This window comes from Podarcis muralis, chromosome 9 (genome assembly GCF_964188315.1).
Source record: "Podarcis muralis chromosome 9, rPodMur119.hap1.1, whole genome shotgun sequence".
Lineage (NCBI taxonomy): Eukaryota > Metazoa > Chordata > Lepidosauria > Squamata > Lacertidae > Podarcis > Podarcis muralis.
The window spans coordinates 39,350,574-39,638,931 of NC_135663.1; the positions used below are offsets into that span (position 1 = coordinate 39,350,574).

The following is a 288,358-nucleotide window of genomic DNA, read 5'->3' on the forward strand; positions in this document are numbered from 1 at the left end:
GATCGGAAGGGTGGTTTACAGCAGTAGAGAGTAGGGCGACTGGCTTTCGAGGCAGGTTCAATCCTTGGCAGGTAGGACGGGGTGTTCCCTGGCTGAAACCCTATAGAGCAGCTGCCAGATAGTGTAGACAGTACTGAGGTAGATGGACCTATGTTCTTCTGTCTGTTATAAGAGCATAAGAAGAGCCGCTGGATCAGGCCAATGGTCCATCTAGTCCAGGACCCAGTTCTCCTAGTGACCAACCAGATGCCCATGGGAAGTCCACAAGCAGGAATTTCCCTGTTTTGGAATCATGGCGTCATATCAACATCTGTGCTGTTTACATTTACACCAAAAGCCGCCTCTGCCAACACGCCAATGCTCAATAACCCTCAGTTACTGTTTTTAAGGAGGTTACAGAAGGGTATGATTTGGCTATAATGTGGTTAAGCCAGGCATAATAGGCTTCAGGATTTCATGGGATGGTCTAGCTCTCTTTCCTTCACATCTTTCAAGTGTTGAGCCGTGGATTTGCTACTCAAGAGATGTTAACCAGAACCCTCCAAAGTTAATTAACGTAGTTTTCCATAAGATGTACAGCACCAGTGGCATCTTGCTTGCCACGGTGTTAGTACAACCCATGTTGAGGTCCCCACAAAAGCGCACCACTCCAGCCTCAGGATCTTTTGGAATGCTAAGACATGTGTAACACTGCAAGAAAAAACTAGAATGTAATTCTTAAACTGCAAAGCGCAGAACCTAGAAATACTGGTGGTGCCCTAGAGGCTTTGTGCCCTAGAAGGTTCTTTGTGCCATCGCGCCAGTTCTAGCTTATTCCAACAATATATAGTTCCTTCCAATGAGGCTTCTTATCCCTTTTACCACTTTCTCTCCAGTATCCAGAGCATGGAGAGGCAGACTTCAGGCTTGTGGAATTTGCTTTTTGTTTTATTAGACCCCAGAGAGCTGGCAACTACAGCCAGGTTTGAAAAAACATACACTTAGAATTAAAGAGCATGGTGGCTTCTGAGTTCAGAGATTGATATATATATATATTAAGTACCTGAACTGAACTGAGCTCACAGTCCTTTCACAGGAAAAATCAGCTCCTTGTTACACCAAACTTTATTAGGTGGTGAGATACTCATTTTGTTGTTGCTATTGTTAAATATTTGGGAGTCAGAAATCCTTGCCAAACTACTTTCACTCACCCAGAAAACTACCAGTAGACCAATTCTCTGCCTACCCCTGATCTACAGTATGGCAGTCGCCATTTCAAAGCAGGAGAGGTGGCTATCATGCAACTTATTAACACTGTGAAGTTCTGCCAGTGGTAAATGAGTAAGCAAAGCCCTGCAGCCCACACAATGGCTGCAAGAAAAACAAAGGAATAAGCAGCCCATGGTTAACATGGTATTTGCTGCTGTATTTGTCCCAGTGAACAATAAATACAAATTAAGTAGACTGATATATTTTCCTTGGGATAATGTTGATGAGATTACAGTCCTCATGAACTGAGGAAAAACACTTATATTAGTTGTTATGTGTTAATAAAATGGAAATGTTTAAGGAGCCACTGTTTCTTTGCAAAGGAGGAAGATAGGGAGAGAACCAGAAGAGGTGGAGACCCTACAACTTTTCTCCCAGCAGAGGAGCAACTGTGACAGCAGAGACGCCTTCTGAACCAAAGTAAGATACCTTTCAGTTTAGGTGCCAAGTAGTTGTACAATTTTTTGCAAGGGAGCAGGATGGGGAGAAAACCAGAGCAACTTGGCAGTGTCTCCATTACCTCATTGGCCATATCCCTGTGACCTGGCAGCTCTACCAAGTCTAGTAGGCACCAGCTGCCAGTGGGTGAAAACAGTATTTTTGAGAGGGTGGCAAGTCGCCTTTCAGGTTGCTACAGTCTAGCATTCCTGATCTTTGAAAGAGGCTCATCAAGAAATGAAATTTTGATAACAGTAGTATTTTCTGAGATATTCTCCAGAGCCATTCAGTGATAACAAGAAGTTACCAGGAAATGCAAACAGAAGCTTATGTATCATTCTTCTATACATCCACATACAGTATCTTGCTTCCATTACCATTTGTCTTGGCAAAGTGAGATTTACTGTTGTGGGTACCTGCACACACCTACAAGATAACATACAGAGAAAATCAGAAAAGGCTCAGGAAACACAGCAAAATAAATCCCAGCTTCACCACTCGCTCCACAACTAGCACAGAAGCTGCCAACACCCAGAGACTCATAGATTTGCAAAACAAATTTGTAGAAGTTTAGTCTACATTCCTAAGATAAAACTAATGAACACAATGATTCTAACACCCATAAAAATTCCAAGAGCTTGCGATTACCTAAGCATTAAGGTTTTGTTTACTTTGGTTTTCATTTAGTAGAGTTAAAAGATTCAGAATGCCATAATGACGTTCACTTAATTACGTAGCACGCAGATATGCCTCTTGTTCTTCTTGGAAGTAATTACAGGTCAAGGCAGTCAAAATTTCACTGGGAATGCAGCTTGCAGGGTGGATAGCCTTTTCTCTTTAGCTTGCAGGGAGAATAGCCTTGTCTCTTCATTCCCCCACTGCAGTGGAACTGAGATCCTGCCATAGCAAGTGCTAGGAGCCTTGTGGGAGGGGAGAAATCCCAAAGATTCCAGCAGTGGGGCGGGAAAGCAGTCTCCATTCTGATCTCTCTTCTGACCCAGCCTTACATTATCTGCCCCCTGCACAACGTGCAAAAGGTGAAGCGGGCCATGTTCACCTATTTTCCTCTGATGGACCTAAAGTCCTGTCTCCTGCTTCCCCGCCCAGTGGTCTATAGAGATTATTTTTTATTTTATTCGTTCTTACATTTGTATTCCACCTTTTCTCCAAAAAGCTCAAGGAGGCTTACATATCTCGTTCTCGCCTCATTTTATTCTCACAACAACCCTATCAGGTTAGGCTGGGAAACAGTGAGCATCATGGCTAAGTTGGGATTTGAACTCAGCTCTCCCAGGCCCTAGTCCAACACTCTAACCACTACACTATACTGGCTGAGAGCCACTGGAAACTTCTGCTGTTTGATTCAAACATAATTCTAAGACAAACTGTGGCTTAGTGTGAATGCACAAGCATGAGGGCTCCCAGAGAGGAGATTGCAGCTGCTATGCTCCTCCCTCAGTCCTTTGGCTGCTATTTGCCAAGCTATGGTTTGGCTTAGCATTTTCTCTGAACTTGGGCTAATGGTTTGTCTGGACGAGGCATTTTGTCTGAAAGTTTGTCTGGAGGAGGCAATTATAAGCATTGTTGTTGTTGTTTAGTCGTTTAGTCATGTCCGACTCTTCGTGACCCCATGGACCAGAACACGCCAGGCACTCCTGTCTTCAATTATAAGCATACTATGTAAAATTGCTAGATACAATAGAACAGATTTAGCATAACCAAATCCTAAGTGAAATGCCATTACATTTTGCAAGCTGTAACATTAAACTAGAGTTCTTTTAGGGAGTTGCATGTTTCTGTGATGATTCTAAGATCTGGAAAGACTTTGCAAATCAAGAACCTTGAATTTTAGCTGTCACTCTGGCAGATGTGTGTCTCTGCCAAATGAAGTTATGTGAAGACATATCTGTAAGCATCCCCAATTTTAAAAGTTTTAAGATAGAAGATTGAAAGTCTATGTGGGTCTGAATGCTTTGCAACCTTTGCTTTGTGTTTGAAAGCAGTAGTGTGTTTGTTTAAAGTATGTATGTATCATTTGTCGTGCCAGCATCTCTAGGCATGTAGAATAACAGTATCAAATATTACAGTAAAAAAGCAATGTGCAATAAAACTAAAATCTAAATATAACAAGTAATCCAAATACATTGACACTCATAATAGCAGGGTTTCCCACAGACATCTGGTTGGACACCGTGATAACAGGATGCTGGACTAGCATGGACCATTGGCCTGATCCAGCAGATTATTTTTATGTTCTTATGAGGAACTAGCAAAGGCCTTCAGCATGTGCCAACACTATAATTGCATTGGTCTGCTACTTGTTTGTTGGGGAGGCCATTCCAGACTATGGGTGCCACCACAGAGAAGGCACTCTTCCTAGTTGTTGCTAGATGGACATATGCAGGTTGTAGCACAACCAGGCAGGCCTCTGAAGATGACCTGAGTGTTATGCCTGGTGACACAAGTTCAAGCACTCCAGCACAAAACAGAATTTCTTAACGCTAACACAAACTGGACAGGAAAACTAGTACATTGAAATCACCAAAACTGCTAAATGGTCTTTCCAATATATGGAAAAAGAATTATTGGGTTTTGTTGTGCATATTACAATAAATCAACATAAATTTTATTTTCATTGTGCTCAGCAACAAAAATTGAGCTCAGTTTTCCAGTAGATGGAAAAATTGAAATACAGAAATGAAATTAAGATAGTCCCAGATTTTGAATGATGCCAGAGATTGTCAATCATAAAAGCCATAGAAATCTCCAAAGTGACACAAAAGAACTGATCACAGAGATTGTCAAAGTTGCTCTTTCCCATTTATAATTGTCACGGAACCTTGTGCTTCTGTCTTCATAGACTATTTTCTTTGTCTGAACCCGTAGCAGTAATGCAAATAAATTCTATTTACATTATTACAGGAGTTAGCTAAGACAGAGAGTTAAAACAGAATTTGTTTATTCTGGTTTTGATCCTTCGACCAACCTTTGCGCTTAAGAATTTCTACGCAGTACTTCAGATAGGAATTGTTAGTTCAGGTGTCTCTAAAAGCTACAACGGCTTTCAAATGCAGAAAACAAGAGAAAAGAATAATAAAATAAAGCCCTGAATAAAAAGGGAACATTGGAAAGGGATGAATATAAAAACCACAAGGAGTGGCTTGCTGACTGCGTGGTTGGTTTGTAGAGTGGCTGTTGTTTGTAGAGCAGGGGCTACCAATTCTAGTCCTACTGCAGGAAAGTAACAGAAGAAGTAGATGAGCCAGCCAAAAAAGGGCAGGCGATTCCATGGGAGAAACTGGCATAGAGCTGGAAGAGAAACCCTGAAGAGCCACTGCTACTCAGCAAGGACATACTGATCTAGATGGACCAGTTGTCTGACTCAGTATATGGCAGCTTCCTATGTTGCTTGAGGTACAGGTGGCCTCAGTGGTGCAGAGTGCCTTCCATCAGCTTCTGCTAGTGACCCAGCTGTGCCCCTGTCTGGACAGCCTAATTTCTGTTGCCTATGCTCTAGTAACCTCTAGGTTAGATTACTACAACATGTTAAACTTGGGGGCTGCCTCTGAAGACTGTTCGGAAACTTCAGCCAGTTCAGAATTCAGCAGCCAGGTTGCTCATCGGGGCAAGATGGTTTGAGGATATAACACCAGTCCTGGCCCAACTCCAGTGGCTGCCAATTAGTTTCCGGGCTCAATTCAAAGTGGTGGTTTTTAGCTACAAAGCCTTAAATGGCTCAGGACCGCAATACCTCAAGGGCACCCTCTCCCTATATCAACTGGCCCAGACCATGCAATCATCATCTGAGGCCCTTCTTCATGTGCCTCCTCTACAAGAGGTCTGGAGGGTGGCAACATGAGAACGGGCCTTTTCTGTGGTGGCTCCCCATTTGTGGAGTGCTCTCTCCAGGGAGGCTTGCCTGGCGCCTTCATTACATATCTTTAGGTGCCAGGCAAAAATGTTTCTCTTCTCCCAGGCCTTTGGCTAATTCATCTACAGCCATTGAAACTGGATGGAGGGTTATGTTTTCGTTTGCTATTATGGTATGCATGTATTTATTTTTAATTGTACTCTGCCTTGTGATCCTTGAATGAAGGGATGTACAGAACTTTAATAAATAATAGTAATAATGATAATAATGATAGTAATGATGTATGTCTTCCTACATTCCTAATGTAGATTACTGTGTGCTGGAATGGCTTTGTAGCAGCAGCTCTCTCTTCCTCTGAGAAAGGGCATCCAGTATCCATTGACTGGACTTTTTGATGGTTCTTGCAATCATCTGAACAAGGAAAATGCACAAAGCTGTGGTCTGAGAAGTATAAATAGTTACTTTGTTGATTCATTGTTCTACTAAGACTTACTCTTTTGAGCTTTCTTTGTTGATAGTGGCACTTTATGTGACCATATAAGCAGTCACACCTCAAATTAACTTTTAATTGGAAATTAGTAAAATAAGGATTCTACTTCTGTTTGAGAGAGCTTGCAAACATAATAGCATTTCTGCAAAGCTGACCTAAAATCAGAGCGCTGCAAATGTCTCTTTAGCAGTGATGGCAAGAAGAGTTGAGCTGCCACCGATTAAGAATTGCTTACGTAGCCTAAATATTAAATCAATTTCTGGCTCTGAGGCAGCCCAAGGCTGGAATTAATGTATCTAAAAGTGGAAGGGAAATCCCTGTTCACAAAGGAACAAAAGGTTAATGGATTAAGAAAGTAGAAAAGCCAAGAAATAAGAGGGGCCTTTCCATTATGGAAAATGTTACTTATGAATGTGACAATAATATTGATACTATTATGATATTACTTGATTAAACACAAAGGTCTGTCCAGAAGAATGGTTGGTTCAGCAGATTAATTAATATGAATAACTTCAGGTTCCTGGAGGGCAAGCACTGATGGTTTAATTTTTGTTTGGATTCAGTGGGTTCACTGATCCTGTTGGTTTTTTTTTAAAAAAAACCAACAACTTGACAATGACATATCTATAGTCTTCAGCCTTTTTTTGTCTCCTCCATCATCTGGGTTCCTATGTATTATGACAACTTATAGATTCGCGAAACACCATAATAAGGCTTTAAAGTGGAGGTTTGATGTGTTAGGAAAATTAGAGCTATTTCATATGATACATTTCCTACATGGATTCCAGTTTCCATTCAGAAGTAGCATGTACTCTGTGCAGCATGAGTTTGGAGAGACCTTAATTCAATGATAGGGCGCATGTGTATGTGCTCGTTTTGCATACAGGTTCAGTCCCTGGTAGGGCTGTCTGAAACCCTGGAGAACTGATGCCAATCAGTGTAGATTGGGGTGACTAAACCTGTAGATTGGGCTAACTAAACCTGTTTCCCAGATATTTCTGGACTACAACTCTCATCCTCCCTGAGCACTGGCCGTGCTGGCAGAGTCGGATGGAAGTTCATGTCCAACAACATCTGGGAGGAGGCAGAGTTTCCCCATCAATGGAATAGACACTCCTGAGCTGGATAGACCAAGAATTTCTGGGTTTCATATGTGATCATATAAGATCATGATTTCAATAACTGCAAGGAAGTCCGGGTTGGTGATAGGTGCCCAAGTAATGATGTGTGCCACTTTTTAAATTTATACAAAACAAAAAGTAGTGTAGAAATAAGCACTGTGGAGTAACTCTCCTATACATTGCAACAAGAAGAGCTAAGAACAACATTTATACACCAAATATTTGTATTAAACACACAAGTTTGTTTGTTTGTTTCAGTCAAAGTTTATACCTTAAGACCTGACGTGATAATTTTGAACGATGGCTTAATAGGAATGCAGTTCTTACAAGTGGAAAGACCAATCTGGTATTTTAAAGCAACTTAAAAATCCGCCCCCCTTATTTCGGAAAAGTTGTATATCAGTCTTCTCATTCTCAGTGATGCAACGCTGATGCCTTTGCATTACTGCTTACAAATCCCAACTTTCTACATGAAGCTTATGCACAGAAGCTCACAGCTAACATCATCCACACCAAACATTTAAAGCACTCTTACGCCATCTCGACAGTCGTTACTTCCCCCAAAGAATCCTGGGAGCTGTAGTCTCTTAAGTGTGCCCACAAAGCTACAGTTCCCAGCACCCTTAAGAAACTATGGTTCCCATGGTTCTTTGGAGGAAGCCATAACTTAAAATGATATAGGAATGCTTTAAATATACATTGTGGGGCTGGCTCTAGACTCATCAAAGTAGTGTTTCAGTTTAAAGCGTAAATCTAAACAGGGAAAACGGGTAGAGGAAAACGGGACTCTACGTTGCCATCTGATGGCACAATGTTATATCACACATGCAACTCATATAAATCACTTTTTCTTTACCAGTCTAGTAGAGTCCTGGGTGTGACCTTAAGTGTTTACATCAGGCACTTCCTATGTAATTCATGCTATAATGTGCCTGCAATACTGTTACCACAAATCTGACACCTGCACTGGCAGTATGCAGAAACAGTAGAAGATTTCAGTCTACCAGAACACGCGAGGTTACTGACTTTAAGGTACCATCCTTGAGTAAAGGAACTCCAAAGGGGAATTCTGGCATGAAACCGCTAAATCACAACATATCAAAAAGTGTTCTTTATTTTGAACTGAAGAGAGACTGTGCCTTCTTGTTCCACTACAAGGGTTAATACATTACTCTTGACATTGCAGAGTACAAATTATCTCCAATAGCTGCCGTTGAGGAGAGTCACTCTGCTTATTCTGCATACGTTTAAGCTCTTTATTGTACAGGCAGCACTTTTCACATTTCATTGCCATTTTAACTCCCAAGTTCTACATATCTGCTCCCACTGCCTAAGGATCACACTTTCTAATCGTCTGATGAACTCTGATAAATGTGATCTTCTGCAACGCACAACATTTTTCAGTTGTTGTTTTTCCTGCAACTGACTAACATGGCTACTCCTCTGGAACTTACATATAATTATACAGTTATATGAGTCAGTTGTTATTCCTTAATGCTGCTCTTGCTTTTGTATGCTATATACAAAATAAATAGCAAGGGATGAAGAAACAAAAGGCTGATTTTCACAGGTGTGTACACATGCATGGATACTTTTGCCCAGTCATGCCTCCAGTCCGAAATGATTCATTCATTCAGTTATGCCCCACCCACTGCTGTAAAGACTGTGCAGAACACCCAAGTCCTGTAGAAAGCAGTAGGATAAGTCTTGAAAGGTCAGGTAGGCCTAAATTTTATGGAGATGGGAGAGGGCTGAGTACAGAAGTTTCACATATTGGCAGCTAGAAACTGCAATCACATCTGTCCAGTTTCTAAGCCTTTAGCAGGAATGACCAGATTGTTCTCCCTGCTTGTAAATCATCTGCAGTGAAGAATCACAGTTACATATGTTCTTTCCTGCTTTTCTTTTCTTTTCTAATAGCATGGATAGAGAAAGGGAGGCTGGAAATGGGAAAATGGCACCCACCCTTTCTGGAATCTGGTGTCCAGTGTTCATGTTTAACGGTGCTTCATATTAAGTCTTTATTATAGTCTTATGAGGATAGGAGCATCTGCCATTGTCCTGTTCCAAAGGCAGAATCAATATGCAGTGGCATTTTACTTTTGCCTGTACTACTATTTTTGCCCAATAATAAACTGTGGCCCTTAATTCTGGAGTTGAGATGGTGGTGGTCTTCATCCTAATCATCCTACTAAGGTTTGATAATTAAAAAAAAAGCACTGGCAAGGGGCTACCTACCAAAAGGCTGCAGCAGGCAATATAATAGCAGTGTAGCAGGAGGATGAGTCAGTGAACCTGGAATTTCTTCTTGGTTAGAAGCCAAATCTAGAGTTACAGTCTCACTTAGATGTCTGGAGTGAACCAGACATCTTATGTTAGAGGAGATCCTACATGGTACTCCCAACCTTTTGTCTCAGGACATCTGAGTAGCATCTTGGTATCATCACCACCATCACAATTATGAGGATAAATGGAAAATAATAAATAAGTAGAAACAGAATTGTGAAAGGCGGAGGTCAATTACTGCTGTTCAAAGACATACCCTAGCACAAAGGTGAGGAACTTGTGGCCCATCAAGTGTTGCAGGGATGTTCCCATCAATCCTGGCTATCAGCCATGCTGCCCTGGGCTGATAGGAACTGGGAGCCCAACAGCATCCTTAGGGCTGCAGGTTCCTTACCCCTACTCTAGGGATAATGGCTCTGAAGCCAACCCAACGGTAAGATCAGTTAAGAAAGAAAAAGGTTTATTAAATCAGTTTAGTAGAGAAATCTAGAGTATATCTACAAACAGCTTTGTTATATATTGAGAAAGGCACAGGATGGGGTTGGGGACTGATTCGCAATGCAGCCTTAACCTGTACCAGGTTGTAGCACCTTTATGGTTCTCTATAGCACTTTCTTCCCTAGCCTCAAAATCCTTCCTAAACAAGGCAGGAGACGATCTGCTGAGGAGCACTGCACTGCACTAAGTCATATTATTGATCCTGATACTATCAACCCCTGATTGGCAACAACTCTCCAGAACATTAAGAGATATTTGGGGGGTCATTTTTATCTTGCCTGTTTCTGCTGAGTGGTCTCACCAGTTGATACACTACTGTAATGTTCTGAATCCATACTGCAATGTCCAAAGGGAAAACATTTTCAGGCAGGAAACTTGATGGAGACACATATTCCAGCTGTACACACTGGTATCATAATTTCTGTAGCTTGATCCAACAAATTTCAACAGGTTGTTTTTTAAAAGATACATTTCAGCCTTTCCAACAACTTTTTGAAAAGCAAATAGGAGCTTTTCCAAAAAAGCAATGCATTTCCAAAAACTGAGTAGTTGACCAAGAGGGAGGAAGTAATCCCTTCACATATACACTGCACATAAAATGAAGCAAACAGACCTCAGTGAACCAACATAATCCGCTTAAAAATGATATCCACAAGAACTGGAGTTTACTAATCTCTTATCCAGTAAAGTAGTTTCAGAGCTATACATGTCAAGCCTTTAAGAAAAATCACTAGCAGTGTCCATATACCTAAAACTCTCTCCTGCTATTTGAAGTTGATTTGCAACCCAGCTAGTTGCTTATATACACACTTCTCTGCACAACTCAGGACTGTTCAGTTTCTTAAAGATGAGTGTGAAATCTGGAGAAATGCTGAGTTGCAAAGATTTTAGGATTTAGGATTTAGAATTTTATTCAGCTTATTTTCCAACTCATTAAATTCTGGCCATAAGAGAACTAGAGAAGGCTATATAAACATATGAAAGATACAGAGTAGCCCTCTTCAGGCATTCAAAAAAAAAAAAAAAAAAAAGGAAGGAGTAGGTTCACAAAAATCCCCCATCTCCAACATCTCTCTGCATGCCAGCTCCCATATCTGATGTTTACACACTGATAATAACTTCATGGGTTGAGAATACCATGGTTAGAATCTGCCCCATCCTGTATAATCAACCATTCTCTTCCAAGCTATCCTAATCACGTTCAGCTAAACATGGTTAGCATCTCCTTATGACCTTTGTACTCTTCAAGGCATGAAAATCAGGAGAGGCATAGCTAACACACATGTCCCAAGGCAGCTTCATAGTTTGAGCCCTCATGCAATGTTTTGAATCTCTGACTACTGAGTCAGAGTAATGGTCATTTCATTCAGTATTGGGCAGCACAATCTTAGCTTGATGCTACTTGACTAAGCCACCTTCAGACAGCCATTTTCGCCCCAAGGGATTCCATTCACTCCATGGCTCCCAAGACGTCTTCCTGCTTCGCCAGTCAACCAAATATATAAAAGACAAATTTAGCCAGAGTCCTGGGAGTGACAGTGAGAGCAAGCAGCTTTAAAAGCCTGACTCAATATACTACATGTCACCCTCTGTCTCATTAAATCCACTTCTGACGGATGGTATAACTTTTTCCTTTTTTCTGTGGCTGAAAGCATTTCTGTAGTGTGATTGCAGAGGACTGCATTGTGTGGATTTCTTCAAAGAACATCCTCTTGCCTTGAAAGTTCAACAAATTACCTGTATTGCAAGCACAAAGTAGTTCCACAGAACATCTGTTATAAATAACACTATTATAAAATGCTTCTGCCTGAAGGCTTAATCGAGGTCCATGAATATTCAAGAAGAAAACTTACAAACTCTAGAGAGGAGGAGGAAGAAGATGTGACAAGGTACATTACCAAGGCATTATATATAGGTGGAGAGTTTGCAAGGGAGAACCCTTGATATAGCAGGATATTATTTTGCTTCGGATGATTTTGCTCAGGGGGGTTGAGGCCAGAGGATTAATGGTTCTTAAATATAAAGTTATACCAGCATTTATCAGATTATATTCTTGACTTTAAGCCCTTTTCTTGATGCTTTGGAGATAAAGTGATGCTATTCTATATGAAAGAAATGGCTCTTATCATGGCTCAAATGAAATATGATATTTATCAGATCCAGCTTTGTGTAGTAACTCATCCCTTGAAGCACAAACTTGAGATTATACTCTCTTTCTGGATAAATATATTAGCTTAAAAGGATGAAAATCAATGCCAGAGTTTTTCAGCTTCATTACAGTAAACTGACCAAAGTGCTTAACATTTAAAATGATGCTAGGGTTGAATCTTGCCTTGATATTAATTGCTCTGCATTGGAACTCCTTATGCTCCTAAGGGGAATGTTGTCGTTATATGAATAACAGTAATGGAAAGGATATTTGCACATGCACCGTGGAATTATTTTTTCCATTGTATTTTCAAGTATAAACACCACACCTAAGATCAATAATGTTGTTATTTTAAAAGTATCATTGATGTACGCACACGACACAATAACAAACATCATAAGCAAATAAGATTATTGCCCCAAAGATCTTAACATTATAAATTTCAGTAGATAACCAGACAACAGAGAGAGAGGGGGAAAGACAGAAAGAAGGAAAAGTAATAGGAGAATGATATCCACAAACGAAGTTATATGTGCTTAGACTTAGTTCAAAAACTATTTTATTCTTAGTAAACATTACAAGCAACTATAGTAAAGGCAAATATAATCATTTGAAAAACATAGATGTAACTAAGGCTCTAACTAAATTTCAGCTTTTTGTAAGTGTGTACTTTACTCTTCACAAAATGCTCATTTTAAGCCCAAACAGAAATGACAGTCCAAGTTAAAATATTGTGAATATTCAGTGTGTGGCACATTGTGCACTTTAAAAACACCAGCTGCTGTAGCTGTACCTTGGTTTAAGAACAGTCCTGTTTAAGAACAATTCGGTTTATGAGCTCCGCAAAACCGGAAATAGTGTCCTGGTTTGCGAACCTTACCTCTGTCTAAGAATTGAATCCAAACGGTGGAAGGCCACCGGCGGCGGGAGGCCTCATTAAGGAAAGCATACGTCGGTTTAAGAACGGTTTCGATTTAAGAATGGACTTCCAGAACGGATTAAGTTCATAAACCGAGGTACCACTGTAGTTCATCATCCTGAGAACCCTCTGAGCTGGGTTTAACATTTCACAGGTGTAGAGCTGAGAAACGGTTACCTGCTCCAGCCCACCCTACAAGGGAAACCTCTGATTTGAAATCTGACCCTCCATTTTCAAGTCAATCCACCAATGCGGCAGAGTGCAATTTTGCTATTACAAAGCTATATAAATGTTTTAGCTGTTTTAACATACTGTATGCATCACCTTGAGACAAAAACATGGAAAGTGGTATAATAATAGTAATAGTAATAATAATAGTAATAGTAATAGTAATAGTAATAATAATAATAATAATAATAATAATGGTAGTGATGTAGTATTAGTAGAGTTCTAAAATTAAAAAATCAACAGCAGAGGTAGATGACATGGTTTTCCATAAAATATTTTGGACAAAAACTCCCAATAAGCTTAGCCAATATTGATGATGGGAGCTGTAATCTACAATCCGGAAGGTACCAAGTTGGCTACCCTTAATATATACAGCAATAAAATACAGTAGGCTGCAACCAAGCCATATAAAGGGACTGCAATAAAACTTGGTTTTAGTAGAGAACGCTGTAGTTCCAGAAATGACCAGAGAGTGGCAGAACGACAACAAAAACAAGCACAAGCTGGTCAAGCGTTCCCTTCTGCAACTAGGCTCTCAGTCCTATTCTGTTTTTAGTTACAAAATAGAAACAATAAGAGGACATGAGATACTGCAAGTTAAACTAATTAAGATTAGATAGTATATGAGGATATTCCAGTGAAGTGAAAAAGAGAAAAACTAGAGTTGGCATTTCTAAATACAATATTTGATCTGATCTGCTTATCTTATTTAGTCCACACAGCTAATGCTGATTGTCTTATCTACCTAGAGGAAAAGATTACTTTAATGCAAATAATATTCCAGATAAGGATTTTTCGGTTTTATTTGTTTCACTCATTAGCCACATTTTAATACCTGTATATGAACCTACAGTGTCTAAAAGGTAAAGAGCAAGGTGATATGCAGATAAGAGTGCACCCACTGCCTAAATATCAATAAAGCACCTGAATCCGTAAACCATTGTTCTCTTTCACTTTCTGGCAGACTTTATCTAAAAGCAAAGGGTGGTAGTCCTTCTCAGAGTAAAGGTAAAGGTAAAGGGACCCCTGACCATTAGGTCCAGTCGCGGACGACTCTGGGGTTGCGCGCTCATCTGGCTTTATTGGCCGAGGAAGCCGGCATTTGTCTGCAGACAGCTTCCTGGTCATGTGGCCAGCATGACTAAGCCGCTTCTGGTGAATCAGAGCAGCGCATGGAAACACCTTCTCAGGGTGGTTGACAGATATAACACATTAATTTCAAGGGGCTACTCAGAGTGGGACTAGTGTTGACCACAACCCAAATAATCAGTTTTTGTAAACCAATCCTCATGTTCATTGAGCAATTTAGTAAGAAAGGAATATGAACTTAATATTTTATTAGGGACGTGGGTGGTGCTGTGGTCTAAACCACAGAGCCTAGGGCTTGCCGATCAGAAGGTCAGCAGTTCGAATCCCCGCCACGGGGTAAGCTCCCATTGCTCGGTCCCTGCTCCTGCCAACCTAGCAGTTTGAAAGCACATCAAAGTGCAAGTAGATAAATAGGTACCGCTCTGGCGGGAAGGTAAACGGCGTTTCCGTGTGCTGCTCTGGTTTCGGCAGGAGCGGCTTAGTCATGCTGGCCACATGACCCGGAAGCTGTACGCCGGCTCCCTCGGCCAATAAAGCAAGATGAGCACTGCAACCCCAGAGTTGGCCACGACTGGACCTAACAGTCAGGGGTTCCTTTACCTTTACTATTTTATGTTATAGATCAGCACAATAACATTGTGGCAAATCCTGTTTTCCCATCTTTGCACATGCAATGCCACAGAACGCAAGGAGTACCGCATTTTTCTCTCTCTGAAACTGTTTGTGTATTAAACTGAAATCCAAGCCAGATTAAAGCATTTCCCGGAGTGGAGCTATTCAAACAAAAATTAGGGGGCAAGGTTTGTGGGGACTAAGAAAAACTATGTTTATTTATCTATCATGCTGTTTTTGAATTCCTGCTTAGGAACAGAATTCCTCTATCTATGAATGCCGTTTATTGAAGGAAAAATGTTCCAAAACTTGAGTAAATAATATATACTAGGTACTCTAATTTAGCCATGCTGGATTGAATCTGTTCTAACAAACATACTTTCAGTAATTTTCTCTGGCAAAATATGTTAGCTTGAACCAATAATTTTAAATAATTTACTGATGACTCCTACTGTGATTCTGTGATGCCAGAAGTTTTTTGGTGACTCTGCCCATGGTCCCCAAAACGTGTCCTTTAAAAAAAAAAAAAAATTTTAAAATCAGCCACACCTACTTTTACACCTCAGCCATGCCCCGTTTGATATGCAGCCCCCAGTGGGCTGACCATGGGTCAATATGGCCTGAAAAAGGCATTCATGAGCCTCAGAACTCCCGTATTTGATCACTGAAATAATTTCCTCATTTCTCAGCGCTAGAAAATAGTGCTCCAAAGGATTGGTATGATTCTGCTTGTTCAATTATATGGGAATTTAAGCACCAGGTGTGGAGAGCTGTTTTATTCCCTAAGGTATCCACTTTAGTTTTATTGTAATTAACGTTCAGCAGATTCTCCTTGCAAAAAGAACTTAAGGCTACTTCTAAGCAGTAGATGGAGGCTTAGTGAAGGAAAAGGGTTGCATGTTGTTTGCATAAAGCAGTGAAGAGAGCTTTCTTTTCCCTTTGACAGATGGAATGAATTTCTCATAGCTGGTCTTTGAGGCATAATTGTTTATAAAGAAGTTACATGGGAATGGATGAAGTACACATCCATGTTTCCACATTACTATATACTGGTTAGGGATACAGTGTTTTATAAACAATACTGGAAGGTGCAGATCTAACCTTCAAGCTATTACTATTGTAAAGAGTTCACACTAACAAAAAAAAATAAAATAAGTGATGATCCAGACAGGTTATTTGAATGGTATTGAAAGCACCACAGAAGCAATGAACTAGGAAGCCTTTCACACAGACACATATTTATGCAAAAAATAGGCAAACAACATAATTATTAATTGTGGCATAGCTGGATCTGAAACTATCCTCCTCCTTGGCAAAAAATATATATTGGCAGACCATTTCTCAAGGTGCAAAACTAGAGAGTTTTCATAGTTGGCCTCCATGTTAAGTATAAATGTCTATAATTTGAGTTGATGCTGTGCTCCTACTTGTAAGGTAAAGGTAAAGGTACCCCTGCCCGTACGGGCCAGTCTTGACAGACTCTGGGGTTGTGCGCCCATCTCACTCAAGAGGCCGGGGGCCAGCGCTGTCCGCAGACACTTCCGGGTCACGTGGCCAGCGTGACAAAGCTGCGTCTGGCGAGCCAGCGCAGCACACGGAACGCCATTTACCTTCCCGCTGGTAAGTGGTCCCTATTTATCTACTTGCACCCGGGGGTGCTTTCGAACTGCTAGGTTGGCAGGCGCTGGGACCGAGCAGCGGGAGCGCACCCCGCTGTGGGGATTCGAACCACCGACCTTTCGATCGGCAAGCCCTAGGCGCTGAGGCTTTTACCCACAGCGCCACCCGCGTCCCTTCGCTCCTACTTGTAGATGATAACTATTATGCGGCAGACAACAGAATTGGGTGATAAAATAAAAATCGTTCCTCATAATCATAGCCCATCCTTTAAGGTGTTCTTAAATAACTCGCGTCTGCCATCATTTACCAAAGACTTGCTATTAGAAAATTGGGTGAACAGTGCCACAGGTTCTGGGGCTATGGTAAAAAAGGTAAAGGTAAAGGACCCCGGGGGGTTAAGTCCAGTCAAAGGTGACTATGGGGTTGCGGTGCTCATCTCACTTTCAGGCCGAGGGAGCCGGCATTTGTCCAGTTTTCTGGGTCATGTGGCCAGCATGACTAAACCGCTACTGGCGCATGGAGGTGACGAGTGGAATGGCATGGAAACGCCATTTACCTTCCTCTTATAGTGGTACCTATTTATCTACTTGCACTGGCATGCTTTAAACTGCTAGGTTGGCAGGAGCTGGGACAGAGCAACGGGAGCTCACCCTCTCACAGGGATTTGAACTGCTGACCTTTCAATCAGCAAGCCCAAGAGGCTCAGTGGTTTAGACCACAGCACCACCCGTGTCCCTACACTGGGGCTATGACAGCAGGCCAGAGGTCATAGACATAAGATTGCTATTAAACCCCTGAGAGAGCTACGGTAACTTGGAGAACACAAAGATGGCGAAGAAATGCTGTTTCCAAACACAATCCCATTGGGCTATATCCAGTTGTGTTAGTCCTTGAGCATAGTAGGCTCCTACTCTCACAAGTAGATGCTTCCTTCCTTCTCACATCCCTTCAAATCTGTTTCTAATGGTTACAGGATTCTCCAGAGCAGATTTGAGTGGGAGGAGAAGAACAGTCCGCTTGTACAACATAGGGCCACCCATTACTTAGTACCATTAGTCCTTTCTTTACAATCTCTACTAACTAATTTACAAAAGTTGGCAGACTTCTTAGCCTGAATTGCAATTTCTAAGCAGAACCAAATATGTCTCTGGTCAGTGAACTTTTTGGCTTTCAACACAGATTTATAGCCCCCTCTTTTTTCCAACTACAACAGATTTAATTAATGAGGAATCTTTTGAAAATTCTCCTTGCAGGGTTGACCTTTCCTTAGCAGCCTTACATCTCGATTGAACCATAATACTCTATTAGCTCTTGCTGTAGAAGAAATACTAAGTACCATGAGAATAGAGTTTATGATATCATCTGTTGGCAAAAATATTTAATACTGGACGTTAGATCCTTCAGGGATCCATGAAAATGCAGAAACGTGGTTTAAGCAGGGTCTGGTTTTATTTGAACAGCTTTAGTAACCATTTTGGTATCCAGAAGTACTGAGATGGGTGGGGAACTTAGCAGCCTCTGTTCCTTGGCTCTTCTTTTCTTCCTTGGTGTGCCACACCCCCACTCTTCCTGGTAGCTCCTGGCTGAAATAAAATGACAGTAAATGGTCACTTGTCCTGAGACCTGTTTCAAGGAAAACAGCTGGATTTCCCTGGTGCAGAAACATCTTAATGAAGTAATTACTTCCTTAATTAGAAATACTAAACAGAAACTTTCAACTCACTTGATATCTGATTTGCACACCATTTGCAGCAATGTATTATTAATGTGCTTGTACTACTGTTGTTAACAGAGTAACTCTAATGCAAGTAAAAATTGCATTATACAAGCACATATATTGCATGTCAAATATAAATAAAAAATGGTCTTATAATGTTACGATAATAAAAAACAGAAAAGTTGTCTTGCAAACTCAGTTTGGCTGCCGTTGTTTGCTACTGTGCGATTGTATAATTGAAATCAGATGATGCAGTTACTTGCCGTAAACAAACGGCATGTATCCAATTGATTTTGTCCTGTACAAAACGTTATCATGTGACTGCACCAAAATTAAAACAACTTGTAAAATGGAATGTCCAGTGGTGGGAAAGGAGACCGATCCTGTTTTGTTTAAATATCAATGGTAATGATCTCTACAGCATGTCTACATTAATGACATTAATTACAACGATCCAGAATGCAAGTCAGCTAATGCACTCAACATTAAACCACATTTCTGTTGACCTTGAGTTTTCATCTCTTTGACTTTATGTGAAATTACACTAGCTAGTGGATTATGTGTTGCTCTAATTGTTCCTTTACTTTAACATTGGCCTTTACTTTTCTCGCTTTGCCCTAGAGTTGTTTAGCAAAATGGTAAAAAGAACTTTTCTTGGTGGTAGAACATGCCATTACCAAGTAGCCCTTAGCACCATCATGATCATATTTAACTGTTTCACCCGGAAACCCTAAAAGAGTTTTTATTGTTAATATTAACTACATTTACATTCTGGGGTTCCTCAAAGGAACTCAAAGCAGCGTACATGGTTCTTTGCTGCCACTCTGTTCTATTGACATACCTTTAATAATAAATACTTCAAATAAATATCAATACAGGAAAAGTCATATGTCAGTTCTGAGCTGTAGTTAGTGCAAACAAGTGATTTGTTGGTGAAAACATCAGAAGATCACTGTTACAATATTTGTCTACATTTTTTTTCTGCTTGTCTTTGAGGATGGCAAAAGTTCCCATTAAAGTTTCATTGATTAAAGTACAGCATAGTTTACAATTCACAAATCAATAAAAAAAATCAAATACTGAAATACAATTAACCCCTCATATCAATATAGCAGCAGACAAAATCCATACAGATGATAAGGGCCTCACCTGCAGATCTCAGGGTGTGGCCCAACACCTTTATAAGGTAGTATCAATACCTTAAACAAGGGGCAGTTGTGTATAGGTAGCCAGGGCAGATTCTGAACAATTGGTGTTCTATTGGTCCAATTTCATGTGCTGCTCAGTACTCTGACAGATGCATTTTGCACTAGTTCTTATATGTTAGTTGGAAATAAAGTACATATTTAATCCAAATGAAGCTTCTATAGTTGAGAATATTGAACTTCATAATGTTTGTAAGTAATATCCTCCCCAAAAAAGCAATCAAGGAAAAGCAATTTTCATTATACTTTACACCACTTGTTTGTAGCTCTTGAACCAGCAGTACTTCCCAAGTTCAGTGATGAGTCTTGTGATATACTGAATATGAGCTAATTTGTTAAAGCACCAGCTACCATGGATTTCAGTTCACTTCAGCAGATTCATTAAATGTTATCCAGAGATCAAATATATACATACATGGCCTTGTGGGTTATAGCCTGAACAGTTAGATCAAAGGGATTTTTAAAATAAAAAAATACAGATTGTAATAATTATATTAAAGCTAAAATGTATGTAAAATAATTACCATCAACAAAGAAGTGATGATAAGCAAGCATCCTGGCATTTGTCAGCTAATTAACACCCATAGTTAGCTAAAAACTCATTATCTTGATTAGGCGGGAAATGAGCTAAGCCCTACTACATTCAATTGGGCTTACTCCTGTGTAAATATGTATAGAACTGAGCTATGAATAGCAGTGCATAACAGAGCTCTGTGGCAGTTAATGTTTGCTCATGTCTGTAGTTCATGACTACAATCATGTATACAAAGCTGATCTGCAAGGGATAAATTCTCAGCAATAAGCCTTTTGTAACTGCAAGAGATGCTTGCTTTTATTTTAATAGTTCACATCTGCCAGAGCTAGTGAGTAAAATATTCAGGTCCATCAACATGAACTCAAGCTGATTATTTGTGGTGGTGTTGGGGAAAGCCTCAAGGACAACAAACCTGGCTCATTTTAGAAACAAGTGTTAAATTTTAAGACTTTATAAGTAATGCCCAGTCCTAGTGCCTCTGTTAATTAAAGCCTCTACATTCCCAATATACTTTCCTCTGTACTTAGTCACTTTAATTTATTATAATTTGTTTCTTCCTCTCATATCCTAATGAAATGCCATATTTCTAAAATGGAGAAGTGGATTACATAAATAGGCTGTTTTTAGAATTAATGAAACCTCCTCAGTGTGTTAATTAATTCAAAGTTTTAACGAGGGATGTATTCAGGATGATTAACCTGCCAAGGTATTGAAATTGTTCTCTCCAACCCCAATCCAATCAGGTAAGGTGGGTAATAATAGGCGACAGGCAAGTCTCAGGAGTGGCGCCTAGGCCTCAGAATTCCCTTCCCCAAGGTAACTCGGGTACCAGTTTTCTCTTCAGTGCCAGATGAAGACTTTTTTATTTGCCCAGGTATTTTATGCCTCTGTTTTAAAACTGGTCTTATTTTCTCTGGTGCACTTTTATATCTCTGTCTTCATACCTGATTTGAGTATATTTTTAGGTGCATGTTTTAATTTCGAAGTAAATTGTATAGTTTTTCTGTTTGTGTGGGGGTTTTTTTGTTTGTTTTTTTGATGCATAAATTCTCCAAATACATTAATATAGCACAAACCAGCTCACCTTATATCAGTATTTTACAGCAGAGGGTGTGTGTGTGTGTGTGTGTGTTAGAGAGAGAGAGAATTAATAAATCTCATTAATTTCAATGGTGCTTACTTTCAAGTCAGTATGATTATGTATTGTGACCATGCTGCGAGATCCTGCAAAACAGAGCATGCTGCATGAGTGAGGATCTCTTCCTAGCTAAAAATCAGTGTAACAAAAATCCAAAGTAAGTGTGCATAGAACAGGGCTGCAAGCCTCTTGATGGCACTTAATCATGCACACTATCTCAGCAATGTGTCGTCCACATCTTATATTGCTTCACACTACAAATATGTTACATTATATATAAAATGCTAAATACAAATTGCACTAATTATCTAGAAATCTGCCTAAATATTACAGAAGTATGCTAAATTTAGAAGACTACTGTAGTAAAAATACTGCATTTTCATTTCCCACCCCATGTGGACGTTATGTTAGGATACTTCCTGTAGCCATAGACATGGGAATTGGGTGTCAAAAGATTTACTGGAGAGAGAGAGAAAAAATAGTTTTACACATTTTCTTGGAAAAGTCAAAAAGAACTGAGAAAAACAAAAACAAAATTTAGATAAACACAAGCTGTCTGCTATCCAGTCTGTAAACCACAAGCAGCCATTTTTGGGTGGCTGTTCATATTACAGAATTTTAACAGTAAGATTTGCCAGCGCTCTAGTTTATTGAACAAGTATGCACAAATTCTAAGTATGGAAACTTGGATAATCCAAAGGTGGCATGAATGAAGTAGGTATGGCAAAGTGAAATGAGGACAGGGCTCTTGTACCTTTAATAGTTGTGTAGAAAAGGAATTTCAACAGGTGTGGCTTTGCCATGCAAGCTATACCTGCTGGAAACCTCTCTTTATCTGGCTAGTCAAATAAGGTTGTATTTATTTTATGTACTTATTCATGATGTTATACTGCAACAGTTGTCCCAAAGCGGTTTCCGAAACAATAAAATAATATCTGTACTACAATCGGTGGTTTTCTTCAAGAAAAACGGTGCTGCCGGTACTGACCATGAAATCGTTACAGTAAGTGTCACATTTTTAATTTTTTTTGTAGATAATGATTTATTAGTTTTCGATTACATTCCAATAATAGCCTCATTATAACAATGCCAATCTATAATACAATTATTACTACCAATCATTCAAGTACCAAATTATATCATTTAATTAAAGTGCCTCCCCCACGTGCTAAATTTGCTGGCTTTCTGATTTTATTTCTGCGTTCCAAAATCTTAGTAGTTTCAATTACATTCCAGTCATAACAATAATTCCCTATACAGCAGCTGCAATGTTAATAACTTCTATTTATGTTGATACATTAAATGATTTATAAAACCTTTTGCAAAAGAGCTCTCCCCCTTTTTACACACACAGTTCCATTTGATGTTATAATCCATATTGTTAATCCAATTTCTTCCATCCTCACTTGTACAAGTATAATTTGAACTAACGTTCAGGGGAGGGTTGCTGAATCATAAATGTAGAGAGGGAAACTTTAAATAAACAAACCATAGGTCCCCCCCATCTTTTGCAGCATATGAAGTCTTATCTCAAATACAAACCTTAAGTCCTTGCCATTGGTTTGTTCCAGTTTGTGATCTCATCTCTTCTCGCACGCACCTGTACTTTAGTCCAATTAAGCTCTAATCAACAGGAAAACCTCTGCTTCTTAATGGCGGCGTAGGAGGGCTTTCGCCAGGCAAAGTGCTTTTGCACTCAGCACCTCCCTGGCACCTGCATTCCATGCTGGAGCGAGAGCCAGGTAACGAGATGGCCTGCGAGTGAAGCAGCCCTGGGGGGAATTTGCAAGAATGATTTACCCTCCATCATCCTTGTTTTTGCATCTCCTACGCTCTCCCACTGTCGTGGGGCTGCTTCCATGAAGGCAGACTGGAACCAGAAGCCAGTAAGTGCCACACATTTAACCAGTACTTTTCTTCTAGAAAAAAAGGCACTGGTGTACCCTTCAGTACCCCCAGAAAAAAAAGCACTGCTTGAGAGGAAGAGGATGATGTCTTCATTTGGTGATGACAGAGCATCACTGATGTGCTCATCCATGCTTCCAGGAGGAAGTTGGGGTCTCATAATGAATGAGAAGGTTGTATTTGGCATCCCCACACATTGAGCAACACTGTCCCCTCTACTTTAGGAAGAAGCACTTAAGGGTTTATATGTTCCAATAAGATATAGGCAATCGGTGCAAATTCAACACAAGTAGTGTGAGGCCTCATAGCACCCAAAACCCAGCAAATTCTTGAGTGGCAGCATTCTGCACTAGTTTCTCGTTCATCTTCAACAGTAGCCCTATGTAGAGCTTACCACAATAGTCAAGGTGGGATATCACCAGAGCATGCAGGATTGTGATCAGGCTATCTTGGTCCAGAACTACCATAGCTGATGAACCAGCTAGAGTTCAAAGCAGGCACTCAATATCATGAATAGCACTTGTGCCTCCAGTGATAATGATGGACCTACGAGCACATTCAAACCACTTACCTGCTCATTCAGGGTCAGTGTGACGCCATTCAGAATAAGGCTGAGCACCCAATCGATGTACATAAGAACCATATGTATGTGAAGTTGAATGCAGTCAATGGGAGTTTTTAAGACTAAAAAAAGGTTTTGGTGTGTGTGTGAGCAGGCTCTAAAGGTAAAGGTACCCCTGACCGTTAGGTCTAGTTGCAGACGACTCTGGGGTTGCATGCTAATCTCACTCTATAGGCCGAGGGAGCTGGTGTTTGTCCGCAGAGAGCTTCCGGGTCATGTGGCCAGAGCAGCACACGGAAACGCAGTTTACCTTCCCACCAGAGCAGTACCTATTTATCTACTTGCCCTTTTGATGTGCTTTTGAACTGCTAGGTTGGCAGGAGCTAGGACCGAACAACGGGAGCTCACAGGCTCTACTGTGCCCTTAAAACAACCATCAGGCAGAAAGCCAATTACATAGCACATTATTAAGCACATAGCCAAAGCACATCAAATAATGCCAGCTTGGTTGAGAGCTGTGAAGGCATAGAATACCGTATTTTTCCCTCTATAACACGCAGATTTTTTCTCCTAAAAAGGAAGGGGAAATGTCTGTGCGTGTTATAGAGCGAATGTGTGGTCCCTGGAGCCGAAAAATCAGGCAAAAATCAAATCGCGCTTCACGGAGAAGGGAAACCTGAAAAGAGGAAGCGGCTGCTTTCCTGCATTCTGCCTCAGGGTCTTACTGCCCACCCTCCTCTGTTTCCTTGCTGTGTTTGCTGAAATGGAACAAAGAGCAGGGAAAGCCCCTCCCCTCCAGGCAAGCAGAGGGGAAAGTGTCGTCTCTGTGCTCCGGTACTGCTGGGGGAGAGGGAGAGAGAGGGGGGAGGGAGAGAGAGAGGGGGGGGAGGGAGAGAGAGGGAGAGAGAGAGAGATAGAGAGAGATGGCTGGCTTGGGTGGGGAAAAACTTTTGCCTTTCTTTCCTCCCTCCCCTGCATTCCTCCCCTCCAGGCAAGCAGAGGGGAAAGTGTCCTCTCTGTGCTCCGGTACTGCTGGGGGAGAGGGAGAGAGAGTGGGGGAGGGAGAGAGAGGGGGGGAGGGAGAGAGAGGGAGAGAGAGAGAGAGAGAGAGAGAGAGAGAGAGATGGCTGGCTTGGGTGGGGGGAAACTTTTGCCTTTCTTTCCTCCCTCCCGTTAAATCCCTCTCCTGCATTCTTAGCCAGCTGCTTCTCTGCACACCCCTCATGTCCCTTCTTTGTTTTTCCTTCGCTCCCCACTTAAAATGTGGTTACAAAGCATAGATCCACATGGATCCTCAGGATCTTTGCATTGGGTCACCCCAAATTCACCATCAGATCACATAGCATGTCCATGGCTACAGCCTGCACCAAAAAAATCACGCACCCACTGTTGCCTGGGGCTGCAATGGTGCAAAAATGTGGTTACAAAGCATGGATCCACAGGAATTCTCAGGATTTTTGCATTGGGTCACTCCAAATTCACCATCAGATCACATGTCTGTGGCCACAGCATGAAGCACAAAAATGATACATCCACTGTTTCATTCAGAATGTTTTTTCCCTTGTTTTCCTCCTCTAAAAATGATGTGCGTGTTATGGTCAGGTGCGTGTTATAGAGCGAAAAATACGGTAAATAATTATTGACAGATTTAAATACTTTGCTTAGAGAAAACAAGTACAAAAATATGGGATCTCCACTCCCTAGTGTGCCCTTGCTAGTTATAAATTGGCAAAATATGTAACACTTTACTTTTTATTCTCATGCCATGTTCTTTACTCTTTTCATTCAACACCCCCAAAAGCAGTGAGAGTTAATATTATCATGGTCAGTCATCGTCATATAAGATGCTAGTTGCGCCCACTGCTGGAATCAGCAATTTGATTGTGCATTGTTGGAATCTCAAGATTTTGAAAACAACCGAGAGCCATTTTAATTTAAGAAAGAAAATATACACAAAGCACATGGAATCTGGTGACTGGCACAGATTCAGGTACATTGTGTAACTGATTCCTCAGAGGCCAGCTTCTTTTTCTTTCTTTCTTTTAAAATTGCTATTTAGTTTTATTCTCAATTGTGGATCAAGAGCCTGTAACTTAACCAAAGTTCCTCCTATTTCAGTTCAATTGATGATCACTTTAGGGGCAAACAATACATTATACACAGATATGTGTAACAAAATCCCTCAGTTCTATTTTCTTCCAAAATGAGACACACACTTGAAAAGCTGCAAGCTGAAACACAGCTGGTTGGTTCTTAGTCCTTTTCCTCGCAGCCAAAAATTACCCTCTCTAGCACTTTTTCACACAACAAAAGATACCAATATCTATGTTGTACAGTGGTACCACAGGTTAAGTATTTAATTCGTTCCGGAGGTCTGTTCTTAACCTGAAACTGTTCTTAACCTGAAGCACCACTTTAGCTAATGGGGCCTCCTGCTGCCGCTGCGCCACCGGAGCCCAATTTCTGTTCTTATCCTGAAGCAAAGTTCTTAACCTGAAGCACTATTTCTGGGTTAGCGGAGTGTGTAACCTGAAGCGTATGTAACCAGAGGTACCACTGTATGTCGCTAGCAGTGAGGGGCATGAGCTTTAAAGAAACAGTACACAACTGCAGTATATTTGAGAAACAAGAAGCACTTTTGATAGAACCAGAGTTAACTGGAATAAATGAGTAATTCTTAGGCTACAAACTACTAAACACAATTACCTAGGACTAAGTCCTAGCAAACTTAACAGGGATTACTTCTGAATAGACATATATAGGAAGACGCTGTTACTCAAAATAACAAAAAATGCATGAATAACTCTTTATGTCACAGATGATCTCAGGTCTGAGTCATACAATTGTGAATATTTTTTTAGTGTAGTGTACACCCATCTTAAAATAGGGCTGTAATCCAAACGGGGGGAAATCTGGCCAAGGACAACAGAACAGACATAAAAAGTGAAATGTTTAGGTGGATCATAGTTTGCCATGTTGTGGGAAATCTTTCTTAAATGAGTTGATCCAGGATATGTGAGCTGACATCTTGACAGCTATTTGTGCATTCATAAAAGACTGTTTATGACCTCGGAATCCCTCAAAAGAAGTAAATTGTAGTGCCTCCTGCATAATAATAATACTAATAATACTAATAATAATATTAATAATAATGAAAATGTATATTCAAAGCATAGGTTTGCTGGATGAAAATATTAAAAATAAAGGACAATATGTATATCTTACTATAGTCTTAATAGTTTTAGAGAAAGAACATTATTATTTATTATAATTTACAGAATGCCTAATATGCGCTAGATACTACACAGAAATAATAATAATTATAAACCCACAAGACCCTGCCTGCAGGCTTGGAATCTAAACATGAGGGCAGTTAAAGAGAAATGAAAACTTTGAACAAGTTGGGAAAAAGTGAAAGGAGAGTAGGAACAAAAATACAATAATTAACTTCAGAATAAGAAACAGAAAATCGAAACAACGCATTAAGATGGAAAATACAAGAGAGGATCTGTCACCTGAATATTCCATCCACAAGATAACTAAAGAAAGAACAAAGACAAGGAACAGAGTAAGGGTGTGTCAGTTTACCAAAAAGATTAGTGTTAGATGAATGTAGGTCCTGGGAAGAATAGAGGAATATAAATAAGAAGGGAGCAATATTATGAAGAGAAGTTCAAAACTTACTGCAAAAACAGCAGAGAAATCCAGCAAAGGGAAAAATATAGATACATAAAAGTGAAGAAACAAACACTAAATGAACAGAAGAGTTGAAAACTGAGATAATGTTTTACGCTGAGCAACAGATCAATTTTCAGAATGTTCTAGAGAAAGAATGGGGATAAAACTTTGTCCAAAGCAGAAATATGAGCCAAAGAGAAGGATAAAAGATAATACCTAAACACTTGTTGAGAAGATTAGAGGGTAATATTCCCAACTGAATGAGAAAAAGAAGCAAGCTGCAAAGATTTTAGGAGGAATGCCTAACTATGGTCCTCCAGATGTTGTTGAACATCTCCGACTCTGGACTGTGCTGAGGGAAAGTTGGAAGACCGCAAATGAGTCACCCTGTTTTAGGGAGAAACACAATACATGCATAGTGCACTTCTATACATGTTTACGCAAAAGAAAGTCCCAATAAGTTCACTAGGGCTTCCTCCCAGGAAATGGTGTATAGGATTGCAACATTAGGCTTGCATATATTAAGGTTTTTAAAATGTTTCTATTAAGTTTTTACAAAAGTAAGCATCAAAACTGTGCTAATACAGTGGTACCTCGGGTTACATACGCTTCAGGTTACAGACTCCGCTAACCCAGAAATAGTACCTTGGGTTAAGAACTTTGCTTCAGGATGAGAACAGAAATCGTGCGGTGGTGGTGCGGCAGCAGCAGGAGGCCCCATTAGCTAAAGTGGTGCTTCAGGTTAAGAACAGTTTCAGGTTAAGTACGGACCTCCAGAACAAATTAAGCACTTAACCCAAGGTACCACTGTATATCAATAGACATTTGTAACAAAAATAATAATACAGTTCTCATCCCTCTCACCCACTGAGGGAGAAGAAAGTACAATTTTACATGTATAGATGGAGGATGCCAATTTGATGGATTGCCAGGCAGGAAAGTAATAAAAGAAGTGCAATAGTTGGAGTCTTGAGTTCCATTTAGAGCTCTCATATATTTTGTAAGTTTCTCCATTAATTCCACTGTCCATATCTTTTGCCTCCATAAGGCAAGTTGCAAGTTTGCTGATTCCACACCCACCCACCCCAGTTTTGTGCCACCTGTAGCCCGACTGCCACAAGTAGAAATGTTTTTAGTTCCTTGGAATGCAACTCCTGTTGCTCTCCGTGGAAAACATATTAGATATTAAGTTTGAGATAATGATCCAACATCCAGGCAGAAATAGATTAGACATATTGGTAAAAACAGCAGGAGAAGAGGAAAACGGGGGCGGGAAGGGTGAAGAGCTAGATATTGTCAGTAGGATAAAGGTAAAGGGACCCCTGACCATTAGGTCCAGTAGCGGACATCTCTGGGGTTGCAGCGCTCATCTCACTTTATTGGTCGAGGGAACAGCTTCTGGCTCATGTGGCCAGCATGACTAAGCCACTTCTGGTGAACAGAGCAGCACACGGAAATGCCGTTTACCTTCCCACCAGAGTGGTACTTATTTATCTACTTGTACTTCATGCTTTCGAACTGCTAGGTTGGCAGGAGCAGGGACCGAGCAATGGGAGCTCACCCTGTCACAGGGATTCAAACCGCCGACCTTCTGTTCGGCAAGCCTTAGGCTCTGTAGCTTAATCCACAACGCCACCCGCATCCCGCATCCCCAGTCAGTAGGATACTGAGAGTCAAAAAAAAAAAGAAACCAGATTGCCAAGAGGAAGTGTACAAAGAGTAAAGGGAAATAAACCCAATAACTGAAACCCTGAGAAAAGGAAAAAGAGCCATTGACAGAACTGTAAAAGAACGATTTGTTAAGTAGTTTAATCCAAAACAGTACATAAGGTATCTTTTATGACACCTTTGCCTGTGTCACGTTTCTTCTGGATTCAGTTCCCCACCCTGCCTAGTTAATTGTTTCCCTTTAACCTTCAGTGTCTACAAACACAGGAATTCTCTAATTGCAGTCAAGACTAGTCATTATATCATTCCTAGTTCTGGCTGACATCATGGGCATAGCCAGGACTTTTGTTGGGGCGGCAGAACCTATGTGATCGGTCAGTTAAGTATTTATATTGTTTTACTTGATGGGGGGGTAGCTGCTCCCCCTGCACCCACTTGGCCATACCCATGGGGGACATTGCAACACGTCCTTTTTAAAGCATGGGCAATAGAAATCGTGTTAGCATAATGCCCTCTAATTGGCTTCAAAAGCATGTGCCTGAGACACTGATTGGTCCATGTTACCAGGAAGTTTTCTAACTATAGAAGATTCTCCAGTCTCAAAAATTCAGATGAAGATGACAGAGACGACAGAGAAGGTTTTAGGTTAGCACAACTGGTGTGGTTGCACATGGGGCATCATGCTGCAGGGGCACCAAAACAATGCTGTAAAACAGAGTGCAGGGAGTGAACTTTAGCACAGGGTGCCACTGAAATTTGAGAGCCCAAAGTCTGCCATTGAAGATGGAGCTTGCTACTATAGGGTAACTACTTTCATTGCTCCATTTATCAAAGAGCAACCATCAATCATTGGACTACTGCAATGTGCATGGAGCTACCTTTGAAGGTGACCTGGAAACTACAACTAATCCAGAATGCAGCAGCTAGACTGGTGACTGGGAGTGGCCGCCGAGACCACATTGGCTCCCAGTATGTTTCCGGGCACAATTCAAAGTGTTGGTGCTGACCTTTAAAGCCCTAAACAGCCTCGGCCCAGTATACCTGAAGGAGCGTCTCCACCCCCATCGTTCTGCCTGGACACTGAGGTCCAGCGCCGAGGGCCTTCTAGAGGTTCCCTCACTGTGAGAAGTGAAGTTACAGGGAACCAGGCAGAGGGCCTTCTCGGTAATGGCACCCGCCCTGTGGAATGCCCTCCCACCAGATGTCAAAGAAATAAACAACTATCTGACTTTTAGAAGACACATGAAGGCAGCCCTGTTTAGGGAAGCTTTTAATATTTGATGAATTATTGTATTTTAATATTTTGCTGGAAGCCGCCCAGAGTGGCTGGGGTTCCGAGCCAGAAGGGGGGTATAAATAAATTATTATTATTATTATTATTATTATTATTATTATTATTATTATTATTATTTTAGGCAACTATGTCTTGTCTCTTTTACCTCATCCTGGGACAAAGAAAATTTGTTTTTAACCAAATTTAGAAGTTATAATCCTATGCATTTACTTACTATGGGACTTATTTCTGACGAAATATTCACAGGATTCTGCTTCTTCTTTTCTTGTGTATTTGAATGCCAAGTGATCCTGATTTTCAAAAGAATAAGCTTATTTTTATATTTTACTTCATTAACCTTTTATGCAAATCCATGCCCAAATACTTCCAGCAGCTAAGACAGCCTATGATTACGAACATCATCATTTTTATGTATTAGATTTCTTGCCTGTCCTTCACCATAATGTCCCAATCCCAGGGCAGGTTACAGCAAGGGAGCAATTGCTATTCAGTATTGGGTGACCTGCACATTTTCACTATACAGTGGTACCTTTGTTTTCGAACGTAATCTGTTCCAGAAGACCGTTCGAGTTCCGAAACATTCAAAAACGGAAAACTCAATACGTAAGCTGCGTGGCATGTTTGACTTCCGAGGTGTGTTCGAAAAGCAAACCTCTGGTTTAAGTCGTTCGAAAACCGAAACATTAGTCAACGGAGATGTTCAAAAACCGAGATACCACTGCATTAGAGGCTTGATAGTTTAGAAAAAAGGCAAATAAGGAGGGGCATGATAGATGTTTAAAAGTTCATGCATGGCATGAAGATACTGGGTAGGATAGGAATAGGCTTTTCTCTCTCACAAAACTAGACACACGTAGGAGGCCCGGCAGTGTCTGCTATGGCAAGGCCCGGCAGAGTCTGCCGCAGCTGCGAGTAGGCTTGGCGGGGGCCACTGCAGCTGCAGGAAGCCCTGGCGGGGATGGTTGCAGGTAGGCCCTGTGAAACCTGTCACGGCCACAGGTAAACTGCAGCCGCGGGAAGGCCCAATAGGGCCTGCTGCAGGCCGCAGAATATTGAGGAGGCCCAGGCCTACTTGAACATTTTGGGGGGCTTGCTCTCCCCCCCCCCATGGCACTCCTAATACTAGAAATTGGGTCCATCCAACAAAGGTGGCACCAGAAATAATGAGAAAAACAAAGTGGGATTCCTATGGCTAATGAAAGTAGCAGAAGTAGCAGGGATAGCTAAGACGGCAGACGTAGACTTTCCCTTTTTTGTCTCAAGCAGTAACAAAAGGTTAAGAGCATAAGAAAAGTCCTGGTGGATCAGACCAAAGGCCCATCTCTTCCTCCAGGATCCTGTTCTTACAGTAGCTAACCAGATTCCTATGGGAAGGCCGTAGGCAGCTGTTGATAGACTTGTTACTCCATTTTTTTTCTTATCCTCTTTAAACATCCAAGTAGGTGACCATCATTTTACAATTTGTGGGAGCAATTTCAATAGTTTAGCTTGGTATTGTGTGAAGAAGTTTCTTTTCTGGTGAGCAAGGAAAGACTCTTGTTCCACCTACCTCATAGGGTTGTTGTAAGGACTTCTGGATCATGCACATGGACAGCTGAGAACTCTGTAGACATAATCCTGCCAGGGGATTTACGTGGTATTTGAAAGCTCCTAATTTTGCCTGAATTGTATCCTATGCTCTACACTAGGCACCCCCAACCTCGGCCCTCCACATGTTTTGGGACAACAATTGCCACCATCCCTGACCAGTGGTCCTGTTAGCTAGGGATGATGGGAGTTGTAGTTCGAAAACATCTGGAGGGCCAAGTTTGGGGATGCCTGCTCTACAGTTACTTGTTGAATCATATTATATTAAACCACTAGAGCTCAATCCTTTTTCTTCCCCCTTTTTCTTACTCTCTTTCTGTTGCCCCTTAGTGACCGAATTTCAGCTGGCTTTGGCAGTCCGATTGGATCCCATCTGTCCGTGTAATGCGAGTTTTTATTGTAGCGACGATACTCCTCCCGGAACCTCCTTGACATTTTGCAGACTTAGAAGGAACCAGAAATATTAAGCGAGCGAAGGGGCAACAACAGAGAGGTCTCCACCTCCTCCTTGCTCCGAGGCGTCAGGAGAAAGGCGCTTCGTTTGCGCGGAGTTCAGGTCAGCTCAGCGCCCATCCCTAAGCAGAGCGAGCAGGCAACTCATGATGGGACTCCGCAGAGGCCAGGTCCTTAAAACCGGGTGGAAATCAAGGCACAGGAAGTTAAGCCCCAGAGGTGCGTGAAGACACTCACGTTACATGTTCCAGCTCTTTCTTCCTCGTGACTCACACGCCCCAAAAACCGAGGCCCGCTTGCAGCCTCCTTACGCACCCCGCCGCCCGCCCAGTTTCTCCGTTTCTGCGCCGCCCGCCCGCAGTCAAACTGCTGTTGTTCCAACTCTGTTTTCTGGAGAGGGGCTGGCAGGGACTCGGCGGAGCAGCCTCTCCTTCTCCCCCGCCCTTCCCTCCAGTGCTTGGAGGATTATTGCTCAAAGCCGGCTGCTCCAGCGCAAGGGAGGGATTTACCTGCTGCTGCTGCTGCTGCTGGAGTTGTTGTTGTTGTTAGCAGCGCCTCCCCGCCTCTCTCCCCAGAGGCAGCAGCGCAGCGGCGCCCAGAGGATTGCGCGCGGCTGAGCCAACTCCCAGGGAACCCGCTCGGGGGAGCGTGTGCGCGTCGGGGGGAAGCGGGCGGTTCGCGCCTCGCCGAGGAGAAAACTTTCTGCTCTCCGGACATGGGGGAGGCTCACTACTCTAGATAAAGCAGCACCGCCGAGCAAAACAACCGCCGAGGAGGCGCTCGAGGCCGCCCAGGTATTCCTTCGCTCCTTTTAATTCTTTAGTGTTAATCTGGTGTGGCAGCGGCTCACCCACCCACGTGTTTCTCCCGAGAGGAATTTTCCTCTTCAGGAGAGTGTCGCGTTTCTTCACTCCGGACTGAGGGGTCGCCCTCGGCTGGAGGATGCTTTGCTCCCATGGGGAGTGGGTCGCGACCCCCGGGAATGACGCCGTTTTGACCTCGAATTACCACTGCGGCCTAGGAAGGAGCCGGGTGCTGCGCTTGCTTGCGTGCGGCGTTTTCTTGTGCCTCTCAGAGGTGATGGGCCAGTTCAGGTTTCAGCGGAGGAGGAGGGGCGCGCCTGTTGCAAAGCTTGAAAAGGGAGGAAGAAAAGAAAGTCTGGAGAGGGTTTGTGAGGTCTTCCCGCCTTTGTCGGGTTTCTCCCTCACCTCCTCCTCCCGCGCCTGAAAGTATTTCTGAAACACTTGTTGCTTCTCGGAAAACGTTTGGAACCCGGGAGTTTTCTCTCCCTCCCTCCCCCAGTGAATTGTCAGCGTGCCTGGTTGCAAGAGGCGCCCGCACAAAGCATTGCAATTTGCAAACGCAGGAGGGAGGGTTGGGTGCTGCTTGCCTCGGGTTTTGTAAGAACGCGAGCGGCAGATGACTCAAAAGTCTTCCCTCTCTGTCAAACTCTGCCCAGACGAAACCGGTCTCTCTCTTGAGTTAACAAACTTAATCCTCTCCCTACTGGGGAATGGATGCTGCTGCTGTGGGAGGGGCGAACAAGGAAGCGACTTTCTTAGCTAGAGGAAGGTAGCAACACGTTACAGCAAACCTTGTTTACTTCACATCGCTGCTAATAATTACAGCACTGTTCTGTTTTAAAATTGATTGGATCGACCCTTTCCCATTGCCCCCAGAAAAGGGTTAGGTTGTGGTTATTGCCATTCCATCCCTAGATGGCCTGCACTAATAGTAACTGGCAAGCTGACAAAATTATATAGGTCACTGGGAAATAATTCCAGCTTAATCGCCTTTATCTTTTTGGCTAAGAGGGAAAAGAGTTTCCGCTTACCATAGAGATGGCTGTTTTGATCAAAGTAAGGCTCTTTTCAGAAATGATGCTTAGAGTGATTTTTTCTTTCTTTCCTCATGTCTTGCACTTTTATATCAATCTTTGTTTTGGATTTTCCTGGATCTAGACATCCGATGCACATTTCCCAAATATTTTATGAGCAAGAAATGATCCCATTTACACAATTGTTTTCCTTTGAAGCCAGTATGAATTACAGCAAAGTAATATGTGATCTAGGAATAATTTATAGTACCTGTAGTTTGTCAAAGAATATACAGGATAGTTGTTTAAAAATGCATGCATATTGTTTCATCAGTTGCATGCAGCATGAACCTCTGCTAGCAGATATACTGGCTTAGAGAGCAGAGGAGAGCTGCAAATAGTGGTGAGAGATGCAGTGAGTCCATGTATGGAAGACTTTCCCAACCCAGGACACTAAGTTTGTGAAGGCTGATGTGAAATTTGCATGTATACAGGTGAACAAGTGATCAGACCAGACCCCTGCAGTCCAAATTATTTTTCTAAGGTTTGAGTATGAAACTTTGATGTTTCTAGGGTTCTGTAGGAGACACTTAAAAGGATTCTGTTAAACATGTAAATTCACTCATATAGCTCAACAGGTTGTGTGGCCCTGTCTCCCTTTCCCTCAGAATGGGTACCTAAAAACTGATTTCTGGCTGGCTTTCTGAATCTTGATTCTGGCCTCTAGGCGCGTATAAGGTACATTTTAGTGTAATGGATAAATGGATACATTTTAGTGAAGTTCTTCATTACAACATTTAAAATAAGCTTGAAGTTTTACTTTAAGCAGTTCGATGCCTAATGAATCTTAAGGCACAAGCTTAAGCATCTTTACCATCAAATAAGTTTGGCTGGGCGAAAAGAAAGTGTGTGAGTGAGTGAAGGGTCCTTACATGTTTAGGCTGTAACCTGATTCATAGCTATCAGAGTTGGGCTTGGTTATGAGTAAACATGTACATGACACTGATTTATTTTGATAAAATTGATTGTTAATTTCTTTCTTTGGGTATATTGTATGACTGGAGATTAGAGATAAGGGGAACAATAGTTAAATAAGTTTTTTGGAAATCATGTGAGCTAAGTCACTTTATTATTCTAGGCACATAACTGTGGGGGTGAAGAAGGCATAGAAAAGCTGTTTCAGCAAATGAGCTTCTAAAACCACAGTATGCCTTTTAAAAAAAGTATTGATGAACATAGGCTTGCTTAACTGCTTTCTTTAATTTTGTGAAACTGGGGGGTGGGGGGTGGGAAGAGTTACCTGTAGTCTGATTTGTCGCAGACTGGCTGGCCTGTGTGAAGTCTGTAACCTAAGCAGTCAGCCATGTAGGGTGGTTTATCAGAGTCTTGACAAAACACCTGTTTTTGCTGTCTATTTGAAACTATAGTACAGAAAGGCAAGTTGTGGAGCACTTGGCAGATCACAATTCTTGGCTGGTAGAATGTTGTTTGACTTGAAGTTGTTTACTGATCACTTGTTTCCAGTGCCTTGGTGCATGCTTGATTGATTAAGGAAACTAGTAATAATGGCATCCATAAGTGATGTTGTTCTCCACTAATTGACACGTGATTGTGTTTAGATGTTGTTGTCTACTTTCTGTCTAAAAATATATATATTTTCAAGAGCTTAGTATTTGTAAACTTGTTCCTAAGCGGTCATGCATTTAATTAATAGGAATATTAAAGGTCATGAACCAGTTGCGTTGAATAGCCACAGCTTTTAAAATTGTGCCTTTACTCTGCCACCTGGCTTTCAAATAATGATAACTGAGCCTTTGAATGCATTATCGTTATCTAGATTTAATGATTTCCCAGGACATTCTTGTGTTGTTATCACAGTAAATCTGAGATCATTACTTGATGCAGAAAACCTTGTGACAAGGTTTCAGGACTTTCTAGTATTTGACATGTAGGCCGGTCTAAAGCATGCTTGTTGAGGGATGGGTGAGACTATGAGCCTGAGGTTTCCTACAGCTCATTCATGTAGCACTAAGTCATGGTTTAGTGCCGTGTCAAACAAGGTCAATCTAAGTTGTTGAAAGCACAAATACCTGCTGTGCTGTTCTGATTGCCTTGCTTTCTCATGCTACTATAACTTCTTAGATTCTGTCTTTCTTGCAAGCGCAGTTTGATTATGTGTTGCTGGTTCTTTGCAGTACTTCATATGGCTGGGGCTTCCAGTCTTAAGTGTCTTATTTTTTTCAATAACAGGACTATCTTGAAAAGTAAAAACTTTGCTATGCTTGTGCAGAGGTATTTATATTTCAGAGTTATTTCCTCTGTGCCAGCCACTGTCCTTACCGTTTTCATCACCCATTGTCTTGCCTGTGCTTTCTGTGGACTTCCACTCTAATCCTCAATATTTACTATGTAGAAATCCCTAAGGCTTCCTCTTGGAACTTCCAGTTGTGATCTGAATTCCCTTGCAGGAGCAATATGCCAAAAATGTCAGTTGGGTACATTACTGCAGCTGGCTACCTGACAAAGCAATCATATGACTGGTTCAGGAGGCAGCCAGCTTGACATTCCACCCATTCCACACTCCTTTTGGGGACCTTTGTGTTACTTTAATGATCACTGTCAGGCTCTTTCTGTACTATATATTTCAAACACTATTATTATTATAATTATAATTATTTATTAAAGTTGTATATGGCCCTTCATCTGAAGATTGCAACATAACCCACCCCGCAAAAAGCTCCCACAAGATGCAGAACATAACAACAACAACAAAACCAACCTACAAACACATTTCCAAAGCCATAGATTGTTTAATCCACCAAAGACCTGGTTGTAGAGGATCATTTTTACCTGGCACCTAAAAATATGTAATAAAAGCGCCAGGTGAGCCTCCCTGGGGAGAGCAGTCCACAAATGGGGAGACACCACAGAAAAGGCCTGTTCTTGTGTTGCCATCCTATATCACTATAGCTGTCATGGCTACCCCCAAAGAATCTTGGGGAGTGTAGTTTGTAAGAGTTGTAAGGAGAGACCCATATTCATGTTACAGAACTACAGTTCCCAGAGTTACACTACTCTGGAATTGTGGCTCAGTGAGGAAAATGGTTGTCTGTTGTCTATGGGGTGTGTAACCTGCATTTGAAAAGCCCTGAGTGCAGAGGCCTTGGACAAACTTACTTGTAATGGCAACACACACCATCTTTTGCAAAACCTTTACATGCTGAAATATAAAGGAAATAAATGTATATTACTCAGCAGCTGAACATGGCCTTGCAGACGGGCAGCATTCCAGATTTATCATTGTGAGCAGCTTCGCTTGTTAAATCTTAACCTGTCTGGTGTGATTCAGTACGGGTCACAGTAAAGTTGGGTAAGTTGAAAAGGCCAAAGTTACTGTCCAGTTTAGGGAAAAGCAGTTTTCATACAATGTAATTCTGGGTGTGTGTTTTTGGCAGTTCTCCTTTCCCTTCGCTTTAACTACTGAACTTTTGACTGTTCTCCCAAACTGCCTGCCATGACATGTTATCAGGAATGTAAAGAAAGCTACAGAAATTTCAAGCTTAATTCCTTGATCCTATGAACAGTGTATTGAAAGTAAGCACCACTGAGTTAAATGGACTTTGCTGCTTTGTATCACAGCCTAATGGAGAAGGAACTGGCAACCCACTCCAGTATTTTGCCATGAACACTCCATGGACAAAAGAAGAAGCTTTGATAAGAAATTCCAAGGCATGCTCTGGTTCATGGAGTCACGGAGAGTTGAGCATGACTAAGACGACTGAACGACGACCACGGTCACAGCCTAAATAATAATATGTTCTTGCTTCGCATGCCATGATACCTACCAGAATAGGACTATGTATTGTGCTATTCCAACTGCTTATGGAAAACCTCTTTAATGTATCTCCTGTTCCTTGATGGAGTCTTCTTTTAGTCAGAAATCATTAATGGTTCAAAGGAAAATTTCCAGCTTGTTATGAGGCTATATTATGTTACCTTTCTGTTGTGGCAAATGCAGTGAGTAACTGTCACAGTTTGCCACCATTCATACTCACTGCAGTATTGTCTGAAGTTTGCTTAGTGGTATTATAATTGTGTAGCAACAGCTGCATAGGGATAGCATTTTCTCTACAAAGTTGTCTTTCAAAATGGTTGGGATGTGAAAATAAAGGTAAAGGGACCCCTGACCATTAGGTCCAGTCGTGACCGACTCTGGAGTTGCGGCACTCATCTCGCTTTATTGGCCGAGGCAGCCGGCGTACAGCTTCCGGGTCATGTGGCCAGCATGACTAAGCCGCTTCTGGCGAACCAGAGCAGCGCACAGAAACGCCGTTTACCTTCCCGCCAGAGTAGTACCTATTTATCTACTTGCACTTCGTGCTTTCGAACTTCTAGGTTGGCAGGTTGTGAAAATAGATTTGACCAAAGCCAGGATACAAATAACATCCTCTAAAACTGTGCTTCTCGAATCTTGGGGTTGTAGCCAATTAGTACCCCTCTGCTGATGGAAGGCGCGTTGAACAGCAGAGCATCCCATCAGCTCTCCTGCTTTATTATTCAAGTTGCTAAGACTAGTTTTTTCTTACTTGGTTACCTAGAAGCCATTCTTAATTGATACAGGCCCAGGGATGGGGAACTTTTGATCCCTCTGACGTTGCAAGTCTCATCAGTCCCAGCCGGCATGGAAATGGTCAGGGATGATGGGACTTGTAGTCCAAGTACACAGTGTCTACTGGATTATCCTCATCTGCACATTGATTAACACTCTCAAAGGACAGTGGTTCCCAATTTCCCCCATCATTGGGCCTCTTGAAAGTTGATGAGGGTCTTGGTGGACCACTTAATGGTTTTTCTGCCTATTGTAGCAATTATAATGTGCTGTGCTCAGTGTTAGAAATTCGCTTGGAAGATTGACAGGTCAAGATGATGGAGTATGTAGAGATGGCCAAGTTGATGGGGAAGATCCGGAATCAGCGTGACGAACTGTTTCAAAAGGACTGGAACAAATTTATATTTTATATGAAAGAAAATTGTAAACATTTGAAAATGTTTGTAGGCTTGAATTGAAATGTTTTGTAATGTAAATATAAGGAACTGATTTACCAATAATAAGGTGAAATATTATAATTTGACAAAGGGTAAATAAGTGCTTATAGAAATGCAAAGAATATGGAAAGTTATGTGGAAGAAGGAGGGAAGGAGGTCAATGCTCTTACATAGTAATATATTAAGTTATAGAATTATGTAATAAAATGTGAATATGATTTAGTGGGAAACTCAATAAAAATTACTAAAAAAAAAATTCACCAGGTGCATTTTGCAACTTGTGCTGGTCTAGTTGCAACAACATGGAGATTTTCGGATGCCAGTTTGACAACTGACATTTCCATGTGGCTGTTCCCTTCAGCTTTCTTAAACAGGTAAACAGAAGAGCTAATTTATTGCATTTATATCCCACTTTTTTCCCAATGAGTGCATGGTTCATCCCTCCCCCCATAGTTAATCCCTACCATGACCTTGTGAGGTAAGTTAAGAGGCTGTGCTTGGCCCAAGGTCACCCAATGAGCTTCATGACTTGAATGGGGATATGAACCCTGGTCTCTCAGGTCCTAGTCTGATACTCATCACCACTATAGCACACTGGGTTCCTAGAGAACTTCTGCTATGGGGCAGCTATATAAATTAAGTACAGTGGTACCCCGCAAGACGAACGCCTCGCAAGACGGAAAACCCGCTAGACGAAAGGGTTTTCCGTTTTGGAGGCACTTCGCAAAACGAATTTCCCTATGGGCTTGCTTCGCAAGACGAAAGCCCATAGGGAAATCTCCGGGACAGCGGGGAAGCGCAGCGCGTCTTCCCCACTGTCCTCGGACCTCCTCCGAAGCCTGGCGGCGGGGCGGAGAGACCTCTTCCCGCCGCCAGGCTTCGGAAGGATGCTCCGAAGCTAAAGAAGCTAAAGCAGCCTGCCGCGACCCCCTCCCGGCTGGAGAGGTGACGCGCGCCTATGGCAGGAGCCTCCATAGCCGAGCGTCACCTCTCCAACCGGGAGAGCGCGCGCAGGGCTAAAGAAACCCCCCGCGACCCTCTCCCGGCTGGAGAAGTGACGCGCGCCTATGGCAGGAGCCTCCATAGGCGCCCGTCACCTCTCCAGCCGGGAGAGCGCGCGCGGGGCTAAACCAGCCCCCCGCGACCCTCTCCCAGCTGGAGAAGTGACGCGCGCCTATGGCAGGAACCTCCATAGGCGCCCGTCACCTCTCCAGCCGGGAGAGCGCGCGCGGGGCTAAACCAGCCCCCCGCGACCCTCTCCCAGGTGACGCGCGCCTATGGCAGGAGCCTCCATAGCCGAGCGTCACCTCTCCAGCTGGGAGAGTGCGCGCGTGGGGCTAAAGCAGCCCCCCGCGACCCTCTCCCAGGTGACACGCGCCAATGGCAGGAGCCTCCATAGGTGCGCATCACCTCTCCAACCGGGAGAGCGCGCGCGGGGCTAAATAAACCCCCCGCGACCCTCTCCCGGCTGGAGATGTGACGCGCGCCTATGGCAGGAACCTCCATAGGCGCCCGTCACCTCTCCAGCCGGGAGAGCGCGCGCGGGGCTAAACCAGCCCCCCGCGACCCTCTCCCGGCTGGAGAAGTGACGCGCGCCTATGGCAGGAGCCTCCATAGCCGAGCGTCACCTCTCCAGCCGGGAGAGCGCGCGCGGGGCTAAAGAAGCCATAGCCCCGCGACCCTCTCCCAGCTGGAGAAGTGACGCGTGACTATGGCAGCAGCCTCTGAAGGATGCACCGAAGCCTGGCGTGGGGGGGGGGGCGGAGAGACCTTCTCCCCGCACCAGCCTTCGGATGGCTGTCCTGAAGACTTGGGGTGGGAGAAGGGTTTTCCTTCCCACCGCCAACATTCAGAATGCTGTTCTGAATGTTGGCGGTGGGGAGGAAAAACCCTCCTCCCACGCAAGCCCCGGGAACAGAGGGAAAGCGCTGCACGCCTTCCCCTCTGTTCCCGTACCTGTGCTGAAGGCTTGCGGTGGGGAGAAAAGCCCTTCTCCGCACCGCCAGCCTGGCAAGCGGTTTCCCTAGGAACGCATTAATTGATTTTCAATGCATTCCTATGGGAAACCGTGCTTCGCAAGACGAAAAACTCGCAAGAAGAAAAAACTTGTGGAACGAATTAATTTCGTCTTGCGAGGCACCACTGTAGGTAAATAAATGGGTAAAGCAAAAAATGGGGAAAGCAAAATTTTCCAGAATTTGTTTTATTCTGAATTTTTTATTTGGTGTTTTAATGTGTTGTAAACTACTTTGAATTTTTTTCTTATATAAATGGTATAGAAATGAAATGAATAGTAGTAGTAGTAGTAGTAGTAGTAGTAGTAGTAGTAGTAGTAAAATGTTATTGCAAAAAACCCCTAATGCCTAGGCATTCCATTGTAGTGACCATAACCTAGGTTTAAGGTGCCGTTTGGTGATTAGTTTATATGTCTGAGTTACTAACATCAGTGTGGAACATAGGAAGCTACTTTATGCAGAGTCAGACTATTGGTTTGACTGTCTAGTTCAGGGTTCTATACGCTGACTAGCAACAGCTTTCTAGGGTTTCAGGCAGTCTATCCTAACACTACCTGGAGATGTGAGAATTGTGCCCAGGACCTTCTGCATGTAAGGCAGATCCCCTTTACCGCTGAGTTTTGACCATTCCCCAAGGGTGTAATATAAGAGAAAAGCAGCCATTTTGAGGGAAAGCCACCCAGAGTGGCTGGGGAAACCCAGCCAGATGGACTAGGTATAAATATTATTATATTATATTATATTATATTATATTATATTATATTATATTATATTATATTATATTATATTATATTATATTATATTATATTATATTATATTATTATTATAGCTTTCAATCTGTAAATGGGAGAAAGCACATGAGCCCCCCCCCCCCCCCCGTGTTTCCTTACCTTAAATTAGATTTGCAGAGGTGGGTGAAGATCTCATGAAACAAAATGCTGGGTTTTATAACTAGTTTGCTTTTAGTCAGTACAAAGTTCTTTCTCGTTTCAAAGCCCTTCGGGAAAGCACTCTGGGGAATTTTTGCCAACAAGATTAATAGGATTTACTCCAAACCATTAAAATAATAATAATCCACAGAAATATAGATTGGTAATAGTCTGCTATGCTTTTTCAAAACTGTTGGGCAGTATAAAGGTCAAATAATTGTTAAATATAATGTGAGGAGTGAATGATAAATAATGCCACTAATACCATGAGACTTCTCTTTTTTGGGATGCGGGGGCTTGGATTCTGATTTTGTGCATGTTTAGGTAGAAGCGGGTCCTTAGGTAAGGACGCGGGTGGCACTGTGGGTTAAACCACAGAGCCTAGGACTTGCCAATCAGAAGGTCGGCGATTCGAATCCCCGCGACGGGGTGAGCTCCCGTTGCTCGGTCCCTGCTCCTGCCAACCTAGCAGTTCGAAAGCACTTCAAAGTGCAAGTAGATAAATAGGTACCGCTCTGGCGGGAAGGTAAACGGCATTTCCGTGCGCTGCTCTGGTTCGCCAGAAGTGGCCTAGTCATGCTGGCCACATGACTCGGAAGCTGTACGCCAGCTCCCTCGGCCAATAAAGCGAGATGAGCGCCGCAACCCCAGAGTCGGTCACGACTGGACCTAATGGTTAGGGGTCCCTTTACCTTTACTAGGTAGAAGCAGGTCTTATTGACTTCAGTAGGATTTACTCCAGAATGTGTGTGTGTATAATTTTATCCCAGTAGAGCAATCTTATGACCCTGCTAAGATGCTTGGTCCTTTAGAGTATGTTGTTGTTGTTGTTCTATTATATTTCCAAAGTTTTAGGAGGCATAATATTGACATTAATACATTATCATTTAAAATGGGGAATTGCAAAGGAACTCTTACTGTCTGGAGTAAGGCAGACCTATCCTTCTCTATCTGATACAACTGGGGAATTGCATTGTCATCTGCTAAAATATAGGTGAATAAAGATGACACATACTTGACTGTAGAAAGGTTTTCAGCTGAATACAGTGGAAACCTGGTTCTCAAACGGCTTAGTTATGAACAAATCGGCTCCTGAACACTGAAAACCCGAAAGTAAGTGTTCTGGTTTTCAAACGTTTTTCAGAAGCCAAACGTCCAACGCAGCTTCCACTTGAGTGCAGGAAGCTCTTGCAGCCGATTGGAAGCTGCACCTTGGTTTTCAAACATTTCGGAAGTCTAACGCACTTCTGGAACGGATTACCGTACGTTGAAGAACCAAGGTACCACTGTACATTTAAAATATGAATCTCAGAATTGTTCAGTATACTGATATTAGTTATACATTCAACACTTTCCACCCAAGATCTTTTAAAATTCTGTCTTTAGTAGGTGCAAGATGGAAGTTTTGTGAAGACTGTATATATTTTTACACCACAGGGCAAATAAAACACAGCAACAGCTTGATTTCTGCCTTGTTATGAAGAATAAACATGAGGGTATAAGGTTGTTTAACCTCTGTTCTCACTTAAATTTCTTGTAATTACTTCAGGCCTAATGGGAATACTACCACATGCAGTTACTGGACCTAAACAACAACCTCTCATTATACACAGCTATCAAGTGTTGATGATATTTGGCTGCTAATAACATTAAGGGTGGTTTGTGCCTTAACAGGGATTTTTTTTTTAAAAAGTGAATTTACTTAATGAAACAGAAGTGATAGTACACTTGGTCCATATATGCACAACTTGGCTCATGAGATAAATATAGTGGCATACCTCACTTTATTGTGCATAGTTTTATTGCGCATCATAGATAGTACTTTTTTTTTACAAATTGAAGCACTGGAGCTGGTGCTGGTGGTGGCTTGGAGACGAGGCTACAGGAGCCTGCCCAGCTGCTCCTTATGAGGATGCAGGTGTCTGATCAGTCAGCAGCTACCAACATCAAGGCAGTACCCTCCATCAGCCAGAAGATTACAACTTGCTGAAGGCTTAGATGATGGTTCACATTTTTTTAGCATTAAAAGTACATGATGTTATTGCACACTTAATAGACTACAGTGTAGTATAAACATAACTTTTATATGTACTGGGAAACCAGAAAATGTGTGTGACTTGCATTTTGCGATATTGTGGTGGTCTGGAACTTGAACCCACAGTATCTCCAAGATTATGCCTGTACTTCTGTTCTGTACACAGCTGAACACATTTCAGCTCTCTCTGTGTATGCAGTGAAATGTTTTACTTACCTTCTTTGGAGGCAGTTTGAGGATGTTAGTTTCTGCTATTGCACACATCCTCCTGCCTAGCTTAAAAATGTGGAGAAATCTGTGAAAACGACAACAAAAGTTCACTTGAGATGTTGCTTATTAAATATGATTTATAGAGATTTGTCAGTTGTGTCTCAGCGCTGCAGCTGGAATACTAGACAAGCATACCATCTAAATAGCCAGTTATACGTATCCCACATACAAGAGGGGACTGGACGATTACTGACTCATTTAATGAAGATAGAGACATGCAGAATTTCCAGCTAGCAATATTCTGAGTCATTCCACCAAGTTTCATTTTAGTACACAGCACACAGGGAAGGCACTTTAAAACACGCCTTCATTATCTGAGTTTGTGGTATGTTAACTGTCAATACAAAGTCTTAAGATGCTTACGGAAGTGATAAATATATGTTCAGAGGTTTGGCTCTTTAAAATATGAAATATTTACAGTGCATTCCTGTGTGTGTCAACGCAGACAGAAGCCCTAAGGGACTGACTGCCAAGTAAATTTCTATATACTGTATTTACAGGGTTGAAATCCCTTTGTAACTAAACAAGGTGAATTTTGGATACTTCTAGAAATTTAGATAGTCATTTGAAAGTTATGAAGAATATTTTCATGTTACCTACAGTATATTAAAAAATAGTTTATTGTTTTTGATACATTTAGAAATAGTTTGGAACTTCACTGGTTGAATCCATAGCCGTAAAATTCAGCCTTTCCTCAATTGAAATTGTGATTTCTTTGTATCAAATGGGTATTGAGGGGAAAGTGATTAAAATGTAATTTAATACTGTACAAGACTAGTGTAATTATATTATGTATGCATCACTTATCAGTGCTTACATAAACTTGTGAGAATGTAGCCTACTATTCATAACCAGTAAATGGTTCTAAAAGGGTTTTTTTTAATGTTAACACTAATCTAAATTTATTGAGTTAAATGTATGACATCATAGCATATGTCAGTTTGTACACTGTTCACTTAGCACAATATCATGTATTAAATTAGCACAATGTTTCATTATAAATGCGACATTAAAGAAATAGGACTCCCTGATTTGTGAATTTATATGGCTTATGTCTCACAGGACTATATTAAAGTACAAGTGGTGGCCATTTTAGGTGCGTCCACCAATGTGTGGGTCCTTTTGGACCTGGAAGAGGGACGAATGGGGGCGTAACCGGCTTTTGGGTGCTCTGCTGACATCTAAAGGGGTGTAATGCACTCCGCTAATATGTGCGGGCGCCAGGAACAGAATCCCCACACAAAATGGTCGCTGCCGGTATATATGAATAAGTGGTTATGATGTACAAAATATTCTTCCCACTGACCTGATGGACAAAAACTGTAAAGTTACTCATATTAAGTCAAATTTTAATTTATGATAGGAGCATAATGAAGCTAATGCACAGTAAGGCAGCATGCTGGATTTGATTCAGTTGGTGACTTGGCATCTCTCATGATGATTGTACATAGAAAACAGTGGCTTTATTCCATTGGGCAATATGCAGCATCACACTGGTGGATGCTGTGAAATTCGCTGCTTCTCTCCCCCCCCCCCCTTGCAACCTTCAGTTTCTCCTTCCATTCTGCAAGCAGTCTGACAGCACTGGAAGTCACCCAAGTGTGTGTAACTTCAAATATACAGCACCTAAAGTTGTGAAGTCACGTACGCTTGGTTTTCTGGAGAAGGATAATGGTGAGGGAATTGATTAATGCCTCTAGTTATAATAATTGAGCTGCTTTTTTACATACCTGTTAAAATCCTTCATTTGCAACAATGTGGAAAGTGTCACCAGGCAAAGTGAACCAAAAATGTTATTTCAAAACTGTTATCAAAGATAATGTGCATTGTGTCAAAAAGCTGCTGCTCTGACATTGGATTAAAAAAAGCAGTGCTTCCCTATATGCTGCCAGGACAAGTGTGCAGCCAAGAGGGAATAAGTACATTCCTGACCTTTGGCTTGGATCCAATTTCAAGTTCCTCCTTTATCACCTCTCTTGTCTCATGAGACATTTACAATTGTTAAGTCATTTGGCCTAAAGTCAGAAGCCTTTGATTTTTCAGAAGGTCATAGTGGAGTGCTTTTAGACTTGGGTTGCTAATGTGCTAAATTAAAATGACTCTGTGATTCTGTGTAGATATAGCCTTTATTTATTTTTGAATAACCTTTTTTATTGGGTTTTATAAACAAGGATCATATGAGTAATAAATGATGCAAATAAACAGACCAAATCTTCTCATGTCGTTTGTATAGCACAAAAATAGCACAATAAATTTGCAGTAATATCTAAAACGTATGGTTCAAATGAAGATAATTTAAATTTAAATTTAGATCAATCAGATTGAGCCAAATGCTGATGGGGGGCTTGTTCCTTTTTTTGGAATACTGGCACACATTATAAAATTAAACCACACTGGAGTAAAGCCATCTTTCTTGATCCGTCCATGTCTCCACCATAGTTTATTTGTTGATCTCTCAAGGAATGCTGTTTCCTAAACTGTTTTGTGCCAATTGTTTATTGTTGTGCCAGAAAGATCTTTCCAGTGTCTGCTTATGGTGAATCACACTGCTTGTAATAAATGGCTTATTAATTCTACACTGTGTAAATCTAGGTTGTTGTCTTGAAATATATTTGATAAAGCTAATTATGGTTTGACTTCCAGTTGTTTCACTATTTCTTGGAATTACAAATTCCAGAAAGGCTGGAGTTTTGTACATTCCTGCCACATGTGGAGATGTGTGCTGGGTTTGGAACAGCCCCTTCAGCAATGTGGTGAGGCACCAAGATGGTTCATGGCTAGCTTCCTAGGGGTACCACCTATATATGAGTATTAGGGTTAATTTTCAATTGCTGAAGGGTTTTTTTGTGTCCAAAGTCTGTTCCATTGATCTGGGTCATGTTCATAGCCAAAACCTCATTCAAGTTGATGTATAGGGTTGAGTGAACCCTCTTATGCACTGAGTATAATTTTATAGATTGCGAATACAGTGGTACCTCGGGTTAAGTACTTAATTCGTTCCGGAGGTCTGTTCTTAACCTGAAACTGTTCTTAACCTGAAGCACCACTTTAGCTAATGGGGCCTCCTGCTGCCGCCGTGCTGCCAGAGCACGATTTCTGTTCTCATCCTGAAGCAAAGTTCTTAACTTGAGGTACTATTTCTGGGTTAGCGAAGTCTGTAACCTATAGCGTCTGTAACCTGAAGCGTATGTAACCCGAGGTACCACTGTATTATACCTGGGCCTTGGACTTGTCCATATTACAAATCTTTCAGATGGGCTAGTAATCTTGTGGCTGCCTTACTGGTAATTAGGTTAGCAAAAAAAGAAAAGAAAAAAAAAGTGTGGATTTGATGGAGTTATAGCCAAGAGATTTGTAAGTTTCCTAGTTTAGTCCACATTTCTTGGTTTAATAGTGGTGTATTTCTGTTATAAAAGTAACATAACTAGTATAGATCTTTTGCCTTCCATCCAGCCACATAAATTTGTCATAAAGTGTTGTTTGCTGAACAGCCTCAGCAAAGCCCCGCTTAGCCTCCGGCTTGTGAGGAGACCCTCCCCGGAGCTTGAAGAAGACTGTAGTCAAGCCTTTCTTTAATAAAAGTGGTTTCTTGCTCAGGAGAAAAAAGGGACGATGTCATCCTGCTTCTGTGGTTCATCCAAGCAAAGGCATACCAGCTTGTCTGTGAAGGGAACTGTGGACTAAATCAATAATACGTGCAGGCACAAATATATTTCAAGAAGTGTGGCCTGCCGGTAGAATTCTGCAATAGAATAGCCAATAGGGACAATAAGGGAAGTGAATATCGGTTCGAGTCTAGTTTCAGTTTTTGCTTAGAAAGTTCAAGAAAAACCAGTTCTGTTATTCAGTGTACGTACAATGCTGTGTGTGAAATAAGATTGCCTTCAGAATAGTTTAGGCAGATTTTCATTGTAAATGTATGACCACATTTTTATTTTAAATGTTATGATATGAATTCGATTTTCTAGAATCTTTTCCAACAGTTTCTAGAAACTGTTTTTGGTATGTGTGGTTGGAATGGCAACTTCAATATATCCTGTAGATGAAAAGTTATATTGGAACATGACTTTTGCTGCAAATCTCCTTTAAAAATGAAACAGATCAACACGTGCTTCAAAAATTATAAATCTTTGGTAACCTGAATCTGTGCATATGGAGCCGTCTCTCTAGCTTTTCTGTGCAGTAACGAAAGCTGATTTTCCACCCCCCAGAAACTAGAGCATAAGATAAGTTTAGGACAAAACTGTAACTTACTATAATAAGATGTTGGTTGGCATCTACAATGTTTACAACATTGTAGGTTGGTTCTTGAGACGGCCTCCAAAGATAATAGCCCAAACCTGATGTCGGCTGTAATGTTGTAATCATTCTTACTGAATTAGAGTGATTGCACTGAGTAATCAAAGTAACCTCTAGGTGCTTTTGTATAGGTTGATTAAGACATGTGCTTCATAAGCATTTACATCCTTTGATGTTTGATAGCTATTGAACAGGTACCAACTTACTGGATGGGGACTGAAAGATTAAAATAATTATAACAGAGTGCGTAAAAAAGGAAGTGTGGCCGGTACAGAGAAAGAAATCTGATTTTTGCAGCTAGTTGGCAAGGAGGTGTAATGTAGGGATTTCAAGGGCATGTTATGGCTTTGAGGGACCTGATTCTGTCTTAATGACTAGAGTTGTCTAGGTGATTCCTGCTGAACCTAGAGTTTCCCACCATGCTGACAAGCAGTGCTGGATTTACGTATAAGCTAAACAAGCAATAGCTTAGGGCCCCACTCTCTTGGGGGCCCCCAAAAAATGAAAGATAAAAAAACACACTTGGATGTACATTTCCAAAATATAAGATAAAAAACAAAATAAAACCTACATACAGCAACAGTGTTTTGTGTGGAGTAGGCTCCCATGATGTAAGTAATGGGCCCCGCCTGCTAGCCTGCTCCCTAAAATATCACTGGTTTGCTCATTTCTATATACAGTGGTAGCTTGGTTCTCAAACTTAATCTGTTCCGGAAGTCTGTTCCAAAATCAAAGTGTTCCGAAACAGTGACAATTTGTTGTTGACAAAGGACAGCTGGACATATAAAGGGCCCCATTACTTTAAGTAGCTTAGGGTCTCATCAAACCTAAATCCGGCCCTTCTGACAAGTTAGGAACATGAACCAATATGAACATGAAGATGCTAAGATATATCCACAAACCTTTGTTTGCTTTGCTCAGTTGGCAATCATGTGAGAGCTCGTTTGTGCTTCAGCAGAGTTTTTTCTAAAAAATCCCACCCACCTACCCAATAGGAGAGGACAAATCTGTTTAATTAAAATATTGCCATGCAATTTGCTACTGAGCTCTATAGGTGGGTTTTCTTGCGGGGGGGGGGGGATGAATTGAAATGTTTTGTGGAAAGTATTACTATTTAAAGTAGGTTAGTGTGGGTAGTGTAATTTGGAATGAAAAATTACAGCTTTCGCTGGAAATTTTTCTCATGCCCTAGAGCAATGGTTCCCAAACTTTCCTCTCCACAGGCCACTGGAAAATTGCTAAGGATTTTAGCAAACCACTAAATGAAGGTAGCAATTGTATCGCTCTGTGCTAGACGCTGTTTTATTTTAGATGTCTTTTTATAGCTTCTTTTATTTATTTTATGGTATTACAATTTAAATTCTAAACTGCAGCACAATAAAATACAATACATCATTTGAATTCCACAAAACTCAAATGGTATAATACAATATAAGAAATAAAAAACCAGTGAAATACAATAAGATCAATATAAATATTAAATGCATTGGATGCTCTGTCTCACATTGTCAGCCACAAATTCACAGACACACCATGGACCACCTGAATGAAGCTCATGGATCACAGTTTGGGAACCTCATGTTAATTTTTTGTCCCAGTACACTACAGATATTCAGCCTGAAATATTTGAGTGAGGCCAAAGTTAAAAACATCCTTAATGTGGTGTTAGGTAGAATCTTTTTGCTAGAAGACTGCTTGTAAATATTTAAAGACATTGGCGTTTACTTCCTTTACATTGTTTACGTTGAAGAAGAAAAAAACCCTCAGCAACTGAAAACTGTTGACATACTAATAAATGTTTAGTAACCAAAGAACTGTGCATGATATGCAACTCACATACTGGTTAGGATTAATCACCTGAAAAATATTAATTACAACTTTGAAACTGCTAAGCTTGGCTAATATTGTATTTGCAACTGACATTCATTTAATCATTGCTACTAATGAATGTATGAAAAGAAAATTCTGCAGCAGAATAAAGCACTGGAGATTATATGTTTTAGCAAATTTTCAATGGAAAATTGTATGCATTACATCACTGCTGTTTGTCTCTGATAGCAATTACTTCCCTGGTGAGCGAAGAAGTAGAAAACAGGTACTCTGCTAGTGCAAGTAGCTAGAATATTTGGCCTGAGTGTGGAAATTAATGTTCAAATTCCCACTTCCCCAAGAAGCTCATTGTGTCTGTCGCCTTGGGCGTGTTGCTATCTGTCAACCTAATGTACTTCAGAAAGTTGCTGTGAGATAAAATGGGATCCCCATGTATGGTGCCTTGAATTTCTTGTTAAGAAAGGACAAGATAAACTATCATGGCCTCCTTTCCTATCTGTCTTGTGCTGCCACAGCTATTACAGGTACACATCCTATCTCTTTAAAGATTGGACCGCCAGTGTAAGTTGTTCAGTGCTTCAGTTCCTGCTTGGAAAAGCCTTGCCACTAAATTGCACATGTGGCTTTTCCATTTCCTGTTTGCTGAAAATGGCAAGCAAAAGCAGGTTGAATGCAATGTGTTGTATTTCTTTTAATGGGGAGTAGCTCTTAGGATACTGAGTTGTAGTCTGTTCTTCATCTGTTCCTATTATTATTATTATTATTATTATTATTATTATTATTATTACTACTACTACTACTACTACAGTGGTACCTCGGGTTACATATGCTTCAGGTTACATGCGCTTCAGGTTACACACTCTGCTAACCCAGAACTAGTGCTTCAGGTTAAGAACTTTGCTTTAGGATGAGAACAGAAATCGTGCTCTGGCAGCGTGGTAGCAGCCAGGAGGCCCCATTAGTTAAAGTGGTGCTTCAGGTTAAGAACAGTTTCAGGTTAAGTACGGACCTCCAGAACAAATTAAGTACTTAACCCGAGGTACCACTGTATTTATATACTGCCCTTCATAATAAGATTTCAGGGCAGTTCACAGAAAAAATACAGGATAAAAACAAGTAAAGAATTAAAACAAAATATGTAGCAAAACAATGACCCCTCCCTTCCCACAGACACGTTTAAAAGGCTGTGGAATATTAATTAGTCAAAGGCCTGAAGAAGAAGGTTGTCTCCTGGCGCCTAAAAATATATAATGAATGCGTCTCTCTCTGTGTGTGTATATAACCACAAGCAAGTCCTTCGATGCCTTTCTGGCTGTTCTTGTGGGACATCAGAGAACAATGAAGCAGGGGTTTAACCATATTTTTCTGGTTTGGGTACAATGGAAAACTGGTTTAACAAGCCAGAATATCAACACCAAAGCTGATTGTTTGAAGGAAGGAGTATGCACATGTTGAGACCTATCTGTATCTTTTCTGTCCAGTAATGAAAGCTAATTTTCATTATGCACGTACAGAGCTAAAGAGAACATGACTCTTTCTGCCTACCTTCTGCTAAAATGGGCAAGGAAAGAGAGGAGGAAATGTGCAGACACACAGCTCCCCCCTCCCAATATTATTATTTTTACTTATTAATACAAAGAACAGCAATTAACATTCAACCATTCCATCACCACCCAAGCATCAATTTATTATAGTAAACTTTTAAGTCCTTTCAGTTTTTAAACAAATATATCATTCACAAGTTTCTATGTGCTGTTGGACTCTTGTAATCATGTTCTATCGATGTTTCATATGTAGTAAAACTATGCCACGTTGATTTTAAAAAGTTGTGTCTTGTTTTTGACCCGATAAAGCAAACCAAAGTTCTTTTATTTCATAGGACATTCTTGTTTACAAACATTGACAAGGCATACATGATTTCCCTTTCTAAATTAATATAAAGAAATAGGTATTTGGTTGCAGGCAGATTTAAGTGTTCCTGGAACAGTGTTCTTCAAATTTTTAAAAAAACCAGTGCGTTTAACTTGTTTTTAATGCAAATCAATTTTTTCTCTACCTTGATTTAGATGTAAGGATTGGTGGAGTAAATAAAGAAAGCACATATGGAAGGTCGAATGAGGGCTTCTAACCCATGTGCAAAACCAAATCCAGATTTTGTTGCTTGGATGATCTTGGCATGAGGCCACATGATGCTTTGTATTAGATTTCAGTTTAGTTAGGCCTGTTGGCATAACACAAAGCTATGTAGCTGCACCATTATTTTCTAGAGTTAGTGGCATGGAAGGCATTTGCCTTTTCAATTGCTTACAAATGTAATTGGTGGAATTTATGTGAAATGGCAAAGTTGCCAGAATAGCCCAACAACCTAATCAATCATGCTTCTCATACAACTTCTAAATCAGCCTTTCCCAACTTGGTACATTCCAGCTGTTTTGGGCTGTTCTGCGTTGGCTGGGTCTGATAGGAGTTAGTACCCTCCATCTGTCTTAGACCAAAAGTTGGGCAAGATTGTTCTAGAATCTAGGTAATATTGTTTTGGAAACTGATACCTTCCCAGTTTTTATGCAAAGCATGTTGATAAAAACCTGTACATGGAAATGTATGTTTATGAGATATGCCTTATGTTTGTGACTCACACATGGGAAAAATTGAGATGAATGGGTAGACTTGATGTGTAGTTAATTTGCTCCTTCCTTCCATGCCATTTTTAAAATTAATTTATCTTCAAGCCGGGCATCTTTTTGCTATATATATCTGTGGCATCACAATAATGATAATTTTGTCTCATTCAAGTTGCTGGTATATATTTTATTTGGCTTACCTTGAAAATGGAAAAGTGTGTATTGTGTGTCCGTTTGATTCTAATGTTTTTGGCTATTATAAAGTTATATTTTTCATGATTATACTATAGCAAATCTATTTTCCGTAGGGAGCTACAGATCTGGAATTATGGATTTCATAGGCAGATTTTTACCTTAAAAGAAACTTGATTAATGAGTGATCAATTTAGGCATTGGGTCAGGTAGGAGGATATATGGGCCAGAAAGCCTTTTCTTTGGTTTGTGTTTTTTAAGGTCAAATTCTTTTATAAATTGAGTTGCAAATGAACGCTGTATATCTGGTAGAAATGAAAGATGAATTGATATAATTAAAGAGAGGCTGTTCTAAGAGCTTCTGCTAAATGAATTCTCAAAGAAGAGCTGCGGTTTCCTGAAGTGAAAAATTAACAAGAGAGTGCTCTTTGCATTTTAATGGTGCATAGTACGGTAGAATTGTTAGCTGAAGCCAAAGGCAAGCGCTGCAATATTTTGAGGGTGGGAATGAAGGGTGCCTGTACTTTGGTTTTCAGTTCTGTCTGTTGCAAGATACTGAAACAATACCTGAGAATATAAGTAGTTAAATATTCTAGATTGCTTGTATTTTTGGAGCATTCTGCATGCTGGTGTTTCTATGTTTCAGCAGTATCCCTGCATCTCTTCAAGTCCTCTGTTTTATTCTGCAGAGACAAATAGTATGGGAACTCTAACCAATTAATTTCTGAGCAATAAGCAGTGCTTTGGATCCTGACCTGAGAATAGCATTAATGGGTCTTTTACTATTTTCTGTGGAGAAATACTGTCAAATAACTATCCATCAAATATAATATACCGTATATGATGGATAAACATGTCATATGTTTTTCTTTCACTGTTCTTATGACTTGTTCCGTTTCTCTGATTTGCAAGTTGGGTATTGTCTAAGGAAGGAGAACCAACATACTGTACAAACCCAGAATTTTAAAGAAGGATCAAGGAATAAACAGTTTAGTGTTTGCATAGGAATTGGAAGGAGAATGATGTAAGGCAGAGGTAACTAATGATGATTACTGTTTTCCCAATCAATCTCTTTTGGGCATATTGCTGTTAATGGCTCACCATCTGAATCATAAATGTATGTATGCAAATCCTTTAAGGCTCATGGGTGAAGCTCAAGCTACTTACAAACACAGGACCAATATAGAAAAGGATTAAAGATTTATCATATGTTGTTATTGGCCTTTATTGGCATAAGTTTAAACAATAAAATCATAGAAAGTCATCCAAATACATTGATAATCCAAACACTAGATAGCCACCATTGAATAAATCAGACAACTTTAGCTTTAGCTTTAAATACCCTGAAACAATCTTGGTAGCTTCAGGAGTATCATCCCTCAACAAATAATGGATTACAGATTCTTTGTGAATCGATATTTTAAGCCGTAAAGGAGTCACTAGGAGATTTCTGTGAAGGTGTTGAGAAGAGGGCAATCCAAAATTATGTGATGTGCTGTATCTGGTGTTTTCTGTTCTGGAAGGGGATTTTTTTGAAACCTTCTGAACAAAACAGATGAAGGGAATGCATTTAGACGAGCTATCATAAAGGCTCTGCGATGCAATGGAGTATCTAAATTGTAAAAGTAATTACCGTATATACTTGTGTATAAGCTGACTTTTTCAGCACATTTTTATGCTGAAAAAGCCCCCCTCGGCTTATACTCGGGTGAGGGTCCCACTTACCTGGGGTCAGCAAACTTTTTTGGGTTGACCGTCCCCCAGACCGTGTGGCGCACCCCCCCACGCACTGGAGGGGGCTTCTCTCTCCCCCCAGCCTACCTATGGTGCGAGAGGCGGCGGCGGGACCAGTGGCGAGAAAGGGCTGGCTGGCTTCAGAGAGGCGCTGCCCTCTGCTCTGCCAACCGTGGCTCGTGCCTGCGCTTGTGAGCAGCAGAGGTGGGCGGCGGAGGGATGAGCAGCCCAAAAGCAGCCCCTTCTCGCCGCTGGTCCCACCGGCGCCGCCCGCCTCTCGCAAGGGCAGGCACAGGAGCTGCGGTTGGGAGAAGCGCTGCGCTGCCCTGTGCCTCTCCCAAGCACAGCTCCTATGCCTGCTTTTGCGAGCGGCAGAGGCGGGCAGCGGCGGAGGAGATGGGATGAGTGGCCCGAAAGCGGTTCTTCTTTTCTCCTGCACGCTGGCCGCCTCTGTGTTGTCTGTGCCACACTGGGCAAGAACCTGCCCGCTTCTGTGTGCTGGTACCTGGGGCTCACCGCATCCTTGTCAAATGAATGTCAGATGCGGCCGCTCTTCTTCTACTGCTCTTCTCCAAGGCTGTGACCAATGATGTAGACTTTACAGTCTTACCCCTGCTTGGTCACGTCCCCTTGCTCCTCCCAAGCATTGCTGAATACAAGTACCGGTATATCTCTGGTCTTGGATATACAGTACGTTTATTTACAGTACTCAGTCTGCTATATTTTATTTTCTATTTTCTTATTAACCCCTATCTAGACCCAGTGTTGACTATGCTTGCATAGAGCAGCCTGTGTTAGGGCTCTGGAATTACAGTGGTACCTTGGTTCTCAAATGCCTTGGTATTCAAACAACTAGGAACCCAAGCACTGCAAACCCAGAAGTAAGTGTTGCAGTTTGCTAGCTTTTTTTGGAAGCCAAACATGCTCTGTTTTGAGTGCTACGCTTCTGATTTGAGTGCCACATTTCCATTTTGAGTGCCACTCTTCTGTTTTGAGTGTTACGCTGAGGTCTCTGTTTTTGCTATTTATTTTGCATTTTTGCTTCTGCGGTTTTTTTGTTTTGTTTTGGTTACTGTGTGGAACCCAGTTCAGCTACTGATTGGTTGGTTGTGTGACTGCAGTACATTGTTTATTGCTTTCATTTTATGGCTCAATTGTCTCATTAGATAGTAAAATTCATGTTAAATTGCTGTTTTAGGGTTTTTTTAAAAGTCTGGAACAGATTAATCTATTTTGCATTACTTTCTATGGGAAAGTGTGCCTTGGTTTTGGAACACTTTGGTTTTGGAACGGACTTCTGGAACGGATTAAGTTTGAGGAGCAAGGTACCACCGTACTTATTGAAGGCTGCTTTAGAAATTAATTAAATAAACAAATATAAATGCTAAGTATTATTTCTAAAAATGAAATCCTTCCCGCCCCCCAATAACTAACATTTAAAGCCTTTGCTGAGATATGCAGAATAATTGTTGAAATTTGGACCCTACTGTTTGCATTCTACAGGCAGTGTCTAAGAGCTTGCTGCTAAATGATATAGATGACAACAAAAACTGGCTGTGGAACAGGGCTATAAAATTATGCATTGGATAGTTCAGTATGTGCTTCTGCTATACTATTGGCACAGGACAATATATTTTGTTTTCCAAAAGCAAAGCAGTTAGATTGGTGAGATTTAAACCATCTGCACACTAGATTAAATTGTCCAAGGATTATGGGAATATTTGCAGACGTGCTGTAAAAGCTATGAAGTAGAACAGATTATTCTGTACATAGCAAAGAGAAAAATCTATTATATAAAGGAATTTGGCTGTAAAGTCTTCTGATGAAGTTGATTTAGTGAGTCAGATGTCCATATGCTTTTCCTGTCAGAGAGAATTCTTGATTGAAATTTGTAGTATGTGTTGTTTGTTTTGTTTTTAGAATACACAGATCAGCAGTTTTCAATTATAATCTGATATCTAGTTCAATGGCTCATGCTACTATATGCAGTAATATACAATGAGGCTCTGTGCTCTCCTTTTGACATTTATGAAACAACCTGCTGCTGGTTGAATGCTGCTTTGATCTGTGCATGATATCCTAGATACAGATGAAAATGTTGTTTGGCTGGATCAGATGTTACTCTTCTGCATGGGAATATGAGAAGAGCAGATGAAGAAGTGCTAGGCTGTTGATAATTTCCTTATTCCAGATTCACAAAAGTATCATCAGATGAACTCCTACTTGGTGTTCTGTCTATTCCTGCTCCTTATGGATGACAGCTGTTAAAAGAAATTGAAACTGAAACTTTTCAGAAATGTCACTGGTTATGAAACTGAATATGCATGTACTGTAAGCAACATTTCATTTTAAATGGTAAAAGTATTCTGTCAGTAAAAATAATGTAGTCTTGAGAAACATGTCCTTGGACGACTTCTAAGTATTTAGTAATCAGTCAGTTTGAAACTTAGCGTTTCCTGCCTCTTCCAGAAAATTCCTGTTCCTTGTACATCCAAGTGGTACAGTGGTACCCCGCAAGACGAATGCCTCGCAAGATGGAAAACCCGCTAGACGAAAGGGTTTTCCGTTTTGGAGGCGCTTCGCAAGACAAAGTTCCCTATGGGCTTCCTTCGCAAGACGAAAGCCCATAGGGAAATCTCCGGGACAGCGGGGAAGCGCCTCCGCTGTCGCCCGCCAGCATTTTAAAAAGCCCCGGGACAGCGGGGGACTTCTCCGCTGTCCGGGGCGATCTTAAAATGCTGGCGTGCGGGAGCGAAGCCTCCGCTGTCGCCCGCCAGCATTTTAAAAAGCCCCGGGACAGCGGGGAACTTCTCCGCTGTCGGGGCGATCTTAAAATGCTGGCGTGCGGGAGCAAAGCCTCCGCTGTCGCCCGCCAGCATTTTAAAAAGCCCCGGGACAGCGGGGAACTTCTCCGCTGTCGGGGCGATCTTAAAATGCTGGCGTGCGGGAGCGAAGCCTCCGCTGTCGCCCGCCAGCATTTTAAAAAGCCCCGGGACAGCGGGGAACTTCTCCGCTGTCGGGGCGATCTTAAAATGCTGGCGGGCGGGAGCGAAGCCTCCGCTGTCGCCCGCCAGCATTTTAAAAAGCCCCGGGACAGCGGGGAACTTCTCCGCTGTCGGGGCGATCTTAAAATGCTGGCGGGCGGGAGCGAAGCCTCCGCTGTCGCCCGCCAGCATTTTAAAAAGCCCCGGGACAGCGGGGGACTTCTCCGCTGTCGGGGCGATCTTAAAATGCTGGCGGGCGGGATCGAAGCCTCCACTGTCGCCCGCCAGCATTTTAAAAAGCCCCGGGACAGCGGGGAACTTCTCCGCTGTCCGGGGCGATCTTAAAATGCTGGCGGGCGGGATCGAAGCCTCCGCTGTCGCCCGCCACCATTTTAAAAAGCCCCGGGACAGCGGGGGACTTCTCTGCTGTCGGGGCGATCTTAAAATGCTGGCGGGCGGGAGTGAAGCCTCCGCTGTCGCCCGCCAGCATTTTAAAAAGCCCCGGGACAGCGGGGGACTTCTCCGCTGTCCGGGGCGATCTTAAAATGCTGGCGGGCGGGAGCGAAGCCTCCGCTGTCGCCCGCCAGCATTTTAAAAAGCCCCGGGACAGCGGGGGACTTCTCCGCTGTCCGGGGCGATCTTAAAATGCTGGCGGGCGGGAGCGAAGCCTCCGCTGTCGCCCGCCAGCATTTTAAAAAGCCCCGGGACAGCGGGGGACTTCTCCGCTGTTCCGGGGCAATTTAAAAGCCCCGGACCATGCCCCGATGCCGGGCGGCGGACGGGAACGCCTCCCCCCACCGCCCGCCATCGGGACCATGCCCTGATGCCGGTGGACGGGCGGGAACGCCTCCCCCCGCCGCCCGCCATCGGGACCATGCCCCGATGCCGGGGGCGGGGCCGCGAAGCCTGGGCGCGCTGATCTCAGCGCGCTCAGGCTTCGGCATGCCGGCAACTCTCCGCAAGCTGCGGCAGCGCTGCCGCTGCTTGCGGAGAGGTCCGCGAACCCTGGGCGGACATCTTTTGAAGGCAGGGGGGGAGCAAAGACTTTTGCCCCCCGCCAGCCTTCAGAAGAGGTCCTGGACCTCTTCTGAAGGCCAGCGGGGGGCAAAAGTCTTTGCCCCCCCCTGCCTGCCTTCCCGGGAGAGCGGAGAAACGCAGCACGTTTCTCCGCTGTCCCGGAGGGCTTTTGAATGCAGGCGGGGGGAGCAAAGACTTTCGCCCCCCCCAGCCTTCAGAAGAGGTCGGGGGACAGACTGTCCCCGGACCTGGTCTGAAGGCGGTTTCCCTAGGAATGCATTAATTGATTTTCAATGCATTCCTATGGGAAACCGTGCATCGCAAGACGAAAAACTCGCAAGACGAAGAGACTTGCGGAACGAATTAATATCGTCTTGCGAGGCACCACTGTATTTTGATTCTGATGTTGTTTAACATTAATTTAGACTTCTAGAGCATAGAAAGCGTGGAAGAGATGTTGGCCCTGTTGAGAGATGTTACAATCCAGAAGCTCATTCTGGAGCACTTACTGTATATTTTGATCACATATTTTGTACTTGCAGTCAGGATGGCTAAAGTGTAGTTGAAAGCTGTTCCCCCTTTTCCCAGTTCCTGACACTGAGTTTTTGTATATTCAACTTTTCTGTTTTTGAGCACTCTTGTGATCAAATTTCCCATGAATTCTTCTGAATTCAGAATTCTTCTGAATTCTTAACATGAATCTCTAACTGCCTTGGCCAAAACTTTCTTAGCCACGTTGCACTGACTGAGAATCCAGCCAAGTTGTGTTGATTGTGTGTAATTATTAATTGTAAAGGTAAAGGGACCCCTGACCATTAGGTCCAGTTGTGACCGACTCTGTGGTTGCGGCGCTCATCTCGCTTTATTGGCTGAGGGAGCCAGCGTATAGCTTCCAGGTCATGTGGCCAGCATGACTAAGCCGCTTCTGGCGAACGAGAGCAGCGCACGGAAGCGCCGTTTACCTTCCCGCTGGAGCGGTACCTATTTATCTACTTGCACTTTGATGTGCTTTCGAACTGTTAAGTTGGCAGGAGCTGGGACCGTTGCAGGGATTTGAACCACCGACCTTCTGATCGGCAAGTCCTAGGCTCTGTGGTTTAACCCACAGCGCCACCTGCATTGTAGAAATTATCAAATAGGGCCTGAGCTCTGTGACAATTTGCTGGAAGGGATCAACAATATTTGCTCATAAAAAGTTGACAGAATTTTGTCAGATGACAGTGTCTCTTGAATATTGCTGCTCAATTTGAGATCATTTCAGTATTTTCATGGCCTGTATTTCTTCACACACACTTGCAGATTTGGTTGTTGGTATGCATTCTATTCTAAGACACAGAGTCACTGTTCTAACACTTCAAAGTTGTTCACAAAAGTGAAAAATGAAGGAGAGACGATAATGTGATCAATAGCACTTCCACCACGTTTTTTCATGCAAGCCTCAGGCATGAACTGGGTTTAGGGTAGAGAGAGAAAAAATTGTTAGACCTAGGTCAGTAGCTATCAATTTCAGCTCCTTATCTGAGAAATAAAAGTATTAAATAGATGAAACAAAGAAGGTAAGGCTTGTAAGGCAACCAAACTAAATAAATAGCAAACCATATGCAAAGTCTGTATAGTGATAGGCAGACTCTATATGAAAACCTAAACAAATATGTAAAATCTTAAAAAAAAATAAAAATTAGGACCGAAAGTTTCAAGTTGTTTCAGTCTTCCTGAGATCCAGTCTGCCCAGTTGGTTGGTACAAAGTGCTCTTCTAAAAATACAAAACAAGAAGTGAATTGTCTGTCTTTTTAAAAACAGTATGTGAATTCCTGGCTTATAGTTAGGTGGTCTATAGGATTTCTCATGCGTAAATTAACAATGTTCCAACTTTGGAGAAGACTACAGGAGATTAATTTCTGGCTTATTCCTGAGTGAGTGAACTGCACTTGTGTGCTTAGATTTAGACATTCACTTGAGCAGTGCTCAGATTGGCAGGTTACCAACGCTGCATATTGGATTTAGTTTGTTTATTTGCTTGAACAGGTTTTCATATGAGAGGCCCTAAGAGAGACTTACTGAAAGAAAAAGTGGAATAAAAAACAACATGCAGCCTGAAGAACAATTAAAAGAGAAGGACTCTTCTTCCAGATGAAGAGAAAGCGTGCCCTGCCCTGTTTTGTTTACAAAGATTTTTTGAATTTAAAGAACAAAATGGGACTATTAATCTCAGATGGAAACCCAAGAGGAGTACATTTTTAAAAGTGCTAAAATAATATATAGAATTTAAAAACGTATTGAGTTTTGACTCTTTGTATATAAATGAATTCATTCCTAGGTATCCTTTCCAATCATATCCGTATGTATTTAAGTAGTTAAAGGAAGATCATATTGTGGCTAATCCTAAACTAAATAATCACAGACCTTTTAGAGATGTTTTAGAATTATATTGGACTTTTATCTTATGTACTTTTAAAAGTATCCTGTACATAAATGCAGCCACAAACTTCTTGGTCTTCATGGCCTTTGTGGAGACCATGCTCTAACAGCATCTCCCTTTCTTTGTACTCCCTCCCTTTCTCAACCAGAGATAGAACTATCAAGAAATTGCTTTTGGCTCATCATCAGAGAGCATCAATCACTAAGGGTGGAATTCAGTGTTGTGCTAATGCGATAGTTCTGTCACTGCAAGCGTTACCTGACAGAATGACATCCTCTCTGCTCCCCCATCCAGTATTCTGAGGGTTCTCCTGACCCTCCAGAACAGATTTTGGGGTTGTGTGGGGTGTGTGCTAGCAGAAGTCCTTGTACTAGTTTCTTCTAGCACATCAGATTAGTTGAATCTGGTTCTCTGTTGCCACTTCAGATGCTGCAGCGCAGATAAACTTGTCCCACTGAAGTTAGATTAGCATTGTACACTGAGGAAATGGTCCATAAGCTCTGTCTAATTTGTCCACGAAGGCCTATAACTTCAATTTTGCAAATAATCCCTGGTCCCGTACTGTGCTTCTATTAGTTATCTAAGGTCAGTGCCATGGTATTCCAGAAACTCATTTATTGGTCCATCAGTGGCTTGTTCAAGAATTGCCTTGCATGATCTGCTCTTAGGCAGCAGACAAACCTTCTTTCCATAGCAGAGTTATGTATTGACTGGAGTACTGACATAATAGCACCAGTATGTGTGAAATAAGTTTATAACTCTGAAGTGTTAGCTAAAAGTAAATGTGCCCCTGTTCAGGGTTCCAGTCACCATTTTTTTCTGGACTTTCTCAGCATTCTATAAACTGTAGAGGGATCAAGCATGACACATCATTTTTCTAAGCTCTGGTTTTCCATTTTTTGTTCCATTGGCCCTAGAGGCCACTGATCACATTCAGTTTTTATTGGTATGGTGCCTCCCCCCCCCCTTTAAAATGCTTTTTATTTTTGCATACTTTGGGAACATCAGTGATGATCTCAATTGACCATAGTATGCTTCTGAAGCATCTCAGGGAGGTGGGGGTTATGGGCACTGTACTTCAGTGGTTCCACTCCTACCTCTAGAGTCGTTTCCTGAAAGTTGTCATGGGAGCACCATGGGAATTGCTCCGTGGTATCCCACAGGATTCTATCTTGTCCCACGGGATTCTGTCTTGCTATTTAACATCTTTATGAAGCCTCTGGGAGCTGTCATCAGATTTGAAGTGTCATCAGTGTGCAGATGACATCCAGCTCTGTCTCTCTGTTTCATCTGAATCACGACAGGGGGGTTGAGGGGTTAGACCAGTGCTTGGAGGTGGTGATGGGTTGGATGTGGATCAATAAACTGAAGCAGAATCCTGAAAAGACAGAGGTATTATGTGTTCCAGACTCTCATGGCTGAGAGGTGGCCTCCCCTGGATGGGGGTTGCACTCCCCTGCAAGGAGCAGGTTTGTAGTTTGGGGGTGCTCCTGGCTGGTGACCTCTGTGTCTAGGAGTACCTTTTCCAGCTCTGGTTGGTTTACCAGCTACCAGCTTGCCTTTGGGAAAGAGATAATTTGACCACTGTACTTCAGGCTCTTTTAACTTTCAGATTGGATTATTGCAGTGTACTCTATCTGGGGCTGCCCTTGAAGATGACTTGGAAACTTCAGTTGGTCCTAATTGCAGCCGCCAGGTTACAGGCTGGGCTTCCATTTAGATCTCATATAACCCCTGTTTTAAAACATCTGCGCTTGGTTGCTAGTTCATTTCTGGGCCCAATTCAAGGTGTTCACATTAGTGTTTAAAACACTAAATGACTCAGGCTTCTTTACAGAACCTCCAGGGTGCTGAAACCAGCAGAGGGGACCTCTTGGTAGTCCTTCCACCTTCAGAGGCTCGTGGTGTGGTGGCTCAGGAGAGGGCATTCTCTGTGGCTGCCCCAAAGCTGTGGATAGGTCCTTAATAATAATTAGATTTTTTAAAAAATCCACTTGTACTGCATCTGATATATGCTGGCCAGGATGCTGACTTCCTATAATTTTTCAGAACTGTTGGCTCAGTGGGGAAGGAATGACAAGTTTTAAGCACTTTAAGATAACATGGTTCATACTGTTAAGATAGCTTGACCTTCCATTATCTCCTCGACCCTTTTCCAGCGCTATACCTTTTGCTTTAACATCATCAGTGCAATTGGGTTTTTCTCTTAATAAATAGCAATCAATCTTGATGTCATGTGTTTACAGTTTTCCAGTGCAGAGGCTTACGTTAATGAACGTGATCATTTACACAGTGTCACTGTAGTATTGGCATGCTAAATAATTTAGCAGGCTGTGGCAGGTAGATAGCTGTGTAGTGTCTCTGTTACTATGGCAATACATTTCCTTAATGCAAATATTAGTCATTCTGACTATGTGGATCTCTAGACCCAGGAAATTTATTAGCGAGGATGGAGAATTTAGCCTGAAGTGATTCATTTTCCGTGCTGGCTCAGTGTTGAGTCTGGTTCTGGTGAGCCAAATTTGCTTGATAGCCATAAATGCAGACAGCAGGTAGCCTATATTCAGAATAACCTTCTTAATCTTTCACTCTTTTTTAAAAAAAGCCACTTCCTACCCTTGGCAATAATGGTTTTCTCTGTTTATTTTGTCGACATTAGATGGAAATTGGTGACAGTGAAACAGGAAGGGAGGGAGAGCAGGTTTGGTGGACCTTTCACCCTCAACACCATATCTGATTAAATTTTCATTTAAAACTTCTACAAATGGGTGACTTACAAAATACTTACAAAATACAGCGAGCAAGGCCCCTATCTTTCAGGTTTGTTGCCAAATAAACTCAAGCCATTTAGGAAAGATTGAGATTTTCATTATACAGTGGTTCAGGTTACAGACTCCGCTAACACAGTAATATTACCTCAGGTTAAGAACTTTGCTTCAGGATGAGAACAGAAATTGTGCTCCGGCAGCGCAGCAGCAGCAGGAGGCCCCATTAGCTAAAGTGGTGCTTCAGGTTAAGAACAGTTTCAGGTTAAGAACGGACCTCCGGAACGAATTAAGTACTTAACCCGAGGTACCACTGTATATGGTTTCAGCAGTTTCCCCAAACTGCTGAAACCATATATAATGAAAATCTCAATCTTCAAACTGCTATGTGGCCTTTCCTAAACAAGTATAATACAGAATGGTGATGGTTAAGACTTCCTGCTGACACTTAGGTGCCCTGGTTTTGTCCATCACAGCATATAAGAAGAAGTAGTGCAGTTCTATGCATGTTTACTCACAGTATAGCCTTCTGAGTGCGGTGGGATATACTTCTTGGTAAGTGACTATAATAAAGCAGGCTTAAGCTTCCTGCTTGTCCATGGAGCTTGTGTTTCGTTTTAGTCTTGTATCTCTTTGGGGGTTTTTCCTTGAATTGCTGCCTGCCCAGTTTTCTTGCCTACTACATGTTTTCCCTAGTTTTCCTGGGCTAGGTCCTGTCTTGTTTTTGTTTCATTTTTTTTTTACTTGCGATGTGATTTATACTCATCCTTGCCTTGATTCTGTGCAGACTCTTTAAGAACAGAATCTCATGAAAGTGTCAATATTTCTATATGGATGGTCTTAATCCTATCTGGCTGCTAGTTTTTGCCCCTGAATCTTGCTTACATCATGTCTTCTGGCCTTGGGCCATGCTTCTATGTTTCTGCTACCTCTCTGTTGACTACTGCATCTACTCACATCCTGGACTAAAAATATTATTCCTAGGAAAGACCATGTCTATAAAAGACACAGCTAACCTCCCCACCCTACTAATTAATCTTTTTAAAAAAATAATTGTTCTAATTATTCATAAAATAATCACAGGCCACTCACTCTTTCTAGTTGACCTACCTTACAAGGATAGAAGGAATTCAGAGTGAGAAAAGCAGTGTTAGCTGCTTGGAGGGCAGAAGGGGATTAAAATATAATGTATTTTCTGACATATTCTGAAAGGGCAAAACCATACATGAACTACTAGTAATAAGAAATCAAACATTATTTGGTTCTATACACTATATATGCTGTTCTGTATTCTGTATAATAATCTTGGGCATTCTTAGCAAATACTTTTAGCAAGACACTGTCCTCCCTCCCTCCCTTCCAATAACTGCTCCATTTATTCAAGCAATAGTTGCACAAATAAGCATGATTCTAATATACTGTTCACTTGATAAAGTTTAATGTTATCCTTTGAAATTAAACTTTTCAAGCATTATTAATAGTGCTTATAATAAAGGTTACTGTGATTTGAAATTTAACATTAAAACGGAAGTGACTGCACTCTAGGCTTAACATTGAGAGAAGGTATATGTGCATATTTAACCAGCATAATGAATTGAAGGTTTCACTTATTAGTTCTAAACAGAGCTGTGCGCTGCTTGTAATGGTCCAATAATCTGCTGCTACTGTCTCTTGATACAGTAAGGAGATGAGTGCCTTAACAAACATTGTATTCCTTTATTAAATTTAAAGCTTCTTCTGGGGTAGTTAATGTTAGCGGCATCAATGAACTTATGAACAGCATAACTCCTGGGTAAGCATTCATGTCATTTTCGGGTTGCCATATTTTGAGGAGCCAAAAAGACACATTTGCCGACTTCTACTTTTAAATGTGGATTGCTATTGTGAATGTCATTTTACATTCCCATGTAAAAGACGACATATGGCAACCCCGTGTCCGTTGAACTTGCATGTATCCTGGATTGCCTCAGATTTGAAACTTGTCAGCATTCATGAGAAATGGTTGTTCTGTACAGATGGAGTATTAGGCGGATATCCACAGATTTACGAATTCACATGCCAGCTTGCTAAGGGCAAGTATCTTCAGACAAGGAGGCCACCCAATATATCATAGAGCCAATATGTAACAGAGCCAGTTGCATTTATACAGGACTTGTATTCTGATTTTGTTTAATAGTTGTTTCCAACAGAAATGAACTCTTGTGCCACTGGAATTTGTAGTGCCTCCAAGTAATGAGGTAGAGTGTCCTTGAATTACAACCAATTTGTGCCCTAAAACACTTCTAGGCTGGTTTACAAGTACAGCAGTTGCTCAAATTTATTTTCTCTTGACCAGCATATTTTAACTTACTTCCAGATAAAACCCTGTTAAAAGCTATTGGGCAGTAATTCTCCTAAAGACGATAGAACAAAAGAGCATATAATAATATCCAGCGGTGATTTTCTACTGATGGAAGGGAATCAACTGGAACAAGAAAGAAGGCAATTTTCAGCAGTGTACCATACCTCTAAAATTGCCTCCAAATGAATCTAAGGGTTAAACTGTTCTTTTACACAGGTATTCCAATGCCCTTTTAAAAAGTGGAAGTGTATAGCAATCCTTCACATCTCATAATTGTGAACATTGTTCAAAATTAAATGCTTTATGGCTATTTGTTAAAGATGACAATATGGGACTAGATAACATTTTATTGTGCTTTCAAGATAGATACATGTGCTATGTCTCTAGAGCAGGCTTGGCAATGGTCCTCCAGATATTGTTCGACTCTCTCATCACACCTGAGCATCAGCCATGTTTATCTGGGACTGATGGGAGTTTGAATCCACCCTTCAACCCAACTCTCAGAAAAAGTAAAGAGAGACTGAAACTTTGGATTCATGTCACCCAAACCCAGTAGATATTATTGTTGTTGGTTGTTGGATGACCAAGATGGAGAGTAATGCCACAAATCTTGACAGGAATCTGAAACCAATTAAACCCAGCTTCCTTCCTTAGTTGGAGTGTGAAAGAAACTCCATTTCTTATATCAATAGTCTAAGTGGCTGATCAGACATTATTTAGAGGCTAGCTTTGACATTCAGTGCTAGTGTGGAGACTCTACGATTTTAAGACCAAGGGCACAAGCACCTATGTTATAGGGTGGACAATCTGAAACAGTAGGGCTTTTGTGGATACAGAAAGCAAACAACAGAAAGCAGCGGAAAGAACTTGAAGAGGCACATATCCAAAGATGAATGTGAGACAATGTGAAGAGAAAGAGAGTTTTGACATGCACATGTGTTTTCCTAACCCCTGTGGCACAGTGTTTCTGAATTTAGATTTATTTGTGAAAGAATTCATGCAGTTACTTGTCTTATCCTCCTAGGGGCTGCTATTTCCTTGCAAAATCTGTGTGTGCTTGCTGCTTTATTCTTGAATGTGTTGGAGAAAAACATTTCACTGAAAATGTGAACCAAATTGTAATTCATTTTAAAGCAGGTGCAGTGGCTCAAATTGGTGGATGAAACCTGCCCCCCCCCCCCAAATAAACAAACTTAGTATTTTGGTAAAAGGACATACCATATGCAATTGAGTCTGCAGGACTGTAATTTTGATTTGCACAATAAATATTCCTCAGCAGTTGTGACTGAATAAATTGAAAAGATTTTTGATTGCTACTGTGTTTTGATCTCACAACGAACCATGGTTTATCAGGATGGGAACAGGCTACAGTGAACACATGTTTCCTGTTAAACAGCTGTGAGGAAGAGAAAATACTGTGATGTGAAGAAATGCAAAGAGTCTTGTGGCACCTTTAAAGTGAAAATATGTATAGTTGATTTTTTGTGTCAATCCATTTGATCAGCCTCATGATAAAGTAGGCTCTAGTCCAGTAGTCCATGAAACTTTATAATAAATTTGTTAATCTCTAGAAGTGCCGTACAACTCTTATTTTTGGTTGGTTGCAGCAAATGCAACAATCGTGCAAACCTTTTTGGTAACTCTGAAGGGAGGCTGTAATCCACATTCTATTTAGTTTCAAAATAACTGGGAATCTAGTGTACAGAAGGGAATTTCTCTGTTTTTGTTCTGAATAAGTGAAAACACTCTGCCCCTCTGTGATAAGGTTGAATTTACTTGTTAAAACAATCCCACTCAGTAGAACACTTATTGAGAAGAAAACCTTTTCTCTCATTGTATTCTTCCTCACCCTGCCACTGTCCAGATCACTCCTTGTTAAATTACCTGCCTCTTTCTTTCTCCAAATATTTCTGGTTGCACTTAGCTCATATAAGAATCTATTATAGTAGAAAAGAACACCACCTCCCTGAATAGATGAACTGTATACTCTCAGAACTTCCATCTAGTCGGAACTGAGCTTGTTTATTGGTCTTCATCCAACTCATTACTGATTCCAGGCACTGGTTCAGCACATTCACTGCCTTACGTTAATCTGACAAAGAGAAGTAGAGCTGGGTGCCATCAGTAAATTGATAAAATCTTCCCCCAAATTTCAGAATGACTTATCCCAGCAATATCTTAGATGTTAAAGAGCACAAAGGACAATACAGAATCCTGTGGAAATCAATAGCGCCACCAGTAGTGCCAGTATCAACTGCAGAAATGGTCCTCCAAGATGAGAGCAGAACTCCCATCAGGCCCAGCAAGCGTGGCCACATCTGGAAGGCCAAAGGTTTCCCACACTTGTATTAGAGAGACATATAGAATTAGTTGCAGAATGGTTTTATTATCTAACCAAATGTTGGCTGGGCAATTTTGCTGCGAAAAGTTATTTTGGGGGGATTATTAGCATGATGAGGCAAGTTAATATTTACTTCCCAGCAGTTGTAAAGGTCTTTTGGTTTGTTCATAATGTCAAGCACATTTCTGAAATCAGCATAATTTGTCTTAATTCCCATACTTGTTAAGCAGCACAGTAATTAAGGTGGACCACTTCCAAGGTGGTTTACCAAGGACTATATATGGAGCAGGAGTCCTAAGATGTATTACTTGGGTAGCAAAACACATCCCTCACCCATTCCCATTAATTGCTCTGAAATGCAAAGAACCAGATAAAACTGTTGGCACCATGTGCCAGCAAACAACCAAAATTGCAAGCAAGCAAGCAAGCAAGCAAGCAAGCAAGCAAGCAAGCAAGCAAGCAAATAAATAAATATTGTTTTGTCTTGTCTGTTGAGTCCAAGAATCTAACTCTTGTTAGTCTGTTGCAGCACCTTTGATTAATGAATTTATTGTTGCATGACCATGTGTGTGGTCAGTTTCATGGGCTATGATGCTGATTTATTCAATAACAGTTTGTGATAAACTATGACACAACAAGCAAAGATTTTGTGAAATGAAACGCTGGCTATTTCTCCTGGCTATGTGGGAGGAGAATGGAGAGCAGGGGAGCACACTAACCCAAAGCTTGGCTCAGGCTCATTATAACTAGTGCAAAATCATGGTTTCCCATTATGTGTGAATGTGACCAGGATGGTGGTATGCTGTCATTTATCTGACCAAAATGATGCATTGATTACATGTAGGAACTTCTCTTTATTTTCATGGCATTTTACCATTGGTACAAACCACAGTGTGAGCACCCTGCGCTCTTTCACATCCTGTAATTTGACACAGTTTGCTCTTATTAACAACAGCAACAACAAAAAAGGTCGTGTTTCTGAATGAATAGCTGTTTTTGTCAGAAATCTTTTTAAAAGGCCCTCAACCTTGCATATGTATTCAGCTTTTGTTGTTAGTATTGCTTAGTTACCAAGGATAATATAGGAAAAGGCATGATGTATTTTCACGTGTACCAAATTTAGCATTAATTTGCTTTTGTGTTCTTCCAATTAGTAGCTCCCACAGAAGCCTGCCGAAAGCTCTTTGCCTTTCTAAGCCAAGGACCCCATTCTAGTTATAAACATCCTTCACCATACTTTCCCCCCCAGGGGAGGAATGATAACCTTTCCCACAACATACTTCTGACTATGGTGTGCTGCAAAGAGCACAGAATCAAGAAATGATCACTTTGTCAGAAACATGGGTTAATCTAGTAAAACAATAAAGTATGTAAGAGGAACCTTTCTGGATCAAACCAAAGGCCTGCCTATCTAGTTCAGTATCCTGTATCCATAGCGTCCAATAAGATAATAATAATAATAATAATAATAATAATAATAATAATAATAATAATAATAATAAATTTTATTTATATCCCGCCCTCCCCAGCCTTAGCCGGGCTCAGGGCGGCTAACAACAATAAAACAGTACAAAAGTACAACATAAACAACACTCTAAAATCATTCATTCTAAAATTAATTAATTCAAGCCACTGGCAGCCATTGGGCCAGAGCTCCGCGAAGATTGCCGAAGGAGGGAGTCAGGCTGTGCCCTTGCCAAAGGCCTGGTGGAACAGCTCTGTCTTGCAGGCCCTGCGGAAAGATGTCAAGTCCCGCAGGGCCCTGGTCTCTTGTGACAGAGTGTTCCACCAGATCGGAGCCACAGCCGAAAAGGCCCTGGCTCTCGTTGAGGCCAGCCTAACTTCTCTGTGGCCTGGGACCTTCAAGATGTTTTTATTTGAAGACCGTAAGTTTCTCTGTGGGGCATACCAGGAGAGGCGGTCCCGTAGGTACGAGGGTCCTAAGCCGTATAGGGCTTTAAAGGTTAAAACCAGCACCTTAAACCTGATCCTGTACTCCACCGGGAGCCAGTGCAGCTGGTATAGCACCGGGTGAATGTGATCTCGCAGCGAAGACCTTGTAAGGAGTCTCGCTGCAGCATTCTGCACCCGCTGGAGTTTCTGGGTCAGTCTCAAGGGCAGCCCCACGTAGAGCGAGTTACAATAATCCAGTCTGGAGGTGACCGTCGCGTGGATCACAGTGGCTAGGTCAGGGCGAGAGAGGTAAGGAGCCAACTGCTTAGCTTGGCGGAGATGGAAAAATGCCGCCTTTGTTATAGCTGCAATCTGCGCCTCCATGGAAAGGGAGGTGTCGAAGATTACACCCAAACTCTTAACGGACGGTGCTGGCACTAATTGCACCCCCGCAAGAGATGGGAGTTGCCCCCCCAATCCCATATCGCCCCGTCCCAGCCACAGGACCTCTGTCTTCGAAGGAAGCCTATGTCTATGGGAAGCCCACTAGCAAGAGATGAATGCAATATCCCTCTTCTGCTGTTTTCCGCCAGGGACATGTAATAGTATAAAGAAATGAGAAGATGCAGACTTGTGTCGCAAGAGATCCAGGACCATGTGTATAATATCACATTATTCCCAGTACATCTTTTAAAATCTAAGTTGCTTTACATTGCTGTTAAATCCCATATGTTTTTTTCTTTATGAATTTTGATTTTGGTTTCTTTGCAGATCAAAGATGCTCTCCAGACTTGACACTTGTGATGCAGTGATCAGCAGCAGAAGAGAGCAAAGGAAATTGAATATGGCCTCATAGAATTGAACTTTGGAGTGTTTATGATGTCCACAGGTGCGAGTGGCAGGAAAAAGCATCAGGCTGTGAGCCTCGAAGGAGTTGACCCAGAAACCTGCATGATAGTGTTTAAAACTCACTGGGCACAGGTAAAGTAGCTCAGGGAAGCTTTTCTTCAATGGGTTTTTAAAGTTGGTTGCACTGGTAAGAATCCATTCCAAAACAACAACAACAATCAAGAAACAACAAAAAGATTGGAAGTTGGTTTTAACTGCCAATACACAGCATGCAGTCTGTTCCCTAACACTCAAGCACATTTTCTGTTCTTGTTCTGGAAAATGGTAGAATCTTGCTCCTCCATTATTTAGTTAACATCACATGTAATAATAAAGGGGCATAGCTCTGTTTGATGGATAGGCTAGAGGAAGAGCTGGGAGATTTAGATTTAATGAAAGGAGATAAAATTTAGAATATAACTTTGAATTATCGTGCTTTGACGGTCCAGTGGATTTTAAAGATAAGGCTCAATTATATATTAGTATTGGATGCAAACCTGTACATGGTTAGGCCGCTTAAATCCTATTGAAGCAAGCTTTGTGCAGGTGTGCAGACTAAGGAGCTGCATTTTACAGCACCAGGCAATGATCTCTTTTAATCCAGTATTGTTCACATTGACTGACACATGTCTACAGTCAAGTTGCCTTCCTCTGTTTTTGTCACCCGAGATCCTTCCATTGTGATGTTGGGGATTGACCTAACACACCCTCTTAGCGTTTATACAAGCAAATGATGCCACTTAATCATGGCTTCAGCTACCCAGCTCTCCCAGAAGTTGAATTAGGAAAAGACATTGTCAGTACTGAATTTGGTATTTGTAACTTGGTTGGCCAGCACTCCCAATTTTAATGTTTTTACTTACAAGGATTGTGACCAGTGCTACATAATGACTTGCTACATAATGTTATGAGGCAATTAAAGAACCATTGGGGTTGAAGACCAGAATATAAATACGTTAAATAAATAATATTTTAACAAACCCATTAGATACAGTAGTGTGTGAGCTGTTTAAATGTGTTTTCATAAATTAATTCCTATTGCTAATTTATAAGTTGTTTGCTACTTGATTAAATTATTAATCGCTGCAATCCATTTTGAGGTCCATTTTGAGAGGCACTTTGCTGCATTTGTTCAATAGATTTTTTGTTCAGTAGATGTTTTTACATTGGGAGCTTAAAGCACTGATTCAGTCTAGCAATTTTGAAGACTGAGTTTAGTGAAAAATAGGATTTCGGTTAAAAGGTTAGTTAAGAACCTCTTCATTCTGATAACGAGAATGTGTTTCACGTTTCTCTAGGTGGTGAAAATATTAGAGAAGCATGACCCTTTGAAAAATATTCAGGCAAAATATGGGGCAATTCCTCCTGATGAGGCCAGCACTGTGCAGAATTACGTAGAACACATGCTCTTCCTGTTAATCGAAGAACAAGCAAAAGATGCTGCGATGGGACCTATCCTGGAGTTCGTTGTTACCGAGAATATCATGGAGAAACTCTTCCTTTGGAGTCTCAGACGGGAGTTCACTGATGAGATGAAAATCGAACAGTTGAAGATGTATGAAATGCTTGTCACTCAGTCCCACCAGCCCTTGCTGCATCACAAGCCCATCTTGAAACCTTTGATGATGTTGCTGAGCTCTTGCTCAGGAACTACTACACCAGCCGTGGAAGCTGAGCTGGTGGTTCTTCTCAACCAGCTGTGCTCAATCCTAGCCAAAGATCCATCTATTTTAGAACTCTTTTTCCATACCAGTGAGGACCAAGGAGCTGCAAACTTCCTAATTTTCTCTCTCTTGATTCCTTTCATTCATCGAGAAGGGACTGTGGGCCAACAGGCTCGTGATGCACTGCTTTTTATAATGTCACTTTCTGCAGAAAACAATGTTGTTGCTAATCATATAGTAGAAAACACTTACTTCTGTCCGGTAAGTTGCTTCTTCTGACCCTACCCTCTAAAGAACCCCCCCCCCCTTGATATTTTCCCCACCAACAAAGCAGAACTGAATTTATTTGGTACGTTTTGTTATGGTTTTGCAGAAGTGGGAAGTGGTGACATCAGGAGGATATATCTTTCTGAACCAGTCTGTATTTAATTGTGGTCATTTTTATACTATAATTTGCTCCTCAACTGAAAACTTATCAGGAGCAAAATGAACAAATTAGGGACTAAATACATGCCATTTAGTGGGGATAATATCAAAGTATCAAAGTATGATATTTAGGTGGCCATTTGGGTCTAATTAACATTGGTATTAGTATACCAACGTTAACATGGTATTATAATGTGCCATTTGAAGATCAGACAGTTTTTTGAATAAAACATTTACATTAGGTGTTAAAATTGTAGTGCTGAAATTTTCAAAAATCTCTCCAGTTATGCTTCAGTTAAGCTAGTTACATTTTGTTTTTAAACAAATCAAACTATTTCGCTACAACTCAATCTTACTGAACTCACAGTAGCCAAGAATTAGTTCTTTTCCTTCTGCTCCACCACCTACCTATCACAACGACACACATGCCAACTTGCATAAGTTCCTATGAGTTCGTGGAAGGTGATTCCCAAAGGAATCCTTTTTATTCTTTCAAGTCAGAAACTAGCAGCGTTCAAACCAAGCTAACTTCACACTTACTGCTTCTACTCCCTGCCTCCATTCAGTTCCTGCTATCCTTTGACCTGCTGCTTCATCATTTATTTATTATATGCATATCTGGATTTTTCAGACAAATACTTTGAAAGTGGTTCATATCAGTCAAAAAGAATTAGGCAGGGAAAGGAGCTAGAGAAGGGAGAGCACTTTGATAATGCTGGAATGAAGTGATTAATTGTGTATCTGTGTTTCTAGTGGTGGCCATATTAGACATAACTGGAACAAAGTGTTGAACTGAAGATGATCCAGTGAAGACCGGACTGATCTTCCTTTGCAGTTGATCTTGCTATGATAACAGTTGGTGCAACTGCCTGATGCAGCTTGTTCCTGAGTGTCGTTAGGTTGGGCTAAGTTAGTTGAAATTTGTTCCTACTGCAATCCAGGGGTACCAACTTGAATGAAATATTGGGGGGGGGCAGGTAGGCCCCACCAAGCACAATCGATCACAAGATGCGGTGCATGCACACTGTCTGAATGGTAATGCCCATCAACTTTGCCGGGTCCCGGCCCCTTCAAATATTTTAGAGGGGTGGGGCAAAGGGACCTTGTCCCCTAGGTGTTGGCTCCTATGCTGCAATCAATGGGGCAAATTGGTAATGACTTGATTTGCTTTCCGTTTCAACTATGTCTGGATCCAAACCTTCTCACGTACTTTTTGTACCAGCCCAGCCATAAGGCAGGGTGAGGCCATTGCCTCAGGTGGCAGAAGCCCCACTGCCTCCACAAGCAGCAGGGAAACATCACTACTATTGGCACCAGTCTTGCGGAGAATACAATATCTCATGTGATTTTGGGCAAGATCTCGTCCAGATCACCCTGATTTTTCCAAAAATTGGTGCCAATGACAGTGGTGCTTCTCTGCCATTGGCGAATGCAGCAGGACGTGGCACTGGCAGAGCAGGTAGGAAGTGGCAGTAGGGAAGGGAAGGTGGCACCCTTTATTCCAGGACAACGGGCACGTAGGTCCAAATATCTGAGAATGCTTTTCTTTCTCCCCCACTGCCCTGTTATACAAAGAAATGAAATCGGATAGGCTCAAAATAAGTTGCATAGTTAAGGAAAGTTTTAGTCTAAAATTAACACAATAGTAGCCTCAGCCCTTTTTGACATCATTTTAAAGATCCTCCTGGAAGAGTGTGTGTCGAGAGTGACAACGTGGGTCACAGCATGTAAACAATTGAATGGCACATTATGAAACAACTTTCTACCCTGTTTCTAATGAATCTCTTTAAATGTATATCAAGATTACAGTTTTACTTGCAAGCACTGAGCAATAAGTCTCTAGCATAGACATTTTCTTGTTGACTTCATTTAAATTGATACATCTAAAGAGTACTCATTTTTTAAAATTGTCCCCAAGGTAGATACCCTTATTAGATCCATGCTGTAACTTCCATAATTACATTTGCCAATTAATTTTTAGAATGACTTTTTACTCTGAAGATTAAAGCAAGCTGTATTAACCTTCAAACAGTTGGGGGCCTTGAGTGACAAAACACATTCCTAATTAGAATGATTGTCTTAGTGTGTAAAAGGTAGCTAGCCCAAGTCTATAATAAAATATCAGAGTCCGCTCCTGAGGGCTGCTCACTTTTTAAAGACCCATAATGTGTTGGTCTTGTGAGTTTGATCTTTGCAGTTCAGGGAGTTCTATACTGCCTTCGCGAAAAATCAGAATGATGCCGCAGGGATCTGGTTAGCATCCATCGTTCACTCAGGCAAAAAACACAGAATGATTAAAGGATTTCTTTCACTGCTATTTGCCCGTGAATGTAATAAAATAATCTAAATTCTGATTCAATTAAAAGAAAGCTTGGCGTGATATTGTACTGAATGTCAAAATCCCTCCCCTGTAATTAAAATAATGATAGCTAGAGTGCAGAAGCAAGCATTCAACCTTAGGCCATTCCAGAATGTGTGCCCTTATGCAAACTTCAACTAGTTGAAAAAGCAGGGCAGCCCTTCTAATGCTATGGACTTCTCAGCAGCCCCCTGTGTGCAGGGATGCCCTTGAGCACGTCTAGAGTACTGTGGATTGCAGCCATCCTGCAATACTATATTAAATATCTGATGGATGAGCTGTGCAGAGCTGACATCATGCAAGAAACAGAGGATAAGCAGAGTGGAAGGTCAAAATTGCTGCATGGGCAAGCTGGGGGTTACCTTAACTTTTGAAGCATTTTCCTAACTGGGGAACTGCATGAGTAGGGAAGAGAAAAGCAATGTATCATACTTGGGGAATAATTCTTTGTTTATTCTACTTTTTCTTGTTCCTTTTGAAATAACTTAAAGGTTACTTGGGGCAGGATAGGAAGAAAGTTGACAACTGTCAATAATACCACTACTGGCAAACAGTAGCTGTCTTCACTAGCTACATTGGGGAATAAAATTGTTGTGTATTTATTGGATTGTCTACATGACTAACGTGCAACCCAACCATGCAGGAATGTTGCTATAGTTAGTCTTTCTAAAAGTTTACTCTGACAGACTATAGCTTCTTTTCACCCCCACAGCTCTGTTAATTGTAGCTTGGGTGATGGAATAAGCGAGTAAAGAACATAATAGATGCAGAGAAACACACACTGGCAGTCTTTTTATGCCTGTCAATCAAAAAAAATTAATGTTTCAACTTGGTGCCTCTAGAAAATCAGGCTTATCATCCCAGTACTCAAAATGATTTACAAGTAGAATAGCTTTAACTGGCTCTTGTAAAACTAAAGTTGCATGACTCGTAATATTTATTCTTCCCATGTCTTTGCATTGATTGTTGGAATAAGGCTAAGAACTTACATCCACCACTTCCCGTCAATAACTATAATGGTTTTTTTTAAAAAACAACAACCACATAATTCCTTTTATGGCTTCTGCCTAGACTGGGTATTTACATTCAGAGAAAAACCTGCAATGTTCCACCTAGTATTATTTAGTAAGTCTTGCTTGTGTCGGTCCAAGGGTCAATTGCATTCATAGTAATATAGATCGACATGTATAAACATACAGTTATGGTTAGTGTACTGAGCATGGATTTTGTATATCCGTTCCAGAAGTAGCACTGTTCTCTAGGCAGAAGGTGGTGGTAAGGCTGTGAGAACAAATCACATAAACTCTTCTGTGAGTACGTTGTTTTCATTGACACCCACAGTTTATATTTTAGAAAGAGATGAAAAATACAAATTGCGGAAACAAGCACACCTTCCGTTTTTGTGTTAAATCAACCATATATCACATAAGCTGAGCTGTTATAAACATCTGCAGTGTTTCCCAACCTTGGGCCTCCAGCTGTTTTTGAACTACAATTCCCATCATCCCTGACCACTGGTCTTGCTAGCTAGGGATGATGGGAGTTGTAGTCCAAAAACAGCTGGAGGACCAAGGTTGGGAAACACTGATCTAGAGCAACAAATTCTGCTATACAAACACAAAGGCAGGTGTGGGGAACCTTTGGCCCTCCAGATGTTGTTTAACTACAATGCTTGTTACTACAGTGGTACCTCGGGTTAAGTGCTTAATTCGTTCCGGAGGTCCATTCTTAACCTGAAACTGTTCTTAACCTGAAGCACCACTTTAGCTAATGGGGCCTCCTGCTGCTGCTGTGCCGCCGCCACACAATTTCTGTTCTCATCCTGAAGCAAAGTTCTTAACCCGAGGTACTATTTCTGGGTTAGCGGAGTCTGTAACCTGAAGCTGAGGTACCACTGTATTGGCTGTATTGGCCTTGCTTTCTGGGGCTGATAGGAATTCTGATTCAGCAGCATCCAGACGGTCAAAGGTTTCCCATACCTGATCTATCGGCTAACCTACATCATACTCATCAAATGTGTTTCCTGCATCTACACAGGTGCTTACATTGGAAGTGTGAATCTTACACTTTTCAAACATTCAAGCTTGCAGCAGATGCAAAGAAGGGAGCCACTTTTTTATTTCAGTATCCTGTGTGTTGCCCACATGTTGTTGATAGTTTACATACATGTGTCTCCCTTTCGATGTTTAGTGCTCTTAACAACTAGTTCTCTTTGTTTGTTTACTTAACTTGTTTGCTTATATTCCAAGAAATCTCAGTTCTGTCTTAATGAAAAGCTTATCAATGATGCAAACACTATGTTTAAATAGTTGCTTTCTCTCCCCCTCCCTTTATGTTCTTCAATTCAGGTGCTAGCCACGGGCTTAAGTGGCCTATACTCATCTTTGCCTACAAAGTTGGAAGACAAAGGAGAAGAATGGCACTGTCTGCTGAAAGACGACTGGCTTCTTTCTCCAGCTCTTGTCCAATTCATGAACTCCCTCGAGTTCTGCAATGCTGTAATACAGGTACTGGACTCAAGCCTGCTTATGAAACCAGCCTTTTAAAATATGTGGATGATGTCCATTTGTTCTCTTCCATTTGTTGGAGGATTTTTAACCCCATGTCCTCTGCTAGCAAAAGGCGAGCAAAAAGCAATTTTTGCTGATTCCTTTTCCGCCCTGCACCCCTCTCCTTCCTTTCCAAATATATGTATAGGGGACAGTGGGGAAGCTAGCATGGGAGGGGGAAGGAGAAATGGGTGGAAATAGTTGTCATTCCCTTCTGTTGCCAGAGGTCTTAATAAGATCAAATGCTCTTTGATGAACAGAAGGCGTTCTGTCCACATTAGGGGCATAGTTGAATCAAACCCTATGCTGTGATTACTTACAGTTCATATAATTAATTACTCGGTCTTGATTTCAAGAGAGAGCAAGTTTCTTGCGAGTATAGGCAAATATTAATAATTGTGATTTACATAACAAATATTCCTCATAAATCAGATACATATTTCTTTTTATTAACATTGCCCTCTTCCTAAAGATGGTTGACTGAACACCCTTTATTGATTCTAAAATCAAAGATTCATTTATCAGACAGAACATTGTGGTTGTCTGGGCTAATTATGCTAGTTTATGATCAGGTTCTCATAACAGTAAGATGCATGCACACAAATGCACCCCAATAGCTGTGAACCATTTTCATTGTGGTTGAGCTGATCAGGAGGTTAAGTATGTTTCACGAATCTAAATTAAATTCTGTTTGGTCTTCTCATGTTCTTTGTTCTTGATTATTTCTTAATTAGATTTTTGCTCTTTTGAGTCTTTGTTCTTCTCCAGTCTAATGATAAAATCACATTTTATATCTCTTTGATGCTGTGCTTAGGATTCTTATTGCAGCAAGGCTGTTCAGTATCTATAGCTCTATCTGAGTTATGCAACTTTGCTCAGTTTCATTAGTGAAAATACAGGATGGAAGTGTTTGTATATGCAATATAGAAAAATTCCTGTTTTTATTCTCTTTACAAAAGTGATTCATTTAGGGGGAAAGGGTCCTCATTTTGCCTTTCTTTCTTTTTGACTTCCAAATTCAGAAAGCTGTCTGTTCTATAGCAAACATTTATTATGAAGTTGACTAAATGTATTGTATTATAAAAAGGCTTTTGAAAAAGTGTATTTGCCAGAAAAGTCACCAGGTGCCTCACGTGGTCTGTTTCTGTGTTTCTCTCACTACAGAATAGTAGTTGCGGAAAAACTTGTTTGTTTGAATTATTGAAATAATGTTGCTATGTATTGAAAAGCTGAAACATAAATAATGGTTTTTCTGTTGCTTCACTATAATTTGATAAATTTAATAGTAGCTTGGCCATTCTAAAATGACCTCAGTAGGCTGTAATGTACACTTGGGTGGCTATTAATCTATCATCTTGCACCATTAAATTGTATGACATAGGGATATGAGCCTTTTGATCTTTGCTTACATATGAATTAATTTCCCTTAAATATACTGCCCAGTTCTACATATGCTTATATACACAAGTAAGCATATCTTGAATTTAATAGGGTTCTGTGCATAGGATATAAGCTATAGTTTATCTCTTCATTTGTGTAAAGATGGTTGGAGGACTTTTATCAGAGGTTAATTATTACTATTTAATTTTTCTGTGAACTTCAGAAAAATATGTTAAATCATAACTTAAGTTTGATACTCTAGATGCCTTTTTGATTGAAATCCCATGATCACTCTCCTTTCACTTCTTTAGGTGGCACATCCTTTGATTCGGATGCAGCTTGTGAATTACATTTATAATGGGTTTCTGGTACCAGTTATGGCCCCAGCATTGCATAAGGTCAGTGTTTTTCGTATGTTTTTTTTTTTTTAAAAAAAATCAGCCATTTTCAGTGTCTTAAGAATATTACGCGTGTGATGAAGATGGACCAGTCTAAGCATAACTACTTTAGCCTAGTTTCTTTACTTGAATTACTCATTAGACATCTGCTGATATAGCAGCAGAAAGTCACATCCCTTAAGTTGCTATTTGATCTATAATCAAATACAAAATGTTTGCCTGGCTGAAATAATAGTAATTCAGAGAAACATGGCAGGTAGTTCGGCTAGCGAAGTGAGTATATTTGAATAGTTGACTTTAAATTGATTTGCTGATAAAATTCTTAAAATGGTTGTTCACAGTGGCCAACCAGAGTCCTATGGGAAACCAGTAAACAGGACCTGAACATAACAGCACTCTCCCTATTCTGCCTCTGACAGTTGAGGTAGAACATAGCCACTGCAGCTAGTAGTCACTGATGGTCCATTAAGTTTTGGTATGTCCCAGAGTTCTAAAATCCAATTCTTCTACATCATGCACAATTTTTTTTTTACACTTCTGCTATCTCACCTTTTACTTGCCTTTCCTCTAAACTAAAAAGCACCCAAACTTGTAACTAGGGCTGGGCGACGTTGGGCTTTTAACATTGTGGTGTATCGCCAACCAAACATGGCGGTTTGAAGAAAGCTCCATTGATGCTGGGTGAAACTGCTGCAGCTCTCATTGTGGGAGCTGAGGTGCTTTCACCCCAGTGCTTTGCGGGCTTTGGCCAGTACAGCTGGTATCAGCCTGCTGCTCAGCCAGGGGAGATGGACAGGCTCCTGCCCCCAGCACTGAAGCAGCAAGGACCTTGGGGCTCCTTGCCAAGCTCCCTCTGCCTTTGCTGGCATGGGGGACGGGCGAGCTACCCTATCCGCTTGCCATCCACTCCCCGAAGACTACCAAGCAGCAGTAGCCAAGCTGTTAGGCTCCATGCACTTGACTGCCGTCGCCTTTGCTCGTGCAGGTGCGCAGTCTCTTTCTTCCGGTGAGGGGTCATTCACCCCAGGAGGAATGACACAGCCCACCCTCCCAGGCGTGGTCTGCAAGGCACCCTATCCTGCTGGAGGCTTAGTGCTCCCCAGCTGAGCAGCCTTGATCCCGCTCCTACTCGTGTACAAGCAGGGCTGGGGATCTCTCAGCTGGGAAGTGGAGGCTTCGTACTCCCAGCTGAGCAGCCCCGATCCCTCTCCTACCCACATGCAAGCGGGGGCAGGGCTCTCCCAGCTGGGGAGGGGGAGCACTTTAACGGAGCCCCCATCCTGCCACTGCGAGCCGATGGCAGGTCGGCAGCTCTGTAAAAGTGCTTGGCTGAGGTGAGGGCAGCAGTTTAAAGAAGCGGAGGAAGGAAGAAGCTGTATCGGCACCTCGCTGATTCAGCTTGATTCTCCCTCTGCCTGGGCAGAGTGTGATGGCGGCATATTGCTGGTGAAACTGCTGCCGCTTGAGTGCCTCTAGCTCTCAGCTAGTTCTTTTCTCCCTCAGGATGCTGGAGGCAGAGGTACTCAAGAGTGGTGATGGTTTCACCAGTGATATACCACTGAGTGACGCTGTCATCACAGTCTGTGGGGACATACCGGTCCCGGACGATATATCAATATTGCCCAGGCGTAATTGTAACCTTTCATCATAGAGGAGTTGCTCTGTCCCCTTGGTTGCCTTTTTGGGAAACTTCTCCAGTTCTACAGTATCAGGTGACCAGAGCTGTACACTAAGTATTCCAACCATGGTCACACCATAGATTTGTATAACAGCACTACGGCACTGACAGTTTTAGTTTCTTTCCCGTTTTAATGATCCCTAGCATGGCATTCACCTTTTCCACAGCTGTCATACACTGGATTAATGTTTTTATCAAACTATGTACTATGACCCCAAGGTCTTGTTCCTTGTCAGTCATGGCCAGTTCAGACCCCATGAGAGTATCCATGAAATTAGGATCTCCCTCGCAGGTGTCATTGAATTGCTTTTGCCATTTTTCTTCTCACTCACCCAGTTTCACATTTGAATTCCTTAAGAACTCTTGAGTGGACCTGGTGATTTGTCAGTATTTGCTTTGCTCGTTTTTATTTTGTGAGGATGGTTCTTGTTGTGACTATTTGCCTCAGTTCCTCAGATCCCCTTCCTGTGGGATTTAGTTCAGGGACAGGGATCTGCCCTATATCTTCACAGCTTCTTTCTCTGCAGCATCGATCCATGACACCCTCCCATTTTAAACATGTTTTGGATGTGTTGCCTAAATGAATGCGATATATTCCAACTGCAATCCATCAATCTTATCAAGTTATGCTTTGGCAAACTCGAGGGGGAGAACTTAACCTGGGGCCTGGCAGCACATCTGAAGCATGGAGTGGTATTTCGGCAGCGCATTGTCGCATTGCTTCAGCATGAGCACTTCAGCTGTTTAAATGAGAGATTGCTGTGACAGTCTCATTAGCATTTGAAAGGCTCTCAGTTCAGCCTGCCATGTAGATAATTAATAGAATTATTAATATTGCCGAAAAAGTGTCCTTATTTCCTTTGGATTTGTCAGTGTGTCCTGTCATCTTTACCTGTCAAGACTTTTGAGCTCTTTCTTTTCTTGTCTCATCACCATGTTGGCACAAAACAAGTACAAATAAAATTAAATGTCTATGTACGTGTTTTCAAATGGTTTATGTACTTGCAGAGAAACAAAACTTTCCTTCTGGGTATGAGGAAAAATAAATAAATCCTAGGAGTGAGTGTGAACCGAGGCATTAGCAGTACCTTCAAAGGACTTCCCTGCATCTGGATCAGAAATGCAGGGAGTTGAAATAGATGATCTTTGTGATCCCTCACAACTTTACACTTCCATGATTCTGTGTGATTTGAACACCAGAACTACCTGTTCTAAGTGGTTAAGTTCTACTAAAAAGAAAAAAGAAACATTTGAGCAGTACTTCTGGGAAGTACGTTTGAGCACTTTTTTTATTTTATATGGCCAGATGGTACAAATACCCATGCTTCTTCTAACTGAAGCTTTGGTAAATGAAGAAAGGAGGAAAAATAAACACCAAAGTCCAAAAGGCCAGTTTGTAATGAAACTTGTGATCATTTCATTACTGGTAAGACAAATTATAGATGAAGTCGTCAAAGGGTACAGTGTCCCCTGTGAATAAAATTTACTGTCTAGTAATTAATGTAGAATTTTAAAAGTGCCTTCTGTTTCCTTGTATTAAATATATTAACATCAGCGGAATGTCTTCAGTTAGAACTTCTGCCACTTCCAGAGATGAGCTACCACCAACCTCAGTGGTTCTTTTTCACTTCAGCATGGTGTTTTGTTTTGTTTTTAAAAAATCTACTTTTGCAGCTGTAATCATTACTTATGTGGGCGTAAGTCCTATTGAATTGAGGTTATTTCTGAGTAGACATTAGCGAGACTGCACTGTAAATGGCTTATTGTCTAATCTAGCACTAGAATTATATAACATTTATTTATCAAATTTATATCCCACACTTCTTCCCAGAGGAGTGCAGGGAAGCAAGCAATAATTTATAAAACAATAACAAAGCATCTTATAAACAGTTCCAGTACATATGTAGACTGGGAAGGATCTCAACTTAAAAAGGTTTTTTTGAAAGAGGAAGGCACTGTAAAGACAACAGAGATGGTGCTCATCTAATATTCCGCGAGAGGCTATTTCAAAGCATTGGTGTCACAACACTAAAGGCCAAATTCTTATTTTGTGTGGATCGGACCTCCTGAGTTAGGGGGGAAATAATAGAGGGATTGATGTAAAACCTCCTCAGATGATTGTGTAACCACTTCAGTGGTAAGTTATTAGAACCTCCCAATAAGAATTGTTATAATAAAAAAAATGTTTGGGGTCCCCTCCTACCCCCCAGCCAAAACTGTAGCTGTTATCATAAAGAGACAGATGACATCAAACAGCTGATAACTCTCATCCATTACTGGATTTAATTAAAAGTGGTTGTATTCTTAGATCATTTTTTGCCCTTGTTACCCCAATGTATGCTGATCACATGTTAATTTTTAGCAATGTCATTTGCTGTATCTTTTTTAACATCTTGGACAGAGAAGGTTGGAGTGTGCCATCTAGTGGATCTGAGGGGAAACTAAAAGAGGTGGCTGAAAGCAAAATGCTCAATCAGATATAAATGAGTTAACATGCATGTGGATTCTTCACTTTATTTGCTTTTTTCATAAACTTGTTTAAATACTAAGCAGGTGACACTTACACAATAATGACCTTTGCATTCAGGATAGACAGTCTCTGGCTGACCCAGATAAGGAACACTTTTTCCCTATTCTTGGACAACTCTTTTAAGTTACCAAACCATTTGTAATCACCAAGTAATTTGTACTGACTTGATGGTGTTTTCTATCTCTCTCACCCACCTGATTTTTTAATATATATATAGAATGGATAAATTAGAAAAAAGGACATTCAAGATCTCACCCAATTTCTATCTCTAGCAACCCCCCCCCCAACTTACTAAATTAAATGGAAGCACGTTATAATAGTATTCTAATCTGGTGAGGATGCACTGATTTTCAGAATACTGAATTTTGAATGACAGAGGCTGCTGTATAACTGTTAGGCCATAGTTTGTCCCATTTTTCTCTGGAACTCATTTTGCTGGTGGAGAAATATGGAGTTTCCATTCTTCTGAAATTCAGCCTACAAAATACACTTGCAGTCTTGTTTATTGTAATTACTTTATAGTTACTCCACCCTGCTCACCCACCCAGGTCTCAGTGATACAGACCAGATCAGCCTCCTCATCCATAATCAGATCAGGGCTGAGAGTGGTCTTACATAAGAGACAGCCTGGCATTCAGCAACAGCAGCTGGAAACCAGAGGGCTGGCAGATAGGACAAAGTTTGATTTTCTTTTGGAACTTGCATGTGTTAAGTGACTTTTGAAGTGTGAACTCCTACTAGACATGCGTGTGTGAACAGATGTGGACCATCATCTTCTGCTTCCGTGCACTCTTCATCTCAGCATGCTCACACAGACTATGGAGGAAAGGATGGAACCTAGTATGCTGTCTATACTGGAATATTTGTTCATCTAGCTCAGTATTATCCAATTTGATGGATGGTCCCTCTCTGGGTCTCAGGCAGACATATTTCTTATCATCTACTAGTTGTCCCCTCTTAATTAGATATACCAGAGATTGAATTTGGAACTTTCTGGGAGCTTTGCTAAGCAGAAGGTACTGCAACGAACAGTCTGAAAGTAACCAGCTTCCAGTTGTACTAATACAGCACATATATGATGCCTTTTCCAGGGCTACTACATCTTTGTAGCTACGTAGTGAGATATTCCCTTGGCTAAAGCCATTTCTGTTTCAAGGCAGATGTCATTTTATCTAAGCAACTTTCTCATGACTGAGAGATAGAGTCCATGTATTAAAAAAATTAAATACCACTTTTGTAAAAACAAGTTACTCAGTACTAGTTTTAGCAATAAGATAAAATGCAGCAAGTGGGAAGGGAAAAAAATCCATGCAGCCCAAGGTCTTGAAAGTTAGTGTAAAAAGCTAAAGTACTGAAAGTTGAAGCATGGACTTAAGGCTACCACAAGCTGAAAGAAAAGGTGACAGACCCAACATAATATAACAGATTACAACTTGGTGCAGATCTACAGGGCACCCTAAGCTGGACCTCCCAGGAATATAGCACTGGCTTGGGTCATCCTTGAAATATGATCCTCATTTGACAAAAGGCATGCCGCGGGTGGTGCTGTGGTCTAAACCACTGAGCCTCTTGGGCTTGCTGATCAGAAGGTCGGCTGTTCGAATCCCCACAACGGGGTGAGCTCCCGTTGCTTGTTCCCAGCTCCTTCCAACCTAGCAGTTCGAAAGCACGTCAAAGTGCAAGTAGATAAATAGGTTTTGCTCCAGTGGGAAGGTAAACGGCGTTTCCGTGTGCTGCTCTGGTTTTGGTGTTCCATTGCGCCAGTAGCAGCTTAATCATGCTGACCACATGACCCAGACAAACGTCGGCTCCCTTGGACAATAAAGCGAGATGAGGGCCACAACCTCAGAGTCGTTCGCGACTGGACTTAACTGTCAGGGGTCCTTTACCTTTATGCCATAGCTACTCTGCATTTGAGGCTATAAGACTTCAACTTTTTGTACTTGGAAACTCGGTCCACATTATATGCTGCCTAAATTACACCCCCCCCCCCGCTGCCCTGCTGCAACAAAAAGGTAGGCAAGAGTATTCAGCATTTGCTGCAGCTTCCAGGCAGTAATCAAAGCTAGCCCTTTTATTACAATAATAAATCCTCAGGGCTGCCGGAGAATGAATATGGCAAGGTCTCCATGTAAGGGGATAGCTGGCACACCTTAGGGGATGTATCCTCCCATAGGTCCTTCCCTTCCACTGCAAACAGAAGGGGAAAGGTCGTCTCTGTTTTCAGTTCTCCACTCATGTAAAACTGTTTTGAGCAAGTATCAGTGCTATTTCCCAACAGTTCACCATCTCTATGAAACATCCTCCCAAAGGACATTCCTGATGTCATTCTGCCAGCAAGTAAAAACTCCCTTGCTTTTAAAACCATTTTTATCAGTGAGTGAGCAGAAGCTCTGTTGCTGCTGAGGTTTTTATATGGGAATGGTAGTGTTTTGCTGCAGCCTTGGTCGGATAGAGTATAGTGACTTTTATTAGCTTTTAAAGCTTGGACACTGCCTCAGGTGTGTCTGGCATAGTGTACAGTGGTACCTGGAGTTACATACGCTTCAGGTTACAGACTCCGCTAACCCAGAAATAGTGCTTCAGGTTAAGAACTTTGCTTCAGGATGAGAACAGAAATTGTGCTTCAGCGGCGCTGTGGCAGCAGGAGGCCCCATTAGCTAAAGTGGTGCTTCAGGTTAAGAACAGTTTCAGGTTAAGTACGGACCTCCGGAACGAATTAAGTACTTAACCCGAGGTACCACTGTAGTTTGTAAATACTGTAAGTAAATAAATGAATAGCTGCAACAAATGAAAACCATTTGTATAGACACTGTCATCACCTTAAGTCTTCAGTAACAAAGCTGAATCCAGAGTATTACCAGGCTGTGTACATGATCCTTCAGGTTAATTATGATCCTCTGCAGAGCAGGAGGCCCCTCCTCATCTAGAATGTCTAAACAAGCCTTCGCCATCTCGTGCTATCCAGATGTTTTGAACTATAGCTCCCATCAGCTACATGCAGCACAGCTAATGGTCAGGTATGATAGATACCTAGAGGGTACCAGACAGGCGGAAGCTGTTGTAAACCATGATTGATCAGACCTTGTAAATTAAAGTTAGCGCACTTCAGTTGTAGCCTGTGTTGAATCCAAATGTGCTGTTCTGCGAGCAGAAAGCTCCTACTACATGTGTAAAGGATTCTTTTGACCCAGACTGTAGTTTGTGGAGTATCCTTCCTAACAAGATGTGTTTGTCTCCATCATTACTAACTTTCAGGATGGATTTGAAAACATTTCTTTTTGCCCAGGCATTTTGTGACTGAAGAATATGAAACAGGTCAATAAAATATTAATCTCTCACAGTAAAAAACCCACTGTCCCCTCCCCCATCTTCCTTATGAATGTAGTTTCATAAGCTTGACCCTGCAGAAATTAAGATTTATGCATATTGTGCAAGCCTTCATAGTCCTGTCCAGGCATGACATAGTCCTTCCTTCTCATGCTGACTATGTGCCACACTTTGGCCACCCCCGTCTTAAAGTGTTGGGAACAGGGCGAATTCAGCCCATTTCCTAAATCTTCCTCCTCTCCCATGACAGCTGCTGCAGCATTTTCTGTTTCTGCTATTCCTATTGTTCTTTTCTATTAGTCCTTTGCTGTGTCAGCGGTGGTGACAAGAGCCTGGCCCGTGTTTGCATTCAATATTGCTTTTGGCTCCCCCCCCCCCCAATTCCCCAGTGCAAGCATTTCCATTTCAAAAGTTTTTGTAATAGATAGCCACTGTTGCAAGTTCTCTGGAAAAGTACAGTTGTACTTTAAAAAACAAGGGACGTGGGTGGTGCTGTGGGTTAAACCACAGAGCCTAGGACTTGCCAATCAGAAGGTCGGCGGTTCGAATCCCTGCGACGGGGTGAGCTCCTGTTGCTCGGTCCCTGCTCCTGCCAACTTAGCAGTTCGAAAGCACGTCAAAGTGCAAGTAGATAAATAGGTATCGCTCTGGCAGGAAGGTAAATGGCGTTTCCGTGCGCTGCTCTGGTTCGCCTGAAGTGGCTTAGTCATGCTGGCCACACGACCCGGAAGCTGTACGCCGGCTCCCTCGGCCAATAAAGCGAGATGAGCACCGCAACCCCCAGAGTTGTCCACGACTGGACCTAACGGTCAGGGGTCCCTTTACCTTACTTTAAAAACGTTTATAGACAACCAACATTTATGTATACAACACAACTTCCTCCAAACTGTTAGCAAGTTTTGCCTGCAGAATGTCTTACCTTTTCATTATAGCCTGGTGCCCTCCAGGTGTTTAGCACTACATGTTACCTGACCATTGGCAACACTAGCTGAGGCTGATGAGTGCTGCAGTGCAGATCTCTGGAAGGCACCAGGTTAGGAAGGCTGCCTGTATTCTGTGGTGTGTTCTTCTCTATGTACAAATAGGGTATTGTGCAGTTTCCTGCTTAAAGATGTCCACATAGGGACTTGCTCATCTTGTAGCTGTTGACTTCTATCCCAACAAAAGTTGCATCTTACGCTCCTCTTTGAAGTTCTGGTGATTTTATTGTTCATCTTCTTCCTTTTTTTAAGGATCTTGAGTATTGTTGTTATTGCTTATTCATGTTGGAGGCAGCTTCTAACGAGGCACGTTAGTGTAGAAAACCCTTTTGTTGAGTACAGAGCATGTTGAATTTGTGGGTTATCAGTGTTACGATAATGAAGCAATGCAGCTGCAAAGTCCTAGCTTGAAGTGTAAACATGGGAATGTTGGGACTGCTGTGGGAACAGAGGGGCAGTCATTTCACAGTGCGCAGCACCAGAATTATCTCAGAGTGTAATATGAGATGTACAGGAAGTACAGGAGGAGTTTGTGAGTCGACTGCTGGAATTTGAAGAGTGCAGTCATGTTTTCTGTAACGCTGCAAAGACAGAAATAAAAGCATGTAAATACGTTTCTGTCTTTCTCTTTCCCCTGCCTGGGGAGGCAGGAAAGAGGGGTGTGTTCTTCTCACGTTTGAGAAGAATCGCCGATCGAGATCTTGCCTGCGTCTGCTGGGGAATGCAGCCAGGGAGATCAACAGGGAACTCAAGCTGGGTGCCTGGGACTGCTGCCAGCTTCTCATGAGAGGAGGGCTTGATTCCCGACAATCAGGACCTCACCTGAAGTTGCGTTTACAGATTTAAATGCTCTGAGGCCTCTGTAACTCCTGCTTGCCCTCTCACCTGGCTAAGTGAAATAACATCTGTTGTGTATATGAGAGCATTTCAATAAGGTTTGAAACAAACACACATACACATATCTCATAGGAAACTGCTAGCAACCAAAGCCCGGGCCTGCTCAGCTCTTCATTCCTGCTTTTAAAAATGTGTATACACTGCTGTTGGAATCAAGGTTAGGCTGTAAGCTTATTTGCTCAGGAACCAGGTCCTCAAGCCAATTTGGAGAGTGCTGAGTGTACATCCCTCTCTCATAAATAATGTATTGCTGAGGACTGTCAATCTAGTATATGCAGGGTACAGAATACATTATATGGTCTTTTCCTCTCTGAAATTGCTTAAGTTGAGAAGCCTATAACGGTGGCTCTAGAGGATGAATGTAACTCGGAGGAAGACTGAGGTGATCAGGTTTTTTATGGTTGGATGTGCTTTTATTTGTTTCTATTTTGAACTTATATTAAGGGGGGTGGGGAATGCACCTATAATGAAAACTGCTCATGTTGCATCTGTGGTAGCTTGTGGTTAATCATATGACTGTGAACGCCTAAATAGGCTGCAGAAGTAATAGCACAAACTTTTGAAGCAAATGTAGTCCACAGGTTAGTCGTTAGATGCTATTTAGTATGTAAATATGAACGTAAACATAGTGTTAACAAGTAGTTTTCTTTAGTTGAGGTCTTTGATGTTAATACGTATGTTTTTGATTACAATCTTTAAACTGCTTAACAAAACGGCTAATGTGTTGCATGAAAAGACAGACAGAGAGAGAGAGAGAGAGAGAGAGAGAGAGAGAGAGAGAGAGGGAGGGAGCGCCTTTTATGCAAAACCATCTACTGGAGTACTTTCCAAATCCTCTTAGCTCTTAAATGACAGCTTGGAGTCTCTCCTTTACCTGATTTTTTCTTAAGGAGGGGAAAAAAAACCCCTCCTCATTTATCCAATGAAGAATACTAAACAAAAGATGGTTAATGCTCCTTTTCATATAGGCAGACCAGTATGTATTTGTATCTGTGCTTTTTAGCTTATTAAGCTTGCACGTAACTATTTTTGAAAATGCTGACTTTGCACCCTTTGGTGCACAACACAAAGGCTGGATCTAAAATATCAGACACCTACTGACGAATGACCTAGGGACTGCATTAGTAAAGTAACTTGTTTCACTAGTAGAAACCGGAACATTCACCACAAGAGGCTGAGGTGTAATTGAAAGTTTATAGCTAGTACATAAATTCCATTATTTGGGGTATTTACAACAAATCTGTTTTTCTTCTGGGACCAGGCACTATTGGTGTCTACAATAAACCTCAGCTAACTGGATGTCGAAATCTGCCGATGTCTCTTAGTGCAGCAACCAAGTGGCAACATGTAGTGGCACAATCTATGGTGGGGGGGGGGGGTTTGCTACAAACAAAGTGAGCTTTCGTAGGCTACCTTGTGCTCCTTGACATCTGTAGCAGACAAAAGAAATAGGTGTGCTGTGTGACTGACTGAACTGGAAGAAACATGTTCACAAGAATTTGTTCCAACTGATTGGAAAAGTGTGATTTTTCTTCATAGCACAGTATGGGCAAAGCTAGAGTCAGGAAAAGTAGAGAGCACATATAATGCAGCAGGAGGATTTTTATAAAACCCTGCATCTCTTGCAAGCACCTTCTCTGAATGTCAAATAGCAGACCTTTTGGTGTTTAGCAAACAGCATCTTCAAGAGGAAGTCAAGTACTGGAAGAGAATGTTCCAAATAACTGTGCAATGGTTCGGTTGTTTGCATCCATCTTTCCTAGCTTAGCACTGCCACTATCATTAGCTAATCAAAATACTCAAGCTAGCACACCAATGTTTGTTTTTATGTATGCTGGCTTAGACCCACAGAAAACAAACAAACTGTGCTTATTATATATCCCATTGCAAGGTCGTTGTGGAGGTCACATAGACTATATAATCAGAGCTGCAAAGTTGATGTGGTCTGTAATCATTTGTGTATTCATTTCCAGGTGACTGTGGAGGAAGTAATGACTACAACTGCCTATTTGGATCTCTTCTTGCGTAGTGTTTCAGAACCTGCTTTACTACAGATCTTCCTCCGATTCATCTTGCTGCACCGCCATGAGAATGTGCACATCCTGGACACCCTCACAAGCCGCATAAACACTCCATTTCGGGTGAGATGAGAATAACAGGAACATGGCCGTCTTTTATTCTGTGGGATTGTTTTAGACAACTGCAAGCTTATTTTGCTTATGCCTTTGTGAATTTAGCCACTTTAATATTCTTTAGGAAGTGCTTAAAATTTCTTGAAAAACTTCACACCTACAAACAATACTGGCCCTGTTTTCAAGCTTACAAATTAATAGACTCAATACAAAAAGGAAAATGGAGGGAAGAAGAAGAAAATAAGGAAAATTCCAGTTTCATCTCTTACATAATATTGCAATGACAACTACCATTTTATTTCACCAAGTGGCCCATATGATGATTTTTTTTCAGGGGCATTCTGGGAATTTGTCCCAGAATTTCTCCTCACCTCAGAATGACACAACATCCAGGGCATCCACAGAATAAAATGAAATAAGCTGCAAGGAGGTGGGAGCAGGGGATAACCTGGGATGTTTGGGGGAGGAAGTGATGTACCAAAGCTCACCCAGTGAATCTACAACAGACTGGGTTCAGTTCAAATCCCCAATATAAGAATCATTCTCTCCTTAGCAGTTTCTGCACATCTAGAAAACTTTTTCCCATCTGAAGTTTGAGCTGCATAAATTCTGCTTTTGGGTGGCGTATTCATTGTTACCCAGTTCCTCTATCACAGGCTGTGAACCCCATACATTTAAAGCACATGACTGCCCCCCAAAAAGAATACTGGGAACTGTATTTTACTCCTCACAGATCTACAATTCCCAGGACACAACAAATTACAGTTCCCATGATTCTTTTTTTGTGGGTGGAATGTGCTTGAAATATATGGTGTGTATGGTTCGAAAGCACACCCCAAAGTGCAAGTAGATAAATAGGTACCACTCCAGCAGGAAGGTAACGGTGTTTCCGTGCGCTGCTCTGGTTTTGGTGTTCTGTTGCGCCAGAAGCAGCTTAGTCATGCTGGCCACATGACCCGGAAAAACTGTCTGCGGACAAACGTTGGCTCCCTCGGCCAATAAAGCGAGATGAGTGCCGCAACCCCAGAGTCATTCGCGACTGGACTTAACTGTCAGGGGTCCTTTACTTTTAAGGGGACGCAGGTGGCGCTGTGATCTAAACCACAGAGCCTAGGGCTTGCCAATCAGAAGGTTGGCAGTTCGAATCCCCGCAACGGGGTGAGCTCCCATTGCTCGGTCCCAGCTCCTGCCAACCTAGCAGTTCAAAAGAATGTCAAAGTGCAAGTAGCTAAATAGGTACCGCTCCGGCGGGAAGGTAAACGGTGTTTCCATGCGGTGTTCTGGTTCACCAGAAGCGGCATAGTCATGCTGGCCACATGACCCAGAAGCTGTCTGCGGATAAACACCTGCTCCTTCGGCCTATAGAGCGAGATGAGTGCAGAACCCCCAAGTTGTCTGTGACTGGACCTAATGGTCAGGGGTACCTTTACCTTTACCTTTACACAGCCACAGCCCGAAGGCGTGAGAGGCAGAAACATTTCCATTGAAACAAATTTGGAGGTTCTAAAGAATTCAGCCGTCTGAATATAACATTGTTTCAGATAAATCATGGAACTGGTATTAGTATTTTAAATTGCTATTTTAATGCTGGGTGTGATGTCGTATCTGCCTCTTTGCAATTCGTTTTTGATACTTAATTTGAGTTTATTTTATTTGTTTCTTTATTTTAAGTTTATTGCTTGTCTCTTTCGCCTATACCAAGTCCTCAAGCCGACTCCACTGCATTAGAAACAACCATAGCAATACAATAAAATTTAATTGTATAAACAATTAAAACAATAAAACTATTAATGTAAACAACAATAAAATCAATGAGTCAGCAGTAAAATCAGCCCTGCAGCAGCATAAAACCGAATTGGAGTTTTGGAGTGTTTTTCTTGCCATTTAATTGGAGTTTGTTTTTTGGTTATTCCCCGCGCGTTAAGTAATCAACTGCAGAAGTGTGTATCTCAGAAGCAGGCTTTTATAAAAATTTAATGACACCATATTTCTGAGTGTTCGAAATTAACTATGCAGACTTATGAAGTAGTCACTCGCCCCCTTCCCAAAACGTTACTCGCTTGTCCCCAAGCAAGCTTTCGTATTTTCATTGTCTCAGTTTAGGGAGGTAGAGTGAAGTGGCCCTCTATGCAGCATCAAAACACTTGCCTTAGGATTCAGATGTTGCTCAGTATGATGTCAATATAATGCTATCAGTGCAGCCAGCTTGATCACTCCTTTGGTTTTTGCAACATAAAAGTATTTCTGTGGTATTGAGTGGACTGCCAAGAGCCGCTTCTGAAAATAATGGTGGCATGTTAATTAAGCCACAGAAATAGTTAATCTAATAGGAGCTTCCTTTCGCAAGCAGGTTAATCTTGAAGCACCTGCTGCGGTCTGCATTCAGCAAGCTGCACTTCTGATCCCCTCTTTGGCTGGCACTTACTCAGTATTAAATGATGGAGGATGCACTCCAGCATATGGGTGGAAAGGCAGGCAGAGCCAAATGATCAACGTGTGTATTACGTTTATGTATTAAGGACGACACCTTGCGCCAAATAAACATTTCCACGTAGTGGAGGGCATGCACATAGCTGCATGTACTCGCGGCTGTGACTCTCGCTCCAAACAGATTAACTCTCTGAAAACTCCCAAGCAGCTTCAGTCGCTTACAACTTGCTAATGTGTGTCTCTCCTGTACCATAATTATTTGTTCCACAGACAAGAGGGGGTGGGTATTGCGAAGAATCCTCCAGCCACGAGCAACTCAGGAGCGCTGCCAAAATGCATCAGTGATGCTAAATGAGTTCTCTGCTGTATAACTTAGCCAAGTATAGAAACCATCCCCACAGCTTTCGGCACGTTACCATAGCACTGTTGTTATTGCAGGAAGGTTTTGCAATACCTGATAGGATTAAACGTGCAAGCGCTTCTGTCCACTTGGAACACATATAAAACAGCTTTCCTTTCGCTTAATGAACTAATTAAGACCCCCCGTTTCTCTCCATGAATGTTTTTGGTCACTCCCCCCAACATCCTATTCCTTTAAACTATAGGTCCATAATTTTGATCAGTGTACGGTGGTACCTCAGGTTAAGTACTTAATTCGTTCTGGAGGTCCGTTCTTAACCTGAAACTGTTCTTAACCTGAGGTACCACTTTATCTAATGGGGCCTCCCACTGCCGCCGCGCCGCCGGAGCATGATTTCTGTTCTCATCCTGAAGCAAAATGCTTAACCTGAGGTACTATTTCTGGGTTAGCGGAGTCTAGCCTGAAGCGTATGTAACCCAAGGTACCACTGTATTCTCCACAGCTTCAACAGATTACAGCACTCGGCAAGAACAAAAACTCTATACAATAACAGAACCCCATTTATGACGTTCCTTTACAGAATCCAGTTTTAGTGTCCTGTTAATCAATAATCTTCCCACATGAATTTTCATTTAATTCTGCCTTGCGGTCCAAACCAATGAGGTGAAACTTCTTCAAGTGCCTCAAATGGTTCTCTCAAACAAGGCTATGCATGTAATTTTGCTTGGCACTCTAGGCAAAGCAGCAGTCCGCCTTCACCTCTTTGTGCGGCTGTGTAGGCAGCAGTGATTCACACAGTACAAGAATAGGAACAGAAGAGATAGTCTTGAGGATATCATGCCTAACTTGACAGGAAGAGGAAACCCTTTTTGTGCCTATAGTGCTTCAGGGCTGAAGGTCAGGCGTTTCTGTGCTCAGCCGATTTTAGAGAACTGCTGCCATTAGAGAGGCTTGAGATGCACTTCCTTGATTTAGGAAGTGGGAAAACATGACCTGAGCTGCAGATAATGTCATCCATTTGAGTATAGCACCACAGAATGCAAGCAACTTTATCCCTACCATAAGCTTTCAGCAGCTGGGGTGATTTTGAAATGTTGATGTTAATCAAGGAATGCATCATGTGCACTGAATTATCCTAAACATCTAAATAGACTCCAAGTCCCCAGTATTCAAACTTCCAGATGCAGCTAAACACTACCTTCAGTGAAATACAGTGGCTCTCACAATAGATCTTTCCCAATACAGTGGTACCTTGGGCTACAAACACTTCAGATTACAGACTCCGCTAACCTGGAAGTAGTACCTTGGGTTAAGAACTTTGCCCCAGGATGAGAACAGAAATAGCATACCGGCAGCGAGAGGCCCCATTAGCTAAAGTGGTACCTCAGGTTAAGAATGGCTTCAAGTTAAGAACGGACCTCCAGAACGAATTAAGTTCATAACCAGAGGTACCACTGTATTTAGTCCTTATCCTCTAGTAAACTACAGATAAAATATATTTGGTAACATGGCATGAGTGTTAATGGTTCTATGCAAGGTGTGCATAAAACCATTAACCTTTTCCATTTTTAGGAAGCCATTTTTGATGAAAAAATATATGATGGTACCTGACTGGTACCTGAGTTTCTACATTTGTTGAGGAACAGAACCATTTTTCTTAAAAGGCCTCCAGCTCTTTCAGAGTGTTCCAGACATATGACATGATACCATTCCAACAGAATTTGACCCTGTGTATGATGATTGTATAATAATTCTGTCTAAGAAAGAGAAAAAAATACTTACGTGAGGGTTTGGGGTTAATCACATTTCAGTTCTCTTTAAAAATTCATATTTGACTAATTGGAATTTTCTCTCCCTTACTGCATTACTGAAAGGATTATAGTATATATCTATACTACATCTGGCTTACATCTTACATCTGGCTTTATTGTGGCATGCTAAATTAATTTGTCAGACGATGTTATCTAGGTGAACTAAAACATACATCTCATCTCTCAAAAATGCTAAAATTTAGGTTGTGAGCTGCTTTAATGCAAAATAATGTTTTACCTTAGGAAAGCATGGAGATTTACAGATTTTGACTCTGCTTATCTTTTTTTTTTTAGCTCTGTGTGGTGTCCCTGGCATTGTTCAGAACACTTATCAGCTTGCATTGTGAAGACGTGATGTTACAGCTAGTTTTAAGGTAGAATCAAACACTCTTTCTCCTGATGTTGCCCCGCTATTTCCTCCCTGATGATTAGTATCCTGTGATTGCTTCATACCTGTTGTTTTACCCATGCTGTGCATGGTGTGAGTAGGTGGAGATGTATGTGTTACACTGTTGTGGGTGAAGATCACACACTTCTGTTTTAGGATGTACAGAAAGCTCACTGTCAATCCTAGATGTCTAGTGCCGAAAAAATGAAAAACGAGAATTTTTTAAAAATCACAAACCGCTTAGAAGAATGAAAGTAGACTTTCCACAAATTTAGCAGACTGAGTGAAGGAATTTACATTCATTCGGACTAAATTGACAGAGGCTCTTCTGCATACAGAGTGATGTGTCTTGTTTCTGAAAAGGGTCAGTACTTCCTAGGGTTTGTGCATTAGGAAGAATATGATCCATTTTCCACAAAATAGTTTTGAGGAAGCCTATTGAGAGTTAGCTGGCTTGGCACTGCACTTTCACAACAACTTACCAGTCAGATACATCCCTGTAAGATCGGCACCTTGAGTACCTGGTTGTTAGGTAGTGTTATGCCAATTGCTAGTATTCCTATGACGATGGTGAACCAGCTTGGTTCCTTCACCATCCTGTACAAACTGGAGTCCACTCTTCCGCAGTCCTTTCTTGTTGTATTTTCCATATCCTGCAGATAAGTAACAACTCGGCAGTTCAGTCATCAGACCTGAGACAGCTCGTATTATAAAATTTGGCTCATCTATGTGATTTAGCTTTAAGGAATAAATGAGGGCTGGAGAATAACTTTTTTATAGGACCTATGTCATGGCACTTAATTAATGAAACCCTCTGTTCCTAGGTACTTGATACCCTGTAATCACATCATGTTCAGCCAAAGATGGGCTGTGAGGGAACGAGATTGGTATTCTGTATCTGCTGCTAGATTGCTTGCCTTGACTCCAGTTTGCTGCTCTAGTGGGATTACTCTGACTTTTGAAAAACAAGAAAAAGATTATATCCTGTGGAGGAAAAACATACACAGGGCAGGTAAATATTTCACCAGTTTTCTGAATGGACAAGTTGGCATCAGGCTGTTTTTCCTCTTTCGTTCCTCGTAGCGTATTCAGTGGCATTGAGTTCATGATTATCATTAAGTTTCTTAATTCCTCCCACGTGTAACATTTGGCTAGATTCGTATTCTACTGGACTAATGAAAGAACACACACACACACACACACCCTGCATCACATCCATGCTATGCACTTAAAGCAGCATGAGGACTTTAGTGCAGAATTTCTGTTTTCCAGGCTAATGTTTCCTTCTCTCTTACACCAGTTTCATGAGATTTTGTGAAAACCTCTTTACTCTTGTCAGCATTTGGACTGAAGAGCCGATTATTTACTACTGCTAATACCTGTGTGTAGGATGCTAAGTTTCTGATTGCATGCACCATACACTGTTAGGTGTGGATTTCCTTGCCGCTAGTTAGAATCAGGAGGAGGAAGTTTCAGGAATAAATGTGTGTGTGCATGAACATGCAGACTGTTCGGGAAAATATAGAAAACTCTTCTGAAAGGCCTTTTTAAAAAGGGGTTTCTTTTATTTACAGTTTATAAACAGCAAGATCTGTTACGGACATCTTGACTGTATTTGCATTATTCACCCATAAGAGCATTCAGGATACTGTGAATGAAAGTAATTTAGATTGACACACCATGCAAATAGTATACAAGAACATACTGTAATCAAGGAGATATCTCCAATGTCCACCATAAGACGGTGGGTGGGGGAACACTTGTCTTTTCTTCCTACCTTATGTAAACAGTTGCTTTGCCATGTGGTGACTTTTAATATTCTGAGAGAACAGGAAAAGAGGTGCAAGTACAGTGGTACCTAGGTTTACGAACTTAATCCGGAAGTCCGTTCTTAAACTGAGGCGCGCTTTCCCTAATGAGGCCTCCCGCCGCCAGTGCCCTTCCACCATTCAGATTCTGTTCTTAGACTGAGGTAAAGTTTGTAAACCGGGACACTTCTTGCGGTTTTGCGGAGTTCGTAAACCGAATTGTTCATAAACAGGGCTGTTCTTAAACCGAGTTACCACTGTATCAGCAAGTGGTCCACATTACTACTGGGTTCACACTAGGAATGGATGGCTGTTGATTTCAGTTTCTCATTTTTTCCCCAGCCTTAACTTCAGTTTGTCTCATTTCTGCATCAGTTTAGCAAGTCGAAAAGAATTCCTCATGAAAAACAATACACATTTGTGTGCATTTCTCGTTATATGTGCATTTACGCAAGCAATTTTCTCAACGCATTGTTGTCATTATTTTCACTAATACAAGCAGTATTGTGCACACTCTCCAAAAATATATTCTTTTTGTAGACAATATTTGGTTTCAGAGCTGCCTTGCAAAATTTGGAGAATTGCAACTTTTGAAGCATAGCTTCATTTTTAGCGAGTGAGTTAGTATTAAAATGGAAACTGAGCAAATTTCCCCCCTATCCCCTGTTTGCACATGGGAAACCAGAGTTTCACACCCATGCTCAACTACATACCTCTCTAGGTACCTTTGTTCAAGCGGTTGTTTCTCAAACTAACCTGCCTCTTGTAGGTGGTTGTAACAGTAAACGCAGCTAAATATGTGTTATAACACACTTGGAGTTTTTGAGATAGGAAATAAAATCTAAGTAAAGGGGAGCATTGCCCCTTCTTTCAAATCCATCAAAAGTAAAACCATTCCCTATTGGAAAGAAATGTCAACTATGCAACCTAATAAAACTTGAGTCGATTGCCCCAAACTTTTGTATTTTGTCTACAAGAGCATCATAAATATCTTAGGACATCTTGGTCATAGGTCAGTTGAACAAATTTATTGGAAATTTGGTGGAAATTGCCTTTCCGGTGACCAGTGACATGATCTTTAACACTTCATTGTTTCTGTGTTTATGGCTGACAATTCAGTCAGATTGAGGAAGTATTGCAATACCAATGAAAAAATACACCTTTTTATTGTGTGTGTGTGTGTGTGTGTGTGAGGATTCATTGAACTTCTTGTTGCAAGGCAAACTGTTGTGCTAAATGTTTTAGAGCCATCCATAAAAATAAAGGACATTCCACACCACAGAGAAATCTATTACATTTTGCCAAATTCAGGCTTTCTCCACATTTGTTTGTCTGTTCTCTAAAAAAATTCAATCTGTTGGCTATTTTGTTGCTCAATACTGCCTGTTTGATTTGTAATACATGGAGCTTCTTTGAGTCATTTAAACTTCAGCTGGATCATTGCAGGAGGATTTTCCCTTGAGCTTATAATAAGAGCAAGATCTGAAATAGGAGTTCAGTAGTAGCATTCAGTAGAGTTCATTCAACCAGCTATGGTGAACTGATTTAGAAGAGGCTTGGCAAGTGACCTTGTTTCTTGGACCATTGAGAAGCACAAAACTCTGCCATTACGGACAGGACAGAGCAGGTTTCTCTCTACTGCATCTTGTGGAATCTGTCAGCCTGTAGGAGCAACATATCTCAACATTAATTTGCTTTGGAGAGTTTTGTTAAAATTGAGTGGGAGAGGCCCTTCCTTTTGCCCCACTTGCCAGGGACAGGATGTGAGTTTGCAGTAGTTGCATAAATCACTCTTCTGCACTGTTGCAGCTTGTTAACTGATAGTGTTTTGCTGTTCAGGATCTTACTTCCAAGTTTTAAGGACCATTGAACTAGTCTGCATAAAACAGGGACTATCTAGTCTAGGGAAACTGGCAAATCTTCTTCCTTTGGTCTAATCTAAATAGCCACATCTCTCTCTGTAAATTTGCCTGCTTGTGGAATAGTGCTATTTACTCATGTGCCACGTGACTATGATAGTTGTGTAACCAAGGTATAAGTTACAAGCATATTCACAGGATCTTTCTATGTTTGTGTTGCTGTTCGACACCCTAACTGTGTCTCCCTGCTATTCCATTCCAGGTACAACTGAAGAGTCCAGCAGCAGAGGTACTGTAGACTCCACATGTATTGTGGAATATGGGAAGACTGTTGATATCAGTTACCTGCAGTACCTTTGGGATGCTCAATCCCTCATACTCCACTGTATGAAAGACTGCCAGGTTTGGTCTGCTCCATATGATGGTGAAAGCCCTGATCCACGTACCTTTATCCAAACCCTAGCTGACGAGGATGGTAAAAACCTAGACCAGCCCATTTTCCGATTTCAGCACAGAACACCTAGTAATACAAGTTCCTCTCAGATGACTCCTTTGGGAGAAAAGTTGCAGCTGGAGCTGGAATGGGATGATAGCTATGATACAGGGATCTCTCCTGGATCTGATTCGGGCTCTCCACAGCATGATAATGCTCTAGGCAATGTAGAGCCACAACCACCTGCAGCGCCACCAAAGCACATTCAGGAAATGAAGAAAAATGCAATCATGCTGATCAAAGGGTCATATATAGAAGAATCAGACTTTCAGGATGATGTCATGGTTTATAGGTTATGTGCTGAAAAGGATGCTCAGGAAGCAGACAAGGAAGCTTCGGTGTCAGAATCTCAAAGCACAGATGATCAGCAGTCGTTCCCTGCCAATGGTCCCCTTAAAAGTCCCCAGACAGACTCCAGTTTGGAGGAACACAATATGAAAAATTCAAACTTGACCCAGCACGCAACAGTCAAACAAATCCATGACAGCGTTGCTGAAACCCCGCAGCCAGACTTGGAACTGAAGCTGTCTTGCCTAGAAGAAGACCACAATGCTAACACGAGCTTGCTGAGCCCCGAAAGTGAGGATTTTATTTCCCAGTGTGATAACATCATTAAGGAGTTGGATTCTACCCCTACAGAGTTGGTAGAGCTTAAATTGCTTATTCCTGAACCAATCTCTCCCGTGGAAGAGGAAGAAGACTTTGAAAATTTTTCAGCCGACACACCATCAGCAGAAAGTATGCCTTCACCTTTTGGACCAAAAGATGTATGGTCTGGCAATCCAGCAAGGACCCAGAGCATCCCATTTACAGGTGAAATTTTCTAAACAAGTCACTTAAAACTCTTTTAAACAATAATGTTCTTGGTGGGGGAGAGGGCTATGTGAATAAGAGATTTACTGATTATGTTGACATTGACTGTTAAGTGTAGAAATATTCTTGGCTTGGATTTCATTCCAATGAAATCGAAGTAGACCAATATACTTCTAAATATATATTGTACAGAAATTCTCTGATAGCAACATAATTCTAGAAAATATCCCTACATAGTTTAGGAAAAGGGATAATCAAACTTTCACAGCAGGCACTGCTAAAGAGCAATTGCCACAAAAAGATTTGACAATAGCTATTATTTCTAGTCCATCTCGTCCTCTGTCTAGGGGACGACAGAGGACGAGATGGTTGGACAGTGTTCTCGAAGCTACAAACATGAGTTTGACCAAACTGTGGGGGGCAGTGGAAGACAGGAGTGCCTGGCATGCTCTGGTCCATGGGGTCACGAAGAGTCAGACACGACTAAATGACTAAACAACAACAATTATTTATGGTAAGACAAAACAACAACACCTTGTTTATTCACTGTAAAATTAAAGTTGCAAATGTCTTAGTCACTTCTGATCACTAGATGGCAGCTCTGCCGCCATTCTGTGCATCTGCCCCATTTTACCTGCACGTTGAGACATTTTGCTCCCTACCAAATGTGAAACGCTTAGCACTGCTGAATTGAATTCATCCTGTTTTCAATATCACACTTCCCTAAAAGGATTTTATTGTAATGATGTTAGCAGGACACATTGTATTTGGACTTAAAAACACTTTGGTATTTATTTAACTTTGGTAGCTCTTGGAACACAATCTGTTCTGAATTATCTCAGCTCCTCTGAATGACATGATATGAATATTCACCCTATTGGGGGGACGGAAATGATGGTGGTAAAATGGCTGGGAAATTTCAAATAATGTGCTCATAATGACAAAAGCAAATAACTAAAGCAAACTTCCATTTATTGTTACTTACTAATTTAAAATGGTATTTTTTCAGCACTTTTCTGTTCCCATAAGGATCCAGGCAATACAACATAACTGAGAAATTGTCCGGATAATGCTTTTCAGGGAAAGGGTGGGGAAGAAGAGAATGTTAAATATGGCTACATGTCACATAACTCCATCGATCAATTAAACTGAGTAATGCAATTGAATAAGCATATTGCTATCAGATTTATTATTCTGGTCTGGAAATAATTTCCTTTCCACTGGTGCAGCTGTCTGGCCACTGTGAAAAATAATCAGCTTAGCGAAAAAACTTCATAAATAGTTGGGTTTGTGTTGCTAAAAGACCAGGAGCTTTGTGGCTTCTGAACAGTAGCAGTTGGTGGTAACTTTGATATTCCAAAACCCACACGGGTCAGTCAAATTAAGAAAAGTTAACATTTCACATTACTGCTGTATTAATACATCTGCAGCTCTTTGAGTGGCATCTTCCTTCTCAGTCGCCCAGCTGGCATGTAACAGTAAACCATATTTTAACATTACTAGGATGAGCTGCAGTAAGCCTTGGGCCTCCTGGCTTGTTTTCCCGTTTATGTAAGGAGGAGCTGCATGTAAATGCAGAGAGCTTGTCTATATTCTGGTTTGTTAAACCGCAATTTTATCATCGAAACACAGCCAGCATAAAGAATTCTGTTAATTCCTCCTTTCCCATAGGATTGTAGCACTGAAACATAGTTTCTGTGTCAAGGAATAAGAAGATTTCTTTTGTTCAGAACTCAAGGTGGACAATGAACCGATCTTTGTATGTGGTACAAATGTTTTGTGTTCGTTGAGAAAAAAATAGCATGCGCTCCTTCTAATAATTTATTGCGATTCAAATCCCAACTCATTCATCCACCGTCAAGGACACAATCAGTATTTTAGTAATGGGAATGTAATGTGGCAAATAAAACTTTTATTATGAATAGGACCCCAATTAGTTTTATGTCTGCCTGCACGGTGAGTTTTGTATAACATCATTAATTTTGATCTAATTAGTCCGTGATACTCCTCTTGCAAAGCTTGTAAACCTCCACTTGTCACCTGAGATTCTTCATCTAACAAGATGCTTGAAGCTAGCTTAGTGATGACAGGGCCATTTATATGTACCATGGTTAAGTCTCTGGAAGCAACTCATCGTGCAGCAAGAACCCTTTTGCAACTAAAGCCGTTTATGTATTTCCAGAATAGTTTACCATTCAATATCTTCCACCCCCATACTTTTCTCTTAATCTGTTGCGTAGCTTTTGCTCTTGGATCATGTCAGCAGTAATCATCAGCGCCTGAAAAAGATTGTTCCAGTAGGACAAGGGGATTAAATAAGAAGAAGCTCACAGGACAGGTCCATAATTATTAAGAACTGCAAGATTGCATGGGAGAACTTGCAGTGGTTGCAAGCAATCCTACTGCTAGTCTCTCCCAGCTCTACCTGGAGACGTCAGGGATTGAACATGGGACCTTATGTATGTGCTCGCCCTCTGAGTCACAGCCTTTCACAGAATAGCTCAGTTGGTTAGAGCGTGGTGCTGATAATACCAAGGTTGTAGGTTCAAAACCCCGTATGGGACAGCTGCATATTTCTACTTTGCAGGAGGTTGGACCAGATGATTCTCAGTGTCGCTTCCAACTCTACAGTTCTGTGGTTCCTGTGCATTGTGCATATAGCAACATGGCTATGCTAAACAAAAGGTGTTGAGTTTTTAATACCCTTCCTTGGCAACGCAAACTTTTCTTGGCGCAGCAGAGGTTAAAAGGTCACAGTCATCTCTGATGGACTTCCTGGATTTTAACTGCCGTGTAGGAAGGCTGAGAAACCTGATTCTAATGCTATGCTGCATAGTGGCATCTTAGGCATGGCAAGTGGGGCAGCGATGTCCAGCTGTGCCCTGCTTGCCATTTCAAACCCTTTTATATCAATTAATTGGTCAAGCCTCTATGAAGTAGACACTGTGAAATGCCAGAGCTCCAAGACCATGCTAAAATAGCACGAGGCTGTCACTGTCTGTACTCCCTCCTAAGCTTAGGAAAAGGATATGTGTAAGAATGCCATTGTGCAATTCCTGGGCTGGGTGCCGGTGGTAGTTGTGTCCTCCCAAGTGAGGGGTGGGGGAGTTCTATGTTTAGAGCAGTGCAGCCTTGCATTAGTGCAGCCCATCATAGCATTGCTATGTGTGGCTGATCTCCAAGTCAAAATTCCCTTGTTTCCACACCAGGGAGCAGGTAGAGGAGACAGGAAGTGCCCATTGTGCTGGGTTGAAAACAGGGCAGAATTCCCTTCCTGAACCCCTCCCTCTTGGCAGGTCATGTCAAGCTGCAGGGAGAGAGAAGAAAGGAGGAGGGAGACTCTACTTTCTCTGAAGCATGTCAGGCTAGGCCAATGTAGCCCATGGGAAATGTAGGGCTACTTGACATTGAGTTAGCCCTGTAGAAACTGCCGTCCCCAGGGGGCAGCTGCTGGAGAAGAGAAGGAAGTCCTCTGTGGCTTGCTGGAGCGAGAGGGCTGCTGCCAGTCAGCCCAATAAGTGGAATGGGAGTAAATGAAGAAGGCTGAATGGGTGGGAAGGAGAGGATTTTAACCAGGGGGCTATTTGAAAGGGAAAATAAGCAATACTTCTTAAGTATTTTTGGGAGAAGGAGCTTGGCTTATTTCTGTGGAAGTCTGATGCAAGCAGATGGGCCATTGTTGGACTCCACTACAGCCTGCCCTGGTAGCACTACAACCAGCACAAAATGAGCTTACCCAAAGGCCCAAATGGGCTGGAAAACAATGCTTCTTATCATTACAGCACCTTTCCTTTCTTCAGTCTTATGTTCTTTTAGCAATTAATCGCTTGTGTGTGTGTGTGTTTTTTTAAAACTGCAGGTCCATTTATCAGTGTGGTGCTCTCAAAGCTGGAAAACATGTTGGAGAACTCCTTGCATGTCAACTTGCTGCTCATTGGCATTGTTACTCATCTGGCAAGTTACCCACAGCCCCTCCTTCGTTCCTTTCTGCTCAATACCAACATGGTGTTCCAGCCTAGTGTGCGGTCATTGTACCAGGTACTTCATGATTGTCTGACAGAAGTCCTAATATGGTTGAATATATAATTTGTTGTTAAACATTCTCGGTATATAGTGCCATCATTATGCATGAATGCTAGAATGACAGATTGACATAAGCAACAGCAAGGTCCTTGCTCCGAGGAGTTTATAGTCGTCCTTCTAAGAGGAAAAGGGAATAAGGAATGAATGCAAGCAAGCAAATGTGGTTGGGTTTTAGCGTCAGTTTGTTCTACACTTTATATCCCTGCGTATTTGCAGCTTAGGGACGCGAGTAGCGCTGTGGGTTAAACCACAGAGCCTAGGACTTGCTGATCAGAAGGTCGGCAGTTCAAATCCCTGTGACAGGGTGAGCTCCCGTTGCTCAGTCCCAGCTCCTGCCCACCTAGCAGTTCGAAAGCACGTCAAAGTGCAAGTAGATAAATAGGTACCGCTCCGGCGGGAAGGTAAACAGCGTTTCCGTGCGCTGCTCTGGTTCGCCAGAAGTGGCTTAGTCCTGCTGGCCACATAACCCAGAAGCTGTACGCCGGCTCCCTTGGCCAATAAAGTGAGATGAGCGTCGCAACCCCAGAGTCATCTGCGACTGGACCTAATGGTCAGGGGTCCCTTTACCTTTATTTGCAGCTTAACTCTAATTGGGCCTCACTCCACAAGGCTGCAATGAGAAATCTAGAGATCTCCCTTGTGAATTTCCATTGTTTCTAATCACACTTCAATAGAATAAGACTCCCTGTGCCACCCCCTCCTTTAAAAACAAAGAATTGCAAAATACTTTACCCCGATCTTTTTCTTTAGTTGCCACTGAATGGTGCCTTAAAGTTGATGCGTTAATAATGCCGTTGGGCAGAGCTTGGCACCACAGCTGCCTTTAATGTGATTTTGAGAGCAAGGGACACAGTAAACAGATGATTTGGGACACAACTCAAATGACAATATAAAGATTTATTGCTGCTATTGTTTTGGCAGGTGCTGGCATCTGTGAAAAACAAAATTGAGCAGTTTGCTTCCATTGAAAAGGACTTCCCTGGACTACTCATAGAAGCCCAGCAATACCTGCTTTTACGGGTGGACATGTCAGATATTCCTCTGGAGTCATTGACTAAAGGCAAGTAACTACTATTCTTAAAAGCATAAAATTATTTTTTTAAAAAAACATGTATTACTACCTATTACTTATTTTTAACAAGATCTCAAATTAGTAAGATGTTCACTATGTTTATGTTCCTATGAAAGCATGTTTTGGGTTTGCTTTAACTATGTGGTAGTCTTAATATATTGGGATTAAATACAATATATTAGTTTAGATACAGAAGGTTGGAATATTTTGTGTGTTTGCTTCACTATGTGGTCGCACCACTGGGTGTATGGGTCACTCCACACTGGGCCCTGGGGTGCCTGAGCTGAGCCCTTCAGGAAGATCTATGGTACAGTATCAAAGGTGTCTGCAGAACTATCCTATAATGAGAGACCTGGGTAAGGACATACATAAAGGCTGTGGTTGCTATCTTGTAGAAGCACAATCTTGCCTTGTCTGCAAGAGCAAAATCTAGATGCCCTGCTAAGTTTATAGGAACAGAAGAATTTGCCTAATATATATTAGGGCAGACTTAGTTTCATATATAGCTTAGTATTGTCTACTCTGGCAGCAGCTCCCCAGTATCTGGGACAGATGTATTCCCCATCCCCTGCTATCTTATCCTTTCAACTGGTGATGCCATTGATTACACTCGGAATCTCCTGCACAGAAAGCCTGCGCTGTACATTAGAGATGTGTTCTCTTCCCCTTCCTCATCTCCTCCTCCTCCAAGCAGCTGTGGGCAATGTACCTGGTTGTCTTGGTTTATCCTCATTACAAGGCACCAAGGTAGGGTAGGTTGAGATAGATAACTTGCCCAGGTTGACCCAGTTATCTTTATGACAACCGACCCCACTCCCTTAAAATATCTCTGTAAGGGCACGGCTGCTTTTCACTATAACTTCTAACTCCTGAAGGGAGTAACCATGTTTTCTTCTTTTCAGGACTAACAGAAGGGTAACTGGTAATATGTGTGTGAGTTGTTTTATTTTTAGAATGACCATGTGATGGGGAGTGTGGTTGCAAATATTCATTTAGGAATCCTAATGGGGGGGGGAACCTCTGCAGTTTATGCATTGTCGTGAGAGATGAGCATGTCCAACATTTCATGAATGTGCTCTCTCAAGTGGAGTTGACCATGTTAAAAATAAGTCCTTCCATAACTCCCTGGGGGTGAGGGGAGGAGTTGTTTGGTCTTATCATGCGGAACAGCTTCCCCATCTGCAGCTGCCTCCTGAATATATTACCACCGGTTCTCATGCGTTAGCCAGTCAACTTTTATTACTGCGACCGAAGCACAAGCAGGGTCATGCGTAGTAAAGTGTATTACCTGTGACTGAGAAAGGTATGCACATTTTCTGTTTTTCTCTCTCCAGACCTTCTTGAGGGAGAATTCCCAGGTTGCCTACTTACAACCATGCAGTCTTGGAGATTTATTTTTTTTTGCACAAAAGCTGTTTAAAAGGAAACTTGGGAGATAAAATATCCATGTGCACTAGAGGTCACTTCCATTAAACAGCTCTTGTACCAAATCTCCAGACTGCTTCTTAAATTTGGGACTTTGAGTTCCTTGTCACCCAGTTATTAGTGTGCTGAATGAGTAGCTCTATTTGTCGTACTAGGATTTGGATGTCACCTGTCAAGGTAGAGCTGTTGCCAGAGAGATATCAGATTTTCCTAACTAACATAAACCCATAGGCTTCAGGGGGTCTGTACTAAGCATGGCAAAGTCTGGAAACAAGCCATGCTGATTGAAAGAAAAGCCTTTGCTTATTTGTTTGAGGGGGTCACCAATCTATTCAAATAGGGACGGTGAGGTCCCTTGCAAAAGTACTGCAGAGCAGCAGCCAGCAGTTACGGGATAAGAAGCGATATCTGTTTATGGATTGTTAAGCAAAGGGTAGGAATCAACAGAAAGTTCTCAAAGTGAAGGGAAGTAAACAGCAGAGGCTCCTCAAGGATTGTTGGAACTGGTGCAATTTTACTTATTCACAAAGATGCATAGTCAGAGGTGATGATGACAGTCACAGTTTCTTGCCTACCCCAAATTAATCAGGATGGTGACATCCCAAGCAGTGTTTGAAGAGCTCTCTGTAAAGAATGTCCTTGTGTTGGAGGAGGTTTTTTTAATTGAGATGAAAGATGACCAAGAGGAAGCAAGTCACAGGTTTACAAAACTATGAAAAATGTGGGGAAAGGGTATCTCCCCCTACACCTCACTGATGATGTCTGCTTGGTTATAGGTTGATGATAAACAAATCAAAGCACTACTTCACACAGCATTCAGTGACCATCACAAGCTGATGTGGTATAATGACCACCAACAGATGTGGTGGTTGATTGCTCTTAGACCAATGCATAGATAATAGGTTTGGCAGCCATGCCTAAATGGAACCTCTGTCTTCAGAGACAATATACCTCTGTTTCCTGAATCATCTGGAAGTAATGTGGATGTTCCGTAGACTGAAGTTGGTCTGTTCTGTGTTCTGCTTTCATAATTAAATTCCTGCCCCTTCCCCCCACCCCTGGTTCTTATCTTGCTAGAATCACTGTATCAGAGCACTGTTCTTACGGGTATAAATTTTCATTAGAAGCTATGTTCAGGGGGTAATGGGGAAATGTGCAGAATCTGATGAGCACAGTAACCATAGTGACTAATTGCTTACCAGTAGTATGTGTAAAGAAGTCACTTATTTTGGGAAGTAAAATCCTTGCCTTTCTGCTTGATTTAATTTGAAGCATTTCAGTAGTGCTGTGGGAAGCAGCAGAGGCCAATGTCTCCTCCCCCTCCCTTTGAGGGTTCATCTTAATGTAGCTCCATTTATAATTGGCATACTGACATCTTCTAATATACTATGGAGCTTGCAAGATCATTGCCTGCTTCTTAATGTATTATTATCCTATCATGGGGGTGTGCAGTAAATAAGATGCTTAGTAGAGGTCATAGGATTTGGGAAGCTGTTTCAGATAACTACTACAGAAAAGCTTGCTGTTGTGAGGCACTGTAGCTTGAGCTATGGATTTTGGGTTTGAAACCCAACCTCCAGTGACTGGGATCAACAGTTGCTTAGGTTCCTGCCTATGGCTTCCATTATGGCTGACTCCTAGGTTATATCATAAACTGCATTTGAATCAGGCCTAGGTTTCAAAATGAGACTTCATGGGGGCATGAGGAATGCTTTTAAAGGGGAAAAACAAGCCTCAAACTCCCTTGAGGCCATAGAATTATATTTATGTTTCCTTTGGATCCTGGCTCCCGTTTTAGGTCTTCCCTTAGGGCTCACTATGAGATATTTTCCTATCGTATTCTTAACGTGACTTCATCTATCCAAAACACTTATTCATGCTGTGTGAACAAGTCCCAATATTCAGTGAATATTATTATAGTTTGGTTCATATTATTTAGTTCTTCATCTCTCCTCTCTCTCTCTCTCTCACACACACACCCACACCCACACCCACACACCACCTTTATTATTAAAAAAATTGGATTGATCGTTTGCAAAGATGTTGCACATTTTTTTCATAAATCTGAACACAGGCTACAGTCACTGCCTGTGCTGCTCCCCCCCCCCCCCAACATGCACAACCATATTAAGGCTTATAGAATAAACAAATGCCTGGATAGCTGCAAGTTTGGCGCTTAGTCAAGCTCATAATGTCAGCAATCAAATTGCAGTGCCTGCAGCCAGTTGTCCATCAACTTGTATCATTATGTCAATTAGGGAATATAAGGTAGAAATGGCCTGTGGTAATGGTATATACAAGACTATTTGAACTGTGCCTAGGTTATGGCGGAATGCTCAGATCCAATTTTACCAATAAAATGAACACTTTTCTTCCTGGAGCTGTAAAGTAAATGTGGTTTGTATATGTATATGGGGAATTTTTTTGGCACCACCTTACATTTTGAATACCGACGGATTTATATTCAGCCTTAATGACGATGATTTTGTTTAAGATTAGAGCATACAGAAAACATGTGCGTAGGAAATGTATTTACTGGAGACTAGAAAGCTATATTGTAAGGTGTAAAGGTAAAGGACCCCTGGGCAGTTAAGTCCAGTCAAGGTTGACTATGAGGTGTGGCGCTCATCTTGCTTCAGGCCGAGGAAGCCGCCGCTTGTCCACAGACAGCCTTCCGGGCCTTGGTCCTGTATACCTGAAGGAGCGTCTCCACCCCTATCGTCCAGCCCCGACACGGAGGTCCAGCACCGAGGGCCTTCTGGCGGTTCCCTTGCTGCGAGAAGTGAGGTTACAGGGAACCAGGCAAAGGGCCTTCTCAGTAGTGGCGCATGCCCTATGGAAGCCCTCCCAGCAGATGTCAAGGCAATATTTTCCTTTTAACAGACAACTGAAGGTGGCCCTGTTTAGGGAAGTTTTTAATATTTGATGCTGTATTGTTTTTAATATTCGGTGGAAGCCGCCCAGGTTGGCTGGGGAAACTCAGCCAGATGGGCGGGGTATAAATATTATTATTATATTATATTATATTATATTATATTATATTATATTATTTATTATATTATTATTCCGGGTCATGTGGCCAGTCTGACTAAACTGCTTCTGGCACAACAGAACACCGTGACATGTGCCAGAGCACACAAAAAACCAGAATTCAGAGACTACCAGTCCTGGTTCTCTATTGGTGGAATGAGAATACTTACGACTGAACTTCCTAGGGTGGTTGTGTGGGTGAAAGAAAATGAGAATTGTAAAGCACCTGGCAGATTTTGAAAGTGCTATAGGAATTATTTAAAACTGATTCTGGGCTAGAGTTCCATGTACTAAACTTGGGTTGCAATTGTCTTTATCACTTTTGCACCAAAACAAATTTGTTTTTCTCTTTCTCCTTTTCAGACAATGCACAGCACAACCATGCTTTGGGGAAAGGCAGAAACGTTTCTGAGGCTTCCCAGGTCATCCTGCAACCTTTCTTTGGAAGCAAGGCAAAGAAAGGAACGGCTCTTCCCAGCGCCCCCCTGCACATCCGGAATGCCATCCTGGCAGCTGCCCTCTTCCCAGAGTTTCTCAAGGAGTTGGCTGCTCTTGCACAGGAACACTCCATACTCTGTTACAAAGTATTTGGTGACTTTGAGAATTTTTATTAGGTTTAAGACTTTTTTTAAAAAAAGGATGTTTTAATTTTTAAAAAAAACCACAGAGAGCTACTTATAAAGGAAAATTCTACTTTATGTTCCTGGTAATACTTGATTGGGAGAAACTGTTACACCTTTATGTTGGGCCTTATTTCCTACTGTGCAGCATAGACACTTGATGTATTAATGGAACAATTTCTTAATTTACCATATTCCCACCCTTCAACTTCCTTACCTCGAGATCCCTTCTTTTAAACTCTGCTATAGACACTTTTGGTTAAAAAGGCACAATTGTGTAACCAGCTGAAAGGTGATTTGCTTTTGTGGGCTGTTTTTTTTTTCTATCTAGGAAAGTTGGTTGCTTCGTAAGAGTGCTTACCAGGATGAGCATGTCAAATCTGATAAGCCTTTTATGCAAATAATGTTTTAGGTATCTATTTGCCAGGGGAGGGTCACAATTCCTTCCCTACTCTCAGCATTGTGAGTGGCTGGAGTTGTGAATCCAAATGGATTCAACAAATATAAGCCTGCGACTTGCTAAAAGCAGGTGCTGTGCTGAATACATACCATATTGCCTTACACTGTGGACAAGTCTGACACTCTCAGCTGTTGATTCCTTTGAAGTTTAAATGAAATGAGTAAATGGATGTTGAGTGCAGACTGTATGGAATTCCCTCCTCCCCCCCTGGCCATTTCTCAGCATTCTTTGAAAATGCTAGATCTCTACCTAAACTAAACGCTCAAGCCTTAAATTTTAGTAATATTTGCACACAATGAAATGTTTCTATGCAAACCGTAGCCTTTTTTGGTAGACCATATTTGTACACTTTTATTGATAAGCTGAACACAAATACTCCAGTTATTGTTTGAGTAGTGTTAAAAGGTTACCTTCATCTGGGAGTTGTTACTATCTATTTTTTAAGTACTATTTTTTTAAACAAAATTGAAAAAAATAGCCTGCCTTTATAAGCTGTGTTTTTCTTTTCTTTTTAGCTTAAAATGTTATTTTGGTTCAAGGAAAGCTTTGTGGTATTGTAAAACACTAGCTGTTTATTTATGATGTATGTTGACTTGTCCTAACATTGCACTTTTGAAGGATGGCAGAAATGTTTTGCTCCCTGGTAGTAGCGTAGAGGATGTTACTTGGGACAGATACACTAGAACCTATTGCAGCTGCTGTCCAATAGCTGAAGAACATTTTCTTTTGTGAGTAATGAGACTCATTAGAACGGGTCCAAACATGATGAATTGCTGCATTACAGCTGCATTTCAGTTTGTGCTAGTAAGAGTAATTGTTCCTCCAGTGCTGAAGTTGGCTTTGTGTTAATAGTGGCTCTGTGCTTGAAAGCCTTCATTTTCTTTTACAGTAGGTGAATATGACAAACTGCTCCAAAACCAATGAAAACAGTATCTGAAGACAAGACTTTGCTCCTCTTTGTAAATTCCACATTGAGGTACTAACAGTAGCAGTTGGGGTTTGCATGTTCTATGCTAGAACATAGCACCTGAGCAAATGGGAATTTCACAGACATCTTTCGGGAGGGTTGCCTAAAATGGTGTGTATATTTGTTTAGAAGTGCAATAATGGCAAGAGAGGGATTTCAGTGTCCCCATTTCTTGCTCCACTGGTCTACTGTGACTGGGTCCATTTGCTTAGTCTCCTCTCCCACCATCATCCATGGGCGGATTTAGAATTCTGCAGGCCATAGAAATCAAAGAGGACAGAGCTTCTTCCTTTAGCTTCTCAAAGCATTGCAAGCTGTAAAAATCTTATGCAGGGAAGGATCTGCCAGTCCTGTTACTTGGCCCGTTCCCCATGTCTGGTGACATCTTCCTAAAAAATAAAATGATCTCATAATTCTAGTCCTGCTACCTTCTCTGTGGGAAGCGATCCATCCTTTTGATTGACTGATTAATTGTGTATGTGTTAACTGTAGCGTAATTTTTAAAACTGCTCTGAAAAGACATTGTATTTTCATGCTCTTATTTAAAGTTAAGATAGGTGAGGTTTTTTAAATAACGTGGGTGTGTTAATCACATAAAATGTGATTATATTTGCTGCATTTGAAAATCAGACATTTCAGACGTTGGACATTTGAAAACCAGCAAGGCTACCATAGTATGGACTATGTAGTAGTTTCATGAAATTTTGACAGCTTGTTGCTGAAAGGGAGCAATCGTGCACACAACCTCGTAATGTTTAGGCTTGGTTCAAGGGTTAACAGAGCATTTAATAGTGGTATAGAAAAGTATAACAGATTACTTTGTTAGAAACTATTCATCTTTTGTTTGAATCATGATTACAGCAGGAAGGGCAGATTCCACTTGTTGGTCAGTCAGTGAAATGTAGGCCCAGGATATGGCATCTTATATTAATCGGGGAAGGGCCATAGTTCAGTGGCGGAACATGTGCTTTCCATGAAAAAGGTCTCAGCATCAATCCCTGGCATCTCCAGGTAAGACTGGGAAAGATTCCTGTCTTAAACTCTGCTACTAAGTCAAGTTGCCCTCAAGCCGTTCACTAATCTTCTGAGCTACATTCAGTGGAGATACTTTGTGCCTCTCTTATCTAAGCCACTGTTAACATTTGTGAAGTTAGGTTCTTGCTGAGAGTAGAGAGGGGATATTTTGTGTCTGTGGATTTTAATAAAATTTAAAAATATGAATTGGAGAATTACTATACACAGTCTTTACAGTGACTTTTTGGAGGGTTAGTAATAGAAAACCACAGAATGATATACACAAATAAGTAAAAAAGACAGCTACAAATTGCTGGTAAGCTTGATGATCCTTGACACATAGGAGTACAAAATACAAAGACTTTGCTATTTTGGCTTGTTTCATGTCAAAAGGCACCCAAATCTTTTTTTAAAAAACAACAACCACCCCTCCAAACATCTCTGAAATTGAGTGCTGCAGTCTTCTGGTGTAATTATCCGAGCCATGATTATAGCACTAATTCAAGCTGTAGTGTTGTAATTATTCCTATATAAATGCCATCTCAGGGAAAGTGAAAATTGCATCTTGCTTAATGTGGCTTTGGATTGCTTTGCATAAGTAAGCTATTTGGAATAATTTAGTGATGGGTACTAGCCCAAAAAGGCATTTAGAAAGCAAGCTAGCCCTAAAATACTTCTGCAGCGGGAATAGTTAACAGCTTTCCTTAAGTCAGCTCAAATTAAGCATTTTGCTGATTTGACTACCATTCTACTAGGGTTTGTTGTGCATCTGTTAAAGTGACTGGATCTTTGTGGCCATTGATTTAACACTCACATTAGGCCTCTGTGTTCAGGCTTGGCTTTAAAAAAACACCACCACTTTTGGTTTTAAGTAGAATATATTCCATTGCCCTGTCTCTACAGTTCTCTCTATGCATCTGATGGAGTACATTCTTCCCACAATTGACAGCTCATGCCACCGTCACGTTATCTGTTGTTAAGGTGCCACAGCTACTCTAATTAGTTGGACTATGTGAAAACTGACTTTTTTAAACAGTGACAAATTCTACTCCTTGCAGAATACAGGAATGTTAACCCAAAGATGCTGTATGCAGAGAAACTATTTTTTTTTAATCATTCTTTGATTTTCCAAGAGCAGTTTGGGTGCTTTTTAATCAAACATAGATTTACCAAGCTAAATGTTGTCCAATCACAAAATCAATAGCAGATTTGATTTTTTTTCACACCCAAAAACATATTTTTAAGACTCCTCACTGAAGAAATTTGCAAAAATTAAGTTTCATCCCCTAAAATGACACACCCTACTGCTTCTCAGCAATCTTACAATATTAAAGGAGGAAAAAATTTAAGTCTCTAATGTGCTTCCTGCATTTGCACCAAGATTAGTGTGTGGCATACTATGGCCTAGCTGCTGCTACAACGTATTTTTTTATATACTTATAATATTCTTTACACACCTTATCTCCTTAATTGTAGAAAATGAGGAGGACTGTACTCTCAATTTTTGTGGGTTTCATTTGTGTGTTTTCTTCCAGCTTATTTATTTGCAGCACAAAAAGACTTTAATACAATGAATCTGAATTCAGTTGTCTTTAGTTTCTCTATTCTAAGCACTTTAAAGACATTTCCCTACATCACAAAGCAACTTATGAATATACTGCTCCTCAACCTGCTGCTACATCAACTACTGTTCTCTAGAGCAGGCATCCTCAACCTTGGGCCTCCAGATGTTTTTGGCCTACAACTCCCATGATCCCTAGCTAGCAGGACCAGTGGCCAGGAATGATGGGAACTGTAGTCTCAAAACATCTGGAGGCCCAAGGTTGAGGAAGCCTGCTCTAGAGTCTCCCTGTTGCATAGGTTCAAACATATTTGGATGTATCCTTTCACAGTTCTCTGCATCCCACTCTCCAATTAATGATTTCAACAAAACAAAATACATTCTCAACACCACCTATGGTCCATGCCTATTCCTGACAAGAGGTCATGCAAAATATAGTAGGTTGTTTACAGACTTTTAGGGTAAGGCTGAAGTTATCACAAGACAGCTATATGTTTTCTTCTCTTTGCCTCTTCATTACAAGGCAAATTATAGCATTTCACCCCAGTTGCAATTCCTATGTCATCTTTCAAGGGCAGCCTTGCATCCAACATATTACTGTGGCAAGCTCTCATGCCTCTAAAAGGGGACAGAGCTTACACAGCTAAGAAAATGTATTCCTGGATACTCACACTTTGTCCAGGAGAACTGTCAGGCTCCAAACCTGTTCACCTTTAAAAACAAACAGGACAGTGATCAAGATTGGTGGGATTACTCCTTCTTGTCTTGACTCAATGTCAGTTTTTCATCCACTTGCTGCTGCTTCCAGAATAAAAGGACAATTTGTGGATACCTAGTTAATAAAATGTAGAGCTGGATGCTTCTAATTCATTGATAAAAAGTTTAAGTTACCCCGACCGTTAGTTGCGGACGACTCTGGGGTTGTGCGCTCATCTCGCTCTATAGGCCGAGTGAGCCAGTGTTTGTCCAGCAGACAGCTTCCAGGTCATGTGGCCAGCATGACTAAGCCGCTTCTGGTGAACCAGAGCAGCGCACGGAAACGCCGTTTACCTTCCCGCTGGAGCAGTATTTATTTATCTACTTGCACTTTGGCGTGCCTTTGAACTGCTAGGTGGGCAGGAACTGGGACCGAGCAACGGGAGCTCACCCCATTGCGGGGATTTGAACCGCCAACCTTCTGATCAGCAAGCCCTAGGCTTTGTGGTTTAGACCACAGCGTCACCCGAGTCCCTCTAATTCATTGATACTATACTTAAATTTGGGTTGATTTTCTCCAGAAACTATGCAACGTTAAACTGCAATGTCAATAAACCAGAGCCTTTCAGAACACTTCAGGTCAGTTTCTTATAGTACTGAAGTAGTCTTTCTACTAACTTACTGTTGACTTAGGTGAGATAGAAAAGATACAAGCCATTAGAGTCTTGTCTAGAGTCCCCTAGCTATAATTTAATCTATGATATTAGAGCTGCAGAGAGTACCAACTCAATCATCAGTGAGATAGTTATCTTTGTTAATTTCAGAAGCAGATTACCCATTAAGTTCACTAATACCACCTTCACAGTAATGAGTCCCACAGCTAGGCCACAATTTGCAGGGGAAGAAGTTTAGTGAGGATACTATATCCAAGCATGTTTGCTCAGCTATCGCTTAAGTAGCTTTTCTAAAAAGGGGAGGCTGAATATTAGTCTTTAACTAAGAATAATACAGCCAATTATACACACCTGTATCCCCTGTCTCCTTTCTGGGGAAGTTAGCTGCATGTTTAGTTATACAGGAATAAGTGCTACAAATTATTATTACTTTTATTACTGATGGAAAAGCAGCATCCTTCTGAAGAACCCATTTATGATAGAGGATTGTTTCCCTCAAGAATTAATGCTGTTAAATGACCTTTGCTAAAATCCACTTCTGCTAGACTTGACAAGGCATAATGTATGCACATCATGCAGGCACATCATGCCTATGCTAACTTTCCAGACCCTCAAATATACTTGGAATAGTAGATTTCTACAACTGCAAAAAAATTGGTTCTTTCCAAAGCTCCTACCACCGTGGACACTGTATTTACAATGTGGCGTCTATGGCAGTTAAGCACATAGTATCCTTGTAATAAGGTCAGTAACCTCTACAAGATTTAGTAACACAATTGGGAACCAGGGTGATGGTACGAGATTGGAACTAGCTCGAGGTACAAGAACTCCCTGGAACTTGTAAAACAGCATTCCAAGCAAGCACTTCCTCTACACAAAGTTGATGGCCAGCACTCTCATGTTCTGGTCAAACACCAAACAAGAAAAACAACAAAGCGACCTGTTTAATTCTTAGCTTTTTAAAAAACCTGGTTGCTTGTTAACTACGCTATCTTTTCCCACAGATTTTGACAGACAAAAAGAGGCTTATGAATCTTACTGGTTGCTTTTGGTAGAAGAGTTGATGCCGAAGTTCAATTTCAATCTTAATAACTTGTTTCAAATTATTCTTATATAGCCAAAGCACCTATTGCCAGAGTTGTATTGAAAATGGTAATTCAAACACTAAAATCTGGCAAATCTATCCACCCATGATTTATTGAATGCATAGCATTGTTACATTTTGATACTATGCATAATATTCCTAATTCATTGCTACTTTCATATAGGAATATTCATTCAGATAGTTCATAGATACCTGAAAAGAGCCTTCTGCCTAGGATGGAGATACTGTACATATCTAGATGTACATCTGAATCACCTACCCAACACAGAAGCCTGCTAGTATACATAGGGCACACTGGGTGATGGTTTCCATCAGTTTCATTCAAAACAGTACAAAATACCTACAGGGACAGACAGGTGTTCTATAGAACAGAATAGTACCTAGTTTTTATTAAAAAATAAGACACAAAAGGCTTTGTATTTAACTTGGTAAGTGTTATGGTTTCTCTAATTTTGACACTGTGATGGCTTATTATAACCAGCCAGTATGGTGTAGACACAGCATGAAAATGGCTATATAATAGGTAAAAGGTAAATGACCCCTGGGCAGTTAAGTCCAGTCAAAGGCGACTTTGGGGTGCGGGCTATATAATATAAGACAACAAAGAGGAGTCTGGTATTATGAGTCAAATGAGGTTTTATATCACCTATGATCGTTGCCATAAATGACCACTCCACTGTGCTTTTCCCCCCATACATTTGATCTGGAATTTAATTGCCACTATCTTTGTTTTGAGCGTGTTGTTTTATAACCCCTGTTACAACTACTGTATGGACCTATATACCTGCAACTGAGGAAAACACACCATGCGTCTAGCAAAGAATGCAGCCGAATTTAGTCTATGAAAGCTTATGCCGTAACATTTGTTAGTCTTTTTAAGGTGCCACAAGACTTTGTTTTTTGCTGCCTCTGGAAATTGTATAAACCACACACTGTTAATTGAAATGTAATGTGAACCAAGAGACATTAAAACACAAAGCTTTCTTTGCAGAAGTGTCTTCTACAATTTCCATTCTCATTACTTTGGGTTCCCACTTTGGCAGCAATTGATGGATTATAAACTCATGTCCACTGTCAGGTCATCACCATCACAACTAATGCTTCTACCTTAAGGCAGTGACCAGACTGGGCTGAAATCTGAGGACAACGGTGAAATGGTGAATGGTTGCACATTGCCCCTATAACTTGTATTTGGTGTTCTTACCTTTTGGAAGCATTGGTCTGTTGGATCTCATCTTTCATGTGTGTTTACTCACTTAAGCTTACATCTCAGCTGAACCAATATAGAACAAAAGGCAACTGCAATAGGCACTATGGGCCACCTGCTATTACAAAAACATATAATTCCAAACCATAAGCAACATCTGTTGCTTATAATACTTGACTTCATGGAGCCATGCAGCTCTGTGATACAAATGCAGCCTTTGACAACCCACTTTTTAAAAAAGTGTTGAAGGTGGTTTAATTCTCCCCAGCAAAAATAAGTCCATTTAAATGTCACCTTTTTAGTGCTGATAAATAGTTATTCTTATGTACAAATATTACAATCTTCATTACTCTAGTGTCTTGAAATGCCAGGCTGTTTTCTTTAGATACAGTGGTGCCTTGCAAGACGAAATTAATCCGTTCCGCGAGTCTCTTCGTCTTGCGGTTTTTTCGTCTTGCGAAGTACGGCTATTAGTGGCTATTAGCGGCTTTAAGAAAAAGGAAATAAACTCGCAAGAACTCGCAAGACGTTTCGTCTTGCGAAGCAAGCCCATAGGGAAATTCGACTTGCGGAACGACTCAAAAAACGGAAAACCCTTTCATCTAGCGAGTTTTTCGTCTTGCGAGGCATTCGTCTTGTGGGGCACCACTGTATTGGGGGAAACCTGCAGTCTCTGAAATTTGTTTGAAGAGCATCATTTTGGCTTCAAAAGCAAAACAATTTTACTCTAGGTTGAAGCCTAGAGTAAGGGGTCATTTAGAAGGACTTAGCTTAAAATTCCAGAAACGAGCAGCTGAGCTGCTTGACAGTTATCCCTCCCCACCCAAATATCTAGAACTGTGATCATTCTAAACACAAGAGATTGGCAATTTCCCCCCCCTTTTTAATAAGGTTCTTCGTTTTGTTTATTTTCTAAATCAGAAGAACTGACTACCTCATTCTATAGTTGTTTGTGGAACTACAGGCAGCCCTGTTTAGGGAAGTTTTTAATGTTTGATGTTTTATTCTGTTTAATACTCTGTTGGGAGCCACCCAGAGTGGCTGGGGAAACCCAGCCAGATGGGTGGGGTATAAATTTTATTATTATTATTATTATTATTATTATTATTATTATTATTATTATTATTGAAAATTACATTAGCATGAAAAGAGTTCTTCCTCAGAGAGGGCATAGTTTATTACAGTCAAAAAGAACACCCCCCCCAAATAAAACGAAGTTTGATGACATGTCTGGTCTGCTTAATGAAACATCAATACTGAAATAATACCTTTAATATATTATTTACATTCCCTTACTCCTATAACAAAAGGCTTGCTTTTGAACAACTGTCCATACAAGCAATTGTGGGTTTTAAGTCTCTTGAGTACTTTACAAACTTAGGAACGCCCTGCTTTGATCATTCACCCAGAAAATACCTTAAGAAGTATTTAAGCTGCTTCTGAAAAATATTACTAATAAATTGGAAGAAAGAGTTCATTATATGTTACAAAACCAGAAGCTTTCATACAGAAAACTTGCACATTATACCATTTGAATTCTTTCTTTGCATACCTTATGTTCCAGTTTGACAGCCACTTAAGAGCAGGGGTCAGCAACCTTTTTCAGCCATGGGCCGGTCCACTGTCCCTCAGACCTTGTGGGGGGCCGGACTTTATTTTGAAGAAAAAAAAAATGAACAAATTCCTATGCCCCACAAATAACCCAGAGATGCATTTTAAATAAAAGGACACAATTCTACTCATGTCAAAACACGCTGATCCCTGGACCGTTGGTGGGCTGGATTGAGAAGGCGATCGGGCCCATGGGCCTTAGGTTGCCTACCCCTGCTTAAGGGGATGATGGCCTGAGTAAAGCTGAAAAACTACAGAAAGTGGCTGCAGTTAACTTGATACAGTAAGCAAGAAGTGAATGAAGTCAGTACAATGGCTTGATTGTGAAAGATAGAAGTATCAAGTAATTACCACTCTGATAACAGCAGCGAATATCAGATATGGAATTTTCACCGCAGGCTCCTATGATAGCAGCTTCTCTAGTATTTGTTTCACCAGGACAGGGTCTGAGCGTCCTCTTGTTGTTCTTTGAACCTGTCCAATAAGCTTATTCAGTGCTTTTTTGTTGCCCTTCTTTATGTCTGCCACCTTGAAAGAAAAATTACAAAACAAAACTCAATTTTGAGCAACATCAAACTAAAGCAAAAACACACTGAAGAGACTTGCTTCTAAATCCTGGTCTTCACCACCGGAAAAACCAGAGCAAACCTTGAGAACTGGCAGGTTATTTTCTGTTCTTGATGTGACATCATAAAACGTGACAGTTTAGCAACCCAGAAGCTTAGAATGATTTTATTTCATTATCGTAATATTAAATAGTACAATCCTTGTGTCCTTTCTCACGTTTCTATAGAGCAAACGTAAGGTCTACCAGGATTTAAAGATTCTACATTTGCAAAGCAAGGTTGTTGTGCAGCACAAAATGGCAAGCTAAACTGGACTTTCTTTTTTTGCTAACAGCAAGCTTGGTGTAGAGAGCATGCATTGTGAAATTAGATTGTTGCCCCAATCAGTCTTCACCACTAATGAGGTGAAGGAACATTACAGCACTCTACAGCAGGCTTGTAATGGAGTCGGTTACAAGAGGCAGTACATAACTTTCCGTTAGTTGGGCCAACAAGTTATCTCACCAGTACAGCAGATATTAACTTTTTTTTTTTTTAAGATATATACATGGTGTTTTTCAAGAGCAATAAGTGATTTCACAGATTTAAAAATATACATTAACCCATGTATGTTGTTTGTTTCTGAATTCTGAAACAAGTTCCTGCTCAGCAGGAAAACTGGTGGTGGGGGGAGTGAACTGGCTTGCTTGAGCACCTAGCAATTTAACAGTATCCCAGAAGGAGGTATGATTGGCTCGAATCCTGAACAGGAGCACTGTTAAGGCAGATATGGGGGACTTTTGGCTCTTCAGATGATGTTCGCCTGCAGCTCCCATCATCCCTGACCATTGGCTGTGCTGACTGGAGCTGATAGGAATTGGAAACCATCATCCTCTGGAGGACCACATGTTCCATAGGCCTGAACTAGAGTGTTGGGATGTGCTTTTACCATTTTACTACAGGCCCCACTCGTTTGAAAGGAAGCTCTCAGCACTAAAAGAGCAGCAATGAAAGTCTTGGAAAGAATACAGCAGGTCTGTAGAACCTGCTACTGTTATGTCAACCACAGCCCACCAGCCATGTAATCTGATCCGCCAAAAGAAATCACAGCCTTTCCTAGTCTTGTAAGGTAAGCGAAGACAAGAGTCCTATAAACCCACTAGCTGAAATGCATTTGGCTTGGTGGGTCATATGAATCCTACTTCTGCATCAGAGCAATGGTTCCTTTAGTCCAGCGGTTCTCAACCTGTGGGTCCCCAGATGTTGTTGGACTACAACTCCCATTGTCCCTGAGCTCTGGCCTTGCTAGCTAGGGGTGATGGGAGTTGTAGTTTAACAACATCTGGGGACCCACAGGTTGAGAAAGGCTGCTTTAGTCCATCAGCTTGTTGATGCCAGTGGCCACCCAGATCTTCTGGGGAGCCCACAAGCACAACATGAAGGCAATAGCCTTATTGTTGTTCCCCAGCAGCTGGTATTCAGTAGCACCCTAACTCTGAACTTGGAAGCTGCAAGCAGACATCGTAACTAGTACCACTGGACTGGATTGAAGGGAAGCAGTGCATTCAGAACTTGCATCCTACTTTCAGGCTGAGCAGGGAGTAATCTTTGGACTAAGAAGAAGAAAAAATGCAGCTACTATACACTAATTCAAGGTGTGATGGGGTAGAGCTGCCCTGTGGACACTGGTTTCATTGCTTACCTGGGCAAGGGCGCCGACAGGGCTGTATGGTGGCACTGGGGGACAGTCACTAATCTTGGGCAACCTCACTGGTCCCTAGGAAAGGGGAGCAGCAGTGCCTGTGGCAGGAAGGGGGCTCCAGGGCCCGACCCAAACACACCACTACTGAGTGTTTGCCAGCACTTGAATTAGTATGTATTACTAAGAGATAAGGCATCTGCTTTGTGGCTGTAACACATGCACAGCTTCTGCAACACCTAGACACTTTTCAGATGACTTATGGGACTTATTATTATGCTTAACTGAGAAGCGACCTTTCAAAACCATTCAGAATGTAAGGTATTCTTTCACTCTTCCAGTTAAAAGCTCTTATTATTAAAGCAAGATACCTGTTCTGTCAACAAGTGTAACCAAAGCTGAAGGGCTTATTCAAATAATTCTATAAACAATACAGTTATTGCCACAGTATTGGAAAACCAAGTAAGTTCTCTTCAGGTAATGCTTGCTTGCTGAGGGGAAAATCTAATTTTCCCAGCACCCAAAACATAGCTTTCTGTTGCTGGGGCAAAATAACATATTTCCTCAGGGCTAGCACTGCAGTTTCTAATCTGATTGCCAAAGCCACAGAGGAGGTGGTTGCAGATTTATAGCACATAGAAGGTTGCTACATAGTCCCAGTGGCATCAGTGATACGACACAACTCTCCCTATCCTGTTTTGTGACTCTAAAATAAACATTGCTTCAAAATCACTTACAGGGGCTACATGGCAGTGTGTATCAAAAAGGGTCTTTCACCATCCCCTACTTCTATTCCCAAATATCCAGCTATGTTCTGCCGTTTTGTGGCATGATTGGTTTGCTCTTGGAACTGAATAGTTCTCTCTTTGCAAAAAGACTATGGTCCCTGCGGTGAGTGTTTTGTCTATTATACAGGAATTGGACACAGTGTTACTTGCCCTGGAAAAGGGCTTGCAGGATTATCCTGTTGATATTGAAGCCGTTGTGGCAAATACTTCGATTAGTTATCTGGAAAAAGTCCGAACTCATACATAAGATCTCATGGTAGTGTGAGCATAGAGTCACCAATTTAAATATTGTCTTATCGTTTAGAAAAGCAGAATCCAAACAGCCTTTGATTTTTCATGCCCGCCTCCACTAGAATACTAGTTAAAGAATTAAATACTCAAAATCCATGTTGTTACTGAAACAAAAAACACTTGTGCTCCTTGATCTGTTCTAATGCTCAGACTGTCTCTGCTTGCGCTTCAGTACCAGCTGGAAAATACAGAGGTACTTTCATCAGCCACTGCAAATTAGTTAGCACGATGAAGGTCAGACAGACCTAGCACACGCTCATTTTATTTATCAAAAGCTCTCTGCAAAGCTGTTAGCCTCCACTGAAGAGCTATGGGCGTGGGTAGCATTGTTCTCGATAGATGTTAGCATTTTCCCTACTGCATATTGTAACCAGACAACATTTTACTTAACGTTAAGCCATTCATTGCTGCTTTTCCAATCTGTGCTCTGGAGAGAACGCAAAAGCACTTACTCTTTATAAAGCTAATTCTGGATCTTTGGAAGGATTTCTTTTAATTTGCAAGGATTTTTTTAATAAAAAAAATTAACTGTAAAATTAGAAGCTTCAGGTGGAGATATTTTCTACTTTGCTCCTATTATTCCATGCAAATGCTATTTTGCAAGCGTACAGTCTATACAGAATATTCACGTTAGTGTAGAGTTGCTGGAGTCAAGGGGACATGGATTTAAGTTGCCATCTCCTGCAGCCACTTCATGTGTCACAATGCAATTTCCCTCCCATTTTCTCTGAAGAGTTTCCAAACAAAAGGGCAACATGAAAGGAAGGTGGCAATTTAAATCTTTTATCTCCACCACCCACCCTGAAGAGTCAAAGTCTCTTGTTCCCAATTTCCCAGGGTTGCTATCAATATCACCTCTTTCTGATGGGCTCCCATCACAGTCTGACAGATGCACTCAAGCTCATTCTGATCCTGCAACAGTTCAAGCTTCTCTTCTTTAACAATCAGAGATGGAGACTTCCCTTCCCCCTTCCACATCACTTCCAGCACCTGCAGCATCAAGATAAAGGAAAATCAGCGCTTGAAACATGTCTCTCAGAAGGCAAGGATGACGTTTGCAATAAGAAGAAGGCAAAGGCGTATTAACGGGCATAATGACTCCCATTCTGACACAAAATCAGAAATCAATCTACTGATGACATCCCATATCTAGATGTGCAAAGCATGTAAAGTTTCCTACTTCTCAGGTAAGTTTCCTTTAGAAAAATCATGATCGCCTCTTTCTGGACTCGCATTTCTAGTTCTCCTAGAAAGCAGGGGAATACTTAGTCTCATGTGCCAAGCAGGTATTTTTTAATTGTGGCACAGGTATGCAAGGGTATGTCACAATCCTACTGAGAAGGTATTTTTGGTGACCCTTGTCCAATCATAAAAAAGCATCATTAGAAGAGTCCCATTGTCCCACATGCCTGAACACAAACACCTCTACACTTTAGGGTCTACGGTATCCAGTACTACTGTAGTTACTGCCCAAAACAGTAACACTAGGCTGAACGAATACTTCTCCTGGCTCCTAATGCTGTTCGCAGGCTCCACATAATAAAGCATCTCACATTTGGGCTTATCGCAGTTCAATAATGTGCCACAATAAAATGTCTATTGATCAGGCTTGGTGGAAAATCTCTCTCATATTTTCTTTCTTTATATGGGATAATACATGTCCATTCTTTAAGTCTGTAAAATGCAGCATCTTCCTTTTGGTTAAAAAAGGGCGCTCTTAGCGGAAGTCTGGTCTCAAATGTACTGTACAAAGTCAAGATTACTAATGCAGACTGGTTATAACTAACAAGTGTGTGTACAAGTGTGTGTCTAATACTATGAATTGAATTCCAGGTAGTATTTTTATCTCTTTCCCTGCCCCTCAATGCTTGCTCATCTGCGTACCATGACGATTTTGACCATAACTGTGAATACCACACTGCGTTGGGACTGCATAGCTGGTAATACTTATTAAGGGTGTGATCTTTGCATATGCACACCATCTGATCCCTATCTGTTATTCCATGGAGTATGGATAAATGAAATTGCAAAATGAGATTTAGTTGAGATTCCTGCATTGCAGGGAACACTTGGCTAGATGATCCTCAGCGTCTCTTCCAACTCTCCAATTCTATGATTCTGAATCTCCCATAGAGTTACCATTTAACCAGGCAACTGTTACTCTGCTGACTGTCAGTGGGAGAAAAAGGAGTTTAGCTACATAAAGGCAGGTCATAGACCACAGAGGTGTGGAAGGTTATAATGCAGAACCCTGTGCCAGCTCTAGCCCAGTTATCCATCACTGTGAAGCACAGCTGGATGAACTTAAGTGTCTGTCTGGAATAATTATTAGTTAAAGTTACAGTGCTTTGTAGTTGGGCTCTGATACCTTGGAAAAAACCCTAGAGAATGGGGCTATTTATAAAAAAGCAATTTCTTTGGGCAGTCATTTTCTGTATTCCCTCTGCTCTTATTTCAGAGATGGAGGCAGAGGGAGAGAGAGAGAGCGCAGAAGGAGAGAAAGAGACCTTTTAAAACAGCTGCTTCTGTTCGTTCCTGCACTGAAGACATAATTGCATGTTTGGGCAATTGCAATCTGCCAATGCAGAAATGACTGTCATGTTGGAAATTCCATGTTACTAATTCACCAAAGCTAAGAAAATGGAAGTGCTTTTTAATGTAACGCTCCCTAGCACAATTAGCATTGCTTTACACAAAACAAGATTAAAATGAGATGGGGGAGAACTAACAAAGTTACAAATCTTCCGCCACAACGGATGAAATTTCTCCCAGGGCTACAAGATCACCTGGTCCAAAGTAATGGTGCAGGTATGTGGCAAACTACACACTGACGCTATTTGAGCCCCTCTTCAAATTAGTCTGCCTTGTACCAAGTCTCCAAGCTGTTAACTTGCAGTTGCATTTGTTTGGTCGGAGGCCACAAAATTTGCCATAACAAAGCAATCTCACATAGCCACTGTGCAACTTGGTCTCATTCCTGAGACAGTCAAGGCATGTGATGGTGTTAAATATATTTAAGTAAGCATATCAGAATCTTTTGCAGGGAAGAGATAGGATAAAGACCCTGTGTTCATCAGGGTTGACAATATATAGTATGCGACTAGATGGACCACTGACATTACTCAGTGTGAGGCACCTCTCTATCTATAAAAGCTGGGATTTGTGCAGCTTCCCTGTCAGAGCTCTTAATCAAGGAAAACACATCTCACCTGAAAGGTTCTGTTGTGTGGATATGAATTAATTGGCTATACAGTAAGCAAACAAGCACACACCTGGAAAGATTCTTTGGTTACTGTGTGCATAGGTTTGGAAAAAGATTTGTTTGGGAGTGCTGCAATTACACAATGCAGCCATATTTCCTCTCATGGCCACAGAACATACCATTTCTAATAAGGCTCACAGCCCTTCACAATTTGAGCTTCCTGATCCGCAGAAAGCATAAACAACAACAGAAACAGCAGCAGCAGCAGCAGCAATAACCCTGCTGGAAGCTTCCAACAATGTGTACATGTGTTGCCTGTGTGCGTGTGTCTCAGTTTGCCTAGCCCATCAGTGCTGCAGTTCAATCACCCCACTCTCAAATGCAGCAATTCATTCACTCTTGTGTGCGTGTATATAGCTATTTGTGCCCTCAGGCCATCCAATCTCCCTGCCTACTGCTGAGAATTGTTAGAAACATTTGTTATTCTTCAGACATCTAGCCCATCAACGTCCTCTTCTAAATGTAGCAAGGATGCTGTTTTTCACAGGATCAACCAATAATAGCCAAACAATGACATTGTTAGTTGGTGTCTTCATTATTTTGGTTATTAGATTGCATTTGTGAAGCCCACCCTGGATTTGAGGTGGGTATAAATCTTGAAGAAGTTATTAATTTAAAGACACAGAGAATACGAGTTCTATTACAAACAGATGAAAGCTAAACAGTCCTCCCCCAACGGGTAAAAGGTAAAGGTTTGACTGGATGCTTAAGTCCAGTCAAAGGCAACTATGGGGTGCGGCACTTCTCTCGCTTTCAGGCTGAGGGAACCAGTGTTTGTCCACCAACAGCTTTCCAGGTCATGTGGCCAGCATGACTAAACCACTTCTGGCGCAACGGAACATCATGATGGAAGCCAGAACACATGGAAACACAGTTTACCTTCCTGCCACAGCGGTATCTATTTATCTACTTGCATGGGTGTGCTTTTGAACTGCTAGGTTGGCAGAAGCTGGGACAGAGCAATGGGAGCTCACCCCATTGCGTGGATTTGAACCGCCAACCTTCCGATCAGCAAGCCCAAGAAGCTCTGTGGTTCAGACCACCTGCTCCCTGCCATTAACACAGTATATATGTTTTGACAAATCGAGAAAAAAATATTGGAAATCTAAACTCTCTCTGTAAGACACTGAGCTGGTTTACAGATTTTAAAACGAACTATGCTTTAATGTGAACATAAACACAATGTGCAAGCTGATGTGCCATCTAAACCTGCGCTTGTGCTTTGTTTCTCTCCAAACAAACCATGAAAGGTAAGGTTTGTTCTTTGTTTACCACTCATGGTTTGTTTGGATGACACACGAGTCAGACTCTGGCTACTTTCATTAGCAGGAAGGAGTGCATAAGGAACTTTCCTGTAGTGTGCAAAGCTCAATCACATTATGCCATAGTTTGTGACGTGAAGTGGACCACTGAGAGCGTTGATAGGTGACCAAATATCAATGCATTTATGGAACTTCTGCAAAAAGCATGCAGAGGACACTGGGTAATGGTACCATGCCAACCTGCTTCATACAACACATTTTTTCAAATTCTTATGGTTCAGTGCTCTTAAAAATACTGTCCCATCCTTTGCTAGGCTGCTACTGCAGAAGAGAACAGACGTCATATCGCAGTGGCAATAATGGTGATTAGCTGCCAATAATGTTCATATAACTGATGCCTCTTCACAGGGACAAAAGGCAGTAAACGGCCATTCAGTCTCAGTTACAGACAAGTCCAAGATTACTGTACATGCCCCATGAACTATAGTCACAAGTTAAAAACAAGCCAAACACACAAAAATGCTGTATAAAAATGTTTAAATTATTAGCGTTACATCATTCATTTATTAATTAAAATTATATCCCATCCCACCTCCCAAAGGAGCTCAGGGTTACAAACAGCAAACCACAAAATAACAAAAAGTTATTTACAAAACATTTTGAAGAAGCTTGCATATCTCTTATATGGGACTGAGGTTTAGAGTACACATGGTAATGATCCTGTATAGTTTTCTCCACGTCCAAACCCCCATCAATAATTTATTTTCACTTAAAGTGGCCTCTGAGGCTACAGTCTCCAATAGTAATCTAGCATTAGGGGAATATGAACTCTGGCAGCTTTTCAGCTCTAAAATGTGTCCTTCCCCCCATGCCAGCCATTTTGCAAGCCATGGAGAAAAACAAAAGGATACCTTTTATCTTCCTCTACAGAGACAAAAAGAGATTGGGTGGGCAGCTGGCTATTTGAAGGTTGATGACAGGCCAAGAAGGAAGATTTAATATTACCCCATCTCCAAAAGAAAATTTTGAGTGGGGGTGTGGAAGTAGAGAATCACCGCCACATATGATTTTCACCCAATGCTGAAATCCTACCCACATTGCTCAATAGAGCTAAGTTCAAGTGAGACTTATTTCAGAATACATACGCACAGGATCAGCCTTGCACAAGTAGGCCCAAACAAAGATCCTTTTACCTTTTGTCGTTTCTTTGTAACTGAACACAAAAATGAGGATTACTGAGATAATAGATAACAGCTTTTTTTTAAAGGGAGGTGGGGCATGTTTTCAAACTAAGGCCAACAAGATATAACATTTTATAAATTCAAGACTCAAATGCACCGTGACACAAACAAGCTCATGGTGAAGGCAATGTTAAAGAGAGGAATGCTCACTTGTTTGGCTGCCGAGGAAGAAATCGTTCCGCTTTCCAGAAGGTTCAGAAGTTCGGCCAGAAGAAGAGGACTGACTGGACTAGACCACATAAAATGGATTGAAATAAGCAGAGATGCAGAAATACAGCACGAGCTACTCATCACGTTTAATGTGGTTATATCAAAGTTGGGATGTGCAGAAAGCCATCTGAGCAAAAGGCTCCAACTCTTTTGCCTGGGTTGTACATTAGGTTTTCCCATGACCATCCTAATCCAGTTCTGTTCATGCAATTTTAAACAGGAGGAGATGTGCTAGTTGCAAATGGGAACACACATCCCACTGAGAATACTGTAGTGCTGGCTGACATCTGTAGTCATTTGCACATTCTAATGGATGTTCAACCTCTTTTCTTCGCTGTCCACCTATATCTTGCAAAATACTTTTCTCCTTCACCCATTGATCTCACCCCTCTTCCTTTTGTAAATTAGTAGAATCAGATAAAGAAGGTTCAGTATGATTTTTATGCATCAGTTGAACAACAGTAACTACTATGTAAGAAACTGAACCTTGAAGGTTACTGTGGCATCCTTAATCACTGAACAGTTTATTCAGATGCCCATGTGGTAACAGAGGACTACATTATTTACCATTATCGAAGACTAATATTTGTGTACAGATTTGCTTGTGCAAAAGTATAAACATTAAAAAGCCTCACCTTTCCTTTACTTCAAGGTTATACTGTTTTAAATAGCCAAGAATATCTTTTATAATCCAGCCAACGACCTTTTTGGGAGCCATTCCTGTTGCATTCACCACAGCTTCAAAAAATTCTACTAATCCATCTTCATTCTGCTCAGAGACAAAATGGTGTGTTAAGATGGCAGCAGCCGAACCAGCTATCCATACCACCACAAAAACCAAACCAAAAACCAAAATAAAAATAAAAACTCATATCCATGACCTTTTGGTCTTATCACATGTGGAATATTCTTAACCTCTTGGCTTCTCAGCTATTCGCAACAGTCAATTGATCAACATGCCTCAAGTTAACTTCACAATGCTTCCAAAAACTGCCACGGCATGAGTATGCAATAGAATAGCAAGATAGGCATGACTTTAGCCTCTCCACTGCTAGTTTTGCAGAAATTATATACCCTTATAATTCGTGAAGTTTTTTGCTTGTGTGTGTATGTTTTCACAGTTAGGCTGCTCTTTTTCGTGTTCTGAGACCACCAAATACATACACAATCAGAACGGCACGACCCACCCTGAAAGCATACCATAGTTTTTCTTCCCTTCCCTGTGAAATCTGATGACATCACAGAAGCATGTGAGCACTCACATTGTAAGGGAGTGTCTCAAGGGAGAGATGTGTACACATGTGGTAAAAATTTGTATCTATGTCACTAGGCAGGTAAAGAAAGGCACAGGTGTTGAGTCTAGTGGGGAAGGAGGAGCTTGGCAAAACTCCTGTTAACCCAGTATGAAAGATCAGCCAGGACTCACCCTGCTTACTGTCCAGTTTCATAATGGTACTCTATACCGTTGCTTTCTAAAATGGCTGAAATAGATATGCCTACAACAGCCCACCCAACAGCTGAACCAGAACTGGCACATACAGTCAGAATCAATTTCAAGCAAACACAAAGCAAGAGGAAAACACACAACTCTATAATCTTTAAACAGATTATATAGAGACTCAGTAATTAAAGGCAGATCAGCAAGCATCATTAGTCACAATGTAAATGCTTCTGACAAATGCGAGTGTGTGTTTTAAGTTGAATCAAAACTCCTCCTGAGTGACAAGCTGAATCCTTGCCTTCTAGTTCTTGCAGTTTTTGTATTGCAAGCAAGACTTGAGCAGTCGTTTGCTTCCAGACAGCTTTTACTGCCGGAAAGTTGATCAAAATGCATGGCAGACTCAAACTAGCACTCACTCAGCACAGAAGGCTGGAGTAATCCTATGACTCATAGGAGGAATATTTTTCTCTCAGACAGTTTGTCAGCTTAGGGAATAAGCTCACACACAAGGCAACCCTTGAACGGAACTTGCTTATATCCAGTGCCAAGTGCAATCGTCTCCAAAATCCTAACCCTTATCCAGTCCCATTCAGTTCAAAGCAAGTTTGTCAGGAGATTCAATTTTCTTACTGCATACATTATACACATATTCCTAAGAGCTTGATGAGATGTTCAGTCTGGTAGAAAGCCTACATATTTAACAAGTACACCGATGTGGATCTGTCTACTACTGCTGCCATTTTAAATTTCATACACACACTTGCATGCAAGTCAAAGATGTCAGGAGATGTTTGGGGAGAATACTCAGGATGTATCGGAAATAACACCCTGGACCCACAGCAACACTAACATGCCTAGTGTCCATTCAATCGAAGGAGAGATTTCAGCAGGAGCTCAGAGCAATTACCAGCAGTGTGCAGGCAGAACCAATTGGAAGGGGGGCCATTTGGTCCAGGGCCTTGAGATCAAAGGGGGTCTCACATTTAGACACCCAGTGCATCCCCCAAGGCTGTAACTATCATATGTAATGTATAAAAAGCTGTTATTGTTGAAGCAGAGGCAAAAGTATGTGAACAGCTCAGTGAAATTAAAAGCATTTGGTGAAATTTTAGCAATATAAGCTAAACTTCAGAAAGTAGGTATCACTTTTCACTAGCGAAATGTGCTATTTTTCAGTGGTTTGGGGAAGTGTGGGATTTTCTCGCTGCTGAAAATACTGGGAGCCAAATTACTTACTCTGAGCAGAGCAAAACCAGAGCTCCTTTTATTTTTTATATTCACTGAATATGCTGGAGGTCTTGGTGGAACAGCAACCTAGTCCAAAGGATACCAAACTATATACATACATTAAAGCCTTATAACTTCAACCCTTATTTAGATCTGTGTTTCACCATACAATGCCTTATTCATACCTGCTTCAGCTACATGTACAACACTGAATTTATTGCCTTTGCTGCATATATTTTTTTTAATGCGCAGGCTCTAATTATTTTTATTTTTATTTTTGGGGGCTCGTTACAGTTAATGTAGCCTGGTGGAAATTTAGAATACATACTTCAAAATCCCCCTAAGGATTAATGCAACACTGACTAGAGTAACCAAAGAATAATAATAATATTTCATTACTGAAGTATGACTTTATTTTAATGCAATTTCCCCTGTACAATGCTTCCGCTAACAAGTTGGCAGGGAGTGTGGATCTTGCATTTTGAAGGTGTCCCAGTACCTATGCCATTTATTTAATGAGCACGCTTGGGCACTCTAAACTGAAAGACTGCTCATTAGATTTATGCATCCTCCCCATTAGCAATCTGTTTGTATTCCTGATGTAGGCTTAAAACACCAACAGAAACTAGATGTCTCAGGTGAATTTAGATTAGCTGGACTCTCAGTAAATCAAAAGAAAAGAAATAGTGTTTGTAGAACAATACCCCCCCTCCCCAAGACCTAAATGTAGAGAGAATGGATGGCAGGGAGTCATTATTGGACTAAAAACATTGATAGTACTCAATGGGTTGGCTCAATTGGCTCAGTGGGTTGGTACCATCTTCAGAATAAGCACCTGTTACTTTCTGCTCAACTATACAGGCTTCCAGAATAGGCCTGGTGTCCAAGTGTCAGAAAGACACATTCGACAGAAAGAGATGAGGAAGAAAAAAAACACAGGAGAAAAGGCTAACATTAGTCAAAGCTGAGTACTCAGCAGAATGAAAGGAATCTAAGGTTAGGCTAGGCAGTCTCATTTATTTCCACTGCTAAAAAGAAGCCCTGGGGCCAGCATATATGTTACATGAAAGGGCTTGTTCATATAGTAGGCTTATGACAGATACATGCATGATTAAATTCCAGAAAAGTGTCACAGTTTCTTTCTAGTATTTAGAGTGCATTAACGTAAGTTTATGGTAGAATAATGGATCAAATGTCATAAAGCCATATGGTGCTGTTCTTTTCTATGAATTTCTCCCCCTTTAAGCTACAAGGGTGGTCCAAAGGTCATGCATCCAAGAGAAGGTTAACAAAAAATTTAAAACTGCTTGGCGTGCAACTTTTCAATGTTACAGACAGCGATACTCCACGGAATATAGCCACAAGCTGGAGAATAATGTGGAAAAAGCCCTACTGGCCCAGCTCTTAAGATTGATTGAGCTGGTACATTAGGATGAGATGCACCAACTGGGCTCACAGAGCACATACTTTAATGCCAGCATTCCAGAGATAGCAGTGTTGTAGGCAAATACATTGAAAAAATTAGAATACAGGAATGTTTTTAAGACAAAAAGGGTTTTGAGGCTACAATAACTAGCTATATATTTCAATTTACTATGATGCTGATGGACGCATGCCAAAAAAAAAGCAGGTACAGTTTCAGAGACCCTCTTGTGTACATTATCTGAGCAGAAACAGCCAAGCGTGTTGAACTCATTTTCTACGTAAGAAAAATCTATGAGAACTGACAGCTGGCTAATATGACATTTTTAGGAGTGTTTTCTGAAGCACTGAATCTTTTGAAGTTTCTTGGTTTACTTGAATGTTCAGTCAATAGACCTACCAATAAGGTGAAACTGTGCTGAGGCTGAATCCCATAACATTCAACAAGCTTTGCTCTCTTCGCACTGGGGAGGTCAGGAAGCCTCTCCCGAAGCCAATCAATATTCACCACTTGCTGGTTGCTTGTGTGAGCAGGCGAAGATTTAGAATCGCGAAGAATCAATGGAGGAAGGTTCGGCTCCGGCATAAACCTGGGAGAAAACAAAGGGAGGCTCCTCTGCTGTCCTTTTCACTTCAACCCTTTAGCCGCATCCCAGCCACCTGTGATGAAGTTGCTCCTTCTCCGAACAATTATGGGACTTAACGTAAGGAAACCAAATGTTCAGAGTCCACAGCTGAGTGCAAGTCCTCTCAGCAGCAACAGATAAGCCCCTGTACCGAGGTCCATAGCCTCAAGCTGCCTTTCTTTTTTGATGATCCGCCACTGGCTGTCAACAGCCAGCAACGGGGAGAAGGAATAAATTTAAGCCATTTTACGCCCTTCCCAAAAAACACAAACAAAATGCAGATGTCGCTTATCGTCCTCGGTGCCAAACAGGACCTGTGATTTCAGACCAACTGGGAGTACAATCTGGCAAAGGGGAAAAGGAAGAGTGACAGCCAGATGCTAGCAGTGTTCCTCGCAGGTTGCAACCTCCCTCGTATTAGTCGGAGTTGTTTCAATGAAAGGAGGAAACCGCGCTAAAAGCCAAGTTGCCATCTTCAGTGGGGTGCCATGGCAAATAAATCTGAGTGACAACATCAAATGACAAGGGCTGCGCCGAAGAAGGGGCTGATTCAAGCCACCACAAAAACATGGCGATTAAAGAGCCAACTCCTGCCTTGCACGAACAAATGATGGATTTGCAAACTTAAACAATTAAAGCGTTGCCATGCCTCTTTGCAAACAGCGGAGATGCATTCCTTGAAGAAGTTAGACTTAAGCTGCACCCACTGCTTTCAAATCCAGATTTCAATAAACAAAAGCACAGTTTAAAAAGCAAATTTCACTATAGGTTTTGAATTGATTTATCCATGCTTTCTTTCTCCCCGTTTTTATTTTATTTTAAACAAAACATTCAAGTTCATCAGTTGTAGCAGTGAAACAGGCTGAGGCTAGCAGATGTGTAAAGAACTAATGAAATAGCCACAGCCCTCTCCTCACACAGTATCCTGCGATATAGGAAAATGAGGTCTAAAGAGGTTAGCACTGCATTAGCTACACTGTTCAACTGCATTAGCTGTGGAAAAATCAAAACTCTATTGAAAAAAGTGGGAAGGATATTATGATCAAATGATGATGGACAACTGGAAGTGCTATTTATGCAGCTTTGAACATACCTGGAAGTGGGCTTTTAACAAATTTCAGCTGGTAATAAAAATTTGTAGCACAGACTACTAAAGAGGTGGCAGCTATTTCAAATGAAGGGCTGTCAGAAAACAACAAATCAGATTTATTTTCTGTTGCTCCAGAGGGTAGGAGCCAAACCCATTGGTTCAAAGTAAAAGGAAAAAAGATTTTTAAAAAAGAAAAAAATGATTTAAAGAGTAAACATTAGAAAGAACTTCATGATGGTATGAGCAATCCAACAGTAGAACAGAGCAGCTTGGAGTGTGATATATTCTCAACTCACTTTTACTCAGTAGACCCATAGGTCATGGCTTACTTAGTTCCATTAATTTCAATGGGTTTACTTTCGGGAATACAACTCTGTCTTCTAGCAGCCAGGGATAGATTGTAAAGTCCTGACTGATGACCAGCAAACAAGAATGAATGTTATTTTTAGCAGTGGTCTGTCTTGGGATCATTTATAGAAAATTTTCTGGTTTGCCTTTCAGCCCTCTGGGCCTTCCAAGCTCGTTTACATTTATAGCAACAAAACACTAGTCTTGGTACAATAAAAATGAGAACAGTAAAACAGTTAGAGCATGGTGCTGATAACATCAAGGTTGCGAGTTCATACGGGCCACCTGCCCATTAGACTAGATGACCCTTGGGTTTCCTTCTATCCCTACAATTCTATGATTCCAAAGTAAACTGACAATAAAAATCCACCAGAAGTCTGCAGAAGCCAACATATCTTGACTAAAGCCATTACTGAATAGGCCAGTTTAACCTGTTTTGGGAGAAAGAGGGTTGCTGCAATAGAGAAGGCCCTCTCTCATGCTACCTGCTAGTCTCAATGTGATTTGGCAGTGGAACATGGCAGCATTAACTTCACTGTTAAAATATTAATAAATGCATCAGAGCAATACCCTCCCTCCCCGAATCCGATGTAAGCCAAACCGGAGGGCAGCAGGTGACTAATTCTGTTCAGCTTCCTCTCAACTCCGAGGAATCACTCTGTGAGGTAATTACCATCACCAATGACTTGTCAGGTCTGAGGAAGCCAAAAGGGAATCACAACTTACAGGTGCTCAACGAAGAGCTTCCTTCAGAAACAATCTAAAGATAATTACCGATAGTCTTGTTTTCCTTCTTTGTCTCTCATTGCTATGGTGCGCCTAAAAAAATAAGGACAAAAAGTTAGGTTGGTTGACTGGTGCCGACAGTGAGGAATCCCCTCCTGCAGCCAACCTAGCTGACTGCTCCTTGACAAGTGGGGTTCACTGACATTTTAAGCTTCAAATTCGTCCTTTGCAGCTTCATGGTTACCTGATGTCAGGTGTGGGGGCAGGTGGCCATGGTTTGGAAAAACAGCCTGCTGGATCTAATTTGGCCATAGGCCAGAGGTTCCTCATGGCCACCCTAACAGACAGTTTGGCATTTACTGTACTCTTAGCAATTTAAATACTTATCTCCTGAACAGGCAACCCTGATTAGGGAATCTTTTAATGTTTAATAGACTATTGCATTTTAATATTCTGTTGGAAGCCGCCCAGACTGGCTGAGGAAAGCCAGCCAGATGGGTGGGGTATAAATAATAAATTATTATTATTATTATTATTAATCTGCCGACTTCAGTGTCTTTACATGGGAATCTTCCCACTCACAGAGACATAATCACATGATTATCTCAGTATGTAACAGGTAGCAGGGGGGAAGAAACCGAGGCGCTTTGGTGGTTGTATGCCAAGTCCACCCTCTGTAGAATTTGACTTTCAGCTTTTAAACACAAAAAGGAGAATGTGTAGAAAACCAAAACTACAAATATGGCAGAAAGCCAGATTGCCACAGGCAAGAACCATCACACAGAATTTCAAAGTACTTTCCTCATAGCTACCACATGTCCAGTGGCTGTATGAACAGGCCATGGGTCCATAATTCAAAATGATTTTGTTTAGGAACAGAGCATCAGGTATGTTCAGGGTGGCTCTGTGGCTAATAATGTTGCCTTCCTCTCAGTTGAGACTTTTTTTTGTAACAAACAATCCCCACCAATGGTAGAATGAAAAACTTACCCACGTTTAAAGTCAAAGGCTCTGGTTTCATTCAAAATAGTTCCTCCCTTCTCCAGCTCTTCAATTTGCCTTTGTATTTCATAGTCTTAACAAAACAAATAAATTAAGCTTAGTTGTGATGCACCTTTGCCTATTTTAAATTTTCAAACCGGGGGGAAGGGGGGAGACACACACTTTAAAACGCTTATCAATGCCAAAGTAAGCCTAACGGAAATATTAGAGAATCACAAATAAACTGAATTGCTTTCTGACATTTAATTTATACCGTTTTTGGAAGGCATAAATTTTCAACACAATCCCATTCCAAAACACCCTGAAGTCATACAGCTGAAACAGTCATTCCGCTCTCATACAGAATAAGACTGACTGCACACTTTTATCTCCACCTTTATTCAAAAGGGCCTTTGTTGGACTAATTTCTTTTGGAGATCAAGAGCAAGTTCTGTGTTTTTTGACTCACCCTGAGATGCAAAAATAACCCGCATATACAGAAATATAATAAAGCTGCTTTACTCCAAGTGAAACCACTGGTCCACCTGGCAGTGACAATCCAGGATTAAACTGGAGTCCTTCTGGTTCTCCCTGGAGATGCCACAGACTGACCTTTATGTATGCAAAGCATGCGCTCTACCACTGAGCTACAGCCCTTCCTCTAACATATAGTGGCACTCATAAATCTTGACTGAGTCCTAGAAGACATGCTTCCCCACCTGGCCTGGGACTGACTCCAGCTACAAAAGCTTAGGCTGCTGAACAGACTCTTGGGCTGAGGTATTGTTTAGGGGTTTTTGTTGTGGGGGGTTGTTGCTGTTATATTACTATTTTTGAGTCTTTGTTTCAGCTCTTACTATAATTTATGTGGAAAGTGAGCAATTTGGTGGTGTACTTTTTGATGTTTTGTTGATTGTTTATGACTATTTTTGTTACGTTTTGTGATTACGGTTTTCCCCCCATGTTGTAAGTGGCCCTGAGCATGGCTCTATCTATGGAAAGGCAGCATACGAACAAAATGATGTGCAGTGGAACCTCAGGTTGCGTACGTAATCCGTGACGGAGGCACGTCTTCAACCAGCAGCATTCGTAACCTGCAGCGCCGCGCCTGCGCATGCTTGTGATGCGATTTGGCGCATCTGCGCATGCGCGAGCAGCAAAACCCAGAAGTAACCCTTTCCAGTACTTCCGGGTTTCCCTCAGTCCGCAACCTGAAAACACGTAACCCGAAGCATTTGTAACCCAAGATACCACTGTATGTATATCCCTGCATTGTAGAGGGTTCTACTAGACAATATTTGGGCTCCCTCCCAACTCTATGATTCTATGTAAATGTTTCCTTTCTCTATTCTGAGCCCAATAATTCTCTTGCATAGAAACACAGCAACATCCATGTGACACTCACATTGTAGATACACATTCTCTGTGGATCACACACTCCCCCCCCCCACTGCGTCTCTTGTGTCATCTAAGAGAATGTGGCCGTGCTACTATGGAACTAAAACTGTCATGGACTAAACAGCAAGCCATTGCATTTTGTTTTCTTTGTTGCAGAGGAGGCCCCGCTAACAAAAACCCACCAATCAATTACCAGCCAAGAAATTATACTTTCCCTGTATTATAACACCACATTTCATGCATGTGCGCACACCTAATGGGCTAACATGCAATATAAGGTAATAACTTAAAACAAGGAAAACAGAATTAAGAAGAACAAATTAAACCAGCATGCTTGCATTTCAGCCAATTAAGTACCATTTAAGTAGTTTGCAGGCACCTGGTCCTATTGATTACAGAAGTGATGGTACAAGCAGCCATTCCAAACAAGGAAGGCAGCAAAGAAGTTATGTTCCCGGTCAAGGTCTCCTCCCCCAAAGGCTCGTTCCAATCACTGTATTTCTAGACCATCTGTGGCCAGGGGCAAAAGCTACACCCCAGTCACACAAAAGCCAAAGGTTTCTACACACAGAGACCGCTATTAACGCAAAACATTATTACAGTTCACAATGATGGATTTCAGCTAGGCTAAAAACATCAAAACAATGCATGCAACTTAGAGGTAGCAGGTTTGTGTATATTATTAGCATAACCTGCCCAGTAACAGAAACTGATGTGGTTTTTTCTGGCATGGGATTCCAAACTCCCTGCCCAGATTTTCATTTGGGAGGAAGTGCTTCACTTACCTATGGCCTTGGCAAGAAATCGGGCACTGTTGATATTCTTCACTTCAGTCCTCACTCCAAGACGTTCTCCAGGGCGATGCACGGATACATTGGCATCTACTCTCAGTTGACCCTCTAAAGAGATATCAGCAGTAGAATGAGAATTCATCAAATGGAATTAATCCCACATTATCTGCAATTGGTTTGTACAGGGCTTCCAGTAAAAAGTTTGGGACAGGACATGGATTAGCTGTCCCTGAAGTGAATCAAAGGGCCATTTCTTCCTTCATGCCTGCATCTTTCTACACCTGAAGATCTAACAAGAAGGGATTGACAGTTCTGTCAGGGGCAACACACACACACACTGGAATCTCTTCTAGAGATTTGTCCCAAGTCGACATTTCTTATCTGTGAAACAAGCACATGGACATCCCTCTCAAGATAGCAGATGCATACATCTTAAGACACAGAAGCAATTGAGAGAATACCCAACCGTTTCAGAAATCAAATGGAATGAAGCTCTTACATCATTTCCAAGCTTCTAGACTCATTTTGAATAGACTTCAAGTCATTGCTTCAGAGCTATATGGGATTTGTGCAGTCATAGTCTATTTTTTTTAAATAAAAAAAATAGAGGACATGCCCCCCATTAAGGTTTTGTAGCTCAGATACAAATTCCTGGCAAGACTACATAGCACAGAGAACTGCGGCACAACATTTGGAATCTACTGTGCAAACTTTGTGCAATGTGACACCTCCTTTAATCAGACTTTGTTTCTTGAGGTTTTAACCAAACTAATAGTTGTACACGAAGGTCCTTTGATGATCCTCCCTAGGAAGAGAAGAGAAATCTGACCAAAGTCCCTAAAGGCAAGCAGTGAAACCACAAAACGTCAAGACAGAATATGGCTTTTGTCTAGTATGAAACTATCATTTGAGGAGTTCACATGGCTCTGTCACAAAGCCAATTACTGCTCAGGGCAGATTTACTGAAGTGTCCTTGAAAATTTACGCCTCAAGGACAGGTGTCAGAAACCTGTTTTTGCCTTCCCTGCAAGGAACTGTAATCTTTGCCACAAATACAATTTCGAAGCCTTCCCAGCTGCCAAAAAGTGTCATACATATAGCCCTGTAGAAAGTGATGCAGAGGGCAATCTCCTGCAAAAGAGAAAGCTGGGGTAGAAACACCACAACAAGCCTTTTCGAGTTATTATTCTTTGCTTTTCCACATCCTTTTAAAAACAGGTATCTAACAGTCTGGCAACCAATATAACACCCTCCCCAATAAATGCCATCCCGCTAAATGACACAGAACACACACTTTTGCATCTTCCTTCTTATCAACACTTAAGTTAATGCCCTTTAAAGTGAAGCAAATATTGGATATTTACACAAAGCAGTAAACAGCACTGGAATTGCATTTGTAAAGGATAAAAACTGATTGTCCAGCCAGAGTTAAGTCTTCTCAAGGGCACTTTCCAAAGGCTCCCATTCTATATTTTTGTGAAGAACACTAGGCAGGAAAAGTGCTGGAGGACAGCGCCCTTCCTTTTAAGGCGTTCTCACAAAGCACATGCACATGGATGCAGTGTGTTTTTTTCTTTAAAAATGTTTAGGGGGTACTCTCATTTTGACTCAAGAAAATCACCATTTTATAGTTCAAACTCGGGAAAAATAAATACAGTAAATGGAAAAAAGTACAAATATTCACAAAATGTTTAGGGGCATGTGAACCCCTGCATCCCCCCAGGGGAAAAAAACACTGCATGGATGCAAGGAAATCTCATTGCCAGAATGATGGATGACTGCATGCTGCTGGTTTAGTTGTGGGTATGGATCTGTTTCTCCTCTGATCAACAGCTTCTGGCATACTTCACACATGGCGATTTTTGTATTATAGTAAAGTATGAATACTGTAAGTGTGAAGTATGAAAATGCATGAATACAACAAACTTGTGTTTGCTAGCACGTCTATCAAACAAGCACATCTGTCAGAGAGCTAGACTGCTCAAGAAACTGATTGGTTCAATAAACTGATTGGCTAATTTATGAATAAAGGAAGGTACGAAGTTTCACCTAGCTCAGTACTGTCCACTCAACATAGTTTCAGGCAGGCCTATCTGGAGATGTTCATGAGCCAACACATACAGGAGTTCCTCGGTAGGCTTGTTAATGTGAAAAGGGTTCCCTCAAGACAGAAGGCCTGAACATCACTGACTGAAGCCATTGGACCTCTTGCTTATATTGAGAGCTATATACACAACCAAATCTGTGGTTGTGTATGTATTGCACAAGCGCAGGAACCCAAACTCAGCACCAACCAAGCAAACAAAAAAATCTGCATCTTGTCCTTGAGACACATTTCATACTCCTATGATTCTACAAAATATCTATATGTAAGTAAAGATAAAGGTAAAGGGACCCCTGACTGTTAGGTCCAGTTGCGGGGTTGCGGTGCTCATCTTGCTTTATTGGCCGAGGGAGCCGGCGTACAGCTTCCAGGTCATGTGTCCAGCATGACTAAGCCGCTTCTGGTGAACCAGAGCAGCGCACGGAAACACCGTTTACCTTTCCGCCGGAGTGGTACCTATTTATCTACTTGCACTTCATGCTTTCGAACTGCTAGGTTGGCAGGAGCTATATGTAAGTACATTTCCCCAAATCCTGAGGACTAGAAATATTTCTCTTAAAAAAAAAAAAAGGCAAATATTGTCAGATATTCTATGCCCAGGACCAAATTCCACAAGGCAATAATGAAACTGCAGAGTAACAGAAACTGCCTGCATTCCCTAAGACTTGAAATGTATTTGTATTGAGTGGAAGTGAATGTCTACTGCCTGTTCCCTTGGCCCACATCTCATTTGTAGTTCTGATATGTCCTTTATCACAATGCTCTTTCTGGATTAAGTGTCCATTAAGCAATTGCATGTTCTTAGACTCCTAGCTGCAGATGAACTACTTATTGCTTACCCTTTGACAGGTCATACCTTCACCTTCATTTTTAAGTGACTTCAAAGTCCCACTCTTGTAGGTAGCAACCATGTGCTCAATCTACTCCTGGAGACTCTCCTAGACCCAAGGGCACGGCATGGCAACCAGACAGCTAGCATCTCCCCCCAAATGCCTTCACCTTTCCCGATTATCTTGCAATGAAGCCATGTACCTGATCTAGGCACACTGCAGGTACCTGCTACTGAAAGGATGGATGTTGAATTCAGCCTTTGTCTCCACACTCAATTGGAAGATAGATAAGGCAGGAAGGGGCAAACTTATCCTCAATGAGAAATAGCTCAGATAATACAAAAGTAGCCTCTGTATCAGTGGCTGAAAAATGAATGTGGCTGAATCTGATAAGACTGCAGGAAAAAAATACCACTAGCAGACAGAGGAGCAAATGGTGCAAGCCCCACAAGAATTTCACAGCCAAAAATCCACCATTGGAAAAAAAGGGATGCAAATTAATGTGCATTCCCTGAAAATTATATCTTAAGGAATATGCTCCGTGTCAAGGCTTATGGGTGCTTGCTCCTTCAGTTAAGTGTTGAAAATAAAAAAGAAGCCATCACAAAGAATACCTAAAAAGATGCCTTGGGCACCATTCAATACAAAAGCAGGAAACAAATGGAAACAAATAAATGATAAAAAGGATAAAAATCAATGAAACCTCTTCCAGGTTAAGCTGCTTTCCTGAAAAAGTTCTTAGAAGCAACTGACACCAGCAGCAGCAGGAGCTATTGCAACGGTAAGCAGAGGAATTGGTGTTAGAGAAGGCAGCAGAAAGCAAGGGAAACCTCAAGTAAACTGACAAGGAGTGGCAGGTGCCATCATCCACTCCATGCCCCACTGAGGGTTTATTTGGAAGGCAGCTGCCCTATTTAAGTGGCTACAATTTTTCTCTGCTGATGATTTCTGAACAGGAGGGGCAGAAATAAGCAACGGTGCTGTCCACTGTTCAGAAGCGCAGAGCCCACAGCAGACAGCGTGTTTCCTCCTAAATAATTATTGCTGCTTTCAGCAACTGTGAGGCTGCATGCAAAGATGAGAATATGAAGGAAAAGGGGAGGTGCAAAGATGCACACAATATAATAAGGAATTGAGTGTGAGAGATGTTGATGCTTATTCATGTCCTCCACTATAGTAGTTTGTGGAGATCTTGATCTAGAATGAATTCTGAGGTGCTGGATGAATCCTAATATGCAATTGGTATATGTACACATACGCATATACTCTACCATGTTAAGTGTTTGATATCAAACCACCCACTTCTACCCCCATCGCTTGATCCTCCCTCCAAACCCTCCCAGGATTGCTCCCACATAGCTGAGGTGAGCCCAGAGATTAACAGTCGGGTTGCAACTGCAGTTGTTCAAAGATTCTGCATCACAGCATCACTTGGAAGGAAGGCAAGCAGGCAAGGGGAGGGGGGAGGAAGAAGCAGCACAGAAGCCATCAGTCATTCCCTTCCTGCTAAGATTTATTATGTAAAATTTAGAAAGGCCTAGGAGTACAAAAGAATCTGAGCTGAAGATGCGGCAGCTGGGCCCCTCTCAGGCACCAGAGGCGCAAGTGACCTTAATTCAGAATCAGAAGATTTTGATGAAGGAAAAAAGAAACCAAAACACAACACGGCACCACAACAATACCGAACGATAAGCAGCTGGAAGGCAAAGTAAGAAAGATGCCGTGAAAGTGCCTTTGTGAGAGGAAAATTACAGCTGAGGAATGATAAACATGCCCTCCTAGGTCTCTACCTGCCATGTTTGCTTGGCTGCTCCCAAGAGCCTGCAGGATAAGCTGAAGCTCTCTCACTGCTGCAGCCGCCTCTTCCCCACAGCACATGTCGGGCTCCATGACAACCTCCATGAGGCCAACTCCTACCAGAGACAGACAAGAAACTCTGAGCAGCAGCTTTTGATCTCATGTAAACAGTTCAGACATTTAAAAAGAAGAGCCCATGTGAAAAGTGCTTAAGCTTTTGTGTGAGGAGAAACTGGTAATCATTTATTATTTAATCACTGTCAAAACACTTGGATCTGCAGAACCGGCACACGAACGCTCATTTCCCTCTATCACCAAGAGAAAAAATGAGGTCCAACATTTTTCAAGGGGAAAGCAGACAGCTCAAAAGCAGTGTTGAGTTGATTTAATATTTGTATCCCGCTTTTCCAGCAACAAATGTTGAGCACAAAGAGGCTCGCAATAATTGCAGTAGCATTAAAACAAACAAACAAACATTGCAATCACTATAACATCAAACACATTGGCATGTAAAAGCAAATGATGAGAACAAATTCATCAAGTAATAAAATTCAACAAAGTGTACAGACAAAATTCAACAGACCCATAGTATTGCCAAGACACTTCCTAATTTTGGGCTAGGAGAAGGTTCTGAGACAGCAATTCCTCTCTATTGTGTTTGGCAAAAAATAAAATATAAAAAATCAGGCCTGGCAGCACAGGCCACTGAAAAACAGAATTGGCAGCAAGACCCAGCAGGTGGAAGGTGCTTAAACTTCCCCCAACAAACCTCAATCTTTCCCCTACTCAAAACAGTAAGCATGTATGTATGGGCTGAGATGTTATGGTTCAGCATCTAGGCCATATTGTGTCACACTCAAGATATTGTATCAATCCGTCATCTCACACTTTCCCATTCAGTTCATGTCTAAAGCCACACTCTTCCATTCGCACTCCTGGCGGGAAGAACCTGGGCTTGAAGAACAGCTCTCTCTGTGTGTGCCTGAGCGTGTATGAAGGATCCAGATTCACCTTAGAAAATGGCAAACACAACTATCATCCAGAGTCCCATCCCTGGATTTACTGCCAGACATGCAGACCAGCTGTAAGAAAGGCATGCTCTTGATGCCTTGATCAAGCCAGCCTTTCAGTTTGTGTTTGTGTGTGCAGAACAACTTGCATAAGGAGGTAACACTGACAGCGTCAGATAGAAGCACAGAATGCTGCTGCCTTTTCCCTTTTAAAAAATATAAATAATAGTTACATAGACAAAAGAGTATCAAACCTACCTGCCCTGTTCAAATCCACAAGGGTCTGGCTCCTTAAATCATCATGAAGACTCTTTCCACTGTCTTGCTCCAACTGTATCTGCTTGATCCTCACACTCCTGGTAACCATTTCATTCTGGTTTTTCCCCATGCGCAGAATGTATGACAAGTTCCCATTCACAGCAATGGGAAGCCTTTGCTGAGTGATCTGATAGCCGGCCTGCATTTAAAATTGCAGCAATCAACAATTTTAAAATGGTCATATATCAACTTTATATTCCAATAGATGGCCCTTTTCTCTAAGCAATTATTAACAACAAATTCATGCAATACACATTAAAGACTCAGTGTAATCTTTCCCCTTTGCTTTCCCCTCCACCATTCCCCATTAAAATGATTACTTTTTAAACCTAACAGATGACAAGTGACAAGAAGAAACAGGCATTCCATTTTCTGTCTGAAGCCCCATTTTTCATATCCAACCGTCCAAAGATCTCCAAAGTAGCATTTATCTTATCTACATGTGTAATAAAACTATGAATCTCATTACAGGCTCTGATAATGCTAGCTTAGGGCAGTTTTGCATAAGAAAAACAACCTTGGGGAGTAGGATTGAACTGGCTGACAGAAGGGTCAAGTATCCTCTCCCGCCTGCTATCTCTCCCCTTCACATAAGTCACACCCTGCGTCAGTGTTCTACCCCATTTCCCCCTCATAACAAACTGGGCATTGCACACTTAACACACTGTATGGCAAGAGAAAAGGGGCAGACTGCATGTGTTTTGAGCTAACAAAATGTGACTTCTATTGTTTTGTTACAGTGTAATAATACTTTATTACCCTTTTGTGTGTCATATGTGAATGTACTGAATATAGATTGTGGGGCTAAATTATAGGGAGCCCTGGCTAAAATTAAGGCTTGTGTGTGTGAACCTCAAAGGGAAACTCCAAACCCTAATGAATGGCTTGATAGTTCTTCTATTTCAAGTTGAACCACAAGCAGAACCCCTTTTAAAATGCTCAAAAAATAACAAACAGAATTGGCAGTCAACCTCTCTTTAATCAACACCCAGAATGGAATTTTGTTGTTTATTTTCATATGGTCTTTGTATACGGTACTATGAACACACTTTCAAATTCCCACTCACATATAAACTTGCAACAGTCAAAATAGACAATCATGGACCCCCCACCCACTTGTTAAGGTTTAAGAGGAACCGCATGGCTTCCCGCCCCCCGTTGTTTTTAGGCTAAAAACCACTTGTGGTCTCTGCATGTGCATACTGCACCTCTTCCCAGTGGAGCCCTCATAGCCTCAGGACCAGTAGTTCTGACTGAGAAAACAGCATAGCAAGAAAGGCTAATCACCTTTTCCCCAGCTCCACAACCCTTCCCCATGGCAGATTTTATACTTTTAAAAAGGCCAGGTGATTTGATTAGAGATCTCCCACACCATGTTTAGTTTGGCCTAGGTGACCTTTGGCAACCTCTGTCTCTTAATCTAATCTACCTTGGTTTATTTACAGGTGTCGAAGTGAACAATGACAGCAACTTAGTAGGGGGTTTTCTTACTAAGGAGATACTCCCTTCCTGCCATTGCATCCCATCCCCAGAATATGGGGCAGTGGTGGGGAACCTATTCTGGCCAAATTTGCCAAGTAGGTGAGGCCAACCACTTGTCAATCACCTCACCTTATAGTGATATCAGGTGATGCTGCCCTCTGAATACCATATTCGCAGGACTTTCAAACAGTCCTTAGTAAACAACCCACACTGCTCGCAGGAATGTTTACAAAGGGCTTTCAAAGAGCCCTTGTGCTATTCCTTCAAACTTCCACAAAATGGAGGTTTGAAGGCGCACTGCAGTGCACATATCCAAACTGCTTCTTCAAATGGATGCATGATATTAGGTGGGTCATGGCTTCCCCAAAATGGCCAGGTGGGCACAGGCTGGCTGGAGATTCTCTACTCCTGATGCAGGGATTTTCTGCAGAGAGCAGAAAAACTATCATGGATCTTTAGCATTACAATTGTGGCTTTAAGGAAAAACAAATGCCCCTATTTAAATTTTAAAACGATAAATCCTGACTGTTTGATGAATTTGAATGGACAGGTTTCACTTTAGATCTGAGCTTTGCCTCATTACGTTTGAAAAAGCAAGTCTGGTCCTAATATAAGCGCCATCTGTAATATCAGCAGGTAATACTGCATGATTTTTAAAAGTCTTCTTCATTTGCTTTTGCGATCAGCGACATGTAAAAACAGGATGTTGCATTTCAGATCCTTTAAAGTAACGGGGACTAATGCCTGTGATGTCTACAGGACCATAATGCAGATTTGTAATACATTTGTTTCAAACACAAATATCAATATCAGACTGTTTGTCTTAACCCTAACAGACAATTAGAGGGAATAGAGGAAGTCTGGCCCTAGCAGCGCCTTCTCTCAATTTAATTATCCAAAGCCATTGGAAACATGAGGCGCAGGACTGCAGTCAGCAATCAGGACAATCACCTTCAATCAGAAAGAGCCTAGCTACAGCTGCCTATTCATCAGGGCTCAGTGCTTGGATGGGCAAAACAGTGGCAGAGAACAAAAAACCATCTCTTCTCCCAGCCTGTTTTCCCCATCAGTTCTCCAGGCTTGCCCCTCATCCGATTTGCCGAGGGACAAAGCTCAATACATACTCACAGGCAGATCTGCATAGAAATAGTGTTTCCTGTCAAACAAGGACTTCTTGTTTATGGTGCAGTTCAGCGCAAGGCCCGTCATCACTGCGGCTTCTACACATCTCCTGTTGAGAACCTAAAGAAACATGACAGATGACTTCACTCAGATACCCAGTATGAAACAAATGCCTCTCCCACACACTGCCTTTTAAACAGCGCACATTCCACTTTGCTTGCCTTCAAGAAGCATTATCTGTCTTTTTCGTGCGTGGGAAGCTCAGCCTCAGCAGCAAGACGCTGGAGCATTATGCATGTATCTTCCCATGCCAGAGTGAGTGGGGTGGAAGCGGCTGCTCAGGGACAGAAACATGCTTTGAACATATGGCACATCCCAGGTTTAAGGTTTTGGCTACTGATGTAAGTGAAAAACAGGCAAGGGTCAACTCGCAGGAAGGGGTTCCTATAGCGCTACAGTAAAGCTCAAATGCTTCAGAAGGCAATTGAGGACCAGAGCAACATGGGACATCTTTCCAGGCATTCTCTTTGTGTCATTTGGATTTGAAAGACCAAGGAAAAGTGTGGATACACAGAGGGTAAGAGGCAAGCAAGTGTAATTTCTGACACTGCACAAAATCATTTCTGATCGTGGGGCACAGATAAGCCTCACAACATGCAAGAAATAAAAGTGAAATCCAGCGTCGAAACCTAGGTGTTATCCACACCATATATTTAAAGCCGTTTTATCAAGCACGGCTTCCTCCAAAGAATTCTGTGAAATGTAGCTGTGAAGGGTGCTGGGAACTGTAGCTCTGTGAGAGGCCTCCTGACAAGTCTCAGCACCCTTAAAGTACAGTTTCTGGGATTCTCGGAGGGAAGCCATGACTGTTAAAGTCATATAACAGTGCTTTCAGTGTATGCTGTGGGCATGGCCCTACTCTCCATTCTCATGCCAAGGGATGTCAATTTATTTATGTGCCAACTCACCTTCCAAATCCTCATGATTTGGAGTGGAAGGGGAGGGGGACACTCAGACTGACTATTTGATAACGCTCAAAATCAGATTTCCAAAATTCTTCTAATATAAGGACAGGGGTATTTATTTGTTCAGGCCAGGTTAATACAGCTTTAAGTCAGGCTTGGGGAACCTGCGGCCCTCCAGATGTTGTTGTGCTCCAATTCTGTTGTCGGCCCCAGCCGACATGGTCAATGGTCCAACGCTGTTGCCGTTGTATCCGGAGGGCCATAAGTTCTCCATCCTTCCCTTAAATTAAACGGAAAGAAATCACCAAGCTTCCTTTAATATGGAGCTTCAACGTGTGCCTATTGTCACCGATTTCAAATGGCAACTGAACTGCCATTATTCTGTGCTCCATCATAGTATAGGTGTCTGGAATAGCAGGATGAAGAAATTATTGCTGTTCTGCAAGGAACTTCCTCCACTTCAAACATTTTCTTTCCTCCTCCCCTCTGCCATGACTTTCTTCGTGGAGGGTGTAATGCCCGTGCTTTCTAGGACAGGAGCGTCAACGTGTAGAAATGTAAGATGCTGTGTTGTATTTAGTCTGAGCATTGGTCCATATAATAAAATAATGTCTACACTGACTAACAGTGGTTCTTCGGAGTTTTAGACTTTTGCAGCCGTACTCAGTGGCACCGAGGATTGAACCTGGGATTTTCTGCATATGCAAAGCAGATGCTCTACCATTGAGCAATGGCCCTTTCCAAACAAAAAGCCAGTCTGTAAATAGGATGCACAGTTCCAAATCTTTCCTGAGATATATACCACTTGGCTATGATATGTGTCAAGTCTTAGTCCCCTGCCCCAAGGAATTCAATGATTTGGCTTTAGAATTAACTCAGTCCTAGAAGCAAGGTCCGTATAGTTAAAGCTATGGTTTTCCCAGTAGTGATGTATGGAAGTGAGAGCTGGACCATAAAGAAGGCTGATCGCCAAAGAATTGATGCTTTTGAATTATGGTGCTGGAGGAGACTCTTGAGAGTCCCATGGACTGCAAGAAGATCAAACCTATCCATTCTGAAGGAAATCACCCCTGAGTGCTCACTGGAAGGACTGATCCTGAGGCTCCAATACTTTGGCCACCTCATAAGAAGAGAAGACTTCCTGGAAAAGACCCTGATGTTGGGAAAGATTGAGGGCACAAGGAGAAGGGGACGACAGAGGACGAGATGGTTGGACAGTGTTCTCAAAGCTACCAGCATGAGTTTCACCAAACTGTGGGAGGCAGTGGAAGACAGGAGTGCCTGGAGTGCTCTGGTCCATGGGGTCACGAAGAGTCGGACATGACTAAACGGCTAAACAACAACAGATGCAATCCAAAATCTGAATCTAGTAAGGTAATGAGATATAGACATACACTTGAAGGAAAGATGGCATATAACAAAAAAACAAAAAACTAGGATGCTGGTAAACCTTTTGTGTAACTGGTATGGCTTCTTGGGTGTTCGCTATACATTTGAGAAAACTGTTGAGCCTAAAATAAAAATGTGTAAAATACAGCAGAAATGTTTAAAGAGTAGCAGAACGGGATCCAATTAGTCCTGACTTGTAGACCAAATGAGAGATTGCCAACACTGTTGAAGTATTAAATTGTTTTAGTGTCAAAATAATAGTTTCCTATGCAGGAAGTGTTTCTGGTGTCAGTTGTAAATTTTCTCTTCTACAAAATAAAAGAATATCCATAATTGTCTCTCTCCTGGCATTTTACATTTGTTTTTAACTGTTCAGCTATCTTAAGTATCTGCATGAAACTGGAGCCTTTCTTTTTGCCACTTGGGTTTCATCACTGTTCTATTTAAAAGTATTTCTAGAGTTTTAAAGGGTAAAACATATATTTAACTTAGCTGAAAGCTTCTGACCACTTGTGTGGGTTTCAGTGAAAACAGTGCTTCCACACCAACAGCACACAACTCTGGGAACCATGATTTATTAATTTGGGGGGGGGGGGGAGTAAGCAGTAAAAGGTATGTAAACAATATGTCTGCTAGTGGCACAAGCAAGCACATTTGGGCAGCTGCTATACTGATCCTACAAGAAAAGAAGGACAACAATATGCAATTGTTTATACATGTGTGTGTTTAGGGTAGGCCAATGGGTTATTTTGGCAAAGTAGCTTAATGCCAAACGTGTGTGTTTGTGTATCTGTGGAGAGGAGAGGAGATGAGATCTTTAATCCCAAACTGGATGAACTTCCAATTTGGGATTCCCAAAATCCATGGTTTTACAGAAAAAAACTAAAACACCAAAAAAGAAAAGAAAAAAAAAAGGAAACTTAAATCTAATATAGATGTTTAGGAGCTATTACAAGTTTATTGATTCACTAATCTACCACAACTGTGTTGTTAGAAAGCAGCTCTTGCATAATAAAGCCCTCAAATATTGGCGTTTGTGGAAAAGAGAAATTCAATAAAAGCAGTCCTGCATTACCAGCACAAATTGGAAAAAGAGATGTTCTCAGTGCTAATCATCAATGTGCATGTATTGGTTTAGTTCAGTGAATGGGCTGGATCCTTCTTCCAGATAAATAACCCATCACATTCAATCCCTTGCTACCTCAAATGAGGTGCCATTAATAATTACATAAGGGATTTGCCAAAGTTAATAATGAACTGTCCTCTTTATTTTTTTATTCTGCCAATGCAAAACTAATTTAAGACAGATCAAAGAAATATTTAGATGCTGTAGTACAGAATAATGAAGACCACAAAAAATCCCTTTGCAGACACAAGACCTTTTCCAGTAAACAAAATGATTCTTCCTCAACGTTCAGCTGTAGACATCATTCCCCAGGTGACAGATTAATCTAAATTAATTAACTATTGATATGGAACTTCAGGTTCAAAATAATTAAGCTCTACACTCTCCTGGTTTAACTTTTCCCCAGCTATAAAAAATGTTGGCACACAACTAGGATTGCAAAAGTCTCAGTGTTGACCTCATTTGGCACCTACTGAAGTTGAAATCAATATAAAATTCATAGTAACCAAGTGAGTAGATTTAAGCTGGCTAAACATTACACACCCATTTCATGAAAGACCCTGCTTGCTACTTCAAGCAGGAACATCAAATTCATGGCACGGATGACCAAACTCTCCATCCAGCAAATGCCCAGTGGCCATATGCAATTTTTAAAAAGCAAAACAGCCAACTTGGTAAAAGTGTGGCCAAACAAGGGATTAATTTCATGGTATAGCGAAATTCAAGCTGGAGACACCCCAATCTGTAGCGCTCTCTCAAGAAATGCACTGTGCCAGCTTTAAAACTAGGATTTCAGAAATATTTTTAATGTGGATTGTTAGTGGGATGGTGAGGTGGTAATTAGGAATTGTTACCTTGCAGGTTTTAGGAAGAGTACACCAGTGAACTTCAGAGAGTCACACAGGGGCCATTTGCCTCTGTGAAAGAGCCCAAAGTATAAGGCCATCTTCCCTAACTGGATGCAAGCCCCAACCCTATGCAGCCAACTTTGTGTGTATCAGGCGTCGTCAGTGTACCATTGCTACTAATGCCCAACCAGTGGGCATATATCTCTGTGTGAGCTGTATGACTTTTTGGGGGATTTGTAGCTAAACATATGGGCTGCCCTTCTGGCAAAAATGCCTCCCAAGACAACCACCCATATAAAGTAAAACATAACATTAAAGGCATTAAAATCACTTAAAACAATCTCTTCTTGTATGTCCATGAGTTCTCCATTTTGTTTCAGTCTGTCTGAGAGTACAATGAAGTTCAAAGCAGAAGAGATGCACGATGTATGTTCTCTCACCACCCACCCCTCCTATGGGGATAATGGCTTTGAATGAGTGATCTAGATTTGGACAATGATGCAGGTAAAGTGTTAAATCTCACCTTTCCCAGCACCAGTCTCAATTGCCTCTCCTGCATGACTGCTTTTAATGCCCACCTCCCCAAAAGTCCTCCCCACAGATGATTAGTTAGAAGATCTCCTGGTGTCTGTTTTTCAACCTTTAACAGTGCTGGGAAAATGAATCTACTATAAGAAAGTTTGGCAATTACTGCATAAATATAAACAGTCTTGTGTTTAAAACAACTGAAATTTTCATATGCAACTAAAGTATCTAAAGGACTACTTCTTCCATCTGTTAACTTTAAAGCAGACAGAATTTTAAGCCTAAAACAGATGCCAAATCACATCTGGAATAATACTCCATTAACTAAATTGTGCAACCATTAAGATGTTCATGCACACTAAAGTACCCTGTTAAAATGAGGAAGGTACCATTACTCTTGCCTAAAACCATAAAATAAAATAAAACCTATGAAGCAGTAATACTAATAAATAAAAATAGAATTCCGTATCACATTCTGACACTCAAGTACTAACATTTTTAAATATCCACTTTCAACTTATCTACCAAAAACTGCAAAGGAAAATATATTTTTTTTCTTTCCCTCTCCTTGCACAGATAAAAGCCTCTGCTGGAGGTGAACAAGAGCAGATCACGAATTTTTCATTAGGTTAGCCATCAAGCTGACTACTAATCAGGAGCTCTTATCTCAAAGGAAGGCTGTTTCAGCTTAGGCTCAAGATTTCTCACTAGGGAACAACTGTAAAAGGAACAACCATTTCTACTTAAAATGTACAGAAATCCAGAAGAATATGGCAAGATGCATGCAGGCTGCCCTCACACATATCCCGTGTGTGCTTAGGGACAACCTTCACACGTAACTTTATTTTGCTTTATTTATTTATCCAGGCACTTCTAAGGTGTTATGTATGTTTATATTTATCAGGATTAACCCTCCCAAGGTAGCTCACAACATACAACTTTATTGGTTTAGATACAGCGAAAATACACTGTACCACAACACACACTCATTTTTGCCTGATGTAGGCAATTCGGATGGACAACAGCTCTACAACACTTCAGATGGGGTGTTCCTAAGTCATAACCCAGGACCCTGCTACAAGACACATCAACAGCTGCATCCAGGAATTTTTGTTTGTATAGCACAGGCTCTGTTACAAATAAAAAATAGCATAAAAGTCATATTTGCTTCCCAGAAGAGGTCGAACTACATTTAACTGTCATACACGTACAACAAAACCATCAATGGGTTTTATCCATTTATGCCCTTAGCAGAAAATGATACCAATTTCTTGCCAATCCCTCCTACTTACTGCAGCCCTCTCTGCTGTGTCCCATTCTGGGTTCAACCATCATTAACAACTCGAAGGGAGAGAACAGTTGGCTTAATTGGGTTAGGGGGAGACGGTTGAAGATGGGGGTGTCCCAACTTATGTGAATGGAAGCACTTTATGCAAAGGCAAAAGGCACCATTGGATACCACCCAGTAGGTTTAAGGCTTTTTCTTCATGCATACTTAGTCTGTCCAAAATAAGGAATATAACAATACTACACTATGCTGAAAGCTGATTGGCCACACCTAGCAGTATCTCTCTCCACATGCAACTTGTTCAGTATCCAATAATCTCATTGCAGCAGATGCCAGCCTCTTGTGGAGGGACATGGCTCAGCTATACAACACATGTTTTGTATGCAAAAGGTCCCAAGTTTAACTCCCAGCATGTCCGGGGAGGACTGGGGAAAAGTAGGCCAAGTAGACAATGGTGAGCTAGCTGGCCCAATGGTCTGACTTGGTGTAAGGCAGTTTCCTATGTTTCTATACATACCTACAGATAAACACAAGCCAAGGTAATCTTACTGCATCCCACCAAAGAACTTATGCTGGAGCACTAAAAGGCCAGAACCTAATTTTGCATATTAAAATAAGTCAATAATTTCAAACTGCTTGGCCAAATTCTATACTTTGGTTAGGAAATCAGCCAGGAAGGCTCACAATCTTCCACTCACTTGCAGGCATAGGGCAAGTTTCGAAGTAAGCATTCAGATGGCAAACTACCCGAAGCTCACGTTGTAGAGTGCTATGGCAGCAGGGAAACACCACCTTGCCGTAAAAGGCCAGCAGTGTTTAAAGCTGAAGGAAAATCAGAGCCTGATGTGGAGACAGTGGCTCTACCAAGTCCAGAGAACCAAACCCATATTACTTTCCCTGTTGTAGCAGGAGAAGCAAAGGAACAATTTCTATTAAGTCTTGGGGGTGCATGTGAGTCAGCTGTAAGGACAGTTGTCCTTTTTTTGTTATTAAGCTTATTATGAGTACATGTAACATGGATGGTGCTCTGTTAAATAATGGTCATTTATCTGAAGTGGTTATATTTGTATCCTGCTTTTTAGACAAATATTGTATGCCAAACCAGCTCATACTAATATTTAAAAAAAAGAAAGTGAGACAAGAGGCACTGCCCTCTAGTTTACAAATTTAAAAAGGCAAGATTACACAAAAAGGAATCAATGTGGCGGGAGAAGGTAGAGGGAAATTAAGTGGCCAGTTGCAAGCTGCTTGTTCCTTCTTAGATAGAAGTGTTTCAACTGTCTAGTATCCCTTTTAAACATTACCTGAAGAATTAATGGTGGCCACCTGTTCCTGTTTGATAAGACAGACTTTGTTGTTGAAAATTCAATACTAATATAAGAATTCAATTCAAACTTACAGGTAGAGTTCCAGGTAGAGAAGCATCAAAAAAAGATACTAAGGAGTTAGGTGCTGCTGCAAACTGGACTTGTGAACCAGAGAAAAGCTTTGAGTTGGAGCAGATCTGTGCATGAATTTCCAGGCCTACCACTGCTGCCCAGGGAACATTCCTAAAAGAAAGTCAAAAGAAATATTCACTAGCTGGGTTGATGCAATTCAAATTTCTAAAACAGCTGGGGTGTGGTGTGGTGGAGAATACAAATGTCAAAAGTATCAGAGTTCAACAGTATGCTGGAGCACACTACAAGCCCACAACTGCTGTATAATGAACATTGAAAGATGTTGTGAAATGTTTTCATAAACAGCTGAAAATTGTACAAAAAGCAGCATGTTAGAAGACAAAAAGAAACCCACGTCCTGAAAGCCTTACATTGATTTAAAGTGCATTTCAGAAGTTAATTTTATCCAGAAAGGTTTTGTTGGACAGGTATCCAATTTTGTACCCAGTGGAGATTATGAAATAGAAAATAAATATTAATTGATATCCTTCTATGTATGAGAAATCTCCAACAGACAGGTGGCATATTCAATTATGCATATGCTGTCAGATGGTCACTTTCAAGCTGGGAAAGGTGGGTCTACAGAGCACTATTAGTACTGGATTAGCATAAACATCAGTAGTCTGGCAATAGAGAAATCATCTTTTCAACTCAAGAGATGGTTCTCTGAACAGGAAGAACAAGCACCTTCCTATCTGCTGAAAAGTAATTGCAGCTCTCACATCCATAATCTTTATATGAGCAAGAGAACAGTCACCTTTACTGCCTGAACCGCTTGACAGGTTCTGGAAGTAATTATCTGGACTTGTACAAAGAAAAGACACAAATATCATATTTCACTGGTGAAGTCAAGCTTACGCCGTAGCTATGACAGAAGTACTTAGATCAAGATGGGAGATTAGGAAAGCAGAAAAGCTCTAAGCAAATACATCAAATATAGTGCTTCTTTCAAACATTAAAACACTTTAAAAAAACCAACCAAGACCAAAGTTCTGTTTCTCTATCATGGAATTATTCAAACAAAGTGAGCTTCCTATTCTCATCTCATTTATTATGAAAAGTAATTAGGAGTTATTGTTGAATATTGTTTGAAGTTACTAGTCTGCTTAAATTCAAAACATATCGGTGGGGGAAAAGGATGCAAAAGATATATATCTGGGTGGGGTACCTGTGGCCCTGCAGGTGTTACCGGATTCTCACTCCCATCATCCCTGACTACTGACCAGGCTGGCTCAGATTTATAGGCGCTGAAATCCAACAATAGCTGGAGGGCCACAGGTTCCCCATCCCTGGGATATTTATTCAACAGAACTTCACAGAATAAATTATGGATCAACATGCATTTAGAAAACATTAGAACTAAAATGGCATATTTTGCCACAAAGGTCAGCAAACTTTTCCAGCAGGGGGCCGGTCCACTGTCCCTCAGACCTTGTGGGGGGCTGGACTATATTTTGGGGGGAAAAATATGAATTCCTATGCCCCACAAATAACCCAGAGATGCATTTTAAATAAAAGGACACATTCTACTCATGTAAAAACATGCTGATTCCCGGACCGTCTGTGGGCCGGATTTAGAAGGCGATTGGGCCGGATTCGGGGCCCGGGCCTTAGTTTGCCTACTCATGGGTTACAAGATGGGGTGGGAATCCCAAATTGTACCTTCTATAAAAGAGCACCATGATCTTGGCATGATGTCTGTCTTTTTGTAATTTCCAGAGGGATAGCCATGCTTGTGATTTCTACTGCAACACCAGCTAAGACTCTCATGGCACTTTGAAGACCAACAAATTTATTGTTTTATTAGCTTTTGAGGACTGGAGTTGACTTTATTGACTGAATGATACTCTGGTGACACATCTGATAAAGTAAACTCTAGTCCACAAAAAACTGGTGCCTGTATTTTAATCTTTAAATATGCCACAAGACTCTTTGTTGTATTGTAGATAGCTTAAAAACAACAAGCTGATTTTAATGAAACAGTTTCTCATGTGTGCTTGAAACTGTAATTTAAAGGCTGCTCCAAACATGTCGTTTATTATGCAGTTATAGGAAAAGAAGGCATTGTAGATGTGCAGACATCATAATCCAATGTGCACGTACTGTATATTTATTTTTTGTGATACATGCATAGGAACATAGGAAGCTTCCTTACACTGAATCGGACAATTAGTCCATCTAGGTCAGTAAAAAGGTAAAGGTACCCCTGCCCGTACGGGCCAGTCGTGTCCGACTCTGGGGTTGTGCGCCCATCTCACTTAAGAGGCCGGGGGCCAGCGCTGTCCGAAGACACTTCTGGGTCACGTGGCCAGCGTGACAAGCTGCAACTGGCGAGCCAGCGCAGCACACGGAAACGCCGTTTACCTTCCCACTAGTAAGCGGTCCCTATTTATCTACTTGCACCCGGGGGTGATTTCGAACTGCTAGGATGGCAGGCGCTGGGACCGAGCAACGGGAGCACACCCCGCCGCGGGGATTTGAACCGCCGACCATACAATAGGCAAGTCCTAGGCACTGAGGTTTTACCCACAGCGCCACCCGCGTCCCTTTTATCTAGGTCAGTACTAATTTAATTAATTGGTAGTGGTCCCCAAGGTTTCTAATGGGGTATTCCCAGTCCTTCCTGGAGACTTGAAGCCAATACCTTCTGCATGCAAAGCAGATGCTCTACCATTGTGTTAAGAACCGTCTCCTATATGCCAGGTGCTGCATATTTTGCCCTCCACAAACTTGTGCCACTGGTAAAAGGAACACTTGCACTTTTTAAAAAACCATAGTATTGGGTTTTTTAAAAATGGATAAGAAATGTATACTTTTTGACACGGTCCTCCGTCTATTTCTATAAACCTTCATTTTATTTTAAACTTTGAGAAATAAGCTTTTTTGTGGAGTAGTGGGCGGGGACGGGGGGAGGCCCGGGATTGCGGTCTGTTAGTTACCTTATTCTACTACCGCTCTTATCCACACCTTTGCGACAGTCAGATTAAAAATTGCTCTGCGTCGTGAAAGCATTTATTAATATAATAAAGACAACGGGGGAGGCTGACAAAAACGCAGAATATCACCCTAGGGAGACGAACTGCATGAAGCACAAATAAACATTGCAAGGGATGGAGGCGAGCATATGCGGCAGGAGTCCTTCCTCTACCCAGCCCGGTTACTACTCCTCCCTGTCGTACCGTTTCTGCTTCTCTGTCATCTCTTTCGCACTCCGGCAGAGCGCGCTAGCGGCCACCGGACCCTCCGGGCCGCGCAGTTCGGCGACATTCCCGACGCTGCGATGCCCAGCCCCGAGCCAAACCCGGCAGCGCCGCAGCACGGGCGCCGCCATTTTGTTCGGAGTTTGTGAGGCGTCAGGTGACCCACCTCCTCTTGCGGCGCCTCCTGGGAAATGCAGTCCCGACCGCGCGCGGACTAGAGGAAACGAAGGGAAGCAAAAAAGCATTTCCCGTGGTGCACCGGGACGGATCCCTTCCAAGTCCAATGGGGAGAGTAGTACGGAGAGAGGGCGAGCTGATCTGTTGCAGCCGTTCCTGCCGGTGGATATAGGCCGATGGTTCACGCTCCCTCTGGTGGCAGGTGGGCGGGTGGGGTGCAAAATTAGGTGCCTGTGGTCTGGCATCAAAAGGAACCTAGGGCAGTACAGTATTCTGTAGAGTAGTCTGCCTGTTCCACTGGTTCACCTCTCTCTCTGTACCCAGTTCACGTACAGAATCCTCTTTCCTATGTCCGTTGCTCCTTATCTGACTATGCATTTATTTTTCAAGTGAGATATAATCTTACAAGGTACTCAGTAAACGTGAAAGCACGGAAATTATACTTTTAAAGATGCATGCACCAGACGAGTCCGGCTTGCACAGAAAATTATGCAATGGAAAGTTCAGTAATTTATCTGGAAATTCTATTCTTTAGCACCGGAGCATCTCCCTGTAATGTGAGCAAAACAATTTCATGCTGAAATGGTGATATGCTCAAGATTATTTATAGCTGTTGTGGGCTGATTTCATTTTTGTTTAAATCTTATCAGGGTTTGGCCTGGTATTGTTTCATGGTGGAAGTGTCTGTTCCATCACAAAAATATGTGCATAATCATTGTGGTATGTTGTCAGTCACTTGTAGGTGTTTTATTATAGGAGCAGCTGGGATACTTTAATAGGCAGGCTCCTATAAATGAAATACATTATTCTCTCTGTCATTTACCCTAAGGGAGTGAATCGCTGTTTCTTTTCCGTAAGTGGATATCTTGAGGCTTGATCTCTTGTATGTCCTTGAAAAGATGGACATTCAATAGGTAAGGTACAAGTTGTGCTAGCGTTTCCTCTCTCACTCTGTTACACAGCTATTACACTCTCATTATATTACACAGCTTATTATACTATTGCTGTATTGCCGTTGTTAACTTATTTCTTGCCTATTTGCTACCCTGAGACTTTTCCCCCCAAGACCACATGCAAACGAAAGAGCTTGTGGACCTTAAAAAGGTAAAGGTACCCCTGCCCGTACGGGCCAGTCGTGTCCGACTCTAGGGTTGTGCGCCCATCTCACTTAAGAGGCCGGGGGCCAGCGCTGTCCGCAGACACTTCCGGGTCACGTGGCCAGCGTGACAAGCTGCATCTGGCGAGCCAGCGCAGCACACGGAAACGCCGTTTACCTTCCCGCCAGTAAGCGGTCCCTATTTATCTACTTGCACCCGGGGGTGCTTTCGAACTGCTAGGTTGGCAGGCGCTGGGACCGAGCAACGGGAGCGCACCCCACCACAGGGATTCGAACCGCTGACCTTTCGATCGGCAAGCCCTAGGCACTGAGGCTTTTACCCACAGCGCCACCCGCATCCCTTGTGGACCTTATCTCAGTTCAAAACAACAGGATGAGGCTGGGTCTACATAGGCAGCAGAATGAAGTGGGAGGTCTGCATGGACTGTGTGACTTCAGACAACAGATGGGAAATCACATTTTGTAATGCTCCCTTGTGTGAACAAATGTAAGAAGAAAACTAGAACAACTCGGTTAGAACCTTGCTCCCTGATATGCTAGCTTTTTACTTGCAATGAACTTTTTGTAGTCATCAAATGTAGGATAATAATAAGAAATGACATATTCTACCTGCAGCCCAAAGTTGTGGTGCAGCCCACACTAAATACCCCCCCCCCAGGTGCCCCACAAATAATTCTATGGCATGTATAGCATATATAGACTAGACTTGATTGTGAAGATTTTGGCTAGCACCTGGATCAGTGTCTAGAATGTACTTGGCAAAACGGGGCTGCGGTTTCACAGTTGGGACTGAAGGCAGTTATAGACACTAGTTTAATATTGTACAAACAAATGTGCAAGCATATACCACAGATGCCAGCTGAACAGGTAAATGGCATAAAGAACAGAACAAACAGGCCTGTGATCTACATTCCCAGCCTCCTGAGGCTTCACTTGAATGTGCACTAGATGCTGTTTGTGTCATCTTTGTAGGACACTTGCTTGAAAAGATGATGAGTCATGGGCATTTTGAGTCAGTAGCTGTGATATTATCCAGTAGAGGACAGTGGAGTACACAAGGCCCCAGCCAATATTTTACATTCCCCGAACCATAAAAAAGCTGCAGAAAACAGGGTAGGACACTTTTTCCCCCTTTAGAAAAGGGCACAGTGCTCTATAGAATAATTGCCCAAGTTTTCTGCTTTTGGCTGCAAATAATTATGAAGTATATGAAATTAACGTGGCGTGTAGAAAGCAAGGGACATAAGGTATGGATTGTAAAGCATTCTTCATATTAAAAGTGCTATAGAAATGATAAATGCATGCTTATAATTCTCTATAAATTACTGGTGCTCCTTACCAGACCGGGAGTTAAATGCAGCAGATACTTGTTTACATTTAACTGTTCCATCCAGACTTCAAGTTGATGATTGTTTGTTTTCTGAAATTCTCTCATTCTGCGCAGGATGAACCAAACTGTTCTTGCAGCAATAAAAGGATTGGAAGCAATCCCTCAGTGACACTTCTGGAAGGAAAAAAAGGGCCATTTTGGATCTTATATCATCTGCTGTTGCAGAGCCTTGAAAGGTTTATTAGAGTTTCTGGGTTTTTTGTTTTTTTATTGTGCGAAAAGCTCTGTGTCCAGCACAGCAGAGACATCTATACAGCATCCAGGTCTCATCACATCCAGTTTATCACAGGATTGAGTATTAGTGTAAAAATATGTTATTCTGGTAAAAAAAATCCTTTGCCAATTGTAAACATGAAATTAGCATTGTGTAGGGAGGTACAAGTAAAACCAACACATTCATAAATATGCAGGCAAACCTATGCATTTCTACTTGGAGGTAAGCTGCACTGAGTTCAATAGGACTTACTCTTGGGTAAGTGTGTATAGAACTGCAGCCATTGTTCTTCATTTTAATTTAGCCAGCACAATGGTATAGAATGGAAAACTGTCTCTTTCTTTTCAAGTTTAATATTACATTGCAGCCACAGTGGTTCTGCAGTAGAATATTATTGGGGAATGCAGAAGAAATCATAAAGCTGTATTTCCTAAATTCTACATGGTATTTGCCCTTGTTCTTTCCTGTGTCTGGGTTAGTTTTGCATCAGATGATGTGTGCCTTTTGCATTGTGTTTGAATCAGTTCTACAAGATATGCACAAACACACATTTATTCAGCATAGGGACAGGGCAATTACCAGGTCAGGGCTGTGTTTGTGCGTTCATCACAAAAGAGGCCCAGTATGTATGTTAGCCTTTGCTAGCCTGTATCCTCAGCTGGTTTGGTCTGCATCTCCCATCAGTCCCAACCACCAGGAACTAGGTTGGCAAACAGTAATCTACTGCATCTATTTCAACACTGGAAATAATTTAGGGTTCAACTACTGCTGGAGCAGAGACTTTCTTTGCCAAGGTATGGGGGTCTTCTGTCAGTTTAGGTCAGGAGGTGAGGAATGTTAGGCATTTATTTATGTAAAATGTTTCTATTCTGCCCTAGTGTCTATGCACCACTAAGGGTGGTTAATGACAATTTAAAATCAAAATAGGGGGGGAAATGACTTAAAGCCAATTGGATTTGCAGGGAGATGAGCTAGTCAAGCACCTAACAAACTAGGACACAGCTGGTTCAGTTCCTTCCAAAGAAGAACTGGTATTATCTGTATTCTGTGTATCTACATTGAATCCTATGGTGGCTTTTCCTCATTGGGAAAGCGTTTTCTAATAACAATCCTTATTACAATTTATTGTACTTTTTAATGAAAAGTGAACCCAGAGCAGATTATACAATAGAATACAAAAAGCTAACCAATATAAAACTAAAACAAAAGCTGAAAACATTCATATACACAGAAGGCACACTAACACATCCCACCCACTAAAGGAGAACACAGTACCTAAAACATTTCAAGTTAAGGCCAAATGCCGGCTCACTTAACCCTTTCTTTTCCTTTTCACTGCATGCATAAACCCTTATACGTTAACATATATAATAGACTTCCCAAGTGTTGGGCATTAGGAAATGTATGAAATGTATTTTTCAAATTACTGTTTTCCACATAACATTAAATTTAGGGATAAACTGGAATTTGCTTGGTAGCATTGTATCTACTGTTGCGGGGATTTATTTTTTTAGAGCATCTTCTTAGGATACTTAATAACATCAAGATGTGGTTTTAGTTCCTCTAAAAAGTGATTTATATTTCTTCTCTTGTTTCCATAACTATACTAAATACCAAAAAATTGCCTCATAAAGTCATAGAACTGTAATGTTGGAAGAGATCCCAAGGAACATCTAGTCCAACCCCCTGCAATGCAGGAATCACAATTAAAGAATCCCTGACAGATGGCCATCCAACCTCTGTTTAAAAACCTCTAGTGAAGGAGAGTCCACCACCTTCCGATGGAAGTCCATTCCACTGTCAAATAGCTCTGACTGTCAGAAAGGTCTTCTTGATATTTAGTCAAAATCTGCTTTCTTGTGATTTGAACCCACTGGTTGCCATGATCTCAAGGTTCCTCCCTGTTAGGGTTAGGGCAAATGAGAGAGAGAGAGAGAGAGAGAGATATTCCTCCCTTGTGCAGTATACTTCATAAAACTGAATGTTAGATGCTTGGATGCCATTTTGAAAATTCAGAGTGTATTCATAAAAACCATTCCAAGCATGCAATTCAAGAAGAGAGCAGCATGTTTGTAAAAGAAATACATAGATTACATTGGACTAGCAAAGGATCAATATTTGTAATGTAATTAATTGCAACTAGAGTAGTGTTATAGTCATAGATTAGTGGGAAGACCACCTCACTCCTGAGAGCAGTATCTTGGGACTGGTGGAGCCTCTCTAAGTGTGCTCCTGAAGAATAATGTGCTATGAGAAAAATGTGAATGGAATGCAGCAGTACTAAAGCAAATAGTCAAGATTGTCCGCATTCTTGTCAGCTGTTGGTCTTACGAAAGCCTTAGAAATAGAAGGGGCGGAGAGGACAGAGATCTACTTACAAATTTCTGCCCTGGCTGATTGTACTAATTGGTCCTGCTAATGAATTATCAAATTAGGCCAATGCATTTGATCAGTGTCTGTGTGTGTTTAGCGGGGGTTGTGGTTGGAGATACCACTAAGCATCTGTTAGAAAGCTTTAAATCCTATTTTAGAACTGGAGATGTGTAAACCTTTCAATGCTAGGATCATTCCCAGAGATACTAAATACCCAACTAAAAACTCAGCACACTCCTGTTATAGCTGTAGATAACGGGATGTCTGGATAAAAGGGAATGTTGTCAACTTTAAGATGGGGGTCACACGAGGATATATCGTGAAATAGGATTAGCGTGGAGTTTTAGGTGACAAAGATGCACATAACTGGAGTTCTTTCCAGGAACAGCAGGCGGTTTCAAATATTGTAGGAAGACTATTATGAAATATGTGGAAACTGTAGGCATAACTACTTGGGCAGGGCACAAAGTGCATGTTGTAGTGAATCTGAGCTGGTCAGTTTAGGATTTCACAAAAATGCCTAAGAGGTAAATTGGGATTTGATGTAGGACGAAAGTTCTGTTATTTAATGTAATGGTCTAAACCATACGGTCTCATTCATATGAAAGAAGACCTTCTTGAATTTCACTTGATGGTGTTAGGGAGAAACCTCTAAAGTCATGTTTCTTGAAAGCTATGTTTAGCACACATACTTATCCTTTTTTGTGGGAGTTCTGTGTGCAGCATTCAGAGTGTAAGGTATGCTTCCTGAGTGTTTTGTTTCAGCATATGGGATAAGGATAGGCTTGGACCTCTGTTAGATTTTGAAAGGGAGAGTATGGCTTTGGGACAAATCCCATCATATTAAAAGCCAAATGTGTGTGTGTGTCTGTGTGTCTGTGTGTCTCTCTGTGTGTGTGTGTCTTTTAAGGAAGAATAATGGGGACTGTTTTTAAACATTAAGGGATGTTTTCAAGCTCCTAGATGATTAGTATTTATTAAAACCATTAATTGTTTTAATTGGAATGACAACATTAATGAAAAGAATGTACCAGATTATTCTACTGTTATGTCTGTATTCTTTTAATCATTAGTACATGTATGAGACTGTAGACTGGGAAAATGTTAAAAAGACAACTGTTTCCCAAAACAGCACTACAGTACCTGCCATTTCTGGTCCCAAAAAGCAGAACCACTTACCTGCCATCTTCTTTCCTTTGCCCCCACCCCACCTCTTTCTCATCAACTTATTATTCCAGGACAAGCAGAGATAGTGGGGGGGGGGGGGGGGCGAGACACTAAGGTTGTTTGCAGAGCAGATCACTCCTGGTGATGCAATTTGAGAGCCAAGTCAAACATTGCAGGCAACAACAAAAAGGGAGATGAGGCCAGTCTCCTGGCTTCTGTAACAGCCTTTTGCTCATGGCAAATATTGGCTCTTCAGAATATGGCAACCAACTTTGCTTGACTGAAAAGACAAATATGAGGTTGTCTGATGATATCATGTAGATGACCCTTTTTTTGTCCTTTCAATTGACAGCCTTCCCCGTTCCCAGTATTAGATTTGTACACGCCAAGGAAAAGGCAAGCAATTGACAGCCTGATTTGAAACTTCTCACCAAGAGAGCACACAGGAGGAACTTTTGCGTGTTGTAATGTGTTTGTTCCGTGAAGCAAAAATAAAAACAAACCAACCAAACAAAAATTTTGGGCTTCCCAGTGTAAAACAAAACAAATGCAATGGGTGTGGTTTAACAGTTGAAAGTTGCCACTTCAAATCTCAGCTGACCTTTAAATCTCAGCTCAACTAGAGTCACAGTTTCTGTACACCTGGGAGTAAATCCTATTCAACTCAGTGGGGTTTATTTCTGAGTAGTAGTCATGTATAGGACTTATCACACTGTTAGTGACTTGCTCAAGGCTGTAGACAAGTGGTAGTCAGCCTCTTCTCTACATGTTGTTGGACTACAATTCCCATCATTTCTCACCGTTGGACTTGCTAGCTAGGGCTGATGGGAGTTGGAGTCCAATAACACCTAGAGAACACAATGTTGGCTACCTTGTTTATTGTCTGAGTCACAGTCACCAAAGGTACATGTAAAAAGTGCATGAGTGACTGTAAAAAAAAGGTAAAGGACCCCTGACAGTTAGGTCCAGTAGCAAACGATTTTGGGGTTGCGGCGCTCATCTCGCTTTCCTGGCCGAGGGAGCCTATGTTTGTCTGCAGAAAGTTTTTTCTGGGTGATGACTAAGCCGCTTCTGGCAAAACCAGAGCAGCACATGGAAATGCCATTTACCTTACCTCCAGAGCGGTACCTATTTATCTACTTGCACTTTGACATGCTTTCGAACTGCTAGGTTGGCAGGAGCTGGAACCGAGCAATGGGAGCTCACCCCGTCACAGGGATTCAAACCACCAGCCTTCCTATTGGCAAGCCCTAGGCTCAATGGTTTAGACCACAGCACCACCCGCTTTCCTGAGTGACTGTTGTAAGGTCCAATTTGGCTAGGAAGGAATGAGAGGGGTGAACCAGCTCTAGCTGCTGAAAAGTGTTCCTGGGCATTGCAACTATCTGGGTATCTAAGAGACGATTGGAATTCAGATGTGCTGCCAAGCTGCCTACCTGATCCTTTAGGGAAAATGCAACCTTGTCTGAAATAGGCCAAATGCACTTGTATCTATGGAATCCCACCTCCAATAGTGCCTCCATATTTTCTGGATAGTTTCAGCTTTTTCTCCATATCCAGCCCAATACCAAAAACAAAAGTTCAGCGTCATGATGTGCACTTTATGGCTCTAAACTGAAAAAAAACATTTTTTTCCAGGAATACAGCATAGTCCAATTATAAGCAGAGAGTGACTCCACTGGGCCACCTAATTTTCTATAAACACAAACAGGAACCTGCAACAGTCAGGGAGGAATGCATACCTTTTAAGAGAGGCCCTTCTTGGCCAATATGTTATTAAAGTACAACAATCTGAATAGCAAGAAGCAAAAGTCTATTATTTATTGGGTTGTTGCTTGCTACTGATTTTGTTTCTATTTAATCCAAGTAATATCACTGATCATAAAAATATTCAAGCTCAATTGCTCCTCAAAAATCGAATAAAAGTATATTACCCATCAAATTATGCGGCACAAAATACACAAAAAATGCAGCAAACCAACAGAAGCAAGGAAGAGATTAAGACAAGGAGCTATCCTGGGATCACTAGGAGAATGTTAATCTAAGCAAGTATTCTTTAACTCACAGTGCCTGCTATTGCATTCCTTAAAAATACCCAGTCACAGAGACACGTCCGGACAACAATCATATATACCGTAGAAGCTTAACAAATGAAGCTTTCTTCATTGCTCCGTCTCAGGGCAGATCTGTGTCATACACTTAAAGCACATGACTTCCCCCACAGAATCCTGGGAACTGTGGTTTGATCAGGATGCTGGCAATTGTAAATCTGTGAGAGGGAAACTGAAGATTCTGTGGGGGAAGGCATGTGCTTTAAATGTGCGTTGAATGCACTTCGAATAATTGGCGTGGATTTGCCTGGAGGGTCATGGTAAATTGCTGGATTTCTGCAGGTGGGTTGTTTAGTCCTTTAGTCGTGTCCGACTCTTCGTGACCCCATGGACCAGAGCACGCCAGGCGCTCCTGTCTTCCACTGCCTCCCGCAGTTTGGTCAAACTCATGCTGGTAGCTTTGAGAACACTGTCCAACCATCTCGTCCTCCATCATCCCCTTCTCCTTGTGCCCTCATTCTTCTTGCAGTTCATGGGACTCTCAAGAGTCTCCTCCAGCACCATAATTCAAAAGCATCAATTCTTCGGTGATCAGCCTTTATGGTCCAGCTCTCACTTTTGTTCATCACTACTGGGAAAACCATAGCTTTAACTATACGGACCTTTGTTGACAAGGTGATGTCTCTGCTTTTTAAGATGCAGGTGGGAACCCTATTCAAATAAGAGGGGAGAAGGGAAGGTTTGCAATTGGGCTGCAATAGGGAAGGGAGATACAGGCTTGATGAACAATTCTGCAAGTGCTTCTTACCTGGGCTACTAAATGCAGCATATTTCCAATCCCCCTGCATCCCTCTGAAATCCATTTTAGCTAATCAACAGTAGGCTGGTTGCTGTTCAATGCCCAATCTTCCAAACTGCAGTTGAGAAAAATGTTTGTTAATTAGCTAAGTGCTAACCTAGGTATTAGTGAGGACTTTAATATGTTTAAATCCTAGCCATTTCTAGCATATAGTGACACTAAGAAAATCACCACCCCCCTTTAACAAGGCAATTTCCTAAGCTTTTTGCTTCCATTAGTTCTGGCGACTGTATTCTTAAGGGGTTGGAATTCTCAAATTATTATTCTAATCTGTATGAAAGGGAACCCAAACTAACCTTGCAGCTATTGCCCCATCAGTTAATGCAACTTTAATGCGTTTTTTTTAATGATACAGGCTGGGAAATTGGGGTGCAAATAACCATTTTATTATTTTGCTAAGATCCAGGTAAATTTAGGTCAGGATGCTCCACAATTAACAATTCTCATTTTAGAGCATTTAATTTGCAAAATGCTCAAGGCAGAGTAGTGACATCTCTATCCTGCCTTTGCGGATCTGAAGCTAATAGTTGAATCAGTAGGATGATACGAACTCTGCAGAGTAAATTCAGATCATAGACTTGGCCATGATATCAAATATTGTGATACCATTGTTCAGTTATGATGACAGCCTGAAACAGTCATGTATTGGCCACCTTTTCTTTGTAATTTTTTATTTTAAGTTAGTTACAGAATCCAACCAGTCCTTCGTTTCTGTTGCCAATACCATACATACTTATACTATGTTATCTTAATCCCAAAAGGACTTGCGGTGTTTGTTGGCAGCCTTAGGAAATTTACAAACTGCTGTCAATGAATGATGACAAAACAAGCATTTATATTCAGAAGCAGACCTAAGAAACCTACCTGATGAGTTAAAGATCACTAACTGCAAAACCCTGTACAAGTATACTCAACACAGTATGTCCTTTTTGAGCTCTGAGGGGCTTGCTACTAAGTATGGGATTGTAGACTAAATCAGATGTAGACTAAATCTTGTTACCTGGAAACAATATTTTCTGAAACTAGTGGTTGAGAGAATAACTTACAATCTATGAAATAGATAAAAAAAAACCCTAACTACCAAATGGTTTGCTTAAGTCTTGGAATCAAAGTTTTCCCCAAAACGAAAATATTAAAAGGTAAACTGTACCTACAAATATATGGACATATGTGGACATCATTGGTGCCGCAGAACTGCAAAGACTTCAGAAGAAAATCACATTCATCTACCTTAGTATACTCCTGTGGTGTTAGTTTGGTCTGAACAGGTAACATATCAGTTAAAGTGAGAGTTCACATGTATTTTAAACTGTTGAATTAAAATTCAATGTATGATACACAGCATACTACCTAAATTGTGTTTTCAAGAACTAATGGCTAAGGGGTAATGATTAAAGGACACCTGACTGCTTAAGATGAAGCATTTAATTCAGTCATATGGCTTTTAATTAGTTTACTTTAACAGGGCTAGAATATCAGTGGTTAAACCCCGCTCAAAAATAGACTAAATGAGGTTGTACATTCCGATTTAGAAGAGCTCTCTACTACAAGATCAGCAGCGGAGACTGGTGCCCATGAGGACCAGGGAGGCCAGCAATAGGTGGAGCCAAAACCAATGAAAAATGGAGAAAACTAACTCTAGTCCTGGCGTTATCCTCCTCCGTGCTGAGTTCTACACAAGGGCAAAACTGAGACTAAGGGGGAGGAAGCTGATAGCCAGGGCCACTCCATGGGTTGGTTGTATGTAATGGGGGAGAGTTTACTGAAACTGAGGTTGGTGGGGCAGTGCCCTGTTTGCCTTAATGGAACTGCCTCCACTGAAGGCCATTCAAGTTGGTGACCATCAGTCCCACTGGGAGTGAATTTCATGGCTCAGCTATGCATTGTGGTACTGCTCAGCAATAATAGATCTGTTTTTGAAAAAGTTGTGTTTTTAAGTTGTTATAGGTAAGCATCAATACTTCATATCTGAGTTTGTAACTACTGTAACAGTTTTTATGGTTCCCCTTGATTTTAGAGGATTTAACTATCTTTAAAAATGGGCATGGATTTCTTGCTGTTTTAGAGCTCAGACATTTGTATTTTGTCAAAATCTTTTGATTTTAATAATCTGATTCTGGTTGCACAGATAACATGTTCTAGTGGAAAGTCGGTATGTTGTGAATCCACAGAAATTATTCTGTGGATACAAAACGTTATTTCGGAACAGGCTATGTGGCAGAGATCTAATATTTCCAAAGTTAAGAGCATCACCTCTTGTTACAACTCTTGTTTCAGACTATCTTTGACTGCATATGTAAGGTCAAAGCTATCAAATTTCCTCTGTGTATAGTTTCACATAACATGGGTCCAGATTGAGAACTTAATTACCATGACTCCAAATTCAGAGGGCATGCTAAGAGCCATTATTCAAGCGCAGCTTAGATATTGTTCATTTATTGTTTCTAAAGCCAATGCGTCGTACTGTTGTGGTTCACTGTGAGAATTCACTTACGATGTAAAAGTTACATCAGACACAGAAGTTGCTCATAAAGGTATCCCTTTCCTAGTATGATGCTTCAGTTCCACAGATTCATTGGCAGTTTTAAGGTTCCAGCTGGCAAATCCACCAAAAGCAAAAATAGATACAAAGAAGATTGTTTAAAGGGTGTGGAATTCTCTGATCTGTGACGCACACATCAAAGTGATTTGTCTGAATGCCACAACATTAATGATCAGCCACATTTTTCAATTAACATTGACACTCAAATCATATGAGAAGCTTCAGTGAGAGGAACTGATCGAGAATGGTGTTGAACAATATAAAGCTTGTATTAAGGTCATTATAATGTTAGTCTAAAATTAATTTTTTAATCAAACACATTTTAAAAATAGTCTCAAGTGTTAAATTCCAGCAGGGCACTGTTTTTCATAGCGGGATTTCTGCAAAATGCAGGATTATTTATAGGTTACCAGCAATTTAATGAGGTTACATTATAAAAGAAAATGATACTCCAGAGCTTTAGTGCTGTGTGGTTCAGAGCCGCCATTGCTGAGCTCCCCACACAGCAGATTGCTTTTAATCTTCTGAAGCAACAAGAGTTGTGAGTTAAAAGGTCTCGTCAGATAGCTGTTCAGTTGTTTTTGCTGAGCTTGGGTGGAACAAAGATGCATGAAGGCAAAGAGAGATACGATGCTGGCTCTTAGGCAAGGCTGGCCCTGTCATAGGAGGAGAGAAGACTTGTGGCTTTGGGCTGACCACATACCTTCTTGATCCCTGCTGATCTTGGCTGGTGAAAGCCAGGCAAGGTGGTGTGACTAGTCGAGTTCAGGGTCTGGGAAACACTTTTGTGAGATAGGGTGGTGCCTGCCATCCTAAAAGAGCAGGCCTGGAGTGTCTTCAGGCATGGGGGCTAAATGAATCCCTCTAATATCACACCTCCTCTTCTCATGCCATACAGCAGTCACAAGTCCTCAGTGCTCTCCTTAATATTTATGTTTAAACTGTTGTTGTTTTGCTACCCTGGGCCCCTTTGGGTGGAAGGGCAGGATATACATTTAATAAATAATACCACCATGTTAGGATCATAACCATTGCTATTTCTGTAGCAGGGTCCCTGACTCCAGGGTCTTAGAGCATGAAAGGGGGGATTTTTGGCCACAGAGAAGAAATATTTTCCACACTTTGTGCTGATTGGGGCCAATCAGAGTGAAAGGAGGTGAATCAGCCACCGAGGACTGGCTCCTAGGATCACTCTGGAAAAGGTATGTGGGAAGAACACCAAGGAGCTGTTCTGCATGTTCTAAAGCTCAGCATTTAGGAAGGCCCAAAACACAAGATGCTTCCGTTTCACGAGAATGGCGTGCAAGTTCTGTCTCATACAATAAAGATTCAAGGAAAATACAACTTGTAACTCTGGAAGAAAGTACTGGAGCTCTCCAAAATCATTTGCCCATGTACACGCACAGAAAACAGTTGGTCCAGCTGAAAGGCAGCACATTGATCATTGCTATGCATCTTTCATCACTATTATTGAAGAATTCTAGTATTATTGTATAACCGTAGAAGGTTGCATAATCTTAGAAGAGAGTATGTCAGTGAGCGGACATGGCTGTAAAGGAGTCCCACACTTCTGAATTTGCCACTACACTACTTATCACAGGAGTTGAGTGAGGTTCTCTTGTCCAGTCTCCTGGCCAATGCAGGAACTCCACTTCAGGATTCAGCCACAGCATCCGTGGCAGATGATGGTCCAGTCTCTGCTTAAATACCTCTGGTGATGGAGAGCCCACTACCTCCCAAAGCAGTCTGTTCTGGCTGTGCTTTATCTGTTAATTGAGAGAAGAAAGTGCAGAATATTATGAATACTCCAAGTATCATGATACATTTGGTACCTAATAATCCCAGCAGTAATAATTCTTGATTTAAAAGGCTACTGTGTGAACTAGAAGATGCTCCCGCCAGCATCCATCCCTCCTTAGTTTCATTGTTGAGAGGGAAATAACTCGGTTAAAAGGAAAACTTTAGCAGTAAGCATTTCTCTTAAAGAACTCACAAGAGGTAGGAAGTTTATATCTCCCAGTTATTCTGAAACCTGTAATAAATAGGACCCTAAGCCAAAGAATTCCTAGGCTGCACTAAATTAAATTACGAAAAAGGTCAAACCCAGGGAACAGTGTTTCTCATGCATAGAGAGATTGACAAATTTGAGGTAATGTCACACCGCACCTCAAGAGGAGCTGAATGTTTAATTGCATTGTTGCTCCAGTATCTTGAATACATCAAATATAATAAACCAAATTACAACAAACTCAGGTCTGTCAATTGCCTTTTGCAATTGATGCGGCCTGCATGGTTAAGCAACAGATACTTATGCATTGTTAGGCATTAGATACAATCTTGTATGTGGGAGACTGTAAAGCCAGAATAATAGATTGAAGAATCTGCTCAGTTTCTTTGCCCGTTCATAATTCTAGTTACATGCCATGATCCAGATATGCCCATATGCCCACATAATGTGCTTCTTCCCCATGGCAACACTTTGCTGCTAATAAAAAGATAAGGTAAAGGACCCCTGGACAGTTAAGTCCTGTCAAAGGCGACCATGGCGTGCAGTGCTCATCTCGCTTTTCAGGCTGAGAGAGCCAGTGTTTCTCCGCACGCAGACAGCTTTCTGGGTCAGGTGGCCAGCATGACAAAACCACTATTGGTGCATGAAGGGCCATGACAAGTGCCAGAGCGCACAGAAACAATGTTTATCTTCCTGACACAGTGGTACCTATTTATCTACTTGCACTGGTGTGCTTTAAACTGCTATAGCGTGATGCTCAGGAGGGCCCTTGACCTTTGAGGGGCGCACATCTCAGGAATTGATGCTGAAATGGAAGAACTGGGGGGGGGGGACTTCATAAATATACAGAATACTGCACAGAACACTTTTCACCCTTGCGTATAGGGTATAAGTGGTTCCCTTGTAGAAACAATGAAAAGGCATGTTCTGGTCTGCACTCTGCATTGTTTTCAGGGCAAATGCAACACCTAAGTTCTGTTGATTGCAGCTGGTTCATACAACTATCACTTCCAACTGTCACATGTTTTAGGGGTTTTTGCAGCTTTTTGGCAAAACAATGCAGCGGAAGAAATACTGTAAAGTGTGTGGGCAGAAGGCTTGTGGTACCTCTTATTTCTGATTCTAGGCAACGGGTCTATTCCTTCAAGTTAGACTAATGCACTGATGAACATTTCTTCGAAATTAATACATGCTGCAGGCTGCGAAAAAGAAACTTTTATCAACATAGTCCCATAAGACATGTGACTGCAATTGGACAATGACAGATCTCTGTCCTCCAATTTCTCCAACAATGTGGAGGCAGTTAAAATGGCCCACCACCATAAGCCCCTGGAAAACAGAATGATTTTTGCCCCTGTTAAAATAGTACAGGAACTATCATATTACAGTGGCCAAATGCGGATTCTAGTCACTGGCAAGCAATCTTGGGTTTACAGCCCCAATGAGTGTGGCATTTTCTTTCACATATGCTTGGTTTTTTAGCCTTTTTCCTACTGGGGGTGACGCAAACACCTTACTTTTGAGGCCACAGAGCTATTAAAACAGCAGGGGAAATTTCTCTATCCAACGATTAAGCATTATTAAGCTGATTCTTTTGTCCCCCACACAAACACCTGACTGTACAAACCACATTCAAGCCCTTAATATACCGATAATTCCCTGTTTTGTATGTCTCCTATTGTTCTCCTTGCCACAGAGACTAATTATTTTCAAAGCTCCTTTGGGTCCATGGCATCTGACCTACTCATATTTACCAGCCTTGATCTTCTTTGCCTTTTTTGCATTAAGAATCTCTGCATCCTTTGTTTCTTAGCAACTACCTGCACTGCTTCCATCAGTTTCCCACCTTATTTCTACTAGTGTCTGCTTGTATCTAGTGCAATCAGCTTCTCTGGACTTGAACCCTTTAGTGAGCTGTCTTATCCTTACCTGAAATTCTGTAATAATCCCTGCATACAAATTCTGAAGTTAGCTTGACCCCTGGCACTTGGTGCTCCTTTTGACTTCATCCCCACCTGGTCTTTACCAGCAGGTAGACCTGGTCCTACAGCTCAGTCCTCTTACTGACCCAGTACATAACAATGTCATGAAAAATACCTCACTGGAGATAACTGGAGAAAGATAAAGCAATCCTTTTGCAGAGCTTATGCTGTTTGCCACTCATACTGAATTCCTTTCCCATGCTGCAGTTAAAAAAAAAAGAAAGAGCCAGTCTAAATTTAAGAGATTATCCAATTTATTAAAATTTTATGATCCAGGGTCTTGGCATATGCAAAGCTGGCAGGAAGCTTTTAAATGTGTAGATATAAATGGCAATTTACTAACCAGTTAGTGGTGCTGAAAGAAATTCCATACTATCTTTGATTAATAGGTAAATAAATTTTTCTACGCAGGGACCCGTAAAAGGAGATTTAAGGAGGAATCTCAGCTTACACTGAAATAAGACTGATTGTAACTATCCTAAGTGATATAAAAGAAAGCATGCTGGTATGCATTTTGCTTTGTGTGTTTTATATAGGAAAGCCTAATTCGCAGATGAAAACAGTAGAGTAGGCGGCAACTTAAATGCTTCACATAACAAGTTTTTTTGGAAAGTTGCTTTCCACACTGTTCCATTGATTTTTAGCATACACACTGCAAACCTTCGATAGCTGGTTTCTGATGGCATAGCAAAAATCACCAGAACCTCTTGGAGAATTTAACTCAGTATTGGTCATTACATATGTATTTTATGATTCTATGATGATTTAATGTCTATATTGGTTGAGGGGAAAAATGGATTCTATCCAAACAGATATGAAACAACAAGTTTGGATCAAGACTTGAGTCATGTAGACTTGACCAAAACAATTTGCTACAAGAAATGTGAATAATAACACATAAATGATATACTGTATCTACTATATGTTTTGGAAAGTGGTCTGTCCATTTGTTCAGTCATCTTTCAAGTGCTAATCTGGACACAAGGTTTCCCGAGGTGGGAGTGGCAGTCTTTGTCAAAATGGATGCCACCCGCCATTTTGAATCATTTCTCCCAGGTCAAAAAGGCTAGAGTTTAGAAGTGAAGAAATGGAGTTCAAACTGGGAGTTTTTTACTCTGAAGTACCACCTATGTACACTCTCTTCTGTTCTGGTGAGATGGGGGGGGGGGTGTTTCTGAATGCCAGCCAGGAACTGGTGTGGGGACAGCTGTATGTTGTTGCAGAAGTTTGTTAGAGACGGTCCCCTTCACCATCACAGTGGAATGACTGCCTCTTAGAATGGCATGTACATACAGTTTTGTTTGAGTGGAAGGACATTCTGAGTGGCAGCCCCAGCCCTCAAGGTTGTGGAATGCTCTCCCCTCTGAGGTGCTTCCATTGGTTGATGAAGGCACACCTCTTTTACTAGGCTTTTGGAGGGGTGGGTTCAAGTGATATTTAGTCAGTGACTATTGTCCTGACACACTGCTCTCTTTGTTGCGATGTTCAATTTTGTACAGTGGTACCTCAGGTTAAGTACTTAATTTGTTCCGGAGGTCTGTTCTTAACCTGAAGCACCACTTTAGCTAATGGGGCCTCCTGCTGCCGCGCCGCCAGAGCACAATTTCTGTTCTCATCCTGAAGCAAAGTTCTTAACCTGAAGCACTATTTCTGGGTTAGCGGAGTCTGTAACCTGAGGCGTATGTAACCTGAAGCGTATGTAACCCGAGGTACCACTGTATTTTTTATTTTTATGTAACCAGCCCTGGGACCTTTAGGTGAAGGGCACACTTGTTAAATATAATTTAAAATGTGCTGTATGATTAATTGGTGGCACCTTTTAGTTGATCAAGATGTTTTAATCAATTAAACACTGCAACCCTACTTAATTTGAAGCTATAATTTTTTTTAATTGTGAAATCAGGCCTCTGGTAATCATGGTGAGAAATGTACTGGATGAAATGATCATTCAGGAAGATTGGAAAAGAACAATTACTTTACAAAAATAAGGGTCACAATGAAATATTAATGCTTCTGGCTCCTTTATTTCCATGTAGCCTGTAAAAAAAAAAATCTATTGGTTCGGATTATTTTTATGCTGCTGATTTCTCCATATGCAGGAAAAATTAAAAAATCAGTATACATTAAGACTACAAGAGAACAAATAGAATCAAAACACCATGAAACACTGCTCCCCTGCACAGTGCCATATACTCTCTTTCCTGTCTGCATTGAGCAGAACAAATAACTCATTATTTTTTCTTTCAGACAGCCAAGCCATTAGCAATTTATGGGAGACAAAATAGATCAACCAAAATCAGATGGCCACATAAAGATCATGTAACTCATATTTATTGTTAACGAGAAAAAATTAACAGCTTTCCCATATATACTCCATTTTGTTTCTATAATACTGCTATGAATTTTGGGGGTGGGAGGAAGTAGGCTATATGCCAGATCCCTCTTAGCTCCTGGATCCAGCAACCCCTGGACACCATCTTCCCAGTCTGAAATCCTGTGTGTTTTCATGTGACCTGCATGAGATATTGGACCCAGAAAAAGCACTTTGAGGTCATGGCACCCTAAAAACGCCATACAACCCCAGGATCAATACAAAATATACAGTCACGAGTGCTGGAAATCAGTAAAATACAAGAGGCAAGAGAATGGCAGCACAGATCATACCTTTAGAGGAAAGATCAATTGTGCTCAGCAAAGCAAACATATTCCATAATAAAGACATCTTCACAAGTAAGTGGAAGATGATAACAGGCCATCCAAGTTCTACAATTTGGGTGCAGCCACCAAGAAGGTGCTCACTCATGCCAACAAAATGGTCCTTCCCATTCGATGGGATACAGAGAAAGGCCTCTCTCCATTATCTTAGAAAGAGGGCAGGCTGGTACAGGAGACAGCAGTCCCTTTGGCATCCTGAACCTAAGCCATTTAGGGCTTTAGCCTCGTGGCAGTTTTTACGCCCCAAAGCATTTCTCAAAGCCACCATCAGTTGAAATAAGTGTGCAGCATGGTGTGAGTGAATTAAGAATTCTATGGCTCACAGTATAGGGTCTGAAACTGATGGTTTTGGAACAAGGCTAATATGCTTCTATAGGCTTTAGACTTACAACCAAGTCCATTAACAAATCAAAGAGCCTCACAGCAGGTGATGAAGTTTCTCATGACTTGCACCTAACTCCAGGAGCTTTTCTGCAATGTGCAGATGTCCCACGTACAAGTTCTGCTGTAAACTCTATTATTGCTACTGTTGGTGTTGTGTGCTTAGTTGTGAACTAATACAGGACAAAAGACAAAATACCACAGTACAGGCAAAAGCAGATTGCATTTGAGACAACAGATGTGTCTATCCTACAAGCTTTTCTGGTTTAAATGTCATGGTTCCCACAAGCAACCCTGGGAACTGGAATTGGCTGGAATTTACAGGGTTCTGTGGAAGTATCAGTAATAGCTGAACTGCAGTATAGATATGTCCAGCAGCTGAGACAGGAGATGTGGGCTAAGGGGACATGCCACAAATAACAGCATATGGCCTTTGGCCTGAACAGCATATATTCTAGGCTTAACAGTGTGAGTTGCTATGATATAGTAACCTATGGGATTGGGGAGTTTGTACAATCCCAGTCCAAGCACTGGAATAGCTTCATCAAATAACAGGCTTGGAAAATTAGAATTGCTGCTTATCCAGTCACAGGGTGGGTGGCTCCCATCTCCCAGAAGTGACTCTTGGATTAAACAGCCAGCAGACTGGGAAATTCCCTGACTGGCCATTGGGATTGGCGGGCTTTACCGCCAGCTGCTTGATTGGGTGGGTGAGGTTTGGGACCCCTAAAGGCAAGCTGTGCCCAACCCCAGGGACTGCAGTCCTCCCTTCCCACCCTATTTAGTAATGCTGTGGGTTTTTGTCTGCTAACCTTTTCCTTCCTAGGGCATTGTGCTTATTGGCTTTGCTGTGGTTCTAGAATGGTTGCCGTATTCAGAGCTGGCAAGGAATTTGCCTGCAAACAGATTGGCCTGTTTGCAGGTTTTGCCTTTCCCATAGCAATGGTCACAACTTTGGCAAATAAGGCATTCGGTGGAATCCTAGTCTAACATCAGGTGTGGTGTGGTGTGGTGTGGTGTGGTGTGTGTGTGTGTGTGTGTGTGTGTGTGAAGTGGTGCATCACCCCACTTCAGAACAGTGCAATAACAGGGTACCCCATTAGAGGAGTCTCGTTGGAAGTCTGTCCCCAAGCCGAAGCGTGCAGCAGATGGGCCATAGAGCTCCCTTCAGCGGCTTGGGAAAGCTGTCCATTTAAACCTGCATCTTACAAAGGACCCATTAATCCTAGCCTCAACCCTGTCATGCATCAGCCCTCCACCAAGGGGTCTGAGAGGGATATACACCCAATGCCCAAGCCCAAACCTTCCTACATCTGGAATCAAAGTTGTGGCCAATTTTAAGTCACACAACATTGTCCTGTCCAGTTTGTTCTCCCTCACAGGCTAGACCTTACTCCTTTGGGAGGGGTCACTGTGAGCGGGTCTACAACACAAAACACATAATTTAACATAAACAAACCATTAACACCCCACTTCCCACAAGCACATTTAAAAAGCCATATAATGTTAACCAGCCCAGAGCCTGGTTATAGAGAAACATTTTCTCCTGCAGTTTTAGGTAAGGAGATCAGGGAATGCTGCTCTAAACAGGTGTGTCTTCAGGAGCTGGCAGAATACCAAGCCGATTGGCTCCTCTTGTGTTTCGACAGATAGAACTGTGAAAAATCAGATAATCCCCAGTGCGTGCATGGCCAAACTAAGCAGGTTCCATTTGTTGAAATCTGCTGAGAACACCTCCACAAATCACAGGACTGCTCCTGCAAGTCACCTCAATTTTTTTTAAAAACCCAGCAATTTTATATTGAGAAATCTATTCCTAAGTCGCAAGCACTAAGAAATCTATACCAGAGATATCAGTGCCTAAGTTCTGGGATTGCCTTGGCAACACACAGGTGCTATATATGTATAATCCCCTGGCACATCATGATTTTAGCAGCTCTTTAAGAGGCCTTGCGGGAAGGTGAAACTTAGAAGAGGCCTTGGGCTACTGCATGTTGTACTGAACCTCAACCTGCCCTTTAGCACCCTAGAGAGTGGAAAGTAGTTTAATGCCCCGAAGCAGCTGAGGATTTAACCCACAGATTCCGACTTGAGTGAAATTGACGTAATTTAGGAGAGCCTCTGGCAAAGTCAGCGAAACAACGCCCATATAAAACATGTGTGTGCTCAACCTCAGGCAGGCCCAGGGAAGCCAGTTATGGGGTAAGGGATTCCATCTCAGTACTTACACCTGCTATAAAATTTGGTGCCTGCTCGGCAACAGCTGGTTCCCTTAAACTTTGGGTCACACACAGTTGGATTGCAGACTTGCAATGCAATAATACAATACTAACACAGCTGCAGCCAAGCAATGGCAATGGCTGCTGTTTCAGGAGCAAGAATTTGCAGCCCTTTCCTCCTATGCAAAGTTCTCTCCTTCCCCTCCCCGCCCCCGGCCGCTTGAATATCAGTTTTCACAGTTTAGTCACACGTTCCCTTATATACAATAATAATATTTAGCACTTCCACAGCACTTTACAGCTTCAAAGCACAGCACAAGCATTTGACTAATTAATCAGCAATTTGTTAGTTAAATAATCATTAGCATATATAAATATCCCAGGCTGGATTCGTTGTCCATGTAATGGAAGGAGTAATGATTTCCATGTGGGTAAAACATTTCATGAGTGTATTTAAGTCAGGCAAAGTATAATTCTCACCTCCACACTATATCACTATTTGACGCTCGTGGGAACGTGACTGTCATTCTGAGAGAGGACTGGGAGCCAGGGCAGAGATGCAGACAAACCAGGCAGGGGGAAGGACTTGAACTGCATCTGTTAAATCACAATTAATTTAAAGGTATCTAAATTAAAGATTCACATAATGCAATCCTGCAAATGCCTACTCAGAAGTAAACCAAAATGAATTGAGTTGGGCTCACTTCGAGGTAGGGGTGTTGGGAAATTTCAATGAAAACGGAGAGCAGGAGCAGAAATTGCCAATGTTTACTTATTTGTCCCATGTCTGGAATGGAAATCAATCCAGAAAATGCAGTATTCGCTGTCGGTGCTTTCAGTCTGCAGGCATTATGTAATTGATTACGTTTCCCTCCCACTGCCACCATTTGCACCGAGTTTCCTTTGCATTACTTATGACTTATTCACACATTAGTCAAGAGTGGGACATGTTGACTACAGAGAGGGGCCATACTTTTAGCCTCATCCCAACATTGTCTTATGCCTGGTTCTCTGCAGAGAAATCTATAGGTGCTTCATGTGACTGGGGCACTCTTACAGCACAGTTGTTGCAGGTGGGGCTAAAAGCCCACCTTTATCCTCAGTCAGCCCAGAAATATCCTACAGTGCACTCAAGTGAATAGGGCTATCGTTTGGGTGCAGTCCTAAACCCACTTACCTAGGAGTAAGTCCTATTAAGACCAACGAGACAGGTTCAGAAGCATCTTTCCCCAGATGTTCATCAAAATCTGAGTCTCAGTCCATTGGAAGTGTTTGGTTTCCTGAAACCAAAAAGCTTTAATTAACTTGAATAATTATATAATTTATAATAATAGATTAACATTAACTTGGATACTAGCAGAGATTTCAGACTGATCTGCTTTTGGCAAACTGCACATGCTGCTTCAATGCATCCAGTTCCTGGAGAACATGAAAGTAGGTGCTTTAGCATTTTCCTGGACAGACTGGTGTGGTTTAGGCAACCTATTTGCCTGGCTTCCTAAGGAAGATGTGCTTACAGCCCCACAGGACTGATTCGCACAGCAATTTTGCATACAGTGGATGCAGATCCACTCACACTTTAGTTCCATTGAATCAATAGGAGAACTAAGGCATGACTAATAAGTCCCATTGATTTTTCACACCACTGCAGACTTGTTTTGAGCATCTGACAATGTGTGCTGAATTCAGTACATGGCAGTGTATGTGCATTACTGGGTGTCTCAGGAATACACTTCAAGCAGTTACAGTGGTACCTCGGGTTAAGTACTTAATTCGTTCCGGAGGTCCGTTCTTAACCTGAAACTGTTCTTAACCTGAAGCACCACTTTAGCTAATGGGGCCTCCTGCTGCTGCCACGCCGCCGGAACACGATTTCTGTTCTCATCCTGAAGCAAAGTTCTTAACCCGAGGTACTATATCTGGGTTAGCGGAGTCTGTAACATGAAGCGAATGTAACCTGAAGCATATGTAACCCGAGGTACCACTGTATAGTCAAACGACCTGCATTGCAGGGGCTGGAAAAGATGACCCTGTCCAACCCTACAATTCTATGATTCTATGACCACCATGTTCTGACTGAAACTGGAACAATGAGAATCTTTTGGATATATCTTAACATTAATGGTATACATTTTTAAAGTAGTAGCATTGTGATTGTACGCACACTTGCTTTGGAGCAAGCCCTGCTGAAATCAATGGGACATTTTTGCTGAGCATACATGCCATGCAATTTGACCATGCATTTCACATGTATGCATGCATCTTAAGTATTTAAGCAGGTGTTCCCAAGTCCACATGAAAATTCACAAACTCCTGTAGGGTCCCTAAATGCACCTGCACAATGGCCACTCACCTAGACAGTCCTGGGCAGCGGTGGTTTGCGTCCTGGTGCAGGTGCAGCCCAGACTGGGGCCTTTGTTCTCCATGTCTCCATTGTGGGGTGTCATGGACTGGCCGGATGCAGAGGAGTGTTGGGAGGCACCAGCGGGGGAAACCTCCAAGGGACCCCTCGAGGGAAGGCGGCTCAGGGCCAGGGGATTGGTGGTGGGATGACAGCAAGTGGTCAGAGGGAGAAGAGGAAGCAGACTGGGAGGAGCAGATTGCCCCCTCGGCCTGCCCTCCATTGTTGCAGAATGGAAGGAGTTGTTTACTCAGTGAGGCTGTCTGTTCCCCCAGTGATCTGTTGGTGAGTGGCTGTTCCCCTTTCTCCCTAAAAATGGCCTCCTCTGAAGTTGTGGCCTGTTTCAACCCAAACACTGATGTAATGTGTCTTATTTCACCTCTTCTCTATGCTTCCTACAACTGGGTCCACAAAGACTCTTCCAATATGGGATTACAGATATTGCTCAAACCTGTCCTGACTTTTCAGACATTACTTAGGGGCTGCAATATTCTTGGATTCATTTCCATCTGTCCCCCAGGATATGGGTACTGATTTTTGTTACATGATTTAATTCAAGACTGTCAACATTATTTAGAATATATGTTTAAATATATGTTTGTATTTATTTCCCTTCCCCCTCACCTCCAAAGAATCTAAGTGACAGTAATACAGTGCATTGGTGAACATACTCTAGTTTATGTAGGTCCAATTTAGTAACATCAGATCTCATTATCTTCATGCTTAATAGAACCTGCAGGCAACATTTTGAGCAAAATCGCTAGTGAAGTGAAAAATAACTAAAGTTAAAACAGTAAGGGGTTAATCAGGGCTATTGTGCAGCAGGAGCAGCAGCAACTAACTCACAAAGAATATTCCTCAGAAACTTCAATTGATGCACTGCACTTTCTCTTCATTCTTTCAGTATGCTGTTATTAAAGCATCAGTCCCACATTGTGCACTGTAAGAGCACTTAATGATAGCAAACAAGGCAAAAAGACTGTGCAGACTCCAGCATCACATCCTGTACATAAGTATAAATTGAAACTAAGCAGAATACCACTGAAGATAAATGCAATTCTTAACTTTTCTTGAGAAAAGGTGGGTGGTTTTTTTGGGCAGCTTCTACATAGAAGGCAAGAAACACGGGTGGCGCTGTGGGTTAAACCACAAAGCTTAGGACTTGCCGATCAGAAGGTTGGCTGTTCGAATCCCCGCGACGGGGTGAGCTCCCGTTGCTCAGTCCCAGCTCCTGCCAACCTAGCAGTTCGAAAGCACGTCAGAGTGCAAGTAGATAAATAGGTACCACTCCGGCAGGAAGGTAAACGGCGTTTCCGTGCGCTGCTCTCGTTCGCCAGAAGCAGCTTAGTCATGCTGGCCACATGACCTGGAAGCTGTATGCCGGCTCCCTTGGCGAGATGAGCGCTGCAACCCCAGAGTCTGCCATGACTGGTCAGGGGTCCCTTTACCTTTTTACCTTTACCTTTACATAGAAGGCAGTGGCATAGCTAGCCGCTTGGGTGCCCAGTGCAGCGCATGTGTCCAGCCAGGGACAGGACGAGCCGCCCATGGGGGCAGGGCAGGCTGCGTGGAGCCTCTCCACAGCCTCCCCCCTCAGCTGTAGGGTGGCTGAGGGAGAAGCTGTGGACAGATGCAAGCTCCATGCTGCCGTTTAAGGCTGTGCTGAGCCTGCAGGTGCTCAAGCCACCACGTCACTCCCAGGAGAGGCGCGTAGCTCAGGCACGCTGCAGGCCCCATGGTAAGTGCCAGCCCCCGCAGTGTGGCACCCAGTGCCAGCCGTGTTTCATTGAGTTTGTTGACTGAACTAAAAAGTTTCATGAGCCCATTTTATCTCATATTTTTGTCATTTCGTCACCCCCTCAGTGATGACATCTGGGGTGACCTGCCCTGCCACACCCCCTTCCTCCACTACTGATAGGTCAGTTCAGAAGAACCAGGTTACACATGGTTTGGAGTAACAGGTGGGAGCCTGGGGCTTATGTACTTCCTCCACATTGTGCACACTCCTTGTGTGACAAACCATGGTTTTTCAATCCTGGTTTGAAGGGAGAGCTCAAAGCATAATTTGCCATTATAGATGTAATGTAAAACTTTGGTTTGCAGTGAAAGGGAGAAAATAGGACTATGCCAAGGGAGGAAGGAGTGGTAAGGTAAAAAGAGTGTGCAAAAGCCCAAGTCTCACTCACACAACGTGAAGCCACGGTTTGGTATTTCATGTGTATATGAAGGGTATACCTGGACTTATAAGCCATTATTAATTGCATAAGTTTTTCATTCCCCTGAAGTACAAAAGTGCTTCTCGTGTTTTCTTTTTTCTTAAAAAATGTTTAGGGGATACTCTCATTTTGACTCAAGAAAACCAGCATTTTAAGTTCAGATCGGGGAAAATAAATACAGTAAATGAACAAAAGTACAAAGATTCACAAAATGTTTACGGGTATGCATACCCCTGTGTAACCCCAGAAAAAAGCACTGCTTGTGTGTAAGATGTATTATATGCAGTGTAGAAGTGCAGCAATGGTTAATTCCTATATTGGGGATTCAAGTGTGTGTGTTTTGCTTTGGTCTGTAATTAGCTGAGTGGGGTGTTTGGGGGTTTTTTTTTAGCAACAGTGTGGAGTTTTCTTTAAAGTAGTAAGCCAGATATCCACTATATAATAATGGTGACTCAATAACCAATTACTGTTCTTTTAAATAACTGTTGAAATTGCAATAGCAGATGAGCAACTGGTCTTCTTTTAAGAGTTTTCTGGAGCAGAATGACATTTTAGACCACTCATCTTCTCTTTACTGCATCACAACAGTTCCTTGTCTCATTTAAATGGAACAGGTGGAAATGTGTGCTCCTTCCCTACTTCTTGTTATCAGAGGCACACGTTAAAGGGAGTTACCGGTACATTTTTATTTCTATTCACCATTACAAAAAATCTGTTCCAAATACTATTGTTAAGATTGCAATCGTATGCACACTTATCCGGGATGAAGGCTCACTGAAGACAGGAGTTTTGCTTCTGAGTTGGCATGCATAAGACCGCATGGTAAGTGAATCGTAAGTGCCGAGAACATAAAAACATAATAGCCTGCTGAAGGAGGCAATGCTCTGCATAGGGCAGCGTCCTGTTCTCACAGTGGCCACCCAGGTGGCTGTGGGAAACTCAAGCAGGACCTGAAAACAAGAGCACTTCCCCTCCTACAGCTTCCAGCAACATGTCCAGAAGCATTACTGCCTCTGGCCATGAAGGTTGAGCATAGCCATTAGGGCCAGTAGCCATTCATAGCCTTTATCTCCATGCATTTGCCTAATCCTCTTTTAAAGCCATCACTGTCTCCTGTGGGAGCCAGTTCCACAGTTAAACTATGCACTGCTTGAAGAAGAAACTCTTTTATCTGTCCTGAATCTTTCAACATTCAGCTTCATTGACCCTTTGTGGGCCTCCTTCATGACAGATCCGGAGGGTGGCAACAGGAGAACGGGCCTTTTCTGCAGTGGCTCCCCGTCTGTGGAATAACGCTCCTCCCCAGGGAGGTTTGCCTGGTGCCTTCATTATATACCTTTAGGCTCCAGGCAAAAACGCTCCTCTTTAACCAGGCCTTGGGTTGATTGACATCCTATGCCCTTTTAAAATGTGTTGGGGGTGTGTGTTATTGGGTTGTTTTTGTTCTTATTTTGATTATGTATTTTGTGGTTTTATATTCTGATTTTATCCTGTGAACTGCCCCGAGACCTGGAACTTTTTTTCCACTCTCCACTTTCCCCCCACCATGCATAATTATATGCCACTCCTCTTGGTCACCTTTTCTCTAAGCTAAAAAGTCCTGAATGCTGCAACCTTTTCTTCATAGGTGAGTCGCTCATATTTGAGGCCAAGGCTTGTCTGTACCAAATCACACTGTCTTTTCCATTTGACAGAGAAACATACAGTTGTTACATCTCCGCTGAATTTGTTTTTCGCTACCACTGTAATTTTCCGGCGTTCATCACCTGCTGTTTTACTGTGGTTAATCTGATAATTGATATGACTGTTTTAATGGTTTTCATTTTGTTAGCCACCTGGGGAACCATGATTCTGAAGGGTGGCATAGATTTTTCCCTAAGTAAATGAACGAACAAATGAATAAAACTGCCTACCTCACAATGTGGTGGTCGGGGTAAAATGAGAAAACAAAACAAAACCCAGGAACATTGTCCCAAACTTCTGGGAGGAAAAAGTGGGAGAAATGAATGACAAAGAAATACACACCAGAACACAGCAAGAAGACAGATTCTTCCTTATTAAATGGCTTTCGCTGAGAGGAATGCTGCACAATACAATGAGTTATATATAATGTTGTCCTTTCCATTCACAGAAGGCTCTTTGATCCAGTGGAGGCTACTTGGAACAGAAGAGCAAGAATCAATTTTCGAAATATCCTTCTTACCCCCAGCATACCCCACGAAACCTGCTCCACAGTAAGGGTCCCAGGATATGTATGAAGGCACATGAGGTCACCACATTGCTAAAGCTAAGCAAGCCTGGGTCTTGCCTGTGCCTGGACATTTCCAGATGAGTTGGTGGTTGTTATTTTAATATGCATTTTTTACTCAATACAGTGGAACCTCGGTTTTCGAACATAATCTGTTCTGGAAGACCGTTCGACTTCTGAAACGTCCCAAAACTGAAAGCTGGAGCCTCAATTCAATAGGGAAACTCAAAATGGAAGCTGCATAGCACGTTCGGCTTCCGAAAATCGTTCGAAAACCAAAGCAGTCACTTCCGGCTTTTCGGCGTTCGGGTTCCGAAACGTTCATCAATGGAGACGTTCGAGAACCGAGGTTCCACTGTACAGTGATACCTCAGGTTAAGTACTTAATTCGTTCCGGAGGTCCGTTCTCAACCTGAAACTGTTCTTAACCTGAAGACCACTTTAGCTAATGGGGCCTCCCGCTGTTGCCACGCCGCTGGAGCACTATTTCTGTTCTCATCCTGAAGCAAAGTTCTTAACCCGAGGTACTATTTCTGACCTGAAGCGTATGTAACCTGAAGCATATGTAACCCGAGGTACCACTGTATACCCATTTCTGCAAAGCAATTTCACCAAACATAATTCAGTCAGATGGGCAGCATATAAATAATAAATTATTATTATTAAATGCTATTTTCACCAACATATGCATTTACATGCCAGTATGCTTCAGCTGGTTTCCACGGGGAATCTAGCAGAAAGAAAGAAACCCGCCAGCCCCGCCCCTCCTCAAATCTCCTTCTCTATTTTCAGTGTTCCAATCGCACTATGACACCCTGCTCTGGCTACCAAAGGGCTAATTGACTCTGCTTGCTACTTGATCTCTGCCCAGTGGTAAAATTGTACTGGAGAACCTGGGCTTGCTCTGTACATGTCTCTTGCTGATTATGTGCGTTTCCCCCACCAATGCACTCCCTCCCTTTTCTTTTGAGCTGCCTGAAATCACTCTGAGGTAGAGTGCCTGTTATGTGCCAGTTTTGCAGGGGAAACACCACAGGAGGAGGTAAATGAGCTTCTAATGTCAGCTGCATAAATGAGCTCAACTGAATCAGTTTCAACTTCACAGGAATCAGATTAAGCATGTAAGAAGAGCCCTGCTGGAACAAACATGTAGTCTGTCTAGTCCAGCATCCTGCCTCCAGTAGAGGCCAGCTAAAATCTCTTGGGATTTTACAAGTATTTACATTAAGGCTGCAATCCTATACACACATAGCTGAGAATAAGAAGGGCTTAGTTCTGAATACACAAACACAGGACTGCACCTACAATCTTATTGTCTGATGTCGTTAGATTGCCTTTAACATGTTGGGAGCCATCTTGAGAGGGACAATCCAAATAAAATGATCTTGCACTCTTTTGCTGCCTGCTCTCTTGGTTTATACAGATCCCTGGAGTTCTTTACAGCCTGTTTGGGTTTACACAATCCTGAATAATTAGGAGTCAACCTTGGCTACCTCACTGCTCACCCATGACTCAAAATCAATGGAATAATTAAATAGCAATATTCTCAATGCAGAACCTTGTGGGATCATCCTTCAGCTTACTTCCCTCCATTGTGAGAACTGTCCCTCTGCTTTCTGTTATTTAATGAGTTACCAGTTCATAAGGGGAAAGGCCATTTATCACCTTGGTTTAATCAGGAAACTCTACTGTTTTTGTCACAAGCTTTTGGGAAGTTCAGGTATGTTGTGTCTACTCGATATTTACGTGCTTCTTGGCACTCTTAAATAAACCTAGAAGGTTGCTGAGGCAGGACTTGCATTTGCAGAAACTATGCTGTTCCTTCTTCAGCAAGTCTTTGATAAGTTGAATAATTTTAGTTTTTATAATGCTTTCCACCAAATTGCCAAGGACGGACATTAGACTAATGAGGTTGCAATTGCCAGGAATGTAACTATCAATCATACTTTGAAATATTTCCTAGAATGGCCTAACAGTTCCATTATCGTATCTGTGACATCTATTTAGTATTTAATGTAAACTGAAATTCTGGGAGAGAAAGCAACAACAAACAGGGTCAGTCTACATGAAGTTAACTCAGTGGTTCTCAAAGGGTGTGGCAGAAGGGGATGGTAAGTGTAGTAGGAAGATTCAAAGACATCAGAGAAACATTAAAAAATTTCAGTATAGTATAGTATCATTTTTTTATTATATTTGCAGAATATGGATAGGTATCTTTTCAAAATGAGAGCAAGAGTGATACCGCAAGCTCACACTGAGTTTGTATACATCCTTAAGGTACATATTGTGAAGCTCATTTATAATTATCAGTATATTTTGGGAATGATTCCTGTTCTTATGTAGCTGCATTGTTTTGTACTTCATGTCCTATGATTGTGGTGAGGCATGAGGAAATTTTTATTCTGAAAGTGTGGCCCAGAGAAAAAAAGCTTGAGAACCACTGAGTTAATGACATAGTTCTGTCTTCTTACCCATAGATTGCCAGAACAGGGAAACTAATTCAGATTGGTACTCTAGTGTAAAGATAGTGGGGGGCTTTAACCCTTTCTTTCCCACTCTGTATGCCCCCCATGATCTGTTTGCATTGCAAAAAAAAGAAGAAAAGTTTGATGGAAATGAATGGGACTTTTCCCCAATGCAAATTGACTGTGTGTTTATGCATGTGTGGGGATTCAGATTAGGACTACCCTGAGGACAATGGTTAACGCTTCCCTACCCGCACACCACCCTAAAGACTGAATCCAGGACTATTTGGAAACAACCACTCAGCGCGTTTAACTACACGGTTAAGGTTGCATGTAGTTCGGATATTACGGCTGTTCTTTCGGCTCTTGGATTCCTTCTGCTTCCCCTCATGATGTAGCCTGCAGCTATATTTCCTGTCCTGGGGTCCTGTCTACATTGCTCATATGCAAGTGTTAATTCATTCCAATGCAAACACCTTTTACAATGCCAAATTCTGAAGCCAAAATATAAATGGGCCTATTGATTGGTTTAAAATAACCAGAGGCAGCTCTAGCAGTATTGCATAAAGAGATTATAGCTCTTATATTCCAAATAAATGAGACAGCCTGACCAATTCATATATGCACCCATACAAATATGTGAGTAATTATGAATGCATGCTGTTTATAGCCAAACTGGAGCGGCAACTGGATTATATAGGCATTGTAGGGTACTCCCTGTTTAGCTGCTGTGAGATTTCAAGTTCTTGAGAACAATTTAGTTAAAAGGCATATGCCAAGAGAAGCTTGAAGTGATGGATTTACACTTTTCTTGACTCAGTGCCTTTCCCATGCCAACAGTGACATCCTGGGATAAAGCACAAAAAAGGAGAAGCAGTATGTTCCCATTATCCCAGGATTTGCCATTATCCCCTCTTCAAAGGAGAGTGATGTCAAAAGGGATTAAAACTCCCCCCCCCGCCCCCAGAATCCTACTTTTGGCACACATACACAAAAACCTCCACTCCATCTCTTTTCAGTAAAGGAAAACCAACCATCCACTACTTGTGAGAAAATAATGCAGTTGTAATTGTTGAATAAATATTATCAGTAAATAGAAATGCATTCTTTGTGGTTGAGGATTGGTTAGGTTATTGATTACTGTATTCACAATTATTCCTTCATGAAATGTCTCCAGAGTTGTTGACAATGGTCAGACTAAATGAAGTATATGCATCCTTAACTGAGGCAGACAACTTCTTAGTCCTAAAGTATTCATGTGGCTATAAATCCCATTGACTTTATTAATCAGAAAAAAGTATTTTTGTAATTTTCCATTGTAACAATTTCCAGAGGGATAGCTGTGGTAGCCAGTGGTAGCAAGAAAAAGCAAAATTTGTTAAATTTCCTCATCTTTAAGGTGACAAGGCTTTTTGTTGTTGTTTTGGCTGTTCACCCATCACTTGAAATCCCATTTCATTATTGTAATTCATTTTTCTTATTTTTTGGGGCCGTATTTTTTATTCAGCTATAAAATTGTTATCCGTCTTATTTGACAAAATCTTCCAGAATTTTATTAGGAGCATACTTTCTTCTGTTTATGCCCTCAGGTCACCATTGGACTTACTTGAATCTAAGCTTGAAAACTGAATCCGAAACTGTTCTGTTTTTCAAAGGAATGGATGACATAGCGCAAAATCTGTATAATAAGATCAAAGACTTGAATGACCAGGATGAAAATACGAAGGCTCTTACAGGAATCCTTATTAAAGATAGCATCTCTTTGTATAGCAGAACTGAACTAGTAAATTGTTCAGTGAAACATTATATAGAGCAGTAAATTATTCTAGACATCTTTCATGTAACATTTATTTTTAAGTTTTAAAAACAATGGTAGAACATTTTTGGGCCTTTGTCCCTCAAAGACCTAACACTGGGAACTATTCTAAAAATCAGTGCAGTGCTCAGTTTAGTAGAAAATAATCTATCGGTTTTCAATGGTCTTGGACTAAGGGCCAAAGTACACATGCATGCTAAATGTGTCTCTTCAAGTTATGTGAATCAACATTTCTCTCTAAATAGCAGCTATGGAGGCCCTGATCATAACTGGAAGCATGGTAGATGGAGGATGGAGGTAATAACTTAGAGTAAAATTTGTTGGGGCCATTACAGGGAAGGAAAGGGTTAACTACTCTCTCATGCTTCATGGTCCTGATTAGGGATAGAAGTTTTGGTCCCCTCAATTCCTCATTTTTTCCAGTCTTCAGTTCATTCTTCACATGTCTGCAGCATTTTTTAAAAAAAATAAAAATCCTCATTTTAGTGGGAATTTCTCTTAATAGATTTTGTATGTGGCTTTAGCTAATGTACACATTTTTTGCAATCCGCTTCTCTTAACATAATGTATCTCTGTGTGTTATTTTCACAAATAATATTCATTTTTATACACCATTCCCTCTAATGTATGCATTGTTCGTAAACATTGGTTTATTGGCGAACAGCATTGCAAAGTTCAGATTAAGTGTGACTTTTGAAAGATGGTGGTGTATCAGTCCTCATATTTTATGGAAATTGCACATTTGATCAATTCACCTTTAGATGTAAAGTGAATCAAATTTTCCCCATCCCTTGTCATCATCCTTATAACGCACGCACACACACACCTTACTCAGAGATACACACCAGTTTATGTTTTATTTCCATGGACAGCTCTCATTTCCATCCCTGGTGACATTTAAAAATAGCTTCTCAGTATGAACCAGAAATGACCTGCCCAAACAATGAGAAGACTCTCTTCACTGTATTTTTTTAAAAAATAAAATACACCTACTTTTTTGTATCAATGTGTCTGTTCCTCTGTCCTCCTTTTCCAGAATAATCCATTCTGCCCTGCTCCCAATTTTCTGCCACTATCCATTCCATGCCACTAGCCATGCTTATACCCTCTTGTGCATGGAAAATGCTATTTTGGCTCTACATTAAGGACTGGAACTTAACGAACTGAGATCACAATGTGGTGTTCTGTATGTGTGTTACAATTATAACCCAAAAAAACCCTACATTAAGGACTGGAACTTAACGAACTGAGATCACAATGTGGTGTTCTGTATGTGTGTTACAATTATAACCCAAAAAAATTGTAAAATTTTATTTAACCGTTGTGATTACAAATGTTTCTATTGCAAGTGGTCCTTTGCCTTGGACACCACTTTGTGCCTCTGGGTAAGGACTAACTTCAAACTATGAATGATACCAAATCATTCTATAATTACCGATTTTAAATTAAAGAAAAAAATTGAATGAAAATGTTGCTACTTGTAAATTTCATTGTACATTTTTTGCCATTTTTATGTAGTCCCTCCACCCCCCTCAGTTTAAATACAGTACTATCTAATGTTGGTGGCATTATTCATTGATTTAAATTGTCCATTACTTGTCTTTTTACTTTTTGTGTTTTGTATGTTTACCTCTCTGCTTACATGATCTATAGGTATTTTTTATAAACACATTCTGAGTTTGAAGGCAAATGGGGATTATACAGATTTATAGTTTTTTAAAGTAAGTCTTTGTATATTGTTAGCCATGCAAGATTGCTTCAATATTAAGAAGGAAGTAGGACACATCTACTAGCAGGAATGCTGCCTGCCATCTGATACAGGCCTTGAGCAGTTGGGCAGCATGGTCCAATACACAAACATGTCAACAGGCTTATATTGCCAGTGCTTTCTCTTAAGGTGACTTGTAAAAAAACAAAAACCCACAACTAACAACACTGAAAGCACTGATATGTAGGCATTAGCTTGCAAACCTCACAATGTAGATAATCACGTGTGACAACTGCGCATATAATTTTGCAGTGTGCAGCCACATTTATATTAATTTATTTAAACATTTATACTTTGGGTGGTGTGGTTTTTTTAGGAACTTCCTCCATAGTGTGGCTTACAATAAAACCAATGCCACCTAACCAAACAGTGACAAATACAATGCACTTAATAGATAAACCAGCATTAATTAAAAAAAACACCATTAATAAATCCAGCAAACTTTCCAGCTATGACCCTCACCCTTATTCCGCATTTAAAGCCAAAGTGAAAAGATAACTTTTTAAAGCTTTTTGAAAAGATTCAAATGACAAGAGTTATCCTGATCTCTGTTGGAAGTGAATTCCAATGCTGAAAAGGGCCAGATTTTGTGTGCCCATCAGTCAGTTGTCGGCACTGCAACAGACTCTCTGACACTGATGTTAAGATATGGGCAGGAGAAGATGGGCAATTCTCTAGATATTCTAGTCCAAACCCATTCAGGGCTTTAAAGCACCACGAGGGTGAACCAGGCACTGCCGCACCAACCCCAGTTGGCCTTCAGCCAGCCCCTGCTTGCCTGCCTTCTTTCAACCAGTCAGAGGGCAACATTGCCTATTGGCTTTTCCTTCCTTATTCTCAGTGTTGACATTATCGAACAGGGGTCAGCAAACTTTTTCAGCAGGGGGCCAGTCCACTGTCCCTCAGACCTAGTGAGGGGCCGGACTATATTTTGAAAAAATATATATGAATGAATTCCTATGCCCAACAAATAACCCAGAGATGCATTTTAAATAAAAGCACACATTCTACTCATGTAAAAACACACTGATTCCCGGACCATCAGTGGGCCGGATTGAGAAGGCGATTGTGCCGGATCCGGCCCCTGGGCCTTAGTTGCCTACCCATGTTATAGAATTAAGCAACTAGTTCGCTCTGCCTACGATTCACTCTGGCTTCACTTACTGTTGGTATCCCTGCCTTCCACCTTACCATTCCCAAATCGGCACCAAGCACCACAATTTACAAGTAATAACCTGCACCAGGAGTGCAAATGTTCTTGTGCATTTCTGGGTACAATTCAAACTGTTGGTTTTGACTGGGTTCTGTAAATGATTGTCTGCTTCCATAGGAAACTGGCTGCCTATTAAGATAATCTTCAAAGGCCCTTCTTCACAGGCGATAACCAAAAACAGAACCTTTAATATGGTGGCACCACTGTTATGGAATACTCTCCTCACAGTTTTGCCTGCAAATGAAGCTATTGAGTTTCAGGTGCCAGGTTAAAACTGTTTTATTTCGCCAACCTATCTGTAAGAAAGGATTTCTGTGCTTTATTGCTGACGTCTGTTTTGATTTACTGTATTAATATTTGTTGTGGTTTCTGGGTTTCTCACTGAAAGATCCTTGCAAATTAACTCTACATATCTATCCTGCTTTTAAGCATTCAGTGGGTAAGCAAATAAATAAAATATGCTGGGAAGTTATTGTTCCCTGGAATACACAGATTCTCCAAAATGCATTCATGTGCGGCCATAAGATGAGACAAAACCATGGGGGGCAGGGGCGGGTAGTCTCACATTATGTGAAAGTGCTTTTCTGTATTTTGGAACATTTGGAATGCCCCCCATTTACGAAACAGTTTGGGTTTCCCTGGTGCGTGACACCTCTAGGCTGTGTATTTTTACCCTTGTTACAATGCCTGGATTGCTCAGTAGTAGTGGTAAGACAATAGTTTGCTTAAGGGCAATATGTCATCTTCCATTTATTCATTAAATGGAACGATGAAGTGAAATGTTGAATCGTCTTATGCTTGGTTTCTAAATAATTTCTCCAAGTTTAAGATAAAGGAAGGATATTTTATAATGAATAATTTCTCCAAGTTTAAGATAAAGGAAATTATTTTACCTTCATCATTGCCAGTTAAACCCAGAGTATCATTCAGACTGCAAATCTGAAGCTTTGTTTGTATGGCTCCAGCAATCTTGCCGTAGTTCCGTGCTGCCAGCCATGGCAGAGCTCAGTGGAGGGAGAAGCCAGCCAGCCTGCCAAGTTTCAAGGGGGTACTTGCCTGGAGGCAGAGTCCATATACAAGGTCCAGTCCAGTCTTAAGGTCAGAAGTAACTCAGTTCAGTAGTCAGATGATTCAGGGGTCAAGAAAGCTGAGGGTCCAGGGTTGCAAGAAGCAGCAAGTTCTGGTCAAGAATGACAATTACCATATTGTTTCCAGCAACTGACTGAGGCTGGAAGCCCTGCTTAAGAAAGCTGGAGCCAGCTGGTTCTCATCAGGAGCAAGAAGGCTGATCAACAGCAGGTGGAGTCACTTTGATTTCTGCTCCTTCAGGCTGCTGCTCAGCAGGTGAAGCTGACTCCTGGCCCATGACAAGTCTTACATTACAATGTCTGGACATTTTCTTGCATCTGTGTCTGGCATTTTCCTTTGGGCCAAAGAAGGGTAATAGCACTTCAGGCATCTGAGCTGAGTGCCCAAATATGTCTTAAGTCACAGAGTCCAGTACATGTGCAGGCAATCTTCCCTGTCACAGTTCAGTCAATACCAGCTTGGCTTCTCTAGCACAGCATCAGAATGGTGATATGACAACTCCAGCTAAGCAACCATTTCCTTAGGATGAAAATGAAGAGGGACAGGATGCTGGAACCCGTCAAGTAGGAGTATTGCTTTAAGATACAAAATACCTGAAAAAACTTCCTATGGGCTGAATGAAATGACACAAAAGATGCATGAATGCACCTTCCAACATTTTAAATTTTGCTAAAAGAAGCTGCTGGGGGGATTTAAATTGGAGTTGTGGCATGATGGGGGGTACTTAACCCTCTCCTTCCATGATGATCAAAATTGCCTGCACTGGAACTGTGCAGGGGAAAAACATACAGGCACTCATATTGCAGCTGGTTTTAGGAAGAGGACAAGGTTTTGGGAGATCCACTGGCATATCTCCTGTGTCATGTTTAGTTAGGTCCTTGGAGCGTAGGTGATAAAGATATTGTGTGCTGCTTAATATTATTCACATCATTGGCATTATCCATTAAGCACTTATGACACTCAAGCAGCTAAGTTCCACCCAGCAATTTCAATATAAATGGTTGTGATACCTGGGGAAATAATCACATTTTTCCACAAGTGATGACCCAGGAGATTTTGCTGCCTGAGATATAACATCCAAATGTTCTTCCATAATGGTAAAAATATTATAATAGCTAAATAATTGGAAATTTAATGGTACCCCTGAAGTGAGTGATCTCACCCTGTCTAATGGCAGAACTGTCCATGTTTCCTAGCTACAAAATAGAGTGCATCTATTGCTAGGAAAAAAAATCATATGTGGGGTGCTTAACAGAATTGCAATACAGAGGGAAGATATCTAGACTTTGAACTACAAATGGGAAATAAATGTGCATTTGTTGTGCTAAAAACTGATTTTGGAAAGGCTGTGGGTTTGATCATGCAGTTATGGGCTTCTTCATGTAAGGAGCCACAGCTTCACTCCCCAATCCACAAGCACATGAAGAAAAGTTAAAGCTACAGCATTTCCCACAAGTGGGATCCAAAGGTTCCCTTCTACACAACAGAAAAGGCCCTTTTCTCCAGTGGAGAAAGTTTGTGTTAGAAGAAGCTTCCCTATGGGCAGAAATAACCAACCCCATGTTTGTGGTAGCTGGGGGGGGGGGGAGTGGTTTCAGACTTGTAGACGTTGTTGCAGGCTGCATCTGTGCACAGCCCAGTTCACACCGCGAGCTTCAGATCCTTCCATGGAGACAGCAAAATAACAGTTTCTGAACCAATCCTATGTTTCTGTCAAGGTTAAAGCTAGCCCAAAATACAATTCACATTGTGTTCCCAGTTGGCATCTTTAACCAAGATACAGAAAACGCATAAAGACAGATATCTTCTGAGAGCATATTTTTTTCTTGCTTAAATTGCTGGAGGTGGGGACTCCTGTCTTTTTCACTCTTTGCTGAAGGTGTAAAAAAGAATTGTGTTTGGGAAGTTGTTTCCTTATTTTCTCCTGGGTAGGGCGAATGGGGTGTATGGAAGAGAACAGAATTTCTAACCCAGTTTGGAATTTCTTGAGTGCACAGCTATTTATACCGTAGTGCTCTCTCTCACACACACTCTCTCTGCTTCTCCTGAGCTCTCAATAGTTTACAGGTTTCTACACTGATGAGATCCATTACTTAGAAAAATTACCATAATCCAATGACAGCCCTAAAGAAAGCCGTCATAAGACTGATAACAACGTGTCAGTTCAGAGAACTATGATATTTTAGTACTTCACTGCTTTCTACTGCAAATCTTTTCAGAGTTCTGTTGATATAACTAAATCTTCATAAAAGAAAATCTGCTGCCTGCGCTATATTTAATAACACTTACTATGCCCCTGGGAAGGAGAGCTAAAATATGCACCTGTTTACATAGGAATTTAGATGTTTCAGTCTTACTAAAGCTATATAGTTTAACTACAAATAGGAGGACTTGAGCTTCTTCTTTCATCAGCTGACATGAGGATGCCTGGGAGGGAGGGACAGTAGAGGTGGTTCTTTGTAGGCTCACCTTATTTACTGTTTACCTCAATGCTACACATCCTGTAGGAATTCAAGTCTGTCAGAGTTGGAAATAAAGTGTTGCTTTCTGGATTTTTTTTCTCCCCTACTGTAGTCCAGACCCACAGATTTCAGCCAGAAATAAGTATGACAGACCTGGATATTCCAATCTGGATTCTGTTAAATTTGTGGGATGTATACAGAAACTGTTCTAGATTCCAATGCTGGTGATGAATCGATTGGAATCTGATGGTTTTCAGTGATTCCAGAAGTTTTCCTTTTGCTGTGCATGTTCAAAGGCCTACAGGCTACTCCCCATTTCCATGGGTGTTGCGTTTTAGGTCAAAGCGCACATCGCATAAGCCCACACCACCCATTCTGTCCCCATTCCATTTTGTCCCTGTTCTGCCCTGTTATTCCCTCTGTTCTTCCCCATTCCTTCCTCAGTACCTCGGTCTTATCTGGATTAAGCTTCGGTTTGTTGGTTCTCATCTAGTCCTTCACCAAGGCAAGGCAACAGTCCAGCACAGCCACTGCCTCACCTGCAGATGTAAAGAAGAAGTAGAGCTGTGTGACATCAGCATATTGCTGACATCACACTCCAAACCTCTGGATAATCCCACTCAGCCATTTCATGTAGATGTTAAACAGCTTGGGGAGTAAAATTGAATCCTGAAGAACCCAATATTGAAGGCTCCATGGGGCCCAAGCATCACCCTCTGGAAATGACCATCCAAGTAGGACCAGAACTACCACAAAGCAAAACCCGCTGAGAGTTTGAGAATTAATAAGGACACATTTCCTCTTTCTCTCACCTAATAGAGGTCCTCATACAAGGAAACCAAAGCAATTTCTATGCCAAAACCAGACCTAAAGCCCATTTCAAATGGATCTAGAAAATCAGTTTCCTTCAAGAGCGCCTGGATCTTGTTTCTGACCACCCACTCAGGAACCTTGCCCAAGAAGGGGAGATTGACAACTGGCCAGTAATTACTTAGATTTTCTAAATCCAGGGAGAATTTCTTGAGGAATAGTATTACCAGTGCCTCCTTTAAGCAGACAGGGACCACCCGCTCTAGTAAGGAGGCGTTAATCGCCACTCTGGCCCAGCCAGCTGTCCCCTCCCTGCTTGATTTTATCAGCCAAGAGGGGCAAGGGTCCGAGTGCAAGTGGTCACCCTAACCAATCCAAGCACCTTGTTCACATCCTTGAGCCTTGAGTAACTGAAACACAACCATCTATGCCCTAGGATGAGCAGAGGAGGCCCTGTTGGTGCTGCTGCCATGGGGGCTCTCTGGGTGGTGCTGACCAATGACAGATCCACCTCAGTGGTGGTTCTCTTTTTGTGGAATGCTCACCTACTGAGGTGTATCTGTCACTAAATATTAACATTCAGGAGGAATGTATAAACATTCCTGTTTACCCAGGCATTTGATAACTGGAAAATACTGCTCTTGAAGTTATTTGTTATGAGGGTATGTGGCTGTTATTAATTATTTTTAGATTGCCTTTAATTGTTTTGAAAAAGGTTTTAAATGGATTTCTTATTTTTAATTGCATTGTTTTACTACTTTGCTGTTTGACACTTTGAGCCCCATTTGGAAGGGCAAGATAGAAATTTGATGATGAATAATTTAGAATTCTTTTTATTATCTCTAGTCATCTGTAGTTAACTGATGTTTCTCTGCAGCTATAATTTTGGTTTGGTGTATTTTATTGCTATTTTAAAAACATGCTTGTTCTAGCTGGTGAAAACAAGGGAAGGTTCTGGGGTGTTTGTGTGACTAATATATAATTGTTTGATGGCTGCTCAAAATGCCAGTGCTAGATTTGGATTCCCTGCCCAGACAGTGCCTGAATTCCAGTTTTTCATTGCTGGGGTGATGATGAATAAAATTAGCCGTCATACAACACAGGGGGCAAGTAGGTTACAACTCCAGGGAACAAGACTGAAGTAAGCCTTAGTTATTATGATTAGGGAGTATAAAAGTGAAGTCAGGTGGCTTGGAAGTTTTTCAGAAGTCCTACTTGTTATAATTTGAAACCATTTTTATTATATTCAAAAGTGTGTGAAGTATAGAAGAGATATAATTCAAAACAAGGCCACCATCTAGGTTCTGTACTTAAGTGTTCGGATACAAAAGCTAGAACAAATGTCAATGCGCAGCACTTCAAATTTCACAGATGGTGGATGAATTTGCACTCTCACCATATCCAGTGAATAGGTTGTATGCAAAGCTGTCAGTGCATGAGTAGAATGCACTCCTACTCACACAAGGGGACTTCGCCACCCTCTCCTCCCTTATGCAATTCCCTGCTCCCCCAACCGGCTCCTGAATGTTGATACCCCCCCCCCCCCGAAGCTGATTATAGGGTGTGCAGAGGGCTTCAGGGGAGAAGCGGAGAAAGTGAAGGCTCTTTATGTGAGTGAAAGCTTGTTCAATGGTGGATTATTACCCAATGTGATTTTAAAATAATGATGTGCTTTTATTCAAGTGTGGGATCTTTCACATAATGGTGGCTAATGTACAATGTTGTTAGCTACAATAATATTTTCAGATCTCCCCTTTCCTTGTTCCTTTCACTGACATTCTCATCTCTCCAAGATGTTTTCCTTTGGCTCTCTCTGTGTAGGTATATTACTCCCTGTAGCTTTCACTGATTACTTTGTATTCTGGCATTAGTAACAGATAACATTTTGTAAAAAAAGAAAAAAAAAGAAGACTTCAGATATCTATCCAGGCCTTTTGTAGTATGAAAAGAGGAATATAGCTGTGGCTGAACACATTTGTGCATTGGACTGAAAACACAGATCAAAGATGGGACTATTTTTCAAATCTCTCCTACCACTACAGTCTTCAGACTTGAACAGCTAGGCAATTTTAGCCAAGCTTTCAGTGGAATACTTTGCAAAATACCATGTATTCTGCTTGCTTTCAAATACAGTTCTCCCTATTTGTTGAGCACTCTGTGATTCCAAGTTAGCAATATTCTTCATTCAGTGAAGGGGAGAGCTCAATTCAAAAGAATATTTGTGCAGAGCAGCCCCTTCTGCTGAAATGAGCAGGAAAGTCCATGCATAGGTAGAAGGAGGAGTGGAGAAATCTGTCAATTTGTCCCATGTTGTGATTTTTTCACATGTGTTTTTGTACACAATTTAAAGGGCAATTTCTGCTAATATGATGTTACGTTATTTTCACTAATATATACGTCTTGGGTACCATGTCCCATAATATATTTACAGTGTCCCATGTGTGCATTTTTCCCTGCTCTGTTTTTGGTTGGAGAACGGCATCATGAAATGCAAAGTGCAAATTCTGAATGATAACTTTTTTGGGGGGGGGTCTCTATTGGTTTTGGTAGTGTAAATTAGGTAGATCTGCATTAATATGTGAGTAAAAAAACCACCCCCATTGCCCAATCCCTAGGTAGGAATTCTGCTTCTGCACAAGTTTTGTTTTTGCAGATGCACATGCAAAGTGTGAAAGATTGAGACAATTCTCCATTATTCAGTTGCAGTCTGTGCAGTCAGCCAACGGTAGGCCCTTGTTTGCAGCAAAACGACAAAGAACCTTTTGGCACCTTAAAAGAGTAACAAATTTTGTTGTGGCACAAGCGTTTGTGCATTAGAGTCCACTTCATCAGATGCCTGAAGTGTTACTCTCAGTTGCAGCTGACAAATGGTGAGGAGTTGTAAGCAGTGAGGTCAGAGGGAAACGAAATGCAAAAAGTACAGACTGACAGTTCAAACAGAGTCTCTTGCTCTCTCTGGCAAGTTAGAAGGGACAGATTAAACAAAGAGTTGTTATGGGCGGTTGCCATGCAGTACTGGAACTCCCTCTTTCATAGGACATATGTAGGCTTAAGCCTGAGTAGAATAAAGCATTGTGACAATAGAAAGACTGGAAAAGCCACTGGAAGGTTTCGTGAAAGGCCTATAGCAACACCTTATAGAACAGTGCAGGTAGCTGCAGAGTAATGCTCGTTTGAAAGCCAGAAGTGCTATTTCGGAAGAATCACAGAATAGAATTGTTGGAAGGGACCCTGAGGGTCTTCTGGTCCAGCCTCCTGCAATGCAGGAATCTCAGCTAAAGCATCCATAATAGATGGCCATCCAACCTCTGCTTAAAAATCTCCAATGAAGAAGAGCAAGAAGATTAGTTCTGGAAGATTCACAAAGGCACCAAGTTCTGCAGTATGGCCAATGAGCACATGCCTACTGAGAGTGTATTAAGTCATAAACAGGAAGTGATATGAACGTAAGAACAGCCCTGCTAGATCAGGCCTATGTCCATATCATCCAGTGCCCTATTCCCACAGTGGCCAATGGGAAGTGTGAAAGCAGTATCCAAGTGCAACAGTGCTCTCCCTACTTGTGATTGTCAACAACAGTTCTATGCGCTGTGTGCCTGCTCCCGTCTTTATTGCAGCTTACACGAGGAAGAATTGTGTCCATAGTCTTTGCATTGGCAGTACAGACTTTCTAACCTTGGCCACTGTGTATAAAAAGCAGACTTCTGGAGTACATATTTCTGCTGCACTCACTTTGCTCCCCTTCATGACCGTCCATCTGTCAATGCCCCTATCAATTTGCAGTCACCGTTAGCTTCCTTGGCTGTATCAGACAGCCAAATTGGGGCTGCGGCACATTTTAGTCTCTCATCTATTTCTGCACTGTTCTCTGTATCTGCTAATTTCCCACATTGTTTAGCTACCTAGTGTATGTTACTGCAAATTTGAATGGTATTCCATACACGTACAGTAGCAGCTGAAGCATGCCAGACATCGGCATAGGTTAGGCATTCTGGCACACACCCTGAAAAAAAATTCAAATATAAGATCACTTTGAGGTCATCAAAGTGTCACCAGCAGCAGCTCAGCTAGAAGATACCATTCAATTAACATCAATTGCTCACAACTCATTCAATGGCTCGTAGAAGAATTTGACAGATAAAACATAACTTCTGTCTTTTTTTGTTAAAAAAAAAGATTTTAGGATGACATGTCTCATGAGCTAAAACGTTGTGGAGATCTGTTTTCTTCCTCTTCTTCAGTATAGTCACAGAGCTATATTCCTGAAGGTCATTTTACCCAGCCTTCTGGGTTAAAAGAACATACTCAATACATTAAGCTCAGTGGCACCATCAAAGTAGGACTTTGGGGCATATATCCAGGGTCCCATCAAGGAGAAAGAGTAACAGGAGCCCCCAAAACACAGCAGGGCTGATTTACCACATTTTGAAGTAAGTGAAGTAATGCACATTACCATCTCAAAAGTGCCCCCCACCAAAGACCAGTAAGTGTAGGGTCTAAAATTACCTAACTGCACCACTGATTAACCCATTTCCTCATCACATATCACACATCATTTAAGCATCTGCAGAGAAACACCGAGGAGTGGTGGTGGTCAAGAGTGGTGCTCCCAAGATTGGAAAGCAGCAGAGGCAGATTTAGGGCAGTGCAGCTGTTTCCCCCACTCTGGGTACTGAACCTAGGGGGCATTGCAGAGTATCACAACTATGATGTAGTGAATTGAGCAGAACGGAAGGTGAGAGGTGGGTGTGCGCGCTGAAGTTTGGCCTCGTGCAAGGTGCCGCTGAAATTTCAAAGACCAAAGCCCACCCCTAAGGGCAAGGGGATTCAATATGGAATGAGACAGCCAAACTGGGCAGGTTTGCATAACCTGCAACCTATCAAGTTAATCCCAGTGAACCAACCTTGTTTCTCTCTTACCTGCCACCAACATACAGGTTTTGTAGCATAAGGCAGGCCTCTAATAAGGGTGGTGGAGAAATTTGATTCAGTTCACATTTAAAGGTGAACTTACCTAATTTGCACTTATTGAAACAATACACAAACCAAAATGCAGACATTCTTTGATTTCTTCTTCTTCTTCTCTGAATTTTGCAATGCAGTTTTCTAGTCATGTAATGTGTACAAAAATGCATATGAATGCGCATAATATTGAAAATAGCATACAGAATGCATTATATTAGAAGAAAATCCTTTTCAATGTGTAGATCAGGCAAAACTGCATACAAAATGTGGCTATTAGGAGAAAATCGAACTAAAATGTTGATGAATTTTCATGAGAAGTTTTTTATAACAAAAATTGCAAACTGGTGTGGAAATGTAGGGAACGGAACTTTAAGATTGGAAAAATGAGAAACTGAAACTGATACATATGTTCATCCCCAGCTATTAGTTTGCTGTCTAACCCATCCTTGGCTTGAAAGTTCACCAGTTGTGCAAGACTGATATAGAAAAATACATCCATTTGCCTCAAGCTACTGGACAATGTGATCTGAGGAAACTTCCTTCTAATTCCAAATATAACACTTATGGCCAATTCAAATGGCCACTGTCAATAGGGCTGAGAGAGCACAAGTTGTCTTTTTCAATGGATATGGATGTGTTTAACAGGTCTTATAAATGTGCCAATGTGTGACTAGTTAGTTGCATCCTGGTTTAAAAATAGCACCTTTTTAGTATGTGAAGTTCTGTGCAGTACAACCCTGACTGTGTTTATTCAGTAAATAAAATTTCACTTATAAAGATAAGCTGAAAGAAATGTGAAAAAGGAAGAGGAAGGGAGAAGTTGTGAATCTCAATCAATCATGTTTGTTCAAACACTATTCTATTCTGCTGCTATTCAATTTAAAAAAAGTAAACTCCTAAACTGCACAGAAAGTGTGGAAACGGTGTGGTTTTTTTACATTCAGTATCCCATATAGTAAATGGAACTGTCTCCCAGGTAACTGTGATCAAGCCATTCATCTGCACTTCTCTCATAGACACTCTCCATTTTAACTGTAACTGAGGCTGAAAACAATGACTTGCCCAAGGCCATCTAGCGATTTGAAGTCAGGATTCCTCAATACAAACTCTATAGTCTATAATGTATCCCCTCTACATCACGCTGAGTCTTAGGTTTTGGGAAGAATTTCCAGGATGCGATGGATCCTATGACAGATGTGGCTTCAGCCCTTCACGAGATCAGTTCAGCACTTAAAAACCAGTAAAATGTGGACCAACCTTGCCTTTGAATAGTGAACTGAGGCACTGAGTGCTAAGGGCTGTGCTGATGCTTCAGATGATCTTTAATTAAACCCTTCAAAGGTGATGGGAGCAAAAGTTGCAAACGAGGGAATAGAACTTTGTTTTTAAAGGATACATTTTGATGGAAGGAGCAGGGGAGAGTGGGCTGACCTTAAGACAAGGCTGGGGAATAATCCCTGATCATTTTTCTTTTTTTTATATAATATTTTTTATTACATTTTCAAATACACAGACAGAGATATAAAAGCCATAGAAAGGAAATAAAAGAAACAAAGAAAGAAAAAAAATCCAATTTTCAAAAACATTTTTACATAACCAACCGGACTTCCTCACATCTCCCCTACCATGCATTCTTTACAATAATAATGTCAGCAAATTATTACCTTTTTTCATATCTTGTTTTGTACCTTTCAAATATTATATTTTTAAATTTAAAATACTTTTTGTCAATTACTTGTACCTTAAATCGACCATAGTAATACTTTAAATTTCAACCTTTTCTTACTTATAACTTAATTTCTGTTTCAGGAATCTAATTGCTGAAGCTAAAACTTCCAAATCGTGCAGTTTTTAACATTCATACAACTTATAATATTTTTGTAAATAGTCCTTAAATTTTTTCCAGTCCTCTTCCACTGCTTCTTCTCCCAAATCTCGGATTCTGCCGGTCATTTCAGCCAGTTCCATATAGTCCATCAATTGCGTCTGCCACTCTTCCAGCGTGGGTAGATCTTGTGTCTTCCAATATTTTGCGATAAGAATTCTTGCTGCTGTAGTTGCATACATAAAAAAAGTTCTATCCTTCTTTAACACCTTCTGGCCGACAATGCCCAGGAGGAAGGCCTCTGGTTTCTTGGGAAAGGTATACCTAAATACCTTTTTTAACTCATTGTAAATCATTTCCCAGAAGGCCTTCACTTTTGGACAGGTCCACCAGGGGTGAAAGAATGTCCCTTCAGCCTCATTACATTTCCAACATTTATTATCAGACAGATGATATATCTTAGCAAGTTTGACTGGGGTCATGTACCACCTATATATCATTTTCATAATATTTTCTTTCAGGGCATTACATGCCGTAAATTTCATTCCAGTGGTCCATAACCTTTCCCAGTCTTCAAACATAATGTTGTACCCAATATCCTGAGCCCATTTTATCATGGCTGATTTAACCGTCTCGTCCTGAGTGTTCCATTTAAGCAGCAAGTTATACATTCTCGAAAGTACCTTGGTCTTAGGTTCCAACACTTCTGTCTCTAATTTCGATTTTTCCACCTGGAATCCTATTTTTTTGTCCAACTTAAAAACCTCTTGAATTTGAGCATAATGAAACCAGTCTTGCACCTTATGCTTTAATTTTTCAAAGCTCTGCAGCCTCCAGTTGTCTCCAATTTTTTCTATTATTTCCCAATATTTAGGCCAGCCAGCCTCCATATTGGGTCTCTTTCGGACCTTGGCCTCCGCTGGTGATAACCACCTCGGGGTCTTACCTTCTAATAAGTCCTTATATTTTGTCCAGACCATAAATATTGCTTTCCTGACAATATGGTTTTTGAACATTTTATGAACCTTTACCTTGTCGTACCACAGGTATGCATGCCATCCAAACGCATTATTAAACCCTTCCAGATCTAGGACATCAGTGTTCTCAAGTAGTAGCCAATCTTTCATCCAGCAGAAAGCCGCAGCTTCATAATCTAACCTTAAATCTGGCAGGGCAAACCCCCCTCTTTCTTTTGCATTGGTTAGTATTTTAAATTTTATTCGGGGCTTTTTGCCCTGCCAGACAAACCTAGAAATATCCTTCTGCCACTTTCCAAAACATTCCACTCTGTCCACGATCTGTAGGGTCTGAAACAAAAATAACATCTTCGGCAATACATTCCCTGATCATTTTTCATGCTGGTTGTGGCTAATGTGAGTTGGAGTCCAATAATATCTGGAGGACCATTGGCTCTCTGCAGGGGTGGAGTTTGGTCTTTCAAATTTCAATGGCCCCAGTGCGAGGCCCAAATTCAGTGCCCCCCACCCTCTGTTCTACTCAATTCACTATATGTCATAGTTGTGGTGCCTTGCAGCACCCCCTAGGCTTGGCACCCAATGTGGTGAAACCAATCTCTCTACCCTCACCATCCCTGAGCTTAGGAACTATACAAAGGTGTTTGAGAGCTGTTTTTATTTAGTTCAATGAAAAACAACAACACCTCCTGTACTTTCCTTCAGTAGTGCAGGGCCCTTTAAAATCAACATTCCAGAACAGCAAGGTTTTCTGGAATGATAATATGGCCACACATGATGTGAAGCTCCCGCACTGATTTCCGGCATTTGTAGAGTTTATAGAACATTTTGATCAAGACTCGGAAATGACGCTCTCTACCCCACATTTGGTAACATCTCATTATTTCAAATATAATGTGAAGAGGCACAGAACTTTTCGACAACAACCTAGCTAGCCAGAAGGCCCAAGAGGCATAGCTTACATGCTTCTCTATATTCCAGGAATTGTTTTCTAGAATAAAAAGTGACACCCAAAGCGGGGATTCAAGGAAGGGGAGAAAGCTCCGGTGCCATTGTGCTAAAGCTTGTCCCATAAGCATGCAAATTGCGTGCAGATTTTGCCACTTAAATGCAGAGAAATGTGAACATTTGCTGTGGCCCTCCATGCTCGAATAAGCAGCTCACCTCTGCCACCGTGATGTAAAAGAATGAGGCTGATTAACGACATGGTGAAAAAGGGGAGACGAGATTATGAGAATAATGCATAACAAAAGACATAATGTTACTCATGGTAATGCTGCCAATTCTCATACTACAACAGGAAGGATCTGCCCCATAACCATTAATACCCCCTTTTCATTCTACCCTGCTAATTATATTTTCAACTAGAGATATTATTCGTAAGTACTCTAAGTGCTTTTCTCTGATTGCATTGGTGCAGTTAGGTGAGCCATTACCTATCATTACCTTTATTTCGAATTGTCAATTCTTTTTCTCCGTAGCCAGCATCCTTGGAAAGGCTGTGAGTGTGCGTACACGTGAGAGAAGAGTCGGGAGTCTTGATCAGAAAATAAAATCTCTCTGTAAAAAATGAGGTGATAGAAATGTGAGCAAGGGAGAGAAAGGAAGAGAGGAGATGTGAATCTTGATAAATCATCTTTGTCCAAAGGTCATTCTATTCTGCGGCTATAAAAAACCCCCAACACCCTTCATAGCAAGCGTGGAGATGGTTTTGTCAGTGACTCCTTTCCCTCCTTTGTGCTTACAGCCTCAAACGTTGTTTACATAGTATTTGTCAATGCCGTATGGTTACCTTATATATCCTTAGAAGAGACAAGGAACAAAAGAGGCAAGGAACGGATTCATCTATGAAAATTCCTTAGCTGAAGTCCATTAACATCAGGAAAGGTAATTGCATCCCCCTTCCCAAATATCTTTTAAAATTCTGGACAAAGCAATCCCTGGCTGGCAGGGACTGGGCTTAATGGAGCAGCCACTACCTCGCTAGACAGGCTTGGAAATGCTCTTGTACTAGACCAGCTTCTGGGCTGGTGCAGAGAAGAGGTCCAGATTGGGCCCACTGCTAACACATGACAGCAGCAGGATCCTGTACAGACTCTGCTCTTGTCCCCTAAATGCCCCATTTTGGTAGTTTCTGATTGGCACTTCCAGCAGGGACACAACCAGCAGTAGCTTCTGCCCGTCCACTTTGGGCAACAGAAAATCACTTGGACCCATGCCTAGAAAGCATGCGACAAGCAGAAAACCGCTCTGACTCGTTTTTTTCTAGGCACATGATAACTGGGATGAGCCATTGGCTGGGGTTTCACTTCAACTGTGAATTTCATCAGGATGGTATTTGTCCTTGGGGGCTGCAGCTGATACACCTTTATTGGACAGAAAGTAATACAGCAATTCAGCCGCAGTTCCTCCATTTTAGATATTGTTCTCCTGAAAATAAATCACTTTGTCTGTACGTGGTTTCTGGTTTTGTTTCTCGGTAATCTAGAATCTTTCCCCTTCTAATCATTGTACTATATGATTGTTCCATTTGGTACAGTTTCCCAAACCAATTATTTAACATTCTTTCCCACTAAATTGCATTAGCCATCTGCCAGCTTAATTACCTAAATTATCCAAATCCTCCTGAATCCATTTACATTACTTGTCATCATTTGCTCTAAGTATCAGCAATGAATTTGATGGTGTTATTCCCCACCCTGCTATTATTGCAATCACAGGCATAGGTCATCAGTAATAGCATTTGGTATTGAGCCTTTATGTCACCCACTCTTCTTTCATCCAAAACCAACCTGGCCTGGGACACTGAAGGTCCACATCCACCATTTCAGTTCTGAAGAACTTTACAATTCCTGCTGAGCATGACCTAGCAAAATTGATCTTAAAATTTTATATCAAAGCACCCTACATTTCCCCAAACATGCTATCGTGGTCCTGATCTTTTTATGAGGAAGTTTGAAGTGGCTTCTTCAGTAAGGTCTTCCTAGTACCGTTCTTTTATTATTACTATAATAGCAATAAAAATACTTTTGCTTTTTTTTTAAAAAAGCATCTGTTGTACTTGCAATGTGATGGATACTATACAGAAAGCACACACACATACATCCCTTTCCTAGAAAGCTGGTGGTCCATGCCAGCTGAACAGTAAAGGAAAAAGGTCCCCTAAGCACCACAACATTGAATGCAGGGTGGGAGAGATTGCTGGGGCAGGAAAGAGGCAGCATAGGATGCCTTGTGGCAGGGAAGACGCTGGACTGCATCGTTTTAGGGTATTTCAGGGCTGTGCAAGAGAGGCGGCAATGAGGCTCAGAATAACAGAATCACAAATTGCAGAGTTGAAAGAGGCTCAAAGCATCATCTAGTTCACCCTGTACAATGCAGTAGTCACAGCTAAAGGGTGTTGCCTGGGCAGGCCAAAGAACATCACAACCCATTTTCCTGCTATCTTTTGGACTGAGGAGCACGTTGGACTTTGGGTGGTCATTTTTCTAACTGGGAAGGGACTTTTGTCTTGGTCCTGATTGGCTGATGGTCCCCCCCCCCTTCCTGGGGTGCTGGTGTTGTTATTTATATTTACTGCTTGCTTTCCTGTCCACAAAGGTGAACTCACAGTGACTTAGGGTTCTTCGATACTTGTGCCATGCCTAGAAAGCATGGGGCCAAGTGGTTTTCTGCTTGACCCACACTTTCTAGGCATGGGTCTGAGTGATATCTCCTTTGGCCTGCTCCTTTCCAAGGGAAAATCTGCTCTTTAGTGATAGATTGGAACAAATGGCAATCCCCGGGGGGAAGCAGTGGGGCAAGCCCTTACAGAAATAAACATTAAAAACAAGTACAAGACAAAAACCCAGTAATAATTAGTATAAAAGAGCAGCATAGTTACTGAGAGTTCACGTGCTTTGGTTTATTTGGTTCTATTTTGCTTTGTCTAAAGTGCTTCCCTTTTGCTCTTGGGTTAGCTGGCTCTGATGAAAGAGGAGAAGGAAGAAATAGAGGGGTGGGGGACTGGATGGTGGGAATGGCCGCTCACCGCTTCCACGGGGGGGAGGGGGGTAACAGTTGCTGCCCCTCGTGCTCTGCCTTCATCCCTGGCAGTCAGAACATGCTCACCCGCAAGCTGTTGTTGGGAAATTCCCTTCAGCCGGCGGTATTAAGGGGCAGTCTTCTCGCAAAAAGGTGCAACTTTGATTGGGCCAATTGGATGGCTAGCCAGGCATTTGCTGCTGCCTTTCCCAACATGGCAGCGAGGCTTGAAAAGCCAGCTGTGTGAGGCTTCCACAGCAGTGAACCTTCTGTTCCCTGGTCCCAACTTCATTCGGTTTGGAAGAGAGAGCCAAGTTTGCTGGCTCTCCCAATACAATCTTCCTGCAGCCTGTAGAGTCTCAGTGGAAGCTGGGGAGGACTTTGAGCAGGCTGAACAGAAAGAGGTGTCTGAACTGGAGCCAGAACAGGAAGGTGCAGTCTTGTCACCTGGGACCATCTGCCCTGACGCAGCACACACTTGCAATCTTGGCATTTCCACAAGGTGAGACAGCCTCATGACTAAGCAGGCCACACCTTTAAAAGCACGGCAGAAGTGGTGGGAAACCTTGTTGGGACATCTCTTTCACTTCCATCCAGATCTGAACTTCTTCCCTTCCTCCTTAGTTCCCAACTTCTAAGCATTGTTTCAGCTGCCAAGCATCTACTGTTACTTGCCTGATTGGAGCTATCTTTCTTACTCATAAGTAAAAGCTTCTGCCTGCATATGCTGGGGAGAAGCTAGGACAGGTGGTTGGTAATATTATGATGGAAAAACCTATAAATTAGATTGGCTTTGATTCTTCTTTTGTTTAGTTTTCTGCTACCTAAGTGGCTTAATTAAAATTTCAATTTTATTCAGAGCTCAGTTTGTGATAGCAGATTGGGGTGATGCATTTGGCAAAATTTCTTTCTGTCGTGTTTCCGTACTCAGTAATCTGATGTACATCCCCAAATGAGAAACAAGAAAGGTTCACGACAAAGAGAATTTATATTATATTCCTTTCATTCCAGGATATGAGTCATGGGGAAGACAAATGACCTTTATCAGATTGGAATTTAATTTGAGATTCCTTTTGAATGAACATTTGTCATGCTTTATTTACTGATGCATGGTGGATTGCAGGTTGTTTGAACTTAATATAAAACTACAGTTTAGTATTGAGTTATTCATTTTCTAAGGATCAACTTTTCTTCTGCCTGCATGTCTCTAAAGCTACAAAAGGGGACAGAGAAATTAAAAATTGTTCTGTAATTTTTTTTGGTTTCTTTCTAACAAATTCTCTATTTAAATATATTTTCAAAGTTTTGGGATGTGAGTTCTGACAATTTTTTTTGCTATGAGTCCTTGCTTCAGATTTAAGACCCAGGAGACAAAGTCGTATTCTAGGATGGCTCCAAACCAGGTTGTTATTCGTGTGTGCGTGTGTGTGTGTTAGCTTGGTTTGATTCAGCACATGGCAACTGGTTGTGCGAATGTGTTCATTATTAACACAACTTACTGTACTGTTCGTTAGTGAGCTCTGTAAACTCTTCAGTCGCAGCCATTGTTAGATGTTAAGTCTATGCTGTTGCATCTCTGCCCATACATGAAGCTATTCACATGAGCAATCACTCTGTAGTGATTCATAGTGAGTTGCCTACAAAACCAGATTAACTGAAATATAGCTGAAAAAAAGGCCTTGACAGTTGGCATTCCTGTTCTCTCCTGAACCTGTTTGGTAGACAAAATATCTAAGTCAGAGCCAGCCAAAACAAACAAACAAAACCTATTATAGCCCTTGACCAGCTTGTCCAAACTAAAACTCAAAAAGGAACATCAAGTGAGAGACGTCAAAGAAAGACATTCCAGGTAGTCTATGGGTAGATCTACACACAGGAAAAAACCACTATAAATAAGTTAGAAATTAAATCGTTATAACAAAAGAAAAAAATGCTATGGAAAAACTGCAAAGAATTTTTTTTTGCTCTCCAGCGCCATTTAGTTTTGCATTCAAAACACTTTTTTGACTAATGTAGCTGAGTCCTAGGTTGCTTCTACATAAGATGAAATTAGCATTCCAGTTATCAATTAAATGGTGCTACAGTATTTTGTATTTGGTTTATTGTCACTGGATGCCCAGCATCTAGGAATGCTTATTTCCAGCTCCAGTTGGCTCACCAGATGTGGCTCTGTTTGGGCAGAGAGTACTAGGCCATTGTACTCCATGCTCAGGCGACATCCAGATTGGATTATTGCAGCATGCTCTGTGTGAGGCTGCCTTTGAAGACAACTCAGAAATTTCAACTGTTCTGAAATTCAGCAGCCAGATTATTGTATGGGGTTCAATTTAGAACCCACATCACACAACCCCTCTTTGACAACAGCTGCACTCCTTGCCAGTTAATTTTCAGGCCCAATTTGTATTAGTGTTCAAAGCGCTAAAGAACTTAGAGCCCAAATATCTGAAATACAGTCATACCTCAGGTTACAGACGCTTCAGGTTGCGCGTTTTTGGATTGTGCACCGCGCTGAACCCAAAAGTGCTGGAACGGGTTACTTCCGGGTTTCGGCACTTGCACATGCGCAGAAGTGCTAAATTGCGCTTTGCACGGGAGCACCAAATTGTGACCCGCGCGTGCGCAGACGCGGTGCTGTGGGTTGCGAATGTGCCTCCCGCACAGATCACATTCGCAACCCGAGCGTCCACTGTACTGCCTACAGACCCTACTAAATTTAAATATAAATTCAGTGCAGCTCACCCATAGTGAGGAGGACCATGGTCAGATAACCTATGTGCTTGCTCAGTCTGTTGTTCTACTGTTGGTGGGGTCCCTGGTCTCCCTTCTTTTGATTTCTTATCTTTAAGACTTCATTTTAAGCTGTTGCCAGAGACACTTTGAGAGCCTGGAGAGGTGGGAGCATAAAATAGTTCAAATAAATAATTGAATTCTATTTTATTACAATGTTTCTAATTTCAAAAATTTAGGACCTTAATTCCTTTGAGTTGCTTTTGTTTTCCTTTTTCCATTTCCCTTTAAAGCTCCCCACCCCCTCTAAAGCAAAGATTATGTGAAACGTGTATGTGAAACACGGCTGCAGGCAAACCTAAGCTGGCATTTCCAAAAGAAGAATGGTTCATAAACTCCCCTTACCCCCTTTCCATTTATTTATTTATCTACACTTATTGCCCACAGCATCTGCGGCAGTGAAGCAGCAAATGCGCATTACAAGAGAGGCTAAGAATCATCAGAACAAAACACGAGCGAAGCCCAAACATCTGTTAGGAGCAGTAGAAAGAACAACAAAGTTTTAAAATGATTCCCGTTACAGAAACACTTTTGTCTTGGGTTTCCTAATGTTTTCTTTATTGGTTGGTTATTCAGTTGACTATTCAGGCACCATCTGCACTTTAACGCAGCATCATACCACTTTTAAACAGCCCTGACTTCTCCAAAGAATCCTGCAAATCGTAATTTGTTAAAGGTACTGAGAGTTGTTTGGACACCCATATTCCCATCAGTGAGCTACACATTCCGGGGAAGAGGGATTGATTGCCAAACCACCATGCAAACTGTAGCTCTGTGAGGGGACTAGGGACCTCCTAGCATCTCCCAGCACCTGTCAGGGACTGGGCAGAGGAAGAATGGTGGGGACAGGAAGACAATATAGATCTATAACCGTGGTTTGCAGGAGGTCATAGCTCAGAGGCAGATGAGGGGGAAATTTGGGGATTCGTGGGAGAGCCAGAACAGCTGGCTGACATGTTGTCATTAGAAAACATTCCAGACCCTCCATCTCCCAGAACCTGTTGAGCCTTAAAAGTAGGAGAGTAAAGAGCTCAAAGACAGAGGGCACATAGCAGCACCCGTAGAGGAGATGATGAGAATGACGAAGTGGGAGAGACGGGATGGGTGGGTGGAGATTCATTCGGGACAATGCCATTATACAAGAGGCTGGGTTCTATAGCCTCTCTCTGTAAAGATTGAAATAAAAAAGGACTGTAAGAAACTTGTATTTATAATTTCCTGGGCAACCAGCTGGGAGCCACTGACAGCATCATGACAGCACCCTTAACAAACTGTAGTTCCTAGGATTCTTCAAGAGGAGCCACGACTGCTTAAAGTGGTACAATATGGCTTTAAATGTATAGAACAGATAAGGCCCCAGGTTCTAAACTAGGGGTGGACAACCTCTGCACCCTTCCTGTCCTGTTTGGGGTGCATTCTCTCAGTGGTAATCTCTGGAGCTCAAAGTGGATGGAGCTGGAGCCCGTGGTGGGTTGGTGGGGCCATTCCTTCTCATTAACCCTGCAATGTAACAGCAGTAGTCAAAATAATAATGAATGCTAATATAGTGAAATAATTAAGTGAAATATTGTGCAAAACCCCCCAATGTTTTAAATCAAAGCAAGCCTCTGAAATACATAAACTACGGTCTGCAGTGATTTATGGAAAACACCCTCTCCAGTATTTGAAAACATGGGCTATAAAAACTATTGTGAATGAATCACTTTATGGTTGGTAGAAAGAATTAAGATAATCTCAAAGATTTACCCAGACTGAAAATACTCCTGGTCATATGAAGGAAAGCCAGCATGAGAATGCACAATCTAAAGTTAATGGAAGCAGATGTTCTAATGCGCGCAGAAAAAAATAATGGCTACTCAAAACAAGTGTTTTTGCTGATTTGGGGCAGCAAATTGTCATCTGTTTTGTTTTTACTGCTAGGGAGCGGAGAAAATGTTTTATTCTGCCTCTGCTGTTAAAACAACCTGGCTGGATCTGGGTACTGTGGGAGCACGGGGCAGAGTTCCACTTTAAGCAGTAAAAATAAAATAAAATAAAATGTATTGGATCAGTCCTTGTGTTAGAATATAGGATAAATACAGATGAACGTTTACCAAGCGTTGAGTTAACATGAGGGACATACAGTCATCACATTTGTAGTGTCCTCTCATGTTGTGAGGAGAATTTTCTTCCACACTTACACCCAGTCACAATACCAGGTAACCAGAGGATAAGTGAAACTCTCTTAGCCATGAAAGAAGATAATCAACTCTCTGTGTGGGCCTAGCAACTTTAAGTGTGAGTCCTCCCTCTGTAATGAAAGCAAACAGAGATATTTCCTCCATATTTCTTTAGGTACATTTGCAAATGCACTTTCACTGCAATTATGTATAGGTCCTGCTGAATTCACTGAGGCTTATTTGCAAGTGTGCCCATTAAATTTCTCCTAAATAATTAGAGAAGGTATTGAATACTCAATGAAGTTTATTGTTGTGCTCAGTATGAAACTCATGTCCAGTAGCACAAGCTGTTGTACTAGCAAGTATGAATTTAAAATGGGGTTGGGGGGTGGGGGGTGGGGACAATGACAACTGCTGTGCTAGCACACTGTCATAATGTGCAACATTGCTCTGGCTGTCTTGCTAGGCATTCAAGAGTGTTTTCAAAACCCAGTATTGTTACCTCAGAGACTGCCTCTCTCCTTGCGCAACACCAAAGAACTGCCTGAGATTGCTTGAGTATGTGTTGCCCTTGGGTAGCTGCAAGGGCTTTAAGGGGTTTCTGTAGAATTTATGCCTCTTATGACATTGGTTCAGTAAATCCCAATGGCCTTCTAGTAACACTGGGACTGATTAGACATTATTATATTAAGCGTCATATTGAGTAGTGGTGAAGCCAAAATGTGAAGAATTCATTTAGTGTTGCCACATTAGTCTCAAATCAATGTCTCTAAACTTTCTCCAGGGACTGGTATTTTTCTCACAGTTGTAAGCCATACTACTTGCTTCTTATAACAGCGTTCACAACACTGTCAGTTTGATTGTTGTGAGGTACATCTTGATAAATCAAACATTTCTAGTCAGAAACATAACAAATGAAATAGTTACTGTGGCCCATTTTGCCCTGTACATTTAAAGCTTGTATCGTACTCCTTTAAACGATCATGACTTCCCCCAAAGAATCCTGGGAACTATCGCTCACAGACCTTCAATTCACAAAGTTCCCTAAACCACTTTGTTAAACCACTCTGAGAATTGTAGTTCTGTGAAGGAAATAGGGATCTCCAAACAACTCTCAGCACTTTAAAGAAACTACAGTTCCCAGAATTCTTTGGAGGAAGCCATGACTAATCTAGCATGATACTGCTTTAAATGCAAAGTCTAGATGGGGCTTAGATGCCTGGTGGGGTGCCCTCTCTCTTCCTGGAGGTCTTCAAGCAGAGACTGAACCCGCAGCCATCTGCTTGGGATGACCTGAACGGGATCACAAGTCTGAGTGGGTAAGACCCTGCTACCATGTCCAGCAGCTATGCCTTACCAAATTTGCTTGGAGCATGTGAGAAAGGGCCCTACTCTCATACACCAATGGATATAGATTCATAGAGCCCTTTCTTCAATGCCTTAATGTCCTTCACTTGTCTTCTCATTGCATGAGAGGGTTGTCTGAAGCCATGCATTATACCAGTTTAAAGAAGAGCAAGTGTATTTGTTCCCATGAAAATATAGGTAAAACAAAGTCTTTCTGGACCCCCAAACAAGGAGCTCTGTCTACGAATTGCCTGTTCAAAGTACATTTGATATATCTACATCTACAACAGCTGGATGCAGGGACAGATTGATGTGTAGTGGATTTCTTACAGGCAATATCTAGCTTCTTATTAGGGAATTGGGAAAATTGTGTGTTAGCCATTCTCTGATGACAAAATGGCACAGAAGCCTTGTGTTCAGTTCAAGGATTTAGTTGTCATGGTTCTTGAGAAAACATCAAGATTTGGCTTAAAGATAGCACAAATTCTCTGTTGGAAAGAGTTGGATTCTGAATAGCTAATTAAAAGTGTTTGCTTGTTTTGCATAATTCTATGAACTTATGATATCCACGGGGAAAGGAAATGAACTATGCAAGACAATGAGGGCCATATCCAATCTGCTGATCCACTAGCGCAGTAGAGTTCAGTTGACACAACAGAACTTTCCCCTCCTTGCCACTGCAGGCCCCTGCACACTCAAAATCTGATCTAGAGGTTAGGAAGACCTTCTGGAAGAGATTTTTAGGACACACAGAGAGAGGAGAGTAAATGAAGTCCTCTTCCTTGAGTGGAACTTTGTGCATACAGCAGTGGATGTAAACCTGAGACCCTGGAAATGTCATTCAACCATCTTCTACAATTTAGTGGATGTTACCTATACATATTCAAGCATAGTACTAAGGTGCGGAAATTAGTCCTCCCCTCATAATAATCCTTCACAAGCTAGATTTAACAGCCATGCCACTTTCTAAACTTTTTTTTTTGTATACAGTGGTACCCCGGGTTACATACGCTTCAGGTTACATACGCTTCAGGTTACAGACTCCACTAACCCAGAAATAGTGGTTCAGGTTAAGAACTTTGCTTCAGGATGAGAACAGAAATCGTGCTCCGGCGGCACGGCAGCAGCGGGAGGCCCCATTAGCTAAAGTGGTGCTTCAGGTTAAGAACAGTTTCAGGTTAAGAACGGACCTCCGGAATGAATTAAGTACTTAACCTGAGGTACCACCTTATATACAAAATCACATAATAAACATAGTCTTGCCAATGGTGTTTTATCACTTTATATACTGCGGAAGATTCATGTCAAGATTAAGTGGGATATGGGTGGGCTTCTTCCTTTTGTGGAAATGATAGGTAAGGGGTGCATGTATTGTGTATGATATCTGAGTTAGAATTCATATGAAATATGGATCAGAGAGATGGGGTGGGTGCCATACAGCATTCTGTCTTTCATCGAGAGAGACTGGGAAGACCAAGCCATTTTCCTGAGATTTTTTCCTCATGTAATTTTCACTTCAGCCTTTAAATTCTAACCCCATAAACCTGACCGAGGGGGACATCATCCCAAGCTTTCAAGTCCTCATGATATGACTTCAGAAAGTGTGCGCATAAGAACCCCAGAATATTCAGAATATGTTAAGTTTCATGGTTTGCTTGTTTATTTGAGTTATACTCTGTGCTTTAACAGGTCGGGGGGGGGGGGAGTTAAATTTGCTTGCAAATGGCTTGCACAAAGTTCAATTGCAACACAACAAAATTAAAACAAAAACATTAAAACAAGAATATCAGAACATTGCTTTTATACCACTCTTTTACATTGCAATCAGTGGAACCAAAAGAAAACAAAGACAAACAAACATTAAGAGTAGCCAAATAACCTTTCTGGAAGACTAGGCATGAAGTCTGACTGTTTCTCTTCTACTTACAGTTTCTTCTCTCTGTCTTGCCTCTCTATCTTGTCTCTCATGCCTTGGATATATTAAAGTTAACATGCTTTAGTTCTGGTTATTCCCTTCGAACAGCATGGAATGATGCTTATGTGCTCTGAAGAAGCAACTGAGCAGCACATTTAAAAGGTCCACAACTTTGTGGGTATTTGGAGAGGAAATGTAATTTTGTTTTCTTACTAACTCTGCAGGCATGCACCCACTGGCAGAAACCACATCTAAAGAATGCTGCACCAGCAAGCATGGGAGACAGCATGCTGCAACATCAGAGCCATTGCTTTTGTATTACCAATTACAGTTTTAAATTTGGTTTGGAAGTTTCAGCAGGTGGCTAAAGTATGCAGATATCTAATTAATTATATAGATGAGGCTTACTCTGAAAGGGAGAAATTTTGATAATAAGCAGTCTACCCTTTCACTCATTTATAGCAAATTAGATGGTACCAAAATACATCAAATCACAGAGCATTCTATACGATTCTAAGAACTGCCACACAGCAGACCTGAAAAAGGAGCGATGTTAAGGGAATCCCGTGGTGCCCAAACACACTGACATTGCAGATAAATCTTGAAGGAAAGACAAGAGAGTTAATTCTGTTGCAACAGTACATAATCTCATGAATGGCTCTCTGGTGAAGTCATAATTAAGCGCCTACATGCATGGGGGTGCCCAGTAATATTTTCCAGAAGCTCTTGCTGTCAACAAGGACCTGGAAATTCGGCTGTTAGAATGGTCCTACACAGACCTGTTAGAAACTGTAATATTCATCAGTTGCTACACCACTTTTGTCAGTTCCGATTAGGAACAACACTTGTTTTCAAGCTTAAGATGTAGTGACAAGTGTCAAATTAAATTTTTCATCTTTCAGCATATTCAAGTGTTGCTCCTCTTGGATCTGTGTAGAAAAAGAGTGGGGGGCGGGGAGGGGGAGCTCACAATCCTACTGTAACAGAATAAGGACAGACATAATTGTCATTTATAATATCCTTGGCTGCCGGCTGGCAGACCTGAAAGCCTGGTAATTTGATTTGCTTGATCTGTGATTTCTCCCCTTGTTACAGGGATTGAACAAGTATTTGTTTTCTCACAGCTTGCAAAGGATCTTAATTTTGCATATTGCTTTTCAGGTATATTACAGCTGATATACCTATAACAACAAAGGAGACCAGGGTTTGTGGGGAACTCACAAGACGGAAGCTTTTCAGTTTCTTCACAATCTACAAACAGAATAAAAAAGGGGGGAAACAATGTGGTAACTAGTTCAAAGATAATCCCTTTAGTTATCGTGTGAAATTTAGGCTTTCATATGAATGTGCACATGAAATGCCTTCAGATCTCAGCCTGCACATTACAATCTGCTATTTTGTTTTGAATGAATAGTGCCGTGACTAGCTGCTTAAGTAGTAGCAATAGATAAGCTTCAACTGAACAGTCTAATGATATCCTCTTTCAGGCTGGTAAGTAGAAATGATATTTTCTTTGGCTTTCCCTGGGTCCAGTGAGAATATGATTAAAATTCCCTTTACATAAAAGCAAGGAACACATGGTGAACAGAAAAGCATATCTTTAATCAAAAGGGATGCATCCTCAAGCCTCCAGCATGTTATTCACCGTTGTGTGTGGGGGAACCTATCTTTCTTGATCTTCAGAAATTCAAAATTAATGCTTTGAACATATTCCAGCTATGCAAACCTTTTGCATTTCTTTGTAGCTGTGTAAGAAAATTATTATTTTATAGTTATTTGTTTTTGGCGTCCCAGCAAGCTATATTTTAAAGACGGTGACCTTTGCTGAATTTTATTCCATATTTGTTTACACTTTCACCTAATCTGAATACACTGAAATACACAAATGGCAGAGATAATGGAAGAGGTTAATTGTTGAGTCAATGCTGATGGTTTGGACCTGAGGTACAAATCTTCTGTCTTTTTTCTGCGCCTGTCTTTCATTTCACCAAGAGACAACTTCATAGACTTCAGTGGGACTTTTGCCTGGGTATAGGAACATGGCAGCCTTATACCAAGTAAAACTAATGGTCCAAATAGTTCAGTCTTCCCAACCTGATGACCGCAAGATAGTTTGGACTACAATTCCCATCAGCCCCAGCGAGCATGGTTGCATTCGCTGAGGCTGATGGGAGCTATAGACCAAAAGGTGGAGGGCACCAGGTTTGGGAACACTGAACTAGTTCACTAAGAACTATAGGCAGCTGCCTTATACTGAGTCTGACTATAGGTCCATCTAGCTCCATATTGTCTACAATAATGGGCAGTGGCTCTCAAGAGTTTCAGACTGGGGTCTCACTGATAAATATTCCATTATAATTGGGATTTTGAAAGCAGCTTCCCAGAGCTTGCCAAATGACACAGCCAACCAGGCAAAGCGTGGCACAGGATGAAATAGTCTCCCAAAACACTGTGGCTGAGTGAGAGTGGCCAAATATTGCTGTTGGCAGCATGCAACAAAGAGGTCTGCAGTTTAAAGGTGCAAAAAGACCCAAATCCAAGATAATGCAGTTGTATATTTGAGGATAAAAAAACACACACCCTTGGTCTGCAAATGCTGCTTCCTTATTGGCTGGGCAGGTCCATCTCCTTGCATAGATTGGCTGGCTCAGACACATATCAGAAAACTGCTGGGTGATTCCTGCTGTTATTCATCCCTCAGCCTGCTTCCTGCAAAGTCCTGTAGTTGGGAGATAACTTGCCACCTGTCTCCACCACCCACAATTACACACACACACTGATATTCCCTCTGCTTATGGGCTGAATGTCCTTGTTTGGTTTAAGCATCCATCTACAAAAGGTACAGGGCAAGCTTATTTTTGATTAGAAGAAAAATCTTTTTAAATTATTTTAAAAAGTTCTTACACTGCAATAGGTATATATGACAGAGGTAGGGAAGGTTGTACAATATATTCTTATCCTAGATGTATTGCCCCGAAAATCCTCAAAGGGGATTTTAAAAAACGACAAAGCAATCCTAAGAAATTATCCTTATCTTCTCAGATATTAAACTTCAGCTGTAGCTGCTGGGAAGATCAGCTTTTCTCCTGATTGCCTTATTCTTCCTACTGGCTCATAGTCATCAAAGCTATAAATCGATATGGAGTGTCAGTGGGAGGTTTCTGTTGTGTTGTTACAGGAAAAGAGCCACCGAGTCTCCTACATTTAAGGAATCGCCTTTCATGAATCAAGCTGTTAGCCAATAGAAAATCGGACTGCTTCGTGGAGCAGAATAGCAGAATCAGCTATTTTGTAGGGTGGCAGTATATCTACACTTGTTAACACATAAACATTTATCCAATATCCAGGAATAAAATGTGAGCAGAAAGTAATTGCATCTGAATAGCTCTGTTATATTTTTTAATAATTGCAATACACTAAACAGCCTTTGATTAAGCTCCTATTTCTACTTGCTAATCTTTCAGTTTTCTGTATTTTCCAATAGAATTCCCCTTCAAGATGAAGAAGTGGTGCTTTACATCTACTCGTTAATACATGCAGTTAAGATTTTTGACACGAATCTTTCATTAAGGGCTGTCCTACCTAGAGAGAGATAACATGGTCTAGTGCTTAGTGGTGGACCAGGACTTGGGGCACCAGGGTTCAAATATCCACTCATCTGCTGACGCCCATTGGGACCAGACCCTGTCCCTCAATTTAGTTTACTTCACAGGGTTGTTGTGATGATAATTTGGTGAGGGGCAGAATGATGCATGCCACCTTGAGCTCCTTTGATGGAATTACTGGGGTATAAATGCAATAAATAAAAAGACTAATAGCACAATCTCGTGGCGTGAGATAGGATTGCTCTATAAATTAAGGTTACCAGATGTCCCCATTTCCCAGGGACAGTTCCCGGATTTACAAATAAGTTGTAAATCAATTGAAGTTGAAAAGTGTCCCCGGATTCATTGAAAAAAAATCTGGTAACCTTTACTATAAATGTATGTAAATACCCTGCATCATGCATAAACAAGTCACTGTTAAGAAAAAGAGTTGTGATTTCATAGTTGCATGTCCCAATGACTATATTCTTTTCATGGTAACACCATATTGAACTGTTGTTCAGGACCATTAATGGAGAGGTACACTGAAGAGTTTGGCCCTGTGGGTCCAGGAGGTAGAGGTCAGCCCAGAGACATTCTTTCTGCAAGAAGTGGATAAACTCTTTCCCCCTGTATCTCCAAGGGACCTATCACTGCTTACTGTTTAAGATCACCCATTGTGGAAAATGCTAGTGAATGACCTTTTTTGTAGGGCAGACGTTGAAGATCTTGCCACCCAAAGGCTGCAGTGCTAGATGTAATACTCAGTTGCCCTGGGAGTAGCCTGAGAAACTCAATCACAGAAAATATAGGAGTGCTTTCTCCTTTAAACACTATTATATATTTATTTTGAAAATTTAGAAAACTTGCTTGGAAAAAAAAATTAAAGGAAAAGAGTGTTGGGTATATGGACCTGCTAAGCTTCAGTTCTTTAAGTATGTACAATCCTATAGATAGCCTGGATAACATTTAGCCCTCTTGTATAGTTTGTTCATTGCTGTGACTCTGTGTAAAGTGTTCTACATACAATAAAATTGTATAACTAGTTTTGAGCTGCCCCAGGTGTGGGTGGATGGATATAGCACTTGGCTTGCAAAATTCTATCAAGGTGGATTGATTTCTAATTTACAGCAGAACAGGATATTCACACCACAAAGCCAGCTGAGGCTTCTAGTTGCACATGAAATATCTGATGAGTATTTTGTTGTCTAATGAGAGCACAAAAGTCACGGAGAGTTTATGAATCTTTCATGCATGCCAAGTACAAAACAAAAAGGATGTTTATGTGATGGGAATGATTTATGTGTTTTCTGTAAATAATGCACTCTCCCTGTGTTTAGCAATTTATCTGTTTTTAATTTTCCCCTCACAGTAATAAAATGAAAAACACACACACACACGTTGCTTTACTCACCCGAGTAGTGACATATTCTAGGTGTCTGCAGCTTTAAAAGGAGATAAACTAATCATACAGCATTCATAGTCTAGAGCTGAGAACTGCTCATCATTCCAGTTCTCTGATTAGATGTGGCCCTAAGAATAGAGAATCATTTCAGTAATATGCCAAAAAAAAATAATTTTTTTTTAAATAACTGAGTCATAGGTCTAAGAAGAATGATATCTGGGACACAGTGATTAATTTGGCATATTACTATTGTAATTTTTTAGCAATTGTTAAGTTGTTAAGTTCTTATCTAATATAACAGGGTTAATCACTTTGTAGGTCCAGAACAAGAGGCTGTTTATTGAAGAACAAGTCATCACACAACTGCATAGGAAACAAAGTAATTACCAGGACAAACTAAAGGGTGCAGTCTTAGAGTGTGTTCACATTACTGCCTTAAGAGTGAAGTGAAGCGAAGTGAAGTTCCTCACCCACTGGTGCATTTCAGAACCCTTTGTCCCCTGGCTGTTCACAGCAACACAGCGTCGATTTATTTCTGTTTGTGTACACAACATTGATGTGGCAGGGCAGGGATGTCTTTACGCTATGCAAAGGTGTTCGCACCTTGGCTAAAATGAAAACCTTAATGACTCCAATTAATGTGAAACTGGTTTGAAAAACAATGCATCTGACAGTAGTATCATATAACAAAGAACAGAATGCATATGCATTTTGGATAGCATCACGTGAAGATTAAAAATCCAGCATTGGAAACTGCAGTGAGTGCACAGTATATGATAGCATGAACAAAGCCTTAGTTCCAACCCATAATAACTGGAGACAATATTTTCCTTCGTCAGTACCCATTACCACAATGGGGTTTGAAGTTGTAGGGAATTATACAATTGTAGTATCCAAATAAGTCATTTTAGAAACCTAATCTTAACGAAAATAAAAACATTAACAGCACAATGCTAACCATGTCTACTTGGAAGTAAGTTCTGTTGAATCCAGTGTGGTTTACTTCCAGGCAAGTGGGGTTAGAATTGCAGCCTTAAACAGTTTTCTTCTTCTTCTTCTTCTTCTTCTTCTTCTTCTTCTTCTTCTTCTTCTTCTTCTTCTTCTTCTTCCTTCTTTGGCGATCACTCGTAGCTGAGTAAGATTGTCTTCCATAAACATCGGTTTAACAATGAGTCCGTAAGTGACTGTGGAGGCCAATTCTGGATGCACACGTCCTTCCACAGTGAGGACATTGGTTTCTGGGCTGGAGCTGATCACGGTGTGGATTTGCCAAGCGTGCCTTCCTCCTAGCATGTTTCTCCCTTGTGTCCTGAGTTCGAGTGTCTTCAAAGCCCATGACACCTTTGGTAAAGGCTGTTCTCCAACTGGAGCACTCGCAGGCCAGTGTTTCCCAGTTGTCAGTGTTTATACTACATTTTTAAAGATTTCCCTCGAGACAGTCTTTAAACCTCTTTTGTTGACCACCAGCATTACGCTTTCCATTTTAAAGTTCGGAATAGAGTAGTTGCTTTGGAAGACGATCATCAGGCATCTGCATAACATGACCAGTCCAACGAAGTTGATGTTGAAGAATCATTGCTTCAACACTGGTGATCTTTGCTTCTTCCAGTACACTGGTATTAGTTCACCTGTCTTCCCAAGTGAGGTGTAACACTGGAGGAAGTGAGGAAGCTAGTGTCTAACATGGCTATGGGAATGCAAATACCTTCCACTTAAAGACTGGCCGCCTTGCAAGAGGTAAAAATGTGCACCTCCATAAAGGTAAAGGGACCCCTGACCATTAGGTCCAGTTGTGACCAACTCTGGGGTTGCGGCGCTCATCTTGCTTTATTGGCCAAGGGAGCCGGCGTACAGCTTCTGGGTCATGTGGCCAGCATGACTAAGCTGCTTCTGGCGAACCAGAGCAGTGCATGGAAACGCAGTTTACCTTCCCGCCGGAGCAGTACCTATTTATCTACTTGCACTTTGACGTGCTTTCGAACTGCTAGGTTGAAAGGAGCAGGGACTGAACAATGGGAGCTAACCCCGTCACGGGGATTTGAAACGCCGACCTTCTGATCGGCAAGTCCTAGGCTCTGTGGTTTAACCCACAGCGCCACCCACATTCCTAGGTGCTCTTTAAATTGCTCTAAATACAAAAAATATAGATGAAACAAAATCTTATGGATCACAACAGGAAGGATTAGTCTAAAGAATGCAAGCTATTTTGTTTTGTTCACATACTTTGTTCACATACATGGTAACAACCCACTTCTTCTCTCCTAAACCTCTCTCAGGTTCCCTATGCAAGCCATTACCTATGTTAGTTTAGTTTTGCAGCATTTAATAATATCAGTAATCTGTTTCAAATCTTTGTGATGCATGACCACAACAAGAGCCGTTAAAGAAGCAATGCCATGCGTATCATGGCATGTCAACCCCGTAAGTTACGGGTTAAAGGACATCAGATCCTGGAGTCCAATATGCAGAACATTATGAGGTCTTAGAGACAAGCAATGCACATGTGGCAGTAATAATAATAATAATTTATTATCTATTATCTCTTATTTTTTATTATTAATACCTCGCCCATCTGGCTGGGTTTCCCTAGCCACTCTGGGCGGCTCCCAACAGAACATTTAACAGAATAAAACATCAAACATTAAAAACTTCCCTAAACAGGGCTGCCTTCAGATGTCTCCTAAAAGTCAGATACTGTAGCTTTTTGTCTCCTTGACATCTGATGGGAGGGCGTTCCACAGGGCAGGCGCCACCACTAAGGCGGCCCTCTGCCTGATTTAATATGTTGACTGGCTGCCACTGTCTGCAACAGCTGCGGCCTCAGTTGTAACAGCACTACACAAAATTCTTTTGAGGACATAATAAATATAAATAATAGTTGGCTAAAGTTCTTAATGCTTCAAAGCATCAAACATTTTGTGTGCTTGAGTTAAATGTTTACCTTACAGTCTCAGCCCAAAAGCTCAAATTTTGCTATTTTTCTATCATATTATTCTATTCCTGCCCAATTCCACGTTATAGCAGAGATCCCATTCATTTTTCACTTGCTATTTGAAGCCCTAGACTAATGAGCAGGCACAGGTCAATGAGCTGCAAACCTTTGTGACCAGAGGAAGCGTTACCCAGTGCACTGTAGTTTCCTGATTTATCATTAATGAGTACTAATAATTGCATATTATATTCCAAGTATAATTTTCATAATTTATGTTTTGTTTAAATTAGATAAGCTTAATTAGAATACATTTTATTTTGAACTTCAGGGGTCCTTTAACTGTTGAGAGGAAAGTCCTCTTTATTAAGCAGACAGAAGTGATTAGTAGCACTACCATCTCGATTGTTGTCAGATTATGTTAAGGCGCCTTGCAAATCATTCTGTCTGTCATGTTTTCTCTACTGGTTTCAGGGAAATTCTGATATTGCTATCTTTAGGAAGAAAGATAAAAAACAAGTTAACTTGCACTCACATTTGGGGTTAGCATATTTGATGTAAGGATGAGAGAGGGACATTGCATTTGTGGCAGATTGATTCTGCCAACAGGTATATGAAAATAACAACACAGGAAGAAAAATTGCTGCTATTATAAGGGATGCAAGTATGTGGGCCTTGTGCATTCCAGCTCATTTCTCTGATGACTTAGGAGGTATGAATGATACGTCTCAAGCATCACTTGTCTTGTGCTTGCACATGTTGATTCTATTTATGCAAGGAAATTAGGGAATGTAGAAGAAGAAAAAGGGAGATCACAATTTAAGTTGCGTTATAATAAAGAGTGTAGGTAAATGTATGGAAGGTATTTGTGTCAGAGGCTATTGCCCATAATAATCAAAACTGAAATGTCTGTTTTAAGAGAGGGTATGTCCCTGACTACTAATAAATGCTGGGGAATAATAGCAGGACACTGATGTTGTCATACCCTGACTCTGAACTTCCCTGTGGGCTCCTGTCAGTACACTGAATAAGATAGTTCAGGGATGAGGAACATGTGGCTTTCTGTATGTTATTGGACTCCACTCTCATCAGCCCCAGATAGTATGATTATTGGTCAGGGATAATGGGAACTGGAGTTCAACAATAGCTGAAGGACTGCAGGTTCCCTATCCCTGAAGAAGACAGAGATAGACATTTGGCTTGGTTGAACATGGACCACTGTTCATTTGTTCTTTGTATCTAACAATGTAATTCCTGACATTATTATTCAGAGCTGAATTGTGGACTGTACTGTAATGCCTGAAGGAATGATCTACATAAGGAATTTACATATGCCCAACCACCCGTGATGGAGCAAATGAAAAGTTGTTGGAGGCCGGGGTGCTGAAAAATCTTGAGCAGAGCAAAGATGACAGATTACAGAACACATAAAATAAAAATGTATCAAACTTGTAAGCATAGCTTTTGTTATTTTAATAAGACCACTTTTCGTTGGGAGCTTCAGCAAAGAATCACTGTAGTTACTTAGATAGGCTAATAATATTTACAAATGAAGCATCTGAATTCACAACCGTTCCTGTGTGTGTGTGTGTGTGTGTGTGTGTGTGTGTGTGTGTGTGAGAGAGAGAGAGAGAGAGAGAGAGAGATACACCTAGTATATACATTATAAGTGGCATAGTACTTGGATTAGGTTGACTTCATTTTGTCTCCTATAATATATGAAATGGTAAAAGTAATAGCTTTATTTAGTGCCGTCTGTGAAAAATGGGTTCTAGTTCAAAAGGCAGCATGAAACAGATGTGCACTATAAAAGTTGACTGCTGATGGTTGATTTGCTTTATAAACCAGCAATTTCCATACTCCTGGGTTGGAAGAACATGTAAATGGGTGGGTATCAACTTGTTGGAAGTAGATGCTCCTGATAAAGTGGTAAGCGGCTCTAATGAAGATGCATGGATGGAACTCAAGCAAAGGAAACATCCCATTGGTAGTTTCTCTTAGTCAAATAATATTAGAAATGTGTTTAGTCACAATCATTCCCACGTTACAGGAGAGGGAACTGAGTCAGTGAAGCTGTACTGGGGCTGAGTGAGTTAATAGCTGAGCTGGGAAATGGTTTGCTTTTCCAAGTCCAGGCTGTGTCCTCTGCAGAGCAGGCCCATTTTATGGAGCCTGCATAAAGCATCTGGAGCTTAGTTTGAAATAATTGAACTTGCTATGCATCAACTAGTGATGAACTCAATGGGAAGCTGCTTTGGGGAAAAACAACAACATTCAGTAGCAATGAAAAGTATCCTTCCATTTGGAAACTTTTCATTATTGACCTTATTCTCAGGTGGCTTTAGAATCATAGAATCATAGAGTTGGAAGAGACCACAAGGGCCATCGAGTCCAACCCCCTGCCAAGCAGGAAACACCATCAGAGCACTCCTGACATATGGTTGTCAAGCCTCTGCTTAAAGACCTCCAAAGAAGGAGACTCCACCACACTCCTTGGCAGCAAATTCCACTGTCGAACAGCTCTTACTGTCAGGAAGTTCTTCCTAATGTTTAGGTGGAATCTTCTTTCTTGTAGTTTGGATCCATTGCTCCGTGTCCGCTTCTCTGGAGCAGCAGAAAACAACCTTTCTCCCTCCTCTATGTGACATCCTTTTATATATTTGAACATGGCTATCATATCACCCCTTAACCTCCTCTTCTCCAGGCTAAACATGCCCAGCTCCCTTAGCCGTTCCTCATAAGGCATCATTTCCAGGCCTTTGACCATTTTGGTTGCCCTCCTCTGGACACGTTCCAGTTTGTCAGTGTCCTTCTTGAACTGTGGTGCCCAGAACTGGACACAGTACTCCAGGTGAGGTCTGACCAGAGCAGAATACAGTGGCACTATTACTTCCCTTGATCTAGATGCTATACTCCTATTGATGCAGCCCAGAATTGCATTGGCTTTTTTAGCTGCCGCGTCACACTGTTGGCTCATGTCAAGTTTGTGGTCAACCAAGACTCCTAGATCCTTTTCACATGTACTGCTCTCAAGCCAGGTGTCACCCATCTTGTATTTGTGCCTCTCATTTTTTTTGCCCAAGTGCAATACTTTACATTTCTCCCTGTTAAAATTCATCTTGTTTGTTTTGGCCCAGTTCTCTAATCTGTCAAGGTCGTTTTGAAGTGTGATCCTGTCCTCTGGGGTGTTAGCCACCCCTCCCAGTTTGGTGTCATCTGCAAATTTGATCAGGATGCCCTTGAGTCCATCATCCAAGTCGTTGATAAAGATGTTGAATAAGACCGGGCCCAGGACAGAACCCTGTGGCACCCCACTAGTCACTCTTCTCCAGGATGAAGAGGAACCATTGATGAGCACCCTTTGGGTTCGGTCAGTCAGCCAGTTACAAATCCACTGAGTGGTAGCATAGTCAAGACCGCATTTTACCAGCTTCTTTACAAGAATATCATGGGGCACCTTGTCAAATGCCTTGCTGAAATCAAGGTAGACTACATCCACTGCGTTCCCTTCATCTACCAGGCTTGTAATTCTGTCAAAAAACGAGATCAGGTTAGTCTGACATGACTTATTTTTCAGAAATCCATGCTGACTATTGGTGATCACAGCATTCCTTTCTAGGTGCTCACAGACTGTTTGCTTAATGATCTGCTCCAGAATCTTCCCTGGTATTGATGTCAGACTGACTGGGCGGTAATTATTTGGGTCCTCTCTTTTCCCCTTTTTGAAAATAGGGACAACATTTGCCCTCCTCCAGTCTGCCGGGACTTCGCCTGTTCTCCAGGAATTCTCAAAGATGACTGCCAGTGGTTCTGAAATCACATCTGCCAGTTCTTTTAATACTCTTGGATGCAGTTCATCTGGCCCTGGAGACTTGAATACATCTAGACTAGCCAAGTATTCTTGTACTATCTCCTTAGTTATTCTGGGCTGTGTTTCCTCTGCTGAATCATTTGCTCCAAATTCTTCAGGTCGGGCATTGTTTTCTTTATCGGAGAAGACTGAGGCAAAGAAGGCATTGAGGAGTTCAGCCCTTTCTGTGTCCCCTGTTTGCATTTCACCATCTTCTCCTCTGAGTGACCCCACGGTTTCTTTGTTCTTCCTTTTGCTATGAACATACCCATAAAAGCCTTTTTTGTTGCTTTTAACCTCTCTAGCAAGCCTGAGTTCATTTTGTGCTTTAGCTTTTCTGACTTTGTGTCTACACGTGCTGGCTATTTGTTTGAATTCCTCTTTGGTGGTTTCCCCCCTTTTCCATTTTTTGTACACATCCTTTTTTAATCTTAACTCAGTTAAAAGTTCTTTAGATAGCCACCCTGGCTTCTTTAGGCACCTTCCATGTTTCCGTCTCATTGGTATTGCCTGAAGTTGTGCTTTTACTATCTCCCTCTTAACAAACTCCCAGCCATCTTGAACTCCCTTTCCTTTTAGTATTACTGTCCATGGGATCTCACCCAGCACTTCCCTAAGCTTTATGAAGTCGGCTTTCTTAAAGTCGAGAAATTGAGTCCTAGTATGCTTGGCTGCTCCTTTCCGCTGTATAGTAAACTTCAGAAGAGCATGATCACTCGCGCCTAATGATCCTTCCACTTCTACCCCACTAACCAGGTCATCAACATTGGTTAGGACCAGATCTAAAATGGCTGTTCCTCTTGTTGCTTCTCCCACTTTCTGGACAATGAAGTTGTCTGCAAGGGCAGTGAGGAATCTGTTTGACCTTATGCTCTTGGCTGAGTTTGACATCCAACAAATATCCGGGTAATTGAAGTCCCCCATTACTACTATCTCCCTTCCTTTTGCATGCTTGGCCATCTGTTCCAGGAAGGCATCATCTATGTCCTCCGTTTGGCTTGGGGATCTATAGTAAACTCCCACAATGAGGTCACTGTTATTCTTCTCTCCCTTAATTTTGACCCAAATGCTCTCACTTTGGCTTTGAGGTTCTAAATCTTGGATCTCTTCACAGTTATACACATCCCTGACATATAACGCCACTCCTCCTCCTTTCTTGTCTGGTCTGTTTCTTTGAAATAGATTGTATCCCTCCATTATTACATTACATTATTACATTTAAGACATTGCCACACAGCCAAATCTGACTTGCTACCTAGTACAGTGGTAACTCGGGTTACATACGTTTCAGGTTACATACGCTTCAGGTTACAGACTCCGCTAACCCAGAAATAGGTTAAGAATTTTGCTTCAGGATGAGAACAGAAATCGTTTTCCTGCGGCGCGGCAGCAGCAGGAGGCCCCATTAGCTAAAGGGGTGCTTCAGGTTAAGAACAGTTTCAGGTTAAGAACGGACCTCCGGAATGAATTAAGTACTTAACCTGAGGTACCACTGTATGTTGATGCCGTTGCACTCAATTTAGCCTCTTTCAGACCTCCCCCTGCTAACAGTGAATGGGTGGAGGTGGCGGTAGATCTCCTGGCCCCGTCCAGACCCTTGTGTATTGAGCTGAAGGTCTGAAAAGGGGTGTCAGTGCACATACACCTGTGAACCCATGCACTTCATGGGATTAGGAGCCCATCATGTGCACAGGTATATGTGCATGGGATCTCTTTTCAGCCTTCAGTTCTACATGCAGAGGACACCACCAAGTGCAGAACAAATGGTGCAACCCCACTTCTGCCTGCTCTATGCATTTTCACTGAATGTGTGGAATAAGATTTGGATGGCACATATGTGATCATTGATTTGGGTACAACAATTGTTCGCTGGAATAAAACTTTCAAGTTTTCAAGCAAAAATAGGGCCAAAGTAGCAGCTGATCAGGGGATGAACGATAAACAAGGTGGGGTGATTGTGGATTTTTTGTCTTGCTCCTAAAGCACTACTTTCCTTTGCAGAATCAATACAGGGAAACATTTATTGCAGCTCTAGTATCAACATAAATAATGTTCTAAAACTGAGAAGGTACTCACTGTACATCTCTTAGCAATCTCAAGTTATTTTTCTCCCTTTTGCCATCAGCTTCTTGCTATTTTTTTCACTTCTCTCACTCCTGAAATACCAACAAGTTTTGCTGTTTGATGTTCAATTCTGCTATATTCCCAAGACAATTTTTTTTATTTTTATTTTGCCTTAGGCAAGAGATTCTTCTGGGCAAATTCAAAGAAAAAGCATAAAGCTATTTGTTACAAAATATGATGACTGGTTCCATTACTGCTTCCTATACTTCCCCAAATGTAAGTAGCAGCAATTGCCAAGCAATTAGAATGCCAATATATTAAATTCTAGCAACAGAGTTCAAATGCAGTATACCGTTACAATGTGAACTTGTTCTCTGAATTTCTTGGTTATTCAAATAAATATTACACACTCCCTCTCAAAATGAGTCTCATTTCTCTAAATGTTTTGTAGCCCCCACTTTACCATTTGAAGTGCTGTACTTTAATATCATTTGTATTTTCTACACAGTTTGCTTAGGGGCAGGGCTTCAGAGCTCTTCTCTGTCAGGCTTTGCTCCTGGATATAAGATGGCAGCCAAGGCCTACTTCAGGTTTTCTGGAGAAAACAAATCTTGCCACAGATAGACATACATAATTTATTTTGAAAACTTGCTTCTTCTTTCCTCAAAAATTACTCAAAATGGCTTACAATAACAAAATATACATACAATGAAACCCAACCCAAAATGCATATTAAAACCATTCCAAAATCAACTAAACCATCTTGTTTATGGCCATATCAAAATATAGCTACTTCAGTGGGTTGTGTTTACTTTCTGAGTTCAATCCAATGTGCAGGTTTGATTTTGTTTGGGGCCCTGTGTATGCAAAGGACTACCCCCTACCCTTAAATCCAGGAACAGCCCAAGCTATTTTGCTGCCTGAAGTGAAGGACAAGATGCATTGGTTTTAGAATGAATTGATTTTAGAATGTATTTCAATTAATTGATTGTGATTTTATGTAAACTGTGTTACTTTTTATTGTTGTTAGCCGCTCTGAGCCCAGCTTCGGCTGGGAAGGGCGGGATATAAAGAAATTTTTATTTTTATTTTTATTTTTATTCCCCTTTCAGTGAACAAAATCTGACTAGACCGGTAGTTGAATTTTACACCAGCACTAGCGTCAGAACAGAGCCCTCCATCACACCCTTAGGGCAGCAAGCTATCTTATAGAGGCTGCAGGGCAGACCACATGGCACACATTTCTAGCCACTTTCTGCTCCTCAGAATGTGCCTCCTGAGGCAGCTGCCTCACTCTGCCTCATGGAAGGGCCAGCCCTACTTATCTCTTTTAAAAAAAGAGGTCCTCTGCATTCCACCATCATCTGAGTAACTGATGGGTAAAGGGACATGGCCTTGTCTGTAACTGTGGGCATATTCAGGGAGGCAGGAGAGGATATATTGTTTAATGATATCCTTCCTAACTTGCGTTAGCAAGTTCTATGTCTTAGCAGAGTTTAAACATTCCCCTTTAAACACAAAGCGCTTTGCTTCTTGCAGGTTCGTCTGAACCTCTCTCTATAAGATTCCTGGTAAGATCCCTTCTTGTCCCTCTTAAAAAGAATATACACGACAATCTTATTAAAGTCAATATAAAAGTAGTTTACTCGCATTCATTCAGTTCACAGTTAGATCCCTGAAGGCAGACTTAGGTTACAAAAGTATATATACATGTGGAACTGTTCCATAAGGGAGTTAGTCCCAAGTGACTGCAGACAGGCAGTCACTTCTGCTCTCACATGGAAAAAAACAAAATGGAGAAGAGAAAGGAGCAAAAGAAGATGGTGTGCTCCTCTTCCCCAGATTAGGCCACACCCAACATCTAGTTACATGCAGAGAGGAAGTCTGTCCCAGCTCAGGAAGAAACAGGAAATTTTCTCCTGGCTGGTACAAAGCATCTCCTAGCATGTCCATTCTACAAATGCTGTACTTGACTGCTATGTGTTTCACATCCCACAGTATCTTGGACTGGAAACATTTTCCAGACTGGGGGCCCACAAGACCTCATAAACAACATTCCAGGGGCTTCATGCCAGTCGGTGGGTGGGCCGGAAGATGACAAATGGGTGAAACTTCTTTTCAGCAGACTATATTCTAGTCACACAGATGTAGAGGCTTTTTTCTTTCTTTCTTTTTTACACATACATACCTCACATTACTCCATCATCCTTCCAGCTAAGCAAAAGGTATTATCAGGTTTCAAGGGGAAGGTGAAGAGCAGGGCCAGTGGGAATGTGGCATGGGGAGAGTCGTGGAGGCCACACTGAGGCATGTGGAGACTTTTGGCCCCTGCATCTGAAGTTCCCCTGCACTGCTGCTGTAACAGTTCCCAAGTTATGGGACATTTTAGTTACAGGATATCTAATGTTTTGTGCTCATGTATGTTTCCCAGTGTATATATATCATCTGGCTCAACTATATGCTGTAGTTTGGTTTGCCTCACTTTGTTGTGGAAGGGTTGCTTTCCTAAAGCATGAAATACAGTGGTACCTCGGGTTACATACGCTTCAGGTTACATACGCTTCAGGTTACAGACTCCACTAACCCAGAAATAGTGCTTCAGGTTAAGAACTTTGCTTCAGGATGAGAACAGAAATCGTGCTCCGGCAGCGCGATGGCAGCAGGAGGCCCCATTAGCTAAAGTGGTGCTTCAGGTTAAGAACAGTTTCAGGTTAAGAATGGACCACCAGAACGAATTAAGTACTTAACCTGAGGTACCACTGTAATTACTTTCTACTATAGCTGTAACTTATCCCAGTACACATATACTTGGATGCCATCTTCCCCTAGCTAAGTTGTGTATGCAGATCATAATTCTAGAATTACTTTACTTTTTTAAAATAATAATGAATTTGGTCACCTTTAAACATCTAACTTACTCTAATTAATTTCCTCCTCCAAGGCATTCACCGGCTGCTATTCCCTCTCCTCATGATGTTGGCTGCTGCTTTTTATTTTCCTTTCGAGAAGCATGCAAATTCAGCACTCGTCAATGTATGTGAGTTGCTTAGTTTATTATTATTATTATTTTACTTTTCACCAGTGTGAAGTTCTTTAATTCATCCAAGTTAAATTTCCATTACTGGTGTGTTGTTTGATTCCCACAGCGTTTAAATCCATTTGTAGTTTCTCAAAAACCCATTTTCTTTCATAAAGAAAATAAGAATGAATCAATCAAAATGCTTTGGTGTCATCAGGAATTTGTAAGAAGGTATTGAGTGACAATTATATGCCAATTATTCATATAATCTATTATATAATTAGGGAAGGAGGCACAATGCATGCTAAACTCAGGATCATTTTGGAGCTTGCTTTCCCAAAAGCAGAGCAAAAGCTTCAAGGGAGCTTCAGGGATGCATAAAAACTTCCAGTGTATCTTTACTGCAACTCAGCCTCTGTGCAAATGGGACGTCTTCCATGTTGCTGGGGATGAAAGTGGGTGGCATGCAATATTATGACAGTGATGTGCTGGAGGCAGCAGGGAAGTTGAAGGTATTTCTTCCATGGTAAGTAATGGGATTAAATGAAAAATGCTGCATTCAGGGGTGGGGTGGGGGGCATACTTTCAAATTAGCTTTCTTAAGAGCATTGCAGTCTAACACTATTTGCCCTGATCTAGTGAGGCAGATCTAGAAAGGGAAAGCAGACCCTACCTTTCCCATCCATGCAAAAACATGCTGCGGATGTGATAGGAGAGAAGCCTCAGACTTAGGCTGCATACACACACCATGCAATTGAAACACACACCCTAAAGAATCCTGGGAACTGTGCCTTGTTAAGGTGCTGTGAACTGTTGCTCTGTGAGGTCAACTACAGTTCCCAGGATTCTTTGGAGGAATTGTTTCAATTGTATGGTGTGTATACATATGTGGTGTGTGTAGTAGTAGTAGCCTCAGTATCCAGTGTTCCCAGGGTTATCCCTCCCCCTGGAAGTTTGTTGTTAGAGGAGAATGTAGAAAGGAGCAGAGGAGCTCCTCTTGGACCGCTTGGTCAATAAGGACCAAGTGTCAAATGTTGGGAGAATTCAACTAGGCGAAGCAACCCGGTCAGCTCAGCAAACACACAAATGTCACCATTGCCAGAAGGTTGGCTTAGGAGGATGGGAAGTGGTGGTGGTGGGGATGCTGGAGTCGAATGGCTGGAGAGGGAGGGGGCTGCTGCCACATCTTCCCAGTATCCAATGCCTGAAACAATCTCCCCACTCTGTCTAATGGTAGGACTGGCCCTGCTTCTGGTGAATATGATTGCTCCCCGCTTGATGCTTAGATTATTTTTATATATTTGTACTTGTGCAGACCGTCAACCCCATTCAAAAAGGAGCAAACATATGTACAAGAGTCCTCATCCTATTTTCTGCTTGTGTGAGCCACATATATTGTCAAGGGGGCCCACAGATTCCCTCTGAAGGCATGATTCCCTTTTGCCCTCCATTACTGGCTGCCCATGGTGACAAGGCCTTCCAGAAAGTGGTGTCCTGATTGCATATGACAGGATCAGGCAAAGACTGCTGCTGTTTGTAGCCTGTTGTGTAGCCTTTGCCGACAGGATATGGAAGCCAATAATTAAGCCTACATATGGTCGTTAATTAAACCTTGTTAACTAATTTGCCTTCTTAAAAATAAAACATGTCACTATTTGGACGGCATCATGAGTCGTATCTTTAAATCCTAAATTATTTCTTTCACTTCAGCATTATGAGGTCAGGAACACCTGCTACTCAGTGTTTCCACGTGAGGTGAGAACAGGAAACACTTCGCAGGGCTACACCCTCAGTCTGCTCACTGTCACTCTATATAAATGTGAACGATGCATATTGTTTGCTTTTGACAGATGATCTCCCAGGGAAAACCTGTCTGACTTCCAGGAATGCATCTCTTCTGATTCCAAATAATCATACTATGCATTTCAAATGTTGTGTCTGTTAATTATATCTGCATATTAATGAGACCTGGAGCTGTTCCCCTGATATACTTTGAAGAAGGCATAAAGACACAATGACTCAGGAAAAAATTTGGCTCCGATTTAGGATATGTTTGCTCTAGATAGATGACTTGGTGAGTTCCTTGTGGAGGGTTTTGGGTTGGGTTGTTGTTGTTGTTTTGCATGCTTTGTCGAGTAAATGCTGCTGTGAATGCTTGCCAGTGAAGTGAAAAAGTTCCACCATCGCAGGAAATGCACAGTAGAACTGATGCAGGTTTATTTGACAAAAGACCAATGGCCATTGAGGAACCCAACCCATCACAGTCCTAGAGATGACACAGATTTATACAGAAGCATCACTTCGCCTTGGCTTTACACAGGTGTAGAAATTAAGTCACGTTCACAGGAAGGTGCCTGATTCAGAGAGGCAAACAGGATACTGACTCTTATCAGGCTGAGCATTTCCTGCACAAACATTATTGACACATCCTTAATACTGTCTGGTAAGGGGAATTAGCAGATTCCCCTTACACCAGCCTTATCCTTTGTTAGGGAAATAGTGTGTTGATTGACTATGATATTCCACATGCGGGCTTAATAATGAGAACAAGTTGTTGGTAACAGGATTTCTTCATGCCTCCTTTTTAAAAGTACTGTATAGGTTTTTCTATGAAAAATACAGATTTTGGTTAAATAGAAGAGAGAATATTGACTTTCAATTTGATGGTGGTGGTGCTTGATGGAAGCGGAGGGAAAAGTACATGTCTGAGCAGCCATAGTGGAAAGGGTGCACAGCCTCAGTCCATCTACCTTCTTCCCACCTCACATTGCAGCCTGTACAGGCTAATTTTGGCTTTAAAAAACAAAAACAAATAAACACACACAAATGGGGAAATTGCACCCATTAAGCATGGTTTCCTTATATGCTTATTTTTAGTTTAGTTTAGTTTCCTTTGGTTTTGAAATACCATCATTGGTCATCTTGAGACTTTCAGTACTTTATGGGAAAAATTTCTTTGCATACAAAAAAATTAGGGTTTTGCAAGTACAGTGCATTAAAGCATTTTGCAGCAACAAATCCACTCTCTCTCTCTCTCTCTCTCTCTCTCTCTCTCTCTCTCTCTCTCTCTCTCTTTTAAACTGGACCTACAGGGAAATACACTAAAATGAGTGGGATAAACAATAGATTGATGGAAAGACGTATGACCTATGTGCAAGCAAATCAAGATGATTGCTCATTGTTGTATAATATCTCTGCAAACAAATATGAACAAATGCTCAGTAAACCGTGGACATCGTATAACCTCCATGTAATCTTTGTGCAAGCAAACCAGGATGAAAGCTAAATGAACCAGTCTGGAGGAGTCCCTTTGTTTATTCACTTATTTCAAAGCATCTGGCAATGTTATTGTTATCAACCCTATGCATTCTAGTGTTACTGGAGTTCCTGCAAACAGAATCTTTGGGACAAATATCAGGTGCGTATGATATTTGAGAAGAAACATGTGGGGGGCGGAGGTAGTCTGGACCAGGATTGTGATTCATATTGCTCAACTGCTTCTTCTTTTTTTTGGGGGGGGGCGGGAGTGGCATGTTAACATAAAGTGTACTTTGGTCCCAATAAAGACACGGGAGCCCTTCCAGAAAGAAAGTTGGCAACCCAACTCTTCAGAACATCAGTAGCGTTTGGTTTAGTTTTAATTCTCTACAGGGGTGGGGAGCCTGTGGAACTCCAGATGTTGTTGGATTCCAGGTCTCACCATCCCTCACCATTGGCCATGCTGGCCAGGGCTGACGGGACAAAGTCCAGCAACATTTTGGGGGTCACAAGTTCTTTATCTCTCATGTAATGGTTGGTCTTGAAGATGAGTTCGACATTGTTGCCCTATACATGTGCACTCTGAAGGAAGTACAGTTGAGTTCAGTGGGGCTTCCTCTCACATAAGTATCTATCGGCTTGAAATCTTAACAAATAATGTTGGTTTTATTCTTGTATTTGGAAATCCATCTTGTAGAACAAAGTTAAATATGGTGGTTTCTCTCAAGCCATCATTAATGAGAGCACTGGAGTTTTCACATTAGATAATGAAAAAGATAATGACTCTGCTTTTTGAGGGTAAAACAGTAGCATCACTAATTACATTCTACTCTCCTCTTTTTAAGATTTCCAGGCTAAGTGCCATACAATGAAAGTGATTTAAAAGATAAGTCATCTGTCTATCCCAATATACTCTGCCAAATGCCTCCCCCCGCCCTGCATGTAATGATTTGTGGTCCAAAAGAGAGGTATTTATAATCTTGAAAGGTATAAAAGTAGCATTACGACGAATTGGGCTGTGAGAAACATATTCATTACTTGACCACGGAAATGCAGGGAACACATTTACACTCTGAACTTTCTTGCCTGGGAGGGGAAAAATATCACCAGGAAAATTAGTTTTTCAGAGACCCTGAAAAATTAATGGCAGGTTAGCCTACACCAGTGAGTTATTCAGAAATAAGGCTAACATCTATCTCGAGAAATTGAACAAGCTGCACCATCTGGGAAGTGCAGAGGAAAGGGTAGTTTAAGAAAATGTACAGTTCACTGATTCACATGTAGAATATACAGGTTTATAAGGATGGATGACAAGCAGCTTTCTCTAAGCACATTGGCAGAATTGCAGCACTTTCAAAGGCAGTATTTAGGGCCAATTCCTCATATTTTTATGTAGGCTGCATTTTGTTCATGGTTATGCCATGTTTCGGCTCAGGGGCAGCCTTCTACCTCTCAACTTACCATATTTTTCGTCCCATAGGATGCTCCGTCCCATAGGACGCACCTAGTTTTTTGGGGGGGAAATAAAGGAAATTCCCCCCCTTTATTCTCCCCCCCCAAAACCAGGTTGGGGAAACCAAACCAGGTCGGGGAACAGCGGTATGGCGGCACTCCACCTCCCCACTGTCCCCCGAGCTTGTGGGGCTGGCGCTGGGGAGAAGCGCGCTTTTCCCCAGCGCAAGCCTCCAAACCAGGTCGGGGAACAGCGGGGAGGCGGCGCTGCACCTCCCCGCTGCCCCCCGAGCTTGTGCGGCTGGCCAATGTCTGCCCGGCGCGAGGGGCGCTCTGCTTCAGGCTGCCCCGCGCTCTGGGCGGCAGGCTGCTATCCGCAGCTCCCCACGCGGATCTCTCCCCGGCTCGAGGGGCGCTCTGCTTCAGGGTGCCCCGCGCCAGGCAGCAGGCTGCTATTCGCAGTGTGGGGAGCCCTGCGGGAACTCCTGCAGGACTCCCCACACTGTGGATATCTGCCCCGCGCTTGGGGCGCTCTGCTTCAGGGTGCCCTGCGCGCCGGGCGGCAGGCTGTTATCCGCAGCCTAGGGAGCCCTGCGCAGTGGTGTAGCGTGGGGGGTGCAGGGGGGGCCGGGCGCACCGGGCGCAACATCTGGGGGTTAGGGTTAGGGGGTGCAAATCCACGGGTTAGGGGGCGCAAATCCATGGGTTAGGGGGTGCAAATTACTTGCCTTGCCCCGGGTGCTGACAACCCACGCTACGCCACTGGCCCTGCGGGAACTCCCGCGGGCTCCCCAGGCTTGCTGATAGCTTTCTGAAGCCTGGAGAGCGAGAGGGGTCAGTGCGCACCAACCCCTCTCGCTCTCCAAGCTTCAGCGAAAGTCTGTATTCGCCCCATAGGACGCACACAGATTTCCCCTTCATTTTTGGAGGGGAAAAAGTGCGTCCTATAGGGCGAAAAATACGGTATATTTCTTAAGGTTGTTGAAGCACAATAGCCCTCTTCCAACATCCAAAGCAAACATGTATGGACTAAAGTGGGGAGCAGATACAGGCTGCATCTACACAGGCAGGTAGAATATTTCCAAAACAATTGGAAATGGATCGTTTTAAAAGGTCATAGGGCTGACTTGTGGAATAAAATGATTTCCCCCTTGTTTTCTTTTGTCAATTTTAGGTTAGACCCGGCCATACCAATTCCTATAGCGTTTTATCTCTCCTAGCTGCTTGTCACTCTCTTGCTGTGCCCCGCCCTCTAGTGTCACAGTTAAATTCTTCCTCCATCCCTCCCTCTCTCCCTCAGAGTCCTTACTTCGCATAAAAAATTACAGACACACACACAGCTCCCATAGAAGTCAGACACACAGCACACAGAGAGAGAGACTATAAAAGAGAAACTGGAAGTGAGAACTAATGGCTAGAACATAGGAAGTAAAAGGCAGGAGGAGAAACTTAACACTGCCCCTTGAATACCATGGGATGGTGATCAGTGTTTGAATGCAGAAAAAAAGGTAAAACACTACAAAATTATTAAAATGAAGTGATATAACAGACAAGGTAATAACACATTAATTATAGCAGAACACAGTTTGCCCTTATGCATGTTATAAACATTCCTTAACAATCCCTTAGCGTTGTGAAACAACAGGTGTAGATGAGTCCACAGTATTGTACATACAGAAGTCCAATTCTCCACTGACCATCTCTACATTCATAGTAGGAGTATGTCCCAAAGCCTAGCTGAAAGAAAATGGTCATGCTGTTGTTTAAACCAAAAAGTCAGTTTCACAAAATGTTTGTTCCCCCCCCCTCCACCAATAAGTTTAATAACAAGGAAGCAAGCATCCTCTGGAAAACGCTGCACAAAACATTTTGAAGATGATCCTGGCACATCTGCAATGCACACACTTATGAAAGTTATGAATATTCATCTGGGAGACATGCCACGTTTTCTATGTACAAGATAATATAAGGTATTCTCTGCTCAGAAAATGTCATATGCTTCAAATGCAAAGGAAATATTTCAAGTTGTGCACCACATAAGAAAAAAGCCTAACACTTTTTTCTCCCTCCCTTCCCAGAATAAGTAGAGGGGGAGTTTTCTCTAAAATATTAATTATAGCTTAGTATGTGCCCTTGCAAAGCTCTGTGTCAAAGATGCCCTGTATAAACATCACTCGTATTTACCTGATTTTTAAAATAATAATAATATGGGTTGAAATTCAGAGCTGGTCAAGGAAATATTTGACTTGTGGGCATTTGATGACCGTGATGCTCAATGGTCTGTATGAAGTGAATTGCTGCTCTCACATCATTTCCCATAAACATTCCAGCTGGCACAATACTACTGCCAAGAACTACTTAGGCAAAATGGAGCCTAGAGTGAGAACAACACTACCATAGTGAAATTGAGATAAAATTGGTATCAGGTTTGTTTTGGAACTGCCTAGTGTTTGTCAGTATTTCGTGTGGCCAGTATCTCCCCTTGCATGAGTACAAACATGATTTTATTAAGTTATATTTATGTTGCCAAGGTGATGCTGCTGTATCACAAAGACAAATTATTCCGTACCAAATGATGCTGGTGAGCCATTTTGTATTGTGGAGGTGGGGAGGAGGGATGTTCACAGATGCCCAAAGGCCTGCAGCTCTGGGCATTCAAAGACAAACTAGGTGTGCATGTGTGTGGAGGGGGAAAGAGAAATGGTCTGGATCTTAACACCTCTCCTGCCCCCTGTTCATTCTGCTGAGTGGTGCCATATACCGTATTTTTCCGTGTATAACACGACCCCACGTTGTTGAGCTTCTTTTGTAAGTTCGCTGAGCTGTTGGGCAGCTTCTCCTCGACCTCCTACTCTGGCTGATGGAATTAGTGCCGTAATACACCACATACTGGCACTCATCTAATATTCCTCCTAAGCTGGGAAGAGTGGGTAAGCAGCCTCCTCTCTGACATTTCCCTGCTACCGCCACCGCACCAGCCCTTGCTTAATTAGCATGTTAAGAAGAAGAAGAAGAAGAAGAAGAAGAAGAAGAAGAAGAAGAAGAAGAGTAGTAGTAGTAGTAGTAGTTTGGATTTGATATCCCGCTTTATCACTACCCAAAGGAGTCTCAAAGCGGCTACCATTCTCCTTTCCCTTCCTCCCCCACAACAAACACTCTGTGAGGTGAGTGGGGCTGAGAGACTTCAGAGAAGTGTGACTAGCCCAAGGTCACCCAGCAGCTGCATGTGGAGGAGTGGAGACGCAAACCCGGTTCCCCAGATTACAAGTCTACCGCTCTTAACCACTACACCACACTGGCTCGTGTATAAGATGACCCTCAATTTATCTAAAAAATAATAATAATCAGAAAAAGGTTGTCTTATACATGGGAAAATATGGTACTTCTGCCCCCCAAGTCCTACCTTGATGTCACTCACTAATGCCATCCTATCCCTGTTTTTGTTCTATGTGTGGTCTCTAAACAAATGACAAGATAACACAAGCAATGTGCAGTTTTCCAGCAAGTTACTTCAGAAAATCAAAATAGTTAAGGCAACTATCTGCTTACTATATAAAAAATGAAAAAAAGTTGTACCTTGGGATGTCAACCAATTCACATTTCCTGATGGGAGAGACCCATTCTGCTGTATTATTAGCAAGGTGACCATTCTTCCCTGTCGATCTCTGTAAGACATACTTAAGGGCTTAATGTGATTTAAAGGGAAATTGGATTAGGCAAAGCATGAAAAATCAGAGCTTCTGAATAGCCCTAGAAGAGAATGGTAGCGCAAAACTGGAACAAAAATGAGAAAAGGAAAAAGGTTGAAGGCATTCCTAGTTTAGAACGTCATTCACCCACAAAAAAATACCACAGAAGGTCAGGGTCTGTACGATGATTTGATGTTTTTACAGTGCAACGTTTTCTTTACGTCTCATTTTTAACCTCTTCATATTTGATCAGGATAGTGGGATTTGCAGAAAGCATTCACATCTTATTGAACAAGAATTACTTGACAGACAGCTGGCTTCTTGCTGACTTGAATAGTCACACTTAATAGAAGACCTTGTTAATGACTAGTGGAGGGAATCACTTCTAGAAGCAGTTACCAGATCTACTGTGCTTGAAACACAAAGGACAGGGTGAGCAGCACAGGCTGGAGAACCAGGCATTTCTCAAGTTCAGCCTGAGTAATTATAGAGCAGCAAATATATAGGAAAGTGTGCCAGATCCTTTCGGAAAGAGAAGATTCCCTATTTATTTGCATTTACATACAGCTTACAACACAAGGTGGTTCACATAATGAAACAAATAAAAATAATGAAATGTGTATTGCACAATAACAGTTCATATCTCACTTGCACAGGGACCTCTTCAGTTTATTACTTGGAGTACTTAGGAACTTTAATGATTGCTGCTTTTTTTGTGTGTGTGTGCAAAAAATGCATATTCCATCAAGGTAGAACGTTAGGTTTCTGAGACTTCTTGTTTTCCCAACACTCAAATTTATGCTGCTAGGATAATGAGATCTGGAGTGTTCCATCACTGTTCTAAGCACTGCATGGAACTTGGGTGCAAGGGAGTCTCAGGTATCTATTATATGTTGTGTCGTGTTGTGTTGTGTTGTGTTGTGTTGTGTTGTGTTGTGTTGTGTTGTGTTGTGTTGTACTAGACTGGTGACCCAGAGTGGCCGCCAAGACCACATAACACCGATCTTGAAAGACCTACATTGGCTCACAGTACGTTTTCGAGCACAATTCATACTGTTGGTGCTGACCTTTAAAACCCTAAACAGCCTCAGCCCAGTATATCTGAAGGAGTGTCTCCACCCCGATCGTTCAACCCAGACACTGAGGTCCAGCACTGAGGGCCTTCTGGTGGTTTCCTCACTGCGAGAAGCCAAGTTACAGGAACCAGGCAGAGGGCCTTCTCAGTAGTGGAGCCCGCCATGTGGAACACCTTCCCATCAGATGTCAAAGAAATAAACAACTATCTGATGTTCAGAAGACATCTGAAGGCAGCCCTGTTTAGGGAAGTTTTTAATGACTGATGTTTTAATGTATTTTTAATCTTTAGTTGGAAGCTGTCCAGAGTGGCTGGGGAAACCCAGCCAGATGGGCGGGGTATAACTAATAATAATAATAATGTTGGATGGGTCTCTCTAGGTCATCAAAACCAGCTTCATCTTTGAATTTAGATTGTTCCTGTATCATTGCCAGTGATTACCAACACAGTTCTTCCCTTTATGTGTAATACCGTTGTACATTGGTTTTTGAACAGCTTAGTTCTCGAATGTTTTGGTTCCCAAACGCCGCAAACCTGGAAGTGACTGTTCCAGTTTGTGAACTATTTTGGAAGCCAAACTTCCGACAGGGCTTCTGTGGCTTCCAATTGGCTGCAGGAGCTTCTTGCAGCCAATCAGAAGCTGCCCTTTGGTTTCTGAAAGTTTTGGAAGTCAAATGGATTCAGTTCCAAGGTAAGACTGTACTACTTTTTTTGTAAGTCAGAGACTTTTTTGTAGTGAGAAACTAATAGGTAATGATGATGTGCAAGGCCAGTTCCAGACCAAATGATGCTCTGGGTGCAGAGAATCTTTGCCATCCCCCCTCCCCCATTTGTTTAACTATTGAATACCTTGTTTTTAAAATTTTACCTATGGAATGGTTTTGATGTACAATTTCCATGGGTGATTTATCCCTGTCATGTACTGTGATAAATTTTGCACACATGGATCCATCACTCAGACATATACCACTTGCTGAATGCGCACTGATTATATGATTTTTTCCTGCAAATGATGAAAAAGAAGGTTAGCACAAAGCTGGCTAAGCAGGTCAGTGTTGGCAACATTACAAGTGAAAATGAACTATTGGGATCCCCCTCAGTGGTTGAATAGATAGCCCATGATAGCAGAGACTCCACAAAAGCGGGGACAGAGGGAGCTGGAGCTACCCACCATAAGGTTGTTGAAGGGGCCCCCAATAATGAGTAGGCAGAAGAACCCACCACCACACAACTGTCCCTCCTAGACTTAGCTGGAGATGCTGGGATTGAATCTGGGACCTTCTGCATGAGAAGCAGATGTTCTACTACTGAACTACATCCTTCCCCAAGGGGAAGCTATTCAAGGATGAGCCATGGAAGACTATTTGACAGAAGAGAGGGAGAGGTACAACACTAGGACCCAGCAACTGGCAGCATCATCTCATCTGTTGTACCTGGGAGAAGAGCTTAGCTCTGAATGAAGAAACTGTACCAAGAGTTAAGGTGCGGACAGTGAGGTGGTAAACAGCCTACAGCTGAGAATGGAAAGGCTGAACCATGAACAACGTGTTTCTGGTTTTGCTCTATCCACTTCCTCCATGCCATGCAGAATTCCATAAAGTTCTATCATGTTGCCACAAAAAGTCTCAAATGCAGCAACCTTTCTTTATTGTGGGGCAGCGGGGTGAGGGCCACCCTTGATCATTTGGGTGGCCCTTTCAGAACCTTTGACAACTCAGCAATATCCTTTGTGAGGTGAGGCAACCAGAACTGTACGCAGTACCCCAAATACATTTGCACTATAGATTTGTATAATGACATGATATTGGCAGTTTTATTTTCAATGCCTTTCCTAATGATCCCAAGCATGGATTTTGCCTTTTCACAACCACTACATGGGTCGACATCTTCATCAAGTTATCTACAATGACCTCAATTTCCCGCCCACTCCTGCCCCGTGATTCAGGAGACAAAAGATGACGATCCCTGAAATTGAAATGGACCAAACTGCCACACCCTTTCAGCAACTTTTTCTAGGGTTTTCATCCCATGCTGCTAAGGCGCCCCTCTTTCTTTCTCTCAATCTCTCTCTCTCCCCTGGTGCCCCTCCTCTGACACAAAGCTTATTCCCCACCACAACTTTTAGGTTAAAGATGCATACTGTGCCATTGCTTACTGAACTGATGTGATGCAAGTACAGGGGAAGCCGAGGGCAGAAATATGTTTAGAAACATCTTCTGGAAGCCCCATCAATGAGATTTTATGCCTTGAAATGGAAATAAAAGCATTCAAAAGCTGAGAGTTGGCAGGTATGCTTGTTAACCAGAAGAGGAGGGGGAGGCCTGTACCACCCCTGCTACCAGTGGAATGCAGTACTTGTGACTAGCCCACAATGCATATATATCTGTGAAAAAGGAAGTTTTTAATGCCTGCTGTGTGAGCAAAGTACATTAGTTTGATAGACAACTCTTTGTTCTTCAACTAGGAGGAAACAATGGCAGCTGGAATAAAGGGAGTTACGGTGAAAGTCATCTTAAGTGCATCACAAATGCATCACAAATATAGAATGAATGGATCAGAAGACTGTTTGAAAAGAACATACAGCCATGAGTTTTATAAGAACCTAGTACTTTAGGGCCTTCATTCATCTTGCATCAATGCAAATTGAAAGTATCACATTTACTTCAGCAGGGCTTGGATAATACTGCAAAATCCCTGCAATAGCAACATCCAGTAACCCACTGACAAGGAAGGAGTCGGAAGAGGGGGTGGCGAGGGAAGGTGTGGATCTTATTCAAAAGTCACTCATTTCCCCCCTGGAGAAAATTCTCATTGAGTCTATTGAAATCGGGGCAGAAAGAAAGCTGAATAGGGTTCTACTGTGGCAGACTAGAATGGTACCAGTTATGTAACCCCCATGAAAAGCTTCTTTAGAAACCTGGGCATTGCTGTAAAAAAAGAGAGAGACAAAAGGGAAAAGATTAATTAAAAAAACTCTCTTTTACATGTACTGTGTAACCAGATGATGAGATTAATCTTTTCCTTTACCCTTCCAGTTTTGAAACTGGGATCGAGACAGACTGTGAGAAGTAGAAGCTTGTTTGGCTGACAAACTTTAAAAATCCAATGCAGTTGGATACAAATCTGCACCCCTTCAACTAAGTTATTTAGATGTACCGTGCAGGTGAGAAGGGCAAAAGAGATATTTCAACAATTACCTGTGCAAAAGTGTGGGAAAGCTGTGGCTTTCAAAATATTGTTGGACTACAAGTTTTATCATCTGGAGTCCAGTACAGTGGTACCTCGGGTTACATGCGCTTCAGGTTACATACGCTTCAGGTTACAGACTCCGGTAACCCAGAAATAGTGCTTCAGGTTAAGAACTTTGCTTCAGGATGAGAACAGAAATCGTGCTTCGGCGGCGTGGCGGCAGCAGGAGGCCCCATTAGCTAGAGTGGTGCTTCAGGTTAAGAACAGTTTCAGATTAAGAACGGACCTCCGGAATGAATTAAGTACTTAACCTGAGGTACCACTGTAGTTATAATTACTGCAATTTAAATACATCTTACCACAGTGAGGAAAAGCTCTGGCCTGTAGTGCCTGCTCAGTCTGCTGACAGAATCTAACTGTCGATGGGCAACTTCAAAGCCGATTCCACCCTTCCTTCTTATAGTTCTTTATCTTTAAATCTCAACTTGGACCAGACAGTGCTTCAGACTGAGAACTCTTTCAAATAGACTGCCTTCCGTACAGTAGGGCATATCGACAACCTAACTAACTTTTCCTACCACTAAGATGCTCTTACTGCTTCTGCCGTTCCAGTATATTTTTGATGTCTTACATTGCTTTTATTAACTGATAGCTACATTGAGAGCAGAATACTGAAGGATGGTGTCTAACTAATAATAAATGCATCACCAGGTGAGTGAGTAAGTGAACAAGGTGGGGGAAACATGGAAAAGGCAGGCTAGATGCTTGGATGCTGTCAGCAAAAGTTAACAGAAGTAAAACGAACTAAAGTGACTTACACCAGATGAGGATACATCCATTAGATTTCAATTTCAGATGTCCCATTGCGTATGCATTTCTCAGCACTGTGCTTCCATTTTATTAATGCTCCTCATTTTGTTATGTTATCCCAGCATTTGGCAACCCGTTCTAGAATCCAAATATTTAACGTAATCTGTGGTTAAGTGTATGTGAAGCTTTAGCAGAAGTCAGCGCTTGATTCATAAAACTTGTTTTGAGGATGCAATTCTGTTGATGATCTCTCATCTATAGCAGCTGGGCTACATGCAGAATGTCTGATTTGGAAGTGAGAGTTTTGCTGCAAGGCAGGACTGGGAAATGCTGTTAAAGCGACTGCAGCTCCATACAAAACTGAATCGTGGTTATAGGGAAATATCCCATTTTGTCCTCTAAAAGATTTAATAACTCCATCTTTGGGGACTTTTGTGTGAATTAAATGCTGCCTGAGGAAGACCAGCAGGAAAGGGGGTGGGGCGGGGATCACTCGTTTTCTGTTCGTTCATCATATGGATGAAAAATTCGTGGAATGAGCAGGAAATCTGTCCCAAGGGTTATTTTCACAAGTGGCTTAGAATGCCTTTGAGTGTGCAGTGAGGCACTAGTGAATGGTAATGTGGGATGGAAAGTGGAAGGGCACCATTAAAAATATTTTTTCATCAGTGACTCCTTTCCATTCTTGGAGAGAAAAATAAAAACTCACCACACTTTCAATGTTTTTGTTGGGCATCTATCTGTCTTGAGAGATAATGGAGTGTGCCTCTGGGGGTGAAGTTAAACCGCTGCATTAGCAGCACTGAAGTGCAAGCCTGGGCCGTGTGTATGGGGGTCCCAGACAGTAAACCCCTCCTCTCAGCCTCGCTGATGTGATCTGAAGGAAAGCAGAGCAATACATTTGGCACCAGTTTGGCTGCAGTAATTGCTAGAAGGAGGTGTACAAGGTGCCATTCAACTGTCTTAAGGACTCCACTCTGAAATTGTGTAGGATTTACTCCTTAGCCTTTTCTCCTGCCAAAGATATCCAGCAAGGGAGCAGGGGTTTAGGATCAGAGTTTTCCTTCCCCTAGATTGGCTACCTTCTCAGGTTGATAAGCCCCATCTGCCCCTAACTTCCCTCTGCAGCAGGCTTCCTCAATCTTGGCCCTCCAGATGTTTTGAGACTACAATTCCCATCATCCCTGACCACTGGTCCTGCTAGCTAGGGATCATGGGAGTTGTAGGTCAAAAACATCTGGAGGGCTGAGGTTGAGGAAGCCTGCTCTACAGCATGTGCAGAAAGCTTCTTGACTGTTGGACCTACTTGTCTACTCAATCCACTGGAGCCTGTCTTCACATGTAGGGGAAGTCCCTAATGCACTAAGGGTTTGAGACTACCCTCACCTCATTTAGTGGCCAGTCGAAGCTGTTTCCCAGGGTGTGGCTGCTGTCTCATGCTGACAGCTTCTATGAGCCACAGGTGATTGCTAAGTACAGGGCGGGGACCAAAGGTGGACAAACTACCCCAGAAAGAGTATGACATGTTCCCCCCCCCCCGATATACTACACCCCATACACCCCTCTTAATGTAGGTAGGGACATTGAATGTGTATGTATGGGAACTGAATTGTGATTGAAAGTCCTGCCCACAACCTACATGCGTTTAGTTGAAGGTAAGAAATGACCCTCCATGTGTACAAACTGTGTGTGTACCTGTGGGCTCAGTGCATAAAGTGGGGAACTGTGAAAACGGTACTCCTGTAAGGACACTTCCTATCTTCAGATGAAAGTACGTATGTTTTGTCAATGGCCCTCCATTGTTATCCTGACTTTTCACATGTCTTCAGTGCACCAATTTTGAATGTGTGAAGACTCGTTAGTCTCCCTTTAAAATATGAACTCGCTATCCCTGCAATGGTGGTGCGTGAAGAGACATTCAATCTTAAGCAGATCTGCTGTCCAGGAGGGCTCCAGTCTTCTGCTTCAGCTGGAGCTCTCCTCATCTGGCAGATCAACTGGTTCAGCAGATGGGTCAGCCTACTCGGTTTCAAGAGGGAGGCTGGAGGCCTCCCAAGCAGCAGATGCATTGCTGAGTTAGCTGCCCTGGCTGGAATCTTGCTCCTGAGTATTATTGACAGTCCTCTTTGTTGTGGAATAGAATGGTTTGCCCAACCACCCAGCTTAAAATCTCTTTCTTTTGAGATGGATCATAGTGCGAGGGGTTCTTGCCATCCTTTTTGGAACAGGGATGTGGTAGGCAATGAATGCAAGACATAGAGCTGTAGTGCTGGACAGAGCACAAGCCCAAAGGACGCTGATTGAACACTATCGACCCAAAGGCTGCAGCATATATTCACTTATCCTATCATCTAAGCAACTCAGTGACTCACAGGCAAAAAGATGCTGCAACAGGGACTGCTATAGGTTGTGAGTTCCAAAGTGACTCAGCAAGTGAACAAAGCAGCAACAACCAATACACAACAAAACCTTCCAGAATCTTTTCTAGCCAATCTGAACTGGGGAGGAAATATCTTCTGGACCACCACCACTCATGCTGTGTACACATAATAAATTTAAAGCACATGACTTCCCCAAAACAATCTTGAAAACTGTGTGGTAGACAGCTATTTTTTTTACTCAGCATAGACCTGTTGAAATGAAGGAACATGACTAAGTTAGGTCCATTAATTTCAATGATCTAATATGAATAAAACTTCACTGGATACCACTCTGTAGTTTGTTAAGGGTGCTAGGAGTTGTAGCTCGTTGAGAGCTTCCCAGGATTCTTTGCAGGGAGCCATGTGTTTCAAAAGTGTTTTAAATGTATGGTGTGCACACAGGCTCAATCAAACCTTGAAAAAGAACAAAACAAATCATGTTATGTACAGGAAATAGTATGGGATGATTCAAGGTACAAACAAACTCCTGTTTTTGGTTGAAATAATTGGTGGTGCTCCGTAGGAAGGATGTAAAAAGCACAAGGAAAACAAGACCATTCCTGATCCTAAACTGAATGACCTATTCGCTCTATTGGAGCCATGTTTGAGTAGCTGTAGCGGGCTATCACTACCATAAAACATCAGGACTCTAGAAAAGACTCAATCACATGTCTTCTTTCCTCCTGTAGTGTTTGATGTTATAGTTATTTAGAAACAGGGTTTTCAAAGTCACATTGGTTTATGACTGCTCATATGTCTAAAAACTAATTAACTATGACAAGTTGACCATTAGGAAAAAAAATGTTCCTAACCATGACAAGATGACAGATGTTTTAATGCCAGAAAAATGACATCCTTTAAAAGGATGTGATGACTTTAAGTTTCAATTAATTAGATGGGGTCTGGAATACAATAGTAATTTGCAAATCATTGAACCTGTTTGGCTAGGATAAGAGTATATCTTATTTTAAAGGTGCCATTCAACACAAATGTGGTCTGACTGTATGGGGGAATTTCACTTTTACTCTACAAATCTACACTTTTTACAATTCAGTATTTAGTAGTTGAGTTAACATCATTTGCTTTCATATAAAGAGGTCTGCATCCTTTCCCTACATTTGGTCATTTTCCAGAAAAGTGAATCACAAATTAAGATTTCCAGATGAAAGGAAGACTGGGTGATTCAGAAGTGAAGATTTTTAAGACAATTGTTCTGTTAAACTAAAAAGAATATTTGTTAAAAACATTTGATATGCTAGTTATCATACAAAGCAGGCAACTTCTATATTTTCCATCTGAGGTAAACAACAGTTTTGAGAGGAGGGCAATTTAGATCAAGAAAATGGTGTGGGACAGAAGAATTAGCTCTGCCTCCCCCAACACATCAACACCAGTTTGATTCCTCTTTCCCTGGTTGTTTTAAGTTTTAAATAAACCAAGGGAGATCTGGTCATGGCTCTCTGAAGTTAATGTCTAGCTTGACTTCTGCAGCAAAAGAAGGAAGCTGGCTTGGCTAGGCTTCATCTTGTTGCAAATACATTCCTTCTTTTTTGTGCTCAGACATAATCTAAACAGCCCTTGTTGTAAATGTTTAGGGGGTGCAAAGTAGTGTATCTTTCCAAGGTATGCCTATTCCAATTTGTTTCTACAGTTTGGTATTAAACAGATTAAATTTTGTTACTACACAGATCCTCTGATCCATTACCCAGGAGCCTCCTTGAGGACAGTAATTTACTTGTTGGATAATAGTGTGTAAATTATAACACACATTTACTGCCTTTAATAGAAATGAGAGTAACACCACATAGGCAGCTATCATAGATGGATAAGTGTTTATTCACTAGATCAACACTTTGAAATTTCGATCATGCTGTGGCTACAGCATCTTTTTCAGGGATGCACATGCATTTATACACTGAGGGAATGGAGTGATAGGTTCTGTCACTTTGTTTCCCCCTTCCATCTTGCAAACACACTTTTCGCTGGCTTGAAGTCGCCACAAAATTTATTTGCTCTTGGAATCTTGCTGAGTCACGGCAGTGAAATGCTTCCTTTGCGCAGAAGATAAGGCAATTCCTGTAACACAAGGCAACAGACAGGAATGGAATTAAAGTACCCCTGCAATAAATACACACTGTTTGACTTTAATGAACCTCAGGACTAAGCATATCAGAACTCTCTGTACGGCACTGGCTATTCAAATGTGCTTAACTCAAAAGCAGGGTATGATGGAGACAACACTCCAACGTATGTTTACCTCCATCCTGATAAGAGGTAAACCTCCTCAAAGATTCCATGCTGTGCTGTTGTCACCAATAGATGAACTGGGCCAAGTCTACAAATCAATTTCAGTAGATGAATTCTAGGTCCAGTGACCCAGAGTTTTAATTGGCTATTATTTTCCCAGAGGACCCTGGCATCGATCAATATGTATGGGGTGCTTTTCTCTTGCACTTCCTATTCAGACTGCACAGCTGAAGCCCAAACTAACCAGGGCTGCCGTTTCATATCTGGAGAGGAGACGAGAGATCTGGGGTCTAAAGACCACTCTCAGATATATTCAAGAAGATAAAGAACATTTCCCAAGTATTTACTTACTTTTTAAATTCCTCTGAATAACAATGTCAAACGGAAGGTGATCAGTACAGTTCAACCAGTGACCCTTCCTTTGTTTTCCAGGCAAAATGATTTGAATAATTATTTCTATAGATTAAAAATAGTATATGCAAATGTTCTGCAATTTTGTGCCCTCTGATGTTCCTCTTTTTTGATGATGTGTAAGTGGCCACTCTGCAAGACATGTCTAATCAGAAGAGAATCTCATTTAATTCCTTTAATCCCTGGTATGTGGGCATTGCTAAAGTAAGCATCACTCATGAAAGTATAAACAAAGTATGATTTGGTCAAGGAAACATAATTCACTTCATCCTGTGACTGGAGTTTCTGCTACCATCATATGGAATATATTAATTAGGTAGGAAGAAAACATAAATCCAATGAATAAATTAATGTCAATTATATAAATTCCACAAGATTTCAAGAAAATAGCTCTTCAACAGGAAAGGAAATGGCCCACTCCAATTTGTGATTTCTTCTATATTTATCCCAACATGAACTATGACCCTTGATTCCAACAATGGAACAATGGCAGCTGACAATGTGAAGACCCAGACAGAGAGCTAGGGCCAATGAGGGACACTGAGCTAGACCTCAATAGAGACAATCCAGGAGGTGATATTCAACAAAACAGTTGCACATACAACTGGACATCTCTCCTTCCCCAATGCCAGTGATGGCCAAACTTGGCCCTCCAGCTGTTTTGGGACTACAGTTCACACCGTCCCTGACCACTGGTCCTGTTAGCTAGGGATGATGGGAGTTGCAGTCCAGAAACAGCTGGAGGGCCAAGTTTGGCCACCACTGCCCTATGCAGATTTAGGGGATGCACAGCAGGAGGAAAATCTTCAGCTTAGCTGTAGCACTACATTGAATGCAATCTAGGAGGACCTAACAGCCAGCCAAGGGTCACAGTGGTCTTTTGACCTTCATTTATAGACAGTAAATGAACAGCTGACAATGAGAAGGTGAGCCCCAACTACAACACTGAGATATTGAGGGAAGACTCCTGAAGCCTCTTAGGAGTATGGTTGATCTAGACTGGGTACTCTTACTATGCTCAGCCCCTAGCCCTAATAGCTGTAGTTGCATGATTGACTCCTGCCAGCTCAGAAAAGAAGCCATATATACTGTAGATCTAGATGATATAGATATAATAAATAAGGAAAAATCTCTGCTTGGGGTGTCCTAGCGTTTTACTTTTTGAAATACGGCAACCCTACCTTACAATAATCTTTTAAGGTAAGTCAAACTTAAAATCCCTGTTCTTAAGTTTGGGCCTGAGGTTTAGAGATAGAATCTTGCCTAAGGTCACCTAAGGAGTTCATAGCTATGGTAAAATTTGAACTGAGGACTTCCTAGATAATGCCTTTGCACTTTTACCATGTCTCTTCCACTTCCAAGTTGATTTGCAAGTACTTGCATTCACTCCATAGACTGAAAGGTCATGTGAGCTGGCCTTTAGGGAAGAGAATTCAGGGATCAAGGCATAAACCACTCATCATAGTTTATGGGTGCTCTCACAAGCATTTCATATGCTGGCTCATTACTCTCATCTTTTGAAGTCATGGTGAGACAGCTGGTCTATAAAACAATTCCCTCTCTGTTAGGTCTGATTTATTGTCTCAGGTTACAACCGCATGATGTTCACAGTTATACTTTGGGTATAGTATCTCAAGGATTAGCATTTATAGGTCTTCCTCACAAGGTCTGGAGCTGTCCCAACCTTCTCCACATGAAGATCACTTTCCCTTCGCCTCTTGCTAATTCTGCTTTGAGTTTCTATTTTCTTCTTCGTCTTTCATTTTCCATTTATAATTATTATTATTTTTTGGAAAAATATGGAATATTTGTACTTGTCCTTTTTATTTTTGGTCATATTTTAGGTCATACTTTTTGTTTTGTCTTGCTATTGTTAGGTCCTAAATATTTTTCTTAATCAATTTCAGACTATTGATTGAACTTCTATATAGCTTGGTAATGTTTTCTGCGCTGAAATCCAGGCTGCCACTCATCTTTTGCAATATATGTCATTTATGATTTCCTACTCTAATGTAGTTGAAAATGTGATGGCATAATTGTACAGAAAGGGTCCCCAATATGCAAAGTAATGCTTCCAGGTATGGATGATTTAGTAGCACCCATCATTGCTCTACTGGTGTAAGCTGTAACTGAAATAGCAATTCTTCTAGACTTCTGGGATTCAGATAACAATCTGTAGCCAAGTTCTCCAATACCAAATGTTGAGGTGGTGATTTTCAATGGGCCTGGGGGTGAAAGGATAAAAAACTTCCCTCTCTACTTGCTGAACTCCTGATCATGATTTTCTGTTCACTACAATTAAGGGGAGGGGTGAGGGGAGAGAGAAAAGGAACTAATATAACCCATTTCCTACTTGGAAATGGGTTAGAGTTGCTTTCTAGAGAAGCAAGAGGAACCATGTGAAGAAGATGCCAAGAGCGATTGGCAGTGGCCATAACTCACTTAAATCTCACAGAACAACTGCAAAATGGGCTATCTACACTTAGTGATGAATGAATCTTGCCAGTCATAGCTTTTCACAGTTTCTCCCTCCCCCCGCCCCCATCTTAAGTTTGCCCAATTTCTGCATACATGTCTGATTTAGGGGGGAAAGTTCACATGAGAATTTGTAGCATTTTCATGTGTGTTCCTCTTAATATGCACACAATTTTTGCCTAGTTTGTATCCAATTTCTCCTCAGTAGAAATCATTTTTGTATGTGTTTTTTAACTGACAACCTAAAAATTAGATCACAAAATTAGAAGAACTTCAATTTCAAATGAGTGCTCTGGTTTGGTTTGCATGGTGGTTAATGAAGCATGAATTTTGTAGGTTTGAAGTAAACTGCACACTGAATGAGTTTTTCTCCCCCATTCCTATCCACATCTGTGGAAATGGTGTGAGCTTTGGGTGGGGAAAATACACGCCAAACTGAACAACTTGTTTTGTGATCAAAGTGTGGTTGTTCCCAGTGTGGAAGAAGCACCGTGCAAAAGATTGTTCATGAGGAGAATCTTCCATTCTGTAAAGGGTGCCTACAGCTTTACTTGGTCCATTGTTAGTCAATTCACGCTTGCTTTTTCCATTGCAGGGTTGGATCACAATTTGCCCTGACATCTACACACATCCTGTAGTAAAACATCATTGAGAGCAAAATGCAGTTATATAACTGTGATCTCCTGGGAAGACAGGGTGTACATTTCATCAACAGCAAAGATGCATAGTTATTATTTGGAGATACAAGGGCACAGTGAAAATGAAAAATAAAATAAAATCCCTGACAGTAAACCAACAAACAGGCTAGAATTTCTCAGATATCTGCTGGCAGCCATCCCCTGCAAGGCATATTCATCAAAGGGATAAAAGAAACCTTTCCCTTCATTGAATGAAGCAAAATTTAAAGTCTTTTACGTCCCTTTCTACATTTAAAATGTACTTTTTAGTTAATGGGACACTTTGTGCTGGAATCAGGATGGGGAGAGTTTTGTTCATTGAGCGAAGCATACTTCTATTAGGATCAAAACATGCCTTCAACAAAAGCCACTGGATTTTACATCACACCAGTGAATACTTGCCAGTTCTTGAAGCAGTGCAGACACTGACCACAACCACATATACATATGTGGCTCCCTGACACACTTAAATCTGTGGTGGCAGGTGCTGGATACATGTCAGAGGTTTTCTACTGTGAAGAGCAAGGTTGAATGAAGTACATATTAGGGGTGTGCATCAGCTCTGTTTGTACTCTGAATAAAGAGGTGAAATTAATGATTCAAGTAATGATTTCACATCCCTACCTCAAATCATACTATTAACAAGGCATTCCTAGGTGGATCACGTATCCCCCTATGCTTCCAAGGCACTCTGACCTTGTCCCCCCCCAAAAAAAGATAAACACACGTCATTCCCCACATTATATTTTCTGAGAGGTAGAGTAGATCAGAGCGTAGGTGTGAGCCCCTTTCATTTTGACAGACAAGTCGGGCTTTTACTCACATTTTCTGAGGCCACTCCAGTCAAAGTGATTTGGGCGAGGGATGTTGAATTAAATAGAGTTGTTCTTCACACTTATCAGCTTCTGGATAGCTCAGCTGGTGAGAGCACGGTGCTGATAACACCAAGGTGGCAGGTTCAACCCCCTTATGGGGCGGCTGAATATTCCTGCATTGCAGGGGGTTGGACTGGACTATCCTCAGGGTCTCTTCCAGCTCTACAATTCCATGATTCTATGTGGATCATCATTCTCCAAGTTCAGGCCATGACAGTAGAGTGTAATGAATAGAATTAGACTATGGGGTGACTATAGATGTAAAGGAGCATATTTAACTCCGGGTCCTCTTTGTCTCCTTTTCACTCTTTCTTTCTTTCTTTCTTTCTTTCTTTCTTTCTTTCTTTCTTTCTTTCTTTTTTGCATTTTCCTTTAAAAAGCTAAACAACTTTTGGGGTGTCCTGGTTTTTACTTTTTTAAATATGGCAAACCTTCCTAAGCAGTAAAGACTGTCCTTCTGGAAGAACCTCTGCACCCATCTTTCTGAAACATGCCAGGCCTCGTCCCCTCAGAAGTGCCCATGCCTGCAATTTGCAGCCAATTCTGGCAAAAAAGTTTCAGACTTCCTTCACACACACACACACACACACACACACACACAAACACACACCGCAAGTCTCTGCAAGAAAAACTGAGGGGCTTAATCCACACTGGAAGGCCTCCTTTGAAAATTTCAACTACTTAGACAGAAAGGAAAAAAAGGTATAGCCACTTTTTTAGTTTGCTCATTACAGTGGTACCTTGGGTTAAGTACTTAATTCGTTCCGGAGGTCCGTACTTAACCTGAAACTGTTCTTAACCTGAAGCACCACTTGAGCTAATGGGGCCTCCTGCTGCTGCCGTGCTGCCGGAGCCCGATTTCTGTTCTCATCCTGAAGCAAAGTTCTTAGCCTGAAGCACTATTTCTGGGTTAGTGGAGTCTTTAACCTGAAGCGTATGTAACCTGAAGCATATGTAACCTGAGGTACCACTGTATAGTTAATGGGGCAGAATGGAGCTCTGGATTTAACAGATCAGATTCAGACCTGAATAACAAATTGAACTGTAGCAACACAATATAGATCTGAAACAGATTGGACTGCTCCCAAATGCTACAGATACTGGAGGAATGTTGTAGTCATTGCACACACCTAGCATAAATGCTGACTTCCCTTTACTCTGTCAATTCTCCAGGCACTCTGTTAAATATACTTTGATTCCTCTCATTGCCTTCTCAGCTTCCACCCCACACTTCTATTGTCTACAGAATGAATGCAATTAGTGACCTGACTTCAAATCACCTGAAAGCATTTATATTTAAAAATTTCTGCAGTTGTCTGCATTGCTCTGCTTCCAGCGCTACCCAACCTATTTACCTGCAAGACTAAAATTTGGTGGAAGTGTGTAATACATACCAATGGCAGCATACAGGTGAACTGGAAACCTGTTTCACTTATTGAGAAGGCATTTTAGCTGCCTCAGTGTGTGTGTGTTTTAATATCACAGCAGGGCTTTTAAGGTGTTTCATTTTTTGAGGTCAATAGGAAAACATATTTTTCACATATTCTTTTGGAGACTGGAATATGTTTATACTCCCCACACAGAGCTCTAAGTCATCATATTTTGGGTTTTTAAAGCAGCATGAAGGGAAATTCTGCACGAATGGGTGTTTTCAGACATGAAGTTTAAATTACTGTTTAGCCTCTCCAGTGCTATTGTGATTATTGATAGCAGAGGTTAAAACATGGAAAGGAGGCATGCATAATTTGAAGCAGCATTCTAGCCAATGTAGGTTTTGTAGTTACATGGGTTAGGGAGTGGAATTTATTGCTTCGTGTGTAAAAATGTCTTATGGGTGCACGTCTACTATGGCAGGAATCACCAACATGACACCTGTGGGTGCTTGTGCCCATTTATACCACTTATGGTGCCTGTGAAAAGTCTAAATAAATATCACCTCAAAAACCCACAATACAGAATAGACTGCATTCCTGCTCAGTTCCTTTCTGCATTATCTCAGCCTCTCCTTCATTTAAATTGCCCCCTTAAACAGCCCACCTTTCACTGAATGATTAGATGCCCCCCATCCCTTTCATCCTAGACAGAGATGAAGGACAAAGAGATTTTCTCTGTCGCAGTGGCTAATGTGGCACATGGCTTTCTTCCACTGATGGAATAGCTGATACAGTGGTACCTCGGGTTAAGTACTTAATTCGTTCCGGAGGTCTGTTCTTAACCTGAAACTGTTCTTAACCTGAAGCACCACTTTAGCTAATGGGGCCTCCTGCTGCCGCTGCGCCACCGGAGCATGATTTCTGTTCTCATCCTGAAGCAAAGTTCTTAACCTGAAGCACTATTTCTGGGTTAGCGGAGTGTGTAACCAGAAGCGTATGTAACCTGAAGCATATGTAACCTGAGGTGCCACTGTACTGCTTTTACTGATCTTTTAGATGTTGCATCAACTATGCCATGCCCTCTGACTGCCGGATAGCATGGATCATTTAACAGTGAAGAATCAACTAAGTTAGAAAGTTGAAGATGTGCTCGTCAAGATGGATATTTATGTACAGGGTTTTTTTATGAAAACAATTATAACAGAAACATTTTATTGATACATGGTGGTCCACACAACGCCCATATTATGCCTCTTGGAGAGGAGCTTAGAGCTGCTTTGCTCCTTCTCAGCCTTAATTTTTTTTTTTTTTTACTGCAGCACCATGAACCAGAACTCAACCAGATCTCATGTTAAATGCTCTCCTTACTATAGCCAAGAAGAAACCTTTTTTTTTACCTCACTATGTTTAACACATTTGGTGAAGAAAATCTGGAATGACCACTTGGCAGGGAGAAACCTGCTAGGGTTAGGGACAATGTACTTTTATGAAACTAAGAAGTTGTGTACATATTACATATTAAAACACTTCAAATTAATTATTCCCCCAACACAGACAATGTTATGATATGGGAGGCCTCATAAAGGAGACATTACGTTTCAAATAGAATCATGTTATACCAAAATTTAAAAAAGAGCCTGAATGGCTGCTGCTGCTGGTGGAATATAAATGATCTCCCTACACAAATTTACCAGCTGGAGCTAGAGCATGAAGAAGCATGCTCAGTGAAAATATATATAAAACATTTAAGGCTGTAAGGAAATAATTGGACTTAATTAATTGTACTCAGATGGAAACAGATGGGGAGAGTTTACATTTTTTGAAACAGGAGTATCCAGTGGGATACTCTTCAGAAGTTTTTGGACTACAGTGCCCATCATTCCTAACCATTGACTATGCTGGTTGGGGCTGATGGGACTCCAAATTACCTACATTTGTCTTAAAACAATGAACGTTTGAGAGAGACAATAAACTAGGTAGGCTTTTAGTATCATTGCTAAAACACACACACAATAATTGGGCTGAAGGAGGGAAATAAGATACTGTGTTACGGCCTCTAAGTATGTATAACTATACTTTGGAGAACCTACACAAAGAAGGAAACAAATATTTCTGAGAGAAAATTAATTTGAATGCCCACCTCTAATTACAGAGGACACTGAAAATTTGCCAGATCCAATCACAACAGAAGAATTGCTAAATTATCGTAGCATTCGGGGGGAAAGTAAGCCTGTGGGTGTTCTGCTCAATTTTTAAAAAGTATTCCTAAATGTATTATCACATCTCTGCTTAACTGCACTGAATAAACAATGCAAAAGCATATCCCCCCCAAAAAAAAACAACTTGGGAAGATGCAAAGATAATTGATATTCTGAAACAGGGCATAGCTGAATGTAATTAATGATGAATATATTTCCAGAAGATCAGGCAAGCTTTATTCATAAATTTATATCATAAATTATCACTGTACATACAAAACCTCTTGGTCATAATTCACATAAAAAGAAAGTTTTTTAAAAAGGCATTTGAGCTATTATTCCTTTATGTGGAAAAAGCTTTCAGAAATTTAGAGTGTGATCATCTGTCAGGTTTTAAGTAAAAAAGGTATGGCATGAAATGGATCAAGATTTTAGTTGCTAATCCAATTTCATTAATCTCATTAACAGTGCAATCTAGTACCTGTCTACTCATAAGTAAGATCCACTGACTTCACCAGAATCTGCTCCCAGGTGAGTGTGTGTAGCCTAGATGGGGCAGATTCAGATATATTCTACTTTTGTAGAGGAACACATGGCAGGGATATGAATGAATTAATGAATGAATGAAACGAAACTTTATTTGCGTCTGCCGTCAGCCATAGCAACAAAAGAACATTGTGATATACACAAAACAAAATAAAAAGTCAATTATAAAACACTGTTTAGGTCCTGAATCAGCAGCCAAATAGTGGACCTTATTCTGGTTGCCCCAGCTTGAAACCTTGCAACTTTTGCTGTCATCTGTTCCTCTTGATCTGCCAGGAGGAAAGACACTGTGGGCGACCCGGAATGGACAATAAAAGAGGGGTGATAATCTCATTCCTCAGGTCTTTATAAAGGCAGGGATATTTTATCACCTTTGTTGTTTACTTCAGGTGCAGCAGTAAACCATGCTCTCTGACATAATGGCTGATCATGCAAATACATCTTGCTTGTGTGCACCCATCAGTTTTCATGCAGAAACAAAAATAATCCCAGCTACTGTTAAATAAAGTTTGAGGCTCAAGATAGCTTCTAAAATGGGGCACAACACTGCTGACATAGTTCAAATTCAAATTCCTATTGTTGTAGCTTCAAGATAGTGGTTTTCAACAGTTGGAAGATATGTCTTTTTATGGAGCTACAAACCTAGATGATAAGTAGAGTCCATTTTATGTTTCATTTACACATGTAGGACAGAAGAAAAGTTGTTCTTCATAAAGTTGTGATTACAAATGGACATATCCCATATTCTGAAGAATTGTCCTGTTTTGAATTACATTCTGGTTATGTACAGGCTCTAGATTGCTTTGAGGTACCTCATACCAATCTTTGAAATCAATGAAATAATTTAAAATAATCTTTCCTTCACTCCTTCTGTGCCCTGGAAGCAGAGACACATCTACCAAGTGGAACTACAGCAGGAGAGGCCTTTCCTCTTGCTTCCAGATGCTCTTAATTAGTGCAGATGTATTGACTAAAATAAGCTGTACAGTGGTACCTCAGGTTACATACACTTCAGGTTACAGACTCCACTAAGCCAGAAATAGTGCTTCAGGTTAAGAACTTTGCTTCAGGATGAGAACAGAAATCGGGCTCCGGCGGCGTGGCAACAGCAGGAGGCCCCATTAGCTAAAGTGGTGCTTCAGCTTAAGAACAGTTTCAGGTTAAGTACGGACCTCCGGAACGAATTAAGTACTTAACCCGAGGTACCACTGTATTTGACAAATTTCTTGGGTGGGTGGGTCAGTGGGTAGGGAGGGATGGAAGTAAATAAAACATACTTCTATTTATTTCCACTACAACTTCATGTTCTTTGACTGTCCTCTAGGTTGGGTTTTTCCTCGTAATGTTAAATTAATTAAATGATAGTTAAGCCAAGTGGCACAAGGGTTGCAGACAGCTTCTAATAATGAAATGTCTTGTATTTCAAGTGAGAACTGTTTCCCTCCCTCCTCCAAGACAAAATTAATGTCTGGCTGCTCCTAGAGTTTACTGAGCATGGCTTTAATTTAAGGTTCTAAATTTGTTTAGTGTTCCCTCTTCAGAATTCAGGTGATGCCTTGGAGGGGATGGAATGAGGAAGAGAAACAATCCTGACTATTTTACACCATGAATATTTCTTTGCTGATTCACAGGCAGGTGACAAATACTACAAGAGAATGTATTAGTTCTTTCTCTCTCTCTCTGCCCTGCCTGCCCTGCCCAACCACCAGCAGGTAGGGTACGTATTAGGAGGGCACAAAAACCTGTACCAGCAAATTACATTAAACCAACCCCAAGAATGCATTAGCAGAAATATTTAGGACAGTGCTGCCAGCCTTGCTGAAAAGTACACTTCACAATTGTAATTATATTTTTCCACTTTATTGTAAATATATTCTCATCATTAATGTATTTTTGTTAAAGTTGTGCACACCTTTCAGCACTTTCAGCTGTGCCCTTGTATGCAACTCTGCAATCATACATACAATATAGAATTAATGTAAATATGACGTAATATGTATTATTTTATACATTACTTCTTGGATGTTGAAGAGCTCCAGACACAAACAGAACCATTTTTCTTTGATGATTGGATTGAATCTGTCCAATAATGGCTATGATAGCTAAGTTTTAGTTAACTCTTACAATGTGATTCTATCCATCCCATGTGGTTTCTCCATTACTATCTTACCAGAGCAGTGTGGAAAGCTGCCTCAGGGAAGCTGCTACCACACCATTTTCTAATGTGTGCACAGTTCTTCTCACATTGTTCCGAGTAGGCGTTTTGTCATGTACTCCTAGCCTGAAGTGCTAATCTCTTGAATACTTTATAGGAACACATGCCTTACTGGTTAGATGTGCTTCCTGTGGTTCAGATGCAATCAGCAAACCACTTACCCTAGACATATGGTTCCTCCAAAACTCTACTGGGATTTACGCTAGTCCTTCAATAAATAGTTCATGCATGCTAGTCTGTATCTAGAGACAGGAGCTATGTGGACAAATGGTTAGCCCTTTGCTTATGGCTTCTAGCAGTCCATGCTTTGGGTCAATAACAAGTTGGTTTCTTTAGGCAACTCTAAAAGAAAAAGAAAAAACAGGCTTGCACTTGAGAAATGGCAGCTTTGTCTTTTGAGATCTTTAAAAGAAATCCTAACTTCTTTTCAAAAATTCAGTTTTATAATACCAGTAAAGATTTTGATGGCAATTCTTTAGAAGTCAGATAAGAATGAATTGCACCATCAGCCTTGCCTGAGGATCATAACTACTATACTTGCTCTTTATTTGACAGATAAATGGCTACTATAATGCCCATTATTGCTTCATTTTAAATGCTGCTCAGAAAAGACGGGAAGGGGAAAACTCGGTATGAACTTGCATCTAGATCAAGTGCAGCCAAACAGTCCTTCAAGGTACAGTCCCCTTTACTCAGACCATGGCTGGTTGTACGATCCCACAAATCTCCAGCAGGTTTGGGGAAACACCAGTTCCACAGGCTCAATTAACAGAATACATTTCCCCATCACTTTATGTAACCCAGTTGCTGCTTCATGCCAAAATGTTTTGAGTCAAAGCTACGTACACCTCTGTTTCTATAGTTTTGCACTCTCAAGGTGACCTCGTAAGCACAACCTTCAATGGCTCAGGACCACAATACCTGGAGGACTGCATCTCCCAGTAGGAACCAACCCAGACCCTGCAGTCATCATCTGAAACCTAACTTTGTGTGCCTCCTCCACGAGAGGTCCAGAGGGTGGCATCACAAGAAATGTATTTTTCTGCAGCAGTTCACTGTTTGTGGAATGCTCTTCCCAGGCAGCCTCACCAGGCGCCATCTTTAGGTGCAGCAGGCAAAATATTTCCTCTGTAACCGGGCTTTCGGCTTTCAGCCATCCATCAGCCTTTTAGAAATGGGTGGGATGTTTTTGATGTATTTCTCTTTCCTTTTCCTTTTAATGTGGTGTTTATTGTCTGTTTGGTTGTGAGTCACTTTGGGTTGCCCTGGGCAACAGAGATGGAGGCAGGCAGGCAGGTGGGGAGCGGAAAGCTGGGGTGGGGAGTAAGATGAAGGGGTCACTTTGGTGAGGAGTAAGAGGAGGAATGGGAGGTGGCCGTGGTGAAGTGTAAATAGGGGTGGGTGACTTTGACAAGTGGGGTGGGTGGTGGTTGATGAGTAGACAGGATTGGTGCTTGGTCTCTCCCTCTTATTACAGTGGTGCCTCGCAAGGCGAAAATAATCCGTTCCGCGAGTCTCTTCGTCTAGCGGTTTTTTCGTCTTGCGAAGCAACCCTATTAGCGGCTTAGTGGATTAGCGCTATTAGCGGTTTAGCGGCTTAGCGGCTATTAAAGGCTTAGCGGCTTAGCGGCTAAAAGGCTATTAGCGGCTTAGCGGCTTAGAAAAAGGGGGGGAGCGAAAAAAATCACAAGACTTGCAAGACGTTTCCGTCTTGCGAAGCAAGCCCATAGGGAAAATCGTCTTGCGAAGCTCATTGAAAAATGGAAAACCCTTTCGTCTAGCGGGTTTTTTGTCTTGCGAGGCATTCGTCTTGCGGGGCACCACTGTATTTTCAAATCAAACAATCATGACATAACTTATTAATATCGATTTAACCACCACTTCTTCCATTTCCTAGCACTTATCAACTAGCTGTTTACTTACTTACTTATTTACTTACTCACTCACTCACTCACACACTCACTCACTCACTCACTCACTCACTTCCAAGGTAGTTAGTAAGCTCACCTCCATTGGTGCTGGTTGCTTTCACACAATAACAAAGCTTTCTTAATAATGCATACCTGTGACAGGGTCATGTTGCATTTCAGCACACAGCTTGTTGTAGGAAAAACTTAGTTGTGTAGAGTGAACAGTGGGATTAATTAGAAAGGGAAAAGATGGATAAGCCACCTTCTTTGCACTGTTGTGAATACTAAGGTGAATAACCTCATAAATGGAAGTTATGAAGGGGAGAAGGGATAAAGGTTCAGAAAAACTTATAATATATGTGTTGAGACAAGGCAATAAATACTAACCTCCCTCCCCCTCACTCCACAGCATAGACATGCACATTCATCTTCATTCCAACTCATGGAAAAAATGATTAAGGGATTGTCAACAAAGCTAACACTCAATCTCTTTAGCTTTAGATTTAGCTTATTACGTGTATTGGGAAGATAATAGCCTTAGCTCAGATTAAAAAAGCATTGAAGGTAATGAAAACCTAGACATTCAACAATTGGAGAAGAGATTGCTGTTTGTTGATCAAAATGTTTTTTGACATAAATATTTGTGAAAGTAGGCCTAGGCATCCTTTGTTTCTGTTTTTTTTGTGATTTCCCTTAAGAGAGATTTCCCATTCTGTGAATACCAGAGCTGACCAGATACTAGCATTCAGTTTCTGAAATATTATCTTGCTTTGAACTTTCCACAAAGGATTCTGGTTGTTTGATGAGCCTTTCCATAAAGCAGGCATAGGGAACTAGTGGCCCTCCAGGAGCTGTTGAATTCCATCTCCATCAGTCCTAGATAGGCCAGACAGTCATCAGAGTTGCTCCGAGTTTCAGTCCATAACATCCAGACGGTCACAGGTTTCACCCCTGCTATGAAGACTCTGAGATGACTAAAAATAATTAAAACTAATAGAAGTAATATCACAGCAGATAAAATCTACAATGACCACTTCTAGAAATAGAACATCGTTTAATTAAAAATTTGGTTTGGCAGTTGGATTCTCCATCAAAGAAAGAAGCAAGAAAAGAAGTTTGGGTGGATTTTTGATTTTTTTAAAAACATTTGAGAATTTGTTTTATAGTTCCAATTGAATTATTTATTGACCAGCTGTTTATAATAGCAGAACAAAATAAATATATAAAAACCAAATCTGGCGGCTTTGTGGTACTTCAGCCTTTGAAGATATATTGGAAAGTTATGGATAAACACAAGGGGAAAGACCCAGAGATAACCTTTGAAGAGCTGTTCAAATTGAAATGATATGGACGAACAACTTGGATTTAACAAGTTGAACAGTAGAGAGATTCTTATTAGCTCTTCATTGCCTCCTGATGCATAAAGGATAATTAATTTCTTAGATCCATTTTGCAGCCTGAACTCTATTAGAATTAAGATATGATAAGAGATTCTCCTGATAAACAAAGCTGGTATTCTTAATTAATCACATTCCTGATTGGAGACAGTGTTCTTAGACTGTTTTGCTAAGGACATCCCCCCTTCCTTTTTAAAGCCATAAAACCAGTGTGCTTTTAACTACATTGTCTTAATGAGACAGGAATGGTATGTCAACAACTTGGAGTCTATATCGTGCACACACATTATAATATTATTTGCCAATGAACATTTGCTTGCAACCTTGCCTTGCCCCAAGGACAATGGTCTTACAGTCACAAAACAGTGGTTGATTGGTATGAAAACTTTATAGGAGTATTCATACCAATCGCTACTGCCTGCTCTCTGCCCCCCGGTGCTGGAGCATGAAGCTCGCCACTGCTGAAATGTGGAGGGTTACATATTTTATGGGCTAATAGCCGTAAACAAATGAATGAATGAAATGTGGAGGGAAGTTCTATGGCCCACTATGGCCTACGCAACTGGCTCCTTCGACAGAGACTTCCCTCCAGACTCCTCTAATGGGATACCCTGTTATTGCTGCCGCAGAGAACAGAGGGGTAGGTGTGTCACCACTTCACCACACTCTTTGGATGAAAGACTAAAGGATTCTGACCAAAGTCTAAACCGCCAAGTTGTGACTAGTGTTAAGGGGAAGGCAAAAATTCCTTTTGAAATATACTCGGAGCCCTGTAGTGATTTCATGTTCTTTATTGCAACTTGTAAAACAGTGATTGAATTGCCCCCCCCCCCCAAACCTCAGGCCTTTATATACATTATTTACACAATGAGTCCCGTCTGATTGGCTGATTCTGCTTCCCTCCCATAGCCTGATTGGTCTTTTCCTGCAAGCCAATCAGTTGTTGCATTCTAGGATACTAGTTGCCTATTGTTCTAGGATCCAAGCTTAGTCCATAACACCTTCCCAGCCCCAAATTTGGCAGCCATCATAAGACCAAAGCAAAGTCCTCCTATATGAAAAGGAAAATGGTTAAAGCAGCAAGAAATTAACGTAGAGAGGGAAAGGGTGGGTGACGCTCCCAGTGGACTGGATGAAGAGCGCAGCGTCGGCTGGGATATATAGTTGGCGGACGGACCTGAGTGAAGCCTGCCTAACTCAGGTCCGTTTGCCAAACCACACCCTCCCAAGGTCACCAAGGATTGGCCCAATTTGAAACCGGGTTTGGCGGGAATCTGTGAGCCTCCACGGCAGCAATATAGTGTGGTGCACCCGAGCTGGTAGAGGAGGCATCGCGTAGGGCTGCAACTGCTGCTCACCGGCAAAGCAAATAAGTGGACATTCTCAGAGAAGGAAATGTTGGGGAAATGGGAAAAAAGTGTTGTCAGACTGCAGCCTTAGTATATTTGAAAATGTCTCATTCTCCAACAAACATTTTAAATGCAGATTGTAGCTGCACTGGATTTGAAATTTTTATGTGTTTCATTGTCAATGTTTTTATCGTTAATTGCTTCAGGATGTTTCATGGGAAGCACTTAATAAATGAAATGAATGCATTTCTAAACTTTAGGCAGCCCATCACACAACCTGTCTGTTTATAAGTGTTTTGTCAAGAGAACCAGACTTGTTATCTTTGGGAAATGTTTTCAAACTATTGCCTCTGCAGAACTGCTGCACTAAGATATTGCTACCTCTTGACCCTGTTCTGCATGCTCAGCCTACATTTTTGACATCTTGAATTCAGGTACAGTTCTATAAATAAATATGTTTTCTCATGCTCTATATAGCATAACCTGTGCAAGAGAAGTCATCTGCCCAGAAGCAGCAGCAGCAGCTGGCGTGATGGGGCAGAGCAATACCACCACCTTCCTGAAAGCAGCATCACTCTTGCTTACCAAGATGGTGCAGAGCTGGGGCAGGGTTGTAGTGTGATTGGGACTGTGCTGCTACCAAGGAATGCAATTCAGCACTCCTGTCAGTGAACTTGCAGATTCCCAACCTTGCCACTGACCCATCTCCATTCCATCTCGATCAATGGCACCAATACTGATGCTGGGAGGCTGGCCATGGAGCAGTGCCCCACAATGGCTATGTTCTGCCTTCACTGTGTATGCCTCTGGAATCACAGGTGGGCAGAGTGCTCAGGTCCAGCTTTCAGGCTTCCCACAGGCATCTGGTCAGCCACTGTGAGAACAGGATGCTGGACTAGACGAGTCATTGGCTTGACCCAACAGGCTCTTATTATGTTCTTGTGTTCTTATTGAAGCCAGGCTAAAGCCATCTGTGGCCTGGGAAGAGTTTCAAGAGCTACACAGAAAGGTCAGGAGGGCTGCATTCAGGCCCTGACCCTGAGGTTCTCCACTCCTGGTCTAAAATTACCAAGCTGCATCACTGAATTTCACTAGCCTTGCCTGGATAAGCACACACTCATGGAAACTGCCCTCTCCACACAAGCTCCTCCTGAATCTGGGGTATTCTCATTTTGGTTGCCCGCAATCTGGCACAGAATTATAATGGTCATATGACCTATGTGACTGAAATTAGGGGCTTTAGTCATTGCTACAAAAGTTTATGGTATTTAACCTTCCTATTTGAATACAGACCATCTTGAATATATTGCAGCGAGCAACGCTTTTTAATTTCCTCTGGATACATAAATAGCAGGGAAGACAGTTCATCCAGTTTGATAGATTTTTCTCAGACACAATGTATGCAGATAACGGGAGTGGAAGGGAGTCGATGTGGGGGATGCAGAGGACAATGGTGCTCCAGTGATGAGTGACTAGCCTGATGGCTTGATATAATAGCTCCAAGAACTACTCCCTAAGTTGCAAGAAGGCATGGGAAAATTCTTAAGACATCTTTTAACCAGCTGAAATTCCAAGACCTGTAATTTTGTCTACATAATGTAGCAAACAGGACACATGATATGATTCTGGGCTATAGTATCCTTGGGTATTTATCCAGAACACTGCTTTGGTGGAAGCAACATTCTTTTATTTGGATAACATTTCATCAGTTTATAAATGAACAGTACAGCTAAATATATAGTAAAGTGAAAGAGCAATTTCAGCAGATGCAAATTACTTCCCTGGGTTACTAGTCACCTAATCTTGTTTTATGTTTATTTGTCTTCATAAAGAGACTACATCAAGGCTCCTTGTAACAAATGCCACTTGGTATTCATGATTTCTCTAGTTACAGTTTTTGTAATCATCTTGTAATTTGATTACTATTTCCTTTGCTTGCCCTTAATCTAATAAAACGAAGAGGAAATGTTTCTACTTGACCTTTTAGATGTTTCCAAGTCTTTTGATGAAATGTAAGGTCATTAAGATTTTTGTTCATTAGGGCTTATTAACAGCTTTAAAATGGATAGTTGATATGGTCAAACTATGCAATTATCCATATTCTGGAATGTTTTGTTTTGCCATGTGTTATACTTGGATCAAAACGATTGTATGCCTAGATTGCTTTCTTTGTGGCATACCACAAAGACATGGGGAACTTTTTATAAAATGTGCAGTATGATGGCAATCAGGGATGGCCAAACAGTGCCCCATGAGGCAATTGCATCTGCGCCTCCCACCTTGCCACGCTAGGTCTCTGCCAAATTTTAATAAAGCAATTGCCCCCAATTTGATGTTATATCTTTCTCCTTCAGCTTTATACTCCAAATATAAGTTAGCAGATTTAGTGTTTTGCATAATAACTGTAAAGCCCTTACAGCAAGCTGGCTCAACTTTATCATAGAGCCTGACCACTCAGAAAAGGGTTTGTGTTGTGCGGGATAAGTAACTTCTGGCCACCCTGATCACTGTATGAAGAAGACATGGGCTCTGAAGAATACAGTGTAATTGCCCCATCATCCAGACACAAGAGGAAGGCATCAGTAGGTATGGGGAATGCAAAAGGTTTGCAGATGTACGAAACTAACTTGGCTGGGGGAGGGGACTCTGCTTGGATGAAGAGCCTCAAAACAGCCAATGAGAAGGGATAACTGCAAATCAGGTGTCATGGCATCCTGACTGTTGGGGGAACCTGGAAAATCAGGTGGGAGGGAGAATGGAATGGAACAGTGGGCCAAAGTGCCTCCCACTGCAGGGAGCAGTTGCGGAGTTGCAGGAACCATTTTGGGCAACTTCTTAAAGACAACCCAAACACTAATGTCCCCAATCAGCCCTCTTTCCTGTTCTTCCTGATGTTTGGCATATGGATTCTGAGAGAATGACACAAGGCCACAAAATGAGCTACTGAGTAATGAAATCATGTTTTAAAGTGGCATATTATACACTCTTTCCACAAAGCATAGCTCTAATAACTTTTCAGATCTGTTTGATGTTTGATTGTGCATGGAGTGGAGCAGATACTTGTCAGCTAATTTCTCTTTTAATCTTATGCACATCCTGCCAGATCTAAGGTGCCTTAGCAATCAGGCTTTATTTTCCTGTTAGTTATCTTTCCAACTCACATTCAGCAAGTGTAGTTTTTATTTTGTGCCAAAGGGGGGGAAAATCCGGAGGCAATGTTTATCAGCTTTGCTTGATTTGCAGATATGTCTGGCATGGAAAGAATGAGCTTAACTCATGAATGCAAAGAGGAGGAGGATTGCTGAGGGTCAGGAGGGGGATTCCTTGGATTCTCTCTGATCAGCGTAAGGAGCTGATCTTGTCATTGAAACCAGTGACAGAATGCCTTTTTGACTTTCAAGGTGGTAGAAAACAAATCTACAGGACCTTAAGTGTGTGGCAGACTGGCTTCATGACAGCAGCATACAGGCTGAATAGCTGTTTTGGTCAAATACACTAAATCAGGAAAATCTTAAATACAGATGGAAGGGAGACTTAGCAATACCTAGAGCAGACCCACTGCAACAAATGGGACTAACCTAAACCCTATTCATTTCAGTGGGTACTGTATTATTTAACTATGGTAAAGACTGCATCCAGTTCACTGATTCTTCCTTGAATTTTATTATTTCTATTATTTACTACATTTGTGTACTGCGCTATATTCGTAGATCTCAGGGCAGTTCACAATGTAAAATTACAACGTAAAGAACACAAAATATATCATAAAAATAAGAAGAAAAACCAACCAATAATCCCTTGTCCTAGAATAGGGCATTGAATGGATGCAGCCTGGCTGCACAGGCCCATCATTTGTGTGGTCATTTCCTTTCTTTTCATTTAAGATTTGTACCCTACTTTCCCCTCTGAATAGAAGCCCAAAGTACAGGCTGACAACCTGTACGACACAATTAATACAAAATAAATGTATATCTCTAAACCAGGGGTGCCTTTTTTGGGACCAGAGGACTGCATTTAGTGATCAGCCGATGTGTCAATTTCTCCACATTCCCACATTAGATTTGAGTCTAATTTTTAAAGGCCTCATGAAAATTCACCAGCATTTCAATGTGGTTTGCTCCTATTATGCAGTGCTTCTATGCAATTTTGTCTAATGCACACCTTTTTTCTTTTGCAAAGCATTTTCCCCTTGCGTCATGCAGGTTTGCATGTTGTTTTCACAAATATATGCACTTTATGCACTCTTTACCACACACACATTTCAGTTCACATATTGTTTTGGAAAGTGTGAGTTAGGTAGGTTTGCTTATAATGGCGGACTAAATCAAATTGCTTCCACATCCGTAGTTGCATTCATTAATTACTTCATGCCGGTGGTGGACATGGCTACCTCACAGTCTCATGCACACACCACACACAGGACACAAACCTTCCTTCTCAGCTGATCCATGTAGATCAGTCTGATGACCCGTGAAGAGACAATTTGCTTCTTCATCATGGTGCTGGGTTGGGTGGAAAGGTGCTGTGTCTTCTATAACTCTCCCCCACCCCGGCTTTTTCTTTTTCTTTTGCTACTGTGGGGTTTTGATGGACTCACTGAGGCTCTTGGACCAGGGGTTAGCCACCTCAGTCTAAAAGATAATGTAGTTCAATTGCAACTCACCTTATAAATATAATGAGAAAATCAGGTAATTGATCTGATAATCTTGCAAATGCTTCTGGACTGGTATTTATTGTGAGATTGATGCTCCTTATGGAGTTGTGCTTCTTGCCGTATCCATATAGCATTGTTGACTTCAAAATGCCAACCTGTATTTCTCACCCAACCTCATTTAATCCACATCAAACCTTTCCAGTGAAATCATATCTATCTATCTAACTGTTCCCAACAACCGGTTGGCATATTAAGGTCCCACCTTGAAGAACCCTGAGTGTTCTGAGCTAAGATGTGCTGGATTTCACATGCATAGGCAGATTGCATTTGAAGTGGTTGCCTGAGAATACTGGAAGTGGTGCGAGTATTTGGTATGAATAGAGAGGTCAGCAACAATCTCATTCCCTTCTGTGCATAATGGCCAGATCAGGGAGAAACAGCATCCAATCCAGCCCTCCTAATTTTCTTTTGTTTTGAATACAGACATGCCAGCACCAATGTTGAGAATTTTGGACACCAGACTTCCCAGTTAAACTATTGAACTCTTTGTGCACACTGAGATACGTGATTTGCCCCAAGGCAATTTCCCTGAAACTAGAAAATAAAAAAGGCAGATATTCAGCACATAAAGTCAAGGTTGGAGACAGACTAGCTATGATCTCATCAGCATTCAGTACACTGACCTAATGTGAAAATACTGGGGTGGAGGGTGATGGTGGAGAAAAAAGCATGAAAAGCAAGACAGCGTTACAAGGAAATGTGCTGTCTTAAGCAACCACAGGAAAAGCGAATGGCATATATTGAAAGTCTAACAATATGAGAACATTTATTCAGGTGAGCAACAGATTGACTTAGGTACCCATCCTAACAAACTGCCAATATTCTGAGAGTAGTCACTGATTAGATTAAGCAAAAGACAGGATATGGCTCTGCTGTGGCTGCAGTAGTCCATGCTGGCTTTGAAGATGATCACGGTCTGATGCATAGCTTTTAATTATGTTGATTATAGTTTCACTGAAAAATAGAAGCTGTCTCAGAATCAGCCAAGACCCAAATTAATGTGATATGCATTTTGCATGGATAGAAATCCTTGCCATTTTCACTGATTATTTCCGCATGGTTTTTTGCAGATTCTTGAAGCCAACACCTGCATGGTTAGCTAAATGTCATTTAGAGTGACTTATATTGTTACAGGGTTGTTGTTTTTTAAACCACCCTTGATATATTTACTTTATTGTTGTTAGCCGCCCTGAGCCCGGCTTTGGCTGGGGAGGGCGAGATATAAATAAAATTTGTTATTATTATTTTGTAGATTCATTACTGAGAATAGCAGCGGTTGCCATTTTGAACTTCTGAGGCTGGCATCCATTCATTCCCCAGAAAACAATGGTATCTCCAAGGATCACCTATTGGATTTCTTCATTTTTACTGCCTGTGGCGTTTGCCCTCCTAGGTGTGTGACATCATACTGGGTTCATAAGGAAAGGGTTAACTAATTGTAAAATGACTAACCAATGGGAACCCAGGGGGCAGAGTTAACTGTGTATAAGGTTTAAGCACAGAGGGTTTTTTGGAGGAGTTAGGAGTTAGAGTTAGGATGGTTGAGAAGACAGTCTGGAGTTAGAAGAGACAGAGAAGATAAGTCTGTGGGTTGGGCTAGTCTGGTGTGAGAGAGTGAGACAATTTGTTAAGAGGAGTCAGTCAAATAGTTGAGATAATCAGTCAGAAGGTATTAGGAAGGCATAGGCCAGTAAAGAAACTAAAGTTAAGATACTGACAAGAATATTATCTGAGAAACCATAAACTTGTTAATGTTTGTAAAATAAACTTGGTTTTTTTTGTTCACTTTTAACAACTGACTGGACTCAGTGTTTTACCAGAGAGTAACTGGTTGGTGGCAGCCGGGAAGCGAGCACAGTGGTGGCACAGGTCTCAAAAGACCGTTGAAACGTCCGGGGACCCTGCGTGATCACCACACTGCCCTACAAATAGTTCTTATTCCTCTATTCTCTTGTCAGAGATTTTTTGTTTTCCCCTACATAGCTACAGTAACAGCAAATCAAAATCAGAGCTGCAGCGCAAAGGGAGGATAGACCCCCTGCTTTCTCCACTACCAAAGCCCCAGTTCAAATTGGATCTACCTTTTAAAGAAAAAGATGAGGGGCAGGAATATTCACAAGCTTCCTGTTTCATATTTTGTTTTCTCCAAATTGTGATTGAAAAAAACTGCAGACATTTAAATAGGCATTTGAATAACATGCACACGTCTGGGCAGACTAGATTGTATCACTATCACCATCATTTGATTTATATACCACTTAAATGTCATAATGTCTTCTAAGTGGTTTACAAGCATAAAATCATTTATAAAATTCATACATAATAAAAACACCAATATCTAAAATATACTATATTAAATAATAAAAACACCAATATCTAAAATATACTATAAAATAGGCCTGTTAAAAAGCACAACAATTTTAAACGGTTAAAACAAACAATGAAAACAGATCAAAAAGTTCAAGTTCAGGAGAATGCTTGCCTCTACAAGTGTGTCTTCAAGAGCCGGTGGAATGCCAATACAGATGAGGCATCTCATATTTCAGGGAGGGCATACCATGACACTGGTGCTACCAGTTAAAAAGCCTACTTCCATGTTAGCACAAACCAATAACTATCAGGCCTTGGTAAAACTAGCCAGGTTCCAGGCACCACAAATTTCCTACTCCATTGTGTCAGGACCCATGAGGGTGTTCTACTATCTTGCTCTTGCTCTTTTCAAATATGGAATTTATACAATTCTACTTCATGGCAAGGGCATGCAATTTCTTTCTCTCCATAGATACAAACAGACTTTTGTGGTACAGCTTGTTCCCCTGTTCTTTTAGCTATGCCATAGAGATGATACCTTTTCATATGAATGAGTGTTTTCCAAACTACAGTCGAACATTTTAGCAGGCTGTAAGTTTCCCAGAAAGGAGTCAGCCTCAGGCATTAGAATTTCCTTGTTTCTCATCTTCTCATCCCTATCTAATATCTATTTTCATGCTCATGAGCTTCTTAGATGTTCACAATACATTGCAGTTTTCCAACTGAGGGAACATTCGAAGGACATCGGGTTTGATTCAGCATACAATTCTAGACTTAGAATGGCTTTGAATTTAAAGTGAGCCGTCAAATAATGCTTTGTAAAACTACCATATCGCACCATTACTGTGACTTAAAAGGTGTCTCTAGATAGGTGTTGCTGTTATATTACTCGTGTCGTGCATGTAAACGATTTAAAATGCCCCTATCCAAATAATCAGAATGAGATAGTATATTGTAAATCAGATGAGCCAACATTTGTAAAGGACCTGCCAAACCACATTGTTGTGTTTCGGATAAAAGCAGTAAGGACAATTCATTTAAATGTCATTCTGAGTCAGGAAAGGTTTCACACATCAGTTGGGCATTTTAACCTTTTAATAATTCTGTGAGGAGGGAAGCAAGTGAACTTTAAGATTTTTGGGGAAAAAATGTTTTTCTTCAGGTTTTATATTTATATATATCTGACATTTTGAAGCAACCCACAGAAATGAACCTGTTTGTTGCTGAATTTTGAACTGAAAGGTATTATGTTATTTCACTTAATAGACCAGCATCCAACTAAACTGATATTATAGACAAATGGGGCCTTGCAGAGTTCAGCCACTATTCTCCATCCGCCCCCCTGGGTTTTTGCTTCCTCACTACAACAACATTTCCCCACAATAATCATTATCAGTCCTGATCATGGAAGGGATAGAGAAGAAATCTGATTTGTTTCACAACTAAAGGTTCACCTACCAAATCCTCACTTTCAAAGGAATATGCAAACCAAAACATAGTGATTATTCAAAATTCACACTTCTCTGAATTTTATAATGCAGTTCTCCGGCCAAGTAGTGTGTACAAACATGCATGTACTAGGTTCAAGTGTGCATTAAAATGTACACATTAGTGAGCATAATAATGCGAAATGTTATATTAAGGGAAACTGCAATAATAATGGGTGTATTATGAGAAATTCACACTGCAATGCTAATGAATTTTGAGGATTTTAAATATTTTTTTTTAGAAAGGACAAACTGATGTGAAAATGTGGAGAGCAGAGCTGAGAAAATGAGAGAAACCAAAACTGACGGGCTCACCCATTCATTATTCCTCAGTGTAATTATGTTGAATCACTGGGTTGCTTTTATGTTTAATTTTTATTCCCTTCTTTGTTTTTTGTTTGTTTGTTTGTGTGTATGTGCGTGAGAGAAGGGGGGGGGGGGGTTCCAGCCACTTCACTCTTTTGAGCCAGTAGTGTTGTTTTGGTGGCATAAGAGTGGATACACAAGAATTTGTGCGGTACTAAAGTACATATAGTACTCTGGTATCTACTGTAGTACATATTTGATACTCAGCTGCCAAACTGGACTTTCATGGGCACTATTTGAATCTGTTTCTGGAGTGGGCAAATTTTGCCTCACAGAGTCTTTCCAAGTCTGCATTTATAATAGTGTTGTTGCCAAGTTTTGGAATAACAAAACGCATTTCAGAAATAATAAGCTTTTTCTGATTTCAGTCAAAATCCTTTAGAAACATGACTAGACTTGTAAATAAGTTCAGCCCATTCCTAGCTGCTGCCAGTCTTTTCCCTTTCCCAAAATTTATGCCTCCCAGCAGCAGCGATTGGTGGTGGGGCAAACAGGAAGGCTGTCTCTTGGGCCTTAATCGGACCTGAAAATCACCAATGTGAAATTCCAAGTGCAAAGATCTCTGGGAGAGGGAAGGGGAGTGGGTGGGCTTGCAAAGTAGCGGAGAAAGAAAATAAACAGTAGTAGAGAAATCAGTTTGGGATGCATTCCAAGGAAGCATTTGGAATGGGACATGTGTAACTCCAGGCGACAAAAATGAAAATTTGTTGGACTCCAGCATGCCAATACTTAAACAACAGAGGCATGTTTGTCTGAGGAAAGGGCTCAAGGGGTTTCAGTTAGAACTATGCTACGAAACACAGTACCTTTTTCATGTGTATGCTCATTAAAACTATTTGGGTTTCTCCAAGCGGAACAATGCTTCCTTTTAAACAGACAGCACAGTGTATAATCATCCATCAGGGGCAAGAGGCATTTTTTGCCTAAGGGGAAGGAATTGGTACAGTGCTTCTTATAGACTTGCCATAAGCTGCCTAAGCTCTAGCCAATGACCAGGGCTATTTTGTGACTGACAAATGCTGTTTCCGGATGAATTCATTACTTGGTTCCGGTGCCTCCAGGCCCGTTCCCCACAATACTGTATTCTCATGGTATTTCTGGTGGAGATTATTCACAGTTGGCACCTAAGTGGTACTGCTATATCCAAAACATTTGTTCCATGATCTCAGGGGGAAACTACATGTTAAACTTAGTTTTTGTTTGGCAAAGCTCAGGGTAATGTGCACAATACCCACAACAATCCTGTGAGGAAGGGTTAGACTGAGAGACAGCAACTGGCCCACAGCCACTTAGGAGATTTGTGGCCTATGAAGGATTAGACAGGTCTCCTTAGTTTAAGCCCAACACTCTTAACTACTAGGGTTCTATTAAATCCAAACTACTTCAACCTTAATCCTCACCAATTTGACAAGTTCTGTTGCCTTGGATCCCAGCTATTTTGGCCTTAGCCCTTGCCTCTCCATGGTCCATCTCTACTATGATGGATTGGCACCCAATTTTCATGAAGCTGAAGCCCTGCTAACTCCCCTACTTTGAATGGCATCTACTCATTCAACTTAAACAGTCAGACTGAGTTTGGACATTCTTCTCCTAAAAATTCTAAATTCTGCAGATAAGACTGCAGAATGTGACCTAGAAGTAAAGCAGCAAGCTGGAGGGAGGGAGGGAGGGAGGGAGGGAGGGAGGGAGGGAGGGAGAGAGAGAGAGAGAGAGAGAGAGAGTCTTAAAGCAATGTTTGAGACCCATGTTTGATTTTTGTTTGAATCCAAGACTGCAGCTATGGGAGAAACAATACCCTTTTGGGGGTGTTGATGCTGTGAACCCCTCCACTGTGGGCTCAGGTGGTATATATGTGCAACTAAGCCATATATCATAAAGACACCACAGATTCCGCTGTGCCTCATTCCCAAAGGAAACACCAACCCTGGGTAAATGCCTGGAACCCCTGGAATTTCGCACCACTCGGAGATTGGGGTGGCATCACTGCAACGATATGCTACAAATGGAGCAGAAAGACTTTTAATAGTATTTTACAGTTGGGTGAAAAGCATTCAAAGGCTGTTCAGATTAATCAGAAAACATAAAATAGAAGTACTTTCCAATGGGCTAAAAGTGACCAGGAAATTTCACGGCTAGTTTTCAAATGTTTGGCTGCAGCCCAACTTCCAATGTGTTGATTTCACTGGAAGCCAAGGAGGAAGTTTGTGGCCTAGTGATATGCTCTGTAGGTTCTTTTGCTGCTACAATCTTTAAAATGTAATACAAATTTGGAAAAAGAAATAAATCGGACCAGTTGTTCAGGGAATAACACTTGTGTTTCATCGAATTAAAAATGAACACATTTCATGAAGGAATATGCAGTTAAGCACTTAAGATATAATTCCCATGCAGGCTAACACTAGGAGCCTAAAAATATTTTCTTGGCAGCTGGATCATCTTGAAAATAACTTATTTGTAAGTCAGTAAGTATTGAGCTGTGAAAGTTTTAAATCTCATACAGAGGACGTATAGACATGTTTGACATATAGAATATTGTAAATGCATATGGGCCATGGGCCAGGCTGCCCTGTTTCCAGCATCGTGCATGTATTTTCTACATTGCAAGAATATAAGAACATAAGCAACAAGAATCCTATTAGATCATTGTTAGGATGGCCACTTATATAGCACCCGAAAATGAGACAAAGAGGACCCAGAGTTACATATGCTCCTTTACATGTATAGACACAAAATTAGATATAATTGCCATGATTTAAATAGAACTACATAACATCTCGCCCTAGTGGGGAAAACTGTGACCAGGTGGAAGTTCAAATTGTTGATGAGCAGCTTCAAGGCTCTTGTTGTCCTATCTTTATCAGTGAAAATGTGTGGTAGTTTTGAAATAAGTAAAATTCCTTTCTTTAGGAAAGGGGTCAAAAAACAAAACTGCCAATATTGTAATACCTTTATACATATCTATGGTGCAATCACACTTGGAATACCACCCTCAGTTCTGGTCATTTCATCTCAAAAAGGAAACTGGAGAAAGGGAAAAGATGCTGGAAAAGCCAGTGATCAAGGGGGTGGAGTAGCTCCCTTTTGAGGAAAGGATACAAGGTTTAGGACATTTTCATTCAGAGAAAATACAAGTAAGAGGAGATGTGACAGAGGTGCATAGCATTATGCATGCTGTGGAGAAGGTGGATAGAAAAATATATTTCTTCCTCTTCCATAATACAAGAACCTGGGATCATCTCATGAGACTGAATAATGAGAAATGCAAGACAATACAAAAGAAAATTGTATTTCCTTTGTCATGATGGAATTCCATATAGGGTTGCTGTATTTCAAATAGTAAAAACCAGGACATCCCAAGCTTTTTTTTAGGAAGACCACAAAATTGTTGAGCATAACCTTTTGGAAATTTCCCCCGGATGTCAATTCCACCTTTGAAATCCCAGTAATGTCCGGGAAAATCCAGGTGTATGGCAGCCCTAATTCCATATTACAGAATGTAACGATGGCCACATCATCAATGGATTTCAAAGCAGATTAGCAAATTAATGGAGGATAGGGCAACATACCTCTGAATATCAGTTACTGGGAACAACAGCAAGAGTGTGGCCTTCCCATACGCATCTGGTTGGCCACTGTGAAAACAAAATGTTGTGCTAGCTAGGTCTTTGATCTGATTTGTGTTTATTTTTAAGTTGGGCTAGAGGGCTCTTCCAAATAAAGGGATATCCTTTCTAAAGAAGGACACATGACCACCCTGCCAAGATTACATCTTGCCCAGCATCCTGTTTGCAACAAGAGCCAGTCAAAGATTGCTGGGAACCCTCCTAGCAGTCTGTGAAGATAGCTTCTCATTGTATACCTTCCTTGCAAGCATCTGGTAGAAAGAATCTACTCCCACTGACCATGGTGCTTCCATTTAAATATCATGACTCATAGCTGCTAATAGACCTACACTCCACGAATGTGTCTAATGTTTTTATATGTGATCAAAGGAGTAGAAAGACTATCAATGGTAAAGGCTTTAAGGAGGGTATTAATGGATCTTCTGAAAAGTGCTCTAAGCTCATCCCAACATCCTGTGACTATGAATTCCATAAATTAGCTCTCTGTTGTATGGAATAGTACTTTCTTTTATCTATTCTGAATCACCACCATCATTTACTTATATATCAGTTTTCCACAGTCAATTCTTCTCAAAGCACCTCCCAACATTAGAAGACTTTACGCAACAAATTCAAGCCAATGCATGGAGAGTTACAAGAGGAAAAATTTAAATAGTCATACAAGTCTTATTTGGCTAATAAGAACATCTGATATTCATAGGCACCTACAAATATCAAAAATCCACTAATAATGTATTATAAGAACTAACAATGGAAATACAAAACCATGCTCTAAAGAACAGCACAAATTACACCACTCCAAAACTATATGTTGCCCCAGCAGCATCCCACAAAGAAGACCACATCATGACAAACTTTAGACTCTTTGAGCAGCAGAAATGATCTTTGTAGTTGGACTTAGAGTCCTACCCTTCCATGCTAGGTAGAAATGAGTCAAAGAATAGGGATCAGGTCTTGCAGGACTCACAAGTAGATGGTCTCTCTAATTTGAATAATTTTCCCTGGGTGACCTTACGTTCTATTATGATGATATGGAGAAAAATCTATTGCCATCCAGTCTTTTTGTACCATTCGTAACTTCATAAACTTCTACTATGCAGACGCCCTTATCATTTTCCTGCACAAAGCCCCAATTGCTTTAGCTTTTCCTCAAATCTTTAGATGCAATTTTCTATCTATTTTCCAATGCTAAGATACTATTTTTGAGACCCGGCAACAGTAGGTGTACACAGTATTCCAGATGTGGCTGTACCATATATATTTATGAAGGCATTATAATACTGGCAATTGTGTTTTCAACTGGTTGCCTAATAATTCCTGAAACAGTGTCCCATTTTGTATTGCTGCTGCTCATTTCAGTGAGCTGTCCACCTTGACCTCAAAATGTCTTTTCTGGGTAGTCAAAGCCAATTCAGATCACACACACACACAGAGAGAGAGAGAGGGGGGGGGAGATGGAGAAAGTGAAAGAGAGGAGATTTTGTCCCAATGGTCCATCACTTTATATTCATTCCAATGGAATCTCATTTGCCATTGCATTCCACATTCACCCAGGTAGGAGAGATCATTTTGGAGCTCCTCGCAGGCAGCTTCAGTTTTCACCATCCTGATTAATTTGATGCCATCTACTAATCTGCATACTCCATGGCTCCCCTCTGACTGTGGATTATTATTTAAGTATGTTGAAAAGCAGCAGTCTCAGCAGCTGTCCACTTACTGGGTATTCTTATACTCTGCCCCTTTAAACCATTAGATAGTTTGTTAAGTTACCAAGAAGACTTTGATCAAGCACTTTGTTAACAAGCTTTTAGGAACTAGAGCATATATTAACTACCAGTTTGCCCCATTAACTTGTTTGTTGACAGTCATTCTCAACAAATTCTAAAAGGTTTGGCAAGGCAGGACTTTCCTTTGCACAATCTTGCTGATTTGTCATTAGCAAGGCTTGTTCTTGGAAATTTGTTTGTTTGTTTTTTAACAATTTCAACGTGAATACTGCTATCTATCAATGTATGTGAGACAAAAGCTAGACTGACAGGTCTGTAATTTCCCATATTCACTCTGATCAAATCTCTTCTTACATTGGCTGCATTGGTGTGTGTATACTCCTACACATGCAGAGCCAATAAAGTGCCATTTGTACACACCTGTAGATTATATGGCGAGGATGAAGAGGTCAGAGGTGTTGTAGGTGGGTGGGTGCTATCCCACTGCCCCACTGTATTGTTATGAGTTTGGCAGGTTGTGGGGGGCAGGCTGTATGCCAAGACCCTATTAAAATATAATAAAGGATTCAAATTCCTGGAATAGCAAGGCTAGCTTGCTGGTGAGGTGATAGCCTAGCGCCATTAAGAAGAATAGTTTAAATTTGATATCCCACTTTATCACTACCCTAAGGAGTCTCAAAGCAGCTAACAATCTCCTTTCCCTTCCTCCCCCACAATAAACACTCTGTGAACTGAGTGAGGCTGAGAGACTTCAGAGAAGGGTGACTAACCCAACGTCACCCAGCAGCTGCATGTGGAGCAGCGGGAACGCGAACCCGGTTCACCATATTACGAGTCCACTGCTCTTAACCACTACACCACACTGGTGGTGACTCTGTGCCAGACAGCAAATGACCCCCTTCTTCAATCTGCTGGTAGTTAGAAAGACAAAGACCAGAGCTGATAGTTGAGTGAGCTAGAAGCTAGAAGCGGTAGGCTGGGAAGGCAGAGAGTAAGAGTGATGTTTGATTTCTTCCTGAATCCATAAAGGTACCCCTGCCCGTACGGGCCAGTCTTGACAGACTCTAGGGTTGTGCGCCCATCTCACTCAAGAGGCCGGGGGCCAGCGCTGTCCGGAGACACTTCTGGGTCACGTGGCCAGCGTGACATCGCTGCTCTGGCGAGCCAGAGCCGCACACGGAAACGCCGTTTACCTTCCCGCTAGTAAGCGGTCCCTATTTATCTACTTGCACCCGGGAGTGCTTTCGAACTGCTAGGTTGGCAGGCGCTGGGACCGAACAACGGGAGCGCACCCCGCCGCGGGGATTCGAACCGCCGACCTTTCGATCGGCAAGCCCTAGGCGCTGAGGCTTTAACCCACAGCGCCACCCGCGTCCCCAAACCTGAATCCATAGGCTGCAGCTATGGAAGAAGCAAGACCTTTTTTGGGGTATAATGCTGTGGACCCTTCCATCATAGATTCAGGTTGTATATGTGTGTAAATAAACCATATATCTTAAAGACACCACAGTCTCTGTTGTATCTCATTCCAAAGGAAACAAGAACCCTGGGTAATTGCCTGGAACCACTGGAATCTCGTCCTGCTCAGAGATTGAGGTGGTGTGCAACAGTATGTTTGCTATAGCACTTGTCAAACATTTTAGTTTAGCTGCTTTGTGGACCATGACCATATCATACCACTAGCCATCATTTACTTATAGCAAAATGGCCTTGTTTACTTTACTAGGAACGCTTACGGGTAAATAGGTTTGTGATCGAAGCCATAAAGTAATCCAAGTTGAACATTTTAGAGCAAGTTAACACACTTATTGGATATACCATTTTTGTCTGGGTCTCCCCCGCTTTTTTATGTGAGTACATTAATGCCCAGTTTTATCTCTTTCATCCTCCAGCCTTTATAGCTTTGCTTCATTTATGTACTTGTTCCAGTTAAGCAGTTAGAAAGAAAAAAAAATAGCAGCAATATCAGTTACTGATGTACAAAAAAAGTTTTTTAAAAGCCAGCACATAATGTCCCATGAGTCACAACTCACCTTGAACATCTTATAACCATGGCACACAATAAATTACTATTCATTTTTGTGGTGAGGTTAAGTATATCTAAATGCAAATGTTTTTATCTCAATACTTTTATGTCTGGGGTTGTTTCAGTAGATTGTGAAGGTTGAGCATCTTAAGACTGGAAGTTAGGAGAAAAACTTTTCATCAGCAGTTTCTAAACACTTAAGAAATGAGGCGGGCTTGTCCCTCCCACCCAACATGCTTCCCTTGGGAATATTTTGAATTTCACTTGCACACGTAGTTTGGCCTCTATGGTTGCTCGCAAAAAGCACTTCACACAATGCTTATTTGGAGCTGAGGTCAGCTAGATATGCTCCTACCATCTAATGACCACCAGCCATAGCACATGATGTATCCAAATGACCATACTTGTTAATGGGGCTTCTTGCTATGCTGAGCTATATTAGATCAATACCTGGTCTTATGTCAATAACTCGTCCATCCTACCCCACCCAAAAATGGAAGGAATATTAACTTGAATCCTATGTGCACTCTATGCAGGGCTGCCTTTGAAGATCTAGAAACTGCAGCTAATGCAAAATGCTGCAGCTAAGATGCTGATGAATGTTACTGCTTTGAGCCTATTGTACCAGTTTTGTGTGATCTCCACAGGCTGCCAGGTTGTTTCTTGGGTCAATTCAAGGTTCCAAAGCAGCCTGGGAACTGGGTACCTTAAGGAATCCCTTTTTCTATAGGAACCCCCCCCCCTTCTTCATGCTCCATTTATCACCTTGGATCCTGCTCCCTCAATATCATGAAGCACATGGTGGTGACCAGGGCTAGGGTCCTGTCTTTACTGGCACACACTTTGGCTAGTGAGCTGCATCAGGCCCTCAGTCTATGCTGTCTTTAAGACTTGACCATTTTAAAAGGCCTTCAGCCGAACGTTTCCTCTTTTGGATATTTTGATGTCTGAATTTTGGTGGCTGCTTTGTAACTGCATTTTGAGGTTTTTTAAATGCTAATATTTTGTTTGTGATTTGGTTGAACTGTTGATTATTGTATTATCCCCCTTTTTAAAAAAATGCAACTCACCATGTATTTCTTCTAAAAAACAGGCAGGACATTTTTATTTTACATTTTAAGAAGGAAAATGCAAAAGTTAACAAAAGGCAAGTTTTTCATATTATCCTCCTTTTGCAGCCTGTCCCCTGCTCCATCCCACATAGTTCAGGAAACACCCTCAATGCCATGAAAAGGCTTTTGGGGGTCCTGCAACAGACTGTAGGAGAAGGAAGGGGAGGGGATTTTTCATTCTTTTGCTTCCTTAAGTTTAGCTATCTTAGAATCCAAGTCACCGGCTCTTTGGGATTTTCTAGTCTCCCCCATTTCAGTGTCTTTCCTGGAAAGCAGGAACGTGGTTGCTAGAGAAATGCCAATTATACAGCTCCAAGCATAATCTTCAAATCAATAATTACTGGAAGGTGAATCTTTTGCTTCTGCTGTGTACTGTCAGGAAAGCGGGTGTCAATAACTTGTGGAATCTCCCCCTCCACTTCCCTGCTCTATGAATGTCTGTGCAAAGGGGGGTGATCCTCCTCGCTAGGAGGCCTATTTAGGAAAGGCAGTGTGGGCAGCAGGCACATTTCTCCCTCCTCGCTGACTGCAGGCTTCTCTTTCAGAATT

At 41.5% G+C, this 288,358-nt stretch overlaps 2 protein-coding genes and 2 long non-coding RNA genes across 11 annotated transcripts; 2 read left to right on the forward strand and 2 right to left on the reverse strand.

Moving 5' to 3' along the window:
• Positions 1–17,999: 17,999 nt before the first annotated feature.
• LOC144328872 (uncharacterized) lies at positions 18,000–32,609 on the reverse strand. 2 transcript variants are annotated; one of them, XR_013394199.1, is made up of 2 exons: positions 32,168–32,609; positions 18,000–18,152 (listed from the first exon to the last, which is right to left on the reverse strand). It is a non-coding gene; the product is annotated as an uncharacterized LOC144328872 (long non-coding RNA). The 2 variants fall into 2 exon arrangements; XR_013394200.1 differs by lacking the exon at positions 32,168–32,609 and adding an exon at positions 22,707–24,505.
• Position 32,610: 1 nt separating this feature from the next.
• Positions 32,611–115,556, forward strand: FHIP1A (FHF complex subunit HOOK interacting protein 1A). 2 transcript variants are annotated; one of them, XM_028745004.2, is made up of 12 exons: positions 32,611–33,105; positions 71,631–71,840; positions 73,046–73,672; positions 78,545–78,703; positions 80,437–80,523; positions 91,912–92,079; positions 96,967–97,046; positions 97,885–98,072; positions 100,990–102,033; positions 105,893–106,071; positions 107,038–107,176; positions 112,007–115,556. In XM_028745004.2, the coding sequence occupies exons 2-12, from the start codon at positions 71,736–71,738 to the stop codon at positions 112,255–112,257; spliced, it is 3,027 nt and encodes a 1,008-aa protein (XP_028600837.2). In that variant the 5' UTR covers positions 32,611–33,105; positions 71,631–71,735; the 3' UTR covers positions 112,258–115,556. The 2 variants fall into 2 exon arrangements, with proteins under 2 accessions (XP_028600837.2, XP_077790219.1); XM_077934093.1 differs by lacking the exon at positions 32,611–33,105 and adding an exon at positions 54,235–54,399.
• On the forward strand, positions 40,238–41,129 carry LOC144328939 (uncharacterized). The gene is made up of 2 exons (XR_013394321.1): positions 40,238–40,437; positions 40,864–41,129. It is a non-coding gene; the product is annotated as an uncharacterized LOC144328939 (long non-coding RNA).
• Positions 102,989–160,521, reverse strand: GATB (glutamyl-tRNA amidotransferase subunit B). 6 transcript variants are annotated; one of them, XR_003708385.2, is made up of 15 exons: positions 160,329–160,521; positions 157,110–157,260; positions 149,576–149,689; positions 146,906–147,104; positions 145,631–145,753; positions 140,901–141,014; positions 138,727–138,811; positions 137,785–137,829; positions 135,347–135,536; positions 131,492–131,625; positions 130,797–130,875; positions 125,737–125,871; positions 121,910–122,086; positions 116,937–116,976; positions 102,989–104,312 (listed from the first exon to the last, which is right to left on the reverse strand). XR_003708385.2 is itself a non-coding variant. In XM_028745009.2 (13 exons), the coding sequence occupies exons 1-13, from the start codon at positions 160,478–160,480 to the stop codon at positions 121,961–121,963; spliced, it is 1,647 nt and encodes a 548-aa protein (XP_028600842.2). In that variant the 5' UTR covers positions 160,481–160,520; the 3' UTR covers positions 121,202–121,960. The 6 variants fall into 6 exon arrangements, 2 of the variants coding, with proteins under 2 accessions (XP_028600842.2, XP_028600843.2); XR_003708384.2 differs by lacking the exon at positions 102,989–104,312 and adding an exon at positions 114,456–114,879; XR_013394198.1 differs by lacking the exons at positions 102,989–104,312; positions 116,937–116,976 and adding an exon at positions 114,456–114,879.
• Positions 160,522–288,358: the final 127,837 nt, after the last annotated feature.

Coding starts and splice junctions, on each gene's coding strand:
- FHIP1A (XM_028745004.2), top strand. CDS start 71,736: ATGATGTCCACAGGTGCGAGTGGCAGGAAAAAGCATCAGGCTGTGAGC. Junction 106,072..107,037: donor GTGTGCGGTCATTGTACCAG/GTACTTCATGAT, acceptor TTGTTTTGGCAG/GTGCTGGCATCTGTGAAAAA. Junction 107,177..112,006: donor TCTGGAGTCATTGACTAAAG/GCAAGTAACTAC, acceptor TCTCCTTTTCAG/ACAATGCACAGCACAACCAT.
- GATB (XM_028745009.2), bottom strand. CDS start 160,480: ATGGCGGCGCCCGTGCTGCGGCGCTGCCGGGTTTGGCTCGGGGCTGGG. Junction 147,105..149,575: donor ATTTCTATGCAGATCTGCCT/GTGAGTATGTAT, acceptor TTTTAAATGCAG/GCCGGCTATCAGATCACTCA. Junction 122,087..125,736: donor TGGGAGCCCATCAGAAAGAG/GTGATATTGATA, acceptor TTTTCTTTCAAG/GTGGCAGACATAAAGAAGGG.